At 46.1% G+C, this 243793-nt stretch overlaps 2 protein-coding genes and 2 non-coding genes across 7 annotated transcripts; 1 reads left to right on the forward strand and 3 right to left on the reverse strand.

Moving 5' to 3' along the window:
- Window positions 1-20756: 20756 nt before the first annotated feature.
- Window positions 20757-89665, reverse strand: DICER1 (dicer 1, ribonuclease III). The gene is given in 30 exon segments (XM_064486227.1): window positions 20757-25223; window positions 25574-25649; window positions 25741-25903; window positions 28457-28725; window positions 30379-31267; window positions 34263-34418; window positions 37554-38337; window positions 39327-39502; window positions 39966-40071; window positions 40343-40525; window positions 41666-41819; window positions 42024-42237; window positions 42670-42849; window positions 44604-44743; window positions 45419-45494; window positions 46129-46261; window positions 48809-48963; window positions 49523-49765; window positions 51021-51153; window positions 57224-57696; window positions 58994-59162; window positions 61072-61232; window positions 61681-61815; window positions 62787-62917; window positions 63875-64037; window positions 64666-64785; window positions 64787-64854; window positions 68488-68588; window positions 69836-69900; window positions 89356-89665. Coding segments are annotated over 27 exon segments (5775 nt in total). The 5' UTR covers window positions 64814-64854; window positions 68488-68588; window positions 69836-69900; window positions 89356-89665; the 3' UTR covers window positions 20757-25057.
- A 3639-nt stretch (window positions 89666-93304) lies between these two features.
- Window positions 93305-93420, forward strand: LOC116153771 (U5 spliceosomal RNA). Its single transcript, XR_004137649.1, has one exon. It is a non-coding gene; the product is annotated as a U5 spliceosomal RNA (small nuclear RNA).
- Window positions 93421-116232: 22812 nt separating this feature from the next.
- On the reverse strand, window positions 116233-116305 carry TRNAT-AGU (transfer RNA threonine (anticodon AGU)). The gene has a single exon. It is a non-coding gene; the product is annotated as a tRNA-Thr (tRNA).
- A 1432-nt stretch (window positions 116306-117737) lies between these two features.
- CLMN (calmin) lies at window positions 117738-230788 on the reverse strand. Of its 4 annotated transcripts, none has more exons than XM_031454266.2 (14): window positions 230640-230788; window positions 156505-156566; window positions 151331-151426; window positions 149240-149323; window positions 147650-147742; window positions 145678-145868; window positions 143363-143556; window positions 142347-142429; window positions 136912-138543; window positions 133608-133804; window positions 130463-130523; window positions 129786-129856; window positions 128782-128878; window positions 117738-127263 (listed from the first exon to the last, which is right to left on the reverse strand). In XM_031454266.2, the coding sequence occupies exons 1-14, from the start codon at window positions 230719-230721 to the stop codon at window positions 127099-127101; spliced, it is 3108 nt and encodes a 1035-aa protein (XP_031310126.2). In that variant the 5' UTR covers window positions 230722-230788; the 3' UTR covers window positions 117738-127098. The 4 variants fall into 4 exon arrangements, 3 of the variants coding, with proteins under 3 accessions (XP_031310126.2, XP_064342298.1, XP_031310128.2); XM_064486228.1 differs by lacking the exon at window positions 230640-230788 and adding an exon at window positions 204373-204632; XR_010381067.1 differs by having other exon boundaries at window positions 127163-127267; window positions 127847-128878.
- Between the last annotated feature and the right edge of the window lie 13005 nt (window positions 230789-243793).

Genomic DNA, 243793 nt, shown 5'->3' on the forward strand with positions numbered 1-243793 from the left:
ACCCCAGCTCCTGTGGAAAACCCAGGAGAGCCCAGAGGCACTGGAGAAGCACGTCCAGACATCCTGCTACCCGCTGCCGTCCGTAGCCCGGAGCTTCTCCAGCCCCACATGCCTGTGAGTCACCAGGTATAGTGGCAAAATGCAGTTTCTCATGAGGGAGGTCTGGGCCAAGTCTGAGAACCCACAGTCCAACGGGCCGCTGCTGTCGGACAGTGACCACACCAAGTAGCGAGGGTTGTGCAAACCCTGCCTGGCTGAGTAGCCCACTTGCCGGCCCCACGCCTGGGAGGACCAGGAGCACAGGTGGCAGGAGCGCAAATACAGCTCTCCTCTCACCTGTCTCCATCCCATCTGCAGACCTCGTCTTCTCCCTGCTCCGGGAGAGACTCAGCTATCCCCCTGGGAGTCCCAGGAGATCGTCATTTATAGGCTCAGGACCACGTCCTCTTGGCCAAACAGCAGAAATGTCTTCTCTCACAGTTCCGGAGGCCAGAAGTTCAAAGTCAAGGTGTCAGCTGCGCCAGGCCGTCTCTGAAGGGCCGAGGGAAGAGTTCTTCCTTGCTCTCTCCGTCTTCTGGTGCTCCAAGCCATCCGCGCCAGTCCTGGGCTTGCGACAGTGCAACTCCAATCTCTCCATCTTCGCCTGCCTTCTCCTCCCTGTGTGTCTCCGTGCCTTGGTGTGGCCTTCTCGTAAGAACCCCAGTCATTGGACTTAGGGTCCATTCTGCTTCAGCGTGACCTTGTCCTAACTCAATTACATCTGCAAAATCCTGCTTCCAAATAAGGCCCCGTCATCTGGAATCTGATGTTAGGACTTCATCACGTCTCTTTGAGGGGACACAATTCAACCCACCACAGTGGGGGAAGCCCAGAGAGTGTGTCAAGCCAGGCGGGAGCCAGGGCCCCCTAGTGCCTTCCAGTCAGGAGGCCCCACTAGCAAGCAATTACCTAAAGTGTGGGGACCTGCTAGGTGTCTGCCCTCCCCGCAGCCTCTCAGGCTGCCCGGCAGTGAAGTCCTGGCCTGTAAACTCTGCTCCATTGGCTGTAAACTATTTGTAAGATTTTAAATAAATAGCCATAGTCTTTCTCAAGCCTGGTGGCTCAGCCCTCACCAGGGTTTTGGCAAGCTGTCAGCCAAATACACAGCCTCAGCCCCTGAACACTCACCAAGGGCCAGAGCCACCCACAGAGGCCAGTGAGGGGGTGCCCACAGAGGCCGCCCAAACCAGGGCACCTCCTACGGCCCTGCCGGGGCCAAACCAGCAGTGGAGACGCCACCAAGGAGGCCGGGAGCAGTGGGTTCCCCTCTGGTTCAGACATTGTCTACATGGTGGGAACTCGGGGCCCTCCTTGCGCTGCAGGCCTTGGTGTCCCAGGCTGCATGGGGAGGTCCCGTCCAGCCCACGTCGGGTACACCAGCGAAAAGGCTCCCTCCCCTGTGGTGACTGGCCTCGGGGCAGCTCCCTCCCTTCTCCGTGATGGAGGTGCGGGGGCCTCGGTTTCCCATCGGAAAGGTGGATGCCCGTTTCCCCTTGTAGCTTGGGGGCTGGTGGCACTTTTCAGCCAGGGTCACTAGCTGATGGCCTCTGGGCAAAATTCAGCCCCCAGGTGGGGTTAATTGGGCTTCTAAGGGTGGATTTTAAGTGTTTTTAGATAGTGGCCAATGTTTTATTTTGTGCTTTTTATTTCATTTCATTTCACTTCATTTCATTTCATTTTATTTCATTTTAATGGAGGTACTGAGGATTGAACAAAGGACCTTGTGCATGCTAAGCATGCGCTCTACCACTGAGCTATACCCACCCCCAAAATATTTTAAAGTAAGGACATTTCATATGGAAATCTGAATTTCGAGCTTTCCATTAAAAAAATTCCATCCAGCCCAGTGGAGCTGGCCTCACCTCCTGGAGGGCCACGGGCATCCGCCCTTGTGCTGGGGTTTCCTTCCAACAAGTTGAGAAGACGGTGGAGTGGTTCTTGTGCCCCAGACCTTTATCAAGTGGGGAAGAGAGAGATCAGCTAGAAAGGCAGGGTTACAAAAAGAGTGGCGGGACGGGACGAAGGGCCTAGAGATTTTCTGGGCTTGTAGGACTCCTGGCAAGCTGCGGGCATGCCATGCACTCACATGGAGACCTCCTGGATTACAGTCCACCAGCGTTTTCTCTGGCACCATGCTTCTGGATGGTTCCACCAAGGGCATCGGTCAAAGGGACCGCTTGCCTGGAGGTTGGAGCATGGGCTCTGATTCTCCAGGATCTGGGATCCCAGCTCTGTTCTCACTGGCGGTGAGGCCTCGGGCAAGCATGTGACCTCCGTCTCAGCATCCTTGTCTGTAAACAGTACGTACAGCAGGGAAACGAGAGATGAAGGGAAGACGATGAGTGAAATGCAGCAAGCAGGCTAACGGGCAGCTACTCTTACTGTTGTTCCTCTGGTTTTCTTGCTGCTGCTGTTGGTAAGTGTCCCAGGTCTTAGTTTCATTCTCCCAGGAGCAGACTCAGATCAGGAGGCAGCGCAGAGGGTTGGTGGGGAGGAAGGATTCCAAGACACGCCAGGAGGGGGTGGGGAGAGGAGACAGGGAAGCCAAGGCAGCCGAGAAGGGGTGTGTGGCTAGGCCCTTTATCACTGTGGGCAACTGCCCCCTAGTCTTACTGGGGGCTCTGAGACCAGTGTAGCCCGCAAGCCTCTAAGCCACCCAGCTCCCTCCCCACCACCGCCGTGAGCCTAGGAGCTGCGGTATTGACACTCCCGTGCCTGTCGCTCATCAGCTGAGGCCACCTCCAGAGACTGCTCATCTCCCGGTCCTCTGGCCTGCATGGGGGCAGGCGGAATGGGCTTCTGCACCCAGGGAAATGCCGGTGCCACATTTAGGAAAGGAGTGGTAAGACCTGAAGTATTAAAGGAGAGGAGATCTGGGCAGGGCACCAGCAGCATCTGCTAGAACCCACTTTACTCTTTACAGGGATGCACGCTTGGTTTTTGATTTCACAATAAATCCATTATTTTATTTTAACATAAAGATATTTGGAAAAAGTACATATATAGGGACCCAAGAATTGAGCAAAAGAGATACCATTAAAAAGTGCGTCATTTTATTCTGCATCTCTTTGGACTCCCTTGCACACTGCTAAACACACATACACATACACACACACACACACACACACACTCCAAGATACCTGTGACAAGATGTTTGTGGAAACTGGACCTGCCTCATCTCCTGTGAACCTCACACCCGTCTGTGCATTAGGCACGTATGATCCCCAGTCCACAGACGAGGGAAAGGAGACCTAGGGCTTGAGGCGACGGACCTGCTTAGACCTGGGTTGGTGAGTAGGCGAAAAGCCCTGGGAGCTGGCCCTTCGGTAGCCAGGCCATATGGCGTGCAGGCTACAGAGGGGCTCCCCTACGTATCTTGTGCAGGAAACAGCCTCCAAGGACCAGAGGTCTCCTGGGAGGGGAGGGAGGTGAAATCGGAAAGATCATCGTGGTGACTGAGCAGAGAAGGGATCACAGACTGAACTGGGGGCAGGAGAGCAGCGGGGAGGCCGCCAAGACATGTGCCCTGGCTGGGCTCAGAAAGACGACCGCAGCCAAGAGCTCTAGCAGAAGAACTGGCAGGACTGGGGCTCACTGGGTTGGGGAGGAGGAGGAAGGGACATGACACCCAGGTGTCCAATTGGGGCAGTTAGATGGGCAGTGGGGCCATTTAGTAAGACAGGAAGCACAGGAGGAGGAGTGGCTTTGGAGGGACTGGGAAGATCATGGGTTCTTCATGAGCCGACGTTGAGGACCATCCAAGGGGAGGGTCCAGGAGATGGATGGATCAACGGGTGTGGAAGTCGGACTGGAGACTCAGACCTGGGGAGCCCTTGGCACTGAGAGTAATCATGACCATAAGAGTAGAGAGGGTCACCCAGAGAGAACGAGGGGAGGGCAGAGGCGGGGAGAACAGAGCCCCAGGCAGATCCTGAGGAGCCCCGACGTTCAGGGTCGGGCAGGGGAGGAGCCGGTATAGACGATTAAGTGTGGTCACAGTGGTCGAGGGAGAATTTGGATAAAAAAGTACAAGGTGGCCGAGGGGGAGTGTTGGGCTCCCAGAGGCTCCCTGGGGCTGATAGAGAGTGCTTGTCTAAGATGACTTTTGTTTTAAATTGAATGAAAGATTCTTTAAATTCTATAGTGCTTTACAGTTTTCAGAAGTTTCACACACATGATTTCGTATAATCCCATAATAACCTTCTCCCCCACCCCTGTGTTGCCCCTGCCCCCCCACCAGTTTGCTCCCCACATCTGTGAGTCTGCTGCTTTTATGTTATATTCACTAGTTTGTTGTGTTTCTTTTTTTACATTCCCCATACAAGTGATATCATACAGCATTTGTCTTTCTCTGTAAGACGACCTTCTTGATTGGAGAGGTGTGTAAATGGATCGCACTTTTTTTAAACGCTTTGTAGCTTGAAAAGTTCCACCAGAGCAACAGCCCGTTTGACCTTGTAGGAGGCAAAGCTGACCCTGAGGCTTCAAAAACTTCCACAGTTGGTTGAGAACTGAACTTGTAGGTGTGCCTTCATCCTGCAAGACAGTTGAGCCCTTCCCTGGCTCCGCATGGCTCTGTCTGGCCCGGAGGACAACGGATTGGTGCCTGCCTTGAGGTTAAGTGCTTTCCCAGAGCCCCCTCTGCCCCGCCTCCCACTGGCCCTCATGCCCCTAAACCCCAGACTGGTTGCTCGCACCAAGTGGGGATATTTGGTGTGTGAGAGCTGATTGGTTTTTGACAAATCCAGCTTGGCCTCTTTTTAGCACCTACTCATCCCCCAGGGGCAGGAAACCTGATATTTTAATGATTTGCTCCAGACCCTTGGGGGGGTGGGGCGATGACTGTGTCAAGCCAAACTCCCGGTGGAGGCGGGCCTGGTAGATGTAATTAGCAGGTGAGGACGTTCGGGGCTGGGGAATCAGGTGCTGTATGCACGCCGGGGCTGTGCTGTTAACCCACTTCCATTCCAGCGGGAGCAACTCTTCATCTCCCAGGAGTGCAGGGACGGCCTTCCCAGTCCAGGGAGGAGAGAGGCTTTCAGGAGAGGTGGCTCTTTTGTGTCATGACTGCAGCACAAATGTTTCTTCTCTGTTTCTGTTTGCTTGGCTCCAACTTGCTTGTTTTCCCCCAACCCCTTTTCTTTCTTTCTGAGAAGATTTTCCTACATTTTTCTTTGGATCCCAGAATCTCAGAGGAAGAAAGAGGCTGAAATTTAACCTGTTTGTTTGATAAGTGGAGACACTGAGGCCCCGTGAAGATAAAGGACTTACCCAAGTTTATACAGGGAGTTAATACCGCATTAGCATCACCACCACCACCATCACCACCATTACCATCATCACCTCCGTCACCACCACGTCATCACCATAATCTCAGTCATCATCATCATTATCGTCATAACCATTTTCATCACCACCACCACCACCATTACCACCATCAACACCATCATTTATTTGTTTATTTATACCAACATTATTCCCAAAAGGATTTAGGGCACCTTAGCCACCATGATCTTGGGTCTACAGACTCCCTCCGTGGGGATCCTCTTTCCCCCATTTTAGCCCCTCTCTCTTTCTGCAGGTCTCACCCCACCTCTTCCTCCCCATCAACCCTCCCCTGCACCAGGAGGTGGTCTCTGCCTCACATCTAAGAGCTTCCCTCCAGTTCTCCTACCCTCTGCCCAGTTATTTCTCATGTACATACTTCTTTTCAAATCCCTACTTCTTCCCTTTGCTTAGGGGATACTGAAACAGAAGGATCCTGGGGAAGAAATATATGAAACATGGAGGATGGGGGCTGGGGATGGAAATGAAGAAAGTAGCGGGTGGGATAGAGTGAAGGGTCCCAGACAAGCAGCTGCCTCAGCCCTGCAGCCAGGTGGGCAGGGCCACGGGACCAGCCACTCCCCTCTCTGCACCTCAGTCTCCTTGTTTAGAAGTGGTCCGAAGGGAAGGGAGGAAGGATTACGCTGGAAGATCTGAAACCCCATATGGTTCTCACGTTGCAGGATTCCAAGAGCATGGCGGTAGGGGAGGCCTCTAGTCTGGGCATTCCCAGAAGAGGGCAGAGGAGACAGTCATCACAGCCCCCAGCCCCTAAAATCTGGGCCACATCTCCCCGCCCCACTGGATTAGGGTTTCAGCTGCCAGGTCTCCTACACGCCTTTCCTTTTTCTGGACGCCTCTCACTGGAGCCTCCCTGCACGAGGTCCAACGGGTTCACACACGGAGGCATCAGTGCCCTGATCTCTGCAGGGACAGCCACACCGGCGGGGCCACCCTCCAGGCTGTGCCCTCCTGGGCCAGCTCCCGAGTGCAGAAACCTTCAGCCCCTCCTCTTCCCACCCTCTGCCCTCGCCACGTCCTCCTCCCCACCCTCCATCCTCCCAGCCTTGCTCTGTGCAGCCTGACACTTTGAAACGTGGGGTCCAACTTCAGCTGGATTTGGCCAGAAAAATACACATCCATCAGAGCTGTGTCTTTGGAAGGAGAAGGAAATTCATAAACCCTCCCCCAGGAGCCTCCCAGCAGGGAGGAAGGCGGCTCCGCTCCCCTCCCCAGAGTGATGAGCGAAAGGACAGATGACTTCAAGCTGCCCAGGGGACTCCCATGAGTCCAGGGTAAGGGGCCCAGCCAAGGCCTGAGTTATGCTGGGCAGCGCGGGTCCGACAGGCCGGCCAGGCTGCCTTCCCGGAGGCAGCCTAATGAGGCTTCCAGTGCGCAGATGCAAGGAGGGGAGGCCAAAGTGATGATGACATCAGGGGACCAACTCAGTCCTGGAACAACTGACCACACTGTGTCTCGGTCCAGCAATCCATCCCCAGCCCCTCCTGGCACCTCTGGACGGCTCTGGTGTTCATGGCTCCCAAGGGCGGCACCCTTTCAGAAAAAGGAATGCAAGGTGGCCCCAAAGTAAGTGGAGGTGCAGCCAAGAGCAGCGCCCTTCCTCACTTGGGGATGATGGAAAGGGATGCAGTCGTCTTCCAGACACAGATGTGACTCCAGTAGGAACAGGCACGCTGATCTCACACATGCGGCACCGGGCCCTGGGCTGAGCACTAGAACTCCTGCTAAGGTGCAGTCCGGGTCACGTTTGTGTGGGGAGGTCAGGCAGCGGCTGAGTGGCACAGTCTGGGTTCAAACCCAGCCCTGCCTGCGTCTCTCCATCATGTCACATCACCTCCATCTCTGACCATTCACTCTAACCAACCCACACATCACAGAGACGCAAGAACCAAGGGTTGGAGGGGAAGCAGCTTCCCCAGATCATCCAGCAAAGGGGTCCAGTCCAGAGTGGCCCACGTGAAGGTGGGTGGATAGAGATGAGGTGAAGGAGGAAGGATGGAGCCAGAGGACAGCAGCAGTGGGTCAGCTAATGAGTGAGCCAGGAGGGCAGGGGGACAGGGATGGGGCATGGAGAAGAGAGGAGGGCTGAGCATGATCTGAGCTTGGTTTGTCCAAAAATCCTGCCAGCTGCATGGGACAGGGATGTCAGGCGATGAAGGCTGAAGACGGGGCTGCCATTTAGGAACTGTAAGCAAGGTGCAGGGGGGCCTGGGGGAAGGGCAGAGCCTAGCAATGGTCACAGAGGAAGTGGGAGGAGAGGCACTTCCAAGGAGAGGTGAGGACAGGAGCAGAAGGCGGCCTGATGTTTCTGGAGATGGAGAGAAGCAGGTCCACCAACTTGGCAAAGAAAAGCAGAGGGAACAACGGGCTATCCGGGCACAGGCTGGGTTTGGGGGAAGCCGGGTAGGTGCTGTGAAGATCAGGCCAGAGCTTAAAGTCAGGGCTGACATGTAGATTTGAAATCCACTCTGCTCATTCAACATTTGTTCCTACATTCAGTAAATAGGTACTGAAAACTTCCAGTTTTGAGCTCTGGACTAGATACTGAGGGAGACAAAGATGATTTTGTAATGGTCCTTGCACTACAGGAGCTCAGACTACCCCATCCCCGGCATCAGGGATGACGATGGCTCAGAATCCTCACCTTCTCCTTCCTCTGAGACGAGATCTAGGATGTTCTCATCTTAATCCCCTGCACCTCGATCCATCCCCATCTCCATCACCCCACAGCCATCACCCACCCTATCTCTGCTCTCCTCCATCTCCATCACCCCCTTCTCCATCCATCCACCATCTCCATCCACCTCCATCTCTATCTGCCCCTATCACCTGTCTCCATCCATTCTCCATGTCCATTCCTTCTCTATTTCCATCACCACCATCTCTATTTCTCCTCGATCTCCATCTACTTCCATCTTCATCACCTCCATCTCCCTGGTCCAGGTGTGGGTTTCTTTTCACTGCGTCACCTCCCCAACTGGACCGGTGTCATCTCTGTGGCAGGAGCCACCACCCCCATAGGGTCCATTGCACAGTAGATGCTCACCAACCAAATAAGGTAACCTTGATTACTATGCTTATTTGGTACCTAATAAAGATCCCCACTGACAAATAATCATTGAACTGTTCCAAGTTTTAATTTTTTTTAATCAAGCAACTTAACTTCCCAAATTTGTGGCTGAAGGGAACTCTTTGGGATCAGCCCCTCCATTTTGCTTTCACATTCATTCAACAACAGACTGCGGCTGCGCTGGGTGATATAGAGATGAATCTGCCCTCAACCGGCTCACAGGGAAGCCGGGAATGCAAAGAGTAAGACCAATAACATGTGATAGATGTGAATGGCAGGCGTACCCAAGAAATAGTTCTACCAAGAGGAGGAAGCCAGGAAGGCATCCTAGTTGGGGGCAAGTGAGGGCTTCCATGAGAGCTGGATGGATGGAGCCAGTCAGGTGGAGAGAGGAGGCTGTTCTGCAGAGCAGAGGCCGGGAGGTTGAGGCCATGACCGTGGCTGTGTGTTGGGAGGCTGGAGTGTATGGGTTTGCTTGTTTGGGGTCATTTGCCAACCTGTTCTTAACATATGGACCAAGCTAGGCTATTAGGCTCATTGGATTCTGGAGTTTTCTTTATCACATCGTCATTCCAAATTAGGAGTCCTCCTGGGCAACATTCCCAGCCCTTAAATCATCTGGCACTGGTGCCCAGTTGACTTCCCCAGTCTGAGCTCTACCTGGAACACTCGCTCCCACCCCTGCCCCAGAGTCCTGCCCAGCCTCAGCGTCCACCTCCCTTCCAAGTTCTGCCTCTACCATCTTCCCCAGAATCCATAACTCCCCTCTCTAATTTTGGGACTCCTTTGGTACCTCCCTTAGGAACCCTTGGGGTGCAAATTGTGTTCTGGCTGGTCAGTCGGATGTACAAATTTCTCCTTCCCCCTTTGCAGGAGGCAACACAGCCCAGTGGAGGAGAGCACAGGCCCGGGGGTCAGGATGCTCTGACGGGAGGGCAAGGGAGGAGCTGGAAAGCTTCCTGGAGCAGGTGACCACTATGTCTTGAAGGGTGAATAGGAGTTGGCAAAATGAAGAAGGAGGGAGGAGGAAAGGAAATTCAGGCAGAGAAAGGAGCACAGGCAAAGGGTGGAGGCATGAGAATACTCAGCACATGCAGATGCTGGTAAGAAGCTGGGTGAGGCGAAGGACAGGATACTTGGCTGACTGGGATTTCCTAGGGGGCTGAAACAGACGGACTGCCCGTATAGTGTCCAAGAAGGCAGCCACATCAGAGACCCCCAGCAGACACCGGCTGTGCAACCAGCTGGACGCTGATAGCTGGCTCAACTCTCCAAAAAACCACCGTGTCTCCAAAAGAGCCTTCTACCACGAGGAGCTTTTTCTGGCTGGAGCCAGCATAGCCCTCCTCCTCTCCGCCTTTCCCGGGGCTCCAAGTCTGCGATCCTATCAACTCTTTTTTTTTTTTCCTTTCATTCACTCACTGATCATTATCCTCCACCCTTCCGACGCTTCAGACAGGCCGTCCATTTAATTTTGTAAAACTAAACAGCACGCTGAGTTCTTTCAGGACGCACTCTGAGCGTGATGTGTTCTGGGGAATGTTTTTCAGAGCAGTGAAAAATTTAATTTTTTCCCCCAGCCTGAAGATGTGTCAAACATAATTTATGCCTGGACATAATTCATCCCTAAAGATAAATATTGAAACCCAAGAGAGGAGAGACGGCTGCAGAGTTTCCAGGGGCAGGGGGGTAGGCAAGGGGGTCTCCTTTCCTCATCCCACCACTGGAGGGGTGAAAAAAGTGTAAACTAAACGCAAGTCAAGTAGCTACCTCCAGGTCTGGTCCCGGTCTCCCTCCACGGCTGCTGCAGACTTTTTTTTCCTTTTTTTTTTTTTTCACAGGCCTCTTTTGTGTCTGTTGAACTGTTGCTCTGTCTTGCATAAAATCTCTTGCAAGAGAAGTCCTCAATTAAAGTCACCTGCTGGCCTTTGTCAGCTGAGCTTGACGCTGTCAAATCAGGCCCAGGTCCTTAAGCCAATACAAGTCATTAAGGAGGAGGTGAATTAGAGACCTTACATGGCGGACAGGAGCCATCCATAATCAATTGATATCTTCCTCTGCTGGAGGCGGGGTCTCGGGGAGCCCCGTCCCCACTCGCCTCATCCGCAGGGGCCTCTAGCCCTGGATCTAATTAGGCTGAGGCTCAGCAGGTCCGAGGCTGCGCTGAAAGGCCATCAGTAGGCGAGCCCATTAATAACTCGCCGGTGCCCTGCGTATTGTAATTGTCAGGCTGCAATTTACAGTAATCCTCCAATGCAAAAGCCTACGTCGCTGCAGCTGATTGGAAATTCATACACCCATTTGAAAGAGAAAAACACAAGATGCATGGGTTAAAAGGCCAAAGCATGCAAGTGTGTGTGTTGAGTGACAGACATTTTAGTACTAGCCTGGGACCATATTTTAAAAGGTCACTGAAAACTCTTGGCTTGGGCCCTCTGACAAACAATGAACGTTCCATATATTTATTTGCCATCTCTTTGTTTTTACAGCAAGCAGAATAAATGAGTTAAATGACGTTGTGCGGGCCTGCATATTGTCAGCACAGGTTATAAGTCATTATTAAACTCCATCAAATCAAACCAAACCCGGTCAAGGCAATGAGACTAAAAGTTATTTGCATTCCTTCTGTCATAAAAAATCATATCCCCTTACTCAAGACTTTCGTTTCTTTATTAAATGCAGCCACAAGAGTATTTCAGGTCTGGCAATATAAGCCCAGGAAAACCTTCCCGGTATAACTCAGTGTAACTGCTTAGACCCGACTCCACTAAAAAGTCCCAGTTGAGCGTATCTGGGCACTCAATCAAGACATACATATTACTTTTAAATAAGATTAGCCTTTATATTTTGCTGCTTAAGTTAAAACTTTTCATGTCATTCTCTACTTTTATGTAAACTCCAACATAATTCTGTTTTAGCAAAATACTTCAAACAAATTAAAAACCTCAAGTCGAGCGTGTCCTTAACAAAAACTTTCTTAATGGCATCGCAGTGTGTTTGCTGACACTAAAACACTTTTAAATAAGATGGATTTTCCCTCTATTTCCCTGTGTTTGTAATTACGGCCGTACAGAGTGCGCCTTGGGTTCCAATGGCAAAACAGTTATCTGTGCTCCAAATATTTTTTGACCAATAACTTACCAGTGACCTGCAGCAACTGTGTAAAAATGTGTCTGTCCCTGTCTGTCTCCCATTGGGTTCTGCATTAGTTGGGAAATGGAAAGTGATCCATGGGGACTATTTGGGGGAGGGGCACTGGGAGTCAGAGGGTAGGTAGGTGGGAGGGAGGGGGAAACGTGTCCCACTGAATGGCACTCATATGGCAAATGGCAGAGTTGCTGATCACAGTATCTTTCTGAGCCTGATGAATGGTTGGGAGGAGATTAGGGAGTCAAAGTAAACAATTGGACACCGCAGCCATTCTTAATCTAAAAAAGATGTCAGTGGCCATTATTAAGAGTATGGGGATTTGGAAAGGTAACTGCTTTGAAAAGTGAACTCTAAGCAATTTCAGTGCCCATTCAGGTCGTTGATCAAATGATAGGGAACTGAAGATTTGTCCACGGTGTCTTCATGCTTACATCCACTCAGCGTATTCAGCGTTACCTGCAGCCCGAAACAGGTCATACTCCCACATCGTATTCTTCTGCTTAAGCACTCTGCCTGCCATGGCACGCAGCACACCACACCAGGGGCTGCCCAGCTTACCTCCAGATTCCTACACACCATCTCATTGAAGCTGACTACGTCCCTCCAAGACAGGTAGGAATTGTGATTCCCCGCCCCCGACACTACGTCAAAAGGAAAGCTAAAGAGGTTAAGACACTTGTCTAAGGTCACATCTGTGGTGTGGCAGGCAGAATTCTAAGATGCCCCCAGGATTCCCACACTTCAGTGTACGCGCCTTGTGTAACACCCTCGTCTTGAGCGTGGGCGAGACCTGGGACTATGATGGGAAGTCAGTGTCATGGTTAGGTATTATTACACAGCAAAGATGAAAGGATTTGCAGATGTAATTAAGGTCCCTAATCAGTTGACTTTGAGTCAGTTGACATCATTGGTGGTCCTGACCTAAGTGGATGAGACCCTTTAAAAGAGGGTCTGAGTCTTCCCTGAAAAGAGAGACTGAAGTGGCAGAATTCTCCAGCTGGCCTTGAAGAAGCAAGCTGCTTCTTCCTGGGGCCCTGCATCCACCAGGAAATGAGTTTTGCCAACAACCACGTGAGTCTGGAAGCATCCTGAGACCAGATGAGGCCTCAGCCTCATGAGACCTGAGCAGAGAACCCAGTTAAGCTGTGCCCAGACTTCTGACGCACAGAAACTGATGAGAATTGCATGTTGTTTTGACCCATGAAATGCGTGGTTATGTTATGCAGCAATAAAAAACAAATATGTGTGGCTAGTAATGAACCCAGGGCCTCCTGGTAGACCTGCCACAACATCCACGTTGTGGCCGTATTTCAACCCCATATGTGTATTCCTTCCTCCTATTTACAGTCTAAACATCAAATATAAGCTTACTTTTAAGTTGCTCTTATTCAGCCATTTTCTTATCCTAAATATATTCTGAAATATACAAAAACCCAATGAATATTATCTAAGAGGTTTCTTATAATACAAAAAAATAAGAAGGCTGTAATACCTTCTCTTTTTCATTTCAAAGGCCCGCCAACAGCAGCAGACTTGACACCAATATGAAATTTTCTTGTTAAGCTCCCCCCAAATTAGTACCTTATGAGAAAATCATACCTCTGAAAGCACCTGACTAAATATTTCATAAATGCAACACACACCAAATTCCTACAGTAGATTCACTGGATTTACAACCATCAAACTATATTAAACTTACAATATCAAGATTTATCACCTATTAAATGGAGTCTTGTTTTAGTAATATCTCGCATTTGATCCCAAAGGATCTCAAATACCTTCGACCCTTCACCAGGGCAGGCCACCGTAATTCATAACGAGGTAATCAAAACGCTCATTGTAATGCTGCTGCTGCCACACTTGGGGATTAACTCACCTATCAAGGAAAGGTAGCCAGACCTGAGAAAGAAGGCAGCTGCTTTACAGAGTGCAGAAATGGTACCAAGATCCAGCCCTCAGGGGGAAACCCCACAGAGAACCACAGATGCAGAGTCAGAGGGTCCTAGTAGGCCTCTGGCCCAGTGGTTTTCAAGCATGAGTTTTTGGCAGTAGAACCCTTTCTTCCCACATAGTGTTATAAGAAAGCTCAGTAAATGGAACTGATAAAATTGGAGTGGCTCTGGCCCAGGCAGGGAGCAGGAGCCTCACCAGCCTTCTGCCGCACACAGTGGGAGACCCTGCTTCCACTCCCGTGCTCCCTCACCTAGGCTACCCCTTAGGGTCATATGGGCAATTTTTTTTAAAAAAATGCACATGCCTGGGCCTCATCCTAGACATTTTGATTTCAGAATGAGGTTCACTGGTTTGGCTGAACCCCCATCTCATATTTGAGGAACCTGAGACACTGTGAGGAGAAGCGATTTGCTTAAGGAAGTACAGGTTTAAAACCACGGCCCAGAAAAATATAGCCTGCTCTCAGAATGTTTGCAGGGATGTCATTATCCACATTGAAATTGTAAATCTGGGTTAAAATGTGTGAGTTAATTTTGAAGATTTATAGTGATTACTTAGCTTAAATAATTTCTCAAAAACATTCAGAGCTTTATGATATGGCCAAATAATACAACCCACATCTCAGAAGCCTCCCTGGACCCATCATCCCAAAGAACTATGTGGTCTATTAAAGAGACTGTAGATGGACCATAGGCACGATAGAGAGACATTCTGTGCGAGCTTCTGTTCATCCCTCAAAACCTCGCTCAAGTATCACCCCCTCTGTAAATGTTCCGTTGCTCCTCCAGCTGTCTTCCACGGTGCCCTGGTCAGCCCTTTGTCAGAGGGGACACTGGACTGAAATTAGCTGGTTGCACACACTTGTCCCCACCATAGTCTGAGCCCTGAATGCAGGGTCTGTGTTTTACTCGTTTTCAGGGATGTCTGCAGCACCCCTGCAGATCTTTACTCATCTGCAAAGTGGGACTGGCAGTGGCATCTATTCTTATACGAAATACAGGGGAAGTGCTTGTAAGAGTTAGCACTCAATAAACGTTAGCTTTCACTACTGTGTAACTTTAGCCACACCACTCCGCCTACCACTCCATTACATTACCTTGTTTTTACTGTCTTCCTAGCAAGTCTTCTCCAAAACTATCAGATTTCTTAAAGATCGGTCTCTGCTCCCACTCCCATCCCACTGGAATCTAGCGTCCATGAATGTGACAGATCTGTCTGTCTGACCAAATCCCATTGACTCCGTGGAGCCTGGATGAGGCTTGAACATAGTGGTTGGAGAATCAATATTCGTGGAGGGGAAGTATGACTGAATCACTGTGCTACATGCCAGAAACTAACACAACACTGTAAATCAACCCTACTTCAATTAAAGAAATTTTCATGGGTGAGCGTGTAGCTGATGAGTCGAGGAAAAGAACAAGAACACGACCTCGGCTTCTAGAAATTTACGGTCTTGACCGGTCGTGATTTAAATCTCTTACTTCTGCATTCACAAGTTAAAGTTTTGTGACTTTGAGTGTTACTGACTGTTAGATCCGGTGGGCCAGCTCCTTTGCTGTACAGAGGAGACAGAGGCCGTAATGCAGGCTCCTTCCAGCATCCCTGGTACAGGAGGGTTAAAGCTGGATTGCCCTTGGGGCGTGTCTGGGACTCAGGAATTCCAGATGCCTAGAAATGCTCAGACCACTAGTTAGGGTACCTCCCCTTTGTCAACAAAATTGGTTTTAGTGAGCTTTAGTTCTGGAAAGTCTAGATTTTCTATTTATAAACATAACCTCAAGATGGAATTCTGGCTTGTTAAGAGAACTGATTCAGCCCTTTATTCCAAAATAGGTAAATATAAGTAAAAATAACCAACCACTAAACAAAACCCAAAGTGGCCTTACGGCTCTTAAAAGACCTTAAAGCTCAAACACACTTTCCCATAAAAGCAACTTGTGCCCCACTGTGTCCGCCCACATGTGAGCCTGGGCTCCGGATGGGAGAACCCTGAGGGCACAACGCTGGCTGTCGCCTTGCTTGTCGTCACAAAGCAGTGGGTGGACTGTGGCTGTACCCATTTAACAGGCCAGCCCACTGAGACCTCTCAGCAAAACCAGTGCCAAGGTCAAAGCTGTGACTATATTGTGCTACCTGCCTTCTCAAGAACCACCTAACTCAGTGAGATCAGCTTCACGTCAAATATGTAGTAGCTGCTTGATGCACAGACTCTGGACCAGGGAGCATCGACATGCTGGTTACAGCCCGTCTCATCCCCAAGATCTGTGGCCGTGACTGGAGAGATGCTGTAACAGGATAGGATGGAGAGTCAGGGGAATGAGGGCAAAGGGAAATGAGAAACGACTACTACAAACACAGGGTTTTATTCCCAGAAAGTAACCACCTGTGGTTTGGCTGTGGTCTGTCTTCCCCCCGGGACTTCACGGGGCTATGACTGCCTGTGATGAGGGCGAGGATGGTCTGCTCCTCACCCCTGTGCCCTCAGTGCCTGGAAGAGTGCCGCACACCCACGGAGCCCCAAATACTTATGTGAACAGATGAGCCTGGTGGAAGTCTGGCTCTGAGTTGCCTAGTAGTGAAAGCAAAAAGGGGAAAAGGATCAGCTACAAGATTCATTGTGTCCATTCAAAGTGAATCTTCAGGAAAAGCATAGGCTCTTCCAGGCATTTTCTTTCTGGGTTATCAGCGCAACATGAACCAACTGTGTCACACTGGCCAGGAGACTCACCCTTCACCCGAGACCATGGCACGTTATTCATGAGGACCCAGGTCCCATTCCTTGTGATGGAGACACTGTACAAAGCAAGGATTTTCCTCATTCTACTCTGCTGCCCCCTCACCACCCTCCCTCCCGACCCTGCACTCTGTCTCCAGAAGAATATTACCACCTGCAGACAGAGGGCGGACAGCACTGAGGTGACAGCACCATGGACTGAGGCTCTCCTGTGGTCCAGCAGCATCTGGGACCCAGAGTGCTGGTGGTGGTTAGGACACAGTCCTCTTGTTCCAGTAGCTCACAGACGTGTGGAGAGACGGGGCAACGGGCCGAGGTGCGCTGAGAAGGGCAGGAGCCTGCGGGGGGTTCCTGGGCTGAGGGAGGGGCCAGGGATGGGGAGATGTCCTGGGGGGCAGGGTGCAGGGAAGGGTAGCATTGGATGAGCAAAGGTGGAGGCAGGGAGAGGGCCAGGATAGTTTCAGGCAGACTCAACAGCACACAGAAAGGCCTCCCTAAAAGCTGCAGACCTGGGGTTATCGGGAGACGATGTCCATCAGCCAGAGATGGCTGAGACGCAGCCCTCGGGGGGGAGGTGAACGGCCTGAAACGGGTCCTGCTTGGGGACAGTCAGGGACCAATACCTGGGGAATTTTGGCTTAAGAGGACTGATTCAGCACTTTATTCCAAGGGCTGGACATGCAAAATTCGTACTAACAAAAAACACACTCAACGGGAGTTTTATTTCACGACTGCAATTTGCAAGTCAAGTGTAGCCAGAACCACAGGACCCGGACTCGCCTATGACTGGGAGCCAAAGTGACCCAGTGATTAGACTCCTTAGGGTCCCTTCTAGTTCACCAGCCGCAGGGGCTGCTTGTCACCTTCAAGCATGATCTTGGGCCCGCTGGCTGAGAGACTCCAGGCTGGGTTCTGGGGTGCCCTGAGAGACATAGTTCACCAAATGCCCGTGTGCCCTTGGCAGGGCACGTCTTAAAGTGCATTGCTCAGGGTGCTGGCACCTAAGATCTACTGTGAAGGCGTCTGTGGTCAAGTAAGTTTGGGAAATGCAGCCCCATTGCAGAGGGCATAATAAAGGACCTGAGAAGTCCTGTAAAGAACGCTGTTTAATTGTGTTTAACCTGTAACCTGCCCAAACTCAGTTACCCAGGGAACTTTTTTTTTGCCGCATGACACCTATGAACATTCCTGGACTCTACTCAAGCCTCCATCTCAAAGGCAAGTTCAGGCACTGACAGCCAAGTAGGGGAGTCTTACCAATGAAAGGCAATGATCAGAACAAAAAAATCCTCCGTAACAGGAAGACTCAACATTAGTAAGCAGCTCGTCAAAAATTACTCCCTAAAAATGTCAGAAAAAATTCTCAAGATACAAACAGCACTGCTTCACCACCTACTAACTCCCTACCTAGATTCATGGTCACGCACACACCAACCACCACACCCTGTGCCCGAGCAAGACACAGCGGGAGGAGGTCCCCAGAGCGGGACACACCGCCTTCCCTCTGCAGGCCACAGACGCTTCTGCCGCGAGGGACGGAAGGCTAGCTTCACTCACCTCTAGTTTGGTCCTGATCTGATGACACCTTACCGCACAACAGGAGTGGCTTTCCTGTGGCAAAAGGGCTTTCCTTTCTTTTCAAAATATAGCGAATGCAAAAGCAGGAGGGAGAAAAGCAAAGAGGTTACGGTAAATGCTTGCTTCTTGTTGGACCAGGAAGAGTGTTACTCGAAACGGGGAACCAGCGGCCTCTCTTACCAAGCCCAGCGGCCTCATGCTCAGCTGGGGCCATCCCAGGTCTTCAGACCAACGCGAGCCGGGTAACAGAGTCATGGTGGGTTCCGACTCCGGCTCTCTAACCAAGACCACGAATCTTCTCCTCAGGAGCTACTGGGGTTACACGCTCAACAAAGACACAAAGCCTGCAACTGCCACGCACACTGGTTAAGTCACCATCCGGCTTTCTTCTCAACATGAGAAACCTGACGCACACATACATACGGTCACATATTTTAATTCCACCTTTATCTCAAAAGACCCACATAAACGACTGAATGAGGGTTAAACACTCCTTTTGATTTAGGTCGATGTGGGTTCAAGGCCCAGCCCTGACTCATACTGTGAGCTCAGGCAAGTTACTTCCCTTCTCTAGGCCTCGCTTTTCCCACCTGTCAAAAGGGGCTGCAGGAACTATAAGCATTTACTACAGGCATACGACATGTGGGGCACTGTGCCCAGCATCTCACACGAACTCTCACTGAACCCGAATGACTCTTTCCTCATGGCAGAGGCAAGGCCGTGATGCTCAGAGAGGTTTAGTAACTTGCCCGGAGTCACACAGTGCCGGAAACCGGGCATTCCGACTCCAGCTCTCAACGTGAATCGCTCTTCTCTGCCTCCCTCCAAAGCAGCCGTCTCTGTAACTCTGGTGAGGAGTCAATGGCGTGAAATGTCTGAAACGTTTAGTTCAGATCAGGCGCCTAGTACGTGTTCAATGAACCATAGCCATTACAGGTCCAAGAGCCCTCATCTGAAATCCTTGAGGCTGAGGGGTTTTGCAATTCAGATTTTTTTCAAGAGAGAATTTAAGGAAGTGAAAAGGCGACCAGAGAATGGGAAAATATATTTGTAAATCACAAATGTGATAAAGGTTTAACATCCAGGATACAAAACGGACTCCTAAAAGTCCACAACTAAAAACCTGGGTGGGCAAAGGCCTCGAACAGACACGTCTCCAAACAGAACAAGCAGCCACTAAGCACAAACTCAGTTAAGATACCACCTCACACCCATTGAGACAGCTATCATCAAAACAAATGGAAACCACTCTGGATGAGGGTGTGGAGACTGGGAATCCCTGTGCAGCACAGGTAGTGGAGGACGGTACGTCAGCTCCTCGAAACCCAAGCGTGGAATCACCGTATCACCCGGCAACCCCACCTCTGGGTACACAGGCTGAAGAACTGAAAGCAGAGACTCAGGTGTAAGTGCACCAATGTTCACAGAAGCAATATTCACAGTAGCCAGAAAGTGGAAGCAACAGAAACGTCCAGCCACAGAAGAATGGAGAAACAAAACGTGGCCAATTTACCTACGATGAAACATTACTCGGCCTTAAACAAGGGAAATCCTGACACGTGCTACAACATGGCTGGAGCTGAATGAGCAAGCCAGATGCCAAAGGACACGTATGGTCTCATCCCGCTATTTCTATGAAGTACCCGGAAGAGTCACATTCAGAGGCAGAGAGCAGACATGGCGGGGCAGGCCTGGGGGACGGAAGAGACAGGGGGCAGTGTCCAACGGGACAGGTTCCATCTGGGATGGAGTGGAGTTCTGGAACTAGACGGTGGTGGCAGCTGCACAGCAACGTGGATGTCCCCATGCCAGTAAATGCCACACTGAAAAATGGCTAATGGGGAGTTCTACGTATAATTTATCACAAAAAGAGAAGAGAGGGAAAAACAGATCTAGGAGTTGCTGACACTGCCTCGCAGACAGGTCAGGAGCCCGCTCGGGCCTGCTCGTGCCCCGTGGGTGCGCCTCCACCCTGCAGGGATCACAACTCAGTTACAACTGAGAGGGCTGCGAACAGCACGTGCCATTCCGTCGACACACACATCGTATGCTTGTGCACCTGCAGGAAGGAAGCAGTTTGCTGCCATCTGGATTCTCCTTCCGCACCTCCCGATCCGCACGCGGGTCGGCTTGGCCAGCCTGCGTTCACGGTTGCGGCCTCGAGAGGGGAGGGTCGCGGGACAGGAGGAGCTGTGCACCTCAGGCCTCAACTACCCAGTGAATCCTGGGCAGTAGCACCAAGGCCAGCAAGCACGGAGCGCTTCACCGAATTCCTCAGGATTAAAACATGTCTACTTTTTCTCCTTTAGTTTGCAGAAGTCAGAAGGAGGGAAAAGGAAGAGATCAAATTCTCACAAAGGATAACGAAATTTTGTTCTCATTCTGAGGAACTTGTACTTACCAGCTTGTTCCTACAGCCAAGTCATTCCCTTTTGTTTTTAGTGCTTAATTTGCCGAGTTACAAAAAGGTTATGTCAAGGCTTGAAATAATGGAATTCTTTCCCAACAATATTGGAAGTGTCCTAAAAAGCTAGGAGCTGAACATTCTGTTCACTTGACTCCAGGATAACCAAACTCACTTAAGGAATGTGCCAAATGTATCATAAATAATCCAGGACCTGGAACCCATCAGTCAATGTGGCAGAATTTCAGAAAAACACACTGGTATTTTTTGAATCTTGAAAAGAAAAAGGCAATTGTTAGTAGATAACTCTACCAGTAGATGGGAAGCAGAACTTGGTAAACAACGTTTTATCACATTCAAGTACGCACTTCCAGGTGATCATGGAAATTAAAACCTTTTAAAGATAATGTCTGCTGCAACTATTTCAGTGTAATTATCCACTTGAGCCAAAACAAGAAAAGAAAAGACAAAAGGACACAGAGTGAACAGACCATAACTTTATTGGAGATTTACTTGGCTACAATTATTACAAAAAAACGACTAAAGGTAATTGTGACCCATAAGGTGCAGACTGCAAATTTCTGCAGCATGATTACTGGATGAATGAATTACATCATGTTCCTTAGAAACAGCTGCAGCATGTGATGGTAAATCTTTTACTGTCAATCAAATTATGAGTGTTAGTTTTACTTGATTTTAGTCATTTTTCCTTCACTCTATTTACAGCAGAAAAGCCAGGAATTTTACTTCCTGTTCACCTTTGCATTTTTGCTATATAACCTGCTGCTGCAGTGAATTCTGAGTGCATCTATAAAATTTAAATTGTGATTGATGTCCAAATAAAAATGGACTAGAGAAAGAAAAACAATGATTAAAATATATTTACAAGTTAGTTTCAAAAGATCATTTTCACTGCTAGTGGAAAATACAATAGTCGCAATGCAAATTCCCTAGATATTGCTGCCGGCGTCTCCAACGACTTTTAAAATCATTTCAATATTCTTGGTCTTAAACATATCTTAGAAACTTTTCATGTACAATATAAAATAAAGAAATTTATTTGGAAATAATTAAGTTCCTGAAACATAATCAGTGGTTGAAAAAATATACCTATTTAAATGTAATTAAAATAACCATATAGGTAATAAACAAGACATGAGTCTCTCTTCCGAAGCTAACACAAACTGGTTCAGGGCTCTAACAGAATCTCAGATGCAGTTTAAATGAAGATATCAAGGTCTCAGTTTGGTGGCTTAAACTTTGTGTAAAAGGATTAGATACCCTAACAGAGCAAGATAGAGAGTTTTAAATCAACTGAGCCTTTAAGGCTGAACTGTGGTAGGTCTGGACTTCGATCAGTCGCCACACTCTGCAGTCACCGTCTGATGTCAGGTAATGACTAAAGAGCCGACTTGCAGGGTGAATAATTGTATTTACAAACTGAACCAACAGAACCAAAGGAGCCTCAAGTCTCTTGCTATTTAGGCAGGGTAATTTGAATCTTTCTGAGGGCAAGCTACTTTTAAGAAAGTAAAAATATTAGTATTTTAAGAGATAATTACAGGAGTGTTAGAGGTCATTCTAAATTTAATCACTTCACATAACGTAAAAGAAAAGAGAAAAAATGTAACAAACATCTTTAAAACATAATTAAGAGTTCATTTAACAAATCTTTGTCATACTTTCACAAACAGTAAAAATGCCACAGACAAAAATGACCTATTGAAGTTGTGCAAGTATATGACACGTTGCAGGCATTATAATTATCTTTTTCAAATTCGGTAAATCAAAACAGCAGCGAGGCCAAACCACATTTTTTCCTCTCAATTAAGCATATTTTCCTTGAAATGAGGTAAAGCATGGTACCAAGTGCAATGCTTATCTGTGCTACATGAACAGAAGGGGGGGGAGCTATTACAAAACGCAGCATAGTCAGGACTGCTGAAAGGATATTATAAAAGGAATTAAACACATTTACAATGAAGGTTCATGCCAACTAACCTCCACACAGTCACCGTGAGGAATTTCTGCAGCTGCTTCCTCAAGACGCGCCTGGCCAGCGCTCCCCGCAGCGCGGTCCCACCTCCCACCACGGCGCACCCGATCTCGCTCAGTCTCACATTGCAGTCACAGGAATAGAAAGGTGACAGACAGGGTGGTAAAGTGGGGCAACGTAGAGTGATTTTTTTTTTTCCCTCAATTAATGGATGCGAAACATTTCGGTAAGCTAAACCGGGGAAAAGTTTACAGCATTAAAAATCAGCAGCACAAAAGCGTTCATAACCATTTCGTATGTCTAACTCATAGTTTTTCAACTCAGTAACCAGGGGATCCTAGATTGCTTCAAAGTGTGAATCACAAATGAAAATCAGCTCTTGTCCTCCAACGGAAAACTAAAGTAAAATAAAATAGCTGAAGTTTGCTGTGGATAAAACGTTTTGAATGGTAGCAGGAAATTTGAACCCCTGAGACTATGACCTAATCATATCCAAGTCCGAACTTTTTAGTATTAACAAAAAATACTCTTCTTAAGGTTACAAAATATATTGAGGCATTTTTCTCCCAACGGGAACTGTAACTGTGAAACAATCTGATTTTGGTGCCAGGAGGCCAGAGAAACCCTTAACACCGGGACTAGCGCATCAGCCGCAACGCAAGGGCCCCAAGCTCCTGGCATCAGGTAGTTTATAAATCATCAAGAGACTTGTGATACGACTTTATCACAAGTCACCCTCACAAGCAAAATTCATATCCAGCCTTACTTGTTAACTGTACACATTTACAGTTATATAATTCAAGAATTGCTTGGTTTTAAATTGCCAGGAGATCTTCTATTGAGGTTTCTTAAAAAAATCAAATAGAAATCTAAGGTTCCAAATCAGAATGAAATATTTTAAAAACAAGTCCTCCCAAATTAATTTGCTCTAAAAGTCATTTAAGAATTTAGATCCCCATTTAAGTTTAAGATTGGGGACAATCAATCACGTTGGAGAAGCTTAGCATCCCCTACGCTCCGGTCTGCTTAGAAAGCGGAGCTGACAGTTTCTGTGTGCACACACGCAGAGGTGCTTCTCTGGGGTGGGTGGTGCAGACAAAGCTACAAGTACAGTATTCGACCGCAATTTAAAACATAAATGCAGCATTACATGAAACATCACGTTCAGAATGATGTGCTGGAAAATATTAGACACCTCTGCTCAGCTTTCTTAAATTTCAAGCATAATTAACGGGGCAAATTGCAGCAAATCTCTACTGGTATGTTGGTGTGAGTGCAGGACTGACCCACAGCTTTTAAAAAGGTAAATTAAGAGGTATTATAGTTACAGTGCAAAAAAAAAAATTAAAATTTCAAGCATAATACATAAACATAGCACCAAACAGGGGAAAAAAATGCATGCAAAAGAAAAGAAGAACTGAGGTATTTAAGTGAAGAGTGCCTACAAGTCTAATCAAAGAAACTTAGGCAAATGCCTAAAAATGTCTTTTTTTCTTCCTTTTCCAAAGATGGAAACAATGAGCTAGTTTATCTAAATTAATGGCCTAAATCACAGACGTATCAAAATTACGGCAGTTTATCGCAAACGTTTAACTTTCATGGCATTAACAGCACAGCTTTGGTAGGTGAAACACGCATGCAACATTGTGAAAAGTTCAGTAAGAAACGTACGTGAGAAGTAAGGGTAAGGTGCTCTGTTTTGCTTTTTTAAATAAGTAACCAATCCATTATAAAATCTGCAGCATATTTTAGGTATGATATGTCTAAAGTTTATTTTGTTAGAGCAACAGCCTACAGGGCAAAATTATTTGCCACAATTTCCCTCAGAGGAACTACCTAGCAGGAGGTTTTTAGTAAAATTGGGTATTTAGGCCAAAGATTATTTTTACTATGGTTATTTTAAAAAATCCATAGACTACAGATACTGGTTTTTAAAATGTCTTCAGTACACATATGACAGAAATTCTAATTTAATCCCGTAATACGTTAAGTTACAACTTTACCAGTGAGTTTGAAGTATCACGCTGTCTCAAGGTCTAATGCGTAACAACAAAATGAAGGGAATGTAAAACAGTTTGTTCCAAAGAGATCAGAAGTGAAAGAATATCCATGAGGGTTTTAAGGCAAGAACCTTTTTTTATGCAAGACTATAAGGCATGAGAAAACTAAAATGTGATCTGCCAACATGCCAGCCAATGTTGATTCAAAACCTGTCCCTTACCATCATGTGCAGGCGCGACCGGGGAGCATCACCTTACACGACACAATGTGGAAAGACAGACAAAACTGGCACACTTCTCCTCTCGCAAACCGCATCACTCTGCAGGCTCGTCAACGACGCAGGCCCCGCGATGGCACGCCACCTGACAGATGCCGAGAGGACGCTACAGAACTCCAGGGGCTGTCTGAGGTTTAAGCTCCTTGGCCTCCTAACACTAAGCAAAGCCGACAGAAATTAAACTAAAACAACAAAACAAAACAAAAGCTGTCAATAATTATTTTGAACACTTGCTAAATGTCGTCATTAAAGCACTCTTGTGATTTAAACAAAGCAGAAGTGAGGAAAGAAGACAAGATTGTGTTTGCGCAAAAAACTAAAACTACAATTAGTTCCAAGATTTTTATACATACGTTAAATGTTTTATTCTGTAATCTATCTTGTTATCAAACAAACTTTAAATTCTGCCTTCAATTCATTCCACTCACTACCAGTTTTTAATCATCCTTTTCAACTTAAATATTTTCCACCTTAATTCTGCTTTTTTTTTCAAATGTTAAAAAGGGGTTTCAGCTGTTGGGAACCTGAGGTTGATTAGCTTTGAGGCTTCTTAGGGCTCTTCGTGCTGCTGCAGATTTGGCAATCCTGTAACTTCGGCCAACGCCTTTGAATTTCCCCTTTCCTACTACTTCCACGGTGACTCTGACCTTGCCATCGTAAGTTCTCTCAGCCGGGCTGTAAAAAGGCCAAACAGCTTGAATTAGAAGTCAGAAGTATTTATTATGACTGTCAATCAGCACGGAGCAGGCGCCCGCGGCCCGAGAGGCCCACGCACAGGCTGAGCGCACGGAGGAAGCGTGCACCGCGGCTGGCTGCACACCACCGACAGACGGGGCTGCCGCTCCTCCCCTAATGCGGCACTGCTTTACAAAAACAAAGAGACGTCAATCAGACTACAGATGGCAACGGCACAGAAGCATGTCCCAGGATAAAAACTTTCAAAATCATTAATTTATGGCATCTTCGAGAACTTTCCCCCTTGTTTTTCAGTACATTCATTTTTTTTCCATGCAGTTTTTGCTCACCTAAATTTGGCGGTTTCTGGTTCCATTTCAAGCAATTCTCGCACAGGGGAACGGGGCACATTTGCAGAAAATTTTTCTGTAATCAAAATGAAAGAATAATGGGAATAATATCCTTAAAGTTGTTTTTCATTTTGATGTTGCTTCTCTCGAAGGGGGGCCTGCAGTACCTATTAGCGGCCGCATCATAGGATAGTACACCTGCCAAACCATCTCCAGTGACATCCCACTATCCATGTAAATGGCGCCAGCCAGCGACTCAAAGATGTCCCCCATGGCTTTCGGGACTTCGATATCCTCTTCTTTCTCTTCATCCTCCTCGGATCTCCTAAGCTATTACGGAGAGAAAAGTGACTGGTCAGCAACAAGGCCATTTTTAAAGGCAGCCCAGAGAGATGGGCTTCTTCTCTTGTACATGACTGTGACCACAAATTTAACAAGAGTAACAACATCAAACATTTATGGCATGCCTACCACACTGTAATTGGTTCTTCACGAATCTCATCTTATCTTAAAAAGGTTTTCACACTTAAGGAAAAAAAGAAAGAAAAAAGGCCCCCTCCCAATTTAGTATTCTATAGTCATCAAAGGGAAAAAGATCACTTGCAAAGAAAAACAAACACAACTGTAACTCACACTGGAAACAGTCAATAAATTTATGAAAAAACTTTTCAAATTCACTCATGATCCAAGAACTGCACATTAAAACCATTCCACCCCCTAGCGGCTTGGCAGGCAGTACGCGGAATGCTAATGAGTGCAGCGTGGGCAAGCATGGACACTGCCTTGAGGAGCATGAACTGCTGCCCCTGCAGCAGGGAAATTCTATTTGGAAGAAACTTTCCTCCAAGCTCCCCTTGTATTAAACCACTTAATAAATGTTCCCAATAGAGCACCTGACACACTGGTAGGTACTCAAATTAACAGAATAAAAACTTACATGTGTATCAAATGCCTTTTAAATGTTCGTAACTCTTTGATGTGGCAATTCCATCCCTAGGAATTTATCTTAAGGAGGTAACTGGATATTCAAGTATATTTACCACATCCATATTTATTAAAAACTCTAACTAAAAATTCCTTGGCTATCCAGCCACAAAGGACTGTTTAAATACATTCATCACAGGACCGTTTATATACATTACATTACATGTATATATATAAATGTATAGATTTATACACACATATATTCACTAGCAAGCAGCTACTGAAAGTCATAATCACAATTAATAATTACTATGGAAAGTCATCCGTAATATAATAAGTGAAAAGAACAGAGTATGGTACACTGTGCGTAATATAATTCCACTTTATGTTTATGCCTTATATACATTAGCAATAGAACAGTGCAAATATTAATTTTGGTTATTTCTGAAGTATATTTATATAACTTTAATCTTCCTTTTGCTTATTTGTATATTCTAATATACACACAAATTACTTGTAAAAGAGAAAAAGAAGAGGGGGAGTAATTTCTAAATAGGTTGTTCAGCCAAAGTTCTATATAATAGACTTATAATGCCGACTCCTGGAAAAACAAGACACTTACTGTTGCAAATGAGAATTTTAAAACTTATCAAGTTTAATTCTCTCCTTTTACAAATGAGGAAACTGAGGCCCAGAGAGGTGGAGAGACTTTCTTAAGATCATACAGTAAGTTAGAGAAGCCAGACCATGGCATTCGAAATCAGTTTTTATAACTTCTATATGTATGTTTATATAAACAATGGGAAGGAAAAGAATGAACAAAAACTAACAAAACCAGCGTGTCCAACTGTCATCAAAAGAGAACTTTAGTTTTAGCTAATTCCTCAAATTCTAGCTTAAATATTCCTACAGAATGAGACTAGAAATAATACTGAATACATACGAGATGGCTCTAATTCCTGGTCTCACTGCAAGCCATGCTCCAAAGCAGACCACGAATCGTGGAAGAGTGTGCAAGGGTGAAGGGGAGAGTCATAGCGCTGCCCGCTGATTTTCCTTCAACACATCCTCCACCCTGCCCTGGGGCCACACCTCAAAAGCCTGACTCTTCATTTCTCTCACGGAAAGCCAAGAAAAGGCTCTTCTCCCTAACAACGGTTTGTGCGATTAAAAACCCTGAAGGTACAAATTAAAGAAAGAATAATTAAAATGGCTACCAGAGTTATGAATGAATTCCCTGACTTCGCATAAGAAATCCACAAAAAGAAGATAAACAAAGGAATGAGAATGAGAAGAGTAAGAAATGAGAGTGCTCTCCTGGGTACCCAGGTATGTGGAGGGATGTTAGCAAAGGATTAGAGGAGATTGGAAAGATCTCAACAAAATCCTTTCCTACAAAACTTCAAAATAGTTCACAAACACATCAGAATTAGCTCCATCACCAAAGAACCTTTGGCTGAACTTACAGTAGAAGCCTCAAAGTTTCAGCGCTTAAAAATTTAGAAGTCTGGTTTTTAAGTGAGATTTTCCCATTTCAAGTAGAAGCAGAATATAAATTTGTGATGCTTACCTGAGACATGGGCAAATATTTCTGATCTGTTTTAAACACAAAGAAAGACAGAATCAACCCTCAGCCATGCAGGGCTTTCTCGGGGGGGGGGGGGGGGGTGCACCTCTCTGGCGTGCCCACATCCAGGAAGTCCAAATCGAGGACTGGGAACGGTGAGATGGCTGAAAGCCCGTGGCTCCTCCTCATCACCAGGATGACCACAGTGCGAGCAGTCAAGTGTAAAAGGCCTGCCTGAAGACTGCGATCCAGTCAACCTCCCAGAGAAGGCAGAGCATGCTGGGGACCACAGGCCTGGCCTTCGGCTGGCTCCTCAGACAGCTATGTTGAGAACCCTGGTCAGAAGGCTTATTTTAAACACCAAATGCAACATATTTTAAAAAGGCACTAACCTCTGAATCCATTCCCTGCATCTCGTTCTTCTCAAGCTGAAACTGCACAAAATCATCGATGACGTGGAAGAGCTCAGGAGAAACTGCCTTAAAGTACTTGTGGTAGTCATACTTCACAGCCAGCGACGCGAAGATGGTGTTGTTGACCAGCGCAGAGCGCAGGTCAGTCAGGACCCCTGGGGAATGCTGCCGTGGGTCTTCGTAAAGGTGCTTGGTTATGAGGTAGTCCAAAATTGCATCTCCCAGGAACTCCAAGCGCTGGTAACAATCTGAGGGAAGACCCAAAGTGGAGCCGTAAGCTCCGGCAAAAACACCTGACACGATCTCCAAATAACAATTTGTACAAAGGACTGATCCTCGGGTCCATTTAAAAGCCTTCTCCCACGGCTCACTTTCACACGTACACGTCAGTGACAAAAGTATCTGACACATCACACTGAAGCCTCTGGAAATTAAATTCTAATGGCAAAGTAAGCACATTTTCTTATACACAAACTGGGGTCATAAAATCTTCAAGTGGCCAAGAGACGAATGCTTGTTAAGGGAAAAGCACTGCTCAAGTGATACCATTATCACTGAAGACTCTCCCTCTGGCCCTGTGCTGGCCCGGCAGGTGCTGGGGCATCGCTCCACATCCTCCATCACACATCAGCCCCGGGCAGAGGCAGGCCCTGCACACACAGCTGCCAGGCGCCCCACGCTCTGCTGCCACCGCTGCGCACGGCCTGCTCACGCTCTGGATGTGCGTGGGTGACAGCAGGCCTCACCACTCCTGGGCTGTACGTGTTACACAAGATGCAGTTAGTACAAGTAGACCCTCTTCTCAACTTGAATTAAAAATGCTGAGTCTGACACAAACCAGAAGACTGAGAAAGGAGAGTCGTGGAGGTAAGCAAAGATCTTAGGCAAAAATGGTCCATGCCAAACTGTGAAAAGTTATCAGTGCTGATCAGCACCTCCATTTCCCCAGAGAGACTGAAAAGAAGCCATTCAACTGAGGAACCTTTGGCAGGAACAGATAAAGTGACCGGGCTCAGGGCACCCGATGAGTTCAAAGGCAGGGCTGAGACAGACTAGAACCCAGGCCTCCTTCCAGTCGAGTGTGGTAGAAAACCAGGCCTCCGTGCTTCCCCACAAAGAAAAACAGGTTTTAGTTTCACCAGAGTCTTTCTAGCCCAGAGTCAGATAATTTTTCACTTTTGGTTTTACATTTGTCTGATCATCTTTTCGTACATTGTTTTCCTTACACGAACCTTATACTTGGCCTTGGCATTCTGGATTCAAGCACTTACTGCTCTGACACAGAAAAAAACATACAGACTTTAGCTGTGTTTCACAACGTGAAGCTGATTTTGGTTTTAGGTCCCTATTCTCCCTTCTAGTCTAATGGACTGGGAGTCTGGTGAAGTAAAGGAGGGAAAAAGCATGGAGCAAAGCAGATGCAGCAGAGTCAGAGCAAGGGCAGCCAGGCCTTCCTGTGAAATGGTTTCTTTCAATCTATTCATCTTTAGATTTAAAAAGACCTAAGAGCAGGGCCTTTTTGTTCAGGAAGAACAATAAAAAGATGTGAAAATACACCCACAATGTATGAATAAATTATCAAGAATCAAAAGCAGCAGTGACCAGGCATCAGAAAGACATTGCAGCGGGATAAAACGGCAACACACCAACACACTAACACACTACGGCTCCAGCCTAACTGTGTTGCATATAAAGAGACAGATACATGAGCAGGTAGGACAGCTTGGCTCCCAGAAAGACGAGGAAAACAAAGGTTTCTTTCACCTTCTTCTAACCACCCCCCAAGCATGTTAAGCACTCAGTCTGTACATGCACAGACCGGTCTCCGTACAAGGCCCAAAGCTTTCTGCTAACACCAGGTCTCATTTCAGAGCAGTGAAGCTTGGTCTGGGGCTCCTTACCAGTAATGGTGTTGTAGTGGTAGGAGGCATGTGTAAAAGCCTGCAGAAGGTAAGCCTTATTCTTGAATCTGTAGTTGATTTTCTTTTCAAAATTTTCAAAACCTGATATGAGGTGGTTCAGTGTTCTGTCTGCATCTGGGTGATCAAACATGCACCTCGGGGGGATCTTCAAACACCCGTACTCCAGGTCCTTCCACGCAGCAGAGCGGGAGCCAGCTCCAGGGGCGGCAGCCCTGCTCCCTGAAAGGCTCCTTTGTTGGCTGGTGAGATGCTCCCCGCTTGAGCACACGGCCTTCTCCCGACCAGCCCTCTCAATCGCCGGGAGCACCCGCAGCCCCAGCGAGCAGAGGAAGAGCTGCGCCGCCCGCTCGCCGCAGCTGGTCAAGTAGCAGCCCAGCAGGGCCTCCACGCAGTCGGCGATGCTCTTGTCGGCGATGCACTGCTCAGTGTGCAGGTCGTAAGAAATGGACTGCTTCCCTGTGTCGACACCACAGTTCTCTTCTGATGGATTCCAGAACCCCACCACAAAGTCATCCTCTTCAACAGCTTTGCTAGGATCCAGATAGCACATTGCATCCCAAGAGCTATAGTCAAAGTCCTCAAAATCCGATGAAAATGGCATACTACCTAAGGAGGATTTTTTGGGCATTTTCCATTCATATGCAGAATCAGTGGTTGAAAAAGGAGAAAGAGAAATTTTCTTTACAAAAGCTCCTGATCCCATTAACATGTTGTCTATGAACTTGATATGCTCCTGATCATACTCCAGGAAATCGTCCTCATAGTCGGCGTCCTCCTTGGGAGCCCTCCACATCAGGTCCTCCTCCTCTTCTTCCTCCTCCTCAAAGTCATCGTCCAGTTTGCCATTAGCCAACATGCAGTCTTTTGTCTGGAAAAGAGGGAATGGGGAAGGAGGGGAGACATAGCTGCTGTTTTTAAAAGGGTTTGAGACTCAATAAAAGCCAGGGTTATGGATAATTTCAAATGACAACCACAAATACTAAAAGGCAACTTTAAAATCATGGCCATTTGTTTTCAATTAACATAAAATAAGTTATTTAATCATATAAACAAAGTAAAACATGTTCTTTGAATGTTCATTTTCTAAGTTATAAAATGACCTTTATCCAGTATGAAGCTTTAAGTTAAGGATTTTATACATGGATATAAAGTTTAAAATTAATGTCCACAAGGCAAAACTTCAGCTAAGAATTCTAACTCTGGCAGGATACACAATGAAAGCACTCATGTGCCGATCACAGAGATCTTCAATTGTACTGACGAAGTTTTGAAATGTTTTTAAAAGATTTTCAAATTAGTAAAATTAAATTCCATCTGTAGAAAAAGCATTATTATTGCAATTAAGTAAGAGTATAATATCAAACAGATAAAGTTATTTTCTTTGTAACATTCAAAATGTACAAAAGGGTTTTACCATAAAGTTTTTGTCCCTATTTCCACTTCAAATCAAAGCACATTTGCTACAACGTAAAACTAAATTGCTTTGCTTGGAAACTAAAAGTGATCACTGAACTGAGCTATGAATTTGAGAAATTATGCTTTTCCCTTCCACTGAGCTATAGTAATCATGGTAACGGATTATAGTATAACTGACAAAAATAGAAGAAAATTTAGACTAACATGAAACACAACAATCCAATTTCTGTCAGAAGATCTTCGCTAATTCCAATTTCTTTGGCAAAAGCTTATTTGTGAATGACAACCTTAATAATGGGCCAGGACTCAGTAACGATAGAACTTTTTTGCAATGCTAGAAAAATGCTAAGTTTCTGTTGTGCTATAAAAAAAAAAGTAAACAAGACTTTACTTAGGGGGAAAGGTGGGAAGGTGTGCTTCAATTTCGATAGTGACAATTCTGCAGAGTATTCTGACAAAAAGGTTTCCAAATTCTTTGTCGAGCATTTTTTAGATACTGCAAATATTCTCGCTTTAAGCCAGACTCAAGAGAGATACAAACAGTGTATTTGCTTGAAAAGAAGTGCAGCGAACCAAACCATTTATATACCACTATTTATCTTTACGTTGCTTTTAATTAAAAAAAGCTTATAAAACATTTTCAAGAATAAGGAAGACCACCAAAAGAAACTACAACGGTAGACCTCTAGGAACTATGTCCTAATAAAAACCCTATACTTTCCTAAGGTGAAAGGAGATGTTTTTGGCTATTATTTGGTCCTTAAGAAAAAAAGACCAAATTTCAATGAAAAAAAAAAAAAAAAGACTGAATATTTTTAATTAAAAAAAAATTCTTAAGTAATGCTACCATAGGCAAAATGCAAAAAAAGGACTGGGTTTTATCAACAAAGAAGCTGTGTGATCTTGGGCAAAGTTCTTTTAATGCCTCTGGGTTTCGGTTTCTTTATCTGCAAAACAGTGGGATTCTACCTCACTAAATGGTTTCCAAGAGCACTTCAAACTCTTAAAAAAACACGTCAGGATAAAACCCTTTTCTCTTACAGTTCAAGTTAACTTTCTACCTGAGTTACCACTACCTTAAACCTACTTGCTGAGGAGTAAGGCAATTAGAAGAGGAATGGGTCAAGCACATGTGTTCCAATATCATGTAATGGTCTATGTCAAGAAGTATAAATTATTAAATGAAAATATGAAGAGTATTTTAATGTATTCTAAGAACCAAAGTGCCAAGTCTTTTGAAATGTTAAGGAAAATAAAATAAGAACTTTGTGCTGTATCTTAAAAAGTTTTTTTAATTAAAAGGACATGCTAACGTCACCTTTATGCTAAATTTTTTAAAGCATCAATGACAATATGAAACAGTATTTATTTACAAGGCAAGATAATTGTTACCAAAATGTTTTTTGTAGAAATGTAATGTTTTCTCTAAACTTCTCAAAATCTGTACATTTTCCTCTATTTCTAAATTAATAAGCAATGTAATTTTACTAACCCAATTTGCATTGAAATAGTCTCTTAATGCTTTTCCAGATAAGTTCAATTTCTATAAAAAGCCAAATACTGCATGAGTTAAAAATACACTCAATGAATAGGAAAGAATCAAAACAGTCGCAGTTGCACGCTACCTGGAAATACTTACAACAGATCATCTAAGATACACACATCAGAAAGAAGAAAAAAAAAAACCAACCCATATTTAAAAACACAGCCTATGAGAGAAACGGTATTCTCACTGTTGGCTTTAAGTAAGAATGAAGTCACAATGAGCCAGTTTATTATTAATGCAAAATGAGCGTCTGAAAAGTGAAACTGCCTGAGAGATGGCCTCCCGGCCAACCACGCGGACAGACCGCTCTCCCAGCTCTAGGGCTCCGAAGCCCTCTGAGGTGCCCTCTGGTGGCCTTACGGACAAGACAAAATGAAGGAGCGGTTGCTAACATTTGGAGACTTCCTTTAAGTCACTGGCAAGATTTAAACTATTTCCAGAAATCTACGACCTTTTTGTATTTTTTTTTGTTAAGGTCACAAGAGGAGAAATAGTTCTGAGAAAACCCTGAGCTGCAAAAGCAAGATTTCACTGAAGTTAATTATTTCACAGACAGACTGGAGCTCATAAGTCACTGAAAAGTCATTCCACTGAACACAGCTAAGGATCTATGATAAATTGTCATACGTAACAGCCAAGTGAAATATTACGGGGTTTTGCTTTTTTTTTTTTTTTGAGTTATAATATCAGATACTCCTCTGCCTATGGAAAAGATAATAGAAATTGCCCTTTATCAAAATGACAATACTGCTCTAAATTCAATGAAAAGACAGTGTTTATTAATTTAATACATCAAATTTCTACTCTATTATAAACACACTCGGGAAAAGAAACAAAAAATTAACAGAACAGAATCCCTCCCGTCACCAAAAGACAATCTTTCCAGTTACCAAAAACTTACCATTTCATCTTTTTCCCATTTATCTGTGTTACTTTTGTCTTGATTTACGACATAGCCAGGAGGAAGCCAATTCACAGGGGGATCAAATATTGACACCACCATGCGGCTGGGCAACCCCTTCTTTTTTCCAAGCCGATACAGATTACAGTTGCTGACCTTCGGCATAAAAAACGTGTAAGACACATCCGTAAGTGACCACTGCTGAAATCTGTACGGCATTAACATATTTTAGCTAAACAGTCTTCATATTCTATATCTGGTCATCAATTCTACAGATTATATAGTTTTTCTACCTGTTCATGACAGGAAATATTAAATTCTCATGTAATCTGATATATAAAATGCAAACTGCTAATTGGGACTATCAAAACAGAAAAGAAGCCACATCAGCCCAGCATTAACAACATCCTCAAAAACATAAAAGGAGAAAATACCACACACTCCAGCTACAAATCGAGAAGTGGCACTGAACAGAGCTAAAATAACTTTATATTCCTAGCGCCTAAGCCATAAATACTATTTCAACCGCAGTGCTTTCTCAGATATTATTCCTTTGTTTTGGATGGCATCTCAAGGTATTTTGTTCAATGATTTAAAAATAGGGCAAAAGGTAATAAAGAACAATCCCATGTGTATTTACATCAATAAAACAGCTTTACCGTCTGCCCTCTGGTCTGTTTTTCCTAAGGTCTCCATCGCCTCCATTTACTCGAATCATTGTATTTCTATCTAGTTCTTACTTGGAAACCAAGGTCTAGAACTGTCAATCTCATTTTCATCTTCTATGAGTTCCTTTTTATTCAAGCACTTCATGAGCCCTTCTTCCATGTAGCCCACCACCACCGAGCAAGCACCCATGTGGAGAGGCAGCAGTCAGGTGGCAAGCCAGAGGAGCAGCCCCTGGAGACCGCATGCTGGGGGGGTGCACCCACACTGCTCAACATGCACCCAGGTGCTTTCCCACGCCGCCTACATAGCTTACAAAACTGCTTGTTTCCTCTTCCACACCATGAGAACACACCACCACACATGCCAACAAGAGTTTAGATAAAGTGCAACGGGAACTTGACAGGGATGGAAATCACATTCAGAGTCAACAGAAATGGTCAGCAGGAGGGAAAAGGGAGAAAGAGCTAAGGACTTGTGAGGCACAACGTGGGACAGGCAGGACTCGGTACCTAGAAAAGGGGCAGGAGAAGGAGCAAGGGCCGGGTGCGCGTGGGTCCACAGCGGGCGCAGCCCGGGAGGACAGGCCGAGGAGGTGGGCGCGCTGCAAGGGCCTTCAGCACCGGGCGGACGGGGTGCTGATGGTTTCCGCAGCAAGTAAGGACTCCACGCTTTCTGAGCAGATGCACGGACGAACTTTCAGAAAAGAAAATAACTTCCTTCTTACCTAAGAGTATGCTATTACTTTATACTCATTCTTAACCTCTGATACTTGCTTCCGCCGAACCACCCCTGGGAAATCTCACTTGTTCTCAGAGCTTCAATTTCCACTCTTAGACTACTCCCCTAAACTGCGTCTAAGTCCTAAATTCTTAATTATCTGAACACATCCCTGAACATTCCACTTCCTATTCCATGAGGTCTAAAAACCCTCACCCTAACTCCGAGTCCTGCGTATCTGCCCATCTCGGCCCCAGCCCCTGCCCACGCCCCAGCTTCTATGGCAACAGGGCGAGCGGGAGGGGCACGGACCAGCCGCAGCCACAGTCCTGGCCTGTCCCCGACTGGCAGACGACCACGCAAGGCAGTTAAACTCTCCAGGCAGGTGTCTTCTTGTGTGCACAGTGGAGACGTGTCGTCTACCCCTCAGGGGCTCGGCGAAAAGATCAGATGAGAGAGGGTCTGTGGAATGCTCAGTGTGGTGCCTAGTGTACAGAGACCATCGGAGGAGGTCAGCGGAACAGTCAAAGAGCAAGGTCTCCAAAGCCAGGCTGCCCAGGCTCTGTCGTGTACTTGGACAAGTTAGCCTCTCCTGCCTCAGTATCCCCAGTTACAACATGGGGAGAATAAAATAATTATAAATAAAATAATAAAAGAAGTAATAAAAGTCTCCAGAATTAAATTCGGTAATTAACGTATATGTAAGGTGATGAAGGTAGAGTCTGGCTGGAGTAAACACTCAGTGTCGGCTATAATTATCATCTCCCCTGAAACATCATGCACCTCAGGGCTCTCCTCACTGCCAGGACTCAGCGTGATCTCATTTTCTGCTTAAGCTTATTAGCCTTCTTCAAAGGCCCAAGCGATCACTCAGCTGGGTTTGGTTTTGTTTGTCAACTCACGCTGCACTCTGCTACCAGAAAGGTCATTTAAAACCACCACTTGATTAATACTTACAGTCCCGCACACAAAAAGTGCCCTCAACACTCAAGTGCCCACGACATCAAAATACGCGCAAACTCTTCAGCTGAGCGCTGAGGATCCTCCACAGCACAGCTTCAGCCCAACTGCCTTTCTAAGTCTTTTCTCGGGTGTTTCGACACTTGTGACGGCTGCCAGCTCCTCACTGAGTGCTGACACACGGCCATCTGGTCGCTGTTTACACACTGTAAACGCACCTCTTGCATTAACGCCCCCTCCCCGGTCACAGTGCTAGTCCTGCCCCCGAGTGCTTCCTGAGGGCAGCGACGCCGTGTGTCACCTGTCAAGCAGGTACAAGGTGACGCCTTGTGACACTGCTTTTATCGTTGTTCAAACATTGTATCTCCATTACTTTCCCTCCCTGAGTCTGAACTCCACACTGAATTGCAGCGCACCGCCTTCCTTCGGGGGTGGGGGGCGCTGTTCCCCCAGGGCTCCAGCATCGCTCTCCTCACACAGAGGTCACTGGGCTGGGGGAGGGACGACTTCCTGAAACCCCCAAGACAAGCTCCTCCGTGACAGCCCTGCGCCTCATCTGCCCTGGCACGGCTGGCGCACAGCGCCAGCGCCCTCCTCGTCAGCGTCCTGCTAAACTAAGCTACAGCGCGAGCTGCCTCTCTCTTCACAGCCCTTCAGGATCGGGTTGGCACGCACTCACAACTCACTGTACTGGGCTGGATCTCCATCACTCAGCAGGGCACATGCAGCCCTGCCACCGCCCAGACCCGAGTGCGGCAACAGTGACACACAGACTCATGGGGCTCCCGTGGCTGTGCCAGGAGCTCGAGCTGCACGGGTCACGCCACAGGCAATCCCTGTGGGCAACACTTCCCTCTCCTCTGAAGTTATCCAGCACTGCAAACCACTTCTAGGCACACTGAGTAATTCCTCTAACTGCTCAAAATAAAAAAAATGCTTTCTTACCTTTTTGCTTCTCATATATGACAGGCGGCCCTCGTGAGCATCAGGGTAAGTGCAAAACAGATACGTGGTGATGGCATGCTTTAAAAAGGAGTCACCAAGCATTTCAAGCCGCTCCAGGTTAAATCCATCACTAGCATTTGAAAGGGTCAAAGCCTGAAGGATAAGTCCAGGGTTTGGGCCCAGAGTCCTCGAGGAGTACCCAGGAGAAGGGCTCTGCTCAGAATCCGTCCTGTCCGGGAGCGCCTTACCAGCCTCTGCAGTACCGGGCATCGCGGCCATCGCGGGACTTCCATCTGAGGTAGATTTGTTAGCGTTTCCATCAAGGTATCTATTACTCAGTAGAGCACATTCATCGCTGGGCTCGGGCTGGTTCTCATAATTGTATAAATTCTGAATGGGATATGAGGTAGCTGGTTGTACAGGTATTTCCTGCTTGTAGTAATTCAGATGATTTCCTTGGCAAAAGTCTCTGTTAGCTAAATCATAACTGCCATTGGCAAGATTTTTATTGTAAGAAAGACCATTAATTGCTGTAAGATCTGTTGAAACTTCAATATGGAGCTTACCAGGTGACTCACTGAATATCGCTCTGCAGTTCACAGACATTTGGTCATGATTTTCTAGAGAGGAGGCTCTATTAGCACCTTGATGTGCAGCATTTTCAGGGACTACAATTGTGCTATGCTTACAGTAATTATCATTTTCAGCTGAAGAGGAGTTAGCAATTGAGATGAAAGATTTGCTGTCGATAGATTTTTTCCACCCGAAGTCTAAGTTAGGGTATCTGCAAAGACATTTTATAACTTTTCGTCAGATCCTTCAAAGGGGCTAGGCTTGGAGCAAGAGCAATTTGAACAAAAATCAGATTCCTATAAATATATTCTTACTTTAGAAGACAAGTTAAGTTTCCAAGGCAGAAATCAACACTCCTGGAATTCTGCACGATGTAAATTATAAAGCGGACATGGGCCACTGCCCCACTGTAATCCCCACCCCAGTGCACGCAGTACAGTGGTTAGATCACAAAGTCCAGGGGCGGCCCATGGGACCTGGAACCCAGGCCAGCCAGCTAACTAGCTGGGTAACTTGGGGCAATTTACTTCACCTCTCTGCACTTAGCCTCCAGGCCTGCAAGAGGAACTGACAATAATTCCTATCTCACAGGACTGTCCTAGTGATTAAATGATCTAACACAGGCTACAGCATTTAAACCAGTGTTTGACACTGTAGTAAGTACTCAGTAAACGTAGTTGTGATTACTACTATTACATTTTCAAGTTCCTCAATCCCTGAACCATCCTGGTCTTGCCAACTGGATAACCAAAATGAGTGATTAAACCAGTAATTTCCCTTAGAATGCAGACACTTTACTAGTATTAAGGAAATAATGAAGACAAAGGACACACTGAGGCAACTGCTCTTTAATATACATTTGATTTTATAAAAGAGGAAGAGTCTTAAAATGTCAGTACAGTAACAAATAACTGTTTTCATTTTCACTTTAACTGCCATCCCTGAAGGAGGGATGATTATTTTTGAATTTAGGCTCTCCTCTCCCTTGGTAACTTGCCAAGACCATAAGCCTCAATGACCCAACAACATACCTATTTTCACTTAGGAGTCAAATAATGCATTTATTTCATGTATTAATTACCCACGTTTTCTTTCTAATCTTTAAAAAATTATTTTACATAAAATTAAAATGTAAACTCAGTTCTTCTGCAAATAGGATTCCATGAGCCGTGTTCTTTCTGGCCCACAGCACTGGCGTACCTAAAATCCACGGGAAGTGATCTGACTCCCACGCCAGCGTCGCTGGCCGTCTGGGCTCTTAGCTCCTCTGCGGTCAAAAGGCAGTGAAGGCGATAAAGTATGCTGGGGAGACAAACTGCTTTTCTCCACAGTGATGCTGGGATTGGATGTATAGCACAGAGTTCTGGAACCAGTATCTTTGAGTAAGGAAAAATGTGGATAAATATAAATTGTGGACAGACAAATAGAAAGCAAACACACAAGAGAACAAAGAAACAAAACTTAAGACCAATTTCACTAACAAATAAAGACAAAAATCATAAACACTAGCAAATTCTTATTTGTTAAAATATTTTTTTAAATAATTCTTTAAGGACAATGGGATTTATCCTAGGATTTATAAGCATGATTTCATGATATAGCTACTACCAGAGGACCAAAAGTATACCAAAGTATAAAAGCCAAATCTCTCATATTTGCCAAAAAGGCATTCAAGCCAAAGTCAATAGTTGTATTAATTAAAACAAAACAAAACAAAACAAAACCTAAGGGTTGGGCAAATTCCAAAAATCTCAGAAGTCACTCAATTCACCTGACAATATAAAATTCAAATTAATCCTTCAAAACATTAAGTTATTCCAGTGACAGTGAGCTCACTACCTGCTTATTCTGCAGGCTTTCCCACTTGGCTTTCCTCTTCTCGGCACTGCTTAGAGGAAGAGCTTTCCCCTTCTGATTCAAATGGCGAGGTGTCAAAAGGTTAAGTCTGTAAAAATTTCAAAATAATTTTATCAAACAAACAAAAACAAGTGCATTCTCATACTGCTTCTACAACTTGTGTGCCTACAAACCACCTGAAAAGCTCATTTAAACTGCAGACCCCTGGGCCACACTCTGGGCAATTCTGTGTGCAAAGGACCTCCTGAGTTCAGAGTCTCCAGGTGGGCAGTGGGGACCATGAACCTCCACATCTGCCTACTGACCTCTGGAAATAATGCCTCAAGAAAAATCAAAACATCATTTCTAAAGCTCCTCACCTTGAAGATGTGTGGTCCACATCCAGCAGCGGCTGGTTGAGATTGGTCAGGTCAAGGTTATACTTTGTTTTATAATATTCTGCAAAAGTTTCATACTCAGGGGAAGGAAATTTACTCAGTGGAGTAAGATCTGTGTACACATCAGCTACATAAAATCGATGAGGCTGATCAAAATTGCGGTATCTAAGAAAAGAAAAACAATCAGTGACTTTTTGGTTGAAATCAACTATTCTCTAAACACAACTGTTTCTAACATGGCAACAAAAATCATGATTTTAAAGTAAGAGTTCAAAAGATTAAAAACAAATAACAGTAATGAAACTTCAATTTTAAAACCATACATTCCAAGTGGACTTAAAACAAGAACTACACTTAAATCAGGTAAAAACTGACTCGCCACCATTTCCCCTACTTTGCTACTGTTCTTGTTCTCAGTATCTTAACTTTGATAACACATGAAAGCTCAATGGCACCTTTAAATATCTCTTAATTTCATCAATATAAATAGTAGAGACAACTTTCAACATGCAAACAACCATTAAATATTTGTATATTACCAATCCCAAACATGTAAGACACGTGCTACATAAAATGTGTTACTGCACCATTGATAATGTTGATAGTTTGCTGTTATCTAACATTTAAAATATGGCTTTGAGGTACAAAAAGAAAAAGAAAAAGAAAAAAAAAAAGACTGAATTACAACCAGTACTCTAATTCTTTGAAAAGTGCAATATTTAATTTGTGATTAATTTATCGCTCAAAAACTCCATCCCCTAAATTTTTACAAAAAAGAAACAAAGCATTATAATTTACTGTTTTCATTACACTTAATAACACTACTCCTTACAACAGTTTAATAGACTATTACTTATGATCAAATTCTGTAAGACTTTGTGGATTAAAAGGATGGAGGTGTAAAGAGAAAGCCCGTCGACACTACTGTTTATTTTTGGTGAGGAAAATATTCTGGATCCTTATTGTAGTGGTCACTGCATGCCGGTACACACTGGTCAAACCAGAGGAAAGGAAACCACAGGGTTTCTCAGAATACTTCTCTTCTTTGCAATCCTGCTGTCTTGTGGTTAAGGAATCGTATTATCATCTGTGCTAATGCAGCAACACTATTTAGATGGTCTGACATTCACAAAGTAAAATCCCTTCACCAACAGTGTTTTCGGATTTTTTTAAGTAAGTAAACTGGAAAGAACAGGCCCACCATGAAGACATCTCAATTTTCTATTAGTAACATCCCCCGTGTGAACAAGTGAATCTCCTGAAACAAAGTATCACCGCCCCTTTGCTTTCCACTTAAAACCTTACCTTGGAATGATAACTGCATCTTGGTAATCTTCTAATTTGAAAACAAAGGGTGTTTCTTTTGAATACTTTGTACTGGGAATGCCTATGCGAGCTTCAGATTTCTCAATATCTTCCATGAATTTAAAGTCAATGTCCAAAGTGCTGGAGTCATTAACTTAGGGAAGAAAAAGACTCTTTAGCTAGTTAAAATATAATGATACAGATAAAATCCTTACTTAAGCTACATATTCATTTTACGTGCCTAATTTAGAATTATCAAAGAGATTTCTGTCGTATCTACAATAAGCACATTGTGAAGTAGAACTTTCATTTTTTTAGCTAGTATACATGAACACTTTAGAATCTGGGTCCTTCTTACCAACATTAAGAGGTAGAACACAGTATGCTGAATCAGCGTCTGTGGGTTTAAATTCTAGTGCAGGTTTTTCAAGCCGAAGAATATGTGAGAATATATACTGGTGAAGTCTTGTAATCAACTCGAGCATTTGCAGGGATAATGTGAAACCAGACTTCTTCAGCTCAATAGATATGGTAACCTCTCCAGAGCGTGTGTACACAGGAAAGTGCGGAATCTTAGCAAGATAAAAAAACAGGCAGCGCAAGGTTAGCAGACGTTTCGGTCCATCATAAACATTACAATTCAGAGGAGGGGTGATGCTTCCTTTCAGGGAAACAGAAGAGTCACCTCAATTTTAAAATTTGGGGGGGGGGGAGTTCTTTTTTATTGAAGTACAGTTGCTGTACAATATTTTATAGTTTACAGGCGTACAGTATGATTCACAATGTTTAAAAGTTATGCTCCATTTATAGTTATTGTAAAATATTGGCTATATTCCTCATGTTGTACAATATATCCTTGTAGCTTATTTTATACCTAATAGTTTGTATCTCTTACTCCCCTTAAAATATTAAATATTCTGAGGATAGTTACTTTTAAGTAGCTTTTATTTTAAAGAAAAAAAATAAAGATGGTTTAAATTGAACAGTCACTATGAAATGTCTACCTGAGGTATGGGTTTGGCTGTCAGGATTCCAAAGCATCTTGTGGTATCCTCAGGGGGATAGAGCTTCCGCCTTCTGAAGTTGAGTTCATCAGGTAAAGGGGTCGTTAGAACCATTCCTATCACATACAGGTAACAGGGCTGATCAGGTTTGGGGTAGCTATCCCTCAAACATTCTGGAATCTAGGAGCAAAAAGAAAAATTAAGCATCAAGCTCAAATGTATTAACCTCTTTTCCAGGTGTTGGCAAGAAAATAAACTTATTCCAGGCTTTACTGAAAGCGGATGAGAAAAAAATAAGAAAATACCTAAGGCAGGAGCCCTCCTAATTACTTAACCCCATCAGAGAGTTGGCACTTCTCGCGTCTGGGCTGCAAGATGGTCCCTGTGAGGCTGACTATATAAAATTATATAAAACAATCCAACACTGGAGGGTCTTTTAAAAAAATTCTATTTATGCAATCTTCCTTTTGACTAGAGAACACTGTTTTCTTCCTTGGGTTTCTTAGTCTTTACTCACTGTTAGAACATCAGAAAATAAAGGTAGCCAAATCTTTAAAAGTCTCATATAATCCTGAAACTCAAAGATATAACCTTCATTAACATTGTGATATACCATATCATGTTCCAGACTTTTTCTGGAATAAATGTATACATTCCAGAATTCATGTATATAAACGTATATGCATACATATTTTTCATTACAAACGGAATCACAAAGCAAAGATTGTGTGATAACCTGATTTTTACCTCCAGTTACTACAATGAGAGTATCTCTCAGGGTCAATACAAATCAGTACCATTTTTAATGACTATCTCCTTAAATGAGCAAACTATGATTTAATTAATCTAAGATTGTTTCTAAGCTTCCGGTATTCATAAAACCGCACCCAACAGTCTTGCCGCTTCTGAGGCTCAATAACATAAACAACTATGTCTCCACTTACGAGGCACAGAAATGCTGGCTAAGGGATAGTTCTAGTTAACAAAATATCAGGCAACACAGAAATGCACCTGTTAATTAAGCAGGATGCAAGGCAGTACTATGCTTCTCTAAACACTTATTAGTGACAACATCTGTCAGATGAAAACCAGTCCGGTAATCTCCAGGGTAAATGTTAGAGCAGGGAAATTGGATATGAAGGAAACAAGCATCTCAGAACATTGGGTAAAACTTAATTCATGAGTTTTGAAAAACCAACAGGAGTTTGAATCTTGAAAATGTTTAGCTGGGTGTAAACTTTTTTAAAGTCAAAATTCAATAAAACTACAAAAATAAACAAAAGAATTATACATTTAGGCTAAGATGAGTACACAGCAAAATTCTGCTTTTGCTTCTGTTTTTTATAGGTTAAAAATATTACTTAAATTAAATATTTTAAAAATAAGTACTCCAGCCCGATACAACTACAGCTAGAAGTCACACTCAGAGCGGTTTTTAGTGCATGAGTCCCCCCAGGATGTCGCAGACCCCACTAGACCCAATATGATGAAATGACTGATTGTGACTGCTGACAGTCCTCGTGCCCGCACGTGCTGGAGTGGCCCTCACCTTGAACAGGCACTTGCCTATTTGATCATACAAGCGCTCTCAGCCCTGGGTGAAACATAAAGTAGGAATCTTACCGCTAAAGTGAATGAAACAAAGAAAGTCTCTTTAAATGAAATAAACTCATTCTGGATAGAACGTGATAGACGAGTCCAAAAACCCCGAGGAAAAAACCAAAGCAACATCCAAAGTGAAGAGTACACAGTGTACGTGTGAAAACGAAGGGGCTGATCTGAGAGAAGCTGTGGATGGCGGAAATGAGCTGAGGACCACGGGGTGGGAGGAAATACAGGGCTTGGGAAGCCAAGCAAAGACATGTGGACTTGATATAACAAGAAATAAAAGGTCGGAAAGGCTAGATTTTTATTCGGTTCTAACCAATACTAACTGCTTTTGGGTAGCACTGTCTTCGTTTTGTGGAACCTGGTCTTCCTGGAACACTGGTTTCTTCTTCATCATGTAAATCAAGCTCTTCTTCGTATTTAACAGTCTCTTTCCCAACTGGCATCAAATGGTCATCCAGTTCACCTAGGAAATTTAAAGAGAACGCAAATTAACAATCTGAATTTTGTCTAATTAATTAGTGAATAATCCAGAACAATACTATGTTAGGAAGCAACTGGAAAAGTAACGAAAACTAAAACATCTGTGCTTTTGATAATACAAAAATCATCAGACGTGATACTTAAGGCAAAGTCCATTCTGGCATTCATATATCGATCAGAATTACAAAGTCTGTTCTAAGACTCAAAAATAAGAACACCCACAGGGGGAAATAACACATATCATCACTTTACAAATCCCACTGGAAAGTGAGTCTTCCCATTTAAAAAAAGTTTTAGTCTGTACACCAATATAGATTAATTTGAGAGGCCAAAACATTAAAACACAAATGTTCATGACTGTAGTCACTAGAAGACCTGTACATGTTTACATATTTAAAGGGGGTCAGGACAGGGAGCAAGTACACTCAGCTGGTAGCAGCTCAGCTGTGGAAAACAAAGAGCCCCCACATCTTTGTTTTTTCATCAGTTCTTATCTTCAAGTTACGTCGCACTTACATCTACCTTCACCCAAGCACATCAAGAGCAACAAGTCCACAGCCTGAAAAGCCTTAGAGACCCATGAAGTCCTTGATGTGCTTTTGTTTTACAGTGGTTTTAATTTTATTTTCGTTTGCATGTGCTCTTCAAATACTCTTACCAATTTTGTGCAGTTTTTCACAGCAAATGAGAGCTACAACTCTTTCAGCCAGTCGTATACAGCTCATTGGGGGACCCTGGAAGTAACAACAACAAAAGAAAAGTTTCCATTGTGTACACAGGGAGCTATGTTATCATTAAACCTCTATCCCTTAAAGTTGAATTTTACCAGAACAAAGTTCTTCCTTTTGAAAAATGTCAGCAAGTTTTAAAAAAAAATCATCATCTCCATATCTGAATAGCCATCTTTAAAAATCCTGCCCAGTAAAACTTTAATAAGTTATAATTAAGATTTTACAATTTTGATGAAGTTAAATTTCAGTAAGAATTTAATATATCAGTAGTGAGACCGAGCGTAGCAGTTACACAACAGCAAATTTTTAAGTCAACGACAAAATAACTAGAGCAGCCCAACTCTATTTACTGAATTGTGCATCACTGTGAGCATCTAAGCCACAGCTGAGTGACTCTGCCGGAGACGCGTACCACAGCGAGACTTCAGAGGCCATCTGGGCTAACTCTGAGTCTCTAAGTTACACAGTCCACTGAAGACCTGAACATGTAGTTGACCACGACAGATGTTTATAAATCTACTTTTTAAAGTAGATTTAAAGCCAAATTTACCTATAATTTGCATAGCCTTAGAGAAGCTGAAAAAAATCCATTAATGATATACTTCAAAGGCACAATCATTTCTTTTTCTAAACTTACAACAATGGAGGCTCGAAGAGGTGAGTTAATTGGCAGATAAAGGGTTGAATAAAATGTACCATCAGGCAATTCTCGGGTTCTACATTTAGGAGCCAGATGAGTAAATGGATCACTTGGTAATCTAGCACAGTATCTGTGAAGAAAAAGAAATTCTGATGCTGAATCTACAACTGAGAAATAGAAGAAAAAAATCTGTCCTAACATTTATATTCCAAAGTTTGATTTTTACGTCCCTCTTCCCCTCTACTGGACTGCTATTTATATGTGCAGTTTGAGCTTCACTGCTTCAAACTCTCAGTAAGATGAACAGCGTGCTCTAACAGCTCTCTCTGCAATGATGTTCTGTGTCTGCGTTGTCCAGTAGGGCAGCCACTGAGCACCTGAAATGTGGCAAGGGCAGCTAGGGAACTAAATTCTCTATTTCACTTATTTTCATTCAAATTGAAATGTGAATAGAGATAGCCATGCATGTCTAGTGCTAGAACTGGACAGGGCAGAAAGTATTGTTCTGAATCTGTTAAGTTTGTTCCTTAATGATCTTACCTTTGCCAACAACTACTGGGGCCTGTGCAAGGAAGGCACCAGATGCGGGAGCCCAGTATTCGTACAAAGGCGGGCAGCAGAACAAGAATCCCACCCAGCAGCAGCACAAGGAGAGTGCAGCAAGGAGGGCAAGAAGCCAGCCTAGAGGGAGCTGGGGCCGGAGCAGGGAGGGTGCTGGGACAGAAGGCAATTCCATCAGGCCCAGGACGCACCTAAGGGGGGCAATGGAATGGGCAGTGGCCCTGCGAGGTCAGGTCCTCTGCAACAGGGCAGCTAAACATGGCGACCCTGCAGACAGGGAGACTGGCTACACACAGGGAGACTGAACATTAAAGTCATTATTTTGAGGGCAATGGGAATTAGACTTCTCACTATTAAAAAAGCCAGGAACAAAGATGGGAAAGAGAAAAGCAAGAATAAACCCTCTAATGTCATATTAAAATTGGAGGTAACAGACAGGTAGTCAGATACAGAAATAAATATAAATGTATGTGTGTATGTGATTACACATGAATTTATTTTCTAGCTCTGTCTGCTCAAGACAATAATATTGGTAGCAGTAATATTCCAGGGGCAGCGAACACACTTAGCGTGCAGATCTTGGTTTCTAAACACAACTCATTCTCTACTAAAAGGAATCAGGACCTTTTGGAGAAATAGGCAGTATCTAGGCTGGGGCAAGGAAAATGTGAGTCTAGAACCTCTTGGTGTGCCCTAAAATAAGGAAATGTTCAAAGAATAACGACATGTCAGAAAGACATAGAAGCTAAACTGAAGGGGTCCCTACTGGCCAATTTTTAGACAATTTTAACATCAAAATAAATAATAAATGATAGTAAAAGATCATAACCCACTGAGTAAAACAGGAGTCCATTAGTTCACACTGGATAAAAAAAAACAAAAGGAACAAATAAATGAAGAAAAGAGAAAACTCTTCCTTACAGTAAAATGGCAGTAAATGCAGAAAAAATAATGGAATTAGAAAATTCACCATTTTGCAAACATCATAGAAATAGTCAATTCATGCAAGAAATATCCATGAGTACTGATGGGTGAAATTGGGAAAAGGAATACATTTTTACATAATCTCAAAGTATCTCCCCATGAAATATTCACTAACTATAAAGGAGGAAAAGGTAACTTTACAGCAGAGAAAGCTGGCAGACCTTATGTAAGTGATCAAAGTCACTACCATTGTAAGAGAACAAATCAACACTTGAGTCACCCAGTTAGACGGAATGAGGGGAACTCATCGCTTCCCTGATATGTTGACCAAAAACACATACCTGTCTAATGGGGAGAAAATATCAAAGAAACCCAAACTGAGAGACAGATTACAAAATGCCTGGCCTGTCATATTCCAAAGTGTCAAAGTAATTAAAGTCAAGGAAACCTGAAGGATGGTTCCAGGTTGAAGGAGACTAGAGAGATGAGAAAAATGGGTGCAGCCCATGATCCTGGATTGAACCCTTTCCCTCCAGAGAATATTCTCGTAAAACAGGTCTCTCTGGGTGGAGGATAATGGGGGTTCTTTGTAGTATTCTTGCAGTATTTTAAAGTTTAAAATTATTTCATAATTAGACATTAAAAAGAAAATCTTATGTTTGCTGCTCCTTTATTTTGCCTCTACATGAAGTTTATCCTGATGCACGATCTAGCTACATATCTGCTTTTCTTAGTTCTTGGCAATAAATGTCATTACCAACCCAAGACAACGAAGTATAATAGAACATACTAAAAAAAAAAGCTATTTTATCATAATCTTCCAACACTGCTAATAGAAAAGTCAACACTCCCCAAAATTCATGGTACAAAACAAGTTTCAAGATTTCAAAAAAAAAGTGGGCACAGCAAAAGTAGCTTCAGTCTGACTAAAATAAGCTCGCCTTCACTGTGTCAGCCTTGCCGGGGGGGAGCCAAGCATTCCTTACTGCACAATACTGCTTTTGCCTTCTGACAAAAAAGAACAACAAATGGAAAAAACTAACTTCTTTTCTTTCTCTCACCAAGATATCACAAGCCATAAGTGGAAAGATTGGTGATTGTTTGCAAAAGGTAAACAACACAAAACTTACAGGTTTAGACTTAAATCTTGCAGTACTCATGGGTTTTTCATGCAAGTGATTCGACGCCATACCTATTAATGTGTCCAATGGCCGTGTTGATTGTGACCCGTGGACCCCCGTCATCGGGCCTCAGCACGTACGGCGGGAAAACGTCATCGTCGTCCACCACAGGCTCGATGTCAGTCTCACCAGTGTCAACTGACTTGGAACATTTGTTTCTCAAGATCTGAACGATTTAAAAACAGAACTGATGATGAAAACAAAAGCCTTGTCATTAGTTGTCTGCCTCTGTCCCTACAGAAAAAGTTCACTTGACATGAAACATCACTCTCAAAACACACTTGAACCTCCGTAGTTACCCACTGCCGAGAACTTCCCCAACACGTCATCCCCAGCTCCAGTCACATGGAGACATTCATCACACAGGTAACAAGGTTTACAGTGTAACGTACTGTCCTACCTACCTATACACACACGCGCGCGCGCGCGTCCTTCATGAGTATAGACGCTCTGTCGTCACATCCAATCACTCCACAACTCAATCGACTGTTACACCACACTGACCACACTGACAGCAGACTTGCCAGGCATTCTTCCTCAATAATCCATAGGACCATTTTCACCACTATTTGACTGTAAAATATCGCTCTTTGTAATTATTCCCAATTTGCTTCTATTGTACACCCTACCCATCCCTGTTGAGACTATTCTCTGTAGATAAAACTATTCTTATCCATCTCTATACATATAAAAATAAAGATTCCATATGAATCTTCAGATCTTACCTTTTCAATAGCTTTGTATGTTTTAAGGTCTTCTTCAAAACTTTTTATTTTGTCTGTATCTGCTAACATGACATAATTAGAGATTGGTGCCCTTGCTCTTCCCTTAGATTGAACATAGGATCGATACTCTGTGGGCAAATCAAAACGAACTACCAAGTTGCATTTTGGTATATCAACACCCTCTTCCACAATACTTGTTGCAATAAGCAGGTTGGTTTCATGTGCTCGAAATTTCCTAAGTACCTGAAAAAAACCCACCAAGCAAAGCAATTATAAGAGATTATCCAGAGAAAACAATGTAGTAAAATTAAGTGACAACTGTCATTTCTGACAATACTCTGAGCATGCTTAAACTAAGGCCAAGCTAAAGAAGATGACAACATTGCATAAAACTTGAGACACATGAACAAATGGGCAACGAAACTCTGATTTAATGACATTTACAACTGACTATGGCTTCAAAAATCAAAGTGCCTTTCTACTTTACAGAAGCACCCATGGACAAATCACAGCCTTCAGGTTGAAGGGGCTGGCTTCTCTAATAACCAAAAAAATGACTAAAGGAACCCACTTCTGGAATCCTGCTGACATTCTGCCATAATGGTAACTCATGTCTGTGAGACTGCCAACATCCCTCCAAAGATGTCAAAACTCTTTCACTAAAATCCCTAAAATTAAAAATTACAAGCAAAGCATTACTTATTTTCTGGCATCTTGGGATACTTTCAATTTTAAGAGATCAGAACTGACTGAAAAATAAAGTGAAAACTTTCTTCACTAGATTTAAGGTAACATAATTTCCCAATCCAGAATAAGTTAAATAAGAAAGTCAGTTGGGTTTTAGACAGATCTGTCAGTCTGGCTATCGGACTCCCCTAACTTAGAATATTATCAAGAAGCTATCATGTAGAAAATGACATCAACATGAGTTATTCTGCTACTTTTAAGTTAAATAACAAGTTTGAAACAAAAAGTTTTTATTTACAAGCCAGAACACTGTATTAAGCTTCTGCATCTTTATAATGCCATTTTCTACATCAAAACCTTAAAAAGCCTGAAAAAAAAGTGAACCAAAACCTTTCAAATGTATTGTTATCTTTAAAGTATTCAACCAAGGCAGGACTTTAAATGGAAAACAAAACACTTTCCAGGAAAATATTTCAGTTTGTTGCTTCAGAGTCATACAGAGTCAACAGTTAAGTTCACACAAGCTTTCTTTTTCTACGGAACATAGTTGTGTGCCATCAGCCTGATAAAGGAACACGAAACAGTTGATGGCAATTAAGACACAAAACTGATTTCCCAGACAGCTATTCTAATTCTGAACATATGGATCACTCTGCAGCTACCTCACAGGAGACGCTAGTCTCTGTATGAACAAGTATCCTGTGTTACAAAGAAGTCCGGAGGAGATAAAAAAAAAGGGGGGAGTTCCTATGGGCAAAGTCTGTATATGTTCTGAAAATTGTTTCTGTACAATTGTTTTAACTTAAGTTACCTCTTCCTGTTTTCTGAATTCCGCTTCCATCTGTTTGTTACGAGGCTGATTCTTCCCAATGCCATGTCCAGTTATAAAGTTGCTGCTGATGTAAGCCAGCTCTGGATCTTGTTTGCCAGCTTCCTTTATCAATCTAAGAAAATTATACACATTTGGAAGTTAAGCATTGCTGAGGGAAAAAATTCAAACTTTTGTTTGTAAGGTCTCCCTTAAAATGGAAATATACGTATTTTTTGCCAATATACCTAACAAAATAGATTTGGTATTTTTTCTCAACTAGCTTAAAAAGAAATCACTGCCACTCTTCTCTGCATACATCTGCGGATCAAATACTTATAACACCAAATACGGAGCTGATTTACACTAATGAATGAAATGGTCACAGTACCTCAAACTTTCTAATTTGGCAGTGATGACCTTCATTGAAATGTGGCCCAGGAGGAGACAGCATTAGGCAGAGAGAAACATAGGTTCTTCATATATCTTGGCTTTAGGCCAGGACTTATAATGAAAAAGCCACACACACTCTGTGAAGGCTCGGTGCGCTCCCCTAAGTGCACACACAGCTTGCGGCAGCGGTCATGCCCTTGTCTCTACAGCCAAGCTTACACAGAGTGAGCACCAACACCCGCACATCAAAGGGAGAATTTTTACAGTAAAGGAAATTTCATTCTCCTCTACAGGTAGTAAGATAGTTCCAGTGGTGCATGAAAAGAAGCTCAATTCTTTCTTTTAGTCTTACCCCAACACCCTGTACGCTGGAAGCAGAGCTCTAGGGAAAGGAGTGCCTCCATCCACTGACAGGCATCTCCATTCCAACACCTCCACAGACCCGGGCCACTGACCACAGTTCTGCACAAAAGACTTCGGAATCTTTTGCATAAGACTTCCCATCCCATCCTGTCCCGTCAAGAAAGAGAACAGCCTCCTGAGCTTGTCCCCTTCCTGCCTGCATCTCTGCATTAACCCAGAACGCTAGTCACCTCGAGCGGGCCCTCTAGCTAAGCCAAGGCAAAGAGCTCAGGTCGAGATCACGTTACACGGGCACAGGAGGTTAACAGTTAGTGTTGCCATTACAGCTATTTTGGAAATACCCACATTCAGAAACTCAGCACACAGGATAAATGGTTCCACACCTGACGTAAGTGGTTCCATATGGTTCTTCAGAAGTCATACAACATAGTATAAATTCCTAATAGGAAACTGCATTTTTAAGTCAAACCATCCTTTTCTTTCTTTCTTTTTTATAAATACATAAAACAGACTAATATCAAAGTCCTGGAAGAAACCTTAAGTGGCCATCTAGAATATCTTTCTGCCTCCAAGTCAGTAAAACATTTGCATGTCTAGGTTAGTTTGAGAGTGTGTTCTGAGAGTTCAAGTACATAAGGTGTTCAGAATCAGAAACTTCCTTAATACGTTCCAAGCTTTGTTTAGTCATTATAAACTTAAGGCGTCAGTAACAAAAAGCAGTATTGCATGCAAACAAATAGCATGCCCCAAAATCTAAAATGTGAAATTATCTTAGAAATAATACGTACTTCCAAATTTTAGTTTATGTAAATAAGTATCAATTCAAATGTAATAGGGGTAAAAAAAATTAATTTCGGGTCACTCCCAATTAGGCAAAGAATGTATTTTAATTTGCCCAAAATGATAAATCTGGTAGATTTCAATTAGCTGAGAAACGGAAGCACTAACAGTAATAAATTTATTTCTCCTTATTGAAATGGTCATCAATACTGCAGGCAGAAGACATTAATAAACAAAACCTCTTGTAAGCAAATAATTAAACTCTACATACCTATGCTGATAATGTTTAAAGAAAAAAAATTTCTCTACTGGACAAATTTAAGGAGTCCCCATAGACAAAGCTACAGGCTTCCAGAGAAACAAAACAAGGTCTACTGTCGTCAGGGAGCCTGTAACTGAGTCACACACACCGCCTAGAGATTTCACAGAATTGATATGACTAAAGTCTTGTTTGTTTCTTTTAAATTTAAGCTGAGGTTATATGAGTTGTTCCACAAGCAAGCTGTCAATAAAGTATGCTGTCCTCTAGTGCTCAGAGCTTCTAAAACAATCCATAGCAAAAAAAAACTGGTTATTTATTTTTCCTAATTTCAAATTCACCAGAAACCAGTATTTTTGTAAAGTTCCATGAAAACTACTAAGAAAATGAAACTTAAAAAGCATTAAAATTCAAACGCCAGTTGTATTACACTCAGCAGACAGCACTTACTGTTAAAACCAGGAGTTTCTAGATGTTTACCCTCAACCTCTGCACCTTACTCACTGCAGCTGGCACGGGCCCATAGGTCGCATTGTGTGTGTGCACACAGCCTCCCCAATTACAACGGAAACAGCGTGACCCAAAACAGGAAATGTGAATGCTAGATTCAGAAAACTAGCAGAGGAACTACTGAAAAGTATGATTTGACTAAATGGGCTAATTTACAGACCTTAAGGGGAAAAAAAAAAAAACAAAATATAAACAGATCATTTGAAATGGCTGCCAGGTACTGAAATACGTTATCAGCAATACCTTCACTAGTACCCTTACTACGTGTATTTTCTTGCCCATGTGAGACAAGCAAGTGTAATCCCTCTATGACCCTACCAAAAAAACCACCTCTGCTAGTTGCGACGTACTGACACTATCCCCCAAGTGTGTGCACAGACCCTAAGGAATCGGCGCCTGCTGAGTGTCGGGCAAGAGGACCGCCATTTCCATAAGCAACCCAGAAGACAGGGAGGTATTATTACTATTTTACAGGTGAAGATGCTAAGGCTTTAAAAAGTTAAATAACTCTCACAAGATATACATCTAAAAGGTGAGTAAAAACAAAAGGAACCAGGGCTCCTTGGAGAAATGGCTTCTAAGGCTGAGCAAGGAAAACACAGGAAGAGCCCGGAACACCTCGTAGTACCAGGAAGGAAGGGAGGGCTCAGAAAGCAAAGGGCTGAGGGCCTGTCAAAGGACAGGGGCCGACCTCAAAGAGCCCCCAACGGCCCAAGGTGGGACAACTCGTTCAAAGAAAATAACCTAGGATCAGATCACCACCAAAGTATAAAATAAGCAAGCATGAGTTCATAGTGATAAAAGAACATGATTCAGCAAATAGAAACAGATAAATAAGATGAGAGAGACAAGTCTTCCTTACAGAGGAATTCCAGTAACATACAGAGACAAGCCCTTCTCCAGGAATGAAGCCTATACCCTCCTTCCCCAAGATAAACTAGATTTGGTGACTTGCTTCCAAAGAATAAAGTAAGAAAAGAGAAAAAGCAGCACTTTACAGTGGAGAAAACTGGCAAACACTATCATAATCGTGTGATGAAGTTTACCATCACCAGTGATGGTTCCCGTTGACCATGAGTCCCCCTGAGATGAAGTGTAAGAGGGGCCCTTCATCTCTGTGGTGTTTTTCTAAGCTGTAACAGTATAGCACGGGAAATACATACAAGATCTTGTGGTAGCTACAGAGAAAAAAAAAAATGTGACAATGAATATATGTATGTTCATGTATAACTGAAAAATCGTGCTCTACACTGGAATTTGACACAACATTGTAAAATGGCTATAACTCAATAAAAAAAAAAAAGAAGAAGCTATAACAAACCAAAGGCAATTAGGGAGACATAGCAACCAAATGAACTCTAGTACACCTTGGCTTCAAAAGAGGCCAATAATGGGAAAAGTGGTAAAATTCAAGTAAGCAGAGTTTAATTAACAGTAATACACCAATGTTAGTTTCTTGGTTGCAACAAACATACTCTGATGAGGTAAGATATCACTCGTGTAAGAGGGGGAAACTTGCAGAGGGGTACAGGGGAACTCAGTGCTGTTTTTGCAACTTTTCTGTAAACAAAAAGTGGGAAAATAAAGGGGTGGGGGTAGAGGGAGGCTGTGAATCCAGGTTTGTCCAATGCCAAAAGTCACACATGACTAGTACATTACACAGAGAAAAGGGCTCGAGACTCGGAGAGAGGGAGTCACTTTCCGCCAACTTGCTATCTGTGCTGTTTTGGGGGGTCCCAAACCAAGTGTTCTCTCCCTCATCTATATATAATCTAGCAAAAATATCTACCTTCCTCCCTCATGGAGTGTTGTGAAATTTTTTCAAATGTGTAAAGGCAAATTATAAATGATAAAGCCTTATAAAGGCAAAAGAAAAACCATAAACCTAAGACTATATGCACTACATTAATATACAGAAGGAGCTGCGATTAATTTTTTAATCAGGAGAGGAGAAAACTGCTCATATATTACAATAGCTTGTGCTCTCATGAAACTGTTCACTGAAGAAGGGTTTCTCCTCCCCTTAAACTGTTGGGAGGAAAGAATCTGGATTTCAGGAAGTTTTTCTAAGCTTATTAAAAAGCTTACTGGAACAAGACCTCTATTGTATATTTAATTAGCTGCCCATAAAGTCAACCCTCAAACCACTCTTGATTCATCATCCAACATTAAATTCCAGCCACATTTTATGAAAGTTGATCACAATTAACCTGATCCTCAAAGTCAGTAGGAAGTAACATTGACTTCTGATGAACCCTTCCAGGCTAATATTCCTGTAGTGAAAACTGGCATCTCTCTCCATTTAAAAACACAAAGGGGGAAAGGAGAAAATAAACCCCCACTTCTTCTCCCCAAGCCCCAGAAAACTCGTTTAATTCTTAAACCATCCTATACGGGGACAGGGAGTACGTCTATAACTAGGCTTAGAGCTGTGCTAGTATTAAACTTTTCTGATCCCTGAAATGCCTTTCCCCCATGCTAAGAAGTAACCCCACCAGCCCTGCTCCCCTGGTCTGTCTCCTGGCAGTCCTCCCACCGTAAAGTGCTGGTTTTCGGTGTTCTGTGATACCCGAGGGCATTGTGATTACACAAAGAACTGGAAACCAAGAGGTAGAATATCACGATTCTAGAATTGTCTCTGCCACTGACTGGCAATTTAACTCAGAGCAAATCACTTTCCTCTTGAGGCCCTTTCTTTTTTTTTTTTTTATAAAAATAAGTGGGTTGGATTAGATAGTCAGTGGAGTCCCTTTCCAACTTTAAACTTTTGATTCCAGGGTAATTCACCACCTAAAGTTATTTTACTTCGTAGTCATCATAAGGATCAAGCCCAATGACTATGAAAATCACCAGGCTGAACACCGCCAGATGACTACCCCAGAGTCCAATTTCTCGTTACTCAAGTACGTTCTCCAAGCCCCAAAACAGTCAGAAGCAGTTAAAAAAAAAAAAAAAATCCCAAATTACCTCAGGAAACAAAGCTTAATTTCTCCTCAGAGATCAATACTTGCAGAAAAAGCTCTCAGGGATCAACTCTGGCCAATTAATGGATCTTGTAGAAAAGTAGATTCAAGTACAAAATAAGGACACTCTTTTTTGGCCCTTCTAAGTAACAGGGCATCTATCCACAAATCAAAAGAACCAAATGTTAAGTGACCACCTGACACAAATTTGAAGTGAAGCTCCCTGGCTGGGTATATATTCAGGAAAAATACACTTGTGCTGAAGAGTGTAGGGCGGGAATCCACAACTCAACTGGCATTCACTGTCACCTTTGCCAACACTCTCCAAATTCCTCCCTAACATTTTTGTTCTCTTTTGATTCAGAAAATTTTAATAGGTAGTCTATGAATCAATCCAAATTTCAAATTCAGTTGTTATAAACTTCACTGCAAACGTGCAATCTTGAATCAATACTTGTTAAGGAAAAAAAGCTACATAGAAAAATGAGCCACAGCAATACCCGGATAAAATTTCTCCCAAGCTTACCTGAAGGAGAGGGCTTGGTGTGAAATGCTTAACAGAACGCCTAACGTGTCGGAGTCACAGATTAATAAATATCTGAATTGAGTCTAACAACTGAATACAAAACAAGGAAGGCTTTACTTTAATGTAACAATTTTTCTATACTTGAGGTCTCCGTTTTAGATGGATTAGAGCAGATGAGCATCCTTTAAGAGAAAAATTGCAGTCATATCAAACCTCGCCTTTTGGGAACGCCATTGTATATGTAAGCACCCCCTGTGTCAATCCCAGTGCAGCCTAAACACGAGGTACGATGGAGCCAAGTGAGGACTTACACAAGCCTTCCGCAAGCTCTCAAAGCTGTTACCATGTACCACTTCACAAAACAAAAAGCTGCCTGTTCAACTACGGAAAAAAAGTAATCTTAGAGATTTACCTGTTTAAGACGACTGCTGTGTATCTTCTTTCCACAAAAATAATCCCACATAAAATATTGGTAAATGGAGAGGGAAAATTTGTCTCTGGTTTCTCTTTTTCTTCAATTTCTTCATCCTCCTCATCATCCTCAGAATCACTCCAAGACACGTAATTATCCTGGTTCCTGTTATTGTACCACTCAACGCTTTCAAACTGCTGTCGCTCATATGGTTTATATTTGCGTAAGATTTCAAGCAGTTTTATGACCTTAGGAGTTACAAATTTCAGGTCAAGTGAGGCAGGTGAGAAGTGCTCTTCACACAGTGCATGTATTTTCCTTAGGAAAGTGTCTGTAAACAATAGGAATTTCCTGTGCAGCTCCTCCTGCTCGTGTTTGATATACTTCTGTAGTTCTCTCACCATCATCCCAGCCACTTTATCTGCACACCAGGGTCCCAGAACTACCAATACCGCTCGACAGTCCGATAGAATCTACAAAAAATTGTGAAGACCCAAACATTAAACAATAATCATGTAGCATTTTCATATGGAGTTTAACTGGGACTCAAGCTGTCTTCAATCTGCCCCGTGAAAATAAATCTCCCTCACTAATATAAACACTGAGATTAATTTCCCAAGGTTGGAGGGAGGGGCCAGTAATTGTTTCAAACTCTACTTTTTCATATATATGCCCAGCACCATCCTTTTGTTTTCTCCAGCAAAAATAATCAAATAACAGAAATTAAAAGATGAAACTGTATAAGGCTAATAAAACTTAATTTTAGATCTCTAAGTAGTTAGAAGTACAACTGAGTCATTTACTTCCAGCTAAATACGCAAGGAATTATGTAGCATAGTACATGTATGTGTGTGTGTGTGTATATGCGTATGTAGCAGAGTATGGAATTTTATTTTAGGTATCAAAGAAGAGCAAGACAATTTTCCTTGAACTGTATCTATACCCAGAGTGCCACATCTTAGAAGCCCAGCTCAGAGCAGAATGTAAATCCATAGTGAGGCTACAACTGAGGAACTGTCAGTTTCACAGGCAAGTAAAAAACATACTAGGTTGAACATGAACTTAATGAGAATTCAAGGGCTATGAAGAGTCTGGGCACTGCTGTTCCAGAAAAAATCAGCAGAAAAGAAATTAAGACTTAGATTCAAGACAGTGTTAACATTCACAACTGGTTGCAAAGAACATGGACGATGATTCTCAAGTATTAATGGCATCAGGATAACGGAGGGCTTGTCAAATCTCAAACACTGCGCTCCCACCCCCAGAGCTTTGGATTCAGCAGGTCAAGGGTGGGGCCCGTCATCTGCCTGCCTAAGAAGTTCGAGAGGGATGCCGATACTGCTCGTCTGGGCTCCACACTTTGAGGACTACTGTCCTGAGGAATCACTTCTCAAAGCTGCACTACTCAGGGATGCTGGGCTCATATCCAGTTGCATACAAAGAAACAGCAAGAGATTCATTTAGCCCAAGGGTTTAAGCAGGAACTAATTCATCTAACTAAGAAAAAAAAACTGGACTCAACTTCTTATACTTAAATAATGATGACACCTACTTAAACCAGGGAGGGCTATACTTAATATAAATGTTTGTCAGGTAAAAGTAACCTCAACCCAATATGATATATTCAATGAAAAATGTTCAGAGATAAGAATGTAAGGCCTTAAACTTTAAATGTACAGAAAACAGCCTCAATAGAAGTATATTTTCATTTCAATATTAAAAATAGAAACCTTTTATCATATTCCTTATCATTACTTTGCATATACTTACCTGCTTAGAAATTAAAGTAGAATCTCTTTCTTTTGAATGTACAGATATGTTACAGTCATTGATAAAATTAAGTGCTTCTTCTAATTCCATCAGCAGTCTTTCGTAAAGCCCACTTCTGTCAGTAAATGGTCCACAGTCCACCACAATCTCACATGGCTGAGAAGTATATCTTTAACACCAGAAATAAAAGTTGTCAATACCACAATAAATGCACCATAGTATTACAATCCATCTATATAACTGAACCAAAAAAAAAGAAACTTTCTATTATCAGTTGTATAACTACTTGGAATAACAGGCAGGCTCACAACAAGCCTTCCTAATGTGGTACTTGCTCACTGTTATCTGTACTATGTTTGCCTGTTAGGTTTTGAGGAATAAATATGTTAAGGCTAGTCATCAAAGAATTTTGTGATATCATTATTATCTCAGGTTTTTTGTTTTGTTTTTAAGTTTAGTTTAGCCTTTCATCTTTTGTCCCCTTAGGCATCAGCCAGAATGAGAAACAATGTTAGTCACAATACTTAAGAAATTCAACAATAATTACGTCTCAGAAGCAGAAACGAGGGGACGGGGTGGGGGGGGGTGGGAATCATAGGGAGAAAATACAAAGTATTATTAAATTTATCCATTTCTTTATTATTTGAAACTTCTATCATTTACAAATGTCAATTTTATTTTTAATGTATTTTTAACATGTCCTCATAAGGAAAGCTCCCCAAATTTCAATTTCAATATCGTTCCTTGGCTTTTTCATGCCTTTCATAAAATGACAACCAGAACAACACATAAAATTCTAAAAGCACATATAATAGTTAATGAGAAGAAATACAATAAAGGTATTTAAGTACCATAGTTTTCATTATTTTCAACCAGAATTTATAAGAGTCACATTACAGAACTAGGTAATGCCAAACTCAATGGATCACTTATCAGTTTTACCTACATGTTCTAATACCCCTACTTCTGAAGACTTTAAGTATGACAGGGCTATCAATCTAAGTCAGGTCAGATAAAAGCAAAAGTATAGCCTTTTAATTCCACATCATAGATCGTTCTAGCTCAGGGAGATTACAAACAACATGTCTTAAAGGCCATAAGATTTCTATTTGTATCACATTTGGATTCCTAAGTTCCATGAATTTAAGTTACCTTTTCTTCTTATTCTACAGAGAACTCTCCAAATTCCCACTAAATGACAGGTGCATTTACATGTGTCAATGTAAGTGATCAAAGAATCCCCTGAAACCACTGCTAATGCCATTTCTCAGGTTTGGGGACCATAAATGACTCACTTGAAGTTGCATGCCTTACAGTGAGTAAAGCCAGTATTCAAAACCCATGTGTGATTTAACTTCACAATCTGAAAAATAAGTCTTCTCTATTGTAACTGTTCCAAGAACCACTACTTGGTAATCTTTAACCTTGTTAAAGCCTATATCTCATAAGGATATAAGGATATTTTAATATTAATTGAATTAATTATATTTATTTAAAAATCTAATTTACATAGACTCCCTTCCACCAACTTAGATCAAAAAGATTGTGTATGCACATTTTAATGAAACTCAGAACTGCTGTCTCCTCAAAAAGAGACAAACCTAGAAATCATAAACATCTCAGAAATTCACACCAATTTTCAAAACCAGAGGATGCTTCCCATTATTTTAAAGCATACTATAAAACACACAATTCGGTAAATAAATTAATGGTTTTTCAAAGCAACAGGTAGGACATTTAGGTGAGAGCAACAACTTGCACACACTGACAGAAGAGGACACTGATTTCCTGTCTGAGTTCCCAGTCTCTGGCAAGATCAAGCAAACAGGATGGACCCACACTCACACAATATTCCCTCTTAGGGCAGAAACACCTCTGTCTGCTACTCTCTGTGGAAATAATGTTAGATTCTTGCATTCGAAGGCGACTGTCCTGACAAAGAATGCTTATTCTTCCTCATTTCCTTCTAACAGCCATTGTTCACTTAAACAGATACTATCTGCAAGGCACTATGATACTGAAGGCTTAAAACTGTTACAGCTAGTCTCACAAAAGCCAAGTCAATCCTAAATGCATACCTGTCTAAGACCACCAAGTCAGTTGCAGTTTCAGCATTACTCTTAAGAATTTTCTCCAGTTTCTGAATCTTTTCTTCCAATTCCTCTGGATCACATTTCCCATTTAAAATGGAAGCAGTTAGTCCCAAAATACGTGGACATGATGGACAATTTTCACAGAGCTAATGTTAACAAAAGATACTGACAGTAAATTCATTTTGCAAGGCTCCAGCAAAAGAGACAGCATCATAATGAGATGCGTCCAAAAAACCTAATGAATACTAAAAAGATTATTTATAGAATTACTGTAGCTTGTTTAAATGATCTACTTATCAAAAAGGAACACTGAAATATGCTATGACAGATTACGCAGTTCATTTATGATAGATCATACATTGATTTATATTATGTTAAATTTTTATTATAGATTAAGATTTGTTATAAATTAATTAGTTTGATATTATAGATTATAGATTTAACTGAACATTGATTTAATATTCATTCATTCATACACTGGAACCAAGTTCCCAAAACTAGTAACTGATATTGCTTCTGATATATTAAAAACACTGTTTATACTCAGTAATTTGACCTGTATTATTAAAAGTGATAAGAAATCTAAAAACTTACCTTCATAATTTCTCGGTAGGGGTGGTCGAGGATTGCAAGATGACACTCATCAAATACCAAAAGGTTAATGTCTGACAGTGATAAGTAACCATTTTTCAAAACATTCAAGGCGACAAAGCAAGTCATAACAAGAACCTAAAATAAGATTAGTATCAGTAAACAACACATGGCATCCACCTGCCTAGACAAACTTCTATGAAATCAGATTATGGAACCACTGTATTTTTCGTGAAGATTAAGAAATTCATCAGTAAAAGTTAAAACAAAACTTCTCAATGTATGGAAGCTCATACTTGGGAACCAAAACGTAAAATTAGGAAAACATGGAAAGAGACAATAAAAAAAAAAATCTTGATAATGGAGACCATGTTTTCATGATAAATCTATTAAATCTACTTCAGGTTTTCAGGTTCCTACAGTCATAATTTGAAGAGACCTGTCAGCTTTATCAGATCACAAAATAATTCACACTGTTTTTTCCTTTTTTTTCCCCCATCGAACGGACAAGGTTTTCTGGAATAAGACACAGACTACTTAGTTCTTTTTACAGCTTATCATTCTGTGGATTTTAAGTACTTTGCTCATAAGGACTTAACCCAGTATGTAAGACACACTAGCAGACTGTGGACTACTTAAGGTTGATTAGCACTCATCTCTTAACCACTTCAAATCTACCAACACCAACACACAAAAGGCCCTCAACACAAGCTGGCTGCATGGAATGTCTAAGTTAGAAGTATCCATCAAAGACACTAAGATCTCAACCAACAAATGTCTCCAGTTTCAAGACATTTAACTCAGTAAGTTTTCTGAAAGCAAAGTATTTCTACGATGGAAATAGGTATTAGAATTTGTGTTTTTTAAGCAAATAAATCATATTGCAAGGTTGTTTCTTTTCTACGGAGTAAGAGCAACGCAAGTTAGTCATTTATTTGCCTTTAGGATGAGACTTATAGTGAGAAAATGTGTCAGGGCTGGTTTGCCGGCTGACAAAATACAGGAAAGCGGAGTTTTCAAACCTAATTGAGACAACTAAGCCTACAGGTTATCTTAGAAGCCACGGACTTGTAGGGGTTTATTAAGTGAGATTTCTCTCCAAGTCTTACCTGGTGCTTAGTAAACTCTTGGTTCCATTTCTCTTTTGTCCAAGATGCATTTACTTCTAGGTTTGAGTATTCCCCAACCTTGAGATCTGAGTGAGTTCTGACAGCTGACACTTGTTGAGCAACCTGGTTTGCTGGTCACAAATATAATACTCCATGTAAATATGAGAAATCTTCCCTAAATGGCTCTCTGGACTATTAATGATTAAACAGTTAAGGAAATTCTTATTATTAGATATTACACCTAACCACCAACTTTTTAGACAGCCAATTTAAAATCATATTTATCCTCCAAAGCATCTATATTAGACTCATTCCCCTGCCTTCTGCTATTCACTCAGAGCCTGACACCACCTTCCTTCTTTAAAATTAACTTTCCCCAACCTAAGAATATAATTTCTAGGCTGTAATGGCAACTACTCCAGATCCACCCTCCTGTTTTCTTCAATAAAATCAGATTATATCATCAAGAAATAAGTTAGACAACTTGTATTCAAAGCACATGAAGAACATCACATGCTGAGACAATCTAAAAAAAAAAGGAGCGACATGATTATAATAGTACCCTAGTAGTTTATGTTGACATTTTATACTTTTTATTTTAATATATAACCCCAAACACATAAAAACCAGTATTTTAAACTCTTATTGAATATCTAACTTTTAAGAAGCATCTTTCTTTCTACAACTGGCATAGCAAAATTATAAGTCAGTCAACTCTTTCATAATCAAGCACCTTTTGATACACTTTGTGAAGCTAAAATATCAAAAACAAAAATAACTAGTAACTTAGATTATATCTCAAAAGCAATCCATTCAAAAGAAATGCAGAATCAGAATTAAATGCAATTACATTTAAGGAAAAAAGCTGAAGTTTAACACCTGTGAAATAAAATAACTAACATTAAGAGATATACTATAAAGAAATAAGACATAATGATATTTCTGCTATCAGAGCTTCATCAAGCACATTATTCGTCCAACTCTCTATACTTTCAAGAATTTAACTTAATACCCATGGAGAAAATCTGCTTAACCATAAATCTCATCCAATTTCCTCCACACAATTTGATAAAATAATTTTTTATTACCAGAGTTGACCAAGAACACCGTCCTTTTGCCATTTCTGTTGAAGTCTCCCCTGATCTGATAGGACAGCTCTTTAGTGAGCAGCACTGCGATGAACGTCTTCCCTGAGCCAGTGTTTAAGCAGACTATGGTATTATGGTCCAGAGCTGCTTCAAGCAGTTCAACCTAGAGATACAGTGGGAAAAAAAGATTACACACTTCTTACCTATGTACAAAATTTAGAAAACTGGATTTTGTTTTAATTCAGGAAGTTTCACTGTTTTCTAAAATCTTCCTCCAATAAATCTGCCCTTTCAAAAATATACTTTCTCAATCTTTATATAATAATAATCAGAGATGTTAAAATGACAGTTACACACAGCTGGGCTGTGTAAACATGCTGAAATGGCATTTACAATTTCTTTAAGAATGATTTTCACAAGGACAGAACACTTCTCTAGAACAATATGACCAACTAAAATGACTATAGTTGTGGTTCTGCCAGTCCATGGTTGTTCAAACCAATCTCAATTCCTACCCAGATCACGAGGACAGACACACCCAAATAGGTATTAAGGACAAGTGAGGTTTTCACAGGGAAAAAAATAAGAAACTTCACTAATAAAACTATCAAATCAATTACCCAGCAGATGTTAGAAAAGGACTATTAAGAACAAAAGTATTTGGAATGAGAAAATTAATCAGAAGAGGAAAGCTTAAAAAGGTAAAGGAATTTTATATAAGTTGTGTCAACTATATGCTAATTTATTCCATTTTAGTGAAAATGCTCCAGTATTAGTGTTCTCATTAGTACCTGATATTTTCTTGGCGTATAAATGTTATCATGAATTGCTTCTTGTTGCCATGGCAGTCCAAAGAAAGGACCCATTGGTGAGGAAGCAGGGGTCATGAGCTGCAGGCCTGCCATGCTGAGGGGTTGCAAAGCAGGGCTTTTCATTCATCCAGTGTTTCTTTCATTGCATTTTTGTCCTAGCACAGCTTACTACAAAAGGGAAAAAGAATACCATTACACAACCATGCAGGGTTAAAAACAAAAGAAAGCACAGAAACAAGAGAAACATCAGAATATCATTCCTTTGGGCCTTTTCAAACTCTTCCTATAATTGTTTTAGCTTTTTCTTGATCTAAGAGGATCATTTTAAAAGTCAAGCATTCTATGCTCTCCAACCCAGCAATACTACACCTAGAAACTTGTCTGAAAGAGTTAGGCAGCTACACAAAGATATAAATACATGAGTACTTACTGCTGCATTATTACTTAAGAACAAGAAATAACCTTAAAGTGTATCAATAAAACAATTAGCTCAGTAAATTATGATCGAGCCTTAAAATGGAATACTTTGAATCCATTAAGAAAATACATATCTGTATTAACTGACATAGAACTATGTCCATAATGTATCTTTAAAAGATATGCATGACGCCTCTTAAAACATATACGTATATATGTACAAACATAAATGCATTTCAAACATTGTAAATTCTATGATGCTTTTATTTACAAAAAAATGAGAACACTGTATGGAAGGCACTTCACATTGTGCCTGCATACAAGAAAGAGTCAAATGTCTGCCAACATTTGGTCATTTTATCAAAGGACAGTAAACACAGATGGTCATTTCTCAATCGACAACACAATTGCACAGCTGATCAACTACTGAAATATGTATCTTTAAAATTATGCATAGTTTAGATAAAGTAAAACAAAGCAACACCATTCTGTGAAATAAAAGTTATTTCATGGTATCCAAGCACTCGTCTATATTTCACATACTCCTTCCCCCAAAATTTGATTCTGTAGAATCAGAAAATAAAAATTCAATCTTCTTAAAATTCCTAACCTGCAGCTAGAGGGTTATGCTTTCAAATCTCAATGTAAAAGTTCACCATCAGCTTTCCTGACTGTCAGCAGAACTGACCTGCCCTGTAGAAGGGAATTTTCTCCCTTGTACAGCTTTGGAGTGTTCATTGTTATTACTCTCTGAAACTGGAAAGAAAGACTCCTCGCTCTTTGTTCCTTGACAACAAAAACTCTGAATCTCCTGACATGTTAAATTTATAACCATGGTACAACAGTGACTTAAATTGTTGCATCTAATCCAACAAGAAGTTGCAAGAACAGTCTCCTTTATGTACAGGCATAATACCAAATTCTGATTTCAGAGATTAATTTAGTTGGCAAGAATTCAATATCCAGCTAATTCAACAAGTAGGATCTCAAGTAAGTGGTACAGGGCCGAGGAGCTGAGCAAGGCAGGCGTGTCCGTGGACCAGACAGCACAACCACTCTCATTACCCTTCTCAGAGGAAGATGGCACACAAAGCAGTGCAGAGTACATTATGAAAATCTTCCAAGTCACTCTTTTCCCTGCATCAAACGGAACTATGTTTTTCATGAGAAATAATGCGCTCGTTCTCTACTGAACCAAAGTCCCAACAGCCATTCCTTTTACCCTTTTTACAGTTAGCGTTCACGTCTCTCAATTTCGCAGGCCCACAGGAAAAACACCCCTCAGGTTGATCCCTCAAGCTTTTTACTCAACACAGCTGCGGAAAACTCAACGTGGGAAGTTTATTTCACCTACTTTCCTGAGAACCCAGGAGGGCGTGTTGAAGGCCCAAGGCAGAGCTCTACAGGCACTTTCTACCTGGCTACCATTCCTGGGATGCCTCGCCACAGTCCCTCCATATCCACAGGTTCCACATCGGCAGATCGAATCTGTCCTCGGTTGGACAAATCCACAGATATGGAGGGTCAACTGCACTATGTGGTTTTATACAAGGGACTTGAGCATCCTTGATTTTGGTATCCGCAAAAGTCCTGGAACCAATCCTGGCAGGTGCTAAGAGACAACTGTACTTCTTCACGACTACAGGATGCTCACTGGAAGGATTATTATCCTCAAACCTGACCCCCTCACTTTTTATTTACCCAATCCAAATGCTAATCCAAGACCAAATAAAGACATGGTGGAAGAGATCAGGAAATAAGCCTAAATTCTGGTGGTGGATGGAAATTTTAAGGAAAAAAGGTGAGCAGCAATGTAAATCTGCAAACACACTTCCTCCAACTCCAGAAACCACGTACAGCTAGGAACCTTCCTCCTGAGCACTGTCCCCATGTCACCATTTCTTCTCATATAGATAACATTAGTAATATAGCCTTAAAAAAAGTTCTTTTTTTAGAATAGTCTAAAAAATAGTCTATTTATTTATAAATATTTAAATATTTTAAATTCATTATAATTAAGCTATTTATATAGAAAGTTTAAAAAATAGAGTCTATTTTTAGAATAGTCTAAAAAATAAAAGAATGTTCTACTTTTTTAAGGGGGGGATACATTCTTCAAAAATAGCAGAATTATAAAGCACAAAGAACACCTATGAAAATGTTCCAGATTAAAGACTATAAAGATGTGACAACTCAATGCAGTCACTTATCTCATAGGTGACAGAAACACGTGTGAGACATACAGCTCCTATGCTCAAGGAAACCCTAGTCTATCTGGTCATACGTATTCATTTACTTTTTAAAATTCTTTATTTGGAAATAATTTCAAACTTACAGAAAAGATGCAAGAGTAAGAGGAGGTCAAAGAATACGCGCGTCCCTCTTTCGCCCCACCGGCTTTATCAGCTGCACCCGCGCTCTCTGCGTATCTACGTGCAGTTTCTTTTTCTGAGCCATTCACACCCCGGATGTGGCAAACAAACAATGTAGGTTTGCAGGATGAAAAGTGTCCATGTGAGTGACATGAAAACCTTCAAACAGCTTCTATTTGCCTTTCATAATTTATATCACACTGCATATATTCACAGAGACACGTACACACAACTTACTCCTTTCCTGGCACAGATGCTCCCTGAGAACAGGCTGTGTGTCTCATCCTCTGGGGCACCTAAATTTCCAGGTACGATGTACCACATATACATTTAAATAAACATCTGACGAACTGAATCAGATTCATGAATGTCTACCCAGTAACATACAGAAGAGAATCACAGACAGTTCAAAAGATAATTCTATTTGGTTTGGAAGTCCACACCCACCCCACTCCTACTCACCCTAAAGGGCGGATGCAGGAGAGAGAATCTGCGAGGAAATGGAGGATGGCAACCAAACCCTCCCCATTATATTTCCACGAGGTCACAATATTTAAAATTAATTTTCACTCATTTAGTACACAGTTGCTGGCCTCAGTAATATACTTTCTATATTTAGGGAAAGAAAATCCAACACTAAAAAACTGAACAGGCAATCCAATAGTGTGAAAACAGAAAAATCTCTAATTACGCCAATTTTTACCTTCTTTGGCATGTTAAACAGATCTTGTCCCCTTAACTTAGCCTTAATGGAAAGTTCTGAATCCCTGCTGGTAAGTAAGTTTCTAGTTTCACAGATTAACTGACTACGGTTAATGGCTCAGAGCGGAGAGAGTAATACACGTGACTATTCTTCAATCACAGATTTTAAATTTCTGGTCAAATAATTTACACTCATGAAGTCAGTGAGGTGGTTTCAGAGCTTCCACATGTGAGTCATTTAGAAGTAACTTAGTGAAACACATGAATAAACTCTCTTCCTCTTTCCACACAGGACAAACCACAGATTTACCGTCTTAATGTTTGAGATCTCTGTGTTGCTGTTGTCTGAATTGCATTTTGACATTGTGATAGCAGTTTATTGGAAAATCACAGCATACTCAAGCTTCTGCTCTAAAAATAAATGCAAAAACAGCCAAGTTTAAGATTCCTGTACTTAAACCGAATGTAAACACATCTACAAGAAAGCCCTATTGATATGAAAAGTTGAATAAAAGGCCATTATTTTGTATTAAAATTTAAACAAAAGACATTTGGGTTATTTTAGGATACTAAGTCTTATTCTAAAACAAAGAACAAGAGAATGAGCTGTAACAATAGCATGCCTAATTCTCAGAAGTCTGGGGGGAAGAAAATGTTAGAGGTAAGTTCAAGGAAAGATTTCAAAAGGAATACAAGGAAATCAAACGAAGCACAAAAATTCTAAAGACAATGACTAGGAAATGATATAAATTAAGTACAAGGATAGATACGTGTTATTTCCTAAATTCACATATGCAAAAGGACTAGAGGAGGACACCAGAAGAGGTACTTGGCTGAGAAATCCAAATCAGATGGCAGTAAGTCTTCACTACACGTATGAAATCTATCAGCAACTTCAATTTCTCAAATGAAATTAAAAACACAAATGCAAAGAACAATGAAATCTAACTATAAACTTTTATAAAATTCATTTGTGAATAAAAGAATTCAGGAACACAGTTCAACAATGTTAATGTTTGGGAGAAATTTATTTTTAGGGGTGGTCTTAAATAATCCTAAAAGAGATTATAAATCAAAAACTAAGGAAGGGAAATTGACACAACATTGTACACTGACTATACCTCAATTTAAAAAAAAAAACTAAGGAAGGCTGCTCTCCCTTCTGAGTGAGACGGCCCGCACTCTAAGGAGCACGTAACTACTTTTACTTTACACTAAGCACCCAAACCCCACGCCTCGTGGCCTTTCTCTTGCCTTCTAAAACGGCCTGTTCTCTGTCTAAGAATGTCTCTCTCTAAATAAATCTACCATTACTTAAAAAAAAAACAACTAATGAATCATTAAGTATTGAGATGAAAAATACTAAGATGAAAAGTTCAGTTTAATCAGTAAAGGTTGATTTTCTTAGACATCAGATCTCATTCATGCAGATTAACTGCAACGCCTCTTTTACCACAAGCGCAGGAAAACCAAACTGGCAGCCTTTTCTTTTCGCTTGTTTCTGCCCAGTCTAGTCTAGCCTAGTCTGCAGTGGTTTTTTAAAAGCACATTCGTGTGGAGGTTAAACTTCCTCATTTCACACACAAATTGATTTTGCTAATAAGTTAACAAAGCAGAATGGGGAAACCTTAACACTTCTTCAGTATGTACATATTTACCTCAAAAATGCTGATTCTAAGTTCTTTCAGTTTCCAAGTCTGTATTAATTCATACCCTAGGTAACCTAAAAGCAATCAGAGAGAATATTTTAGAACATACAACTCATTTTTAAAAAACAACTTTAAGAAATTTCCTACTTGACAAAATTTTCATATTTAACTTATCAGAATAAGATCTCTGATAAAATAATGTATATTTATCTATCGGGAGTCAAGAAAACAGTGTATGTATGAAAGGGCTGCCGATTAAACTAAGTATTAATTATGTGCTGTACCACTGAAAGATTTTCAAAGTTGTTAGTACAATCCAATTAGACATAAGGGAGAATTCTTGGAATATTCTTGGAAAATTACATTTTCCCCTAGTAAAATCTGGCTATAAAAATACTTAAAAGACTACAGAAGGTCAGTATCATGCTTTACACGAACAAATAATCCCCTCTCCTAATGAGTCAGTTTGTGTTTTCTAAAACTATCTCATGCTTTGACTTTTAATTCCATTCTATACAGCCCCCTAGCATAATGCAAATTCAATACAGCAACATGGCCCGAGTGTCACACGTCTTTCCAATTCACATTCACCTCTTTTCGAGAAACACAGGAGCCAAAATAATAAACTGATAATCCTTTAAAATTCAATGCAACTCCATTATTACAAACTTATGGCTGAGTTATCCAAATTAGTTCCCTAGACAATTCTGTATAGACATACATTAGAAAGTTAACATGCCAAGTACAATGCCAACTTATTTTATGTTCATACTAGAGCCAATGGGTCAAGTTTTCTAATTTTAACTGATGACCACGATTTAAATAACAGACATGCAAACTTATGTTTGATAGGCCCCTTTAAGATAACTCTGAAAAAGACATGCCACATACCAGACGCTCAGTCAAGTTTTAGTATAAACCAACAAACTTAACCTAATTAGCATCTAAATCCAGTATATGGTTGAACCCTTTCAGACAAAGGCTTGTAACAACTGACAGCTAACTCCTCTAGGCTGAGATCTAAAGGCACCTAGAGCTTCGTGGTGCGTACTTTCAAAACCAGTAACAGAAAACTTCCAACTCAACTCATTATGTGTCACAAATTCTGACATTATTAACTTTACAAACATTACTATCTAGATTTCATTTCTACTCTTATGGAGCCCCAAATGCATAACCACCATGAAGTCCCATAGTAAACAAAAGAAACACACACACACACAGTATCCACATTGTGACATTAAAACACTGTCAAAAGTACTTCTGTAAGCTAACAGATAAAAACTAAAAAATGTTTGAAGAGCTTTTAGTCCCTAACAAAAATGCTATTGAGATCCAAGACATTCACTTAAACTCTGACCAAGCCTAAATGCTAAGAGCATCCTTGGCCAAGGATACACTGTAACAGGCTTACAAGTGGTTGTTGATGTAAAGGTAAATTAAAAATAAGTGGCTTAATTCTCCCATTTGAAAATAAAGGGAGGAGACTCCTTCCCCCTCCCTTTTTTCAGAACTTCTTTTTCGCTCCTTGTCAAATGTAGTTGAATCTTTTTAAAAGCTAAAGAAGCCTCCAGCCAGTCTCACTTCTCAGGAATGGTTTCTTAAGATATGTAATCACCAAGAATCACCGAATCTCCCAGTTTCCTAGGATGGTCTAATTTGTCAGCTGGCTCCAAATCGCAAAACCTACCCCTAGTCATAAAGACATGAGAAAATTAGCAATTTTATCTTGAAAACACTGATGTCAAATCTTGCAACCACTCAGCTATACAAAATAGTAAGATTTCTGTCTGTCTTTGCAATCTCTTTAGTGGGATAGCCTGAGGTGCACATCACATTCTGGATTAATGTTTCCTCAATGAAACTGCTTTCTCCCCTTCCACTTTTTTGGAGAGTTTTTCTGGGTTAGCAGGAAATTTTGTTTTTAATTATATTTCCCCAACATTAACTTAAAAAAAAAGTCCAATTCTCAAATAGTTTTCATGCCAAATAACAAAATTCCGTTTCTTGAAACTTAAACACTAGAGAAATTCTAAAATATGCTGCCCAACTATGCTCAAGAGAGCAGTTTTTAAAATAAAGATAGAGCCTACGTGGGAAACACCTCCATATATAAAAAGGAATCTGCACACAGGAAGGATCCAAGTTGTCTACAGTAACTCCCACCCTCCATTTTCTAAATGAAAGTTAGAGGAGAAAGTGTCAGCTCTTTTAAGCTAATTCAGTCAAGTCCGCGTTCTCACCTCTGAGCACTCTGGCATACACAGTCACTCCCTCCTCACGGAGGCCCTCTGGTGTGGGAGGGACACTGGGTAAGGCCACTGGGGATGCAGAAAGCAGTCTTTTCTTTCTTTCTTTTATCTTTCATCTAAAATCATCTGAATGCCAGCAGAGTCCAGTGTCAGGAAGACCAAGGTTTATCAGACTCCACTACCTCTCTCTAAGGTTGTTTCCTTGCCTGTAAAATAGAACACCTGACTATTATGGGGATTAAATAAGATTATGCACATTAACCTTGGTAGAGAAAAAGTGCTTGCACAGAAAATGTTCAATAAATGGTAATTTTTAAGAAACCACACTACCATCTCTATCTAGAACCACTATTCTTGAGTAATTCTTTAAGACTTTAAGGAACTTCTTAAAGAACCTAAAATGTTTTATTAATTCCCAAATTCAGTATGAAAAACGTATTCTCATACAAAGTTAAAGTATTATACAAAATTTTATACAGTATTTTTAACTAGATGAACCTAAAAAAACCACAAATTCCAAACTACCTAGTCATTATGAATTTACAGTGGAATGAAAATCAAACAAATTTAAATCACAAAACATGGTACATAATATAAAATAAAATAAAATAAAATAAAATAGCTTTTTGTCTACTAGTTCTTTTTAAAAGCAAAACCAAAAAATACTACATGCTACTTCTATTTGGCTTCCTAGACATTACTGAAAACATCACTTAAGTGTTTCTTAGGCAATGAAATGGTACACAGCTGGGCAAGTAATCATTGTCATCAACAAATAGACAAATTTTGAAAATATAAAATTCAAGAGAAAGCAAGAAGATAGGAAATATCCAAAACATCCATGGTACATAAAATAAATATTTCAAGGATTTATCAACTATTATTTTGTAACTACAGATTACAAAAGACTAAGGTCAAACCAAAGACTGACAGATCAAAGAGAAAAGGGATAATAATTTCAAGAATTTAAACACTGGAATTTTTAGTCTTTAGAAAGTTAAATACACAACAGAAGAGAAAATTTTCCATTTTTACTTTTAATTGTCATATCTGTCATTATTAATTAGAAATCCTTGCATCTTAATCTAGCCTACAACATTAACACAAACTACATTCAGAAATGTTCCCTTCAGCATTACCATTTATAACAGCAAAAAATACCCCTCCCAGCTCCCAGAAAACCTCTAAATGTCTAACAATGAATGAGGGAATGGTTTGGTGACCCATGGATGGTTCACATCACATGATGCCCTTCAACTGAGCCATTAAAAATGATGACAGTTTATAACTAAAAAAAATGCTTGTGTTATGGGATTCAATGAAAAAAAGAGAACATTTTTATTTACAGAAGACTGGACTGTGTCCTCAGGTTAAAGGAAAAAAAGAAGGGAGAAAAGGAGGAATGGAGGGAAAGATAATTCACCTCAAAACTGAGGATGACATTACCACCATTAGTCATTTCTCTTTCCTTAAAATTTTTCTGCATGTTAAAATTCCCCACAATTTGAACACATTATTACTTTCAGAATTAAACTCTCAAGCTGAGGATGAAGACAATAAAGATATACGATTCTGTTAAGTATTGGGGAAAAAATTCCCTTCTTAAGCTATTAAATGTGGTAACATTCACCTCCGTTTCTATAACTTAAACCACAAATTCACTAGCTGCCTATTCTTGCACTACTCTATGAAGCAAATTTCTGGGTTTCTCTAAAATCTGTAACATAAACATATTGTTTACATTTCAACATAATTATGCCTGAAATTAGATTTGTCCAAAATTGAAGTTGAATACAGGTCAAATACCATTTTAACAAATTCCATCCACCAAAATCTCCATATAGAAAGTATCTCTAGGCTGCCAGCCAATGGCCCACTTACTTGGTGTATTTCTTAAAAAGACAACATTCCAACACATCAAGATGGCAAAGATACTCACCCCTTCCCTTCAAGTTACCTATTATGACCTTTACTTTGCAGTTTTAAGAGAGGTAAATATTTAATACATCACTAGCTTTCAAGGTGAGATTTTCAGGTTTATGTCTGATTCCAAGTTTCTGTAGTTTACTCAACAGACATATTGTTCAACAAGTGCTAGAATTTTATTTAACTCTTACACCACCTAAGAACATCCATGAGGAGAAAGAGGCCACAATTTTCTATGTCAAGCTGCTTTACGACACTGTAACGTGAACAATGTAATAGTAAAGAAAGGTCAGTGCTGAGACAAAATGAGCCTCAGAAACTGCTGAGTATGAGGGATGCTTAATCAATGATGGGTCAGGAAGCAAACAAATTAAAAGTTCCAGGCAAGAGGCAAAGCCCCCATCACAGCTCTGTGACCACCCCCGCTCTCTGCTCTCCCTGTAAACTCACAGCCTCCCCAGGTGAGCTTCTGCTCCTGGAGCCCCCAGGCCCTCTCCCCGCCCCCAAGCTTCCCTACAGAACCTCTACCATGTGACTCTCCTCTCATCCAGCACAGGGGTGCTTTCCACACCACTCCAATCAGGGCTTAATCGCATCTTCTGCTCCGTGTGACATGGTATTGCTATTGCTATTGCTATTCCCACCTCCCCCCTCTCCCCAACAAAATTTTAAGATCTTTGAAAAGAAAGATAGCCTCATATCTGACTTACAGAGAATTCAAGGAAAGCTGGAAACATCCATAATACATTTTCATTAATTAATTCTACACTGAGAATAAACCTTATTGATCTAACCTTAAATGAACATGTATCTTTTTGTAGGGCACATAAATTCGATTTAGATACTTCCTACTTTTAAAAGACTTTGAACAATCCAAATTATTTTAACAAGTTTAAAACCTCTATCCTTGTCCCCTCAGGGCTGACCTGGAACTATTAATAAAGCTGGAGAGGCATCAAGTCAGACAATGATTCTGACATCATCCAAATATACCCATCCTCCCACCCTAGTCCTTTTTGGGTAACTCCCAACCTACAAAATTCTCTTCCACTTTAATGCAGTCTGATCTGATACTAACCCAGAAAATGTTTCAGCAACAATTTAAAGTTCTAAAGTTACAAGTTTAACTGGGAAAACCCAAAGATTCAAATAATACTTCTCATTAATTTTTCATTTTGGAAATTGTACTTTATTAGTTTTAAAATCTAGATAAAACTATTCAATGTCAACCTACAAATGTAGAAAAAAATGACAGAAAAATCACCATTTTTAACCATCACATCAGTAATGAAGACAAGAATCATTAATGGATGCTGAAACTGTTGGGTGAAGGTCTCAGTCATTCTGCCACAGATTACCTACTAATTCAAATGAAAACTGGTATTTTTACACTGGAAAAATCTGACAAATACCACCTTAACTCAAGAGACAAAGTTAACATTACCAATATTGGGACAAACTGACAACATGCACCTCCGAATGTGATGAACTGACAAAGGAAGTACATTCATGTCAGAAGTGCAAAACCTGAAGATAATCATGAGGAAAACCAAATCTGAGATGCATTTTACGTATCTGGCTTGTGCTCTTCACAAGTGGCATTATCACAAAAAGCTGAGAAACTATTCCAGACTGGAAGAGCAAAGAGACATGACAGCTAAATGCAACACACATTCCTGGTTGACGAAGGAAAACTGCTATTAACAAACATTACTGGGATGAAGGAGGATCAGAATATGCCACCTCAAAACATGCCATTTTGGCATAAAGATTGTTTTTGAACTGAAGGCAACAGAGAAACAGTAGACACAAGAGGAATTCTCTGCCCCCCAGGTCTGCATAAAAGCATGGCACGAATTCCCCTTTGTGAAGGTGTTCCCCGCCCCACTCCAGGACCACAAAGAGGAGATGATTCCTATCTCTGGAGACCCCATCGGTATATGCATAAACAAACCTTACTAAGATAACACTTATCTTCCATTAGCTGCCCTCATGTATGAACCTTCCTACAATGTATCACCCCTAGAAGCCCAAGCTCCTTTTCCTTTGTCTTGTCACTCCTCCACAATTTATAAGCTCTCAAATCTAACCACTTTGAGTTTCCACTTCTTCCTGTGCATCACCTGTGTACCTGAAAAATAAACCTTTTCTCCTGTTAATCTGTCCTTTAACTCACAGGCCCCATCAACTGAACCTAAGAGCACAGATGGAAAGGTTGAGGGTTTTTTCCCCTCCCCTGAGGGACAGCGGTGAAACTTAAACATCATTATCAATATTAAATCCCCTGAATTTGATAACTATGCTGTATTTATGTAAGAGAATGTTCTTGTTCTTAGAAAATATGCCTCGAATACTTAGTGGTAAAGGGCATAATGCCTGCAACTTATTCTCAAAAGGTTCAGGAAAAACAAAATGCAGAAAGACAGAGAATGCAAATGTGGCAAAATAACTACTGGTAAATGTAGTTAACAATAAGGGAATTCTTTATAGTAGTCCTACAACTCATTAGTTTGAAAAGTATTTTAAAACATAAAAGTTAAAAACAAAGCTCTGCCAAATACTGATACATGTTTGGCTACCAGCAGAACACGGAAAAATGGAACACACCCAAGTTTATTTCAGAGTAGTATAAGAAGTAATATTTAAAGTGATTTTCCCCACTTAAAAAACTCTTGTTTTACCTCTTGCTCCTTAAATTATTTGTTCATTCATTCAACAAGTATTAAGCATGACATCCCTACTGCAAACCTGGATTCTGGAGAGCATGATAACTTGAGTTCAGTTCTGAAGAGCGTGTAGTAACAGCACTAGTTAGGGAGTAGATACCACAGGACACCATGGGGTGAGGAGACAGCATGCCAAGGAGCATTTCAAACGGAAACCTGGCAAGTCAAGTTGAGGGAATTACAAGCAGTGTGCGGCAGCACCTGTCCCACAGGAGAACCCCAGACAATGAAACTGGTAAGATAAGCAGGAGCGAGATCATAAAGGACCTTACATACAGCTTTAAAGGGATTACAGTCTGGTCCTGTGGGCCTTTTCATTCTCAGCATACACCAAGGGTTCTCACCTATTTTAATCTCAGCGGAAGAACAACTCAACTCTATCCAAGGCCCCTAGACAAGAACTTCTAAATGCAACAAAGAGACTCCTGAACTTCATTCTTTCCTCGAGAGGGCGCACTCCTCTTCCTGGTTGCAGTCACTGCCTCTACCCATGCTGCTCTGCCTGGGACTGTGCCTGTTGCTGCACTGCAACCCCTTTTCCCAGGAACCATCCACCACCTGCTCCAGCCACGGAAGCACAAGAGTCAAGGTCACCCTCTCTCTGGCTCCAGTTTGCCATCCTTGCTGCCTGCAGCACGTTTCCACTTGGAGATCCACACTTTGCTATCAAGGGAACCTTCGGCTTTTCCAAAATTCAATTAATTTAAAAAGAAAAATGAAGATCTGCTACTGCTAAAACACAATTGGAAAAAAAACCCAAAAAACCCAACACCCCACACACAACCTCCATTACAGGAATTCGGGAAATATTCCAAGAAAGGGAAACATCATCAGAACAAAGGCAGTCTCCACAGGTAACAACTCTTATTTTGCTCAATTATGTTACAATTAAACTCAAACTACATATATTATAGAAAGAATCCAGACAAAAGAGGAGAGAAAACAGGCTCCAAACTCACCCCTTTGTTAGCTCAAGACCTTGGGCAAACTACCTCACCCCTCAGCCTCAACCTCATTTCTATACTGAGCCCTACATGGAGGCCAGTCCCTTGGCTTCTCTTCCTCCCCTACATAATCCACAACATGTAAATTTAATTCATTAGCTAAGTCAGATATGCAAATCACTAACAAATAGCTAAGATGTTCGGTGTGGAGAAAAGAATGCACGTATTGGAGACAGGAGGTGAGAGACTGCAGGAGTCACGCTGAAGACTCTCGGAGAGCTTCTCCTAGAAGGTCAGTTAGACTACGCTCCCTGGTTAACAGATCTTGGGACTACAACGAAGGGGAAGAGAAGCAAGTACAACTACAGCAAACTACAACTGCTCTCATCTTTCAGAATATTTATAGCCCTCCTTAAAAAACAGGGAGGTACCCATACTGGACCAAAGGACAAAATTGGCAGCTACTGTTATCCTGCAAGCTAGTGTGTTTTTAATCCTGTACTGTCTGAACGTGAACAAAGCCACCAGGACACGGAATACGTATTTCAGAATTCTCAATATCTGCTTACCCATTATTGTAGAGATAAAGTCTGACATCTCTAAGGGTCCTATTGATTGCATGGCAAATGGACAGTGTGACTGACACACAGCATACAACAGTAAGAACATAAGAAGTATCCGTCATTTGCCAAACTCAGTCTCTTGCCAAGGACGACCAACAAGCATCAGTCCCAGAAAAAAAAACAAAGTGATTAAAAACAAAAGAAGAGTACTAATGAAGCGCAAAGCTCCAGGTGACTCAGGGTATGAAAAATGTGACGAATCAAAAAATACAGCAAGAGAGCCCAAAACCTCCAACGGATTCCCTTTGCACTTAGGATAAATTCTAAAACACTCACTGTGTATGACCCTAGTTAGTCCCTCTCCCTAACTGTGGCTGTGTAACTCCACCACCTCCCGCTAGTCACAAGGACCTGAGTACCTCCACCTGGCTCTTTCCTACCTCAGAGCCTTTGCACACACCATCCCCTGGCCATCTGCTCCTCAATCTTCAGGTCTCAGCTCCAGAGTCACTTTTTCATAAAGTCAATAGTTTCCATTAAAAGACAGTAAATCCATATATCCAGAGCCAATCCAGGTACCAGGCACGCACAGGATCTATTTGGGTAAATGAAGAAAGGCTGACAATTCTCACCACTAATAGGCAGCCCTTAGGGAGAGGCCATGTGAATACTGATTGTCCCCCTCCCAGAATGGTTTTTTTTTTTTTTCAGAATGTTTTTAAGACACTACTATTTCATACCTTAACTACCTATTTTTATTTTTACTATCACTTAGAATCAATCTTTCCTATGCTCAATATCTTATAATAAACTTTAACGGAAAAAAATGTGAAAATGGGTATATGTGTGTATATTTGGGACTGGGACATTGTGCTGCACACCAGAAACTGATACATGTAACTGACTGTACTTCAATTAAAAGAAAAAAAACTTTCAAAGAACAAAGAATATGTCCAATTATAATTCATTAGTCAAATTTATCCAGAGTGATAAATCTTTTGGTCAAAGATGAAACATTTAGCTTCCAATCTAATTACAGATTTCACATACCAACCAACAACTTTTGAGTATCATTAGTTTTCAGTGAACTTTGCCCATATAAATCATACTTGTGCCTAAATTCTAATGGTATAAAAAAACCTAACTTAGGTGGTACATTAAAATCTGTCTACGTCTTCCATACACCATAACAAAGAGTATTTTTATATTAAATTATTTAATGACTCTTTTAAAAAGTTATAATTTTTCCAAGTAGAGCACAGTTACCTGGTTATTTTTACTTCTAATATCGATTATTTCTTGGGGCCACTCTAATAATATTTCAGATGAAATGGACAAATTCCTTGAAAAACACAATTTACCAAAATTAACATATAAAGAAACAGAAAATGTGAGAAAGCCTATAGCTTTTAGAGAAACTGGGTTATTAAAAACTGATTATTTATTTACTCCAAGCCCAGATGTCTCCACCAGAAAATTCTTCTAAACATTTAAATAATCCCAATCTTAAAAACAAACTCTTCAGTACAGAAATAAGAGGAAACACTTCCTAACTCTTTCCAGGACATCAAAACCTGAGAAGGACATCATAGGAAAGCAAAATTATAGAACTATCTCTCAGGGAAAAAAAAAGTAAAAATACAGTATTAGCAAACTGAATCCAGAAATACATAAAAAGGATAATGCATCATGATCAGTTGTGGTTTATCATGGGAATGCAAGGATGGCTTAATATTTAAAAATCAATCAGTTTATTAAGATAGACTTAAGCTACAATAATTAAGACAGTGTGGATACTGGCACAAGACTAGACTGCAACAGAACAGAATATAAAAACAGAACCACATATAAAGTTACTTAATTAATGTCAAAAATTATACTGTAGCACAACAGGGAAAAATGATGGTCTTTTCAAATAAAAGCTAGGTTAATTATATATCCAGGTAGGAAAATGAATCTTGAATTCTGCCTCACATCATATACAAAAATTAATGCCTGCTGGATATAGATCTAAATGTACAAAGTAAAACAATAAAGTTATTAGGAAAAAACAGAAAAGTTTCATGTCCTTGGGGTGAGCAAACATTTCTTAGACAAGATGTAAAAAGCACTAATCATAAAGGGAAAAAATTAATACACTGGATTACATTAAAATTAAGAACTTATTATTAAATGAACTGATTAAGAGAATGAAAGGTAAACCAGAATAGGAGATATATAATCATCTCCTACAAAGCTATAAGAAAAAGGCAGACAAGCAAACACAGAGCAGGCAAAGGCCTTCACAGAACCAGGTATCAAAATGGTCGATGAACTTCATCAGCAATTAGACTAATGCAAACTAAACCACCAGGAGCTACTACCACACACAACAGAATAGTTAAAATGAAGAAGAAAGACAACGTCAAGTGAGGGGGAAAAGGCGGAGCTTAGTGAACTTTCACACACTGCTGGTAGAATTGTACACTGAAGTATCTGCTACAGCTGAATACACACATACTCAATAACCCAAGTTAACTCCATCCCTCAGTGTGCGCACACCTGAAATACGGACATATATTCTCCAACAGACATGCACAAGAATGCTCAGAACTGCACTTCGCCTAACAGCCAAAACTGAAAACAAGCCAAACGTCCATCCACGATATAACAGACCAGTAAATACCGACATATTCACATAATAAAACACCGTAACTAGATGATGCAACATAGAATGAATCTTACAAACTTAAAATGTTAAGTGAAAGAACACAAAACCATACTTGTGATTTCCATTATATAAAATTAAAAATCAGGAAAACTAATTAAGTCAGTATGGCATTTACTCTTTTGGTTAGGGGGTGCTGGTTGCAGGGGTGGGTGTGCCCGGGAGAGGACATTGAGAAAAGGTTATAAAATACTGGTTATACATATTCCTTGACCTGGGCACTGGTTGCAGGCATGTTAACTTTGCGAACCCTTGTAATTTATGCACTTTCCTGCATATCAGTGGAAACCGATTTCATTTAAAGTTTATTTTATTTTAAAGAGAAGTAAACAATCCTTAATACAATGTGTAAAAATTCTTCATTTACCATGGTAAGTACAAAATATAAAAAGCTCCCAGAGAAAGAAGGAAAGGGAAAAAATTTACCTTTAGTGAGTACTTTTAGTCTATCATCTGGCTTAATCCTCAAAACAACACTAAGTATCATCTCCATTCTACATGGATTTGAAATATCTTGCCCAAGGCCATTTGACTAATAAATGGGAGAGGTGAAATTCTACTTAAAATTTTGTCTGAATCCAAACTTTTATTTCCACAATACACCATACACTATGGTCTCAAAGACGGTGTCTACTTCCACTGATTTATGCTGAAAAAGAATGGACCCTTTTTAAGATTAACAGATGCACAATGAGTATTTTATTCTTAACTGAATCTGCATAAACACTTTACAATTGCTTTAGCTGTAAAGTCTTAGCAACTGAAATCAGCCCTGTCCATGGATAGTTCTCTGGGCCTTTCTCGTCTAGGAACATAGGTGCTCAATAAATATACAATAACAGACTATATATTCACCATTTTTTCCCATATCTTTATTACATTTAGCTGAAGACTAGGAGCATTTTACTGCTTGACACAAACACTACATAATAACTTATTTCTCTAGTGAAATGAATAAGTGCTACCTTAAGAGAGATTATTATTATAAAGAGGGTTCAGACATAGTGAAATAAACTAGATAAATTAATATTATAGAAACCACAATGTACCATGTAACCTCTTCTTCACTTGGTAGATAGCACAGGTAAGCATCCTGCCAGAGCTCTGCTGAGACAAGACACAGATTTCACACATGTATATATGTACATATGAGTGTACGCACTGCACGTGTGTGCGTACGTATGCATGTGCACCCACGCGCACGTGTGTTAGCATGTGCATGCTAAAGAGGCCTCAAGAGAAGTATTTAGTTCCCAACTCTTGGCCAAAATATGGACCCAACTCATATGTCAATAAAAACTTCCCAGAATTCTCCTAATGTTCAGCAACAAAAAAGCTAGAGGTTTACAAAGACTGATTATAAAATAATAATAATATTCTCCTTCAGAATTCTATCATATGTCAATGAAAACCTTTTTTTATAAATTATCCCCCAAAAAAGGACCTTTGACAATGTTTCATTTCACATGTTTTATTGAAGAAGGGTTGGAAACTAAAATCCACATATTACATAAGCAATAAAGAATTACTCTTTTTAAGTACTAACAGTGTTTGGAAATTACAGCTTGCCTTAACTCCAGTGTAATTTACATATTGCATTTAAATGCCTAATTTAGGTTGTTCTATTATTTGTTCATATATTTCTAATCAACAAAATTCTGCATTTTTCTCAAAACACCAAAATTATGTTTGCTCTTAGGTAAATAAATTCCCTGTGTTTATTATATGTAACAAGCACATATAAAGATTTAAAAATCAGGGGTTTTTTTTCTTTCTAATGTTCAGCTATACAATATACAAGACCCTGAAAAGAGACAGATAATCCTAGTACAGTATTATATGCAAAATATAACAAGTTTTAAAAATTAAAATACGAGGGTGCCTATTAGACACCTTTTTCCTCATTAATAGTCCCAGATGCCTCTTGATGGGTTACTTGCTCTTCATCACATTGATCAAACCAAAAACTTTAAACAGCTCCTACCAGACTCTCTCATTCATTAACAATCACTTACAAGTTGTACTAGTTGCAGAGATAGATGATGAAAAGCCTCAACCTTCTCTGAAAGACGTCGCCATCCCTTCAGGGCACAATCTGACTTCACCCACTTTCCGAGCTTTACTTCCCATGGTTTTCGTCTTACATTTCCTGCTCAGAACAGCTCCCGAATCCATCACTCACTTCCTTATAATCACTACATACACATCTTAACGCTCAACAAATGCACTCTCTCTTTTCCAGGTCTCATTAGTTTAGATCCTCAGCTTGAAATGGGGAAATCCATGAATAATTTGGGTGTTTCAAAGATTACAGACTCTAAGGAATCTTGGAAATTATAAATGTTCTCATTTTAAAAGTGAGAAAAATAAAACTAAGTCTAGAAAGGCGAGAATGACCTGCTCTTAACACCCAGCTAGTTATTCAGAAGTAATGCCAACTAGAACACAGGTGTCTTAACCACTCATTATTGTGCACGGTTCATTCGGTTCCCCCAATCATGTCTGCTTCAACTATCTGATATTCTGCTGTTCCTTAACCTATTACTTGCCTTTATGTCGATATAGCCTAAGTCAGCATCTATCGATGGCATTCAGCAAGGGTCCCTGTACCTCCCACAGTTGTATATAAAATTATGAATATGTACATGCACATTTTTCTGGGGATAAGATTCATATCTTTCATCAAATCAGGAGTCTCCAAAGAATAAGAACCACTGGGCTACATCAGTACGTATGACACATATATAAGAAGTTTATGCCGGTTCAAAATACAGATTCAAGGATGATGCATTTATTCATCCATACAGAAGAATGATGGTTACTTAGGGAAAGTTAGCAATATTTAAGGAACTATTATGCTTGGTATCACTATTACAGAAATCCAACTAAGACAGCTGAACCACGTGATCTGGTACAGACGACCCTCAATACAGGATACTTGTCTGTGAAACACTGCTTGCTTTCAGCCCTTTTCTTTTTCATCTTCCATTATAAAGCTGAACAAGCATCTCAAAATTCATAATTTCAGGGGGAATCACAATATAATCAAATCACATTAAGAATACACCAAATTTCCTCTAACATACATATTAGAAGCAAAATAACATCACCTAACTTTTATCAAATGGTAGTTATGTGCCAGAACTGGGCAAAGAGTTTAAGAAACTCATATTTTTCTTCATAACCTCAAGAAGTAGAACCTAGGACCAGTTTTCAGAGGAGGAAGCTGACTCAGAAAGGTTACCAGACACCCTGTGTTCCTCAGTTATAAGCTGGAGGAATCAGAATTTGAACCCTGATCTCTCTGACACCAAAGACTTGCTCTTAAACATCCCTACAATGCTTTGATAAAATATTAATAATTAATTTTGCAAAATGGAAAAAGCTTAAAGCACCACTAATCAGAAATCCCCATGAGTGACGGTGGTGCAGCAGGATGTGTAAGAGAGGCCATTCAAGGCTTTGGATTCATCACGTTAAATCTGCCTCCAAGGCTGTCACCGATAGAAGGAAACAGAAATTCCGGAATTTCAAAATAGCTCAAAGTATTAGATAAGTCTCCTGTCTTTCTCTTCTCCCTTCAAATAGGGTTACTGATCTAACTCTTTAATCTAAGAACCTTTCTGCAACATTTCAAAGCTCAGTTCTTAAAAACTGAGCTCCTTCTCTCGTTATCTGAGTGCTTTAAGTATATTATTTTTAAAATTCTGAACTAGTCTGCTGACATGATCTAATCCCCAAAAGAATTTCCAAGTGTGTTTTCTAAATTCCTACTTTATTGCATACATCGAGCTGTCACCTAAAAAAGAACCACCACAACTATCAGGGTTAGCCAGTCTTAGCAATGAGAAAGCCTGCAATACCAGTAAAACTCCCCCTTTTATAGCAATTTTCTTCTATGAAATTCTAACACTTCTCTCTGTCCACAATATTTCTATGCCCCTAATCATATGTATCTCACTAATGAACCAGGCAGCATGATTTGTCCAAAATCAGAACAGTAATGATCTTTTTAAAAGCCTTAATATACAAGCAACATTGTTTTCCATAAAATTGTGTTAGCTTCTAAGTCCTTCAATATGTAATATAAATTAATTTATTCACTCAACAAATCTGAGCACCCTCCGTATGTCCTATTCATCCTTACTATCCTTATCATTCTGTAAACCTTAACACAGCAGGACATTTAGTGTCACTATGAGCTTCAAAAAATCAGAACAGTAAGGCCAGAAGTCTTTCATGTCTTATTTCTAGTAAGTCTTAGTGACATCCTCAGACAATGTTTTCCTGTGGCATCTGCTTGGTTACCTATTTGAAATGGACAGCAACTTTGCATTTTACAAGAGAACCATCAATTCATCGACTATTTTAGATAAACAGGAAACTCATTTTGTACTCAAAATTTCTTTTAACAAAGGCCTTCCTACACAACTGAAAATTTCAATTTCATCGGCTAGACCTCAAAACCAATGCTTTTCCCTCTGTATTCATTCACCGTGCGTAGACCACCCTACGAGCAGCCCCACTTTTTAGACCAGCACACAATCCTGAAGACCAGCAGAGAACACTTGGAAACTCCTGGCTGCCTATCCTACGCTGAAAAGAGTACATCTGTGAATGGACTGTTATTCAGCATCTGCCAAAGGCCTGAATGAGACAACTGATATACGAGGGACATCATCTGAAAGATAAATCAACTAAGCTCTAATGAATCACAGCACCAGAACGATGTACGCCTACACTGCTAAAGCTTTTCCATTATGCCTGAGGCCTTCTCCAGCTTCTTTAAAATGGCAGGTGAAAAATACTTCTCTAACATTTGTAAGATATAAAACGTTTTCTCCATACATTGTTAATGTCATTTTACATAAGAATTCAAACGCTTATTCTTCATACAGGAGAAAAGTCTGCTTCTCCTGATTAATTGGTATACTTCCTTTCATTAATCAATGCCAACTATAATTCGTCCTGCTTCCTCTTTTGCTCTAATATTAAAAAAAAAAAAAAAAACTTTAGTTTCCTGAAGATGCTAATTATCCTTGCCCAAGCATCTGATCGAATTCCCTCCAGCTCCAGCACATTCTACCCCTCAGCCCCCACCATTATTTTCACAGTCCTCTCAAACACCTGTCTATTACTATAAGACCATCTCAAATCTTTTCTCAAAGTAGACAAATGGTAAAACATGAACATCTATTGAGCTTTGAGAATGAGCTGAATTCTTGAACTCCAAAATACAGACCACTAGGAGGAATCGCCTGGCTCCAAACTAAACACAGACCTGGCCAGTACTATCGTCTGGCATCCAACAGAGCACAACATGGCCCCATGATGGATCAAATGAATGAATTCGGTCACCTGCCAAACACTGGTAGGAACCGAGATCATAAAAACAAGTAAATCTTGGGCCTCAAGAAGATTAAAGTCTTCTATTAACAAATAGTTCCTATTGGTAGGAAAGTATAATTGGAGCAACCCTGAGAAAAACCCATATTGCAATAAATTCTGAGTCTAGTGTTCTCACAATCAAGGAACAATCTGACCACTTCCGAGTATATACCCAAAATAAGTGACAGCTGGGACTCAAACAGATATTTGTACACCTATGTTCATAGCAACATTATTCACAAAAGGTACGAGAAACCCAAGTGTCCAACGAGGGATCAATGGATAAGCAAAATGTGGTGCATACATATACAGTGAAATATCATTCAGCCTTAAAAAGGAAGGAAATTCTGATACATGCCACAGTATGAACGAATCTGGAAGATGCTATGCTCAATTAAATAAGCCAGTCATAATAGGACAAACGTTGTATGATTCTACTTAAGTAAGGGTCCAAGAGTAGCAGATTCAGAGACAGAAAATAGAATGCTGGTTCCCTGGGTCTGGGAGGAGGGTGGAAGGGGAGTTAGTGTTTAATGGGTAAAGAGTTTCAGTTGAGGAAGATGAAAAAGTTCTGGAGATGGATGGTGGTGATGGTAGCAAAACAGTGTGAATATATTTGATGCCATAAAATTGTACACTTAAAAAAAGACTACACTGGTACATTTGTTTACCACAAAAAAGGGGGGGGGGGAATCTTAATTATTCAGATAATCAAAAGTCACCTGAACATTAAGGTCAGACGGAGTTTCATTCATTCAACAAGTATTAACTAAGGAATTACCTGCAAGGCATGCAGATGTCTCCCCTAAAATCCATCTGGAACAGCAATGCAGCACAACGAAAAGAGCACACATGGGAAGACTTTGAAATCAAACCAAGATTCAAGCCTGGCTCTGCCACTTCTATATTCATCCATCACTCTCTGAGTCTTAGCTTCCTTGCATGTAAAGTAAGACAATACTAAGTCTGTCTCAGGGCACTTCTTACTAGTAAATGTTTCCCTTTGCTCCTTTCCCACAAGTTATGACCACAGGATGTTAAGGTCACAAGTGAGAGAATGTCTATGAAATAACTACTTTCTCAAACAAAACAAGCATCTCGTATGTCAGACAGTGGCAGGGAACAAATATCTCAATGCCATAGAAGTCATCCTTTCTCGAAAGCAGGACTACAGTAAAAGTACTACCCACTATGTAACACCACAAAATTACTATTAGATAAGAATCATGAGCCACATCAAAATAAAATGTCGTCTAAAACCAAGACAATCAAATTCAGCAATGGGAAAACCACCTCACTGTATAACTCAGACACAGAGCCACAGAGATAATCCAGGAGCCAAAACTTAACCTTTCAGTGTAAGAAGTAATTTCAGGAAAAGAAAGTCTTTTCTTCCCAAATTAAATGTGTACATCTTTCCTTAAAACAGAATTTTGATGCCTTGAATAAATCCATTAACCAACACTGCCATTAAATGTTCATAGTGACCATATTAAAAGCAATCTTTGTAGTGTTTCTAATCTGTAACATTTTATAAAATATGTCCTAAATTAAGTTGTGAAATAATTATATATGTGTCTATGTATATGTAGCATATATTATATACAATATATGCCACAGGTAGGTGCTAGCCAGCTTTAAAGACACTTTGCAAAATAAACTGATTATTCCAGAACCTATTTCCCAAAGATATTAATACTAAAATTACTATTCACTAACAACCTCATTCAGAATCCGTATCATCCTTCATCCCCTACTAAATTATTGGAGTTCTTGGTTAAGATGGGTATTTTTATTTAGTAAATTTAAAGTTTATGCCAATACATTTTCAATCCAGTTAATCTTGTATTAAAGCACATTTAAAAATTTTTTTTTTCCAATTTCCTTAACTCCTAATTTGTGCCCTTTTCCACTCACAGAGTGTGCTGCACTTGAAAACAAGCAACCCGAAGACAACTGGAAATCAGGACTGTGAAGACTCAGAAAAGTCAAAGACCGAAGCACCTCAAGAAGCGGAGACTTCAAAGTAATACTTTTAAATTAGATGAATGTTTTTAAACTGTGACAATCACAATACTTAGACTGATCATATGGGTCGGTACCGTGTCCCTTTAAGCACGACTTTCTTCACAAAAGCACTAACTGAACACTGCATAGCAAGGACTCGTCTCTGTTTTTGCAAATCTTCGGGCTATTAAAGATAATATATATTAAGTGGTCTGTTTGCTCTGTGCTGCAGGCATAGCCCTGGGGCAGCTCAGCTTTTCTGGAAAAGCTACAAAAAAAAAAAAATCTCATGTGCTAACCTGAAACGTACACTGATTTTCCAAAGATTAAAACCCCTTAAGAAAGCCTCCTTTGCAGGCTCCAGGCGTTGTGGCACAAAAACATTGGAGAGGAGGGGCGAAAAGATGGCCTCGGCCACCCATCCCTGGGGACCCAGATCTGGTCACCTGCCAATAAACACGAACAATCCTCGCCGGGCGCGCCCCGAAGGCTCTCGCTTTCCTGCCAACACGGGCGGCCCGGCTTCCTCCCCTCCCGCCCCTCTCGAAAGTGTCCACAGACGAGGCCCAGCGCAGCCACCGCCACCACGCGGGGTCCCGAGGATGCTCCCGAGACGCCGCCGCTAATTCTGCACCACCGTCGTGTGCGTAACCGGACCTGTCAAATCCCTGCTCTTCAGGGGCCGGAGCAAGCGGCGAGGACCCGCTCCACTCCGGGTGCGGAGGCGCCCGCGTCCCCATCCGGTGCCAGGGCGACCGCACAAAGTCCCTCCGAAGCGCTGACTTGGGAGGCGCGCCAGGATCGGGGAGGCGCAGAGCACGGCGAGGCGGACGCCGGCCCCGCAGGCCGCGCCGCTTGGGACCCGGCGAGGCCGCGCCATCGCCCCGCGCGGGTCTCCCCACCGCGGGCCCTGGGCCCGGGCGCCCACGCGGGCCTCCGCGCAGAGGCGGGCGCGGGGCCGGGCGGGGCCGCTCCCCGCCCCGGACACAAAGCGGCTCCGCGGGAGCCCGCCTCACCTGCAGCACGGGGCGCCGCGGGCCTTCGAGAACCATCGGACCCCGCTCCGGCGCGCGCGTCACAGCCCAGGCCTCTCGGTGCCGCCCGGCGCCGCCGCCGCCATTTCCTCCCGCCTGCCGTCGCCTCGTCCCCGCTGTCAGGTTACTCCATTCACCTGGGCCTGGAGCAGCCTGCGCCGCGCCGCGCCGCGCCTCTGCCTCGACCCCTCCCGCCGGCGCCTGCGGAGACTGCGCAGCGCCCGGCTCGCCCGCAGCCCGCGCACGGCCCGCGGCAACAGCGCACAGCCGCTTGGAGAATCCCACCGGTGCCCGCACCGCCCCTCCGCGCCCCCACGCTCGGCTCGCCCCGCGCCGGCATGAGAGCGAGCCTGTGATTGGACAGAGCGCGGCGGTGAAAGGTTAATCCCGGCCCCCCAGCCACTCAGGAGCCGGGAGACAGTGGACGCGGGCGTCGGAGGCCCTGGCGGCGTTTGCGGCCCAGAGCCCGGACGGGACCCGGACGTTCCTCCGCCTGCGGCCAGGCTCCTTCGCCGCCCTCCGGGGCCCGCGCGCCGGGCTTGCGGACGCTCGCTCGGCTTGGCCAAATCTGCTGGCTCCCGGGATTCGCCCGCCTCCATTGTTGCCCTTTCTGGAATTTCGGCCTTTAAACGTGGCCCTTCCCCACGGCCGTAATTGTTCTCCGGACGGCTCGGCGCTGCTTTTACCAACCCCCTGCCCTTTTTAAAGGACCTTCCCACTCGTCTGCTTGCCCCCCGCATTAGTGGTGTAAGGCCCTCCGCATTTGGGGAGACAACCCCTCTCCTCCCCCCCCCCACCCCGGAAATTGGGATAATCACAAAATAAGATGGGGATACCGGCCCTATTTATGTAAATTGTTCATTTGCATAAGGTTGGAACTGTGTGTCTAGTAGCTGTGAATTAAAATATGGGGGTCGAATAAGTGATTGGCTGAAAGAAAATCCTATTAATTTGTCCTACAATGTAGGCATATTTTCCAGAAGACTACCTGATAGACTGATTTACTCCAGACGAGGTAGGGTAACAGCAACCACGCTTCTGCCCCGAAGAGTTAGCACTTAGCACCTACTAGGTGCTAGACTTTGTCTAGGGCCACGCTGTTCCATCCAGCAGCCGCCAGCCCCGTGTGGCTACTGCGCACTTAAAATATGGCTAGTCCTAATTGAGCTGTGATGGCTGGAGCTCAGATGTGTGTGTTTTTTTAACCAAAAAAAGATGTAAAGCGGCTCTCTCATGTTTATTATGTTGATTATGTGTTGAAGTGATAATATTTTTGACGTATCGGGATAAACAGTGGTTTCATTTGTTTTTATTTTTTTAATGTAAGTACTAGAAAGTGTTTAATGTCTTACGTGGCCAGCATTCTGTTGCTATTGGACCAGGCTGTTGTGAGCTGTGATTTTTATGTGTACCCTGTGAGGCACATGCTGTAACTGCCCCCACTTGAACCGATGAAGAAAATTCGTAACCTCCAGCAAGTAAGCTGCTAATAAGTGAATAACTGAGATTTGAACCCAGGCGTTCTGGCTCCGGGGCTGGTGTATTCAGTCACTACAGTGGTCAAATTTTGATCATGTATTTACTGTGAATTGGCTAGAAGTTTCACATAAACGTAGAATGATCATGGGCAAAATTAGGAAGTAGTAAGAATGCTCTTAGCAGACCTCTACAAAAAGAACATTTTTTATATATCGAACACTTACACTGCACTGCGGGCAACAGACCTCCCCAGTAATATAAGCGGAGGCTTTTTGGAGATAATCCTTTATGAGAAGGATGGCCTCTCAGGGTGGGAATGGGCCCTGGGGTTCACTAGCAGTGGAAATTTGTGAGCAGGTAAAATTTTCATCCCCTCCTGCTGTCCTCTCAATCTACTCAAGACTAGCTGAGCTTCGCCATCAGCAGGTTTGTCTGATTTTTATCAATTTTTTGGAATTTTTAGAATAAATAGTACATGCATATGGTTCATTCACCAGAAAGCATAAAAAGGTATAGAGTAAAAAGAATCTCTCCCCCACCTCTGTCTCCATGTTCCAAATTGGGAACCACTGTTTCTTGCTCATTCTCTTAGAGAATTTTTTTATGCAATACACGCCAAGACATTCCTCATTTGAAAAAAAAATGGCAGTGTGCTTACACATTTACTATACCTTGTTTTTTTAAATTAACATATCAAGAATATATGTCAATAGCAATATATACAGAGCTCTTCACTTTTTTTCAATCCTTATAATATTTTATTGCAGAGATGTGCTCATAATTTATTTAATCAGTTCCCTATCGATGGAAATGTAGATTTCCAATCTTTTACAGTTAAACATTGATCCACTTGGAATTGATTCAGTATATGGGGTGAGATACGAATCCAAATATTTTTTTCTCCGCATAACTACACAGTTTGCCATTTGTTGGTCATTTGTTGGAGAGTTCACTTCTAGACTCTGTATTTTGTTCCGGTGGTCTATCTATTCATGCTCCAGTTGCTGGTTTGTTTTAAATCTGGAGATGTAAAATCTTGTAAGGGATAGTGTTTCACACTTTGTTTGGATCACTAGAAATCTTAGAGCTAATATTTCAGCCCATGTTAAGCAGCAGTAACCATGTGGTATGCATTTTCTATGGGCTAATTTTTATTTTCCCTTTGCCCTGATTATTTCCACAATTTGTTTTATTTTTTTGTAGAAGAAGCCAGGATATAAATATACCTTTGTTTAAGACTCTCTGTTTGCAAGTAACGGAAACCAACCAGAAGTAGCTTAACCAAAAGGGATGAATTCTTCATAACAATGTAAGAATGTCTCACAAAAGCCCAGAGCATCTTAACAAAAGACTAGAAAAACACTACATCTTAGAAAATCTTAGGAAAGACTACATCTCAGCAAAAGACTAGAACCAGGTGTTGGAAAGCTTCCAGGAGCCCAAAAGTTATCTCTCTCTGTCCTTCTGTGATTATTCTCTGTGTGTCTGCTCTGGCTGTGCATCTTCCTCTGCTGACTGGTTCTCTCTGCTTTTCCATCTACACAAGGGACTATAGCCACCCCCATATTCAGCTAGGAAGTCAGCTCAATGTGAAGGTCAGAGCCCAAACAAGGAAGGTGGAGAGGCAGTCCTGCAAAGTCAGGTGACTAATCACGTACAGGGGACTACACAAAGAAAAACTGTGTTAAGGATAATGGGCACCAGATTTCTCACTATTGGAAAAGGGGGTTAAAATACAGAAAGGGGAATAGCAAGAAGGCTTGAGTGATTGGATTGGAACTGGAAGTATTGATGTGAATTCCAAGTTTTTCAATATATATAGATCTAAAAATAAATGTAAATGGGAAAGTATTGTATAGATAAGCCTGGAATACCCTACTGTGCTACAAAGTATGAAAATGTTCAAGGAATGATGGAGACATTTGAAAAGAACAAAGCAACCAGCTTGAAGGAGCTCCCATGGGTCAAACATGGGACAATTTGAGCATCAAAATAAATTAGGATAGTGAGAGATTCTATCCCATGGAATGAAATAGAATCCATGAGTCCACACTGATAGTTTTTAGATGAATAAGTAAATGGAGGAAAAGACAACTCCTGCTTAGAGTAGAATGCAACTAATAAACTTAGAAGAAATAATGGACTTAGAAAAATCACCGTTTGCAGAGGAGGGCATTGCCCAGTGGCAGAGTACCTGCTTAGTACGCATGAGGTCCTGGGTTCAATCCCTGGTACCTCTATTAAAATAAGTAAATAAATAAACCTCATTACCTCCCCCGCAAAAAACAAAAAAATAAAAAATTTTAAAAGGAAAATCACCATTTGGCAATCATCAGATAAGAAATATCAGTGTTTGCTAAATCTAGTGGGTAAAAGTGGGACAAAGAATGAGATGTTTACATAGGTTCAAAGCATCTCCCCACAAAATTCTTATTTAAAAAATGAGAACTTGATACTCTGATTTCTCTTCAGGTCATATAAATCTTTTGCCTTTTACTGAAGATCTCCATTGAGAGAAACAACTCTGAGTCTTAAACCAATTTTTTGAGGCCTTGTTTTGGCAAGGCTACTTATGAATGTTTTAAAAAAGAAAGTTGGGGGAGGGTATTGCACGTGCTCCGCATGCACAAAGCCCTGGGTTCAATCCTGGGCACCTCCTCTAAAAATAAATAAGATAAATAAAGTCCCCCCTCCAAAAAAAATAAAGAAAAAAAGAGGACACTATGAACTCATCTACAAAACAGAAACAGACTTACAGACGTAGTAAACAATCTTATAAGTAGTTACTGGGGAGAGGGGGTGGGAACGGATAAATATGGGAGTTTGAGATTTAAGGGTGTTAGCCACTATATATGAAAATAGATTTTTTTTTAAGTTTCTGCTGTATAGTACAAGGAACTATGTTCAATGTCTTGTAATTACCTTTAATGAAAAAAATGTGAAAACAAATATATGTATGTATATGCATGACTGGGACATTGTGCTGGACACCAGAAATTGACACATTGTAACTGATGGTACTTCAGTAAAAAAATAATAAATTTTTTTAAAATAAATAAAAAATAAATGAGAACTTTATGAAAGAGAATCTAGCAGACACCACCTTACTCAAGTATTCAAAGTTAACTGTGCAAAGGGTCACAGACACACACCACTAGTGCCACATGGTACAGATATAACATGGGGTTTGTTGGAGGAAACTTACATGCAGACAAGTGGCAGAGTGCACACCGTCCCCTGAACTTTTCCTTATTACACAGCATGGGCCAGGTGTAGCTATTGTGTGTGCACCATAGTCAAGTTTCCAGGCCACAGCTCCAGCAAGATGAAGCAGGCTTGAGCCAGCATCCAATACACAAACAGAACCAGAGCCCCAAACAGAACGTGTGTCCCACCCCGACACTGCACTACTATTTATGTATATGTTAACCAGGGTGAGGGAGTTCCTAGTGTCTCTAGATAGTAAGAAATACATCAAGGGAAGCGCCATGTACAGTGCTAGGAAATAAGCATACAAGGGCAAAGGCCTGCTCAGAGGGTCCTGGGAACAGCTTTGCCCAAGCTCCTGTCTCTCCACAGGCCCGCTCAGTGCAGCTCAGCCAGCTCTCACCTCTGCTATAAAAAAAGGGAAGGAAGTGAGCCTCCAAGGCCACCCAGATTTGCCTCTGATCATTAATGTCACAAGGGATGGGACAAAGCAACACCTGGTGCTTTAGCATCACTTCTCTAATATTTCTGCCAAAAATGCTTACTTGAATCTTAATAGGAAACATCAGACAAACCCAAATTGAGAGAGAGTTTACAAAATGACTGACCTATAATCTTCAAAAATTTTAGATTATGAAGCTCAAAGAAGGACTAAAAAACAGGTTTAGAATGAAGGAAACTGAAGATACATGACAAGTAAGTACTTGTAATCCTGGTTTGGCTCCTTTTGCCCTGAAAGATATTGGCACAGCTGGTGAAAAGAGAATGAAGTCTCTGTGAAGGGCATGTGAGAGCTCTTTGTACTTATATGTTAGGCAGGGTTCAGCGAAACAGAACCAATAGGACAGAGAAGGATGGATGGATGGATGGATGGATGGATGGATAGATAGATAGATAGATAGCCAGCCAGACAAAAAAGGAGATTTGTTATAGGAACTGGCTCCATAATGCAGTTATAGAGGTGGAAAACTCCCACAGTCTGCTGCCTGAAGCTGGAGAACCAGGAAAGCTAGGGGTATAATTCAGTCTGAGTCCAAAGACCTGAGAACCAAGGGGCTGTTTGTCACAGAGTCTGAAGGCCCAATGTCCAAGGGCAGGAGAAGATGGATGTTCCACCTCAAGAAAAGGGAGAGAATTTGCCCTTTGCCTTTTTTGTTCCATTTGGGCCCCCAACAGTTTGGATAATGTCTGTCCACATTGGTGAGGGCAGTGGATCGCCTTACTCAGTCTACTGAATTAAATGCTAAACTTTTCCACAAACAACCTCACAGACACACCCAAAAATAATGTTTTACCAGCTATCTGGGCATCCCTGGGCCAGTCTAGTTAACACACAAAATTAACCATCTCAATTTTATTTTATCTTTTAAGTTTGGCATTATTTAAAATAAAAAATGAAAAATAAAAGCGAGAAAAAGAAGTAAAACTGTACGAATTTGCAAAAGATCTTCTAGAACTAATATATGAGTTCACCAACATCACTAGATACCAGGTTAATAAGCAAAAATCATTTATATTTCTATATGACAACAATAAATAATTGGAAATTCATATTTTAAAATATCACGACGGCATCAAACACATAAGGTATTTGGGGATAAATCTAACAAAATATGCACAAGAGTTTTACATTGAGAAGTATAAAACATTAATGAGAGAAAGTAATGAAGACCTAAATAAATAGAGATACCACATTCATGGAACAAAGACTCAGGATTATAAAAATGTCAGTTCCACCCAAATTGATCTATAGATTTCAATCAAAATCCGATAAGGCCTTTTTTTTTTTTTTTTGGTATACATTTACAAGTTGACAAGTTGGAGGATGCGACTACCCAACTTCAGGGCTTACTATGAAGCTACAGGAATCAAGACAGTATGGTGCTGAGGTAAGGACAAGCATCCAGATCAATGGAAAATAACAGAACAATGAAAAAAATCCATGCATATATGGTCAATTGATTTTTGCCAAAGATAGCAAGGCAGGTCAATGGAAAAAGAACAGTCTTTTTAGCAAATAATGCTGGACAATTAGACATTGAAAGGTGAAGAAAAAGGAGGCGGAGAGGGGAGGGGAGAGGAGGAGGAGGGAGGGGGAACTCAAACGGATCATTGTCTTAGATGTAAAACCTGAAAGTATGAGACTTCTAGAAGAAACCATGGGAGAAAAATCTCTGTAACCTTGGGTTAGACAAAGGTTTCTTTGATAGGAAAAAAAAAAAAAAACCTACGAACCAGGAAATGTTTTAAATTGATAAATTGGACTTCTCAAAATTTTAAACTTCTGCTCTTTGGAAGACACTGCTGAGAAAGTGAATGACAAGCATGCACTGGGAAAGGTATTTCTGAAATATACATAAGATAAATTACTTGTATCCAGAATATAGAAAGAACTCTTACAACTCAATACTAAAAAAGAAAACCCAACTAAAAAAATGGGCAAAAGATTTGAACAGAAGCATTACCTGTGAAAGTATACAGATAGCAAAAACATATAAAAAGTTCCTCAACATCCTTAGTCACTAGAAAATTAATACTACATTGCCTACCTAGTAGAATGGCTGAAAAACCGACCTTATGGCTAAAAAGACTGATTAGACTATAGCACAATGAGAATTCTCATACATTGCTGACAAGAATGCAAATAACCACTTTGGAAAACAGTTTGGCAATTTTTTTATAAAGTTAAATATATACTTTCCATATAACCTAGCAGTCTCATTCCTAGATATTTACCTTAAAGAAATGAAAACAAATGTCTGTGTAAAGACCTGTATGTGACTTTATAGCAACTTTATTCATTTAGCTGAACACTGGAAACGACCCAAATGTCTGTCAGTTGGTGAACAGGGAAACAAACCGTGATTCATCCAGAGAATGAAATCTTACGCAACAATAAAAAAGAAATGAACTACTGTTCTATGCAAAAACGCTGTTGAATCTCAAAAGTATACCAAGTGAAAGAAGCCAGACACAAAAGGTTACATCCTGTAGGGTTGCATTTATATGACATTCGGGAAAAGGCAAAACTGCAGGGAAAGAAATCTGCGGTTGTCAGGGGCTAAAGGGGTGGGGAGGGGCTACAAAAGGGCACCAGGGAACTGAAGGACTGGTAGCCAGGTGGAGGCTAGGTAGCGTTCCAGGTAGAAGGAACAGGACGCCCAAAACCTAGAGGCAAAACCATGTGGCTCATTCAAGGAACTGAGAGAAGTCCAGTATTGACCCAAACAGAGAGCTCGAGATGAGAGAAAGGAAAAAGGCCCCAGAACACAAAGGAACGTGTGTATTGTGTTAAGGATTTACTGTCTCATAGACAGAGAAACCATACAAAGCTTTAAGGCAAACGTGATGTGATCAGATACACATTTTTTAAAAATTAACTTCCACCAGTGTTGAAAATGGAGAGGAACAAAACTGAAGTGTTACTTGCAATAGTGTAAAAGACGCGGTGGTCTTGATGAGGTTAGCCTTAATGGGAGAGAGATTGAGCTGAATTGGGGATAATTGGGAGGTTAAAATGTGGGTGTTTTACTCTCCTCTTTATGGTTATGGTTTCAAGACCACCAAGGCTCTATTTTCTAGAAAGTTGAAAGTGTAGTGAGCATAGAACATGCCAGGCTTTCGAGTTTTTCAATCTGACCAAACGAGTTTGTTAACTGAGATTAAGATTAGCATTCTTTGCCAACAGGGGGAAACTTTTGTCGTCGTTATTTTGCTTTGTTTTTAACAAAATCATTAAAACAGCTAAACATGATCTTAATCTATTCAAATAGCATTTTCAGATACAATAAAATACAGGGAAAAATATATACCAATTGGTCACATTCAATACCTTTTTCGTTGTCCCAGAGCATAATCATATCATGCCTCTCTTTAGATTTAAGTGAAATTAACTCTATATTTCTTGGCATCTCCTTTTTCAGGGGGACTTTTACTTCAATGATGCCTTTTGCCCTCATATCGGGACTGAATCACTGAGGCTTGTTTAATTTGGAACTAAAGAACCTTGGTCTTCAGAATATGCCGTATTCTATGAAGAAGTTATGTACAACTACTTTCTGCTTTTCCCAGTACCCTAAATAGCTCTCCTACAGAGTTGCACTATCTTTTCACTCATAGAGGGGAAAATAAATCACGAGAAAGATTACAGCCATGTGGTGCTCATATCTGTGTCACCGTATGTGATTGACTTTCCCCCTCAACAGGAATAAAACAATTTTCCCGTATCTTAGCCTCAGCTCTTTTTCACTTGGAAAAAAAATCTAATCTTAATTTATATTGAACTGTTAGTTATTAAACAACATTCACCTAGCATTAGTACTTCTGATAAACCAAGTTTTCAAGGAGCTTAGAATTACAAAATCAAGTTTGCTCAGATTTTTTTTTAATGCAACTAAACAGAACTACAGATTTGAAAATTGATTTTAAGTACTTTATCATTCATTCCTTCTCTCTTCGCTACCACTCACCAACCCACTTTTTTTAGACAAATTAAATGTATTATGGTTTTTCCTCTTAGTTCTCACAGCCACAGATTTCCTTCCATGCAGTTTTCTGACATCTTCCCCATGTGATATGAGCCAAGCAAATCAGAATAAGGTAATGCCCAGGGTAGCTCACTCCCTGCTATGATCTGAATGTGTCCCCTGCCCCCAAATTTATATGTTGAAATCATAACCCCCAAGGTGATGGCATTTAGAAAGTGTTCACCTTCTCCTGGCCACATGACACCAGCCTGGCCAATCAAAATCTGCCCTAGGATTGTCTACCCAGAATTAGTGAAAATGAATCCCTTTGCCTCACTAGCTAAGCTGTAAGTGGAACATCTTGGAAGTATGTTCCTCAAGTGTGGAGAGAGCCCATTCCATAGAAGAAAATGAAGCCAAGAAACAGAAAAGCAGAAATGAAATATGGAGGCAGGGAAAGGAGGAGGAAGGAGAGAGAGAGAAAGAGAGACTGAGACTAACCAACTCATCTTGTTTAAGTCCTTGATTCAAGGTATCCTTAAAGCCAGCTTCACCCTTTCCTGCCCGCAGTGATTTGTTTTTAAGCAATTTGAATTGCACGTCTGACCTTGCAAGTAAAATGGTCATGAATAACAGTAAGCTTGAATTTCCACTGATTCTTGGCAAGTTTTCCATAAACTGTGGTCATGGGATAACAGGAAAGAGGTCAGGCTCTGTAGTCAGATCATCTAGATGGGAATCCAGCTCCATCCCTTGCTAGATTACCTTACTAGGCTTCAGTTCCCACCTTGATAAAGTGGGAATCATAAAGTACCCATGGCATAGGGTTGAGAGAATTTAATGAAATAATGTGCGTAAAGTGGTTAGCCCATAATAAGCACTCCATAAATTGCAGTTATTATTAATATTAGGGACACATAGCAGCAATAATTGAAATCAAACAAGATAAGTAACAAATAATTGAGCACCTCTTAAGTGTAGAGATTCCCTACCCTATACCCCATGCCAGGAACCCTGGGGAATTGCACATTGTCTGTGCCCTCAAGATGCTGATGGCCCTATTGAAAGTATTTTCAAAATGTATAAGATATCACAAGGTAGACCAAGATTATTTGCCAAAGGAGAATTATAAATAGGAATTTAAAAGAAGAAAAGTTTGCTTCAGCGAGAGAGGTTGGCAGATTTTAAAGTACCAGTTTTGCAGAGGTGAAGAGCATGAACTTGAATTTCCAGCAATGGGAAAAGGGTATCACAAAATTAAGGCGTTAGACATTAGGAAAATGTAAATCTAAACCACATTGAGGGGAGAAGGTATAGCTCAGTGGTAGAGTGTTCTTAGTGTGCACAACGTCCTGGATTCAATGCCCAGTACAAACAAACAAGTAAGTAAAATTACCTCCCTCCCCCCCCCCACAAAAAAACCAAAAAAATTCTTAAATAAGAAACACATCAAGATACCACTTCACACTTATTAGGATAACTTATCAAAAAGGAAAAAAAAAATGATTGTTGGCAAGGATGTGGAGAAATTAAAACCCTTGTGCTTTGCTGGTGGAAATGTAAAATGGTGCAGCCACTGCAGAAATCAGTTTGGTGGTTTGTCAGAGAATTGAGCATGAATGACCGTATGATCCAGCAGTTCCCCTCCTCAGTATATACCTAAAGAAATGAAAGCCAAGATTCAAAAGATACTTTACACACCAATGTTCATGGCAAAATTATGCCCAGTAGTCAAAAGGTGGAAACAACCCAAATACCCACAGACAGATGACTGGATAAAATAAATGTGGTATATACGTGCAATGGAATATTATTCAGCTTTTAAAAGGAAGGAAATACCAATACATGCTACAACGTGGATAAATCTTTAAAATGTTATGCTAGTGAAATACGCCAGACACAAAAAGATGAATACTGTACAATTCCAGTTACTTGAGGTGTGTGGAATAGACAAGTTTATAGAAAGAAAGCAGAAGAGACGTTACCAGGGGCCGAGAGAGGGGAAGGAGGAGTTACTGTGTAATGGGTACAGCATTTTTATTTGGGATAATGAGAAAGTTCTAGAAGTGGATTGTACACTTAACAAATGGCTACACTTAAAAAGAATTATGTCTGTTTTACCACAATTAAAAAACAATTAAGGAGCTGGAAAGCACCAGGGGTCTGTGGCGGGACGAGTAGACCCATGTGGTCTCAGCAGAATGTTCATGAAGGGCTGGATCCCAAGACTTGTGCCATGAGCGGGACTTGGGAGCCTGAGGAAAATCACCTACAGAAGAAATTGTAACTGCAACAGTGATGTCCAGTGGTTGTGGGAGAAGGCATGCTTTTTCAGCTGGAAATCCTGGTGGGTAGACTGAATATGCATTAGAAACAGCCAGCCTAGTGGTTCCTGCATAGGAGCCCCAGTGTGGCGAGGAGGGGGAGGAGGCGAGGCTGAGACCTGGGTGTGGACAAAACTAACTGGAAATTCAGGAAGCTGGTATGGAAGCCTGGGCTGCCCCTTCTCTCCCGCCTCACCATCATCCGAGCTGCTAAGGGGTTCTGTGCTCTGTGCTTCAGCTCCTAGTTTCACTACAGGGGCACAAACCCTCGGGGAGTAATAACTACAGATAGAAAATACTCAGAAAAGAAATTCCAGAAAGTTTCCTAAAGCAAAACTTCAATTTGCCGCAGGCCGGCAACTATTTACATATCATTTACATTGTATTAGGTCTTATAAGTAACCTAGAGATCATTTAAAGGATATGGGAGGAAATCTAAAAAAAAAAAAAAAAAGAAAGAAAAAAGAGGACACTAATGAACTCATCTACAAAACAGAAACAGACTCGCAGACATAGTAAAAATAATCTTATATTTACTGGGGGGAAAGGGGCTGGAAGGGATAAATTTGGGAGTTTTGAGATTTGTGAATGTTAACCACTATATGTTAAAATAGATAAAAAACAAGTTTCTTCTGTATAGCACACGGAACTATATTCAATATCTTGCAATAACCTTTAACGAAAAAGAATATGAAAACAAGGGGAAAAAAGTATATGGGAGGGTTTGCATAGGACATATGCAAATACTACACCGTTGTATGTAAGGGATTTGAACATCTGCAGACTTGGGTATCAGACTGCATCCGGGAACCAATCCCCCACGGATGCGGAAGGACAACTGTGTTCCTATCCTATTTCATGGATGAGATATTCGAAATTGAGGGAGCCCTTTTTAGTTTGCACAAGTTTAGACAACCAGTAAGTGAGAACGTGGGGTTTCAAGTTTGAGTCTCTGTTCTGATTCTAGAATGTTAAAGGTGCAGCTCCTCAGGACAGCTCCTGGAGATTCTGGTTGAGGAGGTCTGGGGTAGAAAGGGCCTGGGACTCAGATGGTATACGAGCCCCCAGGTTTCATCTACAGCCTTCTTCTCCCCTCAAGTGCTCCAGCACGTGCTCTGTGTAACCAGGAGTGTTGAAGGTCAAACTACGAGATTTGAAGACTAAGCAGTGGGAGTGTTTCTCCAATTTCCCACCCACGGTCTCTCAGCAAAAATCCACTAATGCCTCAAGAATGTGTATCTCTACTCAAATCGCCATTTCCTTAAGGCCTCCCCCCCAAAATGAGCTGCTCCCCCTTTGACTGTGCCAGGCCGGGTTTTCTCAGCAGTCCAGCATTGTTAAGCGTTTTGCTTTGGGAAAGGCTGGCTCACTGCTCAGTTGTGCCACAAAGCATCTGCTCGGGAACCACTGCTGTCTGCTTTAAAGCCACAGAAGCCTCACTTGGTGCTGCCAGAAAGGCTGCAGCCCAGCGCCTTGTTGCAGACACACTGTTTCCTCTTAGTAGTTTGTTCACTACAGCTTTTCTATATCAATCAATTTTGGGAGGTGGCAACTAATAAAAACCGAAGCTAGTTCCCTTCATTGACACAGGGATTTTGCTGGAAGGATACTGTGAAATCCCACAATATATCCCTGTTATAGGTGAAGGATTGCTGAACAATCTGGGGGAGGGCAGAAAGCAGGGCAGGTGTGAGAGCCTCAGCGTCAGGGATCTGGGCACCACCTCTCTGGCCTTCTGCCATTTCTGTGACTCCACACTCACAAGTCGCAGTTTAAAATGCCACATGCCTGGGAGGAAGAATCTGATTGGCCCAGCTCAGGTCACGTGTCCACCCTTGGACCAAGTGGAAGAAATGCGGCTGTTGAGGCTCCCACTATGGGTGGTGTCTTAGTTTCCTATTGCTGCTGTAATAGGTTACCACAAATCCAGTGGCTTCAAACAAAAACCAACTCTTTTACAGTTCTGGAGGTTGGAAGTCTGAAAGCAGTTTCATTAGACCAAAGCCAATGCTTTGGCAGTGCTGGTTCCTTCTGGAAGCTCTGAGGGGACAATCTATTTCTTTGCCCTTTTCCACTTCCAGTGGCTGCCTGTATGCTTTGGCACGTGGCCCCCTTCATTCACCTTCTAAGCTCATCATTCTGCTCCCAACATTACATAGCCTTCTCCTCTTCTGAAGTCACATTTCTTTCTGCCTCCCTCTTCTAAGGACACTTGTAATTACCTTTAGTGTTTGATCGAATAATTCAGGGTAATCTCTCCACCTCAGGATCCTTAATTTAATCTTACCTGCAAAGTCCCTTTTACTACATACAATAGCATTCATAGATTCCAGGGATTCAGACATGCATATCTTCGGAGGCCATTATTCAGTCTACCACCGCGGGATAAGAAGTTTTCAGTGAAGGACAGGTGGACAGACGATCCCAGTCAGAGATACCCAAAGACGCACACCACTGTGATGCCCACTGATGAAGGTAAGTGATGGCTATACCCCAAGTCTTATGCTAAATATCTACGTGCAGTAATTCATCTAACCTTCAGCACTGCTTTCAGATTGGATGTTATTGTTATCTCCGTTTTTGCAAATAAAGAAACTGACTCAATAGACCAGGACACAGATTATCAATTGAAGACTCAGTGGTTAAAGACAGTCACACATCAGTTATTTAGTAGACGTGGGATTTAAACCCAAGACTGACTGACTTCAAGCCCTGAGACCTTTTATCCCCAGGCTATGCTCTCCCAAAAGCCAGCCCACAATGAATCCAGGTTCATTGACATATGGAGACCCAACAGACACTGGGAGATCTGCTGAGGCAAATTCTAAAGTTGGCAAAGCTTGTCTTCAACACACTTGAAGTCATTTTCTCCTCTCTGACAGCTTTTCCTGAATACTTCATGCTGCTCCTTGGTGAATGCAATCCTTCCTCTAGATTTCCCCTCCCCAAATAAAAACATATGCTCCAGACCCATCCCACATAGTTAAGGTGACTATTGTCAAAATCTGGCCAATAATGAAATGGGACATCATTAAAAATAACATCAGAAGGACACACGATAGCCAGATGTACAGTCAGCCCGCACTTACGTGTTCTGTGATTTATCTCCTTGGGGCCCCGTTTGCAGAAAGCTTATTGAAAACAAGGAGGAAATAAGACACTGTAAAATGTTAAAAGAAAATAATGGCTTATTATCCTTCTCAGGAGTACATATTGAATATTTCAGTACTCTGAAAGAGATTTCTGGAATCACAATGACTTAACTCCAAAAGGGAAAAATTACAAATAGTAGTATTTCCAGTATTGAGAGAGCCTGGGGGCAAGGTGTGTGTTTGGGATGGGGGACTGATGGCACAGGGGCAGAAGAAAGAATAGTTTAGGTGGAGATTGGACTGTACATCCCATAAAACGCTCCTCATCAGTAGAAACCGCCTCTGCATTCCCTAAGCTGGTCTTAGACCTTCTCACCTTTGCTGCTGACTGATGCCCTTACCTGCGGTCCGCATGGATCTCAGCAGTGGACCAGCGGGCAAGGGCAGAGAGTAGGAACTGGATAGGGGTCGGTGTTTGTGAGAGCAGGGCACCTGTAAGCTGGAGGAAACAAGGTTCCCAGGATCCAAAGGATGTTGACAGGCCTGGGCTTGGTCCGAGAAGCCTCAGTCTGTTGAACAGGGCCCAGTAGCAGATGAGGGCCTCACAAAGCACCCGGACTTTGCATAATTTTCTAGTTTGTGATTAGATTCTGACTGGAAAGTGAGGCTATTCAGATAAAAGTTTGGGGCTTCAAGCAATGAGAATGAAAAGACTGAGCAAAGTATCCAAGTTCTAGTCCAATCAGCAGGATTCAGGGCTGTCCTTGAACCTTTGCTTAGAGAACTAGGAGGCAAAAACCAAGAACTTGGGCTGAAGCCCAGAACCAGAGATTGGGGGCAAACAAGGCTGGAATATGGAGGAAATTTTCAAATCGGTGATCAAACAAGGACTGTTGCCAAGCCATCAAGCTTAGCGCATCACCAGTTACAGCAGCGCAGGTAGGTCCCTCTCTCAGCACCCAGCTCCCACCTTCCCCAGTGCCCAGCCTTGAAGTTGTAGGGAAGGAAAAATAATTTTCTACCTTCTGGGTTCTTGGCTGAGACCCCTGTAATAAAAGACAGAGCAGTAAGGGAAAAACAAATGGTTTGTTCAAACGTGCAGCGTGCATCAGACGGGAGAAACCTAAACCCAAAGTAACTCAAAACGGTGACTTAGAATTCCAACTATACAGCATCGGCAATAAAAAATAATAGATTTGTAGAGCAATGACAGGATACAGGAAAGCAGGTTCAGGGTCCCAAGGAAGGCCAACTTGGAAAGTGGGAGTGTAAATACACGGGAGGAAGCCGGTGGACTGAGGTTTGTTTGCAGATCCTTCTGGTGCTGTCTCTGGGCTGATGAGAATGTCTTCTTTCCTCCTCATCCAAGGATGGTACTTTTCACATAGGAGTTTTATCTCCTGCTTTTAGGAAGAAAAAGGAGGGTCAGGGTCCTTCTTGTACCTGCTGTTTCTTAAATGCCTACAATTCAAAATAATCCATATGCCAAAGTGGCATATTTTGGGGTGACATACTCTGGTTTCCTTCACAGTGTGGGTGCAGAGCTGGCATCTGCAGGACACAGTGCTCAGCAGCACCTAGCACCCAGCACCCAGCATCTTCCACTGGTGGTTTCATAGCACCTCCAGTGAGTACCTCTCTGTGAATGGCTTTCCCAAGCACCTAGAGGGTGGATTTCCAGCAAGTTCCACCAGCATGACACCACAGCATTGCTCTGCCATCCAGTAAGCCCTGCCCTGCCCTCTGACAATTTCTAGATATCAGCTCTTGGCCATTTTTATATCTGCAATTCCTATACCTTTCAGGGTTTTCTTTACTTCTTACGAGTCAATCCCTAATGACACCAGTCCCTGCTTTAGTTAATAATTCTTCATATTAAAGTTTCCCCTTTCAAATATGTCTGTGGTTTCTGTCTCCTCAATGAACCCTGATTACCACAGAGAGTGCTGACCACAGAGCCCAGGCATGAACTGAAATGGGGACGTGGGACCAACATTGGTAGTGCCCCTTGGTCTCGTGATCGTATTCTATTAGTGGGGGTCCTTGAACTAGGTTCACAGACCCCAAAAGGTCTTTGAATAGAATTCAGGTTATCCATGCACCAGGCTGAGGAAAATTTACATCTTTGTTTTGACTAGCCTCTAATCGAAATTTAGCACTTCCTTCAATTATGAGTGTAGGTGATGGCCACTGTAGGATTAATAGTAGCTGTCACTTTGCCACCACAAGGAATCACAGGTATTTTTACATCACATGACAATTGCAGATACCTTGAAATTTTGTTTATGCTCATCAGGACTTCGAAGTTAGAGTACTTATTAGACCTGCTGCCGTATTTGTTACTAATACAATAACGAGAAACACAATTGCAACTATTTCACAATTATTTTAGTGCAAATATTTTTAAAGTTTTTCAATTAAAAAATTTGAGAATTCTGTGAAGCAGTTTCATCAGACTGACAAAGGGGTCCATGGCATAAGAAAGGTTAAGGATCCCTGCTCTGTAAGGATCAAAGTTTTAGGGAGGCACATGGAGAACCAGTTAAATGCTTAATTTCCTAGCATCTTTTGTAGCATGTGGTCAAATGAACAGGTTTTGGTTAACGAGATGTGAACAGAAATAATGTGTGCAACTTCTGGGTCAGACCTTACGACCTTCTCTCTTCTCCTTCTTTTGGGACGAGGCCAGGGTGGAGAATTCAGGGGTGGAGAACCAGATCTGTCATTTTAGATGAGGTGATAGAAACTACATATTGAAAAATGACAGAGTTACAAGGTAGAAAGAAAGAGAAACATGACTGTACCTTGTTCACTGGTATTTGGGGTTTGGTTTTGGTAGCTGAATCAACATCCTAGTACAAAAAGTCAAGACTGCAGAAAATCTGAACAATATTAGAAACTGAATCCAGACTATGAAAATGAACATATGTGTGTATGTGTGTATGACTGAACTATTATGCTGTACACCAGAAATTGACACAACATTGTAAACTGACTATACTTCGATTAAAAAAAAAAGAAACCGAATCCAAATTATTTGGGCTGAAACCTGCCCTCTTTGATGAATCCAGCTACCTGAGAAAACTGCTCTGGAGATGGGGACCTGGGTGGCTTCTCTTCAGCTGCCTCTGTGTGGACCACTGATTGGCCCCTGTTCACTGTGGACTCCAGTGTGTCTAAGGGTCTGTCAAGGGTTCATTTCTACTCATCCCTTGGCTGGATCATTTGACCAATTTCCAAATATGATACACATTATATTTAATCCAAAAGAAGGGATTTTTTTCAAGGATTTAATTTTTTTATTGTTTCATCCATTCATCCATTCATTTATTCATTCATTCTTCAACAAAGCTCTTTGGAGCATTGACCACATTCTAAGATTTCCCTAAAGACTGGGGACAGAATGGCAAATAAATCCTAGTGTCTGACTTTGGAATGCCCTCAGTCCAGTGTGAAGGCAGTTGTAGTGATACCCTAGTGCTTTGCAGCAGATTTATGGGGCAACATTGAGTAGATTGTTACAAAGTTTCTAACTTAAGGTTTAATGGTCTTATCGGCAATAAAACAGGTTTTCTAGTGAACTCTGTGATTCTAGTGATCCTATTTTGCTTAATATGAAGAAGTCCAATTATATAACTTTCCTACAAGTGATTTATGAAAATGACTATCTGAAAAAAATCAACAAGAGGTGACTCAGTTTTTTAGATAAATAAGAATAGAAATAATAATAGATTACACAGACAGAACAATTTTATGTACCATTTACTGTGCCAACATGTGGGTCATTATCAAATGCCTGATCACTCCTTCTCCGAAAGTCCTCTCCCGTTTAAGATGTCACCCAAGTCCAGTTATGCCCAGTGCTGTCCATTCCAAAGGTGAATTTGAACTCCCTCTGAGAGGCTGCTTCATCCTCTTTATACTGTTGCTGCCCTGGTTCTGATTCCCTATTTCTCTTCTGAACTAGCTTCCTAACCAGTCTCTCTGACCCCTAGTCTTAACCTGCCACAATCTACCCTCCGTTTTGCTTCCAGATAATTGTTCTCTTGTCTCTGCCTGGCTCTAAAGCTTTCAATGCTCCCCAGTGTTTGCAAACTTTGCACCCTGGAGTCCAAGGTCCTGTAGAAACTGGTCCCTGCTTATGTAATGTCTTAAGATGCCCCACCATCTTCCTAAGTGTTCGCCACACCAGCCTACCCTGTTTCCTAACACAGGGTGAAATTCCACACCTCTGTGCAGTAGTTCATGCTGTTCCTCTTGCCTGAAATGCCCTTCCTCTCCTTCTGTGCCCTTAGAAATCCTACTGGTCTTCAGTATTCATCTCAACTGTCCCCTCCTTTGTGAGGTCACCCCAGTCTGAGACCTGACACCTCCCTGCTCCAGCCCCCACTCCCTGCAGCAGAATGCCGGTCTTCCCTCCCCCTACTTTCGCGGCACATTACATATGCTTTTATTCTAGCACTTATTATAGGGTTTGATGAGTGTCTTTTTTACTACTAGGCAGTAGTTGCTTGAACATTCTCCACTTTGGGAACATGCTGTCTGGTCCGTGCTGGGCATAACTACTGTAAATGAGTGACCTGGTCCCAACGTGGAACCACCATCACCTTTGACCATGTCTTCCCATTGCCTTGGAATGCTGGTCAGCTGGGGTTAAGTGAGAACACATGGCCTCTCCTTACCCTCACCCCTCGACTTCCATTTCCCTATCACCTCTCCAACACTTTCCCAGAGGTCCTTCTCCTCTTGTCATTTAATTTCATCCCACCCCAAAGACTGTGGGTTTAGGCAAAGCAGAGTAATCCATTTTGTATCCTGAAACCTCAGCCCTTCTGAGTTAGCACAGTATCAGCAGATGTCAGCCTGGACTAGAGGTTGCCTTGAAACCGTTCATGAGGGCAGCATCTCCGTGTTAATTACGTTTCTATCCCTTGGGGTCTTGCAAAATGCTCTGAGTGTGACATCACTTACAAAACTCCTAAATTAAATTCCCTAGGAAAGTAAACTAACATCCTTAAAGTATAAAACCTGGAGATATCCAATTCAGAGTATTCACAGCAGACGGAGCTACATATTTCCACTGTGATCTACTCTGCATTTCATATATCATGTGACATTATTAACATTCTGGCAGTTAATAAATCAGTTCATATTTTTGCTTAAATAAATTAAAAACCATGGGACTAACTTGCCCTGCTTATCCTTGTTAGGAAATGTTATTAAAGAGTTTCCCTAAAAACAAGACTCTAATTAAAAGCAATTGGTACAGGTAATAGACATCATTAAAAGCCAGAGAGTAAACCATGGACTTTGGGTGATTATGACCTGTCAGAGGTTCATCAGCTATAATGAATGGACCACTCTGGTGTAGGATGTTGATAATGGGGGAGGCTGTGGGTGTGTGGGGGCAGGAGGTATATGGAAAATCTCAGTACTTTCCTCTCAATTTTGCTGTGAACCGAAATTTCTCTTAAAAAAAATTGCTCTAAGAAAAAAAGAGATACAATGAAATCTTCAAGACTCCAACCAATAAAATGTGCAAAGGACATTTACATCTCAGAGAAGGGCAGTCAACTCACAATAAGGTCAACCCCACTTGTTATCTTAAAAAACAAAACGAAACATAGAAGAAAGAAATATATTTCTAAAATATCTTTTCTAAATTAACCGAAAATGTAAGTGAAAATGTCCAAATCTGGTAAAGTTCTGTTAAAATTATTATATTTACAGTAATAATAATTGGTACAACTCTTGGAAATCAAGTTGGCAGGAAACATAAAAATAATCACTCTTTTGAACTAGTTCCTGGATACTTTTGCTAACAAATGTTCCAAAAGGAAAAAGTTAAATTTTTTTATGGGGTGGAGGAGGGGTAATTAGGTTGGCTTGTTTGTTTGTTTACTTATATGATGGAGGTACTGGGAATCGAACCCAGGACTTTGTGCATGCTAAATGTGCACTCTACCACTGAGCTATACCCTCCCCCCCAGGAAATGTTAAATTTATGAAGGTGTTTATTACAGCATGTTTATCCTAGTAAAATATTTAAAAAAAAAACTGAATGACAAACATTAAGAGACTAAGCAAAATATGATATTAGAATGATGGAACACTCCACAGCCATTAAAATATGTAAAAAATCTCTATAGAGAGATGAAAAGTGAGTGAGAGAGGGGTTGGACCAAACATTTCAGAGTATAATCTTATATTTACACTCTGGTTAAGTTTTATAAAAATTCTACATAAATATAAACAAGGACTGAAGTAAATGGAAAAATTAAAATAGTGTATGGGTTAAGGGATTGGCAGTGGAATTTTCTCCTTTAAAATGTTTTTGTTATAATGTTCTGCAGTTAAAAAATTCTGAATTCCCATCCTCTTACTGTTAGATCGGAGGAGGCAGAAATTTGTTGATACACAATGTTACATCTACTCAGAAATAATAACATTGCGATTGGTCTTGGAAAGATCATCTGTTGTCCACAATAGTGGACATATTTTTGTCCTCCGTCTACATAAATTAAATCACCAGGCTACAAACCTTTAAAAGGTAGTAAAAGAGGGGAAAATAATTATTTGTCTGTTTTATTCAGACCCAGCATAGTGCTTGGCACATAGCAGATGCTGAGTATCAATTTTCTTTAATTTATATTAAATGGCCAAGTGGCTCAGAAAACTCCTACAAAGCTGTTGCTGAAAGTTCCCAGCTTGTGTCTGTGAAGTTCTCGGATTCCCTCCTGATTTACTAGACCTAAACGAAGCTGATGGGAGTCTTGGTGGATGGGGTGTTCAATGAGTGACTTTTGAGTGAGTCTCCCACTTGAGGTAGTCATAGAAATGGGTTCCAAAACAGGTCCAAAGAGAAGAAGTATCTTGCAGTCTCATCTTTATGTGTGAAGAACAGACTGAGGTTAAGGGGCAACAAAGGAGTCAGGAGTCCTTGGATCCAGTTCCAGTATTTCTGACCCTAACAGGATAGCTGTGGGAAATGGCAAAGAGCAGGAAAACACAATGCAGTTACTTTAAGGGCAGGACGGAGGAGCGGCACGCGGCACATTCATTTACGTCTCATTGTCAAAGGGATGGTCTCACTGGTCAGAACTTAGTCACATGGCTGTGCCTCCCTGCAAGGAAGGCTGGGAAGTTGTCTTCACTAGATGCCCAAGTGCCAAACGAAGTATCTACAACAGATAGTAAGGTACAGCTAGTAATCGGCCACAATAGGATATTTTAAAGGCTTTTTATTATGGAAAATTTCAAGCATATAAAAAAATGTGTAATGAATTTCAGTGTACTCATCATAAATCTCCAGTCATTATCAACATTTGCCAACTATGTTTCATTCTGCCCATGCCCCATATATTTTTTCTGAATTAAAAAAAATTGTGGTAGATTAACAGATATACACTACTATGTATAAAATAGACAAACAACAGGGACCTACTGTACAGCATAGGGAACTACATTCAATATCTTGTAATCACCTATAATGGAAAAGAATCTGAAAAAAGAATACATATATGTACAACTGAATCACTTTGCTGTACACCTGAAACATTGTAAATCAACTTTACTTGAATAAAAAAAAATAAAAATAAAGAAATTAAACTTGTTTCCTCTTCCCAAATTGTGGTAAAATACTGCCTCGTGGTATCCACCAAGGACTGGTTCCAAGACCCCCAGGGATATAAAACTTCACAGATGGCTTGAGTCCCTTGTGTAAAATGGCATAGTTCAGTGGCCCTTTGTATCCGTGGGTTCTGCATCTGTGGATACAACCAAACACATATGGAATTTGATCTGTTGTTGGTTGAATGCACAGATAGAGAGGGCCAACTGTGTACACGACATGAAAGTTGGATTATTTTTAGCAGGACATTTTACTCATAAACACGTCACAATGCCTCTCTGATAATGAATCTTTAAAACATAATCGTCTGAAATTGCACCTCTTGAGGATTGATGGAAATGCTAGCTATCTTGTGGTAGTCATTGGTGTACACATCTATCAAAATTCACCTAAATGTACATCTGAAACATGTGTAGTTTACTGTGCAGGAACCATATCACAATAAAGGTGCTAAAAATAATTCACAAATAAAATTATATTAAAAACATAATCATCTGCCATTTTTATAAATAACAATGTTAATAATTTATTAATATCATCTAATTCCAGTTCGTATTAAAATTTTCCCAGATTTAAAAAAAAAAACCCTCAGGTTTTTTATAGTTGTTCATTCAAATCAGAGTCCAGACAAAGTCCATACACAGCACTTGGTTGTTTTATCTTAAAAATGCCTCCTTTATCCTGTAACATCTCCCCGACATCTGCTGTTTAAAATGTCATCAGTTTATCAGAGAGACAAGGCTATTTTTCCTGAGCAGTAATATTTTACAATAGGTTGATAACTTCTGTTGAATTAGGTCCTCAGGAGACATTCTTTAGAATAAATTTCTAGAATAGTCTAGCCCAAGGGCATGAGCATCTGTGTGGCTCTTGCTGACCATACTGACAAGTGGGAGTGTGTTTCCAGTATGTGGCTGTCAGTTAGGTACTGTCCTAACCCATTCCCCCCAGCTTGGTGAACACCAGGGGCGTTTGAAATTGTATGCTAATTTAGCAAGCGGAAAATAGTACCTTTGTTTACATTTTGTGAACTTAACCTGCTTCAAGTAGTACTTGTAACTTGACATTTCTTTGGTTGCCACTTCAACTTGCTTTCTCCTATGTGACTTGATCAGATCCTCTCACTAGGCAAACAGTGAACCCCTTCACCCCCTCTAGGCAATTCTGTAGTAACCCCTTGTTACAGTCCTGGCTGTCCTTCATCTTTTTTTAAATTAAACTTTAAAAAAATTAGCAAATTTAATTTTTGTAGAGCAGTTCTGGGGTTAAGGAAAAACTGAGCAGAAAGTACAGAAAGTTCCCATACACCCTACTCCCCACTTCCACAGTTTCTCCCATCTTGTATCCATTTCTTACAATCAATGAACCATAGTTTACATTCGGGTTCACTCTGTGTTGTATAGTTCAGTGGGTCTTGACAAATGTATGACGTTAAGTATTCCCCATCACACTGTTGCACAAAAACAGTCTCACTGTCCTAAAAATCCCGTGACCCCCTAGTCATCCTTCCTACCCTCCCCATGAACCCTGGCAACCGCTGATCTTTTTACTGTCTCCGTAGTTTTGCCTTTTTCATAATGTCATGTAGTTGGAATCACACGGTGTGTGGCTTTATTCTTGCTTCTTTCACTTAGCAATATGCATTTAAGATCCTCCTATATATTTTCATCACTTGTTAGTTCTTTATATTGCTGAGTAATATTTCATTGTCTGGATGTACCACAGTTTATTTATCTACTCACCTTTTGAAGGACATCTTGGTTGCTTCCAAGTTTTTGCAATTATGAATAAAGGTGCTATAAACATTCATGTACAGGTTATTGTGTGGAGATAAGTTTTCAACTCATTTGGGTAAGTACCAAGGAGCACGATTTTTGGATCTTATTGTAAGACTATGTTTAGTTTGATAAGAAACTGCCAAACTGTCTTCCAAAGTGGCTCCACCATTTTGCATTCCCACCAGCAAAAAATGAGGGATTCTTTTGTTCCACATCCTCACCAGGATCTGAACATACCGGTGTTCTGGGTCTTGACCATTCTAATAGGTGTGTAGTGCTATCTCATGTTGTTTTAATTTGCAATTCCCTAATGACATATGACACTGAGCAGCTTTTCATAGGCTTCTTTGCCATCTCTATATCTGTACTGATGGAGTGTCTATTCAGATCTTTTTCTCAGTTTTAATTGGGTTGTTTGTTTTCTTATTGAGTTTTAAGGGTTCTTTGTGTATTTTGGATACACATCCTTAATCAGATATGTTCTTCAAATATTTTCTCCCAGTCTGTGGCTTGTCTTTTCATTTTCTTAATACCAATGGGTCTCACATGAAAGTTCGTGGGGATGATTTTATTTTCTTCTTCTAGCTTCCTTCCACTTTCCCAGCACAGAAAGGTGAGGCCGGGGCTGTAGGGGCCATCTTGTGACCAGAAGAGGCCGTGATGGGGAAACCCACATGCTACAATGGCAAAATAGAAGGTGGAAGAAACCAGAGACCTTGGTGACATCATGGAGCCATTGCACCTCAGGACCACCTGCTTCAGTGTCCTGTGTGAGTGTCCACAGTGTCCTGTGTGGTGAAAGCATCAGAGCCAGAGTCCCATAACACGCAGCTGAATGTAATCCCTACCTGATGTGGAGACCACATCTACCAGGCCCACAGATCCAGGGATGAGTGAGCTCTTAATGACTTTGAAACACAAGTTATAGTGTGTGCTAGGGAGGGTGGGGGCAGCCTAGAATTTTATCCCACTTATCACATAGACAGTGAAAGTGAAAGCTCCTATTTTTTGCTAGATTTAAAAAAAACAAACATTTTCTCATAGCATCTACGTAATGGGGCGTCCATCTCCGGTTACAGGTCTCACTGGTCCAAGGAGCACCACGCAGGCCACTGTTTCAAATCCTGTACATAGGAGAATGTTTGGGCATTTGACCCCCTCTGAGTTTGTGGCCAGTGCTCCCTGAGCATTTGAAAGGTGGGGAGAAGTCTGACTTGGTTCAGTCCTGTCTGGTGCCCTGATGATGTTGAAGGACGCGGGCTTACTGAGGCCAGGCATTCACTTCTGTCCACAGGGTGGGAGTTGGGCAAGATCTCCTGCATCTCTGGTAGCCACAGGCCCTAGACAGTGTCTTTGTCTTGCCCTGATGGGAGTAGTTCTTCTAGTGGCGGACCGGCCTACTTGCCAGAGCAGTGTTCAGTGAGAGAGGCTCACAGCTGAGCCGGCCAAGGCGTGTTGGGGTAAAACTCCGGTGATCCTTTCATCAGCCACTTCCCGGGACACATGGGTGCGGATGGCCTTGTTCTGGTGTCAGACAGCTCAGGTGTGTGCTGCAGTGGGGCCGCGCCTCCCCCCACCCCCTCAACAACATCAAGTGACCTTTCTCAGTCCAGCTCTAGCATCAGTCGGGTAAGAAATACCGCATGCCTTTATGAAACTTAGAGGGGTGCCATCAAAAGAGACCACATGGCTGTAAGTGCCTTGTACCCTTTGCAAGCAAACTGAAAATTATTAGGAAAAAAAACCAGCCAGCTGCAACCTGAAAGTTTAGATAAGCAGTGCCTATTAATGAAAAATTCTTGTGGTTGCATTAAGATAAAAAGAAAGACGATAATTTCCCTTTAGAAGGTGGGAGGTACAGGTGGTTTCAGGAAAATGCTGCAGCTGCAGGTCCTGGGGCTTCTATGAGGTAAGTTCAGAAACTTGAGTGTTCAGACACCTTCCGGGGATATGACAGGTAATTTTATGTCTACTGAATCTAATAAAAAAATCTGGGCTTGTATTCCTTAGGCCATTTTTAATATCATTTTTGCATACTTAATTTGTACTGCATTTTACAAAAACTGGTCTATGATAGACGGGAAATAAATACATTTAAAAGAAATACCCCTTGCCCGGATAGGTTGGGAAGGCCTATTGTATAGTTTGTGGCCGTGGCCCAAAATAATCTGTTAACGATGCATATTGGGGAGGACGACTGAGTTCTAGAGAAAAAAGAATTGGACCTTTAGGATTGCAGTTTGAGAGAGATAAAAGGATGCTTTTCTAATATCATGAACATTTGTCTTTGGGCTATTTCTTGGGTATTTCCATAGATAGATGCTCGTTTCAGTCCTCACATCGGGGCTGTTATTTAACGAGATTTACTGAGGTCCTAGGAGAGCTGACCCTGATACAAGATGGCAGGGGAACCCCCCCCCCCCCACCGCTGAGATTTCCTCCCCACGGCAGGATGTGGGCCTCAGGCTGCAACTTGGTGGGCATGCTCTCCCTCTGGGCCTCTGGCAGCTGGGAGCAGCCATGGACCTGGTGCCTCAGTTCACATGCTCTTGGGGGCTACTTCTGGGGCACAGGAGGCAGGCTGATGTGATGGGAAAAGTCCAGTGGTCCCAGGTTCTTATTCTAATTCTGCTGGGCAGCATGCGATTGAATTCATTTTCCCCAACCTCAGCCGTCTCTTGGGCAGGACATGGCCGCCCATCTCATGTTTGGAGTGATTTTTTATTTTAATTTTTTTGTTTGTGTTCGGGTTTTTTTAAATTTTTTGTGGGGAGGTAATTCGATTGATTGATTGATTGATATATATCAATATATATATTGATATATATATATCAAAGGGAAGATAGTGTAATATATATATATATATTGATATATATATATGAATGGAGGGACTGGGGATTGAACCCAGGACCTTGTGCATACTAAGCACGTGCTCTACCACTAAGCTATACCCTCCCCTCTGGAGAGTTTTATGATCATACCCTGAGCTCCAGTCCAGCACCTGGGAGAGAGCTCAAGAAATGGTACCTGTGCTCCAAGTACATGGCTTTCCTCTCCGGCCGCTCAGCAAGCCCCTTCAAGGCATGGACTTTATCTCACTCCTGTCCTTATCACCAACACCTAGCCCCCTGTACCCAGGAGGCCTTCCGTACAAGAGTGTTTACTGAAGAAGTGGCCCAGATCTGACCCAACCGCACAGCCAGGACTTAGGCAAGTGTCACCAAAGCTGCCCGCACCCTGGTCTGTGCCACGAGCATCTCTTCCCTGCACTGTTGCAGCGGCCTCCTAGCCGGCCTCTGGGCTCTGCCCTTGTTCCTGAGTCTATTCCCATCATGGCAGCCGTGGTTAACACGCTAAAATGGAAGTCAACACGGGCTCAAAACCTTCCAGGGGATCCAGCTCACTCAGGGTGAAGCCCACAGCCCTTGTAACTGACGCGGTCCCACCTGACAGCCCCAGAAACCCTCTCCTGCTGGTCTCCCCCGTCACCCCCTGTGCTTAGGCCCCTGGGCGTCCTCTGAATGCCCCCTGAACGCCCCCTGAACGCCAGCCAGGAGCCCACCACAGTGACCTTGCACTGGCTCCTCCCTTGCTTGGAAAGCTCTTCCTCAGATACTCGAGCGACTTGTCCTTGCATCTCCAAGTCTGCAGTCAAATGGCTTCCTCAAAGAGGCCTCTCCCAACTGCTCTAGTAACATTACATCCCCTCCCCGTCCACCCCCAGTGATGCTCCTGCCCTGCCCTTTCTTACAGCACTTGTTTATGGGTATCTGACATGCTATGCATTTTACCTATTTTATGTCCATCTCCCCCACTGGAATACAAGCTCTGTGAGCACAAGGACTTTGGTTTCATTTATTGCTGTATTGTCAGCGATCGGAACAGTGCCTGATGCCTCTTAGGTGCGCAGTCAACATTTCTGGCACCACCTTTCGTTTGCTTTCCCTCCTTCCTTGCCTCACTTTTGCTGCCTGGGGACTGCACCACCCCTAACGATGTATAAGCACATAAGGTTTGACTCAGGCGCTGTTTTCCGGGGGACCAAGGCTACTACAGTAACTTGTTACAGATCACACAGTTGGTAGGAGGCAGACCCGGGATTCAAACGCAGGCAGGCAGTCTGCCTCCAGAGCCATCTACCCGCCGCCGCCAGTACAACAACGGCCACCACCATCGTCATTGTTTCTTCTTGGAGCTTCACCTGCAAAGGCTCAAGGCAGGTCAGCAGTGAAGACAGGTGGGTCCCCTACAATCTCTACAATGCTACCGCCACTTGACTTCACTTTGACCCTGACAACAGTACTTTCTGTTGAGGCAAAAGGGAAGATAGTGTAATTTCTGGTTGGCAAAGGCACAGACACACAGGAAAATGAGAATTAACAACGAGGTGGTCTATTCGTGAAATTTATACTCAAAATTTTTCTTAAGAATACATAGAATTTTACAAGACCATTCATCATAGCACCAAGCCTAATAGTCCTTGATAGAAAACAGTCATGTAACAAATACTCCAGTTAATTTCCCACGGGTATAAATTATGCAAATAGTCATTTATATCTTCATTTACAATAATCAATAAATAAGAGGGCACGTCCATACCATTTTTTTTTACAAAGATACCTTTTTACAAAGCTACAGCTATGTATATACTAAATAGAGAAAATAATTCTCGTACTACAAAATTAACATTTCGCTGTTTTTCAATAGTTCTCTTAGAGCGCTCAGTAAAAATGTTCAGACATTATCAATTCAGTCCTGCCATGACATTAAAAGAAACTATAGCATGAAATCTGTTAAACATATTACAGACCTTGAAAAAATAAACACCTATCATCTTTCAATACAATATGCTCCGAACAAACTCCTGTTTCCAGGTTTAATCATTTATCCGGACAAGGCAGGGTGGCGAACAACCATTCTTCCACTTACACTGCTCATCTTTGGCTGATGTTACCAGCACCAATGCAGGTGATACAGGCAGCTAACCTACTGTGCAATTTTGAGGGCAAAGGGTCTCTGCATCATGCCCCTTTCTCCCCCCAGTACCACGCTGCCCCACCCCCACCCCGGGACATTCTACACAATCGTACCAGTCTTTGGCTTAAGGGACCCAGTGCTCGACTGCAAGCAGCTTCTGATTCCGAGTGGAATTTCTGTGTCTCTGTATTTTGAGTCTGCGAGGGGAAGGGAAAAAAGGCGGGAAGAACAGAAAGGCCCAGTTGTTTATGGCCATATATTCCTGCAGCTGAACTTGTGAATTCCCCCGGAAAACTGCCTTGGATGCAGATTAATTTAAGGAGACCAGTTTGGTGCAGGGAGCCCTAGGATGCAGATCTCCTACATTCTACCCCAAACTTTCATCCACACGTCCTTCAATGGACTACCTTTTATTTTACCAAACCATTTCCGAAGGCACCTTTCTCAGATAGTAAAGCTGGAAGCAATGCTCTAAGCTTTGGGTTTCACTGACAAATACAGAGGTGCATTTATTCTAAGCAAATAGGCCACTTACTGAGATTGAAAAACCAAAACCAAAACAACAACAAAAAACAAAGCTACCTTGCTAATCTTTGGGTTTTTAAACCTAGGAAGGATTTTGAAACAGAGGTCTTCCAACTCCCGACCCAGGACGGTAAGTGAATTATTCGAGGCGTCACCACAGGTGAGCCAGAGCTAGGATGTGGGTTTCTGATACTGAGGCCAGCACTGTCCTACTCTGGAACAATGTCAACTCTCTAGGTTACAGACACTCTCCAAGTTTCCTTTAAAAAAGTGTTTCAATCCTTACATGACATTTAGGGATACAGGCACTTTGCGGCTGTCATCATAGCATCGTCTAACAGAGAACATGCTCTTACTGACTTCTGCTGGGGCTTAAACAAGTAAATGCAAACAAACAAACAAACAAAACCCATCCAAAGATATTTTTCTATTTGTTTTTGCAACAGAGCAAAAAATCTCAGCTTTTAAATCTAAAACAAAGGAAAATAATGATTCCTAAATTATGGCTTCTTCCAAGTAATCCACGTTCTCCATCCCTGTTTCCGTTGTACTCCGTGCAGCACAACGAAGTTTGCTTTTGAAGGAGGGGGCCTAACGTCCTACTCTGGAAAGCATGTGTTGCAAGTGGAGAGTGAAGAGCGGGGGCGGGGTGGGCGGGGCGTGATTTAAAGTCACCCAAGTCTTCGATGTTAGACACAGATTATTTTGCTAAAGGCCCTTAGATGCAGTCAGTTGGGTTGCAAATTTGCAACTCTGGGCTAAAACCTGAACTTGGAGCATCCTAGTCCTTTAAATATTTTAATTTATTTTTTAATTGAGGAATTGTTGATGTACCGTATTACTCAGTCATTTTTATGATATTTAAGCAGTATTGATATTGGGTGGGGGGGCAGTCGAAGTCTTCAGAATCTTGGGAAGGAGAGTGAAGGGTCGGGGGGTGGGGTGCAATGTGACTCATAAAGTTCACCACCTTCCCATCTGAGATTTCCACCCACCCTGCCAACTAGGCCAAAGTCACCGAGAATCTGCATCTCATTAGACATAACTTTCTTTTCTAAGCAGTGAAGTCTAGGGGGAAAATCAGCGTTTCAAAGTAGGAGTCCTGTGTTCGCAGTTCTGCCATCTGCCAGCTCGATGACCTTGTTACCCTTCCTCCTCATGCTGTAGTTTCCTCTCTGAAAGAACCACCTCTTGGGATTGTTTAAAGGGTCCAGTGAGTTAATGGGTAGATGCTGGCTTCAGCTTCCTCTTGTAAAAGGCATGTGTTAGATCAGAGACAAAGCAGAGGTGGCCTGGAGAGAGGTGGGGAGAAGCTATGGTAAACTGAATGTCATGGAAGGAGGTGTAGTCAGAGCTTGGAGAGTGGGGACCTGCGAACAAGGAGCTACTGAGCATTTTACAACATCACAGCACACTCGCAAGGAAGCTATTATTCATTCAACAAACATGTACTGCGTCTACTCTGCTCAGAAGATGCGCAGAGATGTCATTTACCCAAGGTCATCCAGATGCCCATCCAGAGCTGGGACTCGAACCTGGATCTGGCTGCCCTCTTCCTCCATCCCATTCACCTTCTGGGGAAGGGGGAAGGGAGTGATTTTTTTTTCAAAGGAGGGTTCGGTTAAAGAGATTCCTGCAGGATGAAAGCTAGACTTGATATTTGAGGGTCAGGGATTTTAAAAAGTTAGCAGGGGGATCAGGGCCTTAGATTCCTGAGCTGTGTGTGTATTTAAAAACCCTGTGGTCAAACAGCACACAACACTGGCTGTCTTCTTCCCATGAACGAGGTTGCATTCTGGCTCATTGGTGCTACGCCCCTGGGCTGGGAATCACAGTTAGCCTGATGGGTTTTCATCAAGGTTCTCAGAACAGATTAAAAACACCTAAGTCGGTCTTCCCGGCACTGTGGGGTCTGGCAATTCCAAAACAGTCAGAGGAGCCCCGGAACTCGGATGACCTCTGCTGACTCTCGGGGAAGCAGGGACTCAGAACCTCCAGGCCTTTGCCCCTTTACTCGACCAAGCCCACCCTAAGCCTGGTCGCGCCCGCAAAGGTGGAGGAGCTTTTTCAAGGCCTGTGGGCACGGTGGTGCCGTACACACCAGGGCCAGGAGGGCCAGAGCTCGCCAGGAGCCTGAAGGCACGGTGTCTGCACGCGATGGGAACTTGGATTCAGGGCCATGTCCACGCTTTGCGTGCGTCAGGCTCACCTCCCTGTGCTGCTGACTGTCCGTCCTCAGGGGAAGGCTGACAAGAGGCAGAGCTGAAAAGATCTGTGGGACTCAACGTCCAGCAAAGAAACCACGTCTCATTTCTTGGTTTCCTGACACAGGCTGGCTGCGGAGACAAATAAGCGTGCTACCACTCACGCCAGTGCTCAGCCTCCAACCGCTCGGCCCAGGTCCTGGCCCTCGTCTGAGAGCAGCCCCGCTCAGCAGCTGCATAGCTTGCTGTTCAGTGGGGGGGCCCAGCCCTGGGCAGCTGCAGCCTGAGACTCCCCCCGAAGGCTGTTTCAGCAGCGATTATGCAACGCTGGGGCAAGAGAAGTAACACATCTGGACCAGAAGAGCATCACGTGCTCTTGCGTCCTGGCAAGAGCATCGCTGAGAAGGTTCTGAGGAGCCACGTTGGCTTGAAACACCCACGCGGCCCACCTCGGGGACTTCAGAACGTGAGGCTGAGCACAGGCGGGGAACTGGGCAGAGATCACTGAGGAAGGTCTCCAAACAGAAAGGAGGGGCAGGCCAGGGCTCCAAACTGCAGGGGGCCATCTGGAGCCCTTGTGGAGAACTAGGAAAAACCGCGCTTGTGCAAAAGAGTCCGCATCACGAGACTGCCCTCCAATGACACAACTGGGGTAAGAGAACAGTCCTTAACAGAGGCGCCACAGTGAATGCTGATCCTCCGTGAGATACCTCTTGGCTTGTTTGCTCTGGCTTGTGTTTGAGCGATTAGCTCTGTGATGCTCTGAGTCCTGGGTGAGGAGGGAGGTGGCTGCAGGCTGGAGTTTTGCAGAGAACTTCACTGGGAATTAAGATGTCCCTCCTGAGGGCACTGACCAGCAGTGTGACTCGTCCTTTCTCCTGCCTGATCTTTAGCTTCTCCTTCCTTCCCTCCTTCCTTTTTTAAGAGGTACTTGGGGATTGAACTCAGGACCTTGCTCATGCTAAGCATGCGCTCCACCACTGAGCTATAACCATCGCTACCCCATTTCTCATTTCTTAAATGAGGTGCTAGACCCTTATGGGATCCCCAAGGCTATCAAACAATCTTTAATTTATGAAGACTGACTACACAGGCCTCCAAACCTTCTGCCTTCTGTGAGCTTGACCCTTACAACGAGCACTGCACGAGGATGAGTGAGGAGAGTTGGGAGAAATGTGCTGAACCCCAGAAAGGGTGCCTCAGCCTGTGTCCGGCGGGGCTGTCTAGGGGATGGGGAGGGAGGACCGCCTCTGGTTCCCTGTCCTGGTGGGAGGGAGCCCAGCTCCACACAGAGGCCAGATTTGACCGGGGAAATTGCTCTGAGTTCCAAACAATCACCCGACAGAGGGAGCAACTGGTTTGTTTGCTGGCCGACACCAGTGTGGAAGGACCACTGGTTTCCAAAAGAAGTGAGGGCGGCAAAGGAAGCCTAGAAAGTAGGTGACTCCATGGAGCATAGGGGGAGGCAGGAGCTCTAAGGTAGCTCCGTGGGGGCAGGAGGTGAAAAGGGGGGAGGAAGGAGAGCCCCGGTCCTCACTGCGGCATTCCAGCTCTTCTCTCCTCACTTGGCACTGCGCTGCGTGTCGGTGCTGGCAGACCCCGGCTCAGCAGGACTCAGGGCAAGTTCACAAATGCATCCACTGAGCAGTGAGCCACCTGACGAGCAGGGAGAAGGCACAGATGGGACCTGCAGTTCAAGATGGGGTCTTGAGCACACGGGCTCATTTCTAGAAACCCCACAGGAAAAAGGGCAAAGGAATGGAAGTGATGCAACCAGGAAGACAAAGGGACGGGGAGGAGTTGACAGCAGGTAAGAGGTGCCAACCTATGCACAGCAGGGGCAGAGCAAAGGGAGACGTGAGCAGGGATGCGGGATCCCAGCACCTCACACCTGCAGAGGACGGGCAGTTGGCAGCTGCCTACTCTACAGGGGAAGCAGAGGCGCTCCAGGCCTGGAACACCAGGCACAGTGAGGCAGGAGCAATTCTGTGAGTCTGCATACTAACTGTGATGAGATGCCTGCTCAGAGGTCAGGAGGCAGGCACTCGGGTGTGCGCCAGGACCCCTGGGTACAGCCCTACAGTCTGTGCACTGCACAAAGGCACTTGGCTAAGGAGACAACTGGGAGTTAAAACCTAGCCCTCACTCTGCTCCTCAAGCCTTGCCCTGGAGAAAGAGACAAAAGATGCCTTCTGCCAGTTTGGCCAACTGCCCATGGGTGGCTTGTGCCCAGAGGGGCACCTCTTTCCAAGCCATACACCTAGAGGGAATACCTTTTTTGAAACTGCACGAGAGCATTGCACAGGCTTGTAGCAGCCGTGTGTATGCCTCTTTTTCTCAGGCAGGAGAGAAGTGGAAATATCTCTAAAGAAACACAATTTGAGTCCCAGAGAAAAGACCTGCAAATAGTGATATGTGTGGTCCTCCCATGAAAAGTCCAGGTGCCCACCTGGTGACCCTAAAGAAAAACCCATCAGTTCACACACAGAGCTTCCTATCCATTTTTTTGATGTATCATTCTTACACATGAACAGATTCACGGGATCTCTAGATATCTGAAGGAAACTTGTAACATGAAAGAGACTGAGACTGGCCAAGAGAAAGGGGAGTTAAGAGGAAATAAAGGCAAAATAGAGAGCAGAAAAGAACTTCCCCCAAACCCCACTATCATGAACATCCACAGAGAGGTAAGATCTGCACCTATGAAACAAGAACAGGACACTATAAAACAGAAACAAGAAAACAGCCACCAAATGTTTTGCAAATTAAAAATTAATAAAACATTCAACAGGTATACTGAGAAGATAAAAGCTGAGTAATTTTCCTCATAATCAGATCAAAAAAATTAAGAAGTGAGAAATAGAAATGATAAAAAAAATTAAAGGGTTAGTCTGGGAGGTCCAACATTGGAATGACAGGTTGTCCAGAAATAAAGAATGTGAACAATTACAAGAAAATTTAAGAAAGTTCCCATGAGAGCCCAGCATCAAGGATTCAATGCCATCAGGGCAACTCAGATCACTAAGAATGAAGGGATCTTAAACGTGTCCTGGGAGAGGGGAGAAACCCAAGTCATGTCTAAATGAATCAGAATGGCGTCAGGAATTTCAACAACCATGTTGGGGGGGCTGTGGGAGGGTATTATTTTCCACTCACAATTCTATATGCAGCTATACCTGGGAAAGGGCAGAATGAAGACGTTTTAAGTTAAGCAAAATCTCAAAATATTTATAATATTTACTTCCCACGTTCCTTTTCTCAGGAAGTTACTAAGAAATGTGCCACACCAAAGTCTTCATTATCATCATCATCACCAAGGGAGAAAAATTTTGCTGAGAAAGGACATGCAACTATAGTACACTACTTGGCTCAGACATCAACAGCCCTCATATGCTCACACTGAACAGAGATGCTCCAAATGACACAATTGAACAATACTGGAAAAACAAAACGCAGTTTGGGCAAGAGCAAGATCCTTACCTACCAAATAGCAAGCCACTAGATGTTTCTAAATTAATTAAAAAAAAAAAAAGAAACATAAGCACGTTATGTAGAAATGCAAAGGTAAATATTAGAAGAAACAGCTGAAGGAGTTCAAAGAGTTACTTCTGGGGAGCAAGACAGAGGGACTGCTAGTTTTCATTAAAAGCCTCACAGTATTTGTTTCTTTTAAAACCATGAACATGTATTACTTGGATAAGAATTGAAAATAAATTCTTAAAAAAAATACAAGCCACGGGGTGATCTGTCCTGCAGGCTTCTTATCCACCTTCTTCTGTATCTGGCTTCTCCCACACAAGCCTAGACTCAAGAGAGGATTTTTTTTTTCTTACAAAAAAAAATCAGTTTGCTGCCAACCTGAACCAAATGACTTTCAGGCATCTTGCCAGTAGATGGCTTTAAACAATATTACACTTTGTAATGGGGAGAGAAGAAGCCTGCAGAGACTTTTCTGAACAAGGTCTAGACCCGTAAAATGAAATGATTAACGTTTGGGTCGGCTCTTCAAGCGTTTAATTTAGGTGAGGACGGCATGGTGTCCAGGGTCATAAAATATCACACACATCATCTTTATTATCTGTACCTTTGAGTTTTCATTGATGCCAGGGAGCTCATTAATTAGCTCATTTTCCACGGGACACTTGGCCTTCAAGATGGAATCACTCCAAGCTCCCAACAGCTTCCAGCTTGGAAGGCTTAGGTTCGTTCGTGGAGAGAAAGCAGGCTATAACAGGAGTGGGTTAGAGGCCAGATTCCGGCTGTCATCGACTGAAATGTGCTATGTAAATTCCTTTGGCCATGCTAGAATTCTGAAAACTTGAACCCCACTGCTTGAAACAAGCAGGCCTTTGGCTTGCCGAGAGAGGACCGTGACGCCTGGAGTAAGGACAATGCTGGTATGTCAGCTGACAAGCTGTCAGAGATGTCAAGGACCTTCCAGAAGGAATGAGGGACAAGCCTGAGAGTGAACAACATTTCCTCTGGGGAAAAATACAAGAAAAAACAAAGGTTGACTGTTGGCCTAAGAACTTTGGTTTTGTTTAAATGAGGACATTCTTATCTATTCATTTTATTAATTTTTTTTTTCAGGACATTCATGGGCCCAATGGATGTTTCCTGAAAGAGGGGACAGCTCTGGACTGGGCATCGAGTGGCCTGAGTATTCCTGCAAGTCTGTTCCTGGTTGGCTGTGTGATCTTGGTCAACTGGCTCTGCGTCTCTGAGTTCAGCAGAGGAGATGCTGTCCTCTCCTGACCTCACTGTCTGGGGTTCTGTAAGTCTCAGCTCACACATGCTTTCTGAGGAGGAGGACACTGGGAGAAGGAAGTAACACACAGGGTCGCTATGACCTGTATCTCAGCAGGAGACGGGGAGCAGAGGGAGCCCAGGAGAAGGAAGACGGAAGGGCCGCTGGCTGCCTCTGTCCTCTCCCTAAGTGCCTGTTCGGCTTACTTCTAGGGGCGCTTTCTAGCAACCCTTTTCCTTTTCAAGAGACCTGTTATGACTGACCACAAAGGATGCCCGTGCTGAGAATTGCATCCCGAGGCAGGTGTGCACAAAGGCTCTCTCGGAACAAGATCGGCTGGACCACTCCTGCTCTAACAAGTCAGGGGAGCTCATTCTCAGCCAGGCCCATCTCCTCGGGGCTTTGGGGGCTTCCATTTACAGTGCCCTGGGGGCCTTGGGTGCCCACACAGATGCCTCAGGAGCCACGAATGGAAGCCAGGAGGCTGCCAAGGCAGAGCGAGAGGAACCCCAGCCAAAGCTCCGCTTTTAATGTATCAACTAGCCCGGCTCCCTGAGAATTCACTTGAAAAGAGGGTTCCATGGATGGAGAAGGTTTGAAAATCACAGCTTTTACCTCAATTCAATTAATGCAAATGTGAATTTAAAAGGCATGTCCCCCAACCCCCAAGGAAAACCAAGGGTGAACAAGTGTGCGCTGTGACTCACGACCCAGCTTCCACTTTGCTCGGATTTTGCCGTTCCCGGACGCGCTTCCCTGAAGACGGCAGCTTTGGGGGAGCCCCCAAAGAACAGGACAAAACCACAACAGGTGCATGGACCTCCCCCCCCACCCCGAATCTTGGCTCAAACTCCCCTCTCGGAGGAAAACATGGCGGTTTTCTACCCAGTGGAGGCCCTGCCTGGGGCATCCATCCTCTTTCTCATCAGGAGGTGAGAAACTCCAAGTCCATCCCAGGCCTGAAAAACATGCACGTGGGGCGAGCAGAGACCCAGTTATGGCTAAGTATTAGTAACACAGCTGAACACCTGACAAAGCAAGGCACGCGAACAAACCCCACCCACGGGTCCAGCCACACGCCTGAGAGTCGAGTATGCAGCCAAAGGGAAAAGCATGCTTAGGACTTACAAGAGGAAAAGAAGACCTGAAAACAAAACGTGGGGAGAGGGAGGCTAACTCTCTTCGGAGGTTCTCAACTGTTTGCAGAAGTGCCCCATCAGGAATGGGAAATAAAAAGAAGTTAGAAGTCCCACCCCGGGTCAGGGTCCTGTCTCTTTTATTACGCAGACGCACGCATCAGAGTCTGTTGACGTCCAGCTGGGGGAAGAGCAGCAGGCAGTAAACCAGCAGCCAGAGGAAGAGAACAAAGTACATCGTGTCGGGCTGCTGGATGAACTGCGTCAGCGAGTCGCTCCGTGGGCTGCGGCTCTCCTGCAGCCTGGCTTCACCAGAGTTGTTGGCCTTCCTGCAGGAAGGGAGACACAGGCAAGGTAGTTACAAGCAGGTCCCCGGCCCTGGGGACCCCACTGCCTCCCTGTCCTTCAACCTCACTGCCCAACTGGAGAGTGGAGGGCTTCCCAACGAGGTGGTCAAGGCACCCCGCACTGGGTGTGCAGACCCAGGCGGAGGGCTGGGTCTGGGGGTGCTTTGAGCTTTTGCACCCACTCAGTTCATCTCCACAACAACCCAGAGGGAGGAGCTGTTGCCCCATTCCGCAGACAGGCATGCTGAGGAGCCTCACGGCCGGGTGGCTTGCTCAAGGCCACACAATTACTTTCTCATAGAGTGGGGACCTGGGCCAGGTCTAATACCCAGTCCAGGGTGCCTTTGTTTACACCCCAGTGCCCTTAACTTCGAGCTAGATATGGACAGCTCTCTGTTATTTGCTAGGAACACAGGGGACTTCCTAAGTGATCTAAAGAGAGGAATGGTTTCCGATTCCAGATCACTTAAAAATAGCCATCGGAAACAAACGAAAGATACATTTCTCTACACCACCAAGGTTTTGTTTTTGTTTTTGGAATATAACCTTAAAAATAATTACCAGATTTGATTTTGATCAGATGCATCTTTCTTCTTTTATTTTACAGAAGGTAGTGCTAAAGTGACATTTTACTTTTTGCCTGGTGGAGAAAGCCCAGAAGGGTGGTGCATGGTGGCGACAGGAAAGGGCCAGGGGCCATAATCTGATTGGAATCAGGGTTGGGGGCCTCTGCTGGCAGCTGCATTTATAGAAGCCTAGAGTGTAAGCTTCTCAGGGTCATCTAGGGCATGGGATGGTGATTCCCATCCCAGATGGAGATTATGAGAAGCAAAAACCACCACATCCCTGAAGCATCTCCTGACACAGTGAGAGGCCGGGCCAAGAAGGGATGAAACATTTGCCTTGGTCTAGAAACTGCGTGATCGCCATGCAGATGATAGAGAAAGGACAGAATTTCTTTCTCTTTCTCAAAACTGGTTTTAGAGAAAATTTAAACTACATTTTTTTATTGCCAAGGTAGTAAGTGCCCCCAAACATGGAAAACACGACTATATTTCTCAACCTTGCAGGTTCAGTTTTCAAAGACTGTCTCATAAAAGCTGAACGTACTATTTTCCTATGAGCACTTCAAGCCCAGTGGAGACCATGAATTAATATTTCCATTTTATGGTAGGGGAGGGAAACGAGTCTTGCCTCTGTTTTTAGGAGCCAGAGCAGTGGACTTCTAAGGATTACACTCTAGGGGGTTAGGCAATTTTCAGACAGAGTCTTCCCTTCCAATAATCTAAGTCCTTCCAAGTCAATTCAAATCTGTGGCAAATATTTTTTTAAAAATTAATAATATCAAGTAATTCAATAACATTAACAGGGACAGGGGCATCTCAGAATTGTCCAAGTTTTAGATTTCTCTGCCTGCCTAGGTTCTAAACGGGCAGTATTACGGCAATGCAGCACTATTAGTCTATGCCATCTAGTTTTCTGACAGTAAGGAATACTTTCATAGACATCCTGGCATGTTTGCATTCCCTCTTCATGTCTGCTCTGATGCCATAAAACTGTAAAATCAGCTCAGTGAGCTTCTGAGTATTGTACCTGCAGTGGCGACATAGAATGAACACAGTTGTCAGGGACTACAGCACTGAGAACACACAATACCCCATCACTGCTTCCTCCTCCTGGTTCTACCTCAGATAACCAGCCAGCATGCCTCTGTGCTATCTAAATGCAGCCAGAGGCTCATGACCCAGACCTGCTTTTAAACTTAGTCATTTTCTTTTTCCTTTTTTAACTCTTAAATATATATTTCTATTGAAGAATAGCCAGTTTACAATGTTGTATCAATTTCTGGTGTACAGCATAATGCTTCAGTCATACACGAACATACATATATTCATTTTCATATTCTTTTTCACCATAGGTTACTACAAGATATTGAATATAGTTCCCTGTGCTATACAGTATGAACTTGTTTATTTATTTTATACATATTAGTATCTGCAAATCTCAAACTCCCAATTTATCCCTTCCTACCACCCCTTCCCCCACCTCCGGGAACGGTGAGTTTGTTTTCTATAAGAGTCTGTTTCTGTTTTGTAAAAATAAGTTTGTTTGATTTTTTTTTTAAAGATTCCACATATAAATGATATGGTATTTTTCTGGTTTGATAATTTCCTTTTGTATTAGCTTGGTTTCTTTTTGGTTTTTGTGACTCTCTCGTATGCTTTTGATTTGTGGTTACCTTGTTTTTCAAGTAAAACTGAGTCACTTTCTGAATTGTGCTCAGGGCTCATGGATGTTAGTATCTACTTCTCCCTCCCACTCATATTCAAGTTATATTCATTTTCTCTGGAACAGGTGTTTTTCTTGCCTGACCCCAGACCATGAGTATTGTTATCAACAAAATGGAGTTGGAGAGTAGCCACCCCCAAAAGGTAGGCTGCATAATTAAAAAGCCAAAAAAAAATTTGAACCCCACAAAGCACAGAGGACAGCCACCAACCTGGTTAACATTCGGTTTCTTCTGTCGTCCAGATCTGCTGCGTTCCTCAACTGAACATAGCTAAAATGATCCTACAGTGAAATTTATAAACAAAACCCCCGCAACCCAATTAGTAAAGATGAAATCTCTGTAACAGAAAATAGAACAATTTTAAACATACAAAGCCGAGCATGCCATGCTTTTCTCAGTACTGCAAACATCTAGTTACAAAATAAAACTATGAAACAAAGAGTCTACATTATCCCCACTGGTGAACGGAAGAGGCCCCGCCCCACCCCCAACCCGAACGGGGAAGGTGGAGTCTGGGGCTCTGGGTCCCAGCACACCCAGAGCTCAGTGGCTGTGAAGACATAGCGAACCCTCTGCTGATACTGCACATCCATCTCTGAACGTGATCTTTCTGGGTGTGTGTGTGGGGGTAGTGGGGGTCTTGGATGCGTTTATTATGACAAAGAGGCCTTCGGGCTTTAAAATCATCACTTTATTTACAACCCCTACTGCCCAGACTGGACATCCGAGTGGACTGTGCTTAATGACAAGGTTTCAATTTGCTTGTCTTCTATCCAAAAGCATAGCTGTTGCACATCAGTAATGTCAAAGCTCTGGGCTGGGGAGGAGGAAGGATGGAAAGGAACTGATTAGCAGGGGCAGAAAGAAGAAGAAATTCACATACTAACCGATTCCAAAGATCTATCAGTATGTCGTCGAATGTAAATGCTGGAGTCACTGTGACTTGTCCTGAAAAATAAACACATGTTTTGATTTGGTGCCACCAAGAGCTCCTCACTGTCCCCATCCTGAAGCTGCCACCTGTGGAAGTAGGCAAGCTATGATTTCAGACCTAGTGATGGAAATGAGACATTTTACCCAATACGCCCACTCAAGCTGGATGTGCTTACAAATAGGATGATATTAATGAGACACACTGAGTCCCGGAACACAAGAAAAAAACAAAAACAGTGAGAAAGAATTTTAAATAGCATGCAGACCACATATTTTTAACAATCACAGGATTCGGGGGCAGGAAAGAATCTCTTTTTCCAAGCATCCTGAAGCCTTGGGACTCACCAGATGTCCTCTGCAAGCTAAAGCCAGACCCCGGCCGAGACCCAGGGTGTGGACTCCCTCTGCAGTGCTCCCTGCTCTGCACAGTGCTGCTGACAGTCCAGCTCTTGGGGGAACCAGCTCTTTTCCTTTCACACACGAGGAGGCTAATTTTTTGACTATATCTTTGAGGCTGACGTGGAATGGATCTCTGATCTTCTAAGAAACCTGGCTTGCTCAGGGCTGAGGCAAAAAGATACCCAGCCAGAGGCCTGGCTGTTATCTTGGCTCCTGACTGATTAACTGGCAACCTCAGCCAAATATTTACATTTTGGATCAGTTTGCCTCCTCTGTGAAATGGGACATCATTCCCAGCCCTCCTACTTTATGGAGCTGGTGGGGATAACAGTGCAGTATAGGTCAGAGTGGCCCTGTCCTGCTGCTCAGCAGAACGAGGTGTTGGATGTGGATGTGCCTGGTACAGGGACAGTCATGACAGTTTCCTCCAGGCTCTGTCCCATTCCACGGCCTCGGCCAGGTATCAGTCTCTCTGAACTCAGTTTCGAGCGTAAAAGAGGGGAGCAGGCGAGATGCCCCGCACACAGGAGGGGCTCCGGGCTCTGCGTTCGTCCATGTGCATGACTGCCCCGCCCCCCACTAGCTGCTGATGTTTGGTGGGAGGCTTCCACGGCAGCTAAGATGCTTCATAATAGTTCCAGTTTTGTCTGGAGTGAGACAGGGACGGGGAGCTGGGGGGGTCATGACTGCTGCCTGCTCTGTGCGGACTCTCCTTGGAGAGATGAGAGTAAAACCTCTGTGTTGACACAGACACTGAAATAACGGTTTACTTTTCAATATCCATCCCCCATGCAGTCATGTTCACTGGGTCCTTCTGATGGTGCGAATCCAAGATGCTTGCTTTCTTCCAATGCCCCCTCGTTCCTTCTCCCCTCCACCCCCAACATTCGACAAATATCTACCAAGGTGACTGCTACGTGCCAACTGTTCCTCAGGCTTATTCTTCCACCTAGAAAGTCTTGTCTCTCCCTTTCCCAAATCCAAAGCCTACTCCTCCCTCAATGCTGAATCCAAACGATGTCTCAGCCCCCCAGGCTGCCCCGGACTATCTCCACCTGCATCTGAGGTCTCAACGTGAAGTCCCTCCTTGCCTCCTAACACACCTATGGTGTCCACTCCATCCCAGCAGAACAGATGGGGCGCGTCTCCTCTCCCTCTGGCCGTGAGCCCCTGGAGGATGGAGCTGGGCTGCCCTCCTCCGAAAGCTCCAAGTCTAGTGGCCCCCATCACACAGTGGCCCCTCAAAGACTGCTGAGAATTGAGCTGCTGAGGGAGAAGTGGGGCGGTCTGACAACTGACCAACAGCCCCTCCCAAGTTTGGTGGAGTAGGTGATGGTGCTTAGAGCGGAGTCCAGTTGCAAATAAGGCAGATGTCTGCTGGACAGTCAGGCCAGGGGCAGCGAGAGGGACTCTGGGAGTCACGGCTAAGTTGGCGGCAGTTTTCCGCTGTGTCTCACACTTCCTCCCCCAGGCTTCCATCTGCTCTCCCTTCTTCCCCCACATCCCAGCCTGGGAACCAAGCAGAGGGGAGGTGAGGAGCAGGAAGGAGGTGGGGAGGAGGGCATCGGCCAGCCCCTCCTCTGGCTCTCCCTGTAGGTGCATCTCCCTAGTCACTCCCCCAGTGCTCATCTCAATAACCTCCCTTCGCAGCCAGCGTGGCTCACCCAGCACAGGCACTGAGGGGTAACAGAAAGAACATGGACCGTGGAATCTCACAGGTCAGAGTCCAAGACCCCAGAACTGCCATCTCCTAAGCTGGGAGGCGCCGTCTGTCCTTCCTTGTCGGCTGTAGCGATGCACAATTCCACCTCCCTGCTCACATGTGCCCACGAGGATTAATGAAGAAATGTATGGGTGGGTGACAGGTATAGCGCAGTGGCAGAGCACGTGCTTTGTGTGCACGAGGTCCCGGGTTCAATTCCCAGTGCCTCTGTTGGTGGTGAGGGGAGAAGAAATGTATGAGAAACGCCTGACACATAAGGGCTGGTAAATGGTGACTGTCGTGATGGTGAGTGATAATGGAGAGCTACCGGGGTCTTCTGACATTCAGCAGTTAAATATTCTCCCTGGGACAAATCTGGATCATCCGGTGGCCTTGCAGTGACAGAGCAGATGTGAGCTACAAGCTTCCTACCAGTTAAAGCTCATTACATGTCTGCTTCCCCCTCCCCCGGAGCAAATCAACCATCCTTACTTCCCTGCACCCAAACTCGTGGGTGGAGCTGTCATATTAACGTCCAGCTTTCACGTGATGAGGATAAGCAGTCCCTTCAGCCCACAGGCAGCGCATCCCTTCCAGTTCTCTAAGGTGCTTATAAACGGCTAAGTTCAGTCTCTACCCAGCCCGACTGGCGGCTATCAGGGCGGCCGGCAGTCTCCAAGTCTGTTATTCCTCATACCCAACCCCTACCTACGGTTCGGCCATCTCTCTGTCACTGCTAGTTTCCACCCAAAGCTATGCGGAGTGAGGGGAGGAGGCAGAGTTCAGGTCCTTCCTATGAGCAGGTCTGATAGTGGTAACTTTGACGGGGGAGCCCAGGAGTGGAGGATGAGGACTTTGTCTGAATCTGTGTTTCCTCTGCCGTCCAGCCCCGCCCCTGTGTCCCTCCCCCCATGACATCAGAACCTGAAAGGAGAATGAGTTCATAAGGGTAGGACCCCAGCTCAGGCTCCAGGGGTGAGAAGATGTTAATAAAATACCTGGAGGGGACTTTGTGGTCGCCAGTGTCTTCTTCGAGGTCATCTGAGGACTGAACAGTTCCGGGCGCTATAAATATCGAACTTTCTACGTGGTCCACATGTTTCCTTTTCTCCTTTTTTTTACTGCTGATCGATTCTTCCATTACCTTTGCTTCTAAAGGGTTTGCTAAGTTTTCCGACTTGGGGAATTCCTGGGACTTAAGGACAAGACAACCAAATACAAGTCAGCATTTTATGCTGATGCTGAGTGACACCTTCCAGTTGTGCTCCGCTCCACCTTGACCCCCAGACCCAGCTAGGGTGCCCCTTCCAATCCTGCCTCTCCCATGGGTTCTTTCCAGTACAGCCCACAGGGAAGACAAGCCAGTTTGAACCACTGCTCCCTCTGCAGAGTTTCAAATGCAGAGTTTCACTCCAGACGGAGGGAGTGAAAACAGCATGGGTTTTACAGTCCTTAAGACCTGGTTTCAAATCCCGGCTAAGTCATCTATCTTACCTTGAGCAACTGCCTTCATCTCTCTGATCCTCAGTTTCCTTGTCTGTCAAATGGGTATAATAATGACCAACCTCTTCCCACTATACCACAGTGTTTCCTATAAAGGATGTGCCTTGCAGTGGGCAATGGTTGGCCCCTTCACAAAACCATCACCCACTTAAACAGAGGAATGAATCTTGGAGGTCCCCGCGTTTGGAGAGATGACATCTTCACTGCATTTGGCTGAAGGTGGATCCTAGTGCAACATCTGTAGCATTTGTTTGATAAGGAAGATTCTTTGGCCACTGGCCCCACAAGGCACTCTAAAGCCTACCAGCAATGTGCCGGCGTAAAATCAGTTAAAAAAAAAAAAAAAAAGAAGAAGACAGAGGCGGCACTTAAAAAAAAAAGCAGCAGCAGCTTGGGAATTGCTGGGGCACCTCTCAAGAATTCCTACAGGGGCTGGAAAAACCTGCTCAACAGGTGTTTGAAGAAGACTTCAGTGGCCAGGCCCATGCAGCCTGGGAGAACAAAGCTCCCTGCAGAAATTAAAACCGCCCCCAGCAATCCGAAAAGCCAGTTCCTCCTCCAGCATCAACGGGCAACTGCTACCTTTTCTAAAAGGTGAGAGGAGGAGAGAACTAATTTTTTTAAAGACTAGAAGAACTTGCCATTTGCTAGTCCCTTTAGAAAACAGTTTTTTCATTTCTTTTTGAAGGAGGGCCAGGCATCGGAGACATGCTGTCCCACGTCACTTTGTCCATCAGGCGGCAAGACTCACAGACCTCACCCGCCATCCCGGCTGTGACCCCCCGTCCTGCTGGCTCACAGGGGTCAGGGCCAGGGCTGCACTCGGGGGCAAACTGCAAGGTGTGCCTGGCAGCCCTGGGCACTTGCTCACTGGACAGGAGAGAGATGGAGGAAGCAGATCAGAGCTGAGAGACGTGGGCAGAGGTACCAAGAAATGCAAGCTCTCTCCACCCCCGGCTCCATGTAAGATGGATTCAAACCTAGGTCTCCTGATGCCATCCCCAACCCTGGGCTCTTTCCACCCCCGTCACCTGTCCACATGCCGGCACACACAGGTGCACAGCCTGCCTCTGGAAGGAAAGCAGAAGAGAATGTAATGTCTCGTCTGCATCCCACAGGTCACCATCCATCACTGCGGGAGGCGAACTTAGCCACTCATTGGCCATTTTGAGTAATGCAGAGGGGTAAGGCGACACAGGCTTTCTTCCCACCACCCACCCAGTCCCCTTTCTTTAGTCCTAAAAGAGTGTTTTTGGCCTGTAACAATCCAGAGAATCGCCCCAGTTGCTGTTGTCATCCCCCAACCTGGGGACCCTGAGATGCGATGTCACTGAGGGACACTTCTCACACCGCTGGATCTTGGGGTCTCCTACAGGACGAGCCTGCTCTGACAAGTCAGCAGAGAGCAGGTGGGAGGGGTGGGGGGAGGGCTGGGTTCCTCTCCCCAGGGCAGGGGGTAAGGTGGCAGGCGGGTCATGGGCACCATCCAGCCCTCTTCTCCCTCCAAAGATGGACACAGAGCAGGTGCTCAGCCCCAAACCACCCATCCCGCCACATCTCCAAGGCTTAGTGCCGGAGAACCCTGCTCCTCCCAGTGCCCCAGTGGCTACTCCCCGCTGTCTGGAGTTGGCAAACCTGTACATGGGGCTACCATTTCTGGCCCATCTAAATCCTAAAGGTCTCTTAAGGCCACTCAGGTTCCCCTTCTCCTGCAGCTTCCCCAGGGCCAGGCTTTCTCACTCCTCTGAGCACCCTTGGGCCCTGACTCTCCACTGCCCTGAGCCCGAGCGTGGCCTTTCACCCCGGGGGTTTCATCCACCTGCCCTCACCTTGGACCCCAAGCCCTCAAGCAGCACCCCTTGTCTCCCCCTTTGAAGGCCCCGTCAGGCTGACCTCTGGAGCCCAGAGATTCATACACAAATACTCTTTCCTGGGAGAGTAAATCACAGCCCACGAAACCAGGGTGTTAATGTCCAAAATGCTACTGTTCTAGATGAGAGTGACCTCTCTGCCTGTGGAGAGGGGCTGGGCAGCCTCCTGGGAGGGGGCGCCGTTGGCATCAGGCTTTGAAGGGAAATAAGTGTTTGCCAAGTGAAGTGCAGGGAAGGGTGTCCAGAGCAGGGAACAGCAAGAGAAAAGCCTAGAGGCAGAGGAGCTGCGGAGGAGCGTCTGGGAGGCAGAGAGGAGGCGGGCTTGGCTAGAGGGGGCGCAGGAAGGGGGACCCAAAGGGGCATCGGGTCAGGGAGCCCCGCACCCTCTCGCTGCTCCCTCTGGTGGCCCCTCTTGAGCTGCTGGGCCGGATGAAACGGCGACACGAGGTGGCAGAGGACTGTGTGCCTCACTGCTCCAGCTCAGAATGCGAGTCCCCCTTGTGCTGTTTACACCACCCACTTCTACACATGGGAGCCAAACAATAGTGCATTTAAAAATCAAGGCCGGAGTACAAGGCGAGGCCTGGCTTGGCCTTCCCAGGCGAGGAAGGGGCACTACGGCTCACTGAGTGCACGCAGTGTGGAGCCGTGAGTACGATTTAGAATGATTCCTGCTGCTGCTCTGCTGGACCCTGAGACATGACCTCATCTGAGCCTCCTGGAAGCCTGTGGGCCTGGCTGGGACTAGGGGGAGGCCAGTGAGGCGTCCAGGTTGCTAACCCTACCCTTGCCTGAGCCTGAGCGAGTGTAACTTGATATTCTGGACCCAGAAGGTCTGTGGGGGAGGTTTCCTTTCTCTATTTCATGAATCAGAGACATACAGAACTCCCCATGCAGGCCCAGGGTTCCCAAACCCACAATCCAGTACCTGATGGCTCTCCCCCGGGGCACTCTCTTCAGCCTCACTCTGCTGGTGGTCCCCTCGCGGGGCTGGGGGAGCGGGTTCAGAGGCTGGTCTGGCATCCTCCGTGATGCTGGCCCAGGAGAGGTCCTCACGCAGCCCCAGGAAGCTGCAGCTGCTCTGGGAGCCCTCAGCCTCGTCGGCCCCCTCCTCCCTGGACCCCAGGTCCGGCAGGTAGCCCTCTGATTCTTCGAGGTCCATGTCTTCATTTTTCAAATCCTCTGAACCTTCGGCATAAGCCTCCAAAACCGCCGCCAGGGGGACCTCGTAATGTGGGTAATAGAAGAGGTCGTGGGGGATGACGGAGATCTTGGAGAGCGGCGGCGACAGCCTGAAATCCAGGCCTTCCTCACTGGGGCTCTGGAGGGTCTCCAAGCTGACGTTGCTGCTGGGCGGGCTGGAGGGTAATTCTCCCCCCAGCCCCTGTGCGTTGTTGGGGTCCCCTTCCTCCTCCCCTTGATGGCGATGTGGAGACTTTCGCTTGGCCTTTTCATACACTTCTGGCTTTTTATCCACAGCTGCCTCCTCGGGGGCCGAAGAACAGCCTTGGTCCTCTGCTCCAGGGTCCTTGGGAGGTGCGTGCTGGTTGGGCATCACCGGAGGCTCTTCCGAATCCATCTTTTTGTGGGCAGATTTACCCCTCCTCTTACCCAGTTTCTCCAAATGATCCTCCAATACCCCATCTTCGGCAGGTTTGTTCTCATGAGGCAAAGGAACCTCGTTGAAGGCCTGGCTGGTGGAGGCAAAATCTGTGAGGTTGCTGTTAAACTTAGAGGCTTTTAATGGGATGCCCTCGAAATAGTCCTCTTTATCCATAGCTTCTACAGTCAGCAGTTTAACCTTGATCTCCAAGGATTCAGCCATGACGGTATTATCTCCAAGGGGTGAGAGGGGCCGACTTTCTTCCTCGGGGCTGCCTGCCCTCTCTGACGCCCCATCCCAGGAGGGAGAGGTCTGGAATGCCTGAGAATGATTGACCTTCGCATCCACCAAAGACACATCGCCAGGAGCCTTGTTGGAGGCGGCTTCCAGGACCTTTGGGGCTTCCTGTTTTGGTGTTTCTTCAGCAACCTCCACTGCCGAGACATGTCCATCCTGCTTGGACAACTCCTTTGTTCCTCTTGGGCTCCCTTCGAAGCGAAAGTCTTGCCTGTAGGAAGGGTCCTCACTGCAGGAGGCATCCTTGTAGATGTCAGCCTCGAAGTGCACAGTTTTCTTGATTGGCAGAGAGTTGGACCTCCGGTTGTCCTTTCTGGATGATAAGATGGAAGTTTCTGGAGGCGGCTCACTGGTGTCGTTGGTCTTCCCCGGCACCCCCTGGAGAACCTGGTCGATGATCTGCTGCATGATCTCGGTGGAGCTGTCTGACAGCTCCTGGCTGGAAACACCGCCCAGGCAGTGTTCCTTCACACTCTCAGGCTTGTCGCAGACGAAGACTTTGGAGGGTGGTGGGTGGCTGGTTTCATGGTTGACGGTGTAGGCACGTTCCCCATTCTCAGGCAGAAGGAAGATGGTGCTCTCCTGTTCGGAAGGGGTTTCTTTGATGCGAACAAAGGTGGATTCAATGGGGGCTTCTTGTTCTGAATCCACAAAATCCTCCTGCAAGGAAGCACAGGGCAATGTGAAATCAGCAGAACATCTCAGTGCAACATATCATCTCCACTCAAAAAACAAAAACCAAAGCAGAGAAAGCACCTCAGAGCTAATGGAAGGGTTCTGATTAGGGTGTCAATGGGCAAATGACCCTTGTTTCTGCTGAAATGTGAAAACACCAGATAAGTTAAAAAGAATATGTTTTCTAGAGCTATGGATGCAAAGACATCTCAATGAACTGAACTCTGGAGAAGGATGAGCCCTTCCTAAGTGAACAGAGATCGTCAGTGACGTCATACCGGTGGGTCACTGCCTAGTCTGAGTGTGGACAGGAGACGAACCCGACTGAGATCAAGAAAGACCAGCTAAATCTTTATTTGTTGTGTGGGCTGGTGTGAGAGACTGAATCTGGAAGGGCCCCAAATGCAAAACCAACTCCCCTCATGTGCTAATTCTCCCATAAGGGACTTTTGCTCAGTAACACACCGCTGAGAGCCAGGTTGAAAGCAGAGAATCATCCTGGTGGTACTGCAGTGAGTGGCTCCCAGTGCACTGCTGGGCAGAGTGGTTGACCTCGTTCTAACATTATTTGAAGCCAGAGGGCTGAAATTAAATAAAACTGCAATGGAGTCCGTATCAACCCCCCGAGAAGGGCAAAATGATCAGCTCCTCATCGCAGGTCCTTGTTTGGGAAAGGGCTACATTCTCTGGGGGAAAATGTCATCTACCTCCACTCTCCTGTTACTTTTATACATCAGATCTGGCATAAAGTAAAAAATGTTAAGACACGAAGAAGGGAACAGACTCAGAATCGAGAGAAACAATAGTCATTAGAAGTAGATCCAAATATGACCCAGGGTTCTGACTAGCAAATAAAGACTCTAAAGTAACTATTTAACCAACACTACAAGAAATACAAAGGTCGTTCTTCAGGATGAAAGAAAATGATTACAGACAGAAGCCTGGGTCTGAAGCGGGGAATGAAAAGTACTGGAAATGGTAAATGTGTGGTCAATATAGAAGACTGTTTAAAAAGTTTTCTCAAAAAGTCTCCTGTTTAAAGTAAAAATAATAACAAAGCATTGGGGATTAAAACATATAAAGAAGCAAAGTAAATGACAATATCAGCCCAAAAGAATGGAGACATGGTGAGTGTAATTAAATAGTTGCATATATAAAAATAAATAAACATGTTTTATGTAAAAGTTGTATAATAGTAATTCAAGGTAGGTTGAGATATGTTCAAGATGACTGTTACAATCCAGAGGAAAACTACTAAAAAGATAAAATGAGAAGATGTGGCTAAAAAGCTAACAGAGATAAAGTGGAAACAAAAAAATAATTGAGAAATCCAAAAAAAGTTAGAAAGGAAGGACACAGGTGCATAGAACCAAAAGGACCAATGGGAAACAATAATCAGTGGTAGATTACATCTATATAGATGGTCAAAAAAATACATTCATAAAATGACACACTAATTCTTGTCAGAATGGATAAAAAATAAGACCCAACTGTATACTATTTACAAGAGACATGCTTTAAATCTAAGCACACGTACACATAAAGGAGAAAGATGGAAAAAGATAGCTCATACAAATGCTAATCATAAGAAAGCCAATAAAGCTATATTCCCATCCAACAAAGTACACTTCAAGACAAAGGGAGAAATGGCATTAAAAAGAGATGACATCATCAGGAAAAGTCAACAGTCCTAGCCGTGTGAGCATGTGTGGCACGCCTTCAACAGACACAAAGTAAAAAATGACAGAACTTAGAAGAGACATAAACCCGCAATCATGAGTTGGAGATTTTTGACATTTTTTCCTCAAACCCACTGATAGGAAAAGCAGAAAAAAAAATCAATATGTCTATAGAATATTAGAGCAGCATATTAACCAACTCAACTTAACTGATATTTAAAGACTGTCAATGCTTTCACGGCACAAGACACCTTCTTTTCAAAGACGTATGGTGCATTTATGCAAATAAACCATATGTCAGGCCATAAAACCGGGCACAAGGTCTGGTACGTGGCCAGGGCTTAACGAATGTTTATTGAAACAAACTAAACGCAGCTGAACTGTTAGGCAATAATTCAGTGGGTGTCTAGATTAGCTGGGATGGCTCATGTGTAATCAGTCCCCGAGGGATGTGAATGGACTGTTCCGTGGTGATGCACTGTGATTTTTGGGTCAGGATGAGTTTGTCCAGGTATCATATTTTGTTCAACCTCTCTTTCCCCAGCCCCTGTCTCTGACTGCAGCCCTGGGAATATCCAAGGGTCAGATTTGTTGAATCCTGGCCATGACCTTGACTCACACAAGTATCTTAAGTTTTAGCTGATTTCAAACTCTCCCTACAGCTTGAGACCTCAGGGCTAAGAAAAGATCTAGTGCCTAGTATTTCAGAGTTCAGTAATGGACTACATGAAGATTAAATTACAAAATAATAACAATCATCACCATTTTCTAAGCATCAACTGTTGTGCCAAGCATAGGAGTAGGTACTTTCCGTATCTACTCAGACTTCACATAACTCTGAAATGTGGGCCATATTTCCATTTGACAGATGCTATCTCATTCCAATATGCGTCAGAGATGTTAAGTAAGCAGCTCAAGGTCACACAGCTTTGAGTGGCAGAACTGACATTCCAGCCCACGGAATGCCTGCATCTAAAGCACCCTGGGAAAATCCATGGTCCAGAAACAGATGTGAAACACATGCACAGGCAGGGACTGGAATGAAAGCCGCAGCCTGGGGAGGACCCAGTCTGGCTCTTCTGAGCTGCACCAAAGCGGATCTCCGTTTCAGCCATACGTTGTAAGGGATGTAACAGCCTGAACTTTGGAACCACAGAGAGCTGGGATCAAACTCTAGCTGTGCGCTTGGTAGCTGTGTGATCCTGGAGAGACCTTTGTCTGTTTTAAGCGTCTGTTTTCTCATCTATAAAATGAAGATAATGGTACTGAGCCATGTCGGGTTGCAGGAGTGGCAGTCAGCCCAGAGACACACAGGACAGCCACCTGACAAGCCTCCAGCTAAAAGAGCAGCCTGTTCCTCCTGCGAGCATTAGTTCTTCATGCTTATCTTTTTCTGGTCTAGTACTTCTAACCTCCTGAAGTTATAATGCTTTGCTGACTTGTCAACTGTTTTCTCTATTAGAACAAAGCTACACAAGGTCGGGGACTTCATCCATCTAGTTTATTGTCAGGTTCCCCTGAGCCAGCATTAGGTGTTCAGTAACTTTCCAATAAACTCAATATAGGACCATTGTTCTTGTTCTGGTCATTCCTATTACTGTCTCAGGCTTGTGCTTGGGTTGGGTGGAGGTTCAATGGAGCCATGATAACGTCTAAAAGGTCTGATTCTGCTCCAAAACAACCTGTCCCCAGGTATACTCAGATTCTGAAACTAAAAAGGCATGCTTTTGAATGGTCATTGTCTTTTATCATCTTTTAAGTTCTGATTAAATCTGGTAAGGCTGCTAAAATGTTCCATCTGACAGCTGAAAAATCGAGCAGCTGACCCATATCACAAGTGGGCATCTTTTATGATCTTCACAGAGTTTGGGGATAGAGGAGGTTTGGGGGAGGTGTGGCTCACTTCCCATACTGCTTTTAAATGTCATACGTGTTATATATGATTTTGAAATGAAAATGTGGCAAGGCAAGGCTCAAGGGACTTGAGCCCAAGCTTTGACAATTACAGCCCATCACACGGAGTAACACAGCCTGAGCCCCAGCTCTGTCTGATGGCCAGCTGATGGGAGTGTACCGTTTCTAAATTAGAGGTAAGGAAAACAAACATACGGCTTCCAACTCTGGGAAATGTTCTAGAAACTGTGCCACGTAAGTCACGATGGACTGCTCGTCCGGCGTGTCAACCATGATGTCTGTTAAGAGAGAGACAGGAGTTAGGACACACAAACATGCGATTTTTAACTAGAATGACTTGAGAGAAGCCTCATCTGGCTAATGAGCGGAGACGCTGGGATGCAGAGTTCAGGGCTTCTTGTTCCCAGGATTCTGTTACTCCCTGCGATCTTAGTTCCCCACTGCTAGCAGCCAGCTCACTGCTGGCCCCATCAGTGAGTCTGGTGAACCAGGACCCTTACACGCTGCTGGAGGGAGCCCTAAGTTTGGCAGTCCTAACCCACGTGGAAAGCAATCTGACAGAGATAACCAACACCTTAAAAGGGTGTGTACTTTCAACTGAATTGTTTTCCTGTACACCTGAAACTAACACTATAAATAGACTACATTTCAATAAAAATTTTTTTTTAAATTAAAAAATAAAAATAAATATGTGAAAGTTAAAAAAAAAAGTGTATACTTTCTTATTCCAACGATGGGACCTGGTCCTGAAGGAAATAATCTGAGATGCATGCTGAGCTTTATTCAATAAGATGCTCACTGTAGTGTTACAGAAAAACATGACTATTCCCAAAAAATTTCAACATCCACCAGTGGTAGAAGAGCTAAGTAAATTTTGGTACATCCACCCGATGGAATATTATGCAGCCAAAAAGATGCATAATGAAGACATCATAGCAGCATGCAAAATACTTATGTCACAATTATAATGTTAGATTTTTAAAAAGTAAGATACAAAAATCTACATATACTGAATGACACCAATTGTGTAAAAAATGTAATTAGATGCATAGAAAAATCTTGGGAAAATGATCTCAGTGGTAGGGATGTAGAAGAGATAAAAATTCATTAGATTTTTCTGGACTTTCCAGATTTTCTACATGGACAGCAGGTGTTACATACGTAATAGAAAAAATTATTACCAAGGAAGAAAAAGAGAGAACCACTGCTACCTTCCGGCTCCAGGAGCCTGGGGATATGGAGGGCATTGTGGGCGATGCTGAAAGCCTTCTCTAGATTTTCCCGCATGGAGTTTTCCAGCGCCTGCTTCATGTCAACCAGGCTGGGGTCGATGGCCTTGATCACGGCCAGGAAAGCCAGCCCGCTTCTCCAGCTGCCGGCGAAGTCCTGCACCGCCACGCCGTACCTGAGGAAGAGCCGCCGCCCCAGCGCAGGTCAGGAAGCAGACTCAGTGGTGCCTCGCTGGCCCCCGAGTGGGGCCAGGAGCTGCTGACCCAGTGAGGCCCAGACGCCCCCAGCCCTGAGCACAGGGACAGCTGCACTGAACCATCCACGTTTCCATTCCCAGACAAACAGAATAGGAAGGTATATATTATACAAAGAGACAGCATAGGACCTCATGTTCCCCAATGCTTTCCCTTCCTCTCTCCCTCCCTCCCTCCCTTCCTTCCTTTCTTTCCTTCTTTCTTTCTACCTATCTACCTATCTATCTAAAGGAGCAATTTTATGCACTATTCCTTTTATCAGTGAGATTCAAAATGCAGCAAACACACATATGCTGTGCAATAAAAAAGGAGCCCGAAAGACCCAAGTTCACACCCCGGCTGCCCCTCTGGACTCCCAGTGCCGCGGCCCTGGGCCGGTCATGTACCCCTCTAAGCCACGAACTCCTCATTTATAAAACAAGGTGGCTGTCGTGGGGAAGTGTCAGGTTGAACCCACAAGAAGGGCCACGTCATGTGCACAATCTAAGGGGGGATGTGGGTAGCACACGGAAGCCACTCCTAAGTGACAGCTAATGTCATTCTTTTTGTTTTTGTTTTGTTTTGTTTTTTTTTGGGGGGGAGGTAATTAGCTTCAATTATTTATTTTTTTTAACAGAGATACTGGAGACTGAACCCAGGACCTCGTGCATGCTAAACACATGCTTTACCACTGAGCTACACCCTCCCCCCGACCTTAATGTCATTATTAATATAAATAAAATGTAACTCTAAAAGTGACAAAGATATGGGAGGGTATAGCTCAGTGGTAGAGTGCATGCCTGGCATGCACAAGGTCCTGGGTTCAATCCCCAGTAACTCTATCAAAAAAAAAAAAAACAAAAAAACCTCAATTACCTCCCCCAAAACAAAAATAAAAAATAAATTAAAAAAAAAAGTGACAAAGATAGATAATCCTGCACTAATTTCCTTTAGAATCCATTCTTTGAGACCCCTTGCCAATCTCCCAACTATGGTCACTGAACTCTCTTTAAAAAAAAACAAAAACCAAACATCTTTTTATTTAGAAATCATTTGAGGGTCCTAAGAAGTTGCAAAAGCAGTACCCTCCACCCAGCCTCCTTCAGCGGTAGCATCTTAGGCTACCAGCGTGTGTTATCGGAGGCGGGACCCTGACGTTGGTACAAGACTGTTAAGCCACAGCCCATGTTAGGATTCCATCGGCCCCACGGCCACGGGGGCCATTTTCTCACAAGTACCCCTGCCTGTAAACGGCACCACAAAGGAGGTACGCTGCCCCACCCCACAAAGACACTTCTTCTCCGTTACAGTCACCCTAACTCCTGCAATGAGCTCTCTTTTAGTTGACTTATTTTTAAGCAACATTCATCGACTCTTATGATGCTTGACTCCTTAATCAAACTCCAAAGGTCCAACCTCTCTCCCATCTTTTTTCCCCTGCCATCTTTTACTTCCAGACACCGGGGAGACGGGAACTGATGTTAAGTGTTTATTAAGCGCCGATGCTCTGCAAGGCGCTTTCATGGAGTTTATTTCCTGGCACCCTCACTACCCTGTAAGGCAGTGAACGGCAAGTCACCATCTTATGGGTGCAGCTTAGAGAGGTAAGTGACTCCTCAGGGTCTCCCAGTCGCGCAGGGGTCAAAACAGGAGGCTAGGCTCCAGTTCACCTGCTTCGGTTTTGGAAGGGCCAGCCCTAATTCTGATACGTTGCAGCCTTTATTGTTCTTAGTTTTTAAGTCGCTGCAGACTCTGAAAGATGCCCAGAAGCTTAATAACAAATACAGACATGTTAGGATCCGAGAGATGCGCCTACTTTGGGACTGAACATGGTGAAGGCTCTTTCGATTTACATGCAAATTCTGCAAACCAAACAGTTTTGAGCGCAGAAACAGAGAGGCAGACAGTGTTCCTTCCTCTGAGAGTCCCCGTGAAACGCCAGGCACGCTCGGGCACGTGACTGAGTAAATGGTGGTGCCCCCTTGCCTGCCCTCCCAAGGGAGGGGCCCCTCCCTCGGCCCGGCAGCCGCGCGGGGGGATGGGGGCCAGGGCGGGGGCCTTACTTCCTCGTTTTCCTCTGCACCCAGGCCAGCAGTGTCCTGATGGCCTTCCTCTGGTCCTTCACCGATATCGCCACACTCCTCTCTGCGGTGGGCGTGGGTGGGAAGGAAGAGTCTGAGTCTGTGCCCCCCGAGCCGGGTGACAGGCTGGAAGATGGAGAGTTTCTGCTGAGGTTGCCCGTGAGCTCTTTAATCTGGAAGGAAACCAGCATTTCAGATCCCAGAGGCAGACCCCGCAAGGACCCTCCTGGGCCCTGGCTGGAGGGACCAGCTCAGGCAGAACTGGTTCTCCAGATAGGGAGAAACCTCATTCTACGGTCATATGTCAGGGGACCGGGCAGTGCTCACGGTGGCCTGACCGTTTCTTGTGGCTTGTGGTGTGTGCAATGACGCTTTGCAGGGAAAAGCACCTCTTCCAGAAGTTTCTTTAATTCTGGCCAGGAGCTGCAAATGAGGTCTTGCTGACCTGACTCTGCTTACCCCTGATCGCTCATGACCTGTCACTCCCTGAGTACATCATGCTGCTTCCAGCCCCACTGCCTGTGCTCACCCAGGTCCGGCAGCCTGGATGTCCCTTCCCTTCAACGCTGAATTTCTGGTTACTCAGAATGTGCTCTGACCATGGGGTGCATGAGAAATGCAGAACCCCAGGCCCTGTTCCAGACCTAGAGAATCAGATTCTTCATTTCAACACCCCCCACCCAGGTGACTGGTATGCACAGTAAAGTCTGAGAAGCACTCTAGCGCACTCCTACTCATCCTTCAAAACCCCGCTCTTGTGTCACTTCTTCCAGGGAGTTTTCCTCACTCTCCTTCCCCCTCTGAAACAGTGGCCCTGGCTTGGTGCTTTTATAACACTCTGCTCATACTCTGATTATGGCCTGCACTGCAGAATTCTGTAACATGGGACTGACTTGTCTGTGATTCCAGAAAGTCTTGAGAGCACGACTTTGTATGTACAGAGCCTGGCACAAAGGAGAAACTCAACAGACATTTACTGAATAAATAAATGACAATCTGGGTGGAGTCAAGGACTTTTTACACATTACAGGATGTTTCCAGCGTCTATCAGGGAGTTTAAGAACAAACATCAGTAACCGAAGCCTGTGTATTACACTGCACAATTGACCAAGGGCTTTCCCAAGTAGCATCTCTTGGTGCTCAAAACATATTCTGACCACTGCTATTATTTCACAGATGTGGAAACCGAGGCTCAGAGGGAAGGCCCCACCCCCCCCCCCCTTTTTTAAGTTCAGGGCTCACATAGAACTGGATCTCTTGTCTCCAAGCCTTGTTGGAGCTCATTCTGCTCTGAAAGGTAAGCACTGAGTCTCTGTCACGTCCTCTTTACTCTCGGGACGGCCAGTAAATAATGAGCCATGATTTTCTATTTCAAAAGCGGGGCATTTAGAAGATGAAGTGTCAGCTCACTCCCTACTATTAAGGGAAAAAAAAACTTGAGCACAATTTTAAATGCCACCTTCATACTCGAGCTGCAGAGCCTGCCCTTCCTCTGTAAAATCTGTCTTTCCAGAAAGAGGCGGAAGGTGCTAAGGATGGAAGAACAAGGTCTCCCCGTCACATATGCCTCTTCCTAGAGCTCTCTCTGCTTCAGGCTCTTTAACTGTCTCTGATGAACACGAGTCATTTTAGGAAAGTGATTCCTCCAAGTTCGAGTTTTGGTTGGAAGTATTTCCCCAGTTCCTGTGACATTTTAGAAAAAAATTATTTTTCGAAGTAAATACTTAACTCTTCAAGTCCCAAGAGAATAGAGCTCACACCACTTTTAAAATCACAGGGACTCTGAATCTTTAGCGACCAGATTTTTCTGGTTCTTCTACAGGAAACAGAAAAGTCAGAATCTGTCACAAACGAAATCTCACTATCTCCCTTGATCTGGCCCCGCTCTTGTGTTGGGGCGACACAGACTCAAAGGAGACAGTTACCATGTGATACGGAAAGGAAATGATTTTACCTGGAAGAAGAGGATTATGTTCCAAATCAGCCCAAGAACCAAAGAGGGGTTGCCATCCGCTATTTCTGCCGCATCGATGCTAACAAGTTTCACCTGGAGAGAAGCAACGTCTGAGCTGAACGAGGGTGTCCAAGGAGGCTGAAACATGTTATTTCCTGATGCCCTCCTGGCCTGTTTCTCATTCTCACCTGTGCTGTTTGGCGCTGCCCCAGGCCACCTCTCAGGGACCCCAGCATGCAAAAGTGTGTTTAACACATACACGGTACCCACCACGTATGGACACTACCTTAAGCTCCTGAGAAGTATTAGCTGAGTTTGTCTTCACGACAACCCCACAGCATAAATTCGGTGAGGAAATTCCAGAGAGGTCAACGTACCGTGGCCAGGACACACAGCTAGTAAGGCCTGTCTTTCTTTTCCAAGAATAGATGCTAAGTGCCCGAGGTGTGTCTGCATCCTACATGAACACCACCGAACCTCCAGATTTAATGCATCTTTGACAAACACAGAGCACTGAAATCGGTGATCATGGACCATGATGGCTAAGACAGTTACCCACTGCTAATTAGAAATAGCATGTGGGGATAAGGCTTTCTGATGGATGGATGGATGGATGGATGGATGGATGGATGGATGGATTTAACCCTGATTGGTTAAAATGTGCCTGTTTGACAAACACTTAGGCCTTTGAATCCGAATGTGTGACACTGAGAGTTCACTCCAGGAGGAGTGCTGGGGGCAGCGATGTCCGCCCAGAGGCAGAGGGACAGTGCAGAGCCCTAGAGGGTCCTTGCATGGGGTGGGGGGTGCTCTGTGGACGTGTTGGCACTTAGCAACCTGGCATTCCATCCCTGACTCCCCAGTCTTTCAAATCCTTCTGTGACAACTTGGAATCCTTTCAACGAATGCCTTTTCTGCTTAAATCAGCCCAGTCAGCTCTCACTCACCACCAGGAACCCCAAAGGAATCGCACTTTATGATGAAGTCTTCCCGGACATGTGATGAGTCAGGCAAGCTGAGGGGGTTTTCCCCAGATTAACTGGTGAAACTTAATGAAAGGGGAATTTTGGAAATGTCATCCCTCTAGGGTCATTCCCTCCCATTTTCGAAGGACACGAAGCTGAGTTCAAAACCCAGAAAAGGAAAAGAATTATGTAATCTCCCCCCGGCTCACTTAAACCCCCTTTCCTCCTTGCTTCTCCCATATTCTGAGTCCTAAGAGAAAGTTTTACACTCTGATATGTTTACTCTACTCTTAACTTAAAAAAAAAAAAAAAGAAAAAAGAAAAAAGAAAGAAAGAAAAGGACAGGAAAGGAGAATTCTGACTGAGAGCCAGCTGCATTCCCGCCCTCCCCACTCCTGGATGTCCCCCGGCGTCTCCATCCTGATGGAGCTGGAGGGCTGCGCGGGGATTCGGGGCTGTACCTCCCACCGACGGCTCAGACACGCGAGCCCCCTCATGTTTCAACTGCGCTTCATTCAGCCACATCGGCAGGGTCCCCTCTGCCCGTGTCTCTTGTGACCAGCACACAACTTCAAATTTTGTCACAGGAAAGGCTATGTCAACAAGACATGTTTCAAATACTTACATTGCTATCTTCCAAAAACTTAAGTGCTTTCGCTATGTTGTTCAACCGAAAAATACGGTGGGATGAGGATTTGTATTCATGCAGCTGTAACACGAAACAGAACAAAACCAGTGGTTAAGCCAAGATAGGCCCTCCGCCCCCAGTGGTGCCATGGAGGGTGCCTGTCTTTTTCTTTACCTTTTTCATATCACTCTCAAGAGAAGGTTAGGGGCTTAGAGCACAGCCCGCATGGACGGCATCCAAACCCGTGCATGGGGCCCGGGACACACAACCTTAGCATCAGGGTCCCTGAAGATCGCCGTATTTATGGTTCCTGGGACTAAACTCACTCGAGTTGGTGAGTGAGGGGAATCCGGGGGTGAAACAAGGGACAGATTTGTCAAATCTTTCTCTCTGACCCAGCTCCTGGCTTTTGATACTCCCCCCGCCTCCGGAGACTATCAGTGACATGCGCTCCTTGCTGCACTGATGGTTTTTGTCAGGGTGGAGAGCACCAGATCGGAGCGTCACCCACAGCTGCTAAATCATCCAGCAACCCCTCCCTGGCGGCAGCAGATGTTTCTGTTTTGTGGCCAAGAGCTTTGTGGACATTTATCCTGGGTCAGAGAGAGAGAGAGGGAGAGAGAGAGAAACAGAGAGAGAGAAGGTGCTTGCAGAAGCAAAAACTCTGACAGCGCTCACTGTACACTCTGGGAGCATCATCAGAGTAAACCAGTCCTGAACTGAAGCTCACCCATGGTCCTCCAGGTGGGTGGCTGACACCACAAGGCAAACCAGTGGACGTCACTTCCACACAGTGTGAACTGCCAGCCCAAGCTAATGGCTAAGGTCCTGGCTGTTCTTGGCTGGGCTCCAAGATCAAAGACTCCCTACAGAGGCCCCCCCAGAGACAGGGTAGCTCCTGACCGGTGCTCTGGCAACAAGGCAGGAGCCTGTGCTGCTGGAAACACAGAACAGGGGAGCAGAATCCACTTTTAAAGGCTGCCTTTCGGGGACTTGGCTGCTGGCCCCCTCGTGAGACCTGCAAAGAAACCAAACACTATTTTTGCTGCAATGGGCCCGCCCTTCATTAGAACTCATCATGTAACTCTGCACAGCCCCCGGGGCGGCTCCCAGGCACTTCCCCTTTTGCTGTTGGGAATGGGAAGGCGAGGGAGGGTTAAGGGGTGTGGTGAGCAAGACTCCAGCAACTTTAGATCTCAGAACAGAGGTAGGGGCTCTTGCCTTTAAACCTACAGTTAAGAGCAGACCCAGACGTGTCCCCTGGGGCTGAGCCATGGTTTGGCAAAGCTGTGACTCCATCACCGCACTTCTGTATCAGCAGTGATGGGCCACTTGGGTCAAATCCAACACCTGACTCTGGGGCAGGATGCTCCGAATCGACACTACTGGCATTTTGGCCAGATCACTGTACCCCCTCGAGGAACACGTGGCAATGTCTGGGTACACTGCTGGTTGTCATGCCTAGGGGTGGGTGCTACTGGCACCCAGTGGGTAGAGACCAAGGATGCTGTTACATATCCTGCAATGCCCGGGACAGCACTCCCCCATGACAAAGAGCCATCTGACCCGAAATATCAACAGTGCCGAGGTTGAAAAATCCTGCTCTGTGAAGGGGCAAAAGAGGACTACCCTGCACACAGCAGACACAGGCACCATGGAGAGCAATTTCGGTCATACTCGCAAGAAGATTCCAGAAGCCCATGTATCTAGTTTTCGCCTTGGGGTGGATTATAGAATTTGGTTGATAAGATGCCTTTCTCCTCCATCTTCCCAACTCTCAGCCATCATTCTAGTTATTGTAAGGGCTGGCCGGCTAAACTCTCATGATCTACTTCCGATCTTCAGCCTCAGTTTCAGAAAACATGGGGCGTTTATTCATTTACTTGCTAAAGTATGTGTGCTTAGTAACACAGGATTCTATCAGTCTTAGTCACTGAGAAAGGAATGTCACCCTCCCAAGTTTCTTGTCGCAGGATTTATGGACGGTCAGGGATGTGTACATACACAAAGATCTGTATGGAAAAAACCCTTCAGCACTGTTTCCCTTCGCATTTTTCCTTCTTCCTGACCCTTCTGGGACATACGTACCAGATTTCGCCCAGACAGGACTTCTAACAAAGCCATTAGGATCTTGCCATCTTGGATATCAATGAATAAATCTTTAACTTCTAGAGGTGGGTTGCACTATGGAAGAAGGGGAAAGAAAGCAGCCGATTAGCGGTCTGAGTAATCCACAAAACTGTTTCAGAACTGTAGGTTTCACTGGAGAAGAAACTGCCAGGCTTCCCGATCTGCCTCCAGACAGCAGAGCCCACCCAAGGAGGTGGTGAGCCCACCCCCTGCAGGCGGGGCCCGGACAGCGGTGCCCTGGGGACCCTTCTACCTGCAATCTCAGGCCCGCATATTAGATTATACCCGTATTTCTGCTTAAGGGGAGAAAGACATGTATGTTTTCATTACAGCCTTTCAGAGAATAAAATAATTCTGGGGGGAGGGTATGGCTTAGTGGTAGAATGTGTGCTTAGCATGCACCAGGTCCTGGGTTCAATCCCCAGTACTGCCATTAAAAAAAAAAAATAATATATATATATATACACATATATATGTAAAAATAATTCTAGAAGTAGAGCTCACATGAAGTTAGTATAAGCTTTTCACCTCAGATTTAGGGAAACAGGCTGGGTGAAGTGGCCAGGGTTTGGTCAAGTCAGCTCTTTGCTGCAGTCCTGTTTCCTCATCAGCACACGCTGGCTGAACACACATGCAACTTGGGCCCACACCGTGATGGCACAACCCTGGGTCGGTGACCCTCTGGGCCTCAGTCCAGATGTCAGCAGGGCCTCCTCGCCTCCAGTACTTCTCCGTCCCTGTTTGTGCACCGGCCTGAGGCGCCCTCTGTCACTTCATCAATAGTGAGTCCAAGCCTGGAGGTGGTGGGACCCTTGGCAGAGGAGGCCAGGAGGGTGGATGCCGTGTGTGACTTGCTGGGAGGGAGCGGAGGGTGGATGGACACAACCGAACGGCCCTGCCCAGTGGCTGGACGGTTGGGGGAGGGGGAGGGAACCTTTTCTTCCACTGCCAAGTTTGTAGGTCTGTTAGGAACTCAACAGTTGATTTATACGTATATGTTCGTGGATATTTATGTGTCTAGCTACAAAAGTGATACCTGCTCATTATAACAGATCAAACTAATCAAAATTATACACAAAAGTCACACACACACAAAGGTGAACGCTGCTCCTTGCATTCCTCTGCAAAATCCAGGCTTCCTGAGATAAACAAGTTACCTCAATGCGCCTTTTACCTGTTCCACTAAGAAGCAAGGGGGCTACACACCCCTGAGCTCAAATCTGGGCTCTGCTCTTTCTAGGGACTTGGCTTGGGCATCCTCCTCACCTTCCCTGGGCCTGAGTGTCCTTATCTGGAAGGTCTCGGAGGACAGGGGCTAAAATGGAATAAGCTCACGCAGGTAAAGTGCCCCCCCCCACACCTGTCTTCCCCTACTGAGAGCATCGGGAAAGCAGCTTACTGGTGACTGGTCTGCTCCCCGCACAGTCTTGGGGTACCCTCAACAGTGAGGCATTTCATCCAGGGGGCGTATGCCTCCTGGTGGTAAATGATGAAAGACAGATGTCCTTAGCTGGTACTCCTCCGCAGGAAATAGTTCTCTCTCTCTCTTTTTTTTTTTTAATTTTCACAAAATTTTTATTGAGGAAATTCAAAATATAATAATTGAGTACTCTTCTTTTTTTTTTTTTTGGTAATGAAGTTCTAGTAAGAATAGTACATTTTTTTTGGTAGATGGATAAACTTAGCTTAATTTAGCCAAAGTTAGTTTTCCCTAGTTTCAAATTAATTGCAAATGGGGAACGGCTCTTGAATCACCCCCACGCGCTTCTCTTTTTGGGTTGCTCGGGTCAGTAAATGGCAGCCTGGCTCCCAGTTCACCTAGGCTCTTCCCTCTCCCTTTTCTGGGAGAAAAGGCCACTCTCCGCACAGGCTTTGGAGTGTGGAGGGGGCTTCGGTGCAGAAAGCTGGGCGCCCACTGCTTTCCCCTCTGACCTGGGGAGGCCGGAGGTCTAGGTGGACCTACACTGTACGGTGTCCATCAAGAGCTCGGCTGGACGTGGCCTGGAGTCTGCGGGGCCGGCTGGAACTTGTGGGTCAGGTGTTCCAGCACAGGGGTTTGCAAACCATGCTTCCCCGGAACCCTGGGCTTCAGGGAGCCCTCTGGGGGCAGAGGGGGTTGAAGAAAGAGGCTGACCTACGGCACTCCCCTCAGTCAGAGGTGCTCCGCTCTTATTGACCTTTCTTTAGGGTTCCAGGTAAGACTTTGCTTCAAAAAAGGTTTCTGCTCAAGGCAGCAACAAGCTTGATAAGTACTCCTTTACTGCAGTATGGTTAGGACTTACTTAAGACTAGGGGGACAGGGTCCAGGAACCTGCATCTTTAATCAGCCCTCCTCCTCAGCATGAATTCTACTTATTCTTTGGTATTGGGGCCTTCGGAATCATTAGAACAGTTAGGCTGGGGACTCCCTCTGCTCTTGGGTACAATGAAGGGGGTGTTCACACAGGAGACAGGAATAATGGGGGTGGGGGTGGGGGCAGCTGTCACCAGCCAGAGGGCCAGGGGTCAGGAAAAGCTTGGAAATCTTGGAGCTGTGGCCCAGCCACCCATTTCCTCTGGGAAGGCCTCTTTCCCATGAAAGCCCTGGAAGGTCCAGGTTTTCTTTCTTTATTAAGGAAGGTGGCATTTCCTTACGTCTTATACAAGCCCCCTCACCCCCAGTTAGTCAAAATACAGGGCGATTCCACCCACAGGTGCACAGAAAAGGGCTCTGCTTCAAGGGCAACAGCGACTTTGAACCAAAAGGCAAATTATTTTCTTTGCAAACTCCCCGCTGCTCCGGGGGAACATTCCAGGCCGAGCAGGCCGGCATCAGGTTACCGAGACGCTTACGGAAATGTTATTCCTGTTAACGCGAGGCAGAAACGCGAGGCCTGAACAAAACAGCCCCTGATAGATGGACTCGCAAAATTTCCAGTTACCAGCCCCGACCGTGGCCAAGACTTGCTTTGGGGTTGAAGCTGGAGAATAATTTCCATTGACAGTGTCTGTAAGCGCCTCAGCACGGCGGCAGCGGCAGCAGCGAACGGGCCCTTGGCCGGCGTCCATCCTGCGAGGTGGCAGGAGGAGGAATTGAACCCACTCCAGTACAAACACTCCTCGGGGCCCCAGACGTTCCGTGGGCTTCATGGGCTTGGTATGGCCAAGTAAACAGCACCCCCAGGGGTTTCTTCATGATCTAACTCCTTCGGTAAATTAAGGAATTTTTCCAGAAGCCAGAGACTCAGTAAATATTTCTGACAGCCTTCAAATTGCAGTTAAGCCCACTTCCCCAAGGAGTCCCTGGGTTTCCTTTACATGAAAGGTTGCTCTTGAAAGTCTCAAGGCTGGAAACACGGCTGTTAATTTTGCCCTGTTTATTGGCCATCAGTTTCAGGTGCTATCTGATTTATCCTGAGAGTGGGTGCTGCCCACCTGTCCCAAAAACGAGACAGAAGCATGGCCAAGGAGAAAATTCTGGATGCGATAAATGCTAACAGAAGTTCGTCTGGGGGGGTAAGCATGGGTGTCTGCTATATTGCTCTCTGTACTTTTCTGTATTTATTTTTTAATTAAAAAAAAAAAGAGAAAGAAATACACCATGGCTAAACTCTGTCCACCAGGAGGAATTTGCAGCCACCCTGACACACATCAGGCATTAATTTAGGAGTTCAGTGAACTCGGGTTTCGGGAACGGTTTTCCTTTTTTTCCAAAAATAACACTTCGCTTTATGAGCACTGCCGAAAATGCACCACGAGTCAAAACAACTGGCAAATGATTTACAATGCTTCATCCGTGATGTATACAGTCTTTCCCCGAAGAGTTCAGGCACCTCCTGGGTCGAGTGTGACCCATTCTACAGGTGGGGAGTGGAGGTGTGGGTGGTCAGGTGTCTGCTTGGGAAATATTTCAGGCCTCAAGTTTACACTACGCGAATCTGAATTTCGGTCAAGAGCTCCACTTCCTAAAAACCACATTTATTTTCTCTGCTTTCTAATCACTTCAGTGATTTCCTCTAAGAACCTTTCTTTGGGGTTAACTCTAAGGGCGGTCAATAGTTACTCTTGCACCTTTTAAGAGGAGAGGAGAAATGAAAATACACACACTTCAACTCACTGAAGTGGGGTACTTGAACACTACCAGCTTTAAAAAGAAATGAGACTCCTGGCTCGGTCTCAGAGAACCAGATAGTGACATTTAAGAAGATGTGAAGTGAGTAAAATGAATCCTGGTAAGCCAGCTTTCTTATGAAGAGAAAAATAATCTCTCCTCCCCCCAGCCCCAGGCAATTTAGAATGTTCTCAGTCTGGGGGTGAACCTAGGGGTGAGGAGGGTTCGGATTTCTGTTTATTTATCCACTTCCCGTCCTGTCCCTCCTCTGCCGCTCTTCCTTGTGTCTGCTTCTCAGGAGCAGCTGGTTCAGCTGCTTTCGTTTTAAGAGAAGCCTGCAGACAAAATGCGGTTTAAAACTGCCTGCCCAGAGAATGTTAGAGAAAAAAAGTGGCGGGGGGCAGGGAGAACAGGGGCCCCTAAGTTGGATTCGCAGGGGAAGCCAGGGAAGCCATGTAACGCGTCTCAAAGCTTCTGCTTCCTCATCTGTAACAGGATGGGGCGGGGGCAAATGATGGGGCTTGCCTTGAGGACTAGAGGAGAGCTGTGATGCCCTCAGCAGGGTGCCCAATGCACCCAAAGGGGCAGGTAACACTGTTGATCACTAGCAGCATTGGGTGATTAGCCAGGGAGTCTGGCTTTGGTAAAAAATGTCAGAAGGTCTTGCTTAAATCAACCCAAATATCTATAAATGGCTCTTAATGAGAGCCTCCCTGACCCCCAGACTGGAAGTCAAGATACCCACCCCTGACCTCGTGTTTGGGCTGCTCAACAATGAACATCTTCCAGCTTTTGCTATTGACTCCTTCCCCAGCTAGAGGGATGACCCCACGGGGACAGAACCGTGTCTTACTTACCTTCGTGGTACCAGCACTAAGCTTGATCTAGGCAACAAGAATGTACTCAGCAGACATTCAAATGAATGAATGAAAAACAACAACACAGCAACACAGAGCCCCCACTTCTCCTCACCGCCCTGCTCAACTGTGCACTCAGTCACGGAGGAATCTATCCCTTAACATGAACCCAATGCCCCGCTTACCTTCTCCAGATGTAGATTTATCCATCGAGTAAAAGTCCTCTTCTGCACAGTCTCCCTCTCAACTGTAAACAAAGAAATGCCATTAGCTGGGTGAAAAGAACTGCCTGCAAAATCCCACCCTCCTCTTCCCAAGGGGAGAGTCTAAGGAACTTGCATAGGACGGAGAGCTCCGAAGGTCCCATGAATGGAGGGAGCCCTCCCCGGAAGGGAGTTGGCAAGCAGAAGAGGGGTGGCAAGGTTCCACCTAGATTCCATTTTCTCCAGCCCAAGCCTGAGTATCTTAAATAGATTAAATCCCCACAAATTCAGAAACACAGAACGAAATGTTCTACACAAGCTAATGGGAGCGTTTGGGCAGTGGATGCTCCAGCTTGAGGAGTGCCAGTGGGAAGATGCAAGTTCAAAGCACAAGGTGATGGTGCTGCACATCTGCCTGGCAGTAGTGATGGGTCAGAGTTGCTGGGATGGAGGAGAGACTGGGTAAGGCGGATGGGAGGTCAGTGACTAGGTACTGGGAAGGGATTTTGGAGTGTGTGGGGAAAAGGATTTGCTAGTCCTGGCTTGGACTCTTAGCTCTGTCACCTCCCAGCTTTGTGCCCTTGGGCCAATCATCAGTCCCCTTGCCTGATCTGCCCCATGAAGAATAAGGAGTGGCTCACTTCAGGTGGCAGTAAGATACCTGCCATCCTGTAGGTCAAGCCCAACACAGTTCTGTTACAATGGCTCCTCATTTTTTTTCTTTGTAGCTATTATCTTTAGAGCCAGGGAATACTTTGCACCCTCCAGGAGGGAAGAGTTCTGCAGAGCCCCAGGGAGCAGGGAGGACGCCAACCAGACACAGATCCTGTCTCCCAGGGGACAGCATTTCCCAAACAAGTTTCTTAGGCAAGACCTTTCCTTGTCAAGGGTTATTGCCATCTCTCTATCCAGCACTAAATGTCTCCTGGACACTTTGTTTCCATTAATCTTTAAACCTGACACTGCCTGCAAAGGAGAAACTATTATATTACAGATGAACAAAATGGGGCTCAGAGAGGTACCACATTTGACCCAGGCATCAGCTGGAGGGAGACAGAGGTGGGCATCACCCCCAGGTCTGCCAGCCCCTCATCAGCCAGCATCCTGGGAATGGAAAGGCTTGGGTTTGAATTCTAGCTCTTCAGATAATTCTGACAAAAAGGCATCTGCAGTAGTGATAATGATTTAAAAAAATATTTATTGAGTACTTGCCATGCTGCAGGTACCCAACTCTGCACTTTACATGCATTCACTTTTAATTCTTCCTACAATCCTCAGAGGGAGGGGTTCTTATACCTTCAGATGGGAAAACTGGGGCACTTGCCCAGCATCACAGTTAGTAAGGGTATTGTTCCCATTTTACAGGTGAATAAACTGAGGATCAAAGAGCTAGTAAGCCACAAACGTGGGACTTGGAACTAGATTCTGTGCTTTTCCTGCTTCTTCTCGAGGGCTCTTAGGCATCAGCTGGCTTGGCGCCCTGGGACCCGGAGGGAGTTCCCGCAATGGGTGGTGATGCCCGTGCCTGGGTCTGGGTGCTCCGTGGACCGCAGCCCCCGCAGCTCAAGCCGCTGTGCCTCTCAGGAAGCTTCCTGGAAATGTCGGAGCCAGATGACTCTTAAATGACTAAGTTCTGGATTTCAACATATTGGAAGAACATATCACATCTGCTTAAAACCATTTCACTTTTCTTTAGCAATAAGAAAATGAGAGGCCATTTATCTCCTGGCAGAGGAAAAAAAAGGCTATGGTTTTCTGTAACAACTGTGGTTCTTTTTTCCTCTCAGCCTCGTTATTAGGTAGATAGTGATGCCCATAAATCAAATTTTAATATTGTGCCTTTCAGTCTTTTTAATTGAAGAGCCAGCAGACAATAATTATGCACTTAGGTCCTTTTTATTTTTTTTCATTTTCCTCTTTTTCTGTAAGGGAAGGTCACTGGCTAGTAGGCATAAGGATTAGATATCTAATTCCAGTAAAATGTGTTTCGTGGGTGGAGAGAGGTGAGGAAAGGGAAAGAAGCTGATACAAACGAGGCAGGGAGGGGGCACTGGCTGGGGGCCACAAGTCACAGAGTCTCAGAACTTTCCAGAAGACGGAGAGACCTTTCTGCCTCTGCCGCTTTTTCCATACGATGGGTCTTCCCCGTTTAGGGTCTGTCCCACTGTTGATGGAACTTGGGCTATTTCCGGTTTTTCACCGTGTTGAGCAGCACAGCAACCAGCAACCTCGCACAAGCGCCCTGGCATGTGGTTCTCTGCACAAACGTGTGAACGTATTTCTTACGCTTGACGACTAACAGTGGAAGTGCTGGGGCTTAGTAGCAGGCACATTTAAAAGTTTAATAGCTACTTCCAAACTGCCCTCCCCAAAGGCTGTCCCAGTTTATACCTTCACCCCCACCTGTCTTTAAACAAGTTTATGGGGACTGTAAAGTATTTACACACACATTCAAACACTCAGGCTGGTTTCTCCATATGGCTTCAGAGAGAGCAAAGTCTGTCTCCTGCAACAGAAGTGCATTCAGCGAAAGCCTGCGAGAACCCGGCTTAGGCTGCTAGTGGAACTGTGTGGAGGGGTGTGAATGAGGAAGTGGGAGTCTGTCTATATACGCCTCATCTATCCGTCCATCCACTCACCCTTCCACCCACCCATCATTCCACCCATCCATCCACCCAGCTGACACTTATTCAGCGATTACCACTTGCTGGGAACTACGCCCGACCCTGTCGGCAAAATCAAAATGAAGAATTAAGCATTCATGGAATCTGTACTCTAAGAATTCACAGCCAAGTAGGAGAGAGAAAACATGGATGCCCCAGGCACCTAAGCAAGGAGAAATCAATTAGAAATTTCCAGGGCCGGCTGATGGGATGGGAAAGGTGATCTCGGAGTCCGTGGGCAACTCCTCCGGGGCCCCTCAGAGGATCCCCTGTTAGAAATGTGACACACGGGGGACCCCGCGGGGGACCCTGAAAGGCGAAGACAGCATTACAGCCCCACCCTGCTCCACAACCAACCTCTGGATGGCTTCATTTCCATTCCAGCCAAGGCCAGTGGGTGAATCTGGGCACAAATCAACTTCGAGAGCAGAGCAGAACCATGGGAGGGCAAGGCGAGGTCTGAAGATACTAGGGGACCCCGTGAGACTAGACCACAAATAGCAGATGAGTTCCAAACTGAAATAGAGTATGGAGACCCTGTTTTCTGGATCTGAAACTGGGACACGTCGCTCAATACACTGGAGAGAAACAGTGCGAGAACTTCGCCTGCCCCAGAACACCCACCTGAGAGCCACACGCCCTTAAACCGTTAGCTGTGCGACCTTGGGCAAGTTCAGAACTTTCAAAACACCTCTGCCTCAGTCTCCCCTCTGCAGAATGAGGATAACTGTGCCTCCCTTGCAGGAATCCTGGGATCCGCCTGAAAGGCATCCTCAACGGCTGTCCCAGAAGGGCCACCTCCCCTGGCCCGTCGGCACACCGCGTGCCCTTGGGTATTTTGCGTCTGGTGTCTCGACATGCAGGTCTGACCCCTTTCACGGCTTCTCCATTTCCAAATACCCACCCCCACCCCGCCGGCCGTTTCTACTTCTGGTCTGCCAAGACTATAAACTTTATATAGTTTCCATAAATCCAACGGCCCCTTTTTTCCACGGCACCTATCACGTTGTAAAGGCGTAGGAAACCATTGCTCGGGAAGGGTCTGGCCTTCTCATGGAGGGTTTGAGGGGCCCGATGTGGGTTTACTGGGCAACATCAGAGTAATAACAGTGCTGTAAAATCACCATCCCGGCTCGGCCCGGCCCGGCTGGCCAGGGTGCCCGAGCGCCGGGCAGCGTGGAGGAGCAGGAGGGGCTTGGCAGGCCCGGGACTCCGGGGACCCAAAGGGAGGCCCAGCCTCCTGGCTCAATGCCATTGTCCCACATTCCCAGGCATGACTTGGGCCCTGGCTTTGCCAAGAACAGACAATTTGAAAATGGGAGGTGTGACATTCCTTCCTCCTCACTGGCAGGCTCAGGACCTGGAGGCCACAGAGAGAGGGATACTGGCTCGGGAAGTTAAAAATCAATTCGTTTACACTTGTGGCCTTCTGGCCGTAAGTCCACATTTCCCTCAAACCTACTTCCTAGACAATATTTCCTGCGATACTTCTGCCCTTCAAGCCTACGGGAAAGGCTTGATGGCTCTATCTGTTGATGGAAATATATGCTCATTATAAAAAATTAAAACGATATAGGAAAGCATAGAGAAATAGATCTAAAATCTCTTGAAATCTCATTGCACCCAGAGATCATCACTATTGACATTTTAACAACCATCCACCTAGAACCACACACACACACACACACACACACACACACAGGCTCAGAGTTCACACCTGTAGGTGCTCATGTGCACGACTCCAACACGATCAGCTAACAATATGGCATTTCTCAAAGTGTGGCCCACGGATCCCTAATGCCAAAAACTTCTGGAGTGCCAGTTAAAAAGCTAACTCCTGACCACCTCCTGACTCCCACTCTCTGGGGCCGGGGCCTGGGAATCTGAATTGAACCAGCTTGGGGCTGACAACAGTACAGGGCTGGAGAACCCGGGTCTTACTGGGAAGAGAGACAAGTGACAGACTCCTTGGTCACCTTGGGCAGAAGAGAGATGGTGACGGGGCGTCACCTGGTGTAGGAGGAAAGATCCAGTGTTCTGGAGCCAGGCCCTTGGGCTCCCGCAGACCCTAAGATGGGGGCGCAGATACCACCCCGGGGCTCGCTGTGACTGTTAAGTGCAGCACTGCCTACTGGCACCGACGACAAATAAGTCCTGTTCTTTCCTTCCTTGTCCGAATGGCTCTGCCTGGTGATGCTTTAGTCGCTAAATTCACACAGTTGCTCTGAATCCGAGCTCACCCAGGAGGACCGCGGAGCAGAATGCCCACTGGGGAGGTTCATTCTTTGATGGCCATCCTGATGGGTCAGCAAGGAGCACGCGTTTCTAGCTGCAGGGGCGCTGCCCTGGCGGGAGGAGGGAGGCAGCTGGGGCCTCATCCCTAGGAGCTGGAAGACCCGATCCCAGGGCGGGCACAGCGTCAGGGCTGAACAAACGCAGCTGTTGTCCTTGCCAAGCTCTGGTGAGATGCTGAACTTTTCTGAGGTTGAGTTTCTTTTCTGTACACTAGAGACAATGCCTCCCTCAACCAGAAGAGATGATGATGGTTCTGTGTGTGTGTGGGGGAGGGGGGGGGACAGGGACACAGAGGAGCCCAGTAAACAGACTCATCCCTTCTTATAATTCGTGGCGCCTCAGGGACATACACGTGGGCCCTACAGACCCCCTTTCTGTAGGGATGGGGTGTGGCTACCCTGGCAACAGCTGGTGGTGTCTCCCCATCTCCAGTGGCGGGGTCACCGAGGGCAAAGGCTCCCCCAATCCCCGTCCAGGAAGGTAGGGCAGGCAGGGTGGCAGGAGGTGCCACACTTAAGGTTTACTCCTGTTTTGTGCAGGGGGCAAGACCCTGGCACCCGTCGACTCCCATGCCCCAGGCCTCGTTTGCTGCGAAGCACGGTCCTGAACAGAGGGCCATCTCAGCTCTAGGAAAGCCACAGCCCCTGCTGGGGACAACCTCGAGGGGTTCCTCTGATAGCAACCTGGTCCACACATCTCTTGCCCAATCTTGTACTGAGTGACCTCCTGAGAAGTTTACCTACACTTTCCCAAGCTTGGTCTGAGCTGACCTCCTCCACTGTCTGGGATGCCCACTCCCCTCCCTTGCCAAATACTCTTTTTTTTTCCTCCATGGCTCAGACCCTCTCTCATTCTCAGTGCCTCCCTGGCTCCCTTCAGCCATGCCACCTCACCCCATCAGCTGGGGATCTTCAACCCGGGATGCAGACGCCTCTCTCTCCTGGCCACACAGCCACCAGACCACACAGGGGCCCCCGCTGCCCAGCGGACAGTGCACAGAGAAGCCAGCCCTTGGGTGGCCCCCGCCTGCCCCTGCCTCCCCCCAAGCCTGCAGGACCCCCAGGAGCCCGCAGCCGCCCCGAGAAGAGGCCGGGCCCCCGCTCCGTGGTTTTACTCCTTTGCCCGTCTTTCAACACCTCCCAGAAACACAACCTCATTACATGGCCCCATGCTGGTTCACTTGAGAAATAAAACTCAGAAACAAATTAAACGGCAATTTCTTTTTAAATAGGAGAGGAGCCAGGCTTCAGGAATACCAGGCCAACGGCCTTTGGTTCCGACTCCTGGGGACCACGTCCCCCCATCGGCTCTGGCGGTATTAAAGCCAAGGCCTCCATGTGGTTTGCACCAGTGGTGATTTTGCATTTAATTTCCTTTGTTTTTCCTCCCCCAGTGTTTGCTCTGACCCAAGTCTCTTTTATCGAGATTTCGGTAATAAAATGCAAAACCCTCCTTGGGACCACAAGCCGAGCCGCATGCAACTGCTACAAGTAAGTGTGCAGCAAAGTGGCAGAGAGCTGGCGGGGCCCTCTCACCCTCTCTCTGGCTCCTCCGCTGCCTTCGCCTCTGTCCCTTGTGCAGCCTGGGATGCCCCAATGGGCACCTGGACCAAGAGTGAGTACCTGCTCCAGCCGGCGCAAACCAGTGGTCTCCCCAGTATGCACCGGTAGAGACTCAAATAAAACGGCCAAGCTCATTCGAATGGGGGACTTAAATCCGATTCTCTCACATGTCCCAGAGGCCACCAATTAACATACCACGTCCTGCCCCGCCATGCCCCTGCTTCTCAGCTGCTCCAAAACACATAACCCTTGGGCTCCAAAGAGCTAGTCCCAATTACACACCAAATTAAGTTTTAAGCTATAGATGTATGTATGCACATACAGGGTCGGTGTCTGTAAGTAAAATAGAAAAATAAACCCACTCTAGTTTTTTCTGTGAGTGATTCTGTCTAATCTCAGTGCTCAACCTCAGTCCACCTTGATTTACGACAGATGACGCCAGCCAGCCATAAAAACCGAGCTTAGGAAAAGGAATTTTAACATCCATCCAGATGGGGAGACCAGGTGACATGACCAAGCCAGGCCGACTGGCCAGACGTGTCCAGCTGAAACAGAGACGGGGACTTGGGTCATGCTAGACAGATCATTCACACACCCATCCAGGAAGCAGAGGCATTGATGCCTAAACTAAACCGTGGAAAATAAGATGTGGACCCTGTCCTTAGGGGCTTCCTTTGCTAGGTCCCACAAGGAAGGATGGAGAGAGGGAGAGAGGGAGATGGAGGGGAGGAAAGTAGGAAGGAAGGGAAACAAGATAGAAACATATTCTCTTCACATCCATAGAGACTCACTTCATGGACCCCTCATCCTGTGATTCCTGGGGGACCACAAATTTTGGTGGTTTTTTTTTTAATACCAGAGTTTTTGCAAAAGTATCCTGGTGTCTGAATACTGATGTGAGTAACTTCTAAAGCAGTGTTTTCCAAGTCACATTCTGCAGAGTACTAGTTCTAAGAGGCCTCTCACAAGAGGAGTGTGATAAATCTGGGAAGTAGCTCATCCTCTGTTTCCACTCATGACTATGATTAGTATTTTCAAGGCTCTGATAAGTCCTGCAATGAAGACATTTATTTAACTTGGTCTAAATCAAGCTCCTTTGAAGCCAGATCCCTCCTCTGCATAAAACTGATCACAGATATCAGAGTCTACAAGATCCTTGTAGAGCCTCACAGCCAGTAAACTAGGCAGCCACACTGCCTGGGACAGAGATCAATCACCATGTGTGTTTGCCAAAACCTGTTATATTTCCCAGCTTCCTTTGCAGGTGGTGGGGGCCTCACGGCTGCGTTCCGGCTGACAGAATGTGGGTAGCAGGCCACTTTCAGACAAGGCCTGGACAATCCTCCATGCCTTGTGACCACTACACGGGGGCGATGCCAAAGATGTAGAGGAGGACGGAGTCGCAGGAGGGAAGGAGTCTGGACTCCCCAGTGCCCCTGGGGACAAGTACCGCCTGATGAGGGACACCACTGCTGAACTGTTGAGTGGTGAGAAACACACCCTCTTGAGTAAAGCCACAGTCATTTGCGGGATGCTATTACAGCAGCTGCCCGCCCTGGCTTACGCCTGTCTTAAGTGAGAAGCAGCCCCTAACCCTGTGCAAAGGAGGGAGGGGTCAAGGGAAGAGGGCAACATTTTTGCAGGCACAGTGAAGAGACCCTGCACCTGCCTCTGAGTTCTCACAACCTCGACTGGCGAGCGATGGTGCTTGCCGTGCCGACGAGGAAAGTCTCAGAGAAGGACAATGACCTTCCCCGGTCGGCACAGCCGAAGGAAGAGTTGAGTCTGGTGACAGTGAGCCAGGACCCTCTCCACAGCACCACGCTGGGCTGCTTGGACCCTTCGAAACCAACATCTTATTCAAGAACCTTCATGAAGAATCTGCTCCCTGCCCAGGTGCTCAACTGCAGAATAAAAGTTGACCTGGTGTTTTGTCCCCAGAGTTAAACAGTCCTAATAAGAGTTAGCTTGACTTTTGGGGTTCTTCTATTTTTAAAAAAGGAGATTAAAACACTCAACTGCATACAAATGCCCTTGATTTGCATTTTTGAGCACATCTGTCTTTAACAAAGCCCCACACTCACCTTTCAAATACTAATGCTTTTATGTACATGCAAAGGCCAATCAGTCGCGAGATTCTCTAGAATTAGGGTGACCAACTGTCCCCGTGTGCCCTGGACTGAGTGGGGGATCTCAGCAGACACAGGACTTTCAGGGCTAAAGCTGGGACGGTTCCAGGCAAACCAGGATGAGCTGGTCATTCTAGGCAGCAGACGCTGGGAGGGGACAGCACTGGGAGGGGCAGAAGGCCCCAACGACCACATGGGAGGAAAAGACAGTGTAAGGCAAGGCGGTTAATATCTACTTTAAATGCCAGGGACAGAACAAACCCTGAAATTCCCATTTACAAATTTTACCTGCCAATGCAAAGGGACACCAGCGTGAATTTAAATTCCTACCCTGAGCAGGAGAGGTAACACTGGAAGCTATGATGGGGAAAGGCAAGAGGTGTCACATTCTTCTGGAGCTGGAAGTGTCACCAACATTTCATGTTAATTATTAGCCTGAGAACTGAGAGGCTGCCAGTGGGACAAATCTGAATGCTGCACACACATGGCTCCTTTCTGAAATGCATTTGTTTGAAGACAGACAAAAGTCATCTACATACACAGACCATCCAAATGTACACATCCGTGCACATCCGTGTGCGTGCATGCCTGAGTCTGTATCCACACACACACACGCGCACACACACACACACAACCTCAAGGTCATGTGGACAGGTGCCTTCAACCTTCTTCAGGGACTTTAATCTCCCAAGGTCACTGGAGGGATTCTGTCATTGCAGGTCTCTTATATGCCACCAGCCACAAGGGTTCAGACCTCAAGGGCCTCACTCTGACACAGAGGTCAAGGTCATTGCCACTGGGTAGAGACCCTGTAGGATGGCAAAGTTCAGTTTTGTAATCTTGAAAAATCCGTGGAGACTAGACCCGTGATTCTCAACCCTAGCTGCACAGGACAGCCGCCTGGGGAAACTCGAAAAAAAAGCGATGCCTGGGCTCCACTCCAGGTTAACTGAAGCTGAATCCTGGGGGGCGGGGCCCAGGCATCTGCATTTTTAAAGCTCCCTAGGTGATCCTGACACTGCGCCAGGGCTGAAAACCACTGCTCCATGCCAGGAGTTGGCAAATTTTTCTTGTCAAGGGCCAGACAGTGAATGTTTTGGACTTCGCGGGCCATATGGTCTCTGGGAACGAGTCCACTCGGTGGCCGTGGTGGAAAGCAGCCTTGGCTGTCCAGAAATGGGCATGGCTGGGCTCCACTAAAAACTCTCTTTATAGGAACAGGTGGTGGCGCCCGTTTGCCAAGCCCTGCTCTAGACTTCACGAGCCCCACTGCCTGATTCCAGCAGCCATTCTCCATCTTGCTGGTGGCCATTACCATCACGGCCCAACTTTTAAAAGTCAGTTTGGGGCTTCTGGAGCAAGAGGCTGTTTGCATTCTGTTTACTGCTTAAGGAAAGCAAAGAGCAGTGGTGGGGTGGATGGGGCAGAAGGTGTGTGGGGAATAAAAGCAGCAGAAAAACCGAGTGTCTGGTCCATGCAAGTCAGAGAAATCCACTTGGATTTTCTCCTCCCATCCCTGAAACCAGTTAGAAAAATCAGTTGGGCAACCAGACTTTTAAGGAAATCTTGCCTTTGTTTTCTGTCTTCAGCAACTGGCCTTTTGCAAACCAGGTCTTATCACTGAGCCTCTCCCTCCTCACCCCCTGCTAAATGTCCACTTTGTCTAAAGACTCCAAGGGAGCTCGGAGAAGAAAAACAACCCCAAGCCATCAACCCTTTTCCTTCTTCTTTTGAAAAGTTTAAATGGAAACAGGTAAGAAAAAACTACACACAGCTACTCGTAGGTAAAATTTCTCAGTAGATTACATTTTGTTCAAGGAAAGTCATCTTCTCCCCCATTTTCTCGGCACCACAAGGAACCCAGAATTATCCTGTCCACCAGGGCACTCAGCAGTCCACTGTTCTGGTTGGAGAGGCCCTTAAATACCCAAAGTAGCTTCTCATCCAACACTGCCGTCAAGGTATTCATACAGTCCACTTGAATGCCTCCCAGGACGAGGTGCTCACTACCTCTCTGAAATCAGGCTTCCATGATCTCCAAGCTTGCCTTGAGGAAAAGAGAAAAGTTCCATGGGTACCACAGTTAGGAGTTAGAGGATGACAGGTTTTGGTCTGACATCAGAAAGTGAGGCCATTCAGAGCTGACCAATGGAGAATGGGATACCTAGAGAGATCAGATATTGCCTGTTCTTCAAACCTTAACATTTTAGAGAAAAACTAAAAACACACAGATACTCTGAGATTCTGGCTAGAACGCCCTAGTGAATGTCTTTTTCAGGCTGCCAGAAAATCTGTTGGAAGAAGGTTTTGCTATCTCTTTAAAAAACTACAGTAATTCCTCCAACCAGAAATGCTATGAAAATGAATCCTTGTCACAGGTTGGTCAAGGGTGAATTTTTACTTGAAAATAAACCTGTACATTTATTTAGATGAAAACACACTAATCCACTAACAGAAAGGACATCCTATCACCAACAGATTCTTGATCAGGTTCTTAGTACAAAGGGGCAGAGGCCACTGCAAATGCTGAGGTTTTCCCCTTCGGGGGCAACAAGGAATCTCATAACCAGTTCAATTTCCTTTTTCACTTTGCTGTCAGGAAATTCACCATTAAACTTGAAGCCCAAGTTTAACGATGAGTGGAACTGTGGCCTGCATGTCTAGATACAAATTTTCCACTGGACTTCAATTTTTACAAAAATATTACAGTTGTCCCTCAGTATCTGTGGGGGATTGATTTCAGGACCTCCATGGATAACAAAATCTGGGGATGCTCAAGGCCCGTATATAAAACAGTGTCATATTTGCATCTAACTTAGACACATCTTCCCATATACTTTAAATCATCTCTAAATTACTTATAAGACCTAATTAATGTAAATGCATTGTACATGCAATGTAACCACAGATAACACATATTCAAAAATTTTTTTCCATAAAGTTTCAAAAAACACAACTTAAATAGTTGCCCCCATGGCAAATTCAAGTTTTGCTTTTTGAAACTTTTTGGAAATTTTTCTTTTTTCTTGGAATATGTGTTACCTCTGGTTAGTTGAATCCATGGATGCAGAACCCAGAAACAAAGGGTCACCTGATTTTGATACAGATTCTTTTGCTTATAAACTTCTCAACTTTATTTTGTGGATCATGTAAACTATACTAAATGTTTTTGTTCAAGAAAGGAAGGTATAATAAATGAATGAACAGACACATAAATGAGTAAATCGGTAAGTAAACAGAGTGATCTGTACATGGTTGCTACCCGCCCCCTGCCCATGCCCGGTGCGTAAGTATAGATGCTTATTGAATGAATGCATGAATGAACGGAAAGCCCCCCTACCAGTCTGCCCATTGCATCTGGCCTCCCAAACCACCACGCCCATTCTGATGCGGCCTGGATCACTCACTTCCCAGCTGTGACCCTCATCTCTAATCTGTCCATCTAATCTCACCATTTGTTGGTGGCTCTAGGAACAAAAACTAGGTCTTCTCTCTTTTTTGTTCCCTTTTTTGCTTATGGTTTTGCTCGGGCTGTTGATGTGAGCTACAGCCTCAGGTAGAATCCACGGGACTGAACCGAGAGAGCCTGGATGAAGATACCCAGGCATCAGTACGGGACCAGCTCTGCGGTGCGCTGGCCCGAGGGGCTTGAGACCGCCCGTCTCTGGAGGGACAGACCACCATGGCTCTGTCAGTGGGAGCTGGATCTGGAGCCTTCCCAGGCCAGCATCTTCTCCGCCCAGGTTCAGGTCCCAAGGAACAAGCCTGACTGCATGAGGACCATCACCTGCACACAGTTCCCAGGGGCCACGTTGGGCCTGGGTTTGGCATCTTGGCACGTGGCTTAAATGAACAGCCAGTTGAGATGCTGTGTGTATAGAACACAAACTTATGGTTACCAAAGGGGAAGAGGGGGAGGGATAAACTGGGGATTTGGGATTAACAGATACACACGACTATATATAAAATAGATAAACAACAAGGACCTGCTGTAGAGCACAGGGAACTAATTCAATATTGTGTAATAACCTATAATGGAAAAGAATCTGAAAAAGAATACATATGTGTATACCTGGATCACTTTGCTGTGCACCTGAAACACTGTAAATCAACTATATTTTAATTAAAAAAAAAACCCTAGTGTGTGTAAAACCACACCACTGTCACAGACAAATTTAAAAAAATTTTTATATTCAAAAAAATAAAAAAGATGATGGTTCCAACTGCCCTTTGGGCAGGAAAGGGGTGCCGTGCCATGTGACACTGCCATGTATGACCTAATTGTTACGACTCCTAAGAGCTTTTGGTGTCTGTTTTTTGTTGCTAAAGCGTCTATGTTTTTTCAGCTCACTACATGCCCCGGGCTGTGCATGCCTCATCTCTTTTATCTGACCCACAACCCTGGGGGACAGGTACTGTCACTGTGGTGTGCACCCCAGAGTGCTCTGCTGGGCACCCCCTTGTATGAGGATGTCCGCCCCAACCCTGGGCCATTGATCCAGGAGGTAAAGGCAGTGGGACCTGGAAGCCAATGAAATGGCCACTGGACCCAAGTCGGGCTTGAGCACCTTCTTGGGAATTGAGGATGCATCTGATTCCAGCCTCCATCTGACTGGTCCCTTGAATGGAGTGGGTGGCACAGGGGCCATTGGCTGCCACGCAGACTGGAGAGCAGGAAGATCAATCAGGAAGAGAGAGAGAGACACGGAGATGAGAGATGGGATGGGGAAGATGGAGGCGGAGGGCACAGAGGAAAGTTGTGTTCTGGCCCATTCCTGAGGCCCTGCTACCCCCACCCTGGCCTTTGGATTTGGTGGGACCCCTGTACTTCCCTTACAGCAAAGAAATGTTTAGCTTCATCATGCTCTCCTGGGTTTCTGCTGGTTACAATTAAAAGCAGCCTCATTAATTTCTTCAACAAGCAAACTGCAAATTCAAAGGGAGAGATGAATGGAAACCTATAGACTAAGAAAGGCCTAACAGACACCAACCAATGGCAATCGATGGCCATTAGTTGGAGCCAGCATCAAGTAAATTGTTTTAAAGATAAAACAATTGTATTCTGAGAGTTCAAAGACAAAACTAAAATAAATTCTTAGAAAATTATAAAATACCAAAATTAGGGCAAGAAGAAATAGGGAATTTAACTAAACCAATAAGTGTTAAAAAAAAAAAAAAAAAACCTAAACAGCCAACAGTCCTTCACTCGAACGTTCCTGATTCCCATTTCACAGATGCACTAACCAAGGCAGGGATGAGTTTGGTCACCCATGTGGTAAGTAACAGAGCCAGGTTTTACACCTAGGTCTGGCCCCAATGCCTGTGTCCCGCCCAGCACAACAGTACCGTCTCCCGACCCCAACCCTGACCCGGACGCCAGACACCGCAGCCACTCACAGACTTCCCAGGAAACCAGGACGGAACTCATTAGCAGAACTATTCTGAGTCCTTCCAATTTAGGTCACTACCTCCTGCAACGCCCGGTGCCACCTTGGAGGGTCTCTCTGCAGGGGGATGTGGATTTTCCGAGCTTGTGTTATTTGTGATTTCACGTATTTCAGTCACTTCTCCCAGACCAAACCACAACTTCTGCGAGGGACGAAACCTATCTTCAAAGTCTAAAATCTATAAAAGGGCTTCCTCATGGACACAGACCTGAGAGTGGAAAGAGCTGGGACAGGAGGCTACAAACTTTATTATAAGCTTGTCTATACATTGAATTTTTAATGATGTATTTACGTTTGATAGCAATTTTAAGTTTTACTTAAAAAAAATGCTATGTACTCAACCCTGTGCATAGTGAAATCTTTTTTTTTTTATCTTTTGTCCTCAATACCCTTGGGGGAAATGTTTACAAATGGAATAACTGACAAAAGAATTTTCTGTTTGTAAAATTAATAGATACTTATAACAGAAAAAAAACGGAAAATACAATAGAAAGAAAAGTCACGTGGATTAAATTATTCTAAGACAAGCTTATTTCCGTCCATTCTTCTTCTTTCTACATGTTTTTTATTCTTGCTTGCTTGTCTTAATGTAAGTTTAACCATATTATATATGCAATATGGTATTCTGAATGGTGGGCACTGCTGGTTGCCTGCCCAAGATCTTTTCTCACCTTTCCTGAATGGTGGTAGTAGTAGTAGTCATTATTATTAGAATAATTAAAAAAAAGTTTTATTGAAGTACAGTCAATTACAATGTGTCAATTTCTGGTGTACAGCACAATGTCCCGGTCATGCATATACATACATATTAGAATAATTATTATTGTCATCAGTCTTGCTCCTTTTCCATCACTATATATTGGCTGTGTTGGCAGAGGGGGCAAATAATTTGTCTGTGAGTTTATAGGTACAAGGAACCAGGCAGACACGTTCAGACCTAACAGGTAATTGGCACAGCTTCTCAAGAGCCTGGATTTTGAGCTCTGGTTCAATCGGTGAAACTGACTTTTCCATACAGGAACATTCATATGAGTTCTGATACAGAAAGAAGGTATGTGTGTGGTGGGTAGCTAACGGGGTGAACTGTAGCAGATGCTGCTGGTTGCCCCCCACCCCCAATATCCATCCTTCCCTTCTTCTCAGCTTACAAAATCCTAAGTTTCAGTCAGCAATCTCTCTAGTTTATTTTTTTAAGGAGAAGTGACTTGTTATTGACCACCTCTTTTTGGGGGGAGGGGGCTAATTAGGTTTTCATTTATTTATTTATTTTACTGGAGGTACTGGAGATTGAACCCAGGACCTCTTGCATGCAAAGCATGCACTCTACGGCTGCACTATACATCCCTCCCCCCTCCCAGTTTAAAAACGATCATTTCCCAGCTTTCCTTGCAGTCAGGGGGTCATGTGACAAAGCCTGGCCAATGAAGTGGGAGTGGAAGTTAGGGCGTGTGGTTTCCAGGAGTGCTCTGTAAAAGGGAGCAGAGACAGCTGGGGTTAACTTCTCCCTTAATTATCTGACTCCCAGTCATGAAGCTGTGCAGCTAGAAAACATCACAGCCGCTGCTAGGAATGACTGAACAGTGAACAGAAGTGGCTGTTTCCTTGATGGCGCCACTGCCCCAGAACTGGCCCCAAGCTGCTTATCTCCAGGCTTCACTGAATGAGATAAATCCTATTTGATGAAGTCACGGTAAGTTGGGTTTTTGTTACTTGCAGCTCAACACAATCTTAACTTATAAAATACTCGTCCTCTTGTATATAATATGACAAACCATCATAAAGTCTTCAAAGCTTCCTCAACCACATCCCTATCGTTGGATAGTTAGACCAGTTCCAAATTGTTTTGCCTGCTATAAATACTTCCGTAATAAGGACATTTATGCATCAGCACCTGTGGGCCTTGACATTTCTACAGCACTTTAAAATCTGCAAAACTCTTTCACCTCCATTCTTTCCTAAAGCCGGGGGGGAAATGATTCAGGATAGGGTGGCTCGGCAGCCAAAATCTAGGCAATGAACTTTCCAAGATGTCCTTTCTCTCCTTTACGTTTACCCCCCACATCTAAGTTCAGTTCATAAAGCCATCCAGCTTCAGTAAACAGTGGCTGCTGAGTCCAAGCGAGAAATAAAGAACAATGACAAATTGTGAAGGGCTAGGGACGTGTCATCCAGGCTAAAACCCTGCAGATGAACCCTACTGGAGGTCACCTGTGAAGCCAGGAAGCCTGTCTCTAACCACAGGGCGCAAAGAACAAATGACTGCAACAGATTAAGGCATAAGCCAGGGCTCGCGCATACTGTATATTGCTGGGGGCCTCTGCACAGCACGGGGGGATCGGACCAAAGCCTCAGGGAAGACAGCCAATGCTTGTGAGTGTTGGAGTGGGCTGGTGGTGGAGCAGCAGGGAGACTGGGAAGGGCGGGTATCAGACAAGGTGGCAAAGACTGCGAGATCTTGAAAAGGCATCAGGAGAGGGCTGGTTCTTAACGACTGTACAGGAAATCTGCTCCAGGGACCACCTGGAACCAAACCTCACCCCCTCTAACCTTGAGGTTTCCTAAGGCACTTTTTATTTCCCATGTGGTCTATGCAACTGGCGTCTGCACACAGCCATCCCACCGGGGGGGGGGGGGGCACTGAAGGGCCAAAGACGAAGTCCATCTTCTTAGTAGATGACGGTGGTGATGATAAAACCGCCCCCTGCCATCTCGTGTCCTGGAACAGTTTGGTGCCTCTGCCCCTGATGTTAGTTTTGTGGATGGGGTCCAATCATCCTGGCTGTGAAGTGAATCCTGTATCCTCACTGACCAACCCTATAAAATCAGAGATGTAGTCAGAGACTCATCTCCTAGTCAAGTTGTCTTTGCACTCTCTTAAACGCATTTGTTCCCTAAGTGTCCAATCCAGAATGTCTTCAATTTTATAAATAGAACCCATTTATTATAGAACAAGGACTTGGCATCTTGGCATTAAAATCACAAAGGTCCTCTCACCTTCGATTGTGAAAACTGGGAACCTGTATGAAGGTCTGGGCTCCGGGCTGGGCACTTGTGAGGTGGGTGTCAGTGTCTCTATTTTACAGATGAGGAAACTGAGGCTCAGAGAGGCGAGGGAATTTTGTGTTCAGGATCACACAGGGGGAAAAAATGGAATTCTAAGTGTCTTAAGCAAATGTGCTCTAGTTCATGGAGCGAGCGGCGTCCCAGAAAGAACGGTCAGGTCTTTGCTGGTGAGCGGCCCCCTCCTCCCTCTGTTCGATCGCTTCTTTCATAAGGAGCAGCTGGAACCCTTCCGGGCCTGGTGGTTTTCGGAGACACATTCCTTTACTTTTGCTTATTCTCTAAGCTGCAGGCCAGGTTCTAAACTCAGGCCCAAGGGCCGGAGCCAGACCTTGGGGCTCTTCACGCGGGGAAGCGTTTTCTGCCCTCGGCCCCTGCAGCGGGGAAGGATTAGCAGGCAAAGCCCAACTTGATTGAAAAATAACTTCCCTCCAGGCCGCTTTATGGCTCTGTATCTCTTTCTTCCAGCTCTGGTGGAGTCTGGCCCCAAGACCGGGGGACTCAGGGTGGTCCTTCCTTCTCTAAGGCGCCGGAAATTACCAAAGGAGCTCCGGAGGGGTGCTGAGTCGGGCAGCAACTTATTAATGTTTTTCAAAAGTTTAAAAATGCATTAAAAATGCAGCCAACAGGAAGGGCCCAAAGTATTCTGGTTCCGCCATGGACCAGCTCTGTGCTGCTGGGTGTGGTCCTCCCCATCTCGGTCCCCATCTGTAAAGTGGGGGGACATCCACGGCACCGTGGGGTTGGCGTGAGGATGCAGAGAGAGCAGGTGTTTACAGAGGGCTTAGAACTTGGCACGTGGCAGTGAGGGCAGATGGGACAGCCCCAGTCCTGTGACCCAAGGAGCACTTTTATAGTCACCAGGCCAGTCAAAGTTGGTTCCTGCCATCACTTCCGAATAGCACAGAATCCTGCCTTGGCCAAAGAGAGGTCTGGCCTTTTTGGCCCTTGGCTTCTGGGAGGTGACCTATGCCACCCAGTAGGAGTGTATCTGTTTAGGGCAGGGGCTGACTATGCCGGGGAGACCAACCAGGGGACCTGGGGTGGGAGCTGGGGGGCCCACCGTACCAGTGGGTCTGGAGACCGACTGCAACCACACGAGCAATCCATTGATCAATCGATCGTGCCCAACTGTGGGCACCGAGGCTTGTGTGAGCTTCCCTAGTGGGTGACGTATGTGTGTCCTGTCACAAATCAGTGCCAGGAGGGTAATGCGAGTGTAACTGCTTTCAGTGAGCTCTGGGCTTTTCTAATGAATTATGAAACCTGAGAGGGGCTGGGGGAACCCCTCAAACTTGCAATTAGTGTCAGAAAGGAGGGTGAACTCCAGGCAACTTACCTGACACAAACTCTCCTAAGTGTCCTATCTGCTGTGGCCCCCAGTCACCCAAACTGGGAAACCCTAAGTGGCGTGTGTTTCAGAGGCAATCTCGTGGGCACCTTGGCTTACATGGCTGTAAAATGGGACCCACGGTGCCTACCTCTCCAGGTTGTGCGCTGCCCGGGGTCTCAAAGGATTCGCAAAGCCGGAGCACTGTGCACTCAGCCCCGCTACGCCCGGGGAACGGGGTCGGCGTGGGGGTGAGCCAGGCCCATCCTCAGAAGGAGCGCCCACTCACGTGGAAAATGCCATTTCATACATTTTTCATCACAATTACAAATAGGGATCAAGTCTCGCCTACCTGCTGGGAGAAGTAGGAGAGTGTCACCTAACTGGCCTGGTCATGTCCCAGTCACCTGGGATTCTCATTAACATGACTTCCGAGGCCCAGGCCCTGACGCACAGGACCCAGATGCTGACAGAGGAGCCGGGAAATCTGTCTGTTTACACCCTGCTGTGGGCTGACGCTCTCACGGGCGGATTTGAGAACTGCTGTTGAGATTGAAAGGGCCTGGGTTTCTGCCTCTGGCAGGACTGCTGCTGGGCCAACCTCGGGTTCTGGGCCTCAGTTTTTCCGTCTCTGCAATGGGGATGGCGATCACAGGTGTCCTTTCTCACTCAGGGTACCGCTGTGATGATGCCTTGCTTGAGACAGGCCCGGCCCAGGGACCCAGGAGCCAGAGCCCACCCTGAGGAGGAGCAGCTTACAGCAGGACAGCTGGTTCTACTACAAGGCTGGTTAGAAAACACACATCAGTGCCAACGCCATGGGTGCGTTAGGGAACACTTTGAGCAGGACGTGAATTTTACATTTGCTGATGTGCAATTTCATCTTCACACACAGGTGGACACAGAAAGCTGCACCCAGCTGATCGGAGCTACTGAGCCACACAGGAACACACAAAACACACACACCCACTCGTATGTGCGCACAAGCACCTACCAGCTGCCTTGGACCACTGCGCATGTTCTAAGCCACACCACCCACATCTAACGTTACAACCTGCTATGGGCTGACTTGTGTCCCCCGACCCCAAATTTATATATTGAAGTCCTAACCCCCAGCACCTCAGAATGGGACTGATTTGGAGACAGGGTCCTTAGGGAGGTGATTCAGTTAAAGTGAGGCCTGCAGGGTGGGCCCTGCTCTAATCTGACTGGTGTCCTTATAAGAGGAGATTTGGACACACAGACAGAGGCCAGTGGGGCGCACAGAGGGGAAGACCCAGTGAGGACACAGGGAGAAGGCAGCTGTCTGAGAAGTAGAAAGAGGCCTCACCAGACACGGAATCTGCCAGCACCTAGATCTCAGACTTCCAGCCTCCGGAACAGTGAGAAATAAATCTCCATTGTTTGCAAGTCACCCAGGCTGTGACATTGTATTCCATCAGCTTGGACTTACTGAGACACGCCCCCCAGCCTTCTTTTCCCTCCTCCCCATTTTTTTTTTTTATAGTGGGATGATTTTTAGGAGCACATACGTCATGTTCCAGCAGAACCGACACCACTCTGAGCACTTCATCTAAATGAATTATTTTAATTGAAATTCTTTTAACCCTAGGAGGCAGGGACCATGATTACCTCTGTTTTTACAAGTGAGGAAACTGCAGTACAGAGAGGTTAAGTAACTTGCTTTTGGTCACACAGCTGGAAGGGGACAGAACTGTAATTTGGGCCTGAATAGTCAGGCTCCAGAGCGCTGGTTTTGAACCACAGGATGTACCGTGGTTACCTGGATGGACACCGAGGAACACTGCCCCCACACCTTCCTCCCAGCGGGCACCCTTCACTGAGTCCCCACCACTGAGTCCCCGCCACCCACTCCTCTGCGCCGCCGGGTCAGGAAGGACTTCACAGAATTCCCCACATCATTTGAAATCCACTTCTGTTGAGAAAAGAGCACAATCTGATCAGGCTCATGAATCTTGCCTGAGAAAATTGCAACCAGTGGCTTTGTGATTCAGCAGATAGTTGCCTGGCTTAACACTTCCGTAAAGAAAAATGCTTTCTTTGCAAACTCAGTTGTTCCCTGGGAACAGCACACCCCTCACCTGCTGTGCCCACGGGAGGACACCTGCCATGTGCTTGCTGAGTACCGAGTGAGGCCCCCACACCTCTCTTCCCAACTATGTCTTAAATATTCATTCAAGACACTTCAGTGACCAGGTGGCTTCTGGCTAGACGTGCCTTCATTTATTCGTTTAAAAATGAACTTGAATAATGCACTTGAACGATGCGAGCATCATGTGTGTGTCTGGGCTCGTAGGAGGAACAACTGTTGAAGGCACCCTGCCAGGCACATGGGCCCAGGAAAACTGAGTGCCCAAAGAAGGGCTCTCTTGGTGGAGGGAACCACTGGCTCAGACACTTCCCGGGTCAGGGTGGAAATGAGTAGGACTTGAAGGTTCAATGTCAGCAAACAGGGAAGGGGAAGGTGGGGAGCATTCCCAGCAGGGGAACGGTGAAGGCTGGAGCGTGACCAATAATGAGTGGCAGGTTCTGAAACTTGTCAGGTCCCAGCTCCTTGGCAGGGAGAAGGTGCTTGGGGAGAGTGCCTTGAATGCCATCCAAGGGGTTCCTTTGGACCAAACAGACGAGGCCATTATTCGGATGGATGCCTTGAATTAGAATGTGTGATCTTTCATCCTGGGTTGCAGTTTATACCAGTTAGAATTTGAGAAGTCAACTGTGGCAAAGGCAAGAGTGAAATAGATGATTTACACTTTGTTCAGCTAATTAAACAACTGTCGAGGACCTGCCGCCAGCGGTGTCTAGACGAGGAACTATTTGTTCTTGTTTTTATTCATTTTCCCTTTATTGTCTACAAGTGATGGATTTTAGGTCCTTCTCTGAGATGTGAAGGATGCCAACTGTACATGAAGGTGTCTCTTCCTTGACAAAGAGCCAGCAGGAGCCACTGAGAATGTTTTGCTAACAGAATAACTATGTGCTTGAGCGTTTAATATATTTGAACTGCACCTTATTAATTCAAATGTATCTCTTCCAATTAACTGGCATGACATCATGGGGACTGTGGGGAAGAGGGAGGTAACATTTTGGGAGCCAGGCAGTCGGCTAAGAGTGCTCATGTACTCCACTCTGTTTCATTTTCTCAATGATGTGTGTTCAAACTCCAGCTTTTGGAGACTGCCCCTTGCTCCCCTGCCCTGGCCATGTGGCTGTGAGGGGTGCGGAGCTACTGCATTCTGACCCTGCCACCTCTTAGAACCCTGGCCCTCCCGGTCACAGATTAGAGGAAACGGGAGCCCAGCTGAGCCAATGAGCTACTCCCCTGGGAGCTTGGGACCTGGGATGACAGAGGACCTCAGCGATGTCTCTCCCATGATCAGAGCTGTGAGGTTTGAGCGTTGGGGCTCATAGTGACCACATTCCCTGCTGGGTGGAGAAAGCTGGTCTAGAACATAGGGGAGAATTTAGTCAAAATGCAGAGAGGAACAAAACAGTCGGAGAGGTTCGAGCCCTGGATTCCTTTACTCCCGGGGCTCAGCCTCATCCCCACCCTGCCAGGGGCTTGTTTGGTTCCTCTTTCTCAAAGTCCATGAGCAACTTCATTCCCCTGTGTGCTTAAGTGAGTCCCAGGTAGGTTTCTGTCACTTGCCACCCAGAGTCCTAATAGGCAGGCATTATCACCACCATCTCACCAGCGAAGAAACGAGGCTTGGGAGCTTGCTCGCGATTTGGAACTAGAACCTGCCCCCCAAATCTCTTTCCATTTTCAACGTGCCTCTGGGTACGTGCAGTAGGAAGAACTGTCTTCGTGCCTGACCCCATGGTCCTTCTGGTCAAAACGCGGGGCATCCCCGGCGTTAGGGACAAAAGGAATCAGCAGGGATGGGAACGTTCGGCTCAACTCCATCCTCTCCCGTCAAGGCCCCCACCCCCAACCACCCCGCAGAGCCAAGGAGACAGCCCTCGCCAAGCAGGCTGCCGTCGCTGCTGCTCTGGCCCTGCGTGGCCTCTGCATCTGGGAGATGTTGGTTTCTCTCTCAGGCCCACCACCCCGCTGTGTGGTCAAGGGTAATCTGCTTAACTTCTCTGTGATGGGCTGAATCATGTTACCTCAAAAATTCGGATGTTGAAGTCCTAACCCCTCAGGACATCAGAGCTGACTATATTTGGAAATAGGGTTTTCACACAGATAACGAAGTTAAAATGAGGTCATTAGGGTGGGTCATAATCCAGTGTGACTGGTGTCCTTATACACACACAGAAGGACGACCACGTGAAGACACAGGAGACAAAGGGAGAAGACGGCCACCCAAGGACCGAGGCTTGGAACTAATGCCCCCTCAGGGCCCTTAGAAGGAACCAACCCTGCTGGTCCCTTGATCTTGGACCTCTGGCCCCCAGAACTGTGAGAAAATACATTTCTGTTGTTAGAGCACTGGTCTGTGGTACTTTGTCACGCAGCACTAACAAACTAAAAGACTCCGAGATTCATTCTTGCTCTCTGTGCGATCACGAAAGCGATGCCTGTGGCCCCAGCGTGTTGTGGTAAAGACGGCAAAGCCAGCATCGCGGCAACAGGGCCACCACAAAGCTGCTCTCTCTGCCGTGACAGTCAGGCTGCCAGAGAGCCGCAGAAGTTTCTCCATCCTTTGCGAGTCCTTCAAGGAAGCGGCTGTTTCCTTGACAACAGTGTTGGAATAGGAGGTGACACGTTTCTGTCTCTCTTGAACAGACTGAAGGGCTGGTGGGCAAAGCCAACCAGTCTCTATGCCTGTGGGACGCAGAGGCTTCTCATCCCAAGTCAAGCGTGCACGGCTCCCCGGACGCCCCCAAGGAGCCCAGAGCGGAGGGAAGGGGTGATCTCAAGCACGTGCAGCTGATGTTGACAAGTGCTGCCCGGAGCCTCGGGCCAGGGGCTGTAATGAAGACGGCATGAGAAGAAGACAGGGCTGCCAGGAAGTGTCTCTGAGCAAACAGGGCGTGTGTGGCTGCTGGCACCGCAGCCCTGGTAACAGAGCATCTCACGTGTGTGCGTGTGTATGTATGTGTGCATTTGTGTGTGTGGGGTGTGTGTGTGTGTGTGTTCAGGGGTTGCTGCTGGATCTGGGGAATGAGCGGCCAGCCCACCAGTGCTGGGAAAGGAGAGGGACAGCCAGATGCCACCTCCTAAGGACAGATGGAGCGAGGGGACCACGTGTTGGGTGTGACACAGGACGAAAGTGGAGGCTGGGATGCCACCTGGACCCAGGCCGGGCCTAGGAGCAGGGAGGCAAGGCAGTGGAAGAGCCTGGCAGGGGCCAGAACTTGTTCTTCACGGGACGTGGGAGGATACCCACCCCCATGTCACCTGGGGCCTCTTGGGGTTTCAAGAAACACTGGGGAGGAAACAAGAGGGCTGCAATTCCCACAAGGCTGCTGGGAACAGGCCAGAAAAACACACTCTCAACTGGCCTGGGGATCCTGTGTTTACACCCAGCTGGTGGGGCTGGGAAGGGAGTTGACAGGTCTGTGTCTCGTCCCTCCTGGGGCCCACGGGACGCCTTGTTCCTCTGGCCAGCACTGGATGGATGGCTGTTCTGAATGCTGTGCACATGCTGCTGAGTAATTAAGGACGGAAGCACCACGTCGAACTACAACCCACTGGCGCTTAACCCCCAGAGGCTCTTCGTAACTCAGGACTCACTCCTCAGTGTGCCAACGTGTGGCTGCTAGGCCTACTCGCCCATCCTTTCCTCTTCCCCCTCCTGCTCTCCCCTTGCTGCTGCGTGGCTCTGTAGCTTCTACCATGCCTGCTCGCCGGGCCTCCGGGCCTTTGCACATGCTCTCCCCACTGCCGGGAACACCCTTCCTGCACTTCCCCACCTACTCGTCCAATTCCCCCAGATGCTCACCCTGCCCGTTCTAAGATGGGGAGGCGCCTCCTCTCCACTCCCCAGGCTTCTGTGAGTGGTGTCACCTCATCATCACCACCTCGCTGCCTCCCAGGGGTGCCCGGCACTCAGTGAGCACATCGTTCCTTCCCTCATTCAGTCCATCTTGCATTTATTTGTTCTCGAAAAGAATGAATCTAACCTGCACATCAAATCAATAAGTCAGATATTTGCAGAAAGAATCAAACACTTGCTCCCATGAGTAGGGCCTAAAGAATGATCCACAGGCATCCCCAGCTTTCAAGGAGTTGGTGCCATCATGATAAACGTATGGGAAAAATGACTAATATCTTGTAGTCGATGTCACAAGTCAAATCAATGGTAAACATAATGCATATTGTGGGGCGAGGTGGGGTAGGAGAAAGATCTTTAGAGGCTGGAGAGACCATGGGAGGCTTCCTGGAAGAGGTGGCTTTGAGTTAGGTCTCAAGCAGTTGACTATGTGACCCGGTTTATTCCCACTGACCAAAAGTGATACAGTTGATTCCTGTTATTCACAGTAGTGATGTTCTAGAAAGTCACCACGAACCCTGAATTAGCAAATATTGAATTACTGCTCCTAGGGGAAATACGGGTTTGGGTTCCTGTGAATCTGTGGTCACATTTTTGTCAGCTATTGAGTATATACACCTTGTTTTATGTGCAATTCTGTCTAAAGATAACTTACTGACCATATATATATAAACATACATATACAGTGGACGCATTAACGTCGGACCCAGGGCCAACAGCACTGTAACTCACACCTGAATGAAGCTTATCTAACGTGTGTGTGTGTTCTCTGTACAGCACCTCGCAGCCTTCTTGAACTTCAGCACAATGTGCAAGGGGCCATTTTAAACAGCAAGGTCACCAACAGAAAGCACAAAAATGCTAAAAACGTGGCACTACCTAGACCTGGAAAGGACACTTGTTTACAGCACGAGAAAGGAAACAAACAGCCAGACTGCTTTGTTCCATCTCGGCCGGAAGGTGTGCGTTGATACTCACACTTTTTCTCACTCTGTGCATGTCTGCAAATGGCCGTGGAAGCACCTTCTATTGATTTTGAGGTTACAAATAACGTTCGTGAGTAAGTGAACGCAAATACAAAATCCGTGAATAATGAGCGTGGAACGTAATTAACAGTATCCCCCTTCCCTCTCTAAAGTCTGGGAGTCAGCAAGGCCTTAGAGACCCGTGCCTTTGCAGTGGGACCCAGCAGGCACGTAACTGCTGTTGGGCAGGGTGGCTCCCCACCCCTGGCCATCCTAGGCTGCCTGCAGGTGTGCTGACACCCAAAACCCCCCATGAAGGCACGCACAGCCCAGCTTCCACCCACAGCAAGAACCCAGAAGCCATCACTGTCGTCTCACTGACAGGGCCTCCAAAAGCATCTACCAACTTTCTGCTGATAAGGAATGAATCCTGACAACCAGCAAGCAGCTCCCTCTCCCAGATGCTCCCTCCTCTGAGCGGCAGCTCGGCTGAGGGCCCAGCAGAGCTGGCATCAAAAGCCCAGCTGACAGGCTGGGGCTGGGCCAGCGTCCACGCCTACATCCCCAAACATCCCGGGAAATCAATCTCCACGTATCTCCCCACCTTGTGCGGGGTGTCAGCAACCAAGTGTCATCGCCTGTCCAAAAGCATTAAAGCCCATCTCAGAGCCAGGCTCCGGGGACGCTCTTGAAGTCCACATTTTCTCGGGGCCCTGGTCAGCCCTGTGTTTAACCCCGTTTTCAGCCTGGCTACCCAGCACCTAGCTTCTCCCCAGCTGTTCCGCCCACCAGCGGAGCAATCCCACCACGCTCCACAAAGGACAAACCCATGCCGGTGACCAGAGGACAGTTCAGCAAGCTACGGCCTGAAAAAATAATCTAGAACAAGCAGAGAATCAGCCAAGAGGCATCCACTTGGCATTTACTAAATGCCTCATAAAAACAGAACACCGTGTCCGGAGTGCTTGCTGCGTGCCAGGCGGGCATGGTGCTATGCGCTGTTGAGATGCTGTCTTCTCCAGTCTTGCTAAGTTCGAGGTAGGGGTTGTTTTCCAGATTTTCTCGTCATTTTCCGGATGAGGAAGTCAGGCTGGGGGCGTCAGGGAACGTGCCCCAGGCCACTCGGCCTGTCCCTCTGGGAGGTGGGGCTGGGTCTCAAGGTCCAGCTCCTAACCACCGTGTAGCAAGTGCCACCTGGGCTCAGCCTACGGTGGCCGAACCGACAGGCCAGTGGACGTGGGGCTCACTGGGACTGGGCACCTAGCAGGCCGGAATGACCTGGAAACAGATGAGAGGACAGGGCAGCCACAGTCATCCAGAGAAAGGGCCCTGGTGGAGCCCAGGACACGGAACTGTCTGCTCACTTCACCCCAAATGCAGAATTTTAGCAGTGAAGCTATAAAACTTACTTGGAATGTAAATACACATTTAAAACAATTGGATACTTGAGTCAGAAGGGAGGGGAACAGCGTTATGGATGGGATGTTCGTGTCCCCACACCCACATACACGTGTTAAGACCCTAACCCCCAATGTCACGGCGTTAGGAGGCGGGGCCTTTGGGAGGCGATCAGGCTATGAGGGTGGGGCCCTCACGAGTGGGGTTAGTCCCCTTATAAAAGGGACCCAGAGAGCTCTCTCGCCCTCTTCCCAGCATGTGAGGACACAACGAGAAGGTGGCAGTCTGCCACCTAGAAGAGGGGTCCCACCAGAACCCGCCACGCTGACACCCTGATCTCAGACTTCCCACCTCCAGCACCGTGAGAAACACACTTCTGCTGTTTTTGAGCCACCTGGTCTGTGGAACTGTGTCACAGCAGCCCAGACAGACCGAGACAGACAGGCTCCGCAGAGCCTGGAGAAGCCGCACGCGGCGAGGTGGGGCCGGGGAAAGAAAAGAGACGTGGCGAGGCACGTAAGCCGAGCCTCGATTTCCGGGAGCACAAGGACGTGGCCGCACACCCCCCACGGGGCTGTCATGAGGACTGAATGAGTCTGTGTCGTGAAGAGTGTAGACAAATGACTGGCACAGCAAACACCCAGTAAGGTGGTTGTCACTGTCAGCAGGATGGCCTTAGACTCTCCGAGTCCAGAGTGAACACCACCATCCCAAAGGCGCCTTTTGATAAAGAAACCTGTCGCTGGTTTGACTGGGACTGGTTACTGGTACTGACTGAGCACCCGCCAGGCTGGTGCCAGCTTTGTGCTTGGTTTTTGATGCACATGCATCTAACGCTTCCTCCACCTGGCACATAGCGGCCGGGAGACTGTGAGCTGGGGCTCCGCTCCTCACCAAGCAGCTGTACAACCCTGGGTCGGTCCCCTGAACACCTTGTCTTTAAACTTGGGCAGAATCATGAATCCATCATCCTCAGTCAAAAGGGCTCAATAAATGGCTGGTACAATTACAAGGTCACAGGGGCTTGGAGAGGTTAAACTCACATCCCAGAAAATTCAAGAGGAAAGACGCACACCCAGGCTTCCTGGTGTCCAGGCACTTCGCAGGTCAGCCCACCACCTCTGTGAGCACGTTTGTAATAAACCCAGTGTGAGCATTAATTTCTTGTGTTGACTTGACCAGGCCACTCACTCAGATCTTTAGTGAAACATTATTTGGGATGTTTCTGTGAAGGTATTTTTTGGATGAGAGTAATATAAATCAGCAGATGCTGAGTGAAGCAGATTGCCCTCCATCATGTGGTGGGCTTCATCTGATCAGTTGAAGGCCTGAATAGAACAAAAACTGAGCTCCCCCACGTCAGAAGGGATTCTGCCAACAGATGGCCTTGGACTTGAACTACAACTCCTCCATGGGTCTCCAGCCTGACGGCCCACCCTGTAGATTTTGGACTTGCCAGTCTCCATAATCATGCAAGCTAATTCCTTAAAATAAATCTCCTTATATATGTGTATACGCATCCTGTTGATTCTGTTTCTCTGGAGAACCCTGGCCAAGACACTCAGGGAGGAGCTGCGGTCACCCAGGTGTGAGTGTGGGAGGAGAGAGAGGCATGACCAGGGAATCAGGCCGCCTGCCTGCAGCCATTCCCAATTGCTCCAACCTTATCAATTTCTCATTTTCGCTTCCAGTGAATCATCTTTCGGGCAGCTGGCTAGGACCAGAGGGAACAAGGCATTCTTCTCATGCTCAGACATGGCACTGATGCCCATCTGCCTTCCAGGAGCCTGAAGTAAGCAGGACGCAGGGCCTCCCTGTGACATTCTTCAGCCTTGACGAAAAAGAACATTCTGATTGAATGAACTTGAGTTTGCGTATAATCAGATTTTCTCTATAGCAACAGCCCCACAGCACAGCCCTCTTGGCAGCTGCAAGCCATCTCCTGGTGAAATTCATCTCACACGCAGGCTGGGGGAGAAGTGGCCACGGATGCCTGAGACAGAGCCTTGCACGGGCGGCCACGTCCGGTCCTCGGCTTTAGAACTGGACGAAGTGGAGGAAGTAAGCGATGCTACAGCCTTTTGATTCAGGAGTTCACGGGTGTTTGTGTGAAAATACAGACTCCCCCTCCCATTAGCAGATCTACTGAAAGGGCTTATGACTCAAGATAAAGGTTATAGCACCTTGTGTTCATATGGTGCCTTTCAACTCACCACAGGGCTTGAACTCACAGCCCCCCTGGACCATAATGTGGCCTCTTGACTGGGGTTCACAGGCTCTGTCAACCTGAGGCCCTCCTAGGCTCCCTCCTGCATCTCCAGGCCCAGCTGCCTGCCCACCAAGGTTCAGGCTCCCCCTCCTAAGTGTGGAGACATGCCTGGGAGGCAACTGCACTTCCGGCCCCTGCACTGGGCTGGGGTCACGTGACAGAATTCTGGCCAATGGAATGGGGTAAAAGGATGTGGGTCCTTTCCGGCCTGGCCACCGGCCCTCCCACAGGCTCCTACCCTCTCTGTCCCATCCCGCCCACCTGCTGGAGGGCACTGTGGCTTTGCATGAATGAGTAACTTCTGATACGTTAAACCGCTCTGATGTGCGGGTTTATCTGTTACAGCAGCTGGGTTTCCCCTAACACAGGTTTCCATTTTATGAAGCAGAAAACAAACAAAACCCAAGGAGTAGGGTGACCTGGCTGGGATCAATCAGCCAGCAAGGAGGACCACGCCCAGGCCTGAGGCTGTCAGTGGGGACCCTCTCTTCATGACACGCCACACCACTCTGCCAAACCACAGTCCAGTTCACGCTATCTTTGCTGAGCACCTCCCTACCAGTATCACCTAATTCAGGGCTTTTATGGTAATTCAATGAAAAATAATTCCTTCCCCCTTACGTTTGCCAAATGTCTCATTTCTTTTGAGGTACAACTTATACACCATCTACCTATTTAAAGCACCGGTCAGTGGTTTTAGTACATGTGCAGAATTGCAAAAGTCACCTCAACCTAATTTCAGAACATTTTCATAAAAAGACACCCATTAGCAGTCATTCCTCATTCCTCCCCAGCCCCAGGCAAACACTAACATAGTTTCTGCCTCCCTTGATTTGGCACATTTCATATCAATGGAGTTATATAATATATGGCCTTTAGTGACTTGTTTCTCTCACTGAATATAATGTTTTCAAGGTTCACCCATATTGTAGCATCAATCAGTGTTTAATTCCTTTTTATTTCTGACTAATATTCCACAGGACAGATCTACAACATTTTGTTTATCCATTTATCAGTTGATGGACATTTGAGTTGTTTCCATTTTTTGAATAATTTTGCTAGACTGCTATGAACAGCCCTGTGGAAGTTTTTGTGTGGATGTGTTTTCATTCTCTTGGGTATATACCTATTGTGTGGTAACTGTTAAAAAATTCTGAGGGCCTGCCAGGCTGTTTCCCAAAGCAGCTGTACCATTTTACATTCCCCCCAGCAGTGTCTGAGGGTTCTAGTTTCCCCACATTCTTGTCAACACTTGCTATTCTCTGGCTTTTTGACTTTAGCCATCTAATGGGTATGAAGTGGTATGTCACTGTGGTTTCTAGTTCATTTTCTCAATGCCAATGATGTTGAGCTTCTTTTCATGTGCTTTCTGGCCACTCATATATACTCTTTGGAGAAAAGTCTTTTCAAATCCTTTACCCATTTTTAATTGGATTGTCATTTTACTATTGTGGTGTAAGAATTCTTTATACATTCTGGATGCAAGTCCCTATCAGATAGATGATTTGCAAATATTTATTCCCGTTCTGCAGGTAGTTTTTTCTACTTTCTTGATAGTGTCCTTTGAAGCATACAAGTTTTTTATGTTGATGAACCTGACTCATGTTTATAAGTTATTCCTGATGAACCAAAATATTCTGAACAATTTGAGCCCAGGATGGCAGCCATGCTCTCCTGGCCTGTCTGCAGAGACCACATCTCCAGGAAGCACAAAGATGATACCAAAGATACTGGGTTTTCCTTCTCCTCTTCCATCATTTCAGAAGGATTTTCTACCTGGGAACAAAGTTGGTCTGAAGATACCAGTGATACCCACATGATGGAATAGTATGCAGCCACTAAAATTTCAGTGCAGACCTGCACATTGTCAATATGCTTAAACAAATGAGGTGAACATGTCAAGGAACAGAGCAGTATGTAGAGTGCTGTCCTCTCCTTTATTTCCCCCAATTGAAGCACATTTTAGTACAAAAAAAGCACACAAAAGTTAAGTGTACAGCTCAATGAATTTTAACCCAGGTTTATGTCTGTATAACCACCACCCAGATCAAGAATATGGAACATTTCCATCACCTCAGAAAGTTCTCTCATGCCCCTTCCCAGTCCAAATCGACCCCCCGCCCCTGTCTACAGCAGGCACTATTTTTACATTCATCACCAGAGATTAAATTTGCCTCTTTTTGGACTTCATCTACATGGCATTACACAGGACACAGTCTTTTGTGTCTGTCTTCTTTTGCTCTGTTAATGTTTTCAAGATTCATCCATGTTAACGTGTGTATCACTACTCTGGTCTTTTTTATTGCTGTGTATTATTCTACGGTGGGACTATTGCATAACTTGTTTCTCAGTCCACTAGTAGCAACAGGAAGAGAGAAGGGAAGGTCAGGAGGCAGGAGCAGGCTGTGAGGAGAAGGCTGAGATGGGGGAGTTGCTTGTCGGGAGGCTGCTGGTGGGGAGGTGGGAAGGGGGAGGGTGGGGAGAGCACTTGGAAGACAAGGATGAAGAGGGTATAGGAGTAATGCTTGCTGCTGCAACCCCCAAACCTCAGTGGGGCCTAGGAACAGAATGGGCTAGGGAGAGACTCCAGAACGCTTGGAGATGAAGTCAGTCACCCATCCACACAGGTAACAGATCTCTCCTGCCTACCTACTATGTGCCAGGACCTACTATGTGTGTGGGGGGTGCAGGCATCTAGGGCATTTTAGCAGTCAACTCATTGGACACTCGTGAGCTCCATGACGTTGGAGGCAGCATTTAAAGTGTGGAGTCTGGTGGCTAGAGACTCGAGTTCAGGACTACATACACCAGCCACACATCCTGAGCTAGTTCACTCTTTCTTAATTTACCCAACAGTCAAGCCAGGCTGTGCGCCCAGCCTTGTGCTGGACACTAACCACCAGGCTGACCTGGGCCCTGGCGGTGTGGAGTTCACATTCTAGAGGGAGGGAAGAAAGGCCAATTCAAACTAATCGATAAAATAATTGAAAGTTGTTCCTAAGTGCTCCAAAGGGAAAATCCTGGGGCCGAGGTAGTGAAAATGCCTCACTTATTTCAATACAAGTTCAAATAAACACTCATCAGTCTCAAAACTCAGAAAGTATACTCAAAGTGAATAATAAAATAATAAAAAGGAAGTCTCCCATCCTTCTGTCCAGCCAACTTTCCTCCCCCAAAGCAAGCGATTTAGTTGCGGTTTGTGTGATTTTTTCCAGACATACTCTAGCCCTTTATAGACAAATGCACTTACGACGCCCCACCCTCCCCACCCTCCAGTCGGCGCGCTCTAAGGGACTGGGCCCTGCAGAGCCTGCAGAGTGCGATGGGAGAAGATTCCAGAAAGGGGGACCAATGGTGGGAAAGGCCCCAGGACGTTCGGAAGGCTCAGAGGTGCAGGGAGGACCAGGGGGCTGCCCTGAGGGATTCCTGGGGTGCCCCCTCCCAGCAGAGGCCGCACATCAGGGAGAATTCACCCCTTACTCCCCCACCCTCACCCCAGGAGGGCTCCTCACCCTGGTGTCTGCCTCGTGCTTATCTGTGAGGAGGAGGAGGTGCTGTTCATGAGTATAACTCCCTGAGAACTGGGGGCTGCACATGGCCAGCTCTGTCATCTGATAGGGCCTGACACCCCAAACTGCGGTTGGCTCACCCCTAAATAAATCATACTCTTGATATGATGAGTGCATTCAGGAAAGGCCCCGAAGGGCTCAGTGGAGTTTGTGACGGATCTGTGACAATCACATACTTCTCTGCTGTCTAGATGCTCACGGCTCCATCTGGGGAATTTAAGAACGCTGGCGATCTGAGCCTGCCACCGAGGCAGGGCGGGTGAGTGCGAGCCGACCTCTGACCCGTGGTTCTCCGCCCTCACCTACCCGGTCTCCGCTCTGACGACACACCTTAGGTCAATACTAGTGACAGTAACAGCTACAAACCTGTTTGCCAGAGCCGGTCCCACCATAAAGTGATTGCACGCCATCCTCTGGGCCCCTTCCGAGGGCCTCCCACAGAACCATCCTCCACCCAGGCAAGCCTGCACTCCCAATCTCACTCTGCAATGATAAGGACCGACTGTCTAGCTCAGGGTTTCCATAGCTTGTGGTAACCTCTAATGGAAAAGAATATGAAAAATACATGTGGACCACTGGATCACTGTGCTGTACACCTGAAACTAACACAACATTGTAAATCAACCACATGTCAATAAAAGAATAAAATTGTATTTAAAAAAATCCCGCTCTGAACTCAGCTCAGCTGTCCAGTTTTGAACCCTTCACCCGCTTTCGGTTGGTAGAGAACAGCTTCTTTCTACCCGCGTGGTTCAGGACTGGTTTTACTTCCTTCTCTTTGTGCATGTTTGTTGGAGACAAGTCTTACCTTGTTGTCTTCTTGATTTCGTGATTTGGGCTCTGGCTGACCGATCGGTTTCACACAATCCTTTATTGTGATCCTAATATTTCCTGACCGTGATCATTTTTCGGCCCCAGATTTGCAGCGCAGACCCTACCCCCGTTTTTTGGCTCCAACTTGCTTCTTCCTGGGAATGCTTAGCTATCAGATCTCTGCACACCCAGAGCTGTCTCTCCCATCGCTGGTCCTTTTTTTTTTTTCCTCATTGCTCTGCTTGGAAACGCCCATTTTCTTTCTTTGTCCCCCATCAGGCTTACACTGCCCTAACTGCACCTTATAAACTTCCCAAGGCTACGTGGCATCCGGAACCATGACATCAGCCGGGATTTTAATTGCTACCCTTGCCCATGCTTGGCAGGCACGGACCCGTGATTAGTTGTCACCACGCCATCATGTGGTCAGCAAGCACCCGCCTAGGGAGCTGCCTGCGCCTCTGCCCAGCAGCGGCTGCCAGACGTCATTTCCTGTCAGGTTCCTGGACACCTGGGCTCATGGCCCTGCCCACTGGCTGAGAGGGATCCCCAGGGAGCTGATCCCAGGATGCTGCCTTGGAGGGATGTCTCCAAACCTTGTGCGGCAACTTGGCAGGGAGAGAGCCTGACTGCCTTCTTCCTTCTGGGTGTGCCTCACAGGACTGTTACAAGACAGTCACTTGTTCACTCAACAATTACTGACCCCTCCTATGGGCCAGACAGTGGTTTAGGACCTGGGGAAACAGCATAGGTGGGTATCCTGGGCAAAGTCCCAGACGCATGACCCTTGCAGTCTGATATGGAGAAGCCAACAGTCAACGGGATAAATATGTAAAATGTCTAGCCTGTTAGCTGGACATAAGGGCCAAGGAGAAAAATAAAACGTAAAAAGGGAAGGGGGATGGAGATTGTGGGTGGGTGGGGGGAAATGGGGTGAAAAGCGGTGGTATTTTATTTCCCCCAATTTGAATTTGCATCAGTCTTACTCAGTCTGGCTCAATTTGCCCCCAGGGGACATTTGACAATACAGAGACATGTTTTTGATCATCACAACTTCGGTATGCAGTTTAGGCCTGTGCTTAGGGAAGCTTAGGCTAATCAAGGGCAGAAGAGAAAGAGGAAGTGAAAAAATGAAATGGGAAATGAGGGCGGAGTATAGAGAATCAGGTCAGGGAACAGTTGCGCGGGTCTCTTCAAAATTCAGAATAGTCAATCAGCCAATGATTGATTATTCATTCATTCAATAATCCCCAAGCACTAACTCTGTGCCCAGCACTGTGTTAGACACAGGAAATAACACGATGAGAACACATCAACCCTACACCTCCAGGGGCTCATGGTCTAAGAGCAAATAAGCCAAGGCAATCATCTCCAGCAGTAAGCTCCTCACCCCCTTGATTGGGGGAAATCAAGGAAGGTTCCCTGAGGAGGTGATGCCTGGTGGAGCTAAGATTTAAAGGATACATAGGTGCTTTTCTGGGCAGTGCTCTGGGTCTGCCTGAAACTGGCAGCATCAGGAGACCTTCGGATGCAGGAATCTCTAGCCTTGCAAACGCCAAGCAGGCTCTCTGCTCAGAGATGCTCCGTTAGGACCCAGGGGAAATAGGTGGCAGCTATTTCATTCTCATACACAAGTAATCTACTACACAGAACCAGAATTAAGTCTATCCCTGGGAACCATTTCTGAGATTTCTCATAATCTGCTATGACAGCATATCTTGGCTTGAAATTAAGATTGTCCCACTCAATTCCATTCTTAGCTGAAATCTTTCTATCCACATATGGACATTTGGAAGTATCAGAAATTCTGACTTCCCACCCTTACTGACCCTTTGTGACACACGCTGTTTTCTTGCAGAGATGGGCTACTCCAACACTGGCAGATAAAGGGAGAGAGAGAAGTGGGTGGGCATTTGCTCTATCATCCCCTGATCTGCCAGAGAACTGCTCCATCCTTGACTATTGACTATTGTGAGCCACACCTCCTGGACGTGGTGGTGTGTCCCCTGGTCATGAGGAGGTGAGAATATGTGAATTGGGTTCTGAAGGATGAATAGGAGTTCACCAGGCACAGTTGCTGGAGAAGAGAACGTCCAGGGAACAGCATGTGCAATAAGCATGAGCAGTTCGGTTTTGTGGGACCAGAGGATGGCCAGAAGGCAAATGCCGGATTTGAATGGGTTTTCTTGCACTAATAGACTTAATTTGTAAGAACATCATCTGGCAGCATGTGGAGAGGAGACTGGGGTGGGAAGCAAGTACAGGTCAAGAAGCCAGTTAGAAAGCCGTAATGGTCCAGACACACGTGATGAGGGCTTGGACAAGAGCGGAGCTGGAGGAGGGGTGGGAAGGGTCAGATCTGAGGAAAGACCCAATGCTTTGTTCAGAGGTGACCATGAGGCAGTGAGTGGGGGCAGGGCAGCAGAATCCAGTGTGCAGGGGCCAGGAGGGCACTGAAGTGACCCCTGAGGGGTCCGGGGCAGAGGCAAGAGACCTGATTTCCAAGGCATTTCCTGCCTTGACCCTGGAAAGTTTTACATTCCTCCTGATCAGGGGCAGCCAGCCGAACAGAAGGTCAGAACAAGATGCTGATGGGGGAAAACAGGCAATTTCTAACAATCTCTCTGCTTCCTCTTGGCTTAGAGCCCTCACTTCAGCAGGACTAGACCCTTCTTTGTCAGAGCAGAAGTGGAGAGACGGCAGGTGTGGGACTGGTGGAGGGGTCACGGATCGTGAAGCCTGTGCCCTTTCTGTGCACAGGACCAGGGGACGGGGGGCAACCCAACCATGGTCACAGAGCAGAGCTGGGGCAGGAGCAATTCTTGGAGCTTCAGATCCAGAGCTGTTTTCTGCCGTATGATGCCATGGCTTTCATAGTTTGATTTTGAACAGGATAAAAAATTAAACCTAAACCACACAAGAGTTTGAAATTCAAGCGTGTGTGTGTGCGCGTGTGCATGTGTGTGAAAGAGAGAGAATGAGAATGAATCTGAGCCCAGGGAAGCAGGGACCACATCTGAACGCTGGGGCTTCTGGGCAGCCGTATAGCTCCCTCTGTGCTGCTGACACTGTGCTTGGTAAAGACGGAGCAACTTGTGCAAGATGCCTTCCTCCTCGGTCCTCTGGAGACAGACGACAGGACCCACAAAGTCCAACAGAGTTACAGATTAATTCTGACTGGAGGACCTGGAAAGGTCTTTCAGAAGAGTGGACTCTGAGCTGGGTATGACACAGGGCAAGATCTTGGGTGGGTGGGAGGTTGGGCGGAATGTCAGGGAGACAGTACAGGTGACTGATTTCCTGGAATAAAGGCAGAGTGACTCTCTGGGATGTGGGGCTAAGGTATAGGGTCCCTGTACCTTAGCTGCCACATCCTCCACCCGTGCCCATGGCAGGCATCGCTAATTAACCACCGCACTCTTTCCCACCAATCCCAGACTTGACCTCAAAATCCTTCTGCCCTGAGCAGTCAGGCAGCCACTGACAACTGATACAAGTGGGGCACATGATAAAGTCTATGTGAGACATGGAGGAAGGAGGAGGGAAGATGAAGCAGGTTTGGGTGCCAAATGCCAGGCTGAAAAATGTCCCTCTGGTCACCTGATGATATTAAGCTAGCACGAATTGTTTTAGATGTGACCATGATACGGTGGCCATACTTTTTAAAGAGTGTTTATCTTTTAAACAAACATACTAAAATACTTATGGATAAAATGGCACCATGGCTGAAATTTACTTTAAAATAGTAAATCCCAGGGAAGGCGGTGGGGGAGTGGGGAGGGCAGAGGTAGTAACATCCACACCACAGAGTATCACTCACCCAGCGTAACGACCGAAGGACCGGTACACACGCCAGCCGGGGAAAACCTAGACAACGTTGGTCAAAGTGAAGGAAGCCAGACACAAAAGTCCACACACAGCATGATTCCGTTCATATGAAACGTCCAAAACAGACACGTCCAGACAGACAGAAAGTAGATTCGTGGGTGCCAGGAGCTGAGAAGAGAGGAATCGGGGGTCACCACTAACGGATGTGGGGTCTCTTTTAGGGTAATGAAGATGTTCTGAAACCAGATAGAGGTGATATTGGACAGCACTGAGAATGTACTAAATGCCACCAAATTGTACACTTTAGAATGGTTAATTTTATGCCCTTTGGTATAATAAAAAATGTTATTCTCCAAAATAAAATGCTGCATTTCCAAATAAAAAATTATAATAAAATAAAATGCCCAGGAGTTAAACACGTGCAGACAGAGTCTTAGGGGGGCCTCCTTTCCTCTGGGCAGAGGGAACAGCAAGTTCAAAAGCCCAGATCTCATGGCAGATCACTGGGGACCACTGGGATCTCACTTGTCGCCCAACAGGTACCAGCCTCCGCTGGCCCTGTGAACCCACAGAAAGTTTGCACAAGAACTTTGCAGACAGACATGCAACATAAAAGGCGCATCTGTAATTTAGGAGGAAGACTGAGCCACCAGCAAAAAAAGACTAGTGGCCATGCTTCAGCCGCCTCCCAGGTCACGTCCCCCAGGGTGACAGCATGTGGCTTCCATCACTCTTCCCGGAGGAATTGCAGTCTGGCCTAACCCAGCTCCTCACCCCTCCCCTCTGACACTCCTGTCTGTGAGTCTGCAGAAGCGGTGAGCTGTGATTCTGATGGGCTGACTTTGCAAAGCAGGAAACCCCTGTGGTTTGAGCATCATGTCTGCATCTATATAAATAAATAAAAACCTGTCTGCCCACGCTGGCCCTCTGTGCCCACAAACCCTCCGTCTGATAGGCAGTGTATCAGCAACCTCCCAGCCCAGCCCCGCGGGCAGCCTCCACCAAAGCCCGGGGCATCACGCAAACCAGAGGGCCAGGTGCGCCGGGCCTGCCTCCGCCTGCCTGCCCTCCTCGGCGCAGGCCTGCGGCCCCGGCATCTCTCGGGTGCCGGGCATCAACTGCCAGCAGCCGGATCCATGTTTTTCAATGACTCAGAGAAGGAGAGAGGAGAGTCCGGCAGTGCAGGGGTGCCCACCCTGATTGTGCGTCAGAACTGGCGGGAGGCTAGTCACACGGGTTGCCGGCCCCGCAGCAGAACTTCTGATGCAGCAGTCAGGGGTGGGGTCTGACGACCTGCATTTCCAACGAGTTAGGTGACGCTGAAGCTGTGGCCCCGGAACCGCACTTTTGAGAACCACGGCTTCAGTCGCTTAGCATCATGAGATTTGCATAAAGCTCCAACAACACTCGAGCGCCCGAGAAATCCTGGGATTCTGGGTCTCTCACGGGGTCCTGTAACTTGCAATCCATGACCCAAATCACCCACTCTTTCCTCTCCCCACATCCTCTTGAGTTTTGGGAGGACAGAGGGGCTCCTAGCCAGCTCTTGGCACTTTCCCTTCTCAATCTTCCTACGGTCAGTGAGCATGAGGACTCCCAGGGCACTCTTAAATACTGCCTGCCATTCAAAGTGTTTCCTGTCCACTAGTTCACGGGTCCTTTCAATCACTGTGACTCAGGGTAGGTTTGGTGTCAATTCCGCAGAAGAGAAAGCAGCCTCTGGAAGGCAGTGACTTGTCGAAGATCTCACAGCTCAAGAACCGCAGGGCCTGGAAGAGGATCCAGGCTTCTGCCTCTAAGCCCCATAGGACTTCAACGCCACCATAGCACATCCCCGGCAGAAGCCCTGTATCCTAAGGCAGGGGCCTCATTCACACAAGGTCCCCACTCTGAGAGGGCTTACATGGGTAGCTGCAACCCAGAGCAGCCACAGCTACGACCCAACTAGTCCAGGGGGCAGAGGAGCCCATGGAAGGTACCAAATGAAGTTTTGGGATCAGAGGAGGCTTCTTGAAAGAGATGAAACTAAGGGAAGTTTGAAAGAGGAGGAGTTAGCCAGAATGAGATGGTGGGGCTAGAGAGGGAACAGTGTTCTAGGCAGAGGGAACAGCAGCTGCAAAGGCTAAGAGGCAAGAGAGAGTAGGCATTCGTGAACAACTGAAACTAGAGCAGCTAGAGCCTCGGGTCTGCCAGGTGGCAAAGGATGAGGCCAAAGAGAGAGGCAGATTCTGCACTCAAGGGTCTTACGAGGCGATGGAGTCTGAGCTGATCTTTCCCATTGTTGGCAGGACGGTAACTTGGGACTGCTTTGGAAAGTTATTTGGACACATCTACAAAAATGAAACAGGTCAATCCTTTGATTTAGCAAGTCCATCTCTGAGTACGACCCAAAAGAAACAAGTGCTTACATCCATCAAAAGACTTGCCCAAGGATGTTTTCAAAAGCACTCTTCCTAAGAGCCCTGCACTGGAAACAACCTAATTGTACGTCACAGAAAAGCAGAAAAATTGGGGTACTTTCATAGAAAGAAATACAGCAATGAGAAAGAATGAATGCCCCCTCCCCACAACCTGAACGATTCCCACAGACATAATATCCGGCAAAAGAAGCTGAGACACAGGTACACAAAGAATGCACGCTGCCTGATTCCATTTATATGAAGTTCAAGAACAAGCAATGTTCCTGTGGTGACAGGAATCCAAAGAGAGGCTACTGCTGGACGCGGGGCACGAGGGAAGCTGCTGGGGTTCTAGAAGTGCCTGGCATCTGGATCTGGGCAGTGGTTACATGCATGGTGCGCATATTAAGTCACCAATCTGGGGGGAGGATATAGATCAGTGGTAGAGCGCATGCTTAGCATGCACGAGACCCTGGCTTCAATCCCCGGTACCTCCATGAAAAATAAATAGATAAACCTAATCACCACCCCCTCCCCCAAATAAAAGAGGTTTGAAATTGATGGTGAAGGTGACGGGGAGCCACTCAAAGGTTCAAACCAGGCGAGAGGAGCAGTCAAGCAAAACTGGAGGGATCTCCTGGTCCCTTCAACACCAAGCCCCGCGCTCGCCCCTCCCCATGTTGCACACTCCCCCTTCCAGCATCAGGACCTCTGTGCTGCCGCTCCCTCCGTTCCTTCTCTACCCAACCCTTGCCCTCTAAGAAGCCAGCCATCCCTGGCAAGAACCCATCAGGCCCCAGCCCGCTTGTCAACCCTCCCAACGGGGGAAATTGCTGAGGGTGGCACAGAGCTTAGACAAGAGAGATGGCACTCTGCAGCTGCTCGGCCTGTGCCTGGTGATTTAGCATCCCTGCACGCAGCCCCCACGGAATAGATGTTTCTGGGTGTGGAAGAAATGAGACCCAGCAGCTGAGGCCTGTAAACCTTAAGGCAAAGCTTGCATCCTTTGGGTGATGTGTTTTACGGATTGTATCTTCAAAACAATGTAGCCTTCAGAAAAGAAGAGCTAGTTAATCCTCTCATTAAAGAGAAGCTGCTGCAAATTCAGGGCTGTTCTACTTGGATTCCTGTGGTCATAAAAATTCCACAGAGCCAGGTCTGCTAGATGGATAAGGCCTCCTGGTAGACTGGCTGCTACTGGCCCCCTGGGGTGTCCTCAAAACACCCCAGGTCCTCAGGGATCCCTCCTCCCCGCCCCGCAACTTTCAGTATCCTGACACACCAAAATATTCTGCCACCAAGGAAATAGCTTCACCGTAGAGAGCTTCTCCTTAACATCTGTAGAGCCCTCCACAGTGTGTAAATCACCTCACATACAACAGATGACAATCCTTAACCCTCACAATGACCAGAGGTCAGCCCAGTTCACTGGTGTCTTTTGGGTGACCATACTTTGTGCCCCTCAAAGACATCAGATCCTGATCTCTGGAATCTGTGAGTATTTCCTCTATGTGGCCAAAGGGACTTTGCAGATGTGACCAAGTTAAGGAACTTGAAATGGGGAGATTTTCCTGGATTCTCTGGGTGGGCCCACTATAACCACAAAGGTCATCATAAGAGGTGGGCAGAGGGAGAGCTGACCCAGAAGACAGAAGAGAAGGGCGTTGATGGAAGCAGAGTCAGAGACAGAAGATGAGATGCTGCTGGCTTTGAGGATGGAGGGAGAGGCCGCCAGCCAAGCAGCACAGGCAGCCTCTGGAAACCGGAAAAGGCAAAGAAACAAACGTTCTGCTGGAGCCTCTAGAAGGAATACCGCCCTGCTGGTACCTGGTTGGTGAGACCGCATCAGACTTCTGGCCTCCAGAGCCGGAGGGTAATAAAATTGTTCTCGGAAACCACAAAGTTTGCGGTCATTTGCTACAGCGGCTGGAGGAAACACACACCTCCTTAGGGTGCTGCGAGGTCCTCAACGTCAGGCCCGCTCTGCCGCTCTCAGAATTCCCCAGCCCCACCCAGTGGGATGGCAGTGGGCGCACATGGTGCAGGTTAGAAGCACAGATCTTGGAGGCAGACCCTGGTGAGGTCCTGGCTCTGCTGCTTCTCAGCGGGGCGAGCTCGAACCAGCTAACCTCTCCGAGCCTTGTTGTTCTGATCTGCAACACGGGCACTGTTTTTTTGGTCTGTGTTTGTTTTGTTTTGTCTGTATCGCTCAGATCCCAAGAGCCCACGGCGGAGCAGGGTGTGTGCAGCACCGGGCCAATAAGGCTTCGCAGCCCAGGAACAACAATGCACAGAAACTGGAACCGCCAGGGCGTGCAGCCCGCACAGCTGCAGGAGAGCGCACGGCAAAGCCTGCTTGCAAACAGCAGTGCAGCTCTGAAGTACGAGCTGCAGCTGTCACTGCAATTAATCTCCTAGCTCTCCGCTAGGCTCCGACCTGACCAAGCTCTTGGGTCAAATTCTTAATCTCCAAAAGGACAGGAACAACTGAAAAAGAAACCACCTTGGCAAAGGCTTTAGCTGGCTGGAGCGGAACTGGGGCTGTGACCGTGTGTCCCTGGTTACTGATGACAACATTCGCTGACTGAGCGGGAGGCGTGGTGCTTCCTGACTGTCTGGGACTTGGCTGGCCATCCAGGAAACCACCTGTGGCAGGCCCCGTGTGAAATGGGAGCCAAGCTGCCTAGTGATGGCTCTGTAAACAGATTCCTCCTCCCGCCCACGCCAGTCTAAGCTCTCTCACAGCTCTGCCCTTCTCGGAGCTAATAACTGAGACAGCCTACTGCTGATGCCCAAAACAAAAACCCCCAGAAATCCGCATCCTCCCTGGAAAGGTCACTGGCCGGAGCAGCCGCCTCTCATCGCCAGAGGCTCCGGGTTACAGGCTTGGCTGGGGATCGTCGCTTTTGCAAACAAACATCAACCCCACCAGGATGCTGGGGAGGGGAGGGTGAGACTAGGGGAGCGGTATCACCCTCCTGAGAAGTAACCTGGTCTCGTGTCATCCAGAGCCCCAGAAATAAACTCCCACAGCCTGTGACCCAGTGTGTGTCTGCTGGTATTTGTCCTAGAGGTCATCACAAACTCGGAGAATGAACGCACAAGGAACTTCCTCGCAGCAGGATGCACCAGAAACAGGGGGAAGCTGGAGAAGCCCTGAATGGTAAACAGTGGCTAAATAAGTCATGGGGAGAACTCTCATGCAGCCGCAGAAATGATGTTTATCCAACTCCTAAGACATGGGGAAATTCTGAGATTGTAATACAAAATGAAAAAGAGCAGGGTCCAAAATTGCATATACAATTGACTGAAATTGCTAAGAACGATGACAAGTAGTGAGCGCTTGCTGTGTGCCTGGCACTGTGCGGGGTCTTCACACGTATTCCCGTGATGTCCTTAAGACTTGCTGCCACCCAGGGAGCGATGTCCAAATTTAGGCCCATTTCATAGATGAAGGGATCGAGGCAGGGAGAGAATCAGTCTTTAGAGCAATTATTACTCGGCCTGTGAGCGGCGACACTGAGACCAGGATGCAGGTCCAAGTGACTGTGTGTCATGCCATTTATGTTAAAACCACTGATGCCTTTATAGGAAAAAAGTCTGAGAAACAAAAAACGTCCATGGTAGTCATTTCTGGGTGGTGCTATTTGAAACGGTTTTTATTTTCTTCTTTCTATTTCGGGTATTTTCCAAATTTTATACAGTGGGCATGTGCTACCTTTAAAACCAGGAACGATGCTATTTTAAAAAACCTCCAGAGATTTCATAACCTCCTGTGGAATGGTTTAAATAACAACAACACAAACGAAGACCAGTCATGAGAGCTCCGCCCTCCCAGGATGCCCCCTGCCCCCCGCTCGGTGTGGGCAAAAGCCTTCCTGTCTTACACATTGATTTTCCTTCCCAGGAGGTGATGCCCTTGACTTGAAATAGCTTCAGGTCAAAAGCCTGAGAACAGCTCTCCCCTTCTGCACACTCAGCAGGCACAGCAAGTTCCCAGGCCGGGGGCAGGGCGGGTGGGGGTGTCCGCACTCATGACCCCATCCCCACCCCGCTAAAAACACCTGCTTTCCCAGGAGCCAGGATTTGCTGGGAGCTGGAGAAAAATCATCAGGGATTAACAGAACCAAGCTCGGGAGGGCAAGTAAAGGCTCGGAGAGGTCAGGTCTATGAGAGCACTGGACGCCCAGGGGATGTGGGGACAGGAGGCGCCGAGTCTGTGCAATCCCAGCACACCTGACCAGCCATCAGACGCAATCGGAAGGAGGCAGTCAGGTAACAGGAAAAAGAAGTAGTGACAGAGCAGAATGCAGTTTTGCACAGAGCCTTCCATGGCCATGAGAAAAAATAAAAAGTGGATTTGGGAGATGATTAGAAATGAAAAAACATCAAAATGATAATAATTATATCAGAGTGAATGGGCTTGAAGCTACTTTTATTTCCCCTCTACTTTCTAAGCTTTCTCTTATTTTTTTTAATTGAATAAACTAAACACACATATTTTTGAAGCCCTCCTGGGAAGTCTGCCAGGCTCCAGTTTCCACCGTTCCCTCTGGGCCACGGCCAGGAGCGGTTTCCAACTGGCTCTGCGTGTCTGGCCCTGCAGGCGGGCAGCAGGGAGCCTCACAAACCCTCCTGCCAGCCCAGAAGGGCAGAGCCAGGCTGGTGCGCTGCCCCCACGCAGCCCTCCCTGGTTTGTGAAATGGAAAAAGAAACCCACGGCAGTGACACATCCCTGGGTTGAATGGTCTCTGAGAGGTTGAGAAGGGGGTCCAGGCTTCTTCCCTCCCTCCTCAGGGCCAGCAGACAACCTGTGGTCTCTAGAAACCAAGCCTGGATTTCCAAATGGTAAGGAAGGAGGCAGCAGAAAAAAAGGAAGAGGGAAAAGGAAATCTCTCGTCACTCCCACCTAGCCTCTCACCTAGCACTCCAGCCAAAGCTTGGGCGCCAGTCCCACGTCTGGCTGGGGGTGTGTAACGAGGATGCAGGTGTTGGCCACACCCTCTCTGAGAGGAGACCAATGAGAGGCTGAGGAGGAGGAGGGCGAGGAGGCAAGAAGTCTGGCCCGGAAGAGCTGCCCCACCTCCCCAGGCAACGCACCCCGCCCCAACCCCAAGCAGGCAGGATAGCAGGGTCGGCCTGCCAAGAACCTACAATGAATAGGTTGGATTTGTCCATATCTGTAGAAGTATTTGCTAAGCACCTACTATGTGCCAGGCACTGGACAAGGCGACGGTGATGAGCAAGATGGCCCTGCTTGCCATGGGGAAGCAGGCGCTCATCAGGAAAACACAACCAACCGTAGAATCACGAACTCTGTTGCAGTGACGCAGAAAGCCAGGCTCTAGGAGACCCAGGACGCCTCTGGGAGGAGAGGGGCTGGGTGCTCGTCTGGCACACACCTTGCACACAGTCGGTGCCCAGGTACTCAGGCCCACTGGCATCTGGGTAGAAGGATCAGGCAGGGAAGAAAGACCCAGGAGACAGACCTGCATCCATGGTCCAGCTCCCTCCCTCGCCTGCCCCTTCCTAGCAGCGTGATCTTGGGCAAGTTACTCTGAGTCTATAACAACACGCAGAAAAGGACACTTATTTTAAAGTGCTGGGTTGAGGATGAGGATGTAAGTCCCTGGGCTGTTTAGTCTCCATTTGCCCAGCCCCCTCCTGCCAATTCATGCCCCATCTGGGAGGCTGACCCCTCCACAGGCTGCAGCACTGGGAACCCCTTGTCCTCTGGCCATCTGTTGGATCTGAGCCCCGGGAGATGCTGGCAGGACAAGGCGGGGGGTGGAGAGGGGTCCAAGGACTCATCCCCCTGCTCTCACCCTCGTCTCCCCAGCTGTGGTTTCAGCCAAGGCGCCTTCATCCACCTCCATCCATATCTCCTGCTGGGAACCCCTCGCCAGGCTGTGGCTTCTGGCGGTTCCCACGACACCACCCTTCTTGCCTCTAACAGCTCCCTGCTGCTGTGAGTCCTTGGGTGCTGCCCCTCCCTTGCTGGGGCCTTTCTCCTGCCATCTCTGTAAACGGCCCTTCACCAAACCCTGCAGACTCTCCCCTGCGAGTTTTCTGCTGGGCTCCTGGCTGATAAGGCCCCGTGATAAGCTGAAGGCATTCTGGTCCTGATTACAGGGTGGAGGACATGGTCCCCGGGGAAAATGTGTTCAGGCTGCAATGCCCACAAGCAGGTTGGTTCAGGCTAATCCCAGAGGCTCAGAGCTGGAAAGGGTGAGCCAGAGGCTTCAGAAAAATCAGTTCAGAGGTCAGAGCTATCATGCATACCAGGCTTGTACTAGGTGCTAAAGATAGGTGAATAAGAGACAGCCTTTCCTCCCAGGGGACAGCCCAGCAGAGGGGCAGATGTAGAGACAAGTAACTGTGCACATGGAGTAAGTATGACAGGAGCTGAGGACCGCAAGGGGGAAACTGTTAGTCTGCACAGAGGTGGTGTCAGGAGCGGCTTCTCAGAAGACATCGGCTTGGGCCTCTTTGGATGTGTTGGAGTTTGTTGTCTGAAAGATCACACAGGGCAGAGGGAAAAACATAAGCAAAGACAAGGAGATAGGAGAGGCCTGGTGTGTCAAGGTCAGAGTTCTCATGTTGACCAAACGACCTAGTCACTTAAAGTAATAGTGGGCCATGACAGAAGAACGACCCACAAACAAAGCCTACCCCAGGACCTTTGCACTTGCTGCTTCTGCTGCCAAAAGTACTTTTCACTCAAATCTTTGCAAAGTGGCTCCTTATCATTGCTCATCTCCCCAGAAGCTTCCCTGACCCTAAATAGCTTCCTGTATGAGCTTCCCCTGGCTGCTGTAACAAATCACTACTAACACAAATGTATAAGTCTCCCTAAGCCAAAATCAAGGCTCTATTTTTTCTAGAGGTTCTAGGGAAAAATTCATTTTCTTTTTCCAGCTCTTAGAGGCCACCCACATCCCTTGGCTTATGGTTTCCTTCAGTCTACAAAGCCAGCAACAGCTGGTCAAATCCTTCTCAAGCCACATCATTCTGACTGTGACCTCTTGCCTCCCTCTTTGACTTAGAAGGGCCCCTGTGATTTCACTGGACCTGCCCAGATAATCCCGGAAAAGCTCCCGTCTCAAGAACCTTCGCTTAATCACATCTGCAAAGGCCCTTCTGTCATGTACATATTTGCAGGTTCCAGGGACTAGAATGTGGACCTCTTTGGGGGCCAGTATTTTGGCTTCCACACTCCCTTCTCCCTCAACCATCACCCTCCTTCCTTTTACACATCCTTCCTTATCTTCCTCTGACACTTCAACCATCCAGATTTTGATTACCTGTGCACTTGTTCACAGCTTATCTGCCCCACCAGGATGTGCAGCTCCAGGGGAGAGGGCTCTTGTCTGTCATGCCCACCTTGGGTTCCCAAGACCTCGAATAGGGTCTGGCACACTGCAGATGCTCAATAAATACGCACCGGGGGTGGGAGGAGGGCGGGCCTCCCACCCTGTTCCCCGCCCCTGGGAGGTAAGTTTCCAAAAGACTGAACCCTGCCTGACTCTTGCCTCAGGCAGGTCACAGGCACTGAGTCCAGCCTCCTTATGGAGCTGCCAAGTTCACAGTCCTATAACAGTGGCTGGGTGACCAGAGGAGGGTTCACAGTCAGAGGTCATGGGCAGAGGGAGAAGCCAGCAGCCCAGGTTCAGAGCCAGGGTCTGAGGAGGGATGAGTGAGCCAGGACTGGACCCAGGTGGGTATAGAGGGCAGGAGCCAAACACAGGATGGTACCCAGCCCAGCAGCAGAAGGAGAATGGGGGGAGAGGCACCCCAAGTCTGGGGCTGGGATGCTGGGAGCCTGGGCGCCTGTAGGCACAGAAGGAGTAGCCCCAGGCCAGCACAGAGCAGGGCCTGGGCCCCTCCGGGGCTTGAGGGAACCCCTGTCTGCGGGCCTGGGGCAGCGAGCTCCTGACATCCCCACTTACAGCTAGAGCCCAATTTTCATTTTGCAGTGGACTCCACCAATGAGGTGGCTGGCCCTGGGTACAGTTCACAGATACACAGACTGTCAAAGAGATTTCTGAGATAATCTAGTCCTGGGACAGTTAAATACTCCCACTGTAGCATCACAGCAGACATTGCTAATCAAACCCAGCACACCATTCCACCCAGCCCAGACTTGGTCCCACGCCTCACCTAGGCAGGCACAGCCAATCGACCAGAATAGGCAGCAGAATCCAACTCTTCATTTTTTGGGTGAAGAAACAGGCCCAGGAGAGAATGACCTGCAGACAAATGCACGGAGTGGGTAGCTCCACCCTCCTGGTGGCAAACTTTCTAGGTTTTCCAGGCAGCCTTTGTCAAACAATGCACTCTGAAAGCAGACTGCTGTAAAGCCAACACTCCCTTTAGAATGCGAATTATTCATGAGTTGTAATACGTTCCATTTCCACCTAGTGAGTTAAAATGGAGACAGAAACACTCGTTGGGTGGCTGTGTCTGTGGGAAGGCAGGGCTGGGGGCAGGGCTCGGAAGAACGTAGCGTCTCCCACGCACCAAGCTGAATGCTGGAGGCTCCTTTTTCCAAAACATTGTTCTACTTATTAGTAAGAACTCAACACATTGTTGGTAGAAAAATTAGGAAACATGCTTAAGTGAAAAGAGGAAACTAGTGGACGCCCACCCGTCTACCACATGCAGGGGCCGCTGTCAACAGCCTGGGGTCCATCCGGGGGCTTTTAAATGCAGCAAACTGCTCCTGCCCCCCTTCATGAGCGAGCAACTGCAGAGAAAAGGCACTAATGGCAATGTGACTGTCACCGATGGGGCAGTGAGGGGGCTCGGCCTAAGGCCTCCCAGCCCGAGGACCTGGCTGGCCAGAGGCACGACGAGGGTCTTGCTCTGGACTCAAGGGAAAGGGCACTGAGGATCCTGACATATAAGGGGGCTGGTCTGCAGAGCAGACCCCCAGCCTGGGTGCCTGTGAGGGCCACAGCCAGGATGGGTCCAGGGGAGGACAGGATGCTGCCAGGAGGTGCCAGGTGCCTCCTGAGTGGATGTGCCCAGGCCTCTCAACCAGGCCTGGTGTTAGACCCACCACATGGGGAAGAAACAAAACAGAAGCTCAGAGAGGTCACACAGCGGGCAAGGTGCCGGGCTGGGAGTCCCATCCCCTGGTAAACACATGGTCAATGACACTCCCTACGTGCAACAGTTATTCTGGAGACCAGTAGGCCAACGGGAAAAGGGGTGAATAGCCAGGACCTCACCTAGCACCGCACCCCACCACCATGGGGCGCAGCATCATCGCCGTCTTCTCCATCCGCCTGGTGTGCCATCCGTCCTCCACCCACCCCATTCCTCCACCCACCCCATCTCTCCACCTGGCTGCCTTTCTTTCAAGGTGACATCGACCTTGGGGCTCCCTTGGCCCCACGTAACGTACCTGCCCACAATGCCCCGCTGTCCCTCCCTGCTGTGCACAGCCCATCCCTGCACAAAGCCGTGGGCACCTGCAGCACACCGAGGGAACCCAGACTCCGTCCCACACGCCTGCGCTCAACTCCCTCCGCCTGTCACTGGCCAGGTACTTTAGACAAGTCCCTAAGCCTCTTAGTGCTTCAGGCTCCCCCTCTGCCAAACAGGGATGGCAGGAGCATCACTGCACACACAGACAGTGCCTGCACAGAGTACAGTTGGTGGTGATACCAGGATACTAGTAGCCTGGTCCTGTGAGCCTATCAGAGTTAACTGTTGAGTAAATATGGCTGGATGGCTGGATCTTGGGTGTCTGCAAAGTGTCCTCTCTTAATGACGCTCTCCACAGTGTCTGCTCAGCCCAGATGTTAACAACCAGAAACCATTTACAGAAAACACAGTGGAAGTAATAAAAATGGTCACCATGGGGAAGCAGTGCCCCAGGGATTATATATACATTATCTTTTAAAATTTCCCAAACAAGCAAGTGAGGAAGGAGTTATTGTGCTCATTCTACAGATGGGAAAACTAAGACCTAAAGAGGTTAGAGATTGGTCCAAGAACCCAAAGCAAAGACATGGCAAGACTGGGATTTGTGGAGAGAATACTCACTGTGCCCCACCCCAAATATCCCTTCTCTCTTTCTTCCATAAATATAGACCCCCTGTTCTTAGGTGGGCACCACAGACTCTATTTCCCAGCCTACCTGGCAGTTAATTACAACTATGTGACCAAATGCTGGGCAATGGAATGTAAGCAGAAATGCCAAGAGGCAGTTTGTTGAAACTCCCATTAACAGAGAGCTAGAATTCACCCCTTGATCCTTCTTTACTGTCCCTTCCTCCATCTTGCAGCCTGAAACACTAATGTAATGGCTGGAGCTTTAGCAGCCATCTTGGACTATGAGGTCGAGAGCTACACTGGAGGATGGCAGGGCCATGAGCTAGAGGGAGCCTGGGGCCCTCAGGCTTTGTGGCCCACAGTTGCTATACCACCTTTGGACTGCTCACACAGAAATGCGTATCTGTTTACAACATTATTATTTGGGCTTTTCTGAAATCACAGTCAAACGTAAGTAAGACTGATCCAGAGTCACCCTCAGGTCTGTCTCTTTCCGAGGCACAGAAAGCAAAGGTAGGCAGTTCCCAGGGAGGGCTCTAGGCTTGGTGCCTGTGGGGCCCAGAGAGGGAGGGTGGCTGTCAGATTCCTACCTGTGGCCCTCTCTGAAGGTCTCACTTTACTAGGCTTGAAAGAAGTCTGTAAAGTCTCATTTACAAGGTAAATCTATGCCCGGCACTCAGTGGGGTTCCTGTGGTTTTTATGAGGAAGAGATTTTCAAAGATCAGTCTCGAAAGTGCTTACTTACATCAGTGGTCACAGAACCAAAACAGGCCACTTTTGTGTGGTCCTGTTTAAATGGACATGTCGGCATCATGAAAAAAACTGTGATGAGATTTTCAGCTTGTCAGTGGTCTCTCACTCACTCTGTCTCTTTTTAAAGTCAGATTTATTGACGTAAAATTTAGATGTAGTAGAATTCACCCCCTCTGTGAGTTTTGATGAATAAAATCATGTAACCACCACATTCAAGATACAGAACATGCTATCACCCCCAAAAGTTCCACTCTGCCCCACTGTAGTCAATCCTCTTCCCCAGTTCTTGACCCCTGATAACCACAGGTCCATTTTAAAATTCTGATAATTTTTGCCTTTTCCAAAATGTCATATAAATGGAATCATACGCAGAGCCATTGGAATCTGTTTTCCTTCACTGAGCAGGTTTTGGAGATTCAGGCGTGTTGCATGTACCAGCTCTTCCTCTTTGCTGAGCAACGTTCCACTGTCTGCAGGGACCATCACCACATCCATTCACCAGCTGAGGGGCATCTGCATCGCTTCCAGTTTTTGGATCTTGTGCATAAAGCTGCTACACATATTCCCATACAGCTGTGCGTGTGGACGTGTTTCCATTTCTCTTAGTAAATACTAGGAGTGGAGCTGCCGGGTCGAAAGGTGGTGTACACTTTACTTTATAAGAAACGTCCAAGCTGAGCCGAGGCGGCTGGGCGTTCCCGCCAGCAGGGTTCCAGCCGCTCCGAGGCCTTGCCTGGCCCTTGCAGAGGACGGCTGGCAAGGCACGGCCTTCCAGACAATCCGCGCTCTCATGCCAAGGACCGCCCCGACCCAGCCCGCCTGGCCACCACCGTCGCACCTGATTCCCCGCTGGTTCTTGCCCGCGGCGCGCGCTCCTCTCCCACTTTCCCCACAATGAGTCTTGTGCCCCAGTTAACCACAAAGCACAAAGAGGAGCCTGTGTTCTCTCTTGTCATTCGGGCTGGAAAGGCCTCCTGGGGGTGAGCTGACTGACGCTGGTCAGCCTGTTCCAGGTCGCCCGCTGCTGCCTCAGAAGGGCGCCCCCTTCAGCCACCGCAGCCCTCTCTAGTCCCATCTGCCACCCCTGGAGACAAAGTGGGGCAAGGAGAACAGAGATCGTTCAAGGGGCCACACGGTCGCCAGCCCATGGGGCCCTGGAGAGGAGGGGATCAGTCCTGCAAAGAGATGGTAACCTTGGGGACAGGGATGGGACTCTGCACTTCTCAGCACCAACTCCCCCCCACAATCTGCATGAGGAAGGAAGAAGCTTTCCGCCCCGACTAGGGAAACCTTGGGCTTAAACGCCGGCCAAATTGTAAACCAGCAGGACCCACAACAGCTGAGCCTGCACTTCTGCTCAAAGGGCACATGTACGCCTGCGAAGGAGGGGCGCAGAGCTGGCGGCAAGCGGAAGACGGAGACGGCTGCACGTCAACGTGCACGTCTGCCCTAACCCCCCGGGGGTGTGGGCATTTCATCCTCACTTTGCAGAAGAGGAACGTGAGCTCAGAGACGTGCCGTGACCTGCCGGAGTCACACAGCCAGCGTGGCTGGGATGCCATTCCACCCGGGTTTTCCTGACTCCAAGGTATCTTCGGAAGGAAACTTACTTTAAAAACTCCTGCGCTACCATCAGGTTCCACGTATTTTGGTGCCCAATAGAAAGCCACTTTCAGCGCTGTCTAGCATTCATTCATTCATTCATTCATGCAGATGTTTACCAAGTGTCCCCACGTACCGGACACTGTTCCAGACACTTGGGACACGTCAGTGAGCAAATCAGACAAAAGTCCTGCCCTCGTGGCACTTTCGTCTAATGCACCAACAGGTGGGGGCGGGGAACTGGGCTGCCCAGTGTCCTCCTGTGGCTCCCTCAGTCCCTCTCCTAACTGAAGGAGGCTTGTGCAAGTCAGGAGGGAGCACCTGGGGAAATTCAGAGCCCACAGAGAACATTCTGGGCTCCTCAGTGCCTAGCCTCCACTGGGACCCACATTAGAAGGGGAGATGCTCTCAAAGTAGGAGCAAGAGTGCTCCCTGGGCACCAGGTCCCTCATCTTGCCATTCCACGCATGCATTCCAGTGTTAGCTGCTGAGCACCCATCCTGTGCCAGGCACTGGGGCCACAGAAGGCCCACAGCGGGGCCCCTGCCCAGGAGAACTCACACCACGGAGGGAAGAGCTGTCAATGCCCACGAGGGGACAGAGGGCTAACTGCTGGGGCACCAGAAGAAGGGTAGGAGGAATCAAGGAAGGCTGCCTGTAAGTGGTGAGTGGCAAAGGAAGACAGGTGGCAAATGGAGAGAGGGGCATTTCTCATCCAGACTGTACTGGCTGCTCTCCACCACTCCGTGAGGAAGCCGGCCAGCCACTGCAGACCTCCTTCCCAGGTGGGGAGCCTGGGCCAGGGAGGCTGGTCTGATCACAGGGCTTCTCGGCAGCTTAGGACCACTGGCTGCTGATTCTGGAGGGGCTGCTCTGCACTGGGACTGAGTTACACAGATGGTGGGCATCAGTTAATTCCACTCCAGTTCTGAGGGAGGTAGGAGAATTTCCCCCCATTTCCCGTGACAAAGTTACTTATGCAAAGACACAGGAGACACCAAGAACCAAGCCCCAGCTTGATGGGTGTTGTTGCCCAAAACCAGCACTGCCATGCAAACCCCAGTGTCCCCTCTGACCTCAGCTCCCAGCACCAAACCCTGAGGACATAAAGGGGAATGAAGGGGCCCCTGGAGGCACCCGGGCAGGACCAAGTCGAGAGGTCCTGCCCAGCCATGTGGACAAGAGACCAAAGGCCCCCAGAGCTGGCGCCCTGGCAGCCTCCTCCCGTGCCCTCCTGGCCCCCTTGTCCGTTCTCCTCCAGGGCCTGGGATCAAAGCGCAGGGATCCCTCCCCCGAGCCCTCTGCGAGGCTGATAAGCAGAACTGGGAAGAGACAAAGGAGGAGCGTGTGATCTCATCTCCTGGCAGCTGCCGGACCAGGAGGGCGCAGCTGGGTGGAGGGCGGAGGGCTGAGGGCAGGCCCTTTCCGAGGGAGAGCTCAGCCCCCTCTCGGGTGTTAGTCATCTAGGCACTTAGTGTCAATCCTATTCTTTGAGCCTCAGTTTCTTCACCTGGGGATGGAGCCCAGCAGATGTGGTTCAACAAGTCGTGCAGACGATGCTGATGCCCTAAGGCAGGGCTCCCCGGCATCAGCAGTGTGGATGCTCTGGGCTGCGTCATTCTCTGTGGTGAGGTCTGTCCTGTGTGTTGTGGGATGTCAAGCAGCATCCCCGAACTCCACCCAGCAGAAGCCAAGGGCATCCTTGCAGCTGCGACCAGAAATGTCTCCAGACATCGCCCAATGTTCCCTGGGGGCCAAATTGCCCCGGGTTGAGAACCACTGACCGAAAGTTTGAGAACCTCTGTTCCACAGGGCACGAGGCTGACTCCCTCCCTCAAGATGCTCCCAGGGGAAGTGTCTTGAGGAACAGTACCCTCCCCCACTGGTGGAGTAACCAGCTGGGTGCCAGACCTCACTCCTTACATTGGCACCTTTAATTGATGAGGAAACAGGTTCCAAGGCCCTCAAGGTACAGTTCTGAGCTGCGTGATCTCCATCCCATCCCACCCCTGGCCACTCCTGCCCTGTCCCTTCCTTCTCTCTCCTCACCACACGACCCTTGCCCATCTGGGCCCCTTCCACAGGGAGCTGACCCACATGGCTGCGTCCACTTAGCCCTGGGGGCCGCCTCTGCTTTCCTGCCTGGCTCCCCGGGGGCAGCCGTCAATCAGCTCTCCAGGGCCCGGGCCAGCAGGGGAGGGGAGAGAAACCCAAGCTTTGGTTGGACGGCTCTGCCTCATTTACCTTCTTCACTTGACCCTCTCCCAAGAGAGCCGGCTTAACGGTTCACTTTTTTTCTGTGTAAGTGCCAAGTGAAGGGAGTCTGGGGGACCCAGAACCCCACTCTTGAAAAGAAGGGCTGGGGCTGACACTCCCCTCTCTCTTGCCCACTGTCCTGCACCAGCCCCCTTATCGCCATCAACTGTCAGAACAGCCCCACCCACACCCTAGATACCATTACAAATCTGTAACCCCAGGGCTTCCAGATCTGGGTCCCCTGAAGTCCAGATGGACCAGTGTGGGACCTACAGCCACCGGAGAGAGGATTCCAGGTGCATATTTGACCCATTTGCTCAGCGGCCTCTGAGTTCCCTGCACCAGGTGCAGAGTCAAATCTAGACGCCAGCCCACATCTCCGCCTCCAGGGCGCAGCAGGGCGGTACCACCCTCTCTGACTCAGGGCCAGCAGACCAGCAGGGGCGGCTCATTGGACTCGGCAGCATCCCACCACCAGCAAATCTGCTACAGAAATGAGCATCCCCAACGGCAGGGACCACGCCAACCACAACTGCTGTCTGTTGCGAGGATGACAAGCGTAAACTAGAGAATGCTGAGTAGGGGGTGGATGCCTGCAGAGCTGCTACCAGCTGTGGGGCTTTACAGACATCCTTTCATCCAAGCAACCCCTTGAGGGGGCAAGATTCACCTGCCTTTGAGAGATGAGGCATCTGAAACTCAGAAAGGTAGAGGAACTTGTCCAGGGTGGCAGGTAACGCTGGAACAGGTGAGTTTTCTTTCCTCCTCTGGAGCCAGAAGTCAGTCAGAAGTCAAGGGTAGGAGGCCCCCTGGAGACTCTCAGGGACAAACCTGGGGCAAGTAAGTCAAAGGGGACTTGGGGCTCGAAGACAGTGCACAGGAAGAGAGACGCAAGCATGGAGTCTGCAAATTTTAGCATTAAAAGGTCCCCAGGAATCATAGTCTACCCTACTCCCGCTGAGTCAAAATATATTTCGAGCCACACATGTGATGTTACATTTTTTGGCAGCCATACTGTAGAAAGTCAAATGAGACAGGGGGAATTCATTTTAATCATACACCTTATTTAACCTGCTTTCTCCAAAGTATTTTCATGTCAACACATAAGCAAAATATTTTAAAACTACTGATGAGATGTTTTATATTCTTTTTTTCCATAGTAAGTCTGCAAATTTTGTGTACATTTTACACAAACAGCACATCTCAGTCTGCACTGGACACAGGTCCTCATCAGGCACAGGTGACTGGTGGCTCCCATCATGGACAGTACAAATCTCACCCCTCAGTCTGCACTGGATACTGAGGTCCGAAGAGGCAACTGAGTGAGGCCAGAGCCACGTGCTTGTTAATCACAGTACCCAACTCAGTTCTTTCTGGTGGGGGCTGAGTGTGACTTAAGTGGAAAGAGAACAAGTTTTTGAGCAAGAAATATCCAAAGCCAAATTCTCCGGTCACTAACCAGCTGTGTGACCATGAACCTTGTACTCAACCTCTCTGATCCTCAGTCCTCTATATGAAAAATGAGATAATTCTCCTACTCACACAGTTGTGGTGAGAATTAAATATCAAATACCCAACAGAGTTCTTGGCACAGAGGAGGAACTCAATATGGGGACATAGTGATGATAGGGCGAAGAATATACTGCCATCATCATCTGCTTCATTGTCCACATTTTAATCATCCCCAAGCCAGAAAAATAATGTGTCAAGGGGGCAGCCTCTCCTGTCTTGGGGGCAGATCTGCCTGGACTGGGAAAGGGCAGAAAAAGTGAGACGGAGGTGGGGAGAGGAGACGACACACCCACAGGGCACCAGAACCACAGCGCCGGCTGCAGCCAAAGCATGCAGAGGAGTAACATAAAAGCCCCCAGCTCCGGGGGCCAGCGTCAGAGCCAGCCTACGTCCTATCAGCACTGGGACGTGCCTCTTCAGAGCTGAGCCCATTTGAAAGGAAGAGAAGCTCAGACCTTTGATCCCTCTGATAATGGCCAATCTATTGCTTCAATGAATGGAAAAAATCCAGAAGCTCTACCTCCAACTCCAAAGACATGCTCATCTTCATCCAGGGCGGGGCTCAAGGGCTCTGCACACCAGATGCTCTGGATCTAATACAGCTCCCCGTGCAACCTTTGTCTGCTCCAGCCAGTAAAGCCGTGTCCATGAGCCATGCTCCTGCCCACCTCAGCCTCTGGGTGAGCTGTCCCCTCTGCATGGATGTTTCCTCTCCCCCTTCCATGTGGCTAATTCCCATTTATTCTTCTCATTTCAACTTCAGATGTCACCTTGTCTGAAGGTCCTGCATGGCACCTGATGCAGGGTCCCCTTGCTAGACATGCTAACAATGCTCCTCCATCACAGGCATCATTATATCCTGGCAGACCATGGGGACTGACTCCCTGCCATGGACCAGAGACGAGAGCTGCATCTCCCTGGTGCCTGCGAGAGCGCCTGGTGCCAAGCAGATGCTCATTAAATACCCACTGCATGAAGTTAACTCAGGAACCAGAAGGGCTCTGGTTGGTCTGACGTGGAGAGAAAAGAGGCGATATTTTGGAAAACAGATAAAAGCTGCAGCATCTGCACCCGATGCATTAAGTAATTTTCTGTGAAACAGTCCAAAGGGTCACAAATTATGGCGTCACTTTGCTGGATTCTTCCAACAACTGGAGAGTTCTCTGTTAGAACGGACACAATTCACAGAACAACTATGACATCACCTACTGATTTTCCAAGAGCCTCAAAGCTGGAGCTTCGTATCAAAGAGTCTTTTGAGAGAGGGGTACACGTAGTTACCACAGCTCCTCTGCGTACGAGAGTGGAGATGGCTCTTTGGAAAAGCACAGCTTCCCCTTTCATTCGCACACGTGTTGCCCTGAGTTCTCAGCTGGGTGGTGCCACTCCCTGCCAAGCAGAAATGTGGGGGGAGATTTTGATCTTCACGTGATTAGCATTTTGTCAGCTCAGTCAAGGATGCTAAACCTCCTCCAGCACCTGGAACATCTCACCGCCAGAGGACCACCCTGCTCAAAAACCAGTAGCACTTCATTATTAATGAAGACCCACTAACACAGCCCCCTTTGCACCCTTTTCCCACCCAGGCTGGACCAGTCACCTCTGAACACTCCAGACCATTCCTGCCTCTGCACCTTGGCTCGTACCTACCTCCTCTCTCACCTGGGGGGCCGTTTCTGTCAACCCCCACCTAAGCACCCTCAATCGCCACCCAACACAAGGTCCTGCTACATGGCACCTTGCTGGATGCTCAGCCCCCATCATGTCGCCCGTCTCCAGGGGATTCCAGGCCTCCAGCTAGACCACTCAGTTAGTGCTTGCCAGCTACTGCCCTGTGGTCTCCATGACATGATCCCTGACCACAGACGCCACATCTGACCTCAAGATGTTGACTAAGTGATCGATTCACTCACGCCACTCAGCCGAACCCCTACCAAAACATCAACCGCCATACCAAAACCATTCCTCTTTTACTTTAAACAAAGAAACATGTATTCATGAGGTCCTGATTGATACTGGGCACTCAGCACTCACAACTTCACTGCATCCTCCAAACCACCGCGGGAGGGCGTTACAATGATTAAAGTCCCATTCCAGGTAGAAGGGATCCGAATTCCACAGGGACCCATAATCTGGCTCCCGTTCCACAGCTACAGAGTGAGGGAGCTAAAATTCAAGTTCGCACCTGGCTTCAAACACCCCTCATTCCGCGGCAGACCAGGCAGGCTCTTCTTTCTTTGGTTTTGCTCTTACCGATCAACTGCGGGCACTTGAGAAGGGCCACAGGATAAAAAGGCACCCTTCCACGGGTCCTGGAGGGCCACGTCTTGGTTCGGTCTTTAGCAGACTCTCCAAAGGGCGTTTCCTCCCGGGTCGTCCTACCCACTCAAAAATCGAGATGATCAAGTCAAGTCAGCCTGGCACTGTCCCCTGGAGGCTCGGCCAGGATCACCTTTAATCCTGCCACGAAGAATAGCTTAGCTTTCAAATCTAGGCACCAGCCAGTTCCCCCCCACCCCCAACCAGGTAGTCTGTGGCTCTGGGCTTCGGAAGGGTTTCTAAAAGCAGGCAGGGGTCCAACATCAACGTAGAAACCAAAACAACCCGTTCCTTCAGCGGTTTGGCTTTTCTCTCCCGAGAAGCCAGTGAGATCCGTGGGCAGCAGAGGCTGCAGCTTTGAAACAAGGACAGCAAAACAAGTGTAGAAAGGTTAGCACTGGGGGTCCAATTAAAACCCCAGCAGCCAAGCTCAGAGGTGCGTGTAGTCCACTGATCGGGGTTTTGAGGCTCGGGAGGGTCTCAGTGGCAAGTTTGTCGGAGGAAGTCCTTCCGCCTCTACGGTTGAGTTGTGCCACACCCAGACCCCTTGACCCCCAGGCCTCAGGCCCCCAGCCCCAGGCAGCCGCAGCGTGTGGCTGGGAAAACAGGCGCCAGGTGACTGAAACCCCTCTGCAATGTCCCCAGTGTCTCCTCGTAAAGGATATTCAGCAGCAGTCTTGGGAAGGCAGTCAAAAGGGAAGGGCACACGGCCAAGCAAGCATCTTCACACTTAGAATCTTCCAGGCTCAGGTGAACACAGGACCCGCCTGCCAGCTTCCTCCAGGGCTGTCCCGAGACACTTGGAAAGGCAAGGGAGTGACTTTTTGGAGAAGAGGGCAGACCGAACATGGGCTTCTAATTCCAGTCCACCTGGAAATGCTACTAAAACCTGGAGTAAAGGGGTCTTGTTTGCTGTATGCGTTGTGTATACAGAACAGAGACCCTCCAGGATGGAAAGGACAGGAGAAGGGAGCACAGCAATGAATTCTGCAGGGTGGAGAGGAATCCCACCTTTGGTAACTGATTTACCGAACTCAAGAAATTTATGTCCAAGTGGCAGCGAGAAAGGACGAAAACCAATCCAATGTAACATCAGGAAGTCCCAAAGGTTCAGGAATGAGTGGGGACAGGGATCTCTGGAAGCTGGCTTGGGGCAGGGATGCAGTAAGAGGATTATAGGAAGGAACCAGATGGGTCAGGCATCCCCTCCCCCCACGTCTCCTAGCTGGGTGATTGTCCCTCCTCGGGCGGGCGCAAGACTAGTTTATTCTCAGGAGGGTAAAACAGAAGATCTCAGTGCGAACTGTACTCAAAATAGGCAGATTTGGTGATTTTCCGCACATTGGATGCAGAGGACCTCCCTGCCCCAAGCCTTCTTCCTTCTTCCAGTTCCCAGACCCCCACCCTTCTCCCCCAGCAGCCTGGCCTTGACCCGCCAGACTGGAGACTAAGATTCTTCCATAGGGAGGCTGCCCAGCCAGCAGGAAAGACCTAAAGGTAGTGACGTTGCAGTTCCCCGTGACACAACCCACAGGGCACCCATCAGAGAAGCTCTGATCAAGAAGCCCTACCCCCCGTTCTCAAAGCCTGCAGGACACTTTACAGTCTCCAATTCTTAAATATGAGAAACCAATCAAGGACTATGAATGGGCCAGCTAAAGAAAGAACTTTCTAACATGAAAGCTCCAAATAAACAAACACAGTAAGCAAAGGGAGGGGCAGAAGGAACACGCATATTCAGCACATCCAATGTGTACCCTCCACCGCTAGTCAATCATGTAATCATCAGAGCTCTTGAGGCGGACCTCAACATTATTATTCTCATTCTAAAGATGAGGCATTTGAAGAGTAATGAGATTAAATAAGTCACAAAGCCAGGAAGTGGCAGAGGTGAAATTCATACCAGGCCGTGTGGCTCCATGCTCTCAACCAGTGCCTTTCAAAGCACCACCCCGGCCACTACCATCCATCACTGCTATTCTCAGTGTGGAAGAGAAGATACCGCAGCCCTGAAAGGAGACTGGGCTTCTCTTAAGAGCGCTTGAAAATTAAAAATGTGGTAGATTAAAATATGGAGCATAAAATTGATGAAATCCCCCAGAAAGTTGAGCAAAAAGCAAAAGGGATGGAAAATAGAAAAAGATAAGAAAATTGGAGGATTAGTCCAGGAGGACCAACAGCCAAATAAAAGGAGTTCTGGATTAGAGAAAACCAAGGGGCAGAAATCACAATGAATGACCCAAGAAAGCTTCCCAGAACTAAAACACATAGTTCCAGATGGAAGGGTCTCACTAAGAGCTCAGAGTGACAGATGAAAAAGAGGCCAACCCCAAGATGGGTCACCCTGATGTCTGAGGCACTGGGGACAAAAAGGATTCTTCAAGCTTCCAGAGAGAACAAAACAGGTCATGCAAAGAACTGAGAGTGACTTTATGCTTCTCAACGGCAACCCTGGAGGGGTTAGAAGGGAGGCTAGAAGGCAGCGGGGCAAGGCTTTCAATACTCAGAAGAAAAATGATTTCCACCCTTGAGTCTGATGCCCAGATAATCTAGCAATCAAGAAGTAGGGGAGAGCATGTGAAAAAAAATGCTCAGTTACTAATTACCTGAGAAATGCAATTCAAAACTACAATGAAATATCACTTTATACCAGTCAGAATGGCCATCACTAAAAAGTCCACAAATGATAAACGCTAGAGAGGGTGTGGAGAAAAGGGAACCCTCCTACACTGTTGGCGGGAATGTAGTTTGGTGCAGCCATTATGGAGGACAGTATGCAGATTCCTCAAAAAACTAAAACTAGACTTACCATATGATCTAGCAATCCCATTCCTGGGCATATATCCAAAGGGAACTCTAATTCGAGAAGATACATGCGCCCCAATGTTCATGGAAGCACTATTCACAATAGCCAAGACATGGAAGCAGCCTAAATGTCCACCAACAGGTGACTGGATAAAGAAGATGTGGTATATTTATATAATGGAATACTATTCAGCCATAAAAAAGAATAATGCCATTTGCAGCAACATGGATGGACCTGGAGATCGTCAATTGAAGTGAAGTAAGCCAGAAAGAGAAAGAAAAATACCATATGATATAACTTATATGTGAAATCTTGGGGGAAAAAAGACACAAATGAACTTATTTACAAAACAGAAACAGACTCATAGACATAGAAAACAAACTTATGGCTTCCAGGAGGATAGAGGGTGGGAAGGAATAAATTAGGAGTTCAAGATTTACAGATACTAACTACTTATACAACGAGTTTCTACTGTACAGCACAGGGAACTATATTCAATATCTTGCAGTAACCTACAATGAAAAAAGAACATGAAAATGAATATATGTATGTATATGTATGACTGAAACATGCTGTACACCAGAAATTGACACAACATTGTAAACTAACTATCGGTCAATTTTTTAAATTAAAAAAAAAGAGTTAGAGGAGAATAAACTCATTTTCCCACGTGCAAGTTCTCAGAAAATCCCACACGCAGGCACTCTTTGTCAGGAAGGGTGTGCTCCTGTATTCAGGGGAAGAAGCCATAAGAACACAAGAAATGGCAGATCTGACTCAGGAAAGAGGTGAGGGGAACCACAGGTGATGGTGACAGAGAGCCCAAGGGACAGCCAGGTACCAGGTGTGGAAGGTGATGAGTCCAGACTGGAGACAGGTCAGAGGACCCTGAAGTGCTCAAGAAGAGGAACCCAAGAGAGAACTTACCCGATGCCTCCAAACAAGAGGGGCTATCTAAACACTGACAGAGACTTGGAGGAAGAATTAGCAAGCACACACGCCAACAACAACAGGCAACCCTTAACTCCGAGGAAACCAGAAAGCAGAGCAGGCAAGGAAAGAGGACTATCATAATGACCCACAGTGACCCATCTTACCAAAAGTCTGATGAAAATATACTGCAAAGTTGGGAGGATAGGAAAGCTTTGAGGTTAAAAGTGGTAAAGAGGAGACCTACATCCTTACTTCCCAGAATAGGAAATCGGAGCCTAGAATCAAAAAATCAAGACAAAGGAATATGTGCGTGTTATATACAGGCATACAGGAAAAATGCCAAAATCATCAGCTGGAAGAATTTGTAAGTGATTGTCTCTGGGAAAAGGGGCAACGAGGGGGAACCACTGTTTTTCATATAAACCTTGGAGAACTATGGTTTCCTTTGACTTGGAAAAGGCAAGAGAAAGGGAAACAGACATTGGTGAAGACACGTGACATCACTGAATGTCCTAATAACTCAGAGAAGTTGGGATGATCCCCTTTTCACCAAAAAGACACCGTCAGGCTCAGCTATCCACAGCTAGTCAGTACTAAAAAGAGACCAAGACTTAAAACCTAGTTCTGCCCGACCCCAGAAGCTACACTTTCCTTTTGAGTCTCCATTCATGTATTCAACAAATGTGAACTGGACACATATCAAGCCTGGGACAGGAGGGTAGGTCCTGGGACACTAATGGACATGACAGGGCCAACCCAAATGAGCTTTCTGGTCTACCAGGGCAAGCTGACAGTCACCAAGTCACCACCACTAACAAAACCAAGTGCAGCAGTGCCCACCCCGTGCAATCACAATCTAGTAAGGGTAACACTTGTCTGACTCCTGGCCTCCCCCTCTGCCAGCCCATCATCAGTTCCAGGGAATAGTGGTGCCTTGTTCCCCCCAACCCCCAACAGGTGAGTCATCACATGCCACTGCCTGGCACTTGCCCACAACACTTCTGGGAACTCGACAGGCCATCACCCAGGCCTGCCAGCACCCTGCCACCCAAGTCCAAGGCCCTCAGTTTTGATTTGAAAGGTATCACATTTTGTTTTGTTTTAGATCAGAGTCAAGCTCAAAGGCCAGACCAGCTCCCCAAGGGAGAGCTACACACAAACACACACACACACACACACACACACACACACAGTCCCTTGCATACATGAAGGGAAAGTGAATACCTTGCACAGACTGGCCTCAGCAAGTGCCGGAGGGCCAGGACAAGTCTCAGACACCAGAGAGTAGAAGGAAATTTTTGACTGTTCTGGAAGGAAATCTCAGACTGCTGCTCACTGTGGGTGGGATGGGGCAAAGCTGCTGAACTCTCCTGAGCCTCAGTGTCTGCATCTGTAGACTGGGGCTACCTCACCAACCTGAGAGGGCTCTGGCAGACTTAAATGAGGTAATGGAGGTGCCCGTGCTTTATAAGCTGCAGGGGTCATGAGACACCCCAGGATGAGGATGACAGGATGGGTCCCCTCGGCTGCCTCTGGTCCCTTCTGCTGAATTCAAGATTGCAGGCATTTCATCTTGTCAGTCTCTGAAAAGGGGATCCTTGTCCCCACTCTTCGTAGGAATCATCAGTTAGGAATTTAGACTTTATTTTGTCACAGCACGAGGAGCCTGGTAGGTGCGTGGCTATAAACAGCTGAGTCACTGAGTCCACTCTGAGAAGAAGCAATACCCCAAGGCTGGGTGACTGTGCCAAACAGCCTTTAGCCAGTCTCGCTTTCTTCCTGGGTTCCAAATCAATTGTCCTCTCCACGGCCAGGGTGCTCCGAGCCGGGGCTCACCAAGTCTCTCCCCCTCCCCAAGTCCCAGTGCCATCAGTCTCCCCTCAACACCCCCTCCCCACAACTCACTCAATCTTCCCAGACTTGGTTCTGATTCCTGGTCCCACCACTTACTAGCTCAGCAGCGTGGCGTTTGTGACACCCTTGCTCAGCCTTAGTTTTGCAGAGACAGATAATGACGCCCACCACAGGGGTTATTTGGAAGATGTGGTTCAGAGCCGGACAAGCAGTCAACCCCCCAACCCTCACACTCCCCATAATCACAAGATCCTTGCCCTCATACCAATGAAGACAAGCCCTGACTCATCTGGTTTGTATCCAATCTGTACTCTATGTTACACATCCTACAACAACGACACCCTGAATTACCTTCTGTCACTCAAGCTGGGCCTTGGCTCAGCCAGCCTGACAATGAGGAGGACAAGCCACAGCCCAGGGAGGGCTTTTCACTACGCTGCCGTCTTCATTGTACCGCGTGTTTGGGAAACTACTGGAACATCTAATTGCAACTCATCCTTGTTTTATAACAAGAAATAGAAACAGAGAAAATGAAAGTGTCCTTACTAATGATCACTGTTGGTTTCATGAACTTAATACCATGATGATGATACCGTGGGGGTTATGGGCTGACCTTCAACTAAGCAGGGGGTGAAGTTCGGGAAAATAGATGAAATGATAGAAGTACAGTATGACGTCACTCAGCCACGTTTAAACAGTGAGGCGAGATTAAGATTTTTCTTTCATTCTCTGGGAATTTAAGTTCCTCATAATTGTATATCTAGGCTTGGACGTTTAACTCTTGATGTGATGTAGCCCCAAACCAGGAACTGCATGGAAGCCAATACTCTGATGATGTTCTCTTGTTTTCTAAATAAATTTTGATCTTTCACATGAAATAGAAGGATGTTTATCCAGTATCCGACACTTGACTCACTCGGGGTTATCAGCATTTCCAGGGCTTGTGTATCTCAGCTCTACAAGAACAGACCCAAGGATTAGAACAGAGACATTACTGCTGCCAGGCTCATGGAATCCCGGAATCCACACAGCAGGGCATGTGGGGACGTCACCCTCCCTCTTTGGGCTGCACCGTCCACACCACCAGGGCCACAGGGCAGAGCAGGCCAGCCCATGGCATCGTTTCCTGGTTATTCACAGCCCTGCGTGTATCTCAGATCACACCACCACAGCGTTTGGACTCCTGGGCAGAGTCTCTGTGGGCCTGGGCAGGCCCCCTCTCCTGTCCCCTCAAGTCCTGCCCTGCTGTCCTTTGTCAGGCAGCCTCCTCAGGCTCCACAGCCAAGCGGTGGCAGCCCTGTGACCAGAGCCTAGGTCCCTGCACTCCTGGCTTGAGCCACCCAGGTGTCCATCAAACTCCGACAGGACCTAAAGGGTATTCCCGGTGTGCATATGTCCCCCAGATGTGTCTCCTCTAGGAGAGAGGAGAAGGTTTGGCAGCCACTTGTAATGCAGTTGTGTATCAGTTTCCTGTTGCTGCTGTGACAAATTCCCACATATGTAGAGGTTTAACACAACACAAACTTATTACCTTACAGTTCTGGAGGACAGGGGTCCACAATGGGGCTGACAGCCTAAAATCAAAGTTGTCGGCGGGACTGTGCACCTTCTGGGGAGAGCCCATTTCCTTCTCTTCTCCTGCTCCCAGAAGCTGCCTGCACCCCGTGGCTCACGGCCTTTCCAGCAACAGCATCACTATGACCTCTGCTTCCACCATCACTATGACCTCTGCTTCCACCATCACATCTCCTCCCCAGCCCTCCTGCCTCCCTCGTATAAGGATGCTTGTGATTAACTGCACCCACCTGGATAATCCAGGATCATCTCAAGATCCTGCACTTAATCGCATCTGCAAAGTCTCTTTTACCAAGTAAGGTAACAGGTTCCCAGGTTCTGGGGATTAGGATGTGGACATGTTTGGGGGCCATCATTCAGCTGACAACAGTTGGGCAAACAGTTCTGCAGACCTACTCCGTGTCAGGGGCTGGTGGGACAGAGAAAACAAACGTGCTCCTCTGGGGACCGACTCTGGGCTGGGTGGCAGGGAGTCCAGAGGCGGAGGCTGGGAACTGCCCCCAGGCGGGCGCAGGCGGGGTGCGGGGAGGCTGCTCTAGGCGCGGCCACGGTCATTCTCTGCAGAAGAAGCCGTGCAGACAAAGGTACAGGGAAAGGAGTGGCCTGTGGGAGAAACAGGAAGATCTCCTGGTGCAGCTGGTTCATTCCAGAAAGGACAGAAGTGAGGGGGCCCAGAGCACACAGCAGGGTTTCTTCCTGAGGGCAAAGAGGAGTCTGGGTAGAGGGCGGACTTGGCGAGACAAAGCTCTCCGGACTGCAGGGCACAAGTGGGACTGGAGGAGCAGGAGGCAGGAAACAGTGGCCCTGGTACCTGACAGGAAGGTGTTCGCAAAAACGAGCACGAAAGGCAAGGTGAAGATGAGAAAGACGCTTGAGGGCCGGGACTGCCAGAGGCGGGAGGCGCCGGAGGGGCCGGGGGAGGAGCCCATCTGAAGGTTAAGTTATTTCAGCACCAAATTGTCAGGTCAGCTCCGTGCCCCCTCCCAGTCCTGCACCCCGCCCCAGTTCCCAGCTAGAAGGCCTCAGAACGCTGCTTTTTAAGTATGTCATACCATAGAAGATTAAAAATAGTTTAAAACAGATATAAAAAGGGATATAAATATCGCACAGGCTCCTGCCTCCAAGGAGAGCCCCCCAGGAGGGGGAAGCAGGGGTGGGTCATGATGGCATCAGTGCCCTAAAGCCTTCCAACCAGACCCCCAGTTCTGCAGGGGCTGAAGGCCCCGCTGGTTGACACCAGAAAGATTCCAGGGCCTCTGCAAATTCCCCAAGTCCTCCCTGGCTCTTCCTCTTCCTTGGGGTTTTGGGCTACAATCTCTAAGAAGCAGTGGATCACGGACTCAGAAAGGGCAAAGGGAACGCAGCAGCTACGCAGGCTACCTCAGGGACCCACCTCCCTGCACTGGCCGCCCCCAACCCTGGCCGCAGTCCCACCGAAGAGTCCACCCCAAACCCTGACCACACTCCCCTACCTCCTGGTTTCCCACTGCCTGCCTTTGAGATTATAGACTTTCCCTGGGCCCCGCCCTAAAGGCTGGATTGGGCCTCCCCACCCCCCCTATACTGCAGGCAGCACTCACCTTAGCGTCCCTGGTCCTAAAATGCTCACTCAGCCTCATGATGCTAATGGCCTCTGTGTGCTGGGGACTCCCCGAGTGTCCCATTCATCCTCCCCGAATGTCCCATTCATCCTCCCAGCACTTCGGGAGGACTCCATAAGGACTATGCGTCTGAAGAGCCAGGCTTCCGGTGGGGAAGTCCATTCTAAAGCAGGCTGCAAATAAGGCTGGGCCGAATGCCACAGCCATTCACCAACATCTCCTCCTTGTCATGTTCCCTGAGTGAGGATTTAGAAAATCAAGTAAGGTCCCTGCCATCCTGTAGGAAGCTCCCTGAATTCCCACATTCCGATAGGGCCAAAGAGTAAATATTTTTGGTTTTGCATGTACTTCTCTGTCACAACTACTCAGTTGCCATTGTGGTCCAAAAGCAGCCTTGGCCACTATGCAAAGGAATGAGCACGGCTGTGTTCCAATAAAACTTTATTCTCAAAAACAGGCAGCTGGCTGGATTTGGCCTGCAGACCATAGTTCCCCAAACCCTGCTCTGATAGGGGAAAAAAATAATAAAAGAAAAGCAGACAGATCAGTGAGGGGCGGGGGAAACTGTGAAAGATTCTTTAAAGCCACACTTGAGATTTTTGATGCTGCCTCTAAGTCCTTCTGTAACTAACACAATCCTCCACTGTTTAAAAAAATAAGAGGTGCAGGGAGGGGGCGGGGGAAATAAGAAACGGTTTCCATGGCAACAGGGAGTTTACTTTTAATGGTTCAACCACTAAAGAGACAATTACTTTATTTTTCTCTCTTCTCCTCTGAAGCCAGGCAGGCGTGACCTGCGGCTTGTCAGGCAGGACTCTGCCCAGTGCCTCGGCTGTTCCAGTCAAAAATGAAATGCCAGAGTGTTCCCGGGTCCAGGAGGGGAATTCCTGTAAGCTGGGCCTTTTGGGCAAAGGGCTGCTTCCCAGAGCGCTGGATCTGGTCAGAAGCCCCACCTCCTCCTGCTCTGATGAAGTCAAGGCCAACCACGACCACGGCCGCTAACAAGGGATTCTGTGCGTGGGTCAGCCGCCAATTAGATGGAGGGCTTCCCTCTCACTGCTGACAAACTTCTGGTGATGGGCTTCTGTTTTACCTGGCCTTGAACACTTGTTCCCGGGGACAAGTGTGCATGGACGAAAGCAGGAGCCCTCTCCCTCAGTCTGCCACGACCATATCTGAGTCACTCGAGCTCCCTGGGGGCACCTTCAACTCTGCCCCACTAGTTCAGATCGGGTGTCCCAGACCTTCCCTGGGCTCTTCATAGAAACCATAGAGAATCAGCCAAGAATAACCCCAGAATGCACATCATTTACCCCTAAGTACTTTCCTAACAGAGCTCATGAACTACGGCCTTTTCTAACAGGACCCTGTGTGGGAGTGAGTCTCCAGCACCTGCCAGTAAGGAGGATTCAGGAATGCAGCCAGCTGTGCTCAGCGTGACCCAGAGCCACACACCCGCCGCCCACCAACGTGTGCCAGGGACTGGAACGCGGAAGGCATCACCTGGGGATGCTCTGCACAGGCCCTGCCTCTCCTTACCTGACCTCTTAGTGGGTACCAATTGGAGCCCCTGAGAGTCCAACCCTCTCCTTTTGCAAATGAGCAAACTGAAGCACAGGCAAGGGAAGAGATTTCCCAAGACCCCCAGCAAGTTAGCTGCAAAAGCCAGGAGCCAGACCCAGGCCCTCAGCCACCCCGTCCTGGCTGTGGCTTCCCCAGCTGCACAATATGCTCCACCTGGAGAGGCCATTCCAGAAGAATCCACACCCTGAGGCAGGGATGGTGCTGGGGCTGGAACACAGTCTTTCGTGGGCAAAATCCAGAGTTAACTCAAAGCCAGTGGCTTGACTCCAGCTGGGGGGCTGAAAGAAATGTTCTACATGATGACTCATCCTTCAGAGCCAAGCACACAGCCCCAGGCAGGGCCCCGATGGGCAGCAAGTTCCTGGAGGAGGTGGAACCTCTGAGTTTGATTTTCTTTGGTTTTTATACAGAAACCTGCAGCAAACTTGCTGTGCCCTCCAAGAGCCAAGGGAGGCAGAAGCCAGAAAGATAGCCCCCCACCCCGGCTCCATCTTTTCTCTGGGTGCTGCATAGCATCCCTGATCCCACCTCAGTCTGCAAAGGAGGTCTAAAGATATGGAGATAAGAGCCTAGGAATTGGGAAGGGAGGGTTCTGGCTGCAGGGAGTGGCAGAGGAGGCTGGTGCTGCATCCCAAGGCAGACGGCAGAGGGCCTCGCCTGCCAGGTGGAAGGGCTTGGACTTGACCCTGTAAAGCCAGGGCAGCCCAACCTTTTCCACATCCCAGGGTCTGTGGACAATGATGCCATTAGTCCTAGGGTAGATGGGAGCTGCCTTGAGCCCACAGTTTGGCCGTGGAGACCCGCTGAAGGCATTAGCAGAGATGTGTGATGGATGACCGGGTGATGGGGTGGCTTGGAGGATGTGATGCAAGGTCCAGAGCCATAAAGAGGTCACTGTGGAGTCCAGGCCAGCATGAGGAAGGTCCAGGCCTGGGCGTGAGCCAATGGAAGGAAAGGAGGAAGCAGATAACCAGACAAAGACGACCAGGCAGGCACAGTCCTGCCCCTGAGCCTGCCTTCAGGCGATCCCAACATCTTTCCTGCCTTCCAAGTTGTGCAACACAAAATTCATGCTGTCAAATTTCTCCTCTGCCCTCAAGGTCTGGTTCCAGTGCCCCAGCTCTGAGAGGCCCTCCCAGGTCCCAGCCCTGAAGCTCTCAGCTCCTTCACAAGTGCGGCCACTGCACAAGATTTACAGAGCCAGAGATGGGACCTGTGGTTTAGTCTGATCTGGGTTCAAATCCCAGCTCTGCTTACAAGTCCATGACTTTGGGCAAGACATTCTCTCTCCCCACTTCTGAAACAGCCTCACAGGCTCATGAAAAGCATTAAAGGAAGCAGTTTGCTGTGCCTGGCACGCAGGCTGCTCTAAGTTGGGTTAACTGTTTCTACCTTTGTTTGGCAGTCTGTTCCAAACGCCCTGCATCGCCGCTTGTTTGCTAACCCTTGGTGGTACTACTTCCCAACAAATTAGGGCTGAGGGAGACAAGGAGGCAGAGGCGGGTGCCGCTCAGGGAGACCCAGCGCTGGGCACCCCCGGCCTGCTCCCCCAGAGATGCAGTGAGAAAGCCTTCTGTCTGCTCAGCTCCACCTAACTCCAGCCACCTCCAACTCTGGGTGCAGGTCTTAGTCAAGTCGCCCCGGAAAAACAAGCTCAGGGTTCACAGTATTAGGCGCCAGAGCTACGGGAGACAGCCCTGAATGGCAGGAACGTCCGTGCTGTCAGAATCAAAAATTCGAGCCCCAGTCTGGCTGGGTGCCATGATGGCTTCCTGTTCCTTAAAGGCAGGGACAAGGATCGACTTTGCATTCCCTGATGTCTGCATGATGCTGTATGCTTGGCACATGTTTGCTAAACTGAACAGAAAAAGGCTGTGAATCTTGGGGTGGGGGAGGAAGCTCCCTACATAAATGGGAGCATCTTCCAAATCCTGGCCCAACACCCGACATCGACCAGCAGTCAAGGACTCCAGAACTTCAGCTGGACCCTGAGGCGGCACCAAAGAGGGAGAAGGGGGCGGCCAAAGCAGCTCTGTCATCGGAAGGGCGCTCTGCCCACAGCCAGGCAGAGAACCAAGGCACAGACCTTAACTGGCCACCTCTAACCTCAGTTCTACCCTGCGTGGCTCCACGGAAGCGGGGGCCACCAGCTGGAGGCTGCCAACCTCCTGCAATTCCGTTTTCTCTTCTCTGCAAAGGTCAACAACTTGGGCCGCCCCCGTTTCCTCACGAGGGACCCTGGGAGGGTGGCATGGGCAGCTGTGCCCAGATGGACATCCCTGCTGTCTGCCAGAGTCTGTCACTGACAGACACTTCCATAAGCAAATCAAGAGGACTTCATCCTCCCGGGTGCCAGGTGCAGTAAGCTGTCCCAGCCCTCCTGGGAGAGGCCGTGCTTTCTGCCCAGCTCACCCCACCTCCCAAAGACAGGTCAGGAAGGCTTCATTCCAACATTCCGTGGGGTATGGTCTGATGACATCACAATTACATTTGCATGGATTCCAGAATTCCACAGTTCAGGGCCATAGACAAAAGCTTAATGGAGGCTGGGACTCCTCCTCTGTCCCTATGATTGCGGATTTGAAATCCCGTTGTACCCAGCGTCCCATTACCACGACAACTGCGACTACCTGTGCTCAAAGGAAGCACACGGCCTGAAAAACAAGCCTTCTGTCTGGACTCCTCCTGCCTCCCTTGACTACCACCCCTGCTCAGTTGAAAAGGCCCCCCGCTTGCAGCCTGCATGTCATCCAAACATGTCCAGGGCCAGCGGACACCCACCAGCTGGTTTGAGCAGATGCTTTAAGCACAGTGAGGCTGCCTTCTGGACCTGGTCCTTTGGTTGGACTTCCTGAGTACCACAGAGACAAGGAGAGAAAATGTCTGTTTAGCATCCTCAAGAGACAAGGATGCGAAGGGAAAGAGACAAAACAGACTCCTGCCCCCATCTCTTCTCACAGCCTCTTATCAATGCTGGGCAGGGCAGCAGAGGCTCGAGCCAGCACCTCCCCAGTGCCCCCCAGGACTAACAGCTCCATCCCTTCCCAATAGCCCCAAACTGCAAACAGCCCGAATGTTCCTCACCAAAGAAGAGCATCATAAGGGTGGTATATCCATACAATGGAAGAGTCCTTGGCAAAAACAAGGAACTACGGACAGCCTGGTTTTAGGGCTGAGAGCAGAGACTGACACAGACACTGGGTGCTAGGGATCTTTATCAGGTGATGAAAGTGTTCCCAAACTGCACTGTTGTGATGTTTGCACGGCTCAGTAGATTTACTAAAAATTAATGGATTGTAAACTTAAAAAATGTGAATTTTACGATATGTAAATATATCTCAATAGTTTTATGCAAAGTCTTTAAAATAAAGGAACTACTGATAAAAGCGAGAGCATAGATGAATCACAGCAACATGATGTGGCGCAAAAAAGGCCAGTTCAAAAAAGGACATACTGTATTATTCAGTTTTATATGAAGTTCTAGAGGCAAAAAAGGTAAAAATAGTAGCTTTGTTGGGAGGGAGTGAGTGGGAAGGAAAACAAAGTATCCACCTAGGGTACTAGAAAACTTCTACATCTTGAGGGTAGTTACACAGGTGTATCCACACATAAAAATTTGTTGGATTTACATTTGAGAATAATGCATATTTGTATACATTATACATAATCATAAATAATATACATAAAGTTAAAAGTTTATTTTTTAAACAGCAAAGCCCATCGATGCTCAAATTGTAATTGACAATTGCTTAAAAGTGAGGACAGTTCATTGGGAGCTGAGAGAGAGAGAAGCCCACTCAGTGAACTCCTACTCAACCCTCAGGACCCATTTCAAATTGTCCCCATTTTAGTAAAGCCTTCTTTCAGTGTTCAAGGTGTAACTAACTGCTCCTATTGTTGAAGATCCCATCACAAAAGTTGATTGCTTTTACACTGGGAGCTGAGGAGTGCAGGAAATTATTGCACCAAGAATTGGTGAGTATGTGATTAAACACCCACTGATTGCCTAAGAGACACACAATCACACACACACACACACACACACACACACCCTGACAGCCCAAACCAGATGCCATCTCAGCAAAGGATACTAATGCCCACCCTCAGACAGGATGTCAGTTCTAGGGCAACAGGACCCAGACGCGAGGCTTATCAAAAAAGATCATCTTCAACATTGCCAGCTCAATCCTCCCCCTTTTACACAAATCACAGCAGAAAAGATCAAGGGAGCTCAGAGCAAACTCACTTGCCAGTGTCCCGTGCACTGGGCTCCCCTCCTCCCCACTTCAGGTCACCTCTGCCTGCACTGTCCTTGCCTAACCTAGGGGTGGAGCAGACCATGTGGGCTCCCGGGAAACATTCTATCAGGTGTAATGTTTAAACTTGATTGCCTGATCTGGTCACCCCCCCAAGACTGCACCCTGCCTGCTGGGGCTCTCTGCTCTTGAGCAGTAAAAGCATGCCACCTGCTTGGGATGAGAGGGGGGACCCAGAGCCCCATGTCCGCTCTCCCTGAGCCACCACCAACCTTGGAATCTCTAAAAACCCACGCCTGCAGGGGAAGCTGCCAAAGAAACTTCCCTGGCCAGGTGTACATGGGTGAAGAGAGGCCAGAAGTGGAACTCTGTCCAGTTCTGCAGAGCCCACATGTGAAAAGAGAGAGGCTGGAAGTCCACCTCTACGAGAAACAGCTTTCTTTGGGTGGGTAGGTGCATGGATGGCGGGGTAACTGTGGGGGAAATTTTTCCTTTAAATATGTTTGTGCTTTCTAAGTTTCCACAATGAATAAACTCCTCTGAAAGATAAATACACTTCATCTGTGGCGGGAACCCCTCCCCCCACCCCCCACCTCCTTGGCCCTTGTCACACTTGCTGGCTTTTAAGCTCCCCTTTCACCTTGTCTCAAGGTAGATACAGGTCCCGGCGTCCGGCGCCGGGCAGGCGGGGCCTCTCGCCCTCCCCGGTACTGAGCCCCGGACGAGGGCAGGGGCAGCTCCCGGAGCAAAGTGGCCGCCTGATCCCACGGATCTGCGCCTCCGGCCTTCTCCTCCCCCATCCACCCCGAGGCGCCGTCCCCCATTCAATTCCCTGAGCCTCGGAGGTACTTAGGAAGTGTGCGAACTCACATACACAAACACACACACACATACACACACACACACACACACACGCACACGCACACACGCAATCGCACTTTCTCCTCCCCTCCCTGACCTGGGCCACCGTCCCCAAGAGCGCAAGTACAAACTTCTCCAAACTCGCAGCTGCGGCTGGAGGGGGAGTCATGACAACCCCCCAGAGCAAGCGGGATGTACCCCCCCAACCCCGAGCCCACACACACGTGTGCCGCCCCACCCCCTAGGCCACTGTTAATCTGGCCGCGGCGGCAATGCTGGGGTTTGGGGGCGGGTATCTCGACCCTACCCCCATCCCGAGTAAGTGACAGGAAGCGGGTCAGGACCCGGCAGGGGGCGGCGCGGGTCGGAGTTGCCCGGCGGTGGGGAGCGGCTCCCGGGGCTCCGGGGCTCCCCCGACCTGCGCTCCTCTCCGGGGAGGCCGGGGCGCGTTACCTTGCAGGTTCTGGACTCGGATGTCGCTGATCTGTCCGATGAGCTCCTCGCGCTGGAACCAGTCCCATTCGTGCGCAGCCATGAAGCGCGGGCGGGAGGGCCCGGGCGCCGGGGCCCGGCGCGGGCGGCGGGCTGGCGCGGAGAGCCAGGCGGGCTGGCGGGCGTGCGAGAGGCACGCACCCGGCGAGGGCGCCGCGGAGCCCGAGGAGCGCGGGCGCGGGCGGGGCGCGGGCGGGGCGGGCGCGCGGTCGGGCCGCCCCCGCCGCGGGCGGGCTGCGGGTGCGGGGCGGCGGGTTCGCGCTCACTCCCCCATCCGGGGGCGGGGGCCCCGGGGGGCGAGAGGAGGGGCGGGGCGGGAAGGGAGGCTGGGCTCCGGCCGGTTTTTTTTTTTTTCCGGGGTGTTTGTTGGTTGGATTGTTTGGTTGCAAACGGGTTGGTGATGAGGGGCGGGGTCCCAGCCCACAGATTATGATGTCTCAGGGGGCGGTGGGCCGGGTGACGCAACCCGGGGTGAGCTCGCGGGTCCCCGTACCTGGTCCCGGAGGACCCGCTCCCTCCCACCCTGACTCCACCTCAGCACCTCCCCCACCCCTCCCACCAAGGTCCCAGAGACACCCACACCCTTCCACCTAGGGTCCTCCCCACCTACACACACACAATTCGGCCGCCCCCTGCCGTGTGAAGGCGCCCAAGTCGGGCCCAGCCACCCAGAGAACACCTATGGGGAGCAGCGAGGGCCTGGGCAGGGGGCCAGAGAGCGTGGAGTTGGAGTTAGGGGAATTCTCTAGTCTGTTTCCAGATTGGGGACCCGTGGCAAGAAGGACTTTTTTCCTGGATTTGGATCTTGGGAGCCTTTGCGCGAGATCCAGTCCAGAGATGACCCCAGGTTCTGGGGAGGAGGGAGAAGCAGCCAATCACCCGGCAGCTGGTATACCCTGTGGAGTCCTGGGCCCCTGAATTTCCAAGTGACCCTTTACTGAAAATAAAAAATGGGTATGGGCCTTTGCGATGGGTGTGTGTGTGTGTGTGTGTGTGTGTTCACCATCAGTTTTGACTCTTGAGAGTTCCAGGATCTTATCTTGTTTGGGGCTCACAACTCATACCTTGGGCAGAGTTCTTTACTGGTTTTTCAAACACGGAGAAAAGGAAGCTTTGGAGTCCTGGAATTTGCCAAAGGCTAAGGAATGAATTAAGGACATGAGGTCCCAGCCCCCAGCTCAGTACTCTGACCCTTTCCAGAACACACACACACACACACACACACAAACACACACACACAGTGGGAGGGAGAGAGAGAGAGGAGAATGCCTTATATATGAGATATTCCTAGAGAGAAAAACAGCCAGGGCTCAGTAAGCATTTTCACATACGGGCAGTGCTCATCATTGCTGCGTTCGTGGTACTGAAACACCGGAAAGACCCTGTGCCCTTGAGGCAGGGCCGTAAGGTGAGTGACTCTACCCTCGTGTAGATCCTTGAGACAATGGACAGCCAACAAACAAGGAAACAAGACAATTACAAATGAAAGTGAGTTCAAGGAGGACATCGACTTAGAATAAGTGATGCGGGGGGGGGGGGGGGCAGACAGGGATCAGGGAAGGTCTCTGAGGACTGACCTTGGAGCTGAGCCTGAAGGATGAGGAACCACTGCTGGGACAGCAGCTGGGGCAGGGGCTCAGTGGAGACAGGCCCCGTGGCACAGCCAGGAACAGGCTGCCCACCTGCCCTCCCACTCCAACGGGGACGTTTATCAAGGAGATGAAAAGGAATCTGCTGTCAGAGGGTGGAAAATCCTGTTTTTTCTTTCTCTTCCATTTGCCAAGTTTCCCACCATGAGCACATGTTTTTACAATCAGACAGAAAACCAGTAAGTTCTTTTTTAACCTCTCGACGCCCTTTGCAGGAGTTCCCAGCCGGCCCCAGCTCTCCTCATCTATGAGTCTGGAAGCCCAGTGGTGCCACTAGGGGTTCGTGGGCTGAGGCTGGTGCTGCTTCCTCCCTGATTTGATCTGAGAATGTATGGTCATTTCACCCTCCAGGGAGCGGAGTCTGCTTCTGTGTCCTGCAGGGCAGGGTGCTAGAAGTCAGGCGTCACCTAATGTTGCCCCAACTTCTGGTCGTCTCCTGTTTTTACACTTAAGTTTATTTTTCATAATTGTGGGGTGAAGTTGGGCTAAAAGTCATTTTCTTTCCAAAGCAAAGAGCCAAGAGAATCAGCCTTCCTTTCCATCAGGAGACGAATCTCAGGGAGCAGAAGGCTTTAAACAAGTAGGGTGGATGTTAGCTGTAGGGATGGACCATTTTTCACGATACAAAGATATCTCTTCCTGTGATGGGAAGGCTGCATCTCGGGAGAGCATTGCATAGGCAGGAACAACTCCCTGGCAGGGAGGGGCCATGGCTACCACTGATGGAGCACCAACCATGTGTTAGGTATTGGGTCACCAGCCCAAAGAACTTTCTTGGCATCAAAGTGGAAAGAGAATTGTAGGTGGTTTTCAAAATGGAATAGGAGGAGTCTGAGCCAGCACTGAGCATGAGGCTGGCCTCTAAAAGGGACTTGAATATTCATTGTCGTGATGTGTCAAGATCACCCCTCTTTCCTTCACCGTCTCTGGTGCTCCCTGATTGGCCCCTGTGCCACCTCCATCAGTCCTGGTTTTATACTTTTTGATCAAGAGATGTTTAACTGCTGTATGTCGTGGCCACACCCTGTCACATCTAGGCCTTTGTTCAGTCTGTCCCCTTTTGAAATGCCCCCCTGCTTCCTGCCTTTCAGCTTTACCTGGCTCACTCCAGCTCCATCATGTCCACCTGGGGGGAACCTTCTCCAACATCCCTAGGCCCAGCTGAGCACCCATCTTATGCAATTCCTATAATATTTGGCCCAATCTCATAATATCCCATGAACCCTGCTATCCTGTTTCCATGTTGCATTATAATTACGTCTACTTGACAGTTTCCCCCCACTAACTGAACTGCTGGAGAATGAGGGCTGTGTCATAAATTTCACCATCTGAGCACTTAGCACAGTGCCTGGCCCAGAGAGAGGTGAATAGATGAATACGTGACTCTCCTTATAGGCCTGAACTCAGAAAGCAGGGACCCAATGACAAAAAATTGACCCCCATCTCCTGGGCCCAAGTCAACATCTGGGGAGGAGATCCAAAAAAGTTTCATGTTGGCAGTGGACAAAGCTTGTGCTGCTGGGCACCAGGCAGGTACCACTCTGTGAAATGGCCCTTCCTCCCTCGGGCCTGACCAGCCTCCCAGGTCCAGAGTTCTGTTTGGGAGAGAGGGGCGCATGGCTTCCAAGGAGGGTTAGGTTATCTACCTTCTTGCATGAATGAATGGTACCATTTTTCTTTTGCACTTTTATTTTGGGGAAGGAAAAGTACTCTGCCTGAGGGCTTGGCTTCCCGGGAGTTTCCAGAAACTGATTTTCTAGAAATCGCCTGGCTTGGCTAAAATTCTTGTCATTGTTTAAAACTGACTTAAAAATTCCCTTCTGCCAAGGGAAAGGAAAAGAATTTCAGAGAATCCCTGGTCTGAACCTCAGAGATCATCAAACCTAACATCCTCCCCACGGAAGGACTTCTCAAACCTCTGGCCCAGTGATCTTCCTGCCTCTGCTGATGGCGACTAGTGACTTCAGAGAGAGAATCTGGACAGAGGGCTTGCGTCTCAACAGCCCAGACTCCCTTTGGGAAAGAATACGAACAACAAAGGTAATCCCCATGGACCCTCCCAACCACTTCCAGGAGAGGAGTGATGGGGGCTGGCTCCATTTCATGTCACTCTCGTGACCCCATTTGTGTGTACAGCTCTTTAGGATTTGGACAGTCCTTTCTCAGCCAGAGTTAATCTGGTCTTCACGGTGACCTTGTTAGGCCAACTAGGCAGGGATCCTTTTTAGGTGAGGCTTGAAACTGCTCAGTAACCTGTCCAAAATCACAGAGTAAGGCAAAAACCAGACTTTGTCCTGCGGCCCTCACTGCCCACCTACATCTATCCCACATACCTATGGATTGTCATGTTTATATAACATTTTAAAAAGTCTTAGCTCCTTTAAAATCATAGCACTCATCAGCATAAAAAAACTGTAACTACTATACATAAAATAGATAAACAATAAAGTCCTACTGTACAGCACAGAGAACTCTACTCAGTACCTTGTAGTGGCCTATAATGAAAAAGAATATGAAAAGGAATATATGTATATATATAACTGAATGGCTATGCTGTACACCAGAAATTAACACAACATTGTAAATTGACTATGCTTCAATTAAAAAAAGAAGAAAAACTGTTAGGAATTTCAGATTAAGTCCAGTTAAGAGGTTGTAGTGGATCTTAGCTGGACTAACCAATCATTATCCTTCAACTAGACCAAGAACAGCTAAGCAGGGGGTCAGTATTATGATGTCATAAGGTTGCACTGCAGGGTATAGACATCCTGCCCCCCGCCACTGGCCTCGTTTATTCATTTAGCAAACATTGGTTGAATGCCCACCCGTGACCTGGGCCTGCCACCCAAGAGTGGAGAAGGCCAAGAATCTGCCTGCAAGAAGGGGTCCCGGCTCAGGAGTTTGGACTCTGTCATGAGGGCAGAGAGGAACCTTTGCAGAATGAAAACGGGTCAGATTGTCCCTTTAGCTGCCATGTGGGAAGGGATCAGAGGTGCGGGCAGGAGCTTGGGAGACCCTGTTGGTCTCGGTGACACAGGAGCGAGATGGGAGTGGCCCACATTAGAGCAGCTACTGCAGAGACGGAGTCTCCAGCTGTTCAGACAGTGGGGCTGACGGTGCCTGGTGGCTGGCTGAGGGATTAGGGTTTGCAGCGCCTGTCCGCGTGTTTCTGCTTCCGGACTTGCGCATGTCTCTTACCCTCACTTTATTGCAAACTTCTCAAGAATGCTGTCCAAGCAGGGCTGCCTAATTTATCTTTGTATCACCAGAGCTCAGTACCATGCTGGGCACATAGTAGGTTCTCAATAAAATTCAGTTGCATGTATGAATAAACAAATTATATTTAATTTCACCAATTGGTAACTCTAAGCACACTTTGAGCCCTGAACTCCACAGAAGAGCTAGAGTCTCTTCCGTGCCTTATGCATGCCAGGCGTCTGCCTGTCTGCTTATTTTCTCCTGCTAAATTCTCCCATTGATTGCCACCTGCCTCCAGGAATGCTATGGGACATGATGCCAAGGTGGTGGCAGAGAGAGATGCTGAGAAACAGAAGGAATTCAGATTCAGGCAAAAGGAAGGAGGGCGTGTGATGTAGTGGACAGCAGGCAGACAGTGAGGTTTCATACTGTGTGATGTTGGGCAAGTTCTTAACCTCTCTGGACCTTTGGAGGTTTCATCTGTAAAACGGGGCCCACAGTCCCTACCTGGCAGAACTGCTGTGAGATCAAAGTATGCACACCAAGAAGAGATGCTTCAGTAAGATTCTTCAGAAAGATTCAGATCATGTCTCTGGCATAAAATGAACTACACTCAGAAGAAAAACTGCCCCTGAGTTTGGGATATTACCCATAATATAAAATATTAATGTATTCTCTGGGATTTTATTTCTTTCTGGTGTGTGGAGGTGTTGATGGGTGGTTTAAAAAAAATCCTGCTTCCTTAAGTAGACAGCACCGGATGTCCTAATTTCCACAAATAAACCCCTTCATTTCTTCCAGGTTTGAATAGTCAAAGGCTGCTTCCCCGGAGACAGCTCTGCTAATTTTTTTTTTTTTTTTTTTGCCAGCATTAGAACACTATTTAAGGAGTGTACATTTTCCAGTAAAGCAAACGATAAAAACTTTTTCCCCCTGAAAAGTGTGAGATGTTGGCAATGCGAAGAGGCGGGGATAGTGTGGGGGCAGAATAAACACCCAGATAAACACAGTGTTTGCAACAGCAGTGCAGAAATATGTAGAATTTGTCTTAACATTCTGGTATTAAAGCAAACTTCATTGATGATGATCCCAGTAAGGGTGGTTTAAAAGCCCAAACTTGGTGCAAATAAAATCCCTCTGGAGCTGATGGTCCCTGCACAGGCAAATCAATTTCAACAGATTGTGCATCTCGGGTCTGCTGTGCAGCTGACATTGACGGAGGACTGTTGTCGAGTGCCTTGCTTTATCTCGTTTAATCCTCTCAACAACCCCGTGAAAGAGGTACCATTATCATCCTGGTTTTATTGATGAGGAAACCAAGGACCAAAAGAAATTCAGTAATGTCCCCAAGGTCACACAGGTCTTAGGTTAGCAAAAGACTCGACCCCAGATATTGTGCAGAAACGGAGTCTAATCTTTCTGCTCTGTGTCTGCAGTTTTTGAAATTTTTTTTTTTTTAACAGGCATGAGTAACCGAGGGGAACAGTTCACAGTGATTCACTGGGAAATAAGTTCAGCCAGTTGTTGGCCTTTGGAAAACCAGACCCCGCCAGGGGCAGGTTTTCCCTCCTAGGTCAGGAACAGAAAAGCTCTGCCTGTTGCCCTCTGCAGGGAGACTTCTTGTGTTTGTGTAAAATGCTGGGAGGCATTTCTACTTCTGGCCTCCCGAGCGTCTCAAATGGCAGCATTTTTGTTGTGAAGACCCCTCAGTGTGGCTCTGCTAGAAAAGCATGTATGCTTTGTGCTGTTGAAGTGGATTTTAACAGATTCCTAATGAGTAAGAGCAAAAGCCTTTAAGCCCCAGTAAGTCCCACCAGTTTTATCTGTTCTTGTTAGCCAGCGTCCAAAGATGGCACCATCCACCCTTTCCTCCCTGCATGTGTGCGCTGCTCCTCTCAGCGGGAAGGAGTCTAATTCCCCTTCCCTTAAGCCAAGGATGGACTTAATGACTCGCTTAATCAAGAGAATACGGTGGAAGCAAGGTTCTGGGACCTCTGAGGCTGGGTCATAAGAAGGCTTGCAGCTTCTGTCCTGGCCTCTTAGAGAGAGCCAGCTGCCATTTAACCTGGAGCTGCCATGCTGTGAGGAAGACAAGCTGGTCATGGGGAGGCGGGGAAGTGGGGAGGCGTAGAGGGAAAGAGGCCTCACTGACCTCCAGCTGCTCCAACCAGCCCAGCCCAGCCCAGCCCAGCCCAGCCCAGCCCAGCCCAGCCCAGGCACTAGGCATGGGAGGGAAAAACCACCATGAATAGGGGTTCACCTTTCGCCCAGCCAAGCTCTTGGCTGACTCCAGCCCCAGCTACCATCTGACTGTAACCAAATGAGAGGCCCCAAGTGAGAACCTCCCAGCAGGCCGGGTCAACCCCAAAATCGTGGGAGAAAAGAAAAGGCATTGCTATTTTAAGCCACTAAGTTGTGTTGTGCCCACTAGAAACCAGAACCCCATCCTCTCGTCTCCTCCTCCCTCGGCATCCTGGTCCAGGCCCCCACCATCCCTCCCTTAAACTCCCTCCACCCCCGCCTGCCCGTTTCCTTGCTCCCCATGATGGTCCCCAACCTCACATCCCAACCTATTTCCAGCACAGCCCCAGAGCACTCTTCAGTGTCATCAGGGCGTGTCACTCCCTGGCTTCCTGTCACACTTTTCATGAAAACCAGCCTCCTTCCCGTGTCCACAGTGCTCTACAGGGTATCACCCCTCCCCAACGCATGCCCCATTCAGGCCACCTGTCCCCTTCAGTTCCTGGAAAAAGTTGCTTTATACGCAAACCCCACGACCCAGCAGCCGCATTGCTAGTCTGCACTGAACTGAAAGGTGTATGTATATTCCTCAAAAGATGTGTTTAAAGAGTATTCATAGCAGTGTTACTCTTCATAGCCAAAACCACCCAAATGTTAATCAGAAGAAGAATGGATGAATAATAGAATTCATCAACGAGAATGAAAGAACGACATGGATGAGTCTCAAATGAGGGGCGAAGGCAGCCAGGCACAGGAGGGTGTACACTGTAGGGCTCCACTGGTAAAAACCTGCCGCAACGCGGATGAACCTAGAGATTATTACGTTTAGTGAAATAGTCAGAGAAAGACAAACACTATATGATATCACTTACATGTGGGATCCAAGAAATCATACAGCTCAATCTATATGCAAAACAGAAACAGACTCACAGACATAGAAAACGCATGGTTACCAAGTTGAGGGGAGAGATAAATTAGGATTATGAGATGAACAGATATAGATTACTATACATAAAATAAATAAGCAACAAGGATTTACTGTATAGCACAGGGAATTATACCCAATATCTTATAATAACCTATGATAGAAAATAATTTGCAAAAAAAATAAACAAAACTGATCACTATGTTGTACACCTGAAACTAACACAATATAAATCATCCATACTTTTGTTTGAAAAAAAGTTCAGAAACAATCTGTGAAATTCAAAACTGAGATGTTCAAAAACATTTCTCTCTAGAATAGATGTTGGGATGGTGGACAGCCTTGGAGGGAGGCAGTGAATGGGAGGGGGCATTAGGGTTCTGGTCGTGTTTGGTTTCTTATGTGGGTCTGTTTATACAAGTGTTTATTCACTCTGTGATATTTCACCAATGTTGTGCATTTTTCTGGGTGTATGTTCAGTAAAAAGTGTTAAAAAAAAAAAAAAGTGCTGCTCTGCCTCCTGCCAAACCACTTTTACGCACGTTCTTGCTCTAGCTGGAATTCTCCACCCTCTCTTAATCTTTCCCTGGCTAATTCCTATCAGTCTTTCAGATCTAGCCCAGAATTTCTATCATTAGGGAACCCTTTCCTACTGTATCAGTCAGTCTTGGCTGTGTAACAAACCACCTGAAAATGTGGTGACTTGAATCAACAATCAGTAATGAGCCCATGACTCTATAGTTGCCAGTTTGAGTGGGTCTTGTGCTGGTCTCACCTGGGCTCACTTACGTATCTGCAGTGAGCTGGCACCTTGGCTGGGCTGGATGCCCTAGGATGGCCTCCTGTGTGTGGCAGCTGGGACACTTTGGTGGGGGCACCTCAGTCCTCCTCTACGTGGTCTTGTCAGCAGGCTAGCTTGGGCTCATCATATCATGATCTCAGGACGCCAAGGGCTGAAAAAAAGGGCAAGCCTCAATGCACAAATGCCTCTAAACCTCTGCTTGTGTCACATTTGCTAATGTCCCTTGGCCAAGCAAGTCACACGGCCAAGTTCAAATTTGAGAGATGATTCCTCTGGATGGGAGGAATCATTATAACCATGTCTCCTAAACAATCTGCCCTGTCCCCATCCCACAGGGAAATAGCTTCCCTGTTACACTCACCACTCCCTGAACTTGCCCTCTGTTGCGCTCACCCCCTGTAATTGACTATTTGTACAGTGAGTTGTTCATGGCCTTCCACTCCCACTTCCTGTAACTCTGTACAGGCAGGGGCTGGTATGTGGTCACTGTGCCCAGCATAGTCGCTGGGACATAATGAGCACTAGTAAATATTTACAAAAAGAAGTAAAAAGAAAAGAAGGGAAAAGAAAGGGAGGGAGGAGGAGGAAGGAGGGGAGGGAAGATGTCTTGGGAAAATGGAAGCCTTTAACAGAGGACAGACTGGACCACCTTCGGGAGGCTGGGCGCCCTATGTATTCGTCCAGCTCACTCTTCTCAGGTCTGCCTCTGCATCTGGGCTCACCCTATTCCTCCCACCAGCCCCCCCCCCCACCTTCTTTTCTGCTTGCTGAACCCTTGGTTCCTTCAATAGGCAACTCAAGGTTGCCAACCCAACCCAAGCAACCTTCCCCTCCATCCCTCCTTCCTGAATATCTGCATGGCTCAAGTGGTCCCCAGCATCCACTGTGAAAATTGTCATGAACACATGGCCCTTCACTATCTCAGCTGAACACCCCAGCAGACCCAGGAGAAATCAGGGATGGATGTGTCAATATTGCCACTAAATGGATGAGAACATGGGGCTCAGGGAAGCTCTACATCCATGGTCACCTGCCAGGAAGTGGTGGCACTGGGACTCAGTGGAGGTCAGTCTGGCCCAAAGTCCCCAAACTGTGATGCGCACAGTGAGACCACATGCCCCTGGAGGAGGAGGCTCCCTCCTCTGTCTGGATGGGAGTGGATTCTCTGGGGGTAGTGGGAGCTGCAAGGGGCCCCGAGCTGGGGGGCTGTGGTGTGAGCAGGTTGGCATCACGGATGCTGGAGCGGGAGGAAACGGGGTCCTGCCCTCTGGGTGGCAGCAGACGGAGGGCAGCCAACGGGACAAAGGAGGAAGTCGCCTTTTCCTGGCTAGCCGGGTGCTGTCCTGGACTGACCTGGCCCTGGCACAGACCCGGGCGGTGCCCTGTGGGCAGCGAGCAGCCATGGCTCTTGTGTTTAGAGAAGAGGTGAGCCTGATTCTTAAGAGGGGAAGGGGCTTCCAAGTCCTCACAGCAAGTTAGGGCAGCCCAGGCCCGCAGTTGGGGCTGTGATCAGTGCAGGGGAATGAGACTCGTTGAGAGGGGAGCAGGAGGGACAGGAGGGACGGGAGTGGCAGGTGGACACCACCTGGGGTCGATTCCGTAATAAGCTCTTGCAAATAACAGTCAGGAATCACACTCCAAGGAGCAGCGAGCCTCAAATATAGTTTACTGAATTGCTGCCAGAGGGTTTGGCTAATTAACAGAAGGGATGTTGCGGATACTGTCTCATTGGTGAAATTACCAGTCTACAAGAAATTTGTTTGATGATCAACACGGCACAGGCCTTTCCTCGCTGCAGGAACCAAGTTCAAGCATCCTATGAGTCCAGTGGCCTCATACCTTCAGAGGAGCTCAAGCCACGGCTCCAACTGGGTCCACGTCACCAGCTGGACAGGGACTCTAAGACCACTAGGAACCTCAGACTCTGCCTTCCCTTGGGATCCAGCCTTCAAAAGAGGCTCAGACTTGTTTCAGGGCCGCTCTGCTCTGTAGGGGACTCATTAGATGCCCCAAAGGACAGCCAGTGGTCCTTGCTCTGTGCTTACGATGTGCCAGGAACAGTTTTCCATGTGTTTCCTTGTTGAAAACTCATCATAGTGAGTGGATAAACTGTGGTCCATCCAGACAATGGAAGAATATTCAGTGCTAAGAGAGCAATGAGCTGTCACTCCATGAAAAGCCATGGGGAAACTTAAATGCATATTACTACGTCAAAGAAGCCGATCTGAAAAGGCTATATTCTGTAGGATCCCAACTACATGACATTCTGGAAAAGAATTAAGGAGACAGTAAAAAGATTAGTGATTGCCAGGGGTTAGGGAGAGTGGGGGATGAATAGGCAGAGCTCAGAGGATTTTTAGGGCAGTGAAACTGCTCCGTATGTTACTGTAATGATGGATGCATGGCACACATTTGTCCAAACCCATAGAACGTACAACACTGAGAGAGAACCCTAATGTGAATTATAGACTTTGGATAATGATGAGATGTCAACGTGGGTTCACTAATTATAACAAATCTACCACTCGGGGGGGGGGCGTTGATAAAGGGGGAGGCTGTGCGTGGTGGGGGGCCGGGGTTATATGGGAAATCTCTGTACTTCCTGCTCAGTTTTGCTGTGAATCGGAAACTGCTCTTAAAAAAATAAAGTCTGTTTAAAAACAACAACTCACTGTGACCCTATGGCCCAAAGGAAGAAGTTGAGGCACAGAGCGGGTGGGTCCCTTCCCCAAGGCCTCGCAGTGGGGACCTGGGGAGCTGGCATTTGAACCCTGGCCGTGCCGTCTGCTTTCCTGCGGCCGGTGACACCCTGTAGCTCTTCTGGCAGCCGGGAACTGGGGGCCTGTGGAAAAGCGGGCTTAGGGGACTGAGACTGGAAAAGACCTACAAACGTCCCTCCTTGGCTTCTTACCCTCCAGGGCTCCGACACTGAAGACCGGCTCCTGCTCTTACCAGGCCTCCCGCCTCACCTCCCATCTTCCATGCTCGTTCCTCGACCACACCAGGCACTTTCACACCCAGTGTCTTTGCTCACCTGACTCGCCCTCCACTGCCTTCCCCACCCCTGCAGCCACTGCCTAAACACCTACTTATTTTTCTAGACTCCGCTCAGGCCTCACTACCTCTGCAGAAAGAGCGAGACTGGACAGCCCATGCCCTTTGGTGCAGACTGGCCTGGGGTCCTCCCTCACTTTGCCTCACTTTGCTGTGTGACCTTGGACAAGTGATCCAGCTTCTCTGAACCTCAATTTTCCTCATCTACAAAGTAGGACAATGATGCTTACCTCCCGGTCATTGTACGGGTTAGAGGAAACACACATCAAATGCCTGGCATAGCTTCTGCTACGTGACAGATGTTCCAAAAACAGTGCTTACCTTTAGAAAGCTTTTCCCGCCCCAGTTCCCCAGGAGAACTGGGCTCTACACACGCGTATCTCCGTACAACATCCATGTGCGCTAACCCGCAGGAAACCCTTTAGCATCCCACTACACTTGGGCTTTCTTTGTTAGCGCTTCTCATGAGCTGGTGTGATTTATTTACTTCAGTTTGTTTTCTCTCTCCTCTGTGCCTTGGTGCTGCACCCCTGAGGTACAGCTCCTATCAATACTATGTTTTTGCATTTATAAAATATAACAATATAACCAACGCATCAGGTCCCCAGGTAGGAAACTTTTCACGGAACTTAACCAGGACTCATGGACGCTGTATGCCCATTCTCTTTCTTCACTCCTTGCTTGCTGAACCCATCCACGTCTTCCCTTGGCCTCAACGAATCTTTGGTAAAGAGACTGGCAGAGAACTTGCAGCCCAAGAGGGCTGGCCTGTATTCAAATGTCCAACTTCTCTTTGATTTTACAAGCTGCAATTTGCATGCATCCAAATTTGTTTGATGGCTGAAAATGCATACAGTCATGAAGTAGCGCCTGAGAGAACAGCGCACCAGAGGCATCTGTGCGTGGGGGAGGGGTGACCATATTTCCCAGAGTTTCTAGGTGAGACCTCAGGAACAGAAAACTCTGTAACCCTACTCCCGACCCACAGGCCTGCACAAATGAGTACACCCTTCTTGCCACCAAATATCTTTGCTTGGAGGACCCCAGGTCCCATGAAATGATAAAGGCTGCCACCCAAGAGGAAAGGCTGGCTTCCTCTCACACACCCAGACCTAATTTGGGAAGGAAAGGAATGTAGACGCTCAGAGAAAAAGTGACCTTTTTCGGCTAGGGCATGTAGCCAAACTTTGGTAACACCTCTCCGTTAAAATTGATGTTCCTCTTAATCAGCAGTGAAGGGAGGATT

This window comes from Camelus dromedarius, chromosome 5 (assembly GCF_036321535.1).
Source record: "Camelus dromedarius isolate mCamDro1 chromosome 5, mCamDro1.pat, whole genome shotgun sequence".
In the NCBI taxonomy this organism is placed as follows: Eukaryota; Metazoa; Chordata; class Mammalia; order Artiodactyla; family Camelidae; genus Camelus; species Camelus dromedarius.

What these genes read in the sequence shown, in the direction of transcription:
- CLMN (XM_031454266.2), bottom strand. Translation starts at nt 230,721, where the DNA reads ATGGCTGCGCACGAATGGGACTGGTTCCAGCGCGAGGAGCTCATCGGA. An exon ending in CCGAGTCCAGAACCTGCAAG is followed by an intron (nt 156,567 to 230,639) that starts GTAACGCGCCCC and finishes CTTTGTTTACAG; the next exon opens with TTGAGAGGGAGACTGTGCAG. An exon ending in TCCTGTCTGGGCGAAATCTG is followed by an intron (nt 149,324 to 151,330) that starts GTACGTATGTCC and finishes TTCGTGTTACAG; the next exon opens with CTGCATGAATACAAATCCTC.